General features: G+C 49.7%; 3 protein-coding genes across 11 annotated transcripts; 1 reads left to right on the top strand and 2 right to left on the bottom strand.

The window, feature by feature from the left end:
* Positions 1 to 4526: 4526 nt before the first annotated feature.
* HEPACAM2 (HEPACAM family member 2) lies at positions 4527 to 20567 on the bottom strand. Its single transcript, XM_064166921.1, has 10 exons — positions 20360 to 20567; positions 12600 to 12950; positions 11597 to 11881; positions 9481 to 9777; positions 7567 to 7692; positions 7447 to 7471; positions 7292 to 7329; positions 5925 to 5998; positions 4762 to 4874; positions 4527 to 4669 (listed from the first exon to the last, which is right to left on the bottom strand). The coding sequence occupies exons 1-10, from the start codon at positions 20565 to 20567 to the stop codon at positions 4627 to 4629; spliced, it is 1560 nt and encodes a 519-aa protein (XP_064022991.1). The 3' UTR covers positions 4527 to 4626.
* VPS50 (VPS50 subunit of EARP/GARPII complex) lies at positions 20437 to 64056 on the top strand. 2 transcript variants are annotated; one of them, XM_064166809.1, is made up of 29 exons: positions 20437 to 20601; positions 21850 to 21918; positions 25410 to 25532; positions 26539 to 26610; positions 27468 to 27521; positions 28431 to 28501; positions 29316 to 29433; positions 29519 to 29554; positions 31442 to 31524; positions 32464 to 32506; positions 33692 to 33790; positions 36179 to 36319; positions 36479 to 36614; positions 37176 to 37273; positions 38285 to 38379; positions 39052 to 39150; positions 40326 to 40416; positions 41469 to 41645; positions 42915 to 43033; positions 43913 to 44019; positions 48603 to 48724; positions 49691 to 49747; positions 51623 to 51703; positions 55919 to 56067; positions 58012 to 58108; positions 58248 to 58406; positions 59198 to 59319; positions 61384 to 61573; positions 62834 to 64056. In XM_064166809.1, the coding sequence occupies exons 1-29, from the start codon at positions 20569 to 20571 to the stop codon at positions 62951 to 62953; spliced, it is 2961 nt and encodes a 986-aa protein (XP_064022879.1). In that variant the 5' UTR covers positions 20437 to 20568; the 3' UTR covers positions 62954 to 64056. The 2 variants fall into 2 exon arrangements, with proteins under 2 accessions (XP_064022879.1, XP_064022881.1); XM_064166811.1 differs by lacking the exon at positions 49691 to 49747.
* Positions 64057 to 66468: 2412 nt separating this feature from the next.
* Positions 66469 to 155825, bottom strand: CALCR (calcitonin receptor). 8 transcript variants are annotated; one of them, XM_064166813.1, is made up of 14 exons: positions 155385 to 155825; positions 154254 to 154457; positions 107449 to 107536; positions 98709 to 98862; positions 94440 to 94550; positions 88822 to 88934; positions 86359 to 86450; positions 83781 to 83907; positions 79816 to 79969; positions 75821 to 75881; positions 75653 to 75719; positions 73249 to 73467; positions 71140 to 71181; positions 66469 to 68849 (listed from the first exon to the last, which is right to left on the bottom strand). In XM_064166813.1, exons 3-14 carry the CDS (start codon positions 107494 to 107496, stop codon positions 68628 to 68630), a joined length of 1410 nt encoding a protein of 469 aa, XP_064022883.1. In that variant the 5' UTR covers positions 107497 to 107536; positions 154254 to 154457; positions 155385 to 155825; the 3' UTR covers positions 66469 to 68627. The 8 variants fall into 8 exon arrangements, with proteins under 8 accessions (XP_064022883.1, XP_064022885.1, XP_064022882.1 ...); XM_064166815.1 differs by lacking the exon at positions 154254 to 154457 and adding an exon at positions 111376 to 111456; XM_064166812.1 differs by lacking the exon at positions 155385 to 155825 and adding an exon at positions 111376 to 111456 and having other exon boundaries at positions 154254 to 154670.
* Positions 155826 to 208851: the final 53026 nt, after the last annotated feature.

Below are 208851 nucleotides of genomic sequence, written 5' to 3'. Positions count from 1 at the left end.
CTCACACTTGGAAGCTACTGAGCCCTTTGGCTTTGATTAACACAAAATACATCTGAGGCATCTGACATGGAGAGCTTAAGTTTTCTGAACACAGAGATTAATGAAATGATGAGCCATGGAAATAAAAAGTCTTGCAAGGCAATAGAAGGTAGGAAATGCTTGTAAAGAGCACTTTGGTGTCTGGTGTGTGTCATCAGATGCAGCTCCACACTGTGCAGTTGAAGGTAGCATCAAAGGTCTCATTTATTAAGGAGCTGCTGCTGATGAAAATGCAATTTCATAACAAATAGCCTGAGATATGCAAACAATAAAATCTGTGTTTGTGTAAACTCTCACAGTGTCTAGCATAGAAACACAGGCTCATAGAATGGGTTGGGTTGGAAGAGACCTTCAAGATCATCCAGTTCCAACATCCTGCCACAGGCAGGGACACCTTCTGCTAGAGCAGATTGCTCAAGGCCTCATCTAACCTGGTCTTGAACACTTCTAGGGAGGGGACCTCCCTGGGCGACCTGTTCCAGTGTTCACCACCCTCCCTCCCCTCCTAATCTCCAGTCTAAACCTGCCCTCCTCAAGTTTCAATCCATTCCCTATTTTCCTATCACAACGAGCAGAAAGCAGAGGTGTGGGCACTGTCCAGTGTGATAAGAATGAAAACTGGGAAGAACTGGAATAGCTGTGAAGTAAAGGAGTAGGTCTCCTTCAGGGGCATATTTGTCCCTTTCAAATGAAATCACAGAATCATAGACCCTCAGGTAAACTGTGTCCCTCAGAACCACATCTCTGCCTCTTTCACACACCTCTGGGGATGGGGATTCAACCATCCCTCTGGGCAACCTGTGCCAGGCTCTGAGAACCCTTTCAATCTAATCTCCAACCTAGACCTCCCCTGGTGCAGCTTGAGGCCATTTCTTCTCTTCCTACCACTTGTTACTAGGGAGAAGAGACCAATCCCCACCCGGCTGCAGCAACCTTTCAGGGAGCCGTAGAGAGCCAGAAGGTCTCCTCTCAGCCTCCCTTTCTCCAGCCCGAACAACCCCAGGCCCCTCAGCCGCTAACCTCAGTGCTGACATCAGGCAGTACTTTTCCTTACAAGAACATGTGCTCATGTCTGGTCAGGGCATGCTGTGGCTGGGCAGTGCTCTGGTGTGGAAGCCCTGTGCTGAACTGTGTCTGAGCTGTTGGATGCACTGTGGCCAGCAGCTCTGCACTTTGCCCTGGAAGGCAGCAGCTCGCCTGCAGAGATCCACGCATGTTATCTTTGTAGGTGGAGCAGGATTTCCACCACGCTGCTATTTGCATTGCTTAACTGCACTGGGATGCAAATTTAAACTTCAGCGGACTCCTTAGATGTCTAATCTTGTATTTGTCTTCTGCACTCCTTGCCTGTTGTTTATTCTAATAAAGAAGTGATCCTTTGCTTTGTTCCTCGTGGTTTTAACAACACAGCGCCAGCACCTCCCATCTCCTCGTGTCCGTCGTGATCCCTTTGCATCCTTCTCTGAAGTGTTTGGAAACTCCTGCTGCTCTCTAGGAAAGCCTGGAGGCCTCCATGGAAAGTCAAGGAGGGAGAGGGATTTCTGCCTTGCAGGAGTTGGGCTCATTCCACATGCTCAGCAGTCTTTCTGACCAATGACTCGCTGAGTAAACATCTCTGTGTAGACTAACACGGACTGTTGAACTGTCAGCCAGTGCTAAAGATTGGATCCTGCACCTGCACGGCCTCAAAAAATGACTGGACAACATTCTCCAGTTTTTCATGTTGAGAAGAAAATGAAGGATGACTATCCTCCCTTCCAACTCAAGCCCAGCAAACTAAAAGACCCCAGCTCCTCATAAGGAGAACAGCCTAACCTCCAAGATAAGGACTTTGCTTCTTGGAATCTCAAAAGCTGTCTGTGAAGGGCACAAGATACCCCTGGTCAACCAAGATAGGGCCAGCAGCATAGCCCCTCTGGCACATCTTTGAAGCCCTCCCATTGTCTGTCATCATAGATAACCACAGCAGGACTATCTCCAGGCCATCTGATCAGCAGAGGAGCAGGTGGATGATGACACCAGAGAAGTGTAGCTGCTCTGCAGTGCTGCGTTCTGATTAGGAAATGGCAGTGTGTGTGGTCAGCAGCAATTAGTCCTGCTGCGTTGCACCAGGATGCTTCACACGTTTGTGAAGCTACCTCTGAGGTGCCCTACTTTGAGGGTCACCTCCTGCCTATCGAGGAAAGAATTACTCTTGCACTTCCAAGCCTCTCTCCTTAGTCACCTTGGGCCAGCTGTGGATTCTCTCAGCAGAGGTCAGCTAGAGCAGGGTGCTTGCGCCCACATCCAGTTGGAGACAGAACAAGGGGGAATGGCCTCAAGCTGAGGCTGGGAAGGTTTAGATTGGACATTAGGAAAAAGCTCTTCACAGTGAGAGTGGTCAGGGACTGGAATGAGCTGCCCAGGGAGGTGGTGGAGTCACCCACGATGGATGTGTTTAAGGGTTATGGGTTGGACTTGGTGCTCCTGAGGGGCTTTGCCAGCCTGCATGCTGCTGTGACGTGCAGGGACGGAGATCCCGCAGCCTCTCTGAGCAGACAGTTCCAGTGTGTGACCTCCTTGCCAGGAAAAACATCTTTCTTATGTTCATGCAGAACTTGTGCTCCAGTTTGTGCCCATTGCCTTTTGTCTTGTCACTGGGCACCACTGGAAAGAGTCTGGCTCCATCTTCTTTCAGGTATTCCATGGAGACCTTCGAGCACCAGAAAGGGGCTGCAGGAGAGCTGGGGAGAGACTGTTTACAAGGGCTTGTAGTGATAGGATGAGAAGGAATGGCTTTGAGCTGGAAGAGGGGAGATTTAGATGGGATATTGGGAAGAAATTCTTCCCAGTGAGGGTGGGGAGACACTGGAACAGGTTGCTCAGGGAAGTTGTGGGTGCCCCCTCCCATGAGGATGTTGAAGGCCAGGTCAGATGGGGCCTGTCCTGCTCAGTGAGAAGCAGGCTCCTTGGTGGCAAACAGAAAGCCAGGTCAAATACAAAGGGAGAAGAGAATTTAATGGGAACAGATTTGCAGTAATACACATCTGCAGACTGTTAAACTGCAGCTGCCTGGCAGATCCCTTTCTGGGTTTGTAAACTGAAATGGGTACATAAAATGAGGTTTAAAAAACAACTTCCTATTAAACCCCAAATGTAGTTTGCAGTCTGACATTTTACACTGATTACTTTTCATGCCAATATGGAGAACTTCTTCTGTGAAAGCCAACCCCAGTGAAAAATTCCTATGTGCTTTTTTTGCCAAAACAAGAGTTTTCCTCCTATGCCTCTGTCCTTGTTGAGTTGGACCAGGACTAATTCTGGTCGGTGCTGTAACTTCCTAGCTCAGTCTCTGCTCACTGAGGCACCTTCTGCAGCTCAGGGCAAGTTTGCACAGCCAGTGGCTGCTTCTGACAGTGAGAGTGCTGCTAGTTGAGTTAGCACCAAGGGTTGGGCTGCAGGCCAAGGTCACTGCTAAATCTTGTGCCTGATGTTGGGAGTGCAGTAAGTCAGAGGTGGCACTTATGAGGAGGAGAAGACAGGGGAACCCTGAACTGACCAATGAGGTGTAAAACCGAGGCATTGCCAAAGTCAAGCCTCTTCTTCCATGGCTAGTGTCCAAGGACTGCCCACTCTGCCTCTGACCCTGATCCATGAGTTCCAGAATCCAGCTTCTGAATCCAATTCCCATCTGCTGGTGAGTCCAGTCTGGGACTTCTGCCACAGCATCAGTGGCGATGGTGACCAATTGCCATCCAGGGTTGGGTTTGATACTGGTTTGTATCTATTCCATTTTGTTATCATTAACTAAAGCAGTTCTAATTTTCTTTCCCAAGCCATCAATTTCTCTCATTTATTCCCTTTCTCTTCCCTTTGGAAAGCAGAGACACTCAGAGAGGGTGTCTGTTACTCACTCAATGACCATTCCAGCCCTAACCCTTGAGAGTCTTCAATCCATAATTGTAGTAAAACATACAAAGCAGTTTTCAAGCTGCCCCTTTGTCTTCTGTATTCACAAGTAAGGCGGAAAAAAAAGGTGTAAGGCACGGAGAAGTCTGTGTTTTTCAAGAAAACATTAATTTAAAAGAAGAAAACAAAACTTGGAAAATGAGCAATTTGGAGCAGCTGAAATGCTCAGGGAAGTGCTGGTGTCCAAGTGCCCTGAAACTGTAACTGCCCTCTTAACACTTTGAGCAGCTCTCTGTTGAAATCCCATTTGAAGATTTTAGCTTTTGTTAGATCTTAGATTTTGTTAGACCCTTAGACAAAACTGACATGATGGAACAACAGGCTGGAGTCCTGAGGAAAGGTGAGGGATTGGATGGGGAAGGGTGGAAGAACTGATGCAGCTTACCCTTGTTTTAATTCCTTGCTCTCTACAACTACCTCTTCGCCCAGGTAACAAGTGATAGGATGAGAGAAAACAGCCTCAAGTTGCAGCAGGAGAGGTTCAGGCTGGATATCAGGGAAAAATTCATCACCAGAAGGTTCATCAGGCACTGAACAGGCTGCCCAGGGAAGTGGTGGAGCTGCCATTCCCGCAGGATAAGGAGCCTCAGGGACACAGTCTGAGAGTTGTGTACAGGGACATGGTAGGACTCCAGGATCTTAAGGTCTCCTCCAGTCAGGCGATTCTGTGCTCTGAGATTCACTGGAATCAAACATCAGTTCTCAGATGTAAATTGTCCTGGATGCAAAAGTATCTTTGAGCTCCCACAAGAATGCACACAGCCTTTGACTTACTGTTGATGGTCTTCTTGTGGTTGCTCAGGATTATGATGAATAACTTCATAAATGGTGGTAAGTACATCCTGCCTTGGGACAAAGTCAGAGCCAAGAGCAGACTGACTTGAAACCTGAAAGGTGCAAAGAGTATTGCTAGTGTGAGTGCATCTGGGAGAGGATTCAACAGAAATGAAGCTGAGAATGTAACTTCTCCTTCTGGGGACTTGTTCCACACACTTCTTGTGTGTGGATTTAACAGATCATCTTCTGCCCAGACTGGAGAGCTGAGCAAAGGGGAACCTAATGGGGTTCAACAAGAGTAAGTGTAGGTCCTGCATCTAGGGAGGAACAGTACCCCAGTACAGAGGAGGGGTTGGAGAAGGACCTAGGAGTCTTGGCTTATCCACAGGACAGCAGTGTGCCCTTGTGGCCAACAAGGCCATTGAGATCCCAGCATGCATTAAGAGTGTGACCAGCAGGTTGAGTGAAGCTCTTCTCCTCTCTGCTCTGTCCTGGTAAGGCCACATCAGGAGCAGCATGTCCCGTTCTGGGCTCCAGTTCAAGAGGGACAGGGATAAACTAGAGAGAGTCCAATAGAGGCTATGAAGGTGGTGAAGGGACTCAGCACTTGGTCTATGTAGTAGAATTTTTTTCTGCTAGGAGAATATCTTGCTTAAATCCTCCTTTGCAACACATGAAGATAACAAAACAATTCTTGTGAAACAGAGCTGAGATTTAGTTTGCTTATTTTTACAGTGAAAATTATAACTGTCCCCCTGAGGCTTGTCTGTGCTGCCAAAGTTATGTTGCATGAGCAGCAATGTTAGGACCAAGGGAGAAATTTGCACCACAATAATGAACGTGTTTGCGTCACACAAGTGGTTCAGTGCTGTTCATCCACCCAGCACTACCAATGTTCTTTTAACGTGGGATGCTGAACTGAGATTGGTGTCTTCAGAGCTTGGTCAGGTCTTTACTGCTCCATATTGACACAAGTACTGTCAATATGTAGCACAGCAAAGGAAAAAGGAAGTCCTGGTGAACAACAGCCATGAGTATGGCATCTGAGACAGCTCTAAATAGTAACAGAAGCGAAGTGACAGAAGGGTCTCAGTACAGATATTTAGTGCACCTCAAGAAACAGAGCAGATACCATGAGCTGATGATGTAAAATCACATACCCTGGGACCACCAGCAAGATCAGGAATAGCAACAAATTCATATATCCCAAAATCATCCAAAGCACTTTCATGTCCTACAGGGAGAGGAAGCAAACATGAGAAAGGTATCAAGGTGCAAACAGAAGCTGGATGATGACTGACAAAGTAGTTGGGCCCAGTTTTTAAGGCAGCTGAATACTGATTGATTGATTGATCCGCTTTGAACCACTTCCCTGCCAAGCTCCCAAGCTGGTGTGGAGGCAAGGAAGTTTCTCAGTGCTTGACTACCTCTAATACTTTCCACCAAGTTCAGAGCTTCTTGACCACTTGCTCAGTGAGAATTTTGGTAGAGCCATGGAGACTCTTTGTTGGATGGCTAAACAGCCTGGTTAACTTTCAGTTCCCACAGGAAATGGAAGCCCAGCCTACGTCCAGCACACCTGCACTGTGGTGAGGCAGCATCACACAACACTAATAGGTGCCACGTTAGTAAACCAGTTGATGGATTGTGCCTGGGACTTGAAATACAACTTGTAGTTATTGTGGGAGTCTCTTTCTCCACCCTCCCACTGTCCAGGAGATCTGAGACTCTTGCTTGTCCTCTGGGCATCACTCCACAGCAAAGGCTGCAGCACAAGAGATAGCTCTGAGGTTCTCTGCTCCAGTACCACTTGCTGGGTGAAGGGCCCTCTGTGCTGAAGTGAATGTCTTACCTTCTTCAGTATGGTATATTTCTCTATTCTCTCACATATAGCAGCTTATGGCTTGCCCTGACGTTTTGCTAGAAAGGGATGGGAATAAAAGTGCTGTCTTTCTAAAGGATGGCCACTCTCTAGCTTCTTCTGATCAGGATGGTGTGGGAAGGATTGTGGAGGAAAAGGGGCAGTGACAAAAACACAATGGGTGCTGATGGCGCAGAGAAAGAGGGTACAGAATGTGGTGGAGGTTAAAATGTCTGTAATGTCCTATCAATACCTCACACTTTTGGTACTGATTGATGCTATGAACATATGGAAATGTGGTCCTGCCATGGTCTGTCACCTCTCACTGCTATACCATGATAACACTGATTAATTTCATAGAGGTGAGGACAGTAAATGCAGGTAATGCTACCTGGAATTAGCAGCTGGAATTCAAGCCAAGAAGGTGCATGCTGCTGGGAACTCAACCCATGCTCAGCTGTTGCCAGTTTGGCTTTATCTCAAGTAAGCTAATGTAGGTGTTGACCTGAGTGAATAACTTTCTTCCCTCCCTTTCCTTCTTACTTTTTGTGGTTTTGGTTTGTCTTCAGATTCTCTCCTCTGATACCACTTGCTGGGGTGAAGTACCCTCTGTGTTGGACTATTTCTTACCTTCTTCAGCTTAGCAATTTCTTTCATTAGCATTACCTGAAAATGTTTGAGCCTTCCTGTAGTCACCTTCTGGCCTAGGAAACAGAAACACATTTGTCACTTGGATGTAAGCCAAGAAAAGAAAATGAATACAATAAAATGCAGTTCTCTTGATGGAGCTTCAAGAAGTAAGAGTGATTTATTTTTCATACCTGCTCTGCAGCTTCTGTTGGATCACTGAAAAGAATAAAAGTAAAAATTGAAAAAGACAAATTATTCTTTTGCTCTGATGGTCAAAAAGAGGAGCTGAAGTGTTCTTAACTTTTACCTACCTTTATGTGGCTGATATCTTTTCCATAGGAATAAAAATGCCATAGCAAGGATCAGAAATAATGAAATTCCTGTTATTACAGCAAGAGATGGCAAAGATTTTCCCTTCTGGGCCAGCTTTTCCAATCCTGTGACAAAGAAGATGAGTACTGTAGTTAGCCTCTTGATCTCTGTGCTGTGCTATTATGACACTAAACAATCCATCTTTGGAAATTCACCTGAAGCACAGAGATACAAAACAGACACAAAAGTTGGCTCTTGGGAATTGGTAATATTTGATGACTTTATTTATTTTCCTCTCCCTTTTCCCCTGTGCCTCCCCAACCTCCTGAACTGGGAGAGCAATGCCCTTTGTATAAGAAATGAGCCCAGAACAGATTTGTACCTATTGCTAAATGAAGGTCAGGCAGTTGAACATCTCCCTGTGAAGACAGGCTGAGGGAGTTGCAGCTCTAGCTTGGAGCAGAGGAGCCTGAGGGCTGCCCTCATTCATGTGGATGAAGATGTGCAGGGCAGTGTCAGGAGAGCCAGGGTCTGCTCAGGCATGTCCAGTGACAGGACAAGAAGCAATGGGGGCAAGCTGGAGCAGAGGAACAGAAGAAAAAAAACTTTTCATTGTGAGGGTGACAGAACCCTGGAGCAGGCTGCCCAGAGAGGTTTTGGAGTCTCCTTCTCTCAGCAGCCTGTTTCAGTATCTCATCACCCTCACTGGAACGAACTTCTTCCTAGTGTCCAGTCTACATTTCCCCTCTTCCAGCTCAAAGCCATTGCCCTTCATCCTATGACTACAAGCCCTTGTCAAAAGTCCCTCCTCAGGTCTCCTGGAGCCCCCTTCAGGTACTGGAAGGCTGCTTGCTGTGGCCTTCTCTTTTCCAGGCTGAACAGCCCAAAGTCTCTCAGCCTGCCCCCACAGGGGAGGTGCCTCAGGCTCCCGATCATTTTCATGGCCTCCTCTGGACACGGTCCAGCATTTTGATGGCCTCCTTGTGTGGGGATCCCAAGAACTGGATGCAGTACTCCAAACATTCTAATACTGAGTTCAGCTTCTCTAACTGTACCAAGCCTGGTGCTAAATCAAATTCCTCAGCACCACATCTCTGTCTTTTCTTAATGGGTCTTGTCCTACAGTGTGTCACACTGCAAATAAAGCCTGGATTCCCGTGAATGTCAAAAATGCCCTTTGTTAGTAGAATGATAGAATCATTTGGGGTTGGAAAGCACCTTAAAGATCATCAGTTCCAACCTCCCTGCCATGGCTGGGAACACCTCCTAGCAGACCAGGTCATTCAAGGCCCCATGCACCTGGCCTTGAACACTTCTGGGGAGGGGATATTCACAGCTTTTCTGGGCAACCTGTGCCAGTGTCTCCCCACCCTCACTGGAAAGAATTCCTTCCTAATCTGCAGCCTAAATAAGCATGTGCTGTTTGGGGGAGAGCCTGGGGGAGTGCAGTGATCCTGCATGGCTTGATGAGCCTCCTGAAAAGTAATCACTTCTGATACATATTCTCTTTGTAAGAATTATTTCTTCTCTTGGAGGACATCCTGCTCAGCCACTAGAGGAATGACTCCATGTCCTTCATATCTGAGGGCTGGGTGTCAGGAGAGAGGGGACAGGCTCTGCCCACTTACTCCCTGGGATAGGACAAGGAGCAATGGATGGAAGATGCAGCACAGGAGGTTCCAGCTCAACACAAGGGGCAACTTCTTTACTGTCAGGGTCCCAGAGCACTGGCACAGGCTGCCCAGAGCGGTTGCGGAGTCTCCTTCTCTGGAGACTTTCAAGGCCTGTCTGGATGCATTCCTGTGTGACCTGAGCTAGACTGTGTGGTCCTGCTCTGGCAGGGGGAGTTTGGACTAGATGATCTCTTTGGGTCCCTTCCAATCCCTGACACCCTGTGAACCTGTGATCCTTACCTACAGAGGTGACGACCACTGTGACCTGAGCCTCATCTCGCTTCCCGGTGGCGTTGTTGAAAGCGCGGCAAACATAATCGATTGTCTTCTGGGCCACCTCGTGGCACACAACTTCCAGGTGGGGCCCATATTTGATGACCTGAGTGCTATTGTCAGCCCTTTGGATCCAGGAGTAAGTGTTTGGTGGGTTTGAATCCGCTGAGCAGTCAAACAGAATAACTTCCCCCATGTCCACTGTGAAGACTGCCCCTATATTCACACCTTTATCTGACTTAACTCGAAGGCCATAAGGTCCATCTGCATTGGAAAAAAACAAACAAACAGCAAAATTGGCAGAAAAATTAAACCCAAAGGATATAATGAAACTGTAAAGAGGAGCATAGCCCTAAACTCAGAGTGCTGAAGTCTGAGTAGCCATTAGAATGCGGGTGTTGGGTAAAAAATTTCAGTTAGAAGGCTTTCAGTTGAATGGTTTGCTAAGTTTACGGAGGTTTATCTGGGTTAATCTCAGACTGTCCCCACCCAACGCTGATCTAATCGCTGTTTAGGGAAAAAGCACAGCCCTGTGCTTTGTCCAGTATGAGAAAAAGAAAGAAAACTGGAAACAACTGGAAAAGCTGTGAAGGAATAGGTGGTGGAATACTGGAACAAGTTGCCCAGAGAAGTGGTGCAGGTCCCATCCCTGACAACATTCAAGGTCAGGCTTGATGGGGCTCTGAGCAACCTCATCTAGCTGGAGATGTCCCTGCTCATTGCAGACCTTTAGAGGTCCCTGCCAACCCAATGCATTCTATGATTCCACGATCCCACATAGCCTGTGAAATTTCTCTCCATCACAGTGGAATAGTCTCTCCTGTAGCCTCTGGTGCCATAGAGGCTGCAGCAGCTTCTTCCAGTCTTCAAATCATTGGTTTCTGGGGCACACTGCTGCAATAGCCATGGTCTGGGGTGCTCTAGCATCACAGAGCATGGACAAGCAGGGTATATTAATGAGAAATAAAGAACCAAACATTTTTGATCATCAGTTAAAAAAACACCATGACAACCTTCATGGATCCCTCCTTTCCAGTACCATTCTCAAACAGGAGCCTGCCTCCTGTCTCAGTGAAGCCAGTTAACTAAATGACTTGTAAAGTAATAAATCACCTGTTCTGAACAACAATTTACTGCTCTGTGGGAATATTTCCAATTGCTCCTGTCTCCAGGAGGCTGTTACAGTTTCCAAGCAGATGGCAGCTATTTACTCTGAGTGACCTTCTCTTTATCACCTCCAGGAACTCCCCCGCAGCACTGACATATGGCACACAGAGATCCTGGGACCTGCTCTGGATTGTTACTGGCAGCTAAGAGACAAACTAACCCTGCAGGCAGAGGATGGACCAAAAGATGTGACTTTGGACAGCTCAGGGAATCGTGGAATCATAGAATATTTGGGGTTGGAAGGGACCTTTTAAGGTCATCTAGCCCAACCTCTCTGCTGTAAGCAGGGACATGTTTAACTAGATCAAGTTGCTCAAAGCCCTATCCAGCCTGACTTTGAATGTCTCCAGGGATGTGGCATCCACAACTCCTGTAGGCAACCTGTTGTAGTCTTTCATCACCAGTTATATAATGTCTGGACTTGATGAACTTAAGGGTCTTTTCCTTCTGGAACAACTCTATGATTCTGTAATCAGAGATGGAAGGAGGAGGAGGAAAATAACACATAGAAAGAGGTGTAGGCTCTGAATGTGCTGGTAGTGCGATTATACAAGGTCCAGGACATGGGCTGGCTACCAACTGCTAGATTACAGAGCCCAGGAAAGCAAGAGCCAGCACCAGCCTTGGCTGGGCAGGAATCCAGTTCCAGTCCTTGCACTGTGCCATCCACACCGTGCTGCTGGGTTATCTGGTTATATCTGAACAGGACCGGTAGCAAAGGAGATCCTAACCTGTCTGAAAAGGACACTTCTACCTCCAAGGATAAGAGGCTTGCTCTAAGTTAGAGCTGTCAGAAACCAGCTCATTTTGAATGCAAGCTTGCATATGATGTTGACTCAACAGTTTTCTGCCTCCTGCCATTGTTTCCAGACAGACCCTCTAAGCAAAGCTAATTATGAATATTTCATATACTCACAATAGATGGTTGGTGCAATTATCTCACTTTCCATTGCACTGACAGGGTTAGACACCAGACAGCTGTAGTTCCCAGTGTCTTCTTTTACCACAGGAACAATCAGAACTGTTGCATTGTTTGAGGAAAAAGTGTAATTAGGGCTGGCATGGAGAGGCTTCCCATTTTTCATCCACTGGTAAACTACCCTCGTTCCTTTCTCCACAGTACACTTTAGTGTAATATTGCCTACAAACTCCACCACTCCTGAAGATGGTTCAGTATGTACAACTGGCTTTGTGACAGGAACTGCAAAATAAAGAGATACAAAGAGTTACAGAGTGAACTAATGTATTACAGTCTTCACTAAATGGTTTTGAGTTGGAAAAGCCCTTTAAGATCATCAGGTCCAACCATTCTCTAATAAGTCTGGTGCCAACTCATGCCTCTCAGCACCACATCTTTGTGACAAATGCATCCATTGCCAAAATGACACAAATAGCAGGCATCAGCCTCTCTGGAAAGTACTCAGATTGTAAATACAATTTATTAAATGTGGGTAAAGGTTGAAAAAAAGTCTGGTGACTAAGAATGTTTCTAGTACTGAAATAAAATGTGACTGGTAATGAGACAAAGGCTGCAGTCAGGTATGCCATGGCCTCTGGCTCCTCCCTTGTCAGCAAATCCCTGTGGCCACAGAAATCATAGAATCTTAAAATACTTTGGGTTGGAAGGAATCTTCAAGATCATCTGCTTCCAACTCCCCTGCCACGGGCAAGGACATCACCTACTAGCCCTGCTGGCTCAGTGTCCCATCCAACCTGCCTTTGAACACTGCCAGATTAGGAGCTTCCATAACTTCTGTGGGTAACCTGTTCCAGTGCCTCACAACCCTCATGGTTAAGAACTGCTTCCAAACGTCTCATCTAAATCTGGGTTCTTCCAGTCTGACAAAACTGGAAAGCCAGACAGTGCTCCAAAACCATTGCCATTTTCCAAATGAAGACCCTCCATTCTCCTAACTCACCATCCACAGCAACTTGAATCTTCTGGCTGGCAGCTGTTGTTCCATTTCCACGGATGTTGACTTTGACGATGTAATTGCCCTCATCGCTGAGATGCAATGGGTTGATTGTCAGAGATGCACTTGGGGGTATGAGGGTAAACTTGTGCTGATATTCCAAGTCTGGAACTACTGTTTGATTTACAGCACCCAGCAGGTATTTTGGGTTACTCTGAGGCCTCTCAAAAAGCCAAATGATCTGGATCTCTGAGGCTGTAGCATTGAAATTGTAGTCGACGGTGAGCTGCAGTGGCTGCCCCTCGATGCCATGGACGGTATGAGAGGGCACTGTCAGCTTCAAGGCAGAACAAACACCTGCAGAAAAAATGGAAGAAGAGAAACTGACAAAACTAAACCATAAATGGAAACACTGAGAAGGATTAAATTGTGAGAAATGCTCAGAAAGAACAAAATCTCTGAGCTAGAGATGACACTTTCTTGTGTAAGAATTCAGTAAGAGGTCAAGGGAGGAAGGAGCAAAATCTCATTGACCTCAGGGGTGGTGGATCTGGCCATACACCTATAGCCCCAAAATATATCAAAAGTCAAAGGAAGGATATTTGAGATTTGTGGGCAGAGGATCTTTTATTGTTGAAAGTCAAAGGTTTGCCTTTACCTTCATGTTTACACTATTTCCCCTTTAAAACAGTTCAAATTTCTGACAGTCTTGGACTGCAAATTCCATTTTTCAGATGTTTTTTCTCCTGGGTTTATGTAGGGAGAAATTCCTTACTCTTTACATTTCCTGATTTGGTTGGAAGAAGCCTTCAATATCATCCAGTTCCAATCCCACTGTCATGAGCAGGGACACCTTCCACTAGCCCAGCTTGCTCAAGGCCTCATCCAAACCTGGCTTTGAACACCTCCAGGGAAGGGGCATCCACAACCTGTTCCAGTGTCTCATCATCCTCACTGTAAAGAATTTCTTCCTAATCTCCAGCCTAAATCTCCCTTCTTCCAGCTTCAATCCATTCTCCCTTGTCCTGTCATTACCATTCCTTGTAAAAAGTCCCTCCCCAGCTTTCTTGTAGCCTCCTTCAAGTAATGGAAGGCTGCTCTAATGTCTCCCTGGAGCCTTCTCTTCTGCAGACTGAACAGTCCCCAGTTCTCAATTATTAAACATCCTTGACTGAAGTCAAAGCCACCTGTCAGACCCTGGAGAGATCTGTAAAGGATCCATTAAAATATCTGCCCCTACCCTTCCCCGTTCTTTGGGCATGAGATCACTCAGTACCTCAGTTTATTTAGCAGTCAATAAGCAGTTGTGCTGCAGGACAAGAAGATGATGACAGCTGCAGGGTAACCATAAAATATGGCTAACAAAAAAATGTTTGTCACAAACCTATCTGTACAAAAAAGGAGCAGAAACCAAGCAGGTCTACTGAGCACCAGGACAACTGGGACCACCAGTGGCAAAACTACCACCACAACACAGTAAGATTAGGAGAATTGTGGCTGGAAAACTGAATCTCTTCTCAGTTGAAAATCATGGGAATAAAAACTACAAATTAACTTTGTCCCACTTGATTCCTGGGGACAAGCAGCTCCATGTAGGAGCTTGGGAGGCCATTTTGATCATCAGTAAAGGAAATTCTCTTAGCAAAAAGCAGAGGTGGTGAGGGCAAAAGCCTCATTTTCTTGTTTAGTCCCTTCAGGAGTGGCTTTGGCCAACTGCAGTTTTCAGAATCATAGAATACCTCTGGTTGGAAAAGACCTCCAAGATCATTGAGCCCAACGTTCAACCTAAGCATGGCCACTGAACCTTGTCTCCACATGCCATGGCCACACATTTGTTGAATGCCTCCCAAGAAGGGGACTCCACCTCACTGTTCTCTCTAGGTCTGCTGGGGTGTTCTTGCGGAGTGCCATCAGCATGAGAAGCTCCTGGGCTAAATGCAGGGCAGGCTGAGGCTTGGACAAGTTAGTAGATAATGGTGCCCTGGTAAAGGCAAGGGTTTTACAGCAGTGGTGAGGGACTTCTGGTTTTATCAGAGACCAAATCTTACTGCAGCCTGCAATATTTTTCAGTGAAGGGTTTATTCTTCACCAAAAGGATTATCTCCTTCACCAAAAGGGTTGTCAAGCCCTGGAACAGGCTGCTCAGGGAACTGGTGGAGTCATCATCACTGGAAGTATCTGAAAGGTGTGTAGATGTACTATTTAAAAACATGGTTTAGTGGTGGACTTGGCAGTGTCAGATTTATAGTTGAAAATGATGATCTTAAGGATTTTTTCCACCCTAAATCATGGAGTCATGGAATGGTTTGGGTTAGAAGCGACCTTCAAGATCATCTGCTGCCAACCCACCTACCATGGGCAAGGACATCTCCTACCAGCCCAGCTTGCTCAGTGTCCTGCCTTTGAACACTGCCAGACTTGGAGCCTCCACAACATCTCTGGGCAACCTGTTCCAGTGCCTCACCACTCTCATGGCAAAAATTGCTTCCTAACAGCTAACAAAATGGAGCTTCTTCCAATTTGAAGCCATTAGACCTTGTCCTGTTCTCTTCTATTGGACTAGTGTTGATTTTTAATTGAATCTGAGGGCTGTTATGAATAATCCTTGAATTACTGTTAATGCTGATATCAAGTCAATGTGCCAAACTCCTACTTCACTCTTCTCAGGCACCACTTCTATGAATTTAAGCTTATCCCTATAGCTTTCTAAATATAATACACATTATTCCAAGGGAATGGATTTCCCCAAACTATTTTATTTTAGTATAATGACCATAAAGGTTGCATCAAAATGACCTCCAGTGATCTGTGCTTTGCTTGCATTTCCCTTTGCTATCATGACCAGTATTAGCAAGAACAACAGAATTGCTGTTGACATAAAACAAGGGCTGCAGCTTTAGTTTAAAGAAAATACTCTGACATAACTTTGGAGTTTATGGCATAAACTGAAACCTGCTCAGCAAGGTTTTGTCATCCTCTGGGTTTAACATGCACATCTCCTTGGCAAAAGGAGTTTGGATTCTGAACTGCCTTTCACCCTTATGCACATTTAGCTCTTCTGCTCCCCCAGTCCCCTGAGCTTGGGGTTAAATGTTGATAGATTGCTGATAACAGTTTTGAGACTTTGGGCAAATATGTTCAGTTATGAAAAAAAAGAAGGATCTGTAATGGGCCAGAAAACCTGCAGTTCCTGATTCCTGCAGTTAGAGCAGCAGGGACTGCAATACTCCTTCCCATTTGGGGATTTTTGCTTAAGAACAAAAGCCACACAGATTTGCTATTTGACCTGATTCTTGCCTCTGAGGTTACTGTCTTCAGTGGGCTTCATGTCATACCCCAGTGCATCCCACTCTTGTCAAGTTAGGAAGTTCAAGCTGCACATTTCCCATAGCAGGAATGTCTGACTCTGGGTAAGGGTCTGAGGAGACTTCCTAGCGAACAGCTGAGCAGAGTAAAGCTCTCTGCTTGCACACCAGTATCTCCTGCAGGGTTTTAATGAAAAATGATGAACAAAGTTAGATGTAGTGCTGAGGGATGTGGTTTAGAGATAGAGAATGCTGGGACTCCGAGATCTTACAGGTCTTTTCCAACCAGAAGCATTCTATGTTTCTATGAAAGTTGACATTAGATCAAGGGAATATTCACTGTATGTTTTTTTTAATCAAAGAATTAAGCTGATAAGCTTCCTATAAAACTGAAAATGGCAGAAAGACAAAACTCTTGCAAAGCACTTAGCTTCAGGTCAAGGAAGCTGGGTGACAGCATCTGAAGTTCACAAAAGAGATTAAAGAAGTGTCCTTACACAGGAAGGAGTAGGGGATGCATTGTGCTGGCAATAAAATCTATTCCCTCTGCTGATACAAACCCAAATCAATACAGGAAAAGTGAACAAGCAGAGTTTGTGGAACCAGAAGTTCATCTAACACCGATCACAGAATACTCCTGCCAAAGTACCCAGAACATCCATTTTTTATCATGTGTATTAACAAATGTGTATTTCTGATAACAAATCATTCCACCCTCACTTACTGTTAATGGGAAGACATTCTCCAGTTGATCGAAAGCTTAATTTAGTTTTCCTAACAAGTACATTTAAATATTGCATACAAATGTTGCCTGTTAATTATCAGGCATCACAATAAAGTGGCAAATAATTTGTCAGGGCTGTCTGAACACGATGGATTTTTAGAGAGATGTGTCACAGCTGCTGAATAAACCTTGGTTCAGAATCTGCTCAGCCTTACTTAAGAATGTTCAAAGTATACATCACTTCAGAAAATGTGACACTGGATATGCAATCAGCCCATGGTTTAGCTACAGAGCCTGTGGAGCACTGCATTTTTCCAGCTGCTAAACGTTTCTGGCTCCTCTCGTAACCCAGGGGGCTATTACCTGATTAAAAGCTTTCAGGCTACCTGAGGAGAAAACATCTGACAGCACAACAGAAATATCTATACATTTAGAGCTCTAAAAGTGTTTCACATTTCCACAATGCCAATCAAACAGAACTTATATCATTTCTTACCTACAAGCAGAAAATATATTTTGCAGTGCAAGTCCCAGAAGAAGTTGGCTAAAGGGCTCCATGACAGCATCCTGTCCTACACCAATCCTGCCTTCTCTTTGGTGCAAAGCCAGGGCTGGATCCTGCAGCTGCTGGTTTATTTGCTAGGGAAATAAGCCCTCAGTTCCCAGGCCCTATCCTATCCCCTGCCTTGTGTGATTTGAATATGTGTATACAAGGAACAAAGGGAGTGGAGCACCTGGTAGATGAGCACCCATCTCCGTTGCCTCTGACTTTATTGTAACCCTTCCCCGGCAGCCACAGCAAATATGACACAAAGTGAAATAAATGGGGTGCAGAATCCAAAGTGCAATCAATTATTAAAAATAAGCAAATGCACCCAATAGCAGAGGTTGTAGAGGTGTTAGCAGCCTGACTTACCCTTTTGTAGCAACTCCCCTGCTGGTAGGTGGTTCTGCTTACTTCACATGACTATTCAGAGGTTTTTTTTCTTTCTCCTTTCTTCTTTCTGTTATAAAAAATATTAACAGTAAGAGCTTTGCTTCATATGTTGATTTTTTTCCCCAAACATGTTCAAGCCCACCACTTTTCTCTATTTTTTTTCCTCACCATAAGGCATGGATTTTGTTCCCCCTCTCTAAACGTGTAACATGAAGTATTCCATCAGGCAGCTTCTAACAAAATCCTGTGGCTAAAGCAGACTGCTTAGCACAATTGTTGAGTTAGCTGCTGATTAGTTTATTCTCCATTAACTCATAATGATTTAATTAATATTAGCATGAATGTATGATCTGGATTCTGTCCAAGGCTGTCACTCATTGTACAAACCTAATCAGCAGCAGCAAACCAGGCAACCTCCCACAGTTAACAGTTTACAACAGCAAATATTTGCATAGACAAGGGTGGTTCATCCAGAGAAAAAACACACCAAGGTTTCACTCCAGACTACTTACTACAGATTAACAAAGCTAAGGCTTGGCTGTGTCCTGCCCTGTGCAGGAGGGGCTGGGGTCAAGGAGTAGCCTCCCCATCACTGCAAGGGTCTTGAGTGCTGCTAAGCCACCACCAAAAGGGCTAAACATTCATTTTTTACTTAAGAGTGATGAACACAGAATCGGAGAGTGGTAGGGGTTGGAAGGGACCTCTGAAGATCATCGAGTCCATCTCCCTGGCAAAGGCAGGAGCAAATAGGGCAGGTCACATAGAAATGTATCCAGACAGGTCTTGAATGTCTCCAGAGAAGATTTCACAGCCTCTCTGCAGCCTGCTCAAGGACTCCAGCACCCTCAAAGCAAAGCTTTTCCTCATGTTGAGGTGGAACTTCCTGGGTTCCAGTTTGTGTCCATTGCCTATCACTGGCCCCCTTCTTCTGGACACTCACCCCTCAGATATTTATAAACATTACTAAGATCTCCTCTCAGTCTGCTCTCCTCCAGCCCCAGGTCTCTCAGCCTTACCTCATCAGACAGATGTTCCAGTCCCTTCAGCATCCTCATAGCCCTAACACGTCCAGATCCTTCCAGAACTCTTAGCAGCTCCATGAATCCAATGTTAAGAAACGAGTTTTACTTCAGATTAAAAGATGAACACAGTGATCCCTGCAGAAATAATGTCACCAGCTGACATGAGGCAGGAGGTGAAGAGGGATTTTTGTCTATTCCCAAACGCTTCCTGGGTTTGTTGTCCTGACTATCCTAAACAGCCTGCTTAATCCACTTAACTTTAGGCCAAATACATCAATTTGCAACCTGTTATAAAACCCCAGTTAGAAATCATCATCAGCTTAGCTTCAACACCTCATAAAATATTGGTCATAGGTTCTAATTAATTCCCAACTGAAATGAAGAGGCTTTTCACACAGGAATGAAGCCTGTGCTGGTACTTTAAATACCATTAGTGAGCAAAGAAAATGATTAATTAGCCAAGTTCTATTTTTTTGGAGTGCATCCTGTCACTTCCAGCATTTGGATGCTGCAATTTTGTTACACTGAATAACTTAGAGAGGTAAGGTGGAAATCTGGTACTGAGGGACACGTTTTGGCACCAGTCTTGGTGGAATTAGAGATTGGTTGGACTTGAGGATCCTCGAGGTCGTTTCCAACCCAAACCCATTCTGTGATTCCATGAAGTGGATGCTAAAAAAAGTAATCAGTCTTTCTGTAGAACTGTAGCTTGTGCTGGCTGTAAAATGCCATTTGGACTTGATTAAACCTCACTCCTTTAATAAAAGCCAATCCATGAAAGCAATTTTATGTGCAGCAGTACCATTTGGAATACTGTCAGTATTTCTGCAAACGGTTCTTGTTTTATCACTAACAAGTAAGGCTGGACTGCTAAGAGGGAACAAGTTCTGCCCCGTGAGGGTGGCAGAGCACTGCAGCAGGCTGCCCAGGCAGGGAGGGCAGGCTCCATTTCTGGAGGTATTCACAGCTTCCCCGGGCTTGCCCTCACGGCTCCTCAGGCCTGCACTCTGCTTCCCATCACTGCTGCTCCGCTCCTGCCTCCCCTCACGGCTCCTCAGGCCTGCACTCTGCTTCCCAGCACTGCTGCCCCGCTCCTGCCTCCCCTCACGGCTCCTCAGGCCTGCACTCTGCTTCCCAGCACTGCTGCCCCGCTCCTGCCTCCCCTCACGGCTCCTCAGGCCTGCACTCTGCTTCCCAGCACTGCTGCCCCGCTCCTGCCTCCCCTCACGGCTCCTCAGGCCTGCACTCTGCTTCCCAGCACTGCTGCTCCGCTCCTGCCTCCCCTCACGGCTCCTCAGGCCTGCACTCTGCTTCCCAGCACTGCTGCCCCGCTCCTGCCTCCCCTCACGGCTCCTCAGGCCTGCACTCTGCTTCCCAGCACTGCTGCCCCGCTCCTGCCTCCCCTCACGGCTCCTCAGGCCTGCACTCTGCTTCCCAGCACTGCTGCTCCGCTCCTGCCTCCCCTCACGGCTCCTCAGGCCTGCACTCTGCTTCCCCTCAGAGCTCCCCCGCTCCTGCCCGCACCCCTCTTCCCCTCACGGCACCTCCTGCCCGCCCCTGCTTCCCCTCACGGCTCCCCCGCTCCTGCCCGCACCCCTCTTGCCCTCACGGCTCCCCCGCTCCTGCCCGCACCCTGCTTCCCCTCACGGCACCTCCTGCCCGCACCCTGCTTCCCCTCAGGGCTCCCCCGCTCCTGCCCGCACCCTCTTCCTAGGCCCGCCCCCGCCCCCGCAGCAATAACACACCCGCGCCGGAGCCGCCTCCCCACGCCCCGTTACCGGCTGCCCGCTCGGCCGCGCTGCCGGGAGTTGTAGTCGGGCCGCGGCTCCGCAGCACTACCGCTCCCAGGGAGCAGCGGGAGCGCCTGTCAGGTGGCGGCCAACATGGCTGCGCCGTGCGGGCCGCGGCGGCGGCCGGAGCCCGCTGCTGCGCGGGGCCGCTGAGCGCCTTCGGCACTGACACCGGCACTGACACCGACACCGGCATCATGCAGAAGATCAAGTCGCTGATGACCCGGCAGGTGAGCGGCTCGGGTCACGGGAAGGGTCCCGCAGGGAAGCGTCTCCGTCTCTCTCCGCGCCTGGGCCCGCCGTGAGGGTGGTGCCGGGGAGCGGGGCAAGAGCCCAGGCACCCTGACAGGGCTCAGGCATCGCCCTCGGCCCTGCGTGTGGGGAGAGGGAAGTGCCTGCCTCAGCTGCTGCTGCGCAGGGACCAGGCTTTGCTTTCTTTTATGCCAAGAAATGGCAGCGGGCGGAGACGCCAGCAGGAGCTGTGCGACGAGGGAGGGACTGCAGCCAAAGATGGCTCATTGCGCTCTACAGCTGCCTGAAAGGAGGCTGCAGCCAGCTGGGGGTTGGCCTCTTCTCCCGTGTAACAAGTGACAGGAGGTGAGGAAACGGCCTGAAACTGTGCCAGGGGACGTTTAGGTCAGATATGAGAAGAAACTTCTTGACTGAAATGGTTCTCAGAGACTGGCACGGGCTGCCCAGGTTGAATCCCTATCACAGAGGTGTTTCTCAGAGGCAGAGCTGTGGTGCTGAGGGCCATGGCTTAGCCCCAGCCTTGGCAGAGCTAGAGAATGGCTGCACTGGAGGAGCTTAAAGGGCTTTGCCAGCCAAGTCCATTCTGTGATTCTCTGACACCACTGGACTGTGCCTGTGTCCTTTTACCGTGCATAATCTGGGGCTGCTGGGCTGCGGTGGTGTAAGTACTGAGAGCAGACACTTGGTGTAAGTACTGAGAGCAGACACTTGGTGTAAGTACTGAGAGCAGACACTTGGTGTAAGTACTGAGAGCAGACACTTGGTGTAGGTACTGACAGGAGTCACTTTGAATCAGAAGTGTTTGGGTAGGCACAGCAAATGTGTGCTGCAGTGCTGAGTGTGAGAACTGGGCACCACTGGACTGTGGCTGTGCCCTTTAATGTGGGGGTGCTGGGCTGTGGTGGTGTAACGTGGCTTTGTCTGGCAGCAGACACTGATTCAGAAGGGTTTGGGTGGGCGTATAAGGAACGTGTGCTGGAGTGCTGAGTGTAAGAACTAGAATCAGACAGAATCACAGCACCTCCAGAGATCACCCAGATCATCCAACCTCCCTGCCAGGGCAGGTTGCACCGGAACACATCTAGGTGGGAACTGGATGAACTTGAAGGTCCTTTTCAACCCAAACCTTTCTATGACTCATAGGAGGTCACCAGGTAAGACTTGTTCAGTTTGGTTGCAAGCTCCATATGGTATCAGTTTTAAGTGATTTTAAAATTCTTTTAAAGGGTCTGAGAAGTCCTCAGGAGAGTGTTCATGACCTCAGTCCCATTGAAAGCTTTCGGATTCCCTGTAAGGTAAGTGCCACAGTCTCTCCATTCCCACCCCCTTCATTCACAGGTTTTCATGACACTCAGTTGTTGGAGTTTAGGTTTTGAGGGCTTCTAATAGCAGGTTTTTAACTGCAGTTTTATTTCACCCTGAACATCTTTCAAAGTGTTTTAATGAAAGAATTGAGAGCTGAAAATTGAGTTCACCAGCTCAGAAGGAACTTGTGGTAAAATTTCTTCCTTGGAATTTTTGAGGTGCCACTAGAGGCTGATCTTAATATTATCTGGAGTTTCTGATGGAAAATAAGAAGAAATTAAAGGCTTGTGTTTCCCTTTGAAAATGAGATATGCTATGGGTGTCCTGTATAGTTCTAGTCCTGATAGTTAGACTTCGGTCTACAGTGCCCTGAGTGTATTTTGTAATTTGATGGCTTTAATCTTCAGCATATATAATAAACTTGGTGTTCTTCATGACTCATGGAACTATTAAGACAACTGTTGATTCTTTCTGATGATCTGGACCAGAGGATTGAGTCCAGCATCAGTAAGTCTGAAGGTGACACCAATCTAGGAGCAGGTGTGGATCTGTTGGAGGGTAGGAGAGCCCTGCAGAGGGACCTGGCCAGGCTGGATGGGTGGCCAGAGGCCAATGGGATGAGACTGAACAAGGCTAAGTGCAGGGTTCTACACTTTGGCCACAACAACCCCAAGCAGCACTACAGACTGAGGACAGAGTGGGTGAGAGCAGCCAGGCAGAGAAGGATCTGGGATGCTGGTAGAGAGTAGCTGAAGATGAGGCAGCAGTGTGCCCAGGTGGGCAGCAGAGCCAATGGCATCCTGGGCTGGATCAGGGGACAAGGGAGGTTCTTCTGCTCCTGTGCTCAGCACTGGTCAGGCCACACCTTGAGTGTTGTGTCCAGTTGTGGGACACTCAATTCAAGAGAGATGTTGAGGTGCTGGAAGGTGTTGAGAGAAGGGCAGCAAGGCTGGGGAGGGGCCTGGAGCACAGCCCTGTGAGGAGAGGCTGAGGGAGCTGGGGGGGTGCAGCCTGCAGCAGAGGAGGCTCAGGGCAGAGCTCATTGCTGTCTGCAGCTCCCAGATGGGAGGCTGTAGCCAGGTGGGGTTGGGCTCTGCTGCCAGGCACCCAGCAACAGAAGGGGGGAACACAGCCTCAAGCTGTGCCAGGGCAGGTTCAGGCTAGATGTTAGGAGGAAGTTGTTGTCAGAGAGAGTGATTGGCATTGGAATGGGCTGCCCAGGGAGGTGGTGGAGTGGCTGTGGCTGGAGGTGTTGAAGCCAAGCCTGGCTGGGGCACTTAGTGCCATGGTCTGGTTGATTGGCCAGGGCTGGGTGCTAGGTTGGGCTGGATAAGCTTGGAGCTCTCTTCCAACCTGCTTGATTCTATGATTCTATTGTTGCCAGCTTTGTTGTTTCCCAAGCTGCTAACAATTTTAGTAGCTTCTGTCATAAAAGGGTAAGAGAAGAAGCTGGTACACTTGAATTCAAGCCTGTGGCATTAACAATGAGTTGATTTTGAGTTAGATTGTGTTTGTCTTGATGATAATCATTTCACACCCAATATGGTAGTTGACTTCTTGTCTTGGTGGTAAACATGTAGAAGGTAAAGCTACAGAAGTGTGGCTTTCTTAGTGTGTGTGGGTTTCTGTTTCCCCAACAGTAGCTGAGTGCTTTTCAGGAGTGCATTAAGAGATGCTGTGACTGATAAATCGCCTCCATGGATTGGGGTTTGTGGTTCTCTCCAGCAGGAGAATTGTTTTCCCAATGACTGGCTTGTTTTGGTAGAGTGAGGGCTTTTATATAAACACTTTGCATACATAGTGGAGGAGGAGAGATCAAAAGAAAGTTCTGGGTGTTTCATGTGTGAGGTAAAGGAATCCCACAAAATTCCCTGTGGGACTGGCTGCCTTCCCTAGCTGTGGATTAGCTGTGGGAGGAGGGGGGAAAGGGAAAAGAAAGTGTTGAGGTGAGATTATAGATATAGTTATACCTAGAAATATTTATATCTAGGGAAAATGAAGGGATTGTCTGTGTGCAGGTGTAAAAAATACTTGAGTAAGTTAATAATAACTTTAATAAGGGGAGATTTAAACTGGACATTAGGAAGAAATTCTTTCCAGTGAGAGTGGAAGGATACTGGAACAGGTTGCCCAGGGAGGTTGTGGATGCCCCCTCCCTGTAGGTGTTTTAAGGCCAGGAGGCCTTGAGCAGCCTGGTTTAGAGGAATGTGTCTCTGCCCATGGCAGTGGGGTTGGAACTGGATGATACTCAACCCAAACCATTCTGTGAATGCATTTCATGAGGGCAGGATGCTGCAGTGGAGCTGCTGATTGAATCTGCTGGGCACAGCTCTCATCCTGGCATTTAGAATTAGCTTTTAGCATAGGCTAAAATAAGAATAGGTTATCCAGGCTCAGAATGGAGGGGCACAACTTGGCAGTGTGATCACTGGTGTGGTTTTGGCTCATTACAAAGAGAAGGAGGCTCTGTCCAAATGAGTTCAGCACAGGCTTGGCCCCTGGCACTCTGTGGGGAGAGGTGCATAGGGTATTGCTGACCTGCAGCATTGAATTAGGTTGGAGACTGAGTGCTATCAGGTAACTTCTTCAGTGTCTCTGCTTCCCAAGTCTTTTCATAGAATCAGAGAATTGCTTTGGTTGGAAAAGACCTGAAGTCCAGCTGTCAACCCAAGACCACCATGGCCCAGAGTGCCATGTCCACACATTTCTTGAACACCTCCAGGGACGATGACTCCACCACCTCCTTGCACAGCCTGTTCCAATTCCTGACCACTCTTGCAGGAAAGAATTTTTTCCAAATCTGCAACCTAAACCTCCCCTGGCACAATCTCAGGCCTTTTCCTCTTATTCTATGACCTGACACTAGAGAGGAGAGACCAACCCCCACCTCACTATACCCTCACAACTTCACTACCCTTTCATTCTATCACCTGGTACTAGGGAGAAGAGATCAACCCCCACCTCACAACACCCTCACTCACTACAACCTTTTGTTTGATGGTGACTGGAATGCAGAAGGTGTTTGCTTCACCTCTGTAGCAGCAATGCTGCATTCAAGAGTGCACTGCTGGTGTTGGTGTTCCAGGCAATGTGGAACACAAGGGGTGTGACTCACTTGGGAAGCAACTGGGGAAGTCACTGCAAACTTGCTGAACTGCATTTCAGATGAGTCTGCAAGGAAATGACTCTTCTGGAGTATACTTCTCTCAAAGTTGCCACGGGCTTCTAGATCCATAGAACAGGAAGGCAAAATGATGTGAGAAATGGTGGGCAAAAGTACTGGTGTGGGCCCAAATTTGGTTCTTGGAAAAGGTTCTAATATTTTGTAGTGGGCAGAAGAAGTTGTAGTGTACTGATCTTTCTGTCCACTGCCAGTGGGTTTTGTACTGGTGCTGTAAAACAGATGCATATGTTGGGGAAATGTTCTTCTTATGGTGTGGTGTTACATCACAGAAATAACCCTTTGGTTTGTTTTGTGAAGGAGGATCTCAGAGAACTACATGAAGAACCAACTGATCCTCAAGCTCAGCAAGAAATAATTAACAGCATTGAAGAAGTTTATTTCTCCAATGATTCCTTTGATATTGTGAAGTATGAGTTAGAGGTGAGCTGACTTCTTAGAAGAGAAGACAGTAGGAGGTTGAGGGAGGTTCACCTCTGCCTCTCCTCTGCCCTGGTGAGGTGACATCTGGAATATTGTGTCCAGTTCTGACAGCTCCCTCCGCTCAAGAAGAACCTCTGGGAGCTGCCTGAGAGAGTCAAGCACAGAGCTACAGAGCTCCTACAGGCTGTGGAACATCTGCCTTTGAGGACAGGCTGAGGGAACTGGGCCTTGGAGCTTGGAACAGAGGAGCCTGAGGGCTGCCCATAGTCATGCTGATAAAGATGTGCAGGGCAGTGTGGGAAGGACAGAGCCAGGCTCTGTTCAGAGATGTCCAAGGTCTGGACAAGGGGCACTGGGGGCAAGCTGGAGCAGAGGAGGTGCCACAGGAACAGAAGGGAAAACTTCCCTGTGAGGGTGCCAGAGCCCTGGAGCAGGCTGCTCAGAGAGGTTGTCTCCTTCTCTGGAGACATTCCAAACCCACCTGAATGCCTTCCTGTGTGACCTTCCCTGGGTGCTCCTGCTCTGTCAGGAGGGGTTGAACTTGATCTTCCAGTCTGTGATTCTGTGAATATCACAAAAAAATGAGGCTTACTGGAGGTAGTATCAATCGTGCTAACAGGCACTGCATAATTTAAACTAGAATGAAAAAGCCAAAATACCTGGCAACAAAATCAAACCAAACCCTCTCTATGTATTGGGTGTTTTTATAGCAAGCTGAGTGAGACACTAGCATTTCACAGATCTGGGGGGTGGTGTGCATAAATACATGACTTAAAATAAGGTTGCCTGGGTGTAATGACGATGTGATGTGATGATAATACATTGTTTATCTCAACACCAATTGATTTCTCTATCCATCCTTGGAAAGAGTGGATTCCTTCTGCAGCTTGGCTTGAGGGAGCAATGGGAGTGTTCCTCTGGAGATGTTGATAAGTTAGTTAGCACTGCTTTGTGTATTCCACAGCTTCTAATTTCTCACTGCATTTAATTGCTTGTTTACATGCAGAGGCTCCCTCCAGTACTTAGTCTCCAAGAACTGGAAGTGTACAGAGACAAATTAAAACAACAGCAAGCTGCTGTAAGTAAAGTGCTTCTCTCTGCACCCTCCAGCAGATGTAACTTGAATAAATATCTGATTTCTGAGACACAGTAGCTAGCAACCATTTTTGCTTTTCATTCTGTGTGATGTGTTTTTATAGTGGACAAGCATGGAGCTGATCAGAGATGCAGCACCTCCCTTAGAGGGACAGGCTGAGAGAGCTGGGGCTGTCCAGCATGGAGAAAAGAAGGATCTGGGGAGACCTTAGAGCAGCCTTCCAGTACCTGAAAAGGGCTAGAAGGAAGCCAGGAAGGGACTTTTTTTCAAGGGCTTGTAGTGATAGGATGAGGAGGGCTGAATTTGAGCTGGAAGAGGGGAGACTTAGACTGGGTATTGGGAAGAAATACTTTCCAGTGAGGGTGGTGAGACACTGAAACAGGTTATCCAGAGAGGCTGTGGATGCTCCCTCCCTAGATGAGAGGCAGATTGGATGTGGCCTTGAGCAACCTGGGCTGGTGAGAGCTGTCCCTGCCCAGGGCATGGGGGTTGGAACTAGATCATCTTTAAGGTCCCTTCAAACCTAAACCATTCTATGGCTCTATCATTATTTCTGTTTTCTATTGTGACATCCTCCTTACAAGCAGAGAGCTAAGGAATGAATTCCAACAAACCCACTAATTCCTAGATGGAACCATAAACATTTCTCTTACCCTGTCCCAGTGAAAACTGCTTCTCATTTTAGCTACTTTTACATAGTTCTGGACCATTTATTCATCACTTTGAAAGCTACAAAACTAAATGACACAGAACCACAAACCTGTTGTAGAAGTTTAGAGTATGGATGGCCTGCTTACTTGAAATTGCTCTGTACCACATGGAATATGCTTCTTTTTAAGGTGTCTAAGAAAGTTGCAGATTTGATTCTTGAAAAGCAGCCTGCATATGTTCAGGTAAGACAACTACAGTCACTTCCTAAGAGTAAACCACTCCTTTTTGTGCTGTTAGGATGCTCCATTTGTTTCACTGGGGGTTAAATGTAGTCATTTGTTTGTGCCTGATTTCAACTTGCTGTCTGAATGCTAAGCCTGTGTCCAGAGGGTGAAAAGAACCAAGGGCACATTGAGCTGGAGACCTTAAAATGGTCAGATAGCTGAAGAAGGCTTCTTTAAAACATGAATTCACAGGGTTGAGTAATAGCTGTAATGGACCTGTAGAGGAGCTTTAGTACCTCTCTTTGGGAGTAGTTTCAGATCTGTTTCCATAAGAGAAAGCAGCAATATCCTTTCCTAAGGGCACTTCATCAGAAACCTGCCACTTAGACAGTTGTAAGAAGAAAGCAACTAAGAGAAGAGTAAGCTGGAAACAGAGCCGCAATGTGACAAAGGTCTCCAAGAGCCAAACAAACCCAAACTGCTTTAGCTGCTTGCAGTGGAATGTTGCCATGGCTTCTTCCTTGCCCCCAAAACAGCACTGCAACAGCTGCCTAGTGAGTCTCAAAAGGAGGCTGAGGGGAGACCTGGCTCTCTACAGCTCCCTGAAAGGAGGCTGGAGCTGAGTGGGTGTTGGTCTTGTCTCCCTAGCACAAAGTGGAAGTGGCCTCAAGTTGCATCAGGGCAGGTTTAGGTTGGATAGGAGAAGAAACTTCTTCAATGAAAGGGTTCTTAAAGCCTGGAGCAGGCTGCCCAGGGAGGTTGTGGATGTCCTCTCCCAGAAGGTGTTCAAGGCCAGGCTGGATGAGGCCTTGAGCAAGCTGGGCTGGTGGGAGGTGTCCCTGCCCATGGCAGGAGGGTTGGGGCTGGATGATCTTGAAGGTCATTGTATGATGTATGACATTTGTGTAACCTGTTGACTCTCTGCAGGAGCTCGAACGTGTCACATCGCTGCAGAATGGCCTTCAGCTGGCAGCTGTTATCTGCACCGATGGCAGAAGGTATCTTGCTTGAATAATGGCAGGGGGATGAAAGTGTGTAAGAAGAAACCTCAGAGGTTTGCTTCCTCTTGGTGTTTTCTGTTGGTGTGCTGAGTGGAATTAGCCATTGTAGGCAAAGGTACTGAAACAAATGCCACCTGCAGCTCTCACTTTGCCATTGGGGAGCTCTCTTAGAAACAAGCTCTTGGGATGCGTCACTGACAGACAGGCTCTGCAGAGGGGAGAGCATCTTAGTGTAGTCTGTTGGTGTCATCCCAATTTCTGGGTTTCCCTAATAATGCCAACAACCTTATTTATTAACCAGAGAGACATGAAACTCTCAGAGCAGATCTGAAGGAGGCCATGAAGATGATCAGAGGGCTGGAGACATGCTGAGAAAGTTGGGGCTCTTCAGCCTGCAGAAGAGAAGGCTGTGGGGAGACCTTAGAGCAGCCTTGCAGTATCTGAAGGGGGCCCCCTGGAGAGCTGGAGGAGGACTTTTGACAAAGGCCTGGACAGGACAAGGGGTAATGGCTTCAGACTGGAAGAAGCCAGACTTAGATGAGACATTCAGAAGCAGTTCTTTCCCATGAGGGTGCTGAGGCACTGGAACTGGTTGCCCAGAGAAGCTGTGGAGGCTCCAAGCCTGACAGTGCTCAAAGGCAGCTTGGCTGGGGCCTAGAGCAAGCTGGGCTGGTAGGAGGAGTCCTTGCCCATGGCAGTGGACTTGGAACTGAATGATCTTCAAGATCCCTTCCAACCCAAGGCATTCTGTGATGAGAATGTTGTAGCAGCAGGTTTATTTTACGTGGCATTGAAGGTATTTCTCTTGCAGACACCTGAACATAGCAAAGGAAGGCTTCACCCAGACGAGTCTGGGGCTTCTTGCCAGCCACAGGAGGCGCCAGCTGCTTATTGGGCTGCTGAAGTCCCTGAGGACAATAAAGACACTGGTATGTCCAGTTGGCTTTGTTCAGTGGCAAGACAGTAATTTCTGTGTCGTTTGTCACTGATTTTCTCTCTTTGTTTCCTTTGCAGCAAAGAACTGATGTGCGTTTGAGCGAGATGTTGGAGGTAAGGCCCTGCCAGACTCTTACAACAGCCAGCTGCTGTCACTCAGCTTGATTTTGTCCCTTCTCTTCTCTTGCAGACAGACCATGAGTGTGTGCATGTGGTGAAGTGATGCCTCTATTAGCTTTTTGAATGTTGTGAAAAGACATTCACATCAAATTTGATAGCCCCTCTGCTGGGGGAGGGGGCAGTATTTTCTGTCAAAGCCTCAGTCCTGCCATGCATCTGGGCACTGAGTCTGGTAGCTCAGTAAGAGTGCAATGGAGCCTTCAGTCCCCTCCCTACTCTCAAGTGATAGGAGAGGGGAGAAGGCTTCAGACTGGAAGAAGGTGAATTGAGATTAGACATTAGGAAGCAATTCTTGCCCATGGGCATGGTGAGGCACTGAAAAAGGTTGTCCAGAGAAGTTATGGAAGCCTCAAACCTGAAAGTGGGGAAAGGCAGCTTGGATGGAGGCTCCAGATTTTGAAGGGGGCCTTCAGGAGACCTGGAGAGGGACTTCTGACAAAGGCATGGAGGGACAGGATGATAGCTTCAATCTGGTAGAAACTGAGTTAAGGTGAGACATTAGGAAGCAATCCTTGCCCATGAGAGTGGTGAGGCACTGGAACAGGTTGCCCACAGAAGCTGTGGAGGCTCCAAGCCTGGTAGTGTTGAAAGGCAGCTTGGCTGGGGCCTTGAGCACGCTGCTCTAGTAGGTGTCCCTGCCCACGGCAGGGGGTTGGAATTAGGTGACCTTCAAGGTCTTTTTCAAACCAAAGCATTCCATGAATCTGTGAAAGCTGCAGAGATCTGTAAGTGCAGCAATCATTTCAGAGCAGTGGACTGTGCTGGTTTCACCTAATGGATGTGTGTGTGGGGGTTGTGTTCGTAGCTGAGCTTGATCTGCATTAGAATGCTGCTCTTCAAACCAATTTCATTTCAGAACCTCCTCTGTGGTAACAGCTGCATGCAAAGTGCTCTTGGGCTTTTGCTCCAATCCATGACTTTGAAATTCCAGCAACAGCTTTGTGTTTGAGCTCTCTGAAGCACGTCATGTAATGGGTGCAATTAGGACTAAAAAGGGAAGCTCTTAGCTCCCAGAGTGGGCTTTCCTTCCTCCAAGAGCCTTTCTGACCTCATAACTAATACAATACAAATGGAGTAATTATACCAAAGGCACTGCCCAGCTCCTGTTGGCAAAGTCCTGAGCTTTGATTTTGACCTGGTCTCCTCATGTCGTTCTGTCACCTTATTATCATAGCAGAGGTGCTCCAGCCCTCTGATCATCTTTGTGGCCTCCTCTGAACCCTCTACCTCAGGTCCATGCCCAGGGGCTGCAGTGCTGGCTGCAGTAGTCCAGGTGGGGTCTCAGCAGAGCAGAGCAGAGGGGCAGAATCACCTCCCTTTACCTGCTGGCCATGCTGCTTTGGATGCAGTCCAGGATTTGGTTGGCTTTCTGGGCTCCTAGCACACATTGCCAGCTGATGAGTAGATCATGTTGTGTTGAGCTGAAAAAAGCAAATCATTGACCAGAATTAGACCTGTTCTAACCCAGAGCAGGGCATTTATTAACCAAGGTTTCAAAGCTGATGGGGAAGTTGTGAGTTCTGTAGCAACAGCTTTCTGGTATGTATTGTATGAGTGCACAAGAATGCAAACCAGCAAGTGCTCTGCACCAGGGAATGTGACACTTGTTTGCAGGTGTTGCTAATGTGTCTCTTCCCAGTTGTAAGCTATTAGCACGTTAAATTCTGCAGCAGACCCTCACTCATTTAACTTCACTGTATAGCTGTAAGAGGCAAAATGTTTTGGTTCTTAATGCTTAGCCATGAGCATGCAAGCAAAAGTGGGTGTTGCAGTGTTTGCTTCAAAAAGCCAAACCAGCTTTCCACTGTATTTTCTCCTCAGGAAGAGGACTACCCAGGAGCTATTCAGCTGTGCTTGGAATGCCAGAAAGCTGCCAGCACTTTCAAACACTACAGCTGCATAAGGTAAGGTGACACTGGGAAGACTGCAGCTTCCCTATGGTTTCATTTGTACATGATAATAGAGCAGTGAGCTCTAATCCTCATTCTGGACCAGATGATCTTTCAAGGTCCCTTCCAGCCCCTGGGATTCTATGATTCTGTAAAGCAGCTTTGACTAGGCCATTAATTGCCTGCTTAGAAAAGTAAAATTGAGGAATTTGTGAAAGCAGGATCCCCTCTCTCCATCTCTGGCCACGCTGCTTTTGATGCAGCCCAAGCTGCCATGGGCCTTCTGGGCTGCAAGTGCTCATTGCTGCCTCATGTCCAGCTTCTGATATCTGAAAGGGGCCTACAGGAGGGCTGGGGAGGGACTACTGACAAGGTCTTGTAATGACAGGATGAGGAGGAATGGGATTGAGCTGGCAGAGGACAGATTTAAACTCGATGTTAGGAAGAAGCTCTTTGCAGTGAGGGTGGTGAGACACTGGCACAGGTTGCCCAGGGAAGTTGTGGAACACAGAATCACCAAATGTGATTTTTGATCACATTTGGTGATTCTGTGCTCCACAACTTCCCTGGAGGTGTTCAAGGCCAGGTTGGATGAGGCCTTGAGTGACCTGATGTAGTGGGAGGTGTCCCTGCCTATGGTGGGGGGTTGGAACTGGCTGAGCTTTGAGGTCACTTCCAACCTCAACCATTCTGTGATTCTCATGCAGTAGAATTCCCAAGTACTCTTCTGCAGGGCTGCTTTCTATCACCTCATCCCCCAGGCTGTATTGATAGTGAGGATTGTTGCAACTCAGGTGCAGGGCTCTGCACTTGATATTGAAGGTCATGAGATTCACCTGGGCTCCCTTCTCCTATCTTGTGGCTCTGTAGCAGAAGAATGTGGGTTTTGCAGAAGTGTAAAGTGTTTGTAGGATCACTACTCTTAATCTTTCTTTTTCTTTCTTTCATTAATAGTGAGTTGAATTCAAAGCTACAAGACACCTTGGAACAAATAGAGGTAAGAGTGAATGTGTTGGTGTTCAGTAGATGTTGGTGTTTAACCTCTAGGTGCAGGAGCTTTCTAGAGCAGTGCTGTTAACAATCACAGAACCTGCATGTTTCTGTTGCATGCTGTCTCTGGAATGCTCCAGTCAGTGAGAGGCTGAGGGAACTGGGGTTGTTTAGCCTGGAGGAAAGGAGCCTGAGGGGAGACCTCCTGGATATCTACAGCTTCCTGAAAAGAGCCAGGTGGACGTTGGGCTCTTCTCCCTTGAACAAGTGTTAGGAGAGGGGAAATGGCCTCCAACTGCACCAGGAGAGTTTTAGGTTGACTATGAGAAGAGTGAAAGTGCATTGGAATAGGCTGCCCAGGGAGGTGAATGCCCATCCCTGGAGGTGTTTCCAAGAGGATGTGGTGCTGAGGGGCATGGCTTAGCCCCAGCCTGGTTGGACTGGATGGCCATAAGGGTCTTTTCCAACCCAAATGACTGAGTGATTCCATGGATCTGTGTAGGCTTCTTGTTTCTCCTCCATTACTGACCATTCTGCTGGTATAGTACTCAGGAATCACAGAGTCATTAAGGCTGGAAAAGCCCTTTAAGGTCATCAGATCCAACCTTCTACCCAACACCTCCATGACCTGAAGTGCCACATTAACTCCTTTTTGGGACACCTTCAGGGATGGTGACTCCACCACCTCCCTAGGCAGCAAATAAATAGTTCCTAATACCCACTGATTTGTTTCCCAATGAATTCTAACGTGAGGTGATGTTAGTTCCACTTAGTAGGTGGCAACCAGAGCATGAAGAAACCTAGAATTGAATTGTTTGAGCCAAAACAGCTGTGGAACATTTTTATCCTCCCCCAGATCTGTTTTTCTCTTGGGAAGGGGGAGAGCCCAGTTAGAAATCCTTGCTCTCTCATACTGGGCTGCATCTCAAAGTAAATACCACTTTGAATTCGACCCCAGTGAATTGCTGGGCTAGTTCTTGGAAATGGTGGCACTCTTTGGCTGACTTTAGGCAGCAAGAAGTAAGCTGTGAGCACCTCAGAGCAGCTGGGTGGTTTCCAAGCTTGGCTGCTTTCCAAGCATAGTTATCAGATTGTTTAAATAGACATCTTCCCCTCACTCACTGTTGTTTAATCTGTTCCTTAGCCTGGTTTTATTTAGTGTTGAAGACATTGTTTTTCCTCCTTGATTTAGGAGCAGCTGGATGTGGCACTCTCCAAAATATGCAAGAACTTTGATGTCAGCCATTACACAAAGGTTCAGCAGGCTTACAGGCTGCTTGGGAAAACACAGGTTGGTGCTCACCTTCTGGGGAAGTCCCAGCAGATGGTGGGGTAACAGCTCAACAGCTTTGAGTACTTCTGATTGTCATGGTTTAACCCCAGGTATCCCTGCCCATGGCAGAAGAGTTGGAACTAGATGATGTTTAAGGCCCCTTCCAACCCAAACCATCCTGTGGTTCTGTGTGATTATTGAACTGACTTTCATTTTCATCACAGAATCATAGGATGGCTCAGGTTGGAAGGGACCTCAGAGCTCAGCTACTCCAACCTCCCTGCCATGGGCAGGATGCCTTTCAACAACACTTGGTTGCCCAGAGCCTCATCCAGCCTGGCCTTGAACACTCCCAGACAGGAGGCAGCCACAGCCCCCCTGGGCAGCCTGCTCCAGAGTTTTACCACCCATGTACTGAAGAACTTCCTTCTCAGATCCAGTCTAACCCTGCTCTGCCTCAGCTCCAAACCATTCCCCCTTGTCTCTAGGCACCCTTAGGAAAAGTCTGTCTGCAGCCTTCCTGCAGGTTCCCTTCAGGTACTGGACTCTAAGTGACCCCCCAGAGTCCTTTCTTCTCTGGGCTGCACACCCCCAGCTCCCTCAGCTGTCCTCACAGCAGCCCTTGTATCATCTTTGTGGCCTCCTCTGCCCTCACTCCACAGCTCTGTGTCCTTCTTCTGCTGAGGACAGCAGAACTAGAGGCAGGATTGGAGGTGAGGTCTGAGCAGAGCCAAGGGGCAGAATCCCCTCTCTTGCCCTGCTGCCCACACTCCTCTTGATGCAGCCCAAGATATGATTGGCTTCTGGGCTGTATTAAAAATGAGAAGATCCTTTGATATCTTCACTATTTCTCACATTTCCATTTGCCATTCTGCTTTCTTTGGCTAACCCAAGTGAGGCTTAGCTGCAGGAGATGGCTGCTTTGTGATAGGATTCAAGCAGGGTTGCTTGTTCATTTCTTATGGGGGCGATTGAGTCTTCAGCTCTCTCAGGCCCTACAAATGTCAAACAGCAAGCAGTGAAACTGAGCACTGTCACACTTCAGGATCTGATGACTTCATTGTGGCATAACAAAGCATTTTTTATCAACTCTTCTGTACCACATAATCCAATTATTAGCAATTTCTGCAATGAACTGAAGTTATCTGCAGGCTAATGACAAAGGATCAATAGGATAATCAGCCTGGCCTGAGACTCAGGCATGGTTCTGGCAAAAATCCTCTAGCCACTGGCATTTAGTACATGTCCTGATAGTTGTTATTCTGGAGAAAAGGGGTTTTGTTAAAGAAATCTCTCCTTTTTTCTGATTGCACAGAGGGGTTTAGTAGGAGATCTCTTGATGTGATACAAGTGCCTTTCTGTGACACTGAAATCTGCTTTATATTCTCCAAGGAAGAAAGTGGCAAAGTGGATGAAGGCTTTAGAATTGTAGGTTTAGTTCTAGTAATTCAATTCAATTCTATTCAGTAAATGATCTTAATTAAATGGTATTAAAGTCCATTAATGGAATGCTATTAATGAAATGCTGTTTAAATGCTATTAATTTACTGTGTCTAGCTCTGGAGCCCTCAACACAGGAAGGACATGGACCTGATGGATTGGGTTCAAAGGAGGGCTGCAAAAATGATCCGGGGGCTGGAGCAGCTCTGCCCCCAGGACAGGCTGAGAGAGCTGGGGGTGTGCAGCCTGCAGAGGAGAAGGCTCCAGGCAGACCTAACAGCAGCCTGCCAGCACCTGAAGGGGCTGCAAGCAGGCTGCAGAGGGACTGTTTGCAAAGGCCTGCAGGGACAGGACCAGGGCAATGGTTTGGAATGAGGGCAGAGCAGATTGAGACTGGAGGTGAGGAACAAGTTGTGCAGCAGGAGGCTGCTGGAGCAGTGCCACAGGCTGCCCAGGGAGGTGGTTGAGGCCCCATGGCTGGAGCTCTTGAAGGTGAGGCTGGAGCAGGCTGTGAGCAAGCTGCTGTAGTGGAGGATGTCCCTGCTGAATTTGGAGATGCCTTCCAACCCAAACCATTCCATGGTTCTCTGAATTGCAGAAGAGATCTTTTTAAAGCAGATGGGAAGGTTTCCAGTGAGAAGAGCACTGGCTCCACTCATTTTTTTGACAGTCTGATCAGTGTTTGGAAGGGTGACTGACTGAATGGATGGGTGTAATGAATATTTATTTCTGATCACGCACAAGAGTTACAGAAGGGAGATGGCAGAGAAGCTGGTTTCACTGGTCACACCTCGACCCTCAGTCTTCCCATGTTGTAACACTGCCAAGTCCTGTGCTGGAGATGCTTTAGACAAAGATTGGAGGCCTTGCATTCAGTCTCCTGTGTTCAGTACTGAATAGAACTGAGGTTAAAAGGAGTAATATGGCAAATTTGATTTACTATTTGTGTCCCTCCTCCTCTTTCAGACAGCAATGGACCAGTTGCACATGCACTTCACTCAAGCCATCCACAACACTGTCTTTCAAGTCGTGCTGGGATATGTGGAGCTGTGTGCAGGGAACACAGACACCAAGTTTCAGAAGTTACAGTACAAAGACCTCTGCACAGTAGGGAATTCTTGCTTATATCTGTACCTTTGAAACTGAATTTTTCCACTCTTTCAGGTGTACCTTCTCTAAGTAAGGTTATCAACGTAACTCTGCAGCTGTTATGGTTTCTGAGCACAACTGCTGAGTCTCACAATGTTGATTTGGTTTTCCCTGCAGCATATTACCTCAGACAGCTACATTCCATGCCTTGCTGATCTCTGCAAAGCCCTCTGGGAAGTCATGCTCAGTTACTACAGAACCATGCAGTGGCATGAGAACCATGACCAAGATGAGGAGGCAGCTGTTTCTTCTGGTAAGAAACCATCCTGGGAGCCATTGGAATGGGCTGCCCAGGGAGGTGGTGGAGTCACCATCCATAGAGGTGTTCAAGAAAAGCCTGGATGAGGCACTTAGTGCCATGGTCTGGTTGATTGGCTAGGGCTGGGTGCTAGGTTGGACTGGCTGAGCTTGGAGGTCTCTTCCAACCTGCTTGATTCTATGATGTTTGGAGGTATCTTTTCTTCTGTTCAAGTTGTAAGTGTCCTGGAACCTCTGTGGTCTTGCCTCAGTGGCTTCAGCAACTTGCTTCTAGTGTACAGTAAGTACTTGAGTAGTGACTGGATTTTTAGAGTGCTCTGTGTGAAAGATCTGCCTCTCAGTTTTCACTGAGGTGGGGCCTTGCTGACACCATGCCCATCAGAAGCCTTCCTGGTCAGAGTTAACATCTAATATTTCTGTGTGTTTTATTCATCTCCTTGCAAAAGCTGTGAGCTGCTGAGCTCTCCTGGAGCTTGCAGGATGGGCAATGTGAGATTACTACGGGTAGAAGGCTTGGATGCATTTGGAGATAACCTGGAGTACCTTTCCCCTTCAGCTTCAGATGGCAGCAATGTGACTGGAGCTGAAGAGAACAGTTTTGACCGCAGCTACGTAAAAAAGAAGCTGGAGCATGGACTGTCAAGAATATGGCAGGTAGGGGTTGGTAATGCTCCTGCCAAAAACTTCTCTCCCTTTGCCCGGTTTCACTTACAGTTTTACTGGTAGTTGTTTCATCTTGGTTGGAACAGAACTTAGAGATCTGCAAGTCCAACCATTGCATTGATCTTCTGAAAGAACTCTCTCCAGAGGCTTCATTTTTTAATTGAAGTGATCTGTTTTAAGCTAAGTGTATCAAAACCTCAGCTGCTACTCACTTCCTCAGTTACTCCTTGGTCACTGTGCTCTGCCACAGAATCACAGAATGGTAAGGGTTGGAAGGGACCTCTGGAGTTTGAGTCCAAGCTCCCTGTCAAGGCAGGGTCACCTAGAGAAGGTCACACAGGAACGTGTCCAGGTGGGTTTGCAGTGTCTCCAGAGATGGAGACTCCAGCACCTCCCTGAGCAGCCTGCTCCAGGGCTCCAGCACCCTTAAACCAAACCAGTTCCTCCTCATGTTTAGATGTTGCAGTTTGTGCCTGTTGCGCCTTGTCCTGTCGCTGAGCACCACTGAACAAAGCCTGGTCCCATCCTCCTGACACCTACCCTTTGAGTGTTGATCAGCACTGATGAGCTCCTCCCTCAGACGTCTCTTTTTCAGACTAAGCAGCCCCAATTCCCTCTGCCTTTCCTCCTCATGGAGATGTTCCAGTCCCCTCAGCGCCTTTGCAGCCCTTTGCTGTACCCTCTCCAGCAGTTCCCTGCCCTTCTTGAACCAGGCAGCCCAGAACTAGCCACAGTACTCCAGATGTGGCCTCACCAGGGCAGAACAGCGAGGCAGGAGAACTTCCCTCTGCCTGCTGGCCGCACTCTTCTTGCTGCATGCCAGAATGGCATCAGCCTTCTTGGCCACAAGGCCGCATTAGTGGCTCACGGTTACCCTGTTGCCCACCAAGACTCCCAACCATTCCAGGATTCTAGGAAGTGTTTCTATGCACAAACCTGAAGCATTAGTGAACCTTTTTGTCTTTGGTGTGTTGAGTATGCAAAAACTTCTCTGTTCTGTAGGATGTTCAGCTGAAAGTGAAGACCTATCTCCTGGGGACAGATCTGTCCAGCTTCAAATACGACGACTTCATATTTGTGCTTGACGTTACCAGCAGGTGAGCTGATGTGGTCATAAGAGCACAAAGCTGGATCCAGATAAGCCAGCACAGTTGATTAAGGCTGATATTTACATTCTGATGCCACTTTTGTTCCTATCTGTTCATACTTTAAAGAGCACTTCTTTGTGGGTGAACCTGAGTGAGCACCAATCTCTCTTGTTTACTTCTGCAAGTGGAAGAGATGGAACAAGCTGCTTTGCTGCTTAAGTAATGCTTAAGTGTGATACTAATTCAGTGCTGCTCATTTTTAAGATTTCAAATCTGCAGATTTCACACTTCTGATGGTTCTAAAAGCCTTTGAAGGGACTCTCAGTCCAGAGAAGTAAAACTTTGCAGTGCTGCTAACCTTTTCAATGTGATGTCCTTCTGTTTGGGGAATAGTGTCACATTCAGACTGTGCCACAGCTTGTCCTGTGTAATGGGATCTCAAAAAGGCTTTGAGTTTGCTTATGATTTGTTATTCTCTGTCTGTATGGAACCTTGTGATAGGATTTGGAGGGAAATGAGACAGGGAAATTGTGGAGTGAGTGAAGGCTTTGCAACTTTGTTGCTCTGCTCTTAGCTAAATGGATGCTCAGGGTAATGAGAAAGGAAGGCTTTGGCATTCAGACTGGAACAGCAGTACTAATAAAACAGCAAACATTTCTACATGTTCTTTCATTCTTACAGGCTGATGCAGGTTGGAGAGGAATTTTGTGGCAGCAAGTCTGAAGTTTTGCAAGAATCCATCAGAAGACAAAGTGTTAACTATTTCAAAACCTACCACCGGTGAGACTGCTCTGTGTGTGTGTGTGTGTGTGTGCATGGGGGGACTGCTCTGTGTGTGTGTGTGTGTGTGCAGGGGGGGACTGCTCTGTGTGTGTGTGTGTGTGTGTGCAGGGGGGGGACTCTAATGGCATTTAACTTGCAGTGCTTTCCAAAGGAATTCCACTGCAGGAGGTGGTGGAGTCACCATCCCTGGAGGTGTTCGAGGAAAGCCTGGATGAGGCACTTAGTGCCATGGTGTAGTTGACTGGCTAGGGCTGGGTGCTAGGTTGGACTGGATGAGCTTGGAGGTCTCTTCCAAGCTGGTTGATTCTATGATTCTGTGAGATGCTTGGAGGAAATTCCTGCCCATGAGGGTGGTGAGGCTCTGGAACAAGTTGCTCAGAGAAGTTGTGGAGACTCCAAGCCTGGAAGTGATGAAAGGAATGTTGGCTGGGGCCTTCAGCAAGCTGGGCTGGTAGGAGGTGTCCCTGCCCATGGCACAAAGCTTTGGACAGTGATTGTGCTTTGTTCCTATTAATAATTTTGATCTCTTGCTTCAGATGAGGTAGTTGCACAGGGAGGTTGTGGATGTCCCCTCCCTGAAGGTGTTCAAGGCCAGGTTGGATGAGGCTTTGAGCAATCAGGTCTAGAGGAAGGTGTCTCTGCCCATGGCAGGGGTTTGGAGCTAGATGATCTTTAAGCTCCCTTCCAACTCAACCCATTGTGTGATTGTCTGATAAGAAGGACAGGCACAACAGTCCTGCTGAGGAGTAAGTTCTCACTGCTGTCTTTGTCTTTTCCAACGAGTTCCTCCTTATGTGGTCCAAGATTTTCTTTGAGACATTTCTGCTTATGGCTGAGTGGAAGCTGTTCTGGAAGTTCCAGAGGACAGAAGCCCAGGATTACTGCAAAATCATAGATGTTCCTCTGTATTTTCTAAAGATTTTGTCAAACCCCCTTTTTTCTGAAGTTTGGGGCATGGCATTCCCTGAAAATTACTCCAGAGGTGTCCTAAAACATACTCTAGTAGTAACCACACCTCCTAAGTGGTCTGTCAGTTGACAGAATGAGTTAAACAGCTGCTTTCCAGCCTGACTTGGATCCAGTTTTCCAGGCTGTTTTTCACTGCATAAGTGAGTGTCTCTTTCTGCTTTACTCTTGCTGCCACTGAAGAGGATTCATTGCTTGCATTTCAGAACCCGCCTGGAAGAGTTAAGAATGTTTATGGAGAATGAGACCTGGGAGCTGTGTCCTGTTAAATCAAGCTTTAGCATTCTGCAGCTTCATGTGAGTTCCATGAATAACACATCCAGAGGGATTCAGGGTTTAGGAGTCCAGGTTTGCTAAGAAGCAGTAAGATCCGTAAGTTCCTCTTCTGCTACAGCAAGAGGCTGCTGGAGCAGTAATAGCAGAGAGGAAAATGGGAGGAGAGGCCTCAGTAGCATCTACTAGCTAAAGAAGTAATGTTTTCAGTAGAGAGAAGAGATTATCAACTCATAGATACTGCACCAGGGGACTGCAGCAGCAGAAGACGGCAGAAAGTAACCAATTCATTTAAACAAGCAGAAGTCTAACAAGCTGCAGAGATTGTGATCTTCAAACCTTTAGATAAGTAACAACAGACATTTAGCCACTTGTGAAGATCAGTAGCAAGACTTGAACTGATAAAAATGAGAGAAGTGCAGGTTTTCAGGTAAAAATGTCTCAAATGATACTCTTATGTGCCCTGCTTGGTCCATAGACAAATCTGTGCTGTCACTCAGTCGTCAGAGACTTCCTGTGCAAAGCATTTGGAAAGTAATACATTCTGAAAAGGACTTGTGAAAAATAAAATGAAGACCAAAAGTTCAGCTTTTGTGAGGAAAAAAAAACAACAGCTTTTGGTAGAATTTAGCTCTTATTTTGTCTCCTGACTTCTATGAAACAAAAAAACCTGCTTGGTTTTCACCTTGTTTTAGGTAGTGAAGACTTAGAATGCAGGGAGTGCCTCTGGATGAGGCACTTAGTGCCATGGTCTGGCTGATTGGCCAGGGCTGGGTGCTAGGTTGGACTGGATGAGCTTGGAGGTCTCTTCCAACCTGGTGAATTCTGTGATTCTTGCCTGAGCTAACATTAGCAAGATAAGCACTGTGAAATTGCCAATTTCAAGAGTAACTTGAGCCAGCATGAAGAGCACCTTTAAGATAGACATGAAAACGAGCAGCAAGCTTTGTCTACAAAGTTTTTATGTCCAGTTAGTTGGCCACAAGTTTGTGTTCTGTTATTTGTGTATCTGGAGTCCTAACAGCAGTGCAGCTGCTTTGTTGGTGATTGAAATTGTCCTTTCTTCCTGTGAATAGGAGTTTAAATTCATGGAGCAGTCACGTTCCCCATCTGTGTCACCTAGCAAGCAGCCTGCTTCTGCAGCTTCAACCACAGTCACTTTGTTTGAGCAGTACTGTAATGGAGGAAACCCCTTTGAAATTCAGGCTGACAGCAAAGACGATGAGACAGAAGATGTCCTGGCTTCCAATGGGGTATGGAGTGCTTCAGCAAATCTTACTCTCAGTAAATAGAATCACTGAATCATGAAATCATTTTGTTAGAAGACCTCTAAGGTGGTTGCCTGCATTGTCAAGGTCTTTCTTCCAGCCTTCACTAGTTTCATAATCATAGCAGGACACAGCCTTCAAAGACCAGATGACCTTGGAGGTCCCTGTGGTTCTGTGACACACAGGTCTGCAAACACAAACCCAATCTCCGTGCAGCTTTCATCACAAGGAGATCCTCAGCTCCAGTACCATGAGCCCTTAGATTGCTCATGTTCATATGAAATGGCCTTAGGTCTGAGCCAGAACTATTTTCTGTCCACAGAGAATGGCCCCACAATGACAGCAGAAGTGTTTTGGAGCAGCAGAACACAGCAGGCAGGAGCTGTGGATCCATAGCTGGGGATGTTCCTGCTTACTGCAGGGGGGTTGGACTAGGTGACCTCTAGAGGAGCCTTCCAACCCAGGGCATTCTGTGATTCTGTGACCATGACAATGATCATGGGGCTGGAGCAGCTCTACTAGAAGGAGCTGGGGGTGTGCAGCCTGGAGAAGAGAAGGCTCCAGGCAGACCTAACAGCAGCCTGCCAGCACCTGAAGGGGCTGCAAGCAGGCTGCAGAGGGACTGTTTGCAAAGGCCTGCAGGGACAGGACCAGGGCAATGGTTTGGAATGAGAGCAGAGCAGATTGAGACTGGAGGTGAGGAACAAGTTGTGCTGCAGGAGGCTGCTGGAGCAGTGCCACAGGCTGCCCAGGGAGGTGGTTGAGGCCTCATGGCTGGAGCTATTGGAGGTGAGGCTGGACAAGGTCCTGAGCAACCTAATCTAGTGCAGGACATCCCTGCTGAGTGCAAGGGGCTTGAATTGGATGACCTTTGGGGGTCACTTCCAATCCCAGCACTTCTGTGATTCTGCTGTATTTGCTCACATTGTCTGCATTGTCTGATACTTGTTAGGCAGCTTTTAATTGTAATCTAACTGCTGAGGACTCTCACTTTAGGGTGAGATCTGCCATAAAACTGAGCAAGAACTTTGACCTGGTTTTGTGTTCGGAGTTCTGTCAAACTCTAGTGCTGGTCAGAAATGTTTGAATGTAAAACTTTGTACTATTCTCTTCAAAGCTGTATTAGAATATTGTTGCTTTGTCCCTTTGATGAATAATTCTTTCTTCAGCTTTCTTTTTTTTTTTTTTGCTTTCTTGTGGTAAGATTTGGTTTAATTATCTTCTTGAGTTTTTGGGTTCTTGTTTTTTTAACAGTACGAATCAGATGAACAAGAAAAAAGTGCTTATCAAGAGTATGACAGTGACAGTGATGTTCCTGAAGAGCTGAAAAGAGATTATGTGGATGAGCAGACAGGAGATGCCCCTGTGAAAAGGTACCCAGAGTGCTTGAGTCCTTGGTCTCAGTGATGTGATTTTCATCTCAGAACTCTTAACTGGTTCATTTTCTGTTTAATCTCTGCTCTGTAACAATAGGATAACAACCAAATGGTCTTTGTGCTACCAGCATAGCCAGAAAAGCTCAGCACTTAGACCACCAGAACAGGGAGGAGAAACTGCTCATGATTATTGCAGACAGGAACTTCAGAAAGCCTGGATTCAAAGTAGATGTTAGGAAAGGGTTCTTTAGAGGGAGGGTGGTGAGACACTGGCACAGGTTGCCCAGGGAGGTTGTGGAGCACAGAAGCATCCAATGTGATCTTTGACCATCCTGTGCAACCCCTCTACCAGAGCAGGTCACCCAGGGACACATCCAGGCAGGATTGGAATGGAACTGTAGGGATCATTGAGTCCAACTCCTGCTTCTCATAGGGCTGCAACGAATGAAAACTCAAATGCCTGTTTAGTTTTACCTTCCTTAAATTGTTCCCATTTCCAGATAGCCTTTCCCAGCTGTATTTTGCTAGGCTGCTCCTGCTTTGTTGTGACTTGCACTGGTTTAATTTTCTTCACTTCCTGAACTGTTAACTTGAGTCAGAGTGGATAAAGTGATTAGTGAAGCCAGACAGAGAGTGATTAGTGAAGCCAGACAGAGCCCTCCGAAGCTCCTTTCTCTAGTGCAATTTTATGTAGATTAGTCCAGGCTCCTTTCTTTAAATGTTAGAATCCTAACCCAGCTATCCTCTGGCCTAAGTAGAGTACTGTGCTGGAAGTCACACTTGTGTGTCAAAGCAGCTGGGGAGGAAAGACTGCTCTGCTGCTTCGTTCTCTTGTCATGAATCTAAGAGGCTTCTGCTGTGTTTTGTTTTCTTCAGTTTCTCTCGAGAAACTCTGAGGAGCAGAAAGAAATCAGATTATAACCTCTACAAAGTCAATGCACCCATCCTGACCAACACTACACTGAATGTCATCAGGCTTGTTGGTATGTGGACAGTTGCACTTTCTCTTCTCTGCCTTGTCTTCTAGTGATTTTTGCTGTGGTTTTTTGGGTGTCATAGAATGGGAGGGGTTGGAAGGGACCTCCGGGGACATTCAAGGTTATCCAGTTCCACCTCCCCTGCTATGGGCAGTGACACCTCCCTCTAGAGCAGGTTGCTCAAGGCCTCATCCAGCCTGGGCTTGAACATTCTCACTGGAGAGGACATCCACAACCCCCCTGGGCAAGCTATGCCAGTGTCTCTCCACCTTCACTGGGAAGAATTTTCTTCCTGACCTCCCGTTTTAATCTGCCCTCTTCAAGCTTCCATCCATTCCCTCTCATCCTATCACTACGAGCCCTTGCAAACAGTCCCTCCCCAGCTTTCTTGTAGGTCCCCTTCAGGCCACTCTGAGGTCTCCCCAGAGCCTTCATCAAGTCCAACCCACTTGCCAAAGGAGGAAGTAAACTTTGAAGCTTTTGCTTGCTCTCAAGGCCATGAACTGTTAAGAAAACAATAATGGTGATGAGAAACCTCCCAGCAGAAATCTTGTAGCTGAATTAAATGATTGGTTACATAGCACAGGGTCCTAGAATGGTTTGGGTTGGAAGGGCCCTTAAAGATCATCTAGTTCCAACCCCTCTGACTTAGGGGCTTTAAAAACAACCCCTAAGTCTTTCAAAGTGATCTCATTGCAATGAACTTCTTCCTTTTTCCTTGTGAGTGGTGTTGTAGCTCCTCATGCCTGTTGTAGGAAGCTGTGTGTTTGGTTTTACTAGTTACTACAGAGACACTAGAACTCAACCACAGGTGATTCAGCAGGTTATGTGTTTACTCCCCTCCCTTGTTTTGTGTGGATTCATTTCTTACTTATTAGTAACTTATTGCTTGTGTGGACCAGTTGGCTGTGGATTAATCTGACAAAGAACACTCTCAAACTTAGTGTCTTTAAGGACAAAAGAAATGCTGGAAATGCTCAAAAGCAACCTGGCAGGCATTCAGCAATTTTAGCTGTTAAAGAGCGAGCCCCTAGCAAGTCAAACTGGTTTGGAGTTGCTCTTTAAGTGGTGTTTTCAAACCCTTCTAGCACAATGTGGATTTGGGCTGGTGTTGCTGTTTGGAAATGTTCTCATCTCCCCCTTTCTCACCCCAAATAGGAACTTGGGTGCAACTAGGTAGCAATGTGGAGCAGCTAGAAGTTGGCATCCTGCTGGAGCAGCAAGGAGGAAATGTTCTTGGAACATGTGTTGTGTTGTGTCAGGATGCTGAGTGATGTAGTAATAGAGAAATGTTCTTGGCATCAGGAGAGCTTTGTAGGGACAACACTTGGGCAGCAGAGTGTGTAGCCCTTTGGAAAAGCATAAGATGCTGCCTGAGGGATTACCTTCCTACCAGCTGCCCAGATAGTTGGAAACCTAACAATCCAGGATGTGACACATCACCCTTGTACCATGGAGGGGTGGCAGGCAGGCTTCAAAATGTGTTTATCTCACCACTAAGTGGAAAAAATCAGCTCGTGGCAGTAGAGGATAGTCATGCAGCACCCAGGAAGCTGACAGCTGCTCGGATTTGGGTACCATCCCTTCCCAAACATCTGAAAATCTTCATCCTGGGCTGCACTGCAGTTGGTTTCATTTGGCTTTGCCTTTTTGGAAGACAAACTGGGTTTTTGAAGCCTGCTTTTCAGTTTGTTTATCAAACTGTGGGGCAAAACATTAATAATTAAGCCTAGAATTAACAATTGGGCTTAAGTGCCAAAGAGGAAGTGTGGCAACCTGTGCCTGATCCCCCAGAATAACAACATAGATGCTTGTGTGTGTCAGCAAACTGGGGCACAGATGCACAGTATCCAAGCAGGGAGTCTAAGCTACGTGGAAGGCTGGCAAGGAGCAATGCTAAGCTCTTCTTGCTCGTTACCATAGTGCTCCATCATCTTAGCAGGTGTGCAGCTGTAGTATTTGTTTCATAAATGGAAGTTATTTTTACTGAGCTACACAAGTAACTGCTTCAAAGAAAAAGAAACCCAAATGCCAGAAGCTAATTTGGTTTCTTTTGTTGTTCGGTTTCTCTGCTTAAGCCAACATTTTCTGTATTGATTAGGAAATTACTTTGCTGGGCACAGCATTAACTTGAAAAACACTGTTGTTGACTACAGGAAAAAAGGGATTATTTTAGCACCCTCCTGCCAGTTTTCCTTCCAACCTATCACATCAAAACTTGCCTTGAATATGGCAATTTGTGAAATGATCTGCCAGATCCTGTGTGCTGGGTGAGCTGCATTTACATTTTGGTTCCAAAATTGCTGGCTGTTACTATTAGCTGCTCTTTCTGCTTTTAGACCTGGCAGACTGCTGGTGCTATTAGCATCTCTGAGCCAGCCAGCAGGATAGTGCAGGATCTAACCCTGCAGCAGAAAGGTTTTGCATTAAGTGCACTTTTGCTATGCCCCTGAGAAAGGAGCTGTGCCCTCTGTTCATAGATTCATAGAAGAGACCATAAAGACCATCCAGATCCAACCCCCTGCTATGGGCAGGGACACTTTCCATTAGAGCAGGATGCTGGCCTTGAACACCTCCAGGGATAGGGCATCCACAGCCTCCCTGGGCAACCTGTTCCAGTGTCTCTCCACCCTCACTGTCCAGAAGTTCTCCCTAATCTCCAGTCCAAATCTCCGCTCCTCAAGCTTCAATCCATCCCCTCTTGTCCTGTCACTAAAAGCTATGTGCTGTGTGAGTTAGACACACAGGGGAGCATTGCTTTCCTAGACCAAACCCTCTGATCAGTTTGACTCAGCTAACACAGACCTCAAAGCCTTGAGTTTGTTTATAACCCTACTTCATTTTCATTTTCCCAAACTGAGTGCAGAACAACAGAGAGCAGGAGGGAAGGTTCTGCATCTGGGTGGGTGCAATCCCAAGCACAACTGCAGGCTGGGTGGGGAATGGCTGAGAGCAGCCCTGAGGAACAGGACCTGGGGATCTGGGGTGGTGAAAAGCTCCACAGGAGCCTGCAGTGTGAGTGCAGCCCAGACAGCAACCCTGTGCTGGGCTGCAGCAAGAGCAGTGGGCAGCAGGGCAAGGGAGGGGATTCTGCCCCTTGGCTCTGCTCTCCTCAGACCGCACCTGGAGTCCTGTGTGCAGTTCTGCAGCCCCCAGCACAAGCAGGACATGGAAGTGTTGGAGCCAGTCCAGAAGAGGGCGACAAAGATGCTCAGAGGGCTGCAGCAGCTCTGCTGTGAGCACAGGCTGAGAGAGTTGGGGCTCTGCAGCCTGGAGAAGAGAAGGCTTCCAGGAGACCTTATAGTGGGCTTCCAGTATTTGAAGGGGGCTAAGGAGGGCTGGGGAGGGACTATTGAAAAGGTCTGGTAATGACAGGACAAGAGGTAATGGGTTTGAACTGGCAGAGGGGAGACTGAAACTGGATGCTAGGAAAGGGTTCTTTGCAGTGAGGGTGGTGAGACACTGGCACAGGTTGCCCAGGGAGGTTGTGGCTGCTCCCTCCCTGGAGGTGTTCAAGGCCAGGCTGGATGAGACCTTGAGCACCCTGTACTGGTGGGAAGTGTCTCTGCCTGTGGCAGGGGAGTTGCAACTGGCTGATCTGTGGTGTCCCTTCACCCTAAACCATTCTCTGATTCTAGCTGATTGGCCAGGGCTGGGTGCTAGGTTGGGCTGGATGAGCTTGGAGGTCTCTCAACCTGTTTGATTCTGTGATTCTCCCTGGATGTGGCAGAGTTCTGACAGCTGCTGCTGCCAGCCTGCCCCTCTAGGAACATTGGAAATCCTGGGGGTTCCTACCCCAGATACGAAGGACAGACAGCAGGAAGTGCTGTATCATTGATGTGAAACACATCGTTCCCAGAGCTGCTGGCTGAAATCTAGGCTTGGGTGTATGATTTTTATCCTGTCTCTTTCTGGTGCCTTATGTGCAGCTACAAACACACACTGGTCCTTCCAATCTCCACTGCCTCTGCACAGCATTTGCCAGAGGCTGCTGAAGGGATTCTCACTGTTACTGTTCTTGTTAAATGAAGCAGAAATCTGCAGGGGGTCCAGAAGGTTGTCCCTTTTGAATTTGATACCAGAAGACCAACGATTTGAGACACTTTGGTGTGGGTTAAAATCCACATTCAGGAGAAGTCTTCAGGCATTTGTGGTGTCTTAGTCTTCCAAAGATTGCACTGGGTTAGAGAGGACCCTCAAAGTCATCTTGTCCAACCCCACTGCAGTCAGCAGGGACACCTCCAACTAAATCAGGCTGTCCAGGGTCCCATCAAGTCTGATCTTGAATGTCTCTAAGGGTGGGGCCTCAACCACCTCCCTGTGCAACCTGTGGCAGTGTTGCAGCAGCCTCCTGGTGCACAACTTGCTCCTCACATCCAAGCTCAATCTGCTCTGCTCTCATTTCAAACCATGTCCCTGCAGGCCTGTTTCCAAAGCTCCCCATCCCTAAGAGGTGACTAAGTTGTTCCTGAGCAATATTCCAGACTGAAGAACCAACTTCCTAAAGCCGGTTTGGAGTTTGTCAGGCTCAGCCTTCCATTTGCAGCCCTTGTGCTGAGGAAACTGATGCTGTGTGTTGGATTTTCCAGGGAAATACATGCAGATGATGAATATTCTGAAGCCAATTGCATTTGATGTGATCCACTTCATGTCCCAGCTCTTTGATTACTACCTGTACGCAGTCTATACCTTCTTTGGCCGCAACGACACGGTAGGCAGAAACGTTCTCCATGTCCTGCTGCACACACAGAACGAGAGCACAGATGAGATCACTTCACTGCAGATCTACCACCTGATACTGTAACCCCCAGAAAAAATGAGTGGCAATAGGATGGATTTGAATGCAGGAGGAAGGAAAGGCTGATTAAGTCAGCGCTGAGGGGAGTAACTGCTGGGAGCATCATTATCACCGGGCCACGAATGCTGCCGTGTTTTGCATAGCTTCTGTCCTCTCTTTCTGGCAGCAGTTTGGATGGCAAGCAAGGCAACCTGAAATACTTGGAAGCAGAAAGTGGAGAGCAAAGGAGCAGTCTGCAGGAGGAGGGTGGTGGTTTGAAGCCTGGGGAGCGTGAGGGTTGAATTTTCCTGTGTGTGTTTCCCTAACTCAGATAAAAACAGCAGAGAGGAAGAGGAGGAGGGGGCCACGAAGGTTAAGGAGTGAGTCAGGTTTGAGAGGTGTGAAGTACACATCTTCAGGTCTGGCATTCTGCTGTCCAACTAATCGCGCTAATGAAAGCGAGGGGCTTGGGAGCGAGCTTGTAATTGAAATCAGTGCTTGTTGGCAGTGGCTCTACATAACCCAGATCAGCTCCCAACAGGATTGTCTCAAAGCATGCAGGAAAATCTGTGTGTAAAACCAACTGCCTCTTCTCTTGGCCCTGAGATGGCTCCAGGAGTACTAATATTGTGGCACTCCAAATTCCTCAGCCTCTGGTGGCAAATCGTAGCGGATTGTCAGGCTCACCTCGTGGTGCTGGGTGGGTTTGGGCAGGCCAAATGTATCTGCAGTTTGTTTGCCTTCAGGTGGGCAGGTTTGGGGGCTGTTGGTTTGGGTTTTGATGAAACACTTGTTTGCCATTGGCTGGATCTGCTGCTCTGGTATCCACGTCCTGTTGCATTTCTTCATTTATTTTTCCACTTCCCATTCTGTGTTTTCTTGTTTGTTTGTTTTTTAAAGCCCATCCTGAGTTCCTCCCTCTCTGCTTCTAACAGAGAACAGCCCAGTGCTAGGCAGGTAAATTTCCCAGCAGATGGGTGGTTGCAGTTGTGCTGTTTCTGTAGTGTGCCTAATCTTTGTTTCAGCAGATGCTTCTCCGTGGGAAGCACTGATGCTTACTTACAAAGGGTCTACAATTGCAGTACACTCTCTTGTAATGCTGCTGAAACATCCTCACTCCCCATAGTGGTTCTGAACTTTTAGCAAGTAGAGCTGGCTGATGGTGTGTGATTCAGACCACTGGAGTGGATTTAGACCACAGGAGCCTTCCTGGCTCTTTTTTATCTACAAAATAACATCAGATGGGAGCCTGAAAAATAGATGTTGGTAATATAACTTCCTTAAGTGGTTAAAACTCTTTGTGACTGTGTGTGTAAGTTAGGGCACACATAAAGAAGCTGATTAATCTTAAAGAGGTTGTTGCCAGTTCAGTTAAGGCTGCATTTCTTCCTGCTCTCAAATGAGTGAGCAACTGTCCTGACCTGGTGTCTTGAACTAACCCTGGGCATCTAAGACTGAAAAGTTCCCTTGGAGTAAAAAGTGAACTGACACCAAACAACTGATGGGTTGGGTTTGTTAGAGGCAGTGAAAACTCTTGGTAAGGGACCAGAGCAGAAGGAGAATGGGAAGAAAAAGGAGAGGGAAAGACAGAGAGAGAGGGAGAGAGAGAAGAGTTACGAAGTAAGAGGAAAAAAGCTGTCACCACTCCGTGGATCCAGCAAGTGTACATCCAGTGGGAATGCAGCTCAGGTGTAAATCTGCATGGAATCTGTAGGAGGACTGGGGCAGGTGGACATCTCCAGAGGCAATAAATGGGGACTGAAACAATAACCACTTGACACTGAAAAGGAGTGGAGGAGATGACCTCAGCTCCCTGCTTTAGTGCGCTGAAGGGAGCCCAGCGAAGCAGTGCACAACAGTGCTCTGAGGGTTCTTCAGTAAACTGCCTTTTGGTGTGAATCACATACCAGAACTGCACCAGACACTCCCACATCCTTGACATGAATGTGTTCCTCAGCTGTCCCCTTTCAGCTGCCTTTCTTGTGCTGTTTGTGCTTTGCTTCTCTTAAAGCTGCCCGTGGAAGGTAAGTAGCTGCAGTAGTTCTGCACGTGGGCTCTGCCCCTCAGCTGCTAGAACTCACTGCATTCACCAGGACATCAGTGGAGCTCTACTGCTTTATCCCAGCTGAGCATCCAGCCCATAATGCTTCTCAGCTGGGAAAACATGAAGATGGCACGTTTCTCAAGGAGACCTTTCTAAGCAGTGCTCACAAGGCCTGCTTTGTAAGGATCAATGGACACCACTTTGCTTACTCAAGGTAGTCAATAACGGATTGTGTAGCTGCAGAGAGGAGCCCAGACCACTTGGCTTGCTTGTGGTGTCTGTGCAGGTCCTGCTGGGACACTGTGGTACACCACTCTGGGCTCATCACCCAGGGGAGGCCTCCTGCAGTCCTGCACCCAAATACAATTCCCTAACAATCACAGAATGGTTTTAGTTGGAAGAGACCTTTAAGATCACTGAGTCCAACTCTGCCAAGGCTGGGGCTAAACTGTGGCCCTCAGCACCACCTCTCTGCCTCCTGGAAACATTGCCAGGGATGGGGATTGAAGCAGCTGCAGTGTTTGAGGACGCTGGGTACTGGGGGTGCTGCTGTGAGTGGGAAGCTGTCATCTTCATGCAGGGTCCTGGGGTCACTGCTCACACCAGTGCAGCGCTGAGTGCTGTGACCACTGCCGACGTCATTTGCTGTGCTTGTGTTTCTGTGCTGCAGCTGTAATGTCAGGAGACTGTAGCTCGTGTTTAGGAACTCAGCCTGTTGTTCCATCACTGTAAAGCTTTAAACCAATGGATTTTCCCTTCCCAAATAAAACAGATCCTCTTTCTTCCAGTTTGAATCGACGGGCCTGGGCCTGAGCAGCAGCAGATTGCGCACCACACTGAACAGAATCCAGGAGAGTCTGATTGACCTGGTGAGTGCCTGGGTGCTGTTAATGCTCAGTGGGACAGAGCTGTGGGGAGTGCATCCAGGAGGTGCACTTCATTGTGCCCTCCTGAGTCTTATCTTTACATAGCATCACAGAATGGGTTAGGTTGGAAGGGACCTCAAAAATCATCCAGTTGCAACCCCCCTGCCACAGGCAGAGATACTTCCCACCAGCACAGGGTGCTCAAGGCCTCATCCAACCTGGTGCTGAACACCTCCAGGGAGGGAGCAGCCACAACCTCCCTGGGCAACTTGTGCCAGTGTCTCACCACCCTCACTGCAAAGAACCCTTTCCTAGCATCCAGTTTCAGTCTCCCCTCTGCCAGTTCAAACCCATTCCTCCTCATCCTGTCATTACAAGACCTTGTCAATAGTCCCTCCCCAGCCCTCCTGGAGCCCCCTTCAGATCCTGCAAGGCCACTCCAAGGTCTCCTGGAAGCCTTCTCCTCTCCAGGCTGCACAGCCCCAACTCTCTCAGCCTGTCCTCATAGCTGAGCATCTTGGTGGCCTCCTCTGGACTGGCTCCAACACTTCCATGTCCTGCTTGTGTTGGGAGCTCCAGAGCTGCACACTCCTGCATCTCCTCTGCTCCAGTTTAATAAATGGTTTGTGTAGTAATTAATCCCATGGATGCAGCAGGCAGGATTTGTTTTCCAAGGCTTCTCCCTTTGGATTTGGAGAGAGATGCTTCACTCTGACTTCCCTAAGGATTTGGCCTTCCACAGGATTGTCTTTTAATGCCTTTTTAATTCCTTCAGGTGTGCTATGAAATCCTAAACTTTCAGAGAAGCTTCTTGAGGGGTTTTGGGGACGTTTCTTATGAAGTCAGTAGAGGGAGCATGAGATAAGTAATAACCCCAGGCCTTTAGGAAGCATTAAAATAGTCCTCTTGATATTCATCTCAAAGGCAGGGCACTCAGAAATGAATACTCAGTCCAGGAAGATCTTACAAATGAATCAGTTAAGGGTTATGGAAAAATGGTAAGTGATGGAGTTGATGTTTTAAACTTTACTCTGTGCTCACAGTTCCTGGCAGTGCTTTGCAGTCTTGAACTTCTCTTTTTTCATCAGTCAAAACAATATTTAAAAGACCATTTTTAGGAGTAAATTGGAATTCCTTCCTCAGACACTTAACAAATGCTGTCACAGATGGAGTTAGTGTCAGGTGAAATTAGCAGCTGTGTTCCAGCTAAGACTTGAGAGGAGGAGGAAGAAATCTTAGCCAATTCTTATTAACTTAAAGGCATTGCATGAGGTTTATTAATCTCTCAGGAACTTTTGCTGATCTGCTGCTATAAATGGGATCATTTTTTCTTTCACTTTTTGATCCATGGTGAAAAAGTCTATTGGGTAATTTATTGTTTGCCTATCTTTAAGAGTTAACAAAAGTCCAGGTGAATCTTGACTATGTCATCAAATTGGTGTTTCTCATGCTTGTTGTGGACTACTCACAACGTTCATAGAATGGTCTGGGTTGAAGGGACCTCCAAATTCATCCACTCCAACCCCCTGCACTCAGCAGGGACATCCTCCACCACAGCAGCTTGCTCACAGCCTGCTCCAGCCTCACCTTTAATACCTACATCCATAGAGCCTAAATCACCTCCCTGGGCAGCCTGTGGCAGTGTTCCAGCAGCCTCCTGCTGCACAACTTGTTCCTCACCTCCAGTCTCAATCTGCTCTGCTCTCATTCCAAACCATTGCCCTGGTCCTGTCCCTGCAGGCCTTTGCAAACAGTCCCTCTGCAGCCTGCTTGCAGCCCCTTCAGGTGCTGGCAGGCTGCTGTTAGGTCTGCCTGGAGCCTTCTCCTCTGCAGGCTGCACACCCCCAGCTCCCTCAGCCTGTCCTCCTAGCAGAGCTGGTCCAGCCCCAGGATCATTTTTGTGGCCTCCTCTGGCCCTGCTCCATCAGGTCCATGTCCTTCCTGTGCTGAGGGCTCCAGAGCTGGACACATTACTCCAGGTGGGGTCTCAGAAGAGCAGAGGGGCAGAATCCCTCCTCTGTGCTGGCCACTTCTTTTGGTGCAGCCTAGGATGCCCAGAGCCCTGTCCAACCTGCCCTTGAGCATTTCCAGGAAGGGAGCTTCTACCACCTTTCACTGTGCCAGTGCTCCACCACCCTCAGCATGAAGAATTTCTTCCTGGTGTACAAAATTTCTTCCTTAAAACTTCCCAAGATGTAGCTTGAGCATTCCCTAGATGCCTGTGTGGGCAGATAGCTGCCTTAGGTGATACTGCTGCTTCCAAAAGTGAGACTTTTTGGAGCAAAGAACCTTGGAATGCTCCTTCCACGGGGAAGAAAAGATAATTTGTGAGGGGTTTTCCTTCCTCTCTCTGCAGACATTTGCAGCATGTCCATAGCAGGGATGCTTGAGGTGTCAGTGGCAGAGAGCTTTGGGTGTGCAAAAGAAACTTCTGACAAGACAAACACTTTGGAAACCTGCTGGGACTCCTGCAGCTGTTCTCCTTCCCTCCATTATTCATGCAGAGTTCTTCACACTGCTTCTTTTTCTGCTGTTTGACTATGACCCCAGGAGATTGGAATGATTTCCTGGGGTGTTCTGCCTTATTTAGCTGAAAACATTCTCTGGGCTTTGGCAATTGCTTTGCCTCTCTTTGGCAGTCACTGAGGCCTCTCCTTTTACTCACTTCAGGCTCTTCTTGTTGGGCACTCAAACCTTGGGCTGATTTGTAAGCCCAGAGGTGTGCAAGTGTCCACAGAGCCACAGCTGAGCACCTGGGACCCAGCAGCAGCTCCTGCTGAAAAGCATGGGTTTGTGGAATGGTTTGGGTTGGAAGGGACCTCACAGATCCTTTACTTCCAACCCCCTTGCCATGGGCAGGGACACCTTTGCTCAAGGTCCTTTCCAGCCTGACCTTGAACACCTCCAGGGAAGGGGCATCCACAGCCTGCCTGGGCAACCTGTGCCAGTGTCTCTCCAGCCTCACTGGAAAGAATTTCTTCCTAATCTCCAGTCTGTACCTCCCCTCCTCAAGCCTCAACCCATTCTCACCTGGTTCTGTCACTGGAAGCCCTTTAGAAAGTCTCTTCCTGGCTTTCCTGTAGCCCACTTCTGGTACTGGAAGGCCACTCAAAGGTCTCCCCATGGCCTCCTTTTCTCCAGGGTGAACAGCCCCAACTCTCTCAGCCTGAAGATCCTTCAGGGCTCCCTCCTCAATCCACTTTCTACTTCTGTAACCCATTACAGTCTTTTTTTCCCCAGAATGCTGAAGATTTCCCCCCCCTTGGCAGTGAGAACTTCTTTTTCCCATCTGCTGTAACCACTTTTTCTGTCCGTGTTTGACATCTTTGGGAGCTGCAGGACTGAGTGAGCCTTTCTGATTTAGCAATTCCACCTCCCTGTTGCCTTGGGCTGTCACATCACAGGAGGCAACTGTCAGCTAAAATCCAAAATAGTTAAAGTGGAACTTGTGATCTTTTTATTCCTCCACACCTCACACCATTTTTAACAGCTTGGGCACCATTATTTTCCCAGTGGTCTTATATTCTTAGTGTCACTTCAGGCTTGGCTGTCAGCCAAGCACTGAACACATTCTGGTGCTGCTTTGTCTGCAGCAGCGAAGTTTTGATCATTCTGCTCACTCTGTGTCACTTCAATTCTCACCAAGACCTCACACATTTGGACATAAACCATTTGCACCTGCCCTGCCTTTAATTGCTGCAGTATAAGCACAGTGGGGCTGGCAGATGGTTTCCTGCCAGAATAACCTCCCTCTCTGTCTTCTTTGTCACCTTAAGGTGAACCTTGTAGAGTAGGGTTCTAGGTTGGACTTGGTGATGCTGAAGGGCTTTTCCAACCTGGATGCTTCTGTGATTCTGACCTCCTTGCAGTGCCCTCTCCCTTGCCAACTGCAATGCAATGTTCTGCCTGCTCTTAACCTTGACACTTGGCATGAGTTCATGGAATCATAGAACGGTTTGGGTGGGAAGACACTGGCTGCTCTCCAGCCACTCTCTCCCCAGCCTGTAGCACATGATGTGGTTTGTTGTCTTTCCCACCTGTCTGGCCACCCCCTGTCCAAACACAAAACTCTCTGCTTCTCTTTTGACCCAGGCCTGATTGTCAGTTGCACTTCAGGGTGAGGAGCATTCTTCTCTCTTACCTGCCATGGGACACTGCTCAGCTGGAGCCGTGCTTGCTCTTGCTGTGGTTTTTCACTTGCTTCCTTCTCTCTTTCAGGAGGTCTCTGCTGATTCCTCAGGAACTCTCTCAGCTGCTGAAGAGAGAAAGGAGAAGGTGCCAAGCCCACACCTCAGCCATTTGGTGGTCTTGACGTCTGGCAACTCCCTCTACGGTTTGGCAGAGAGAGTGGTGGCCACGGAGTCTCTGTAGGTTGTTTGCTGTGCACTGTACTTTGTGGGTGCTGCAAGCCATGGATGTTGAAGAGGAGCTGTATTTACAAGCCAAAAGCCTTCTCAAGGGGCCAAATAATCATGATTCTCAATGTGATTTTTAAATAGGGGTGATAGAAGTAACTAAAGGTAGTGGAGCTTAACCATCTGGTCAGAGCACCAGGAAGGAGTGAAAATTGGCTGCAGCTGGCCCAGTGATTTGTAGCAGGACAAGGCCAAATCTAAGAGGAAAAGAAAGGTTTCATTTTCAAGAGGCTGTTGGGAGTATTTGTAGCAGGACAAGGCCAAATCTAACAGCCTGAAAAGAAAAGGCTTCATTTTCAGGAGGCTAATGGCAGTATCTAATCTGTGTGCCTCACTTCAGCCTTGAACTAAGCACTCACAGGGTGATGGCTGAGACTCAAAACTGCTCAGTTCCTGTTGGGCTGGCTTGGGTTGTGATGTCCTGTGTGTACCTGTGAAGAAGATACTGGACCAAGCCAATAACCCCCCTGGTGGTTTGATTTGGTCTAAATAAGAGTGAGGTGTAGGCTTTTTGCCCACCTAAAGTGACACCTTGAAGATTCAAGGCTCAGTAAAAAAGTCTTTGATAGGAGCTTTCTTTTTCACACCTGCTTGGTCAGAAGTGTAGTTATTTCCTAGGTTGTTATTAAGAAATCCTACCAATGGGGAAAGAATTGTTCTCATGTGAAGGCTGGGATGTCATCCAGAGGGAGCTGCACAGGCTGCAGCAGGGCTGAGCTGAACCTCAGGAGGTTCAGTAAGGCAAAGTGCAAGGTCCTGTACCTGGGTTGGGGCAGTCCTAGAGACTGGGGATGATGAGATTGAGAGCAGCTCTGCAGAGAAGGACTTCAGGGAGCTGGTGGAGGAGAAGCTAGGAGCTGGCAGTGGGCAGTGGCAGCCCAGAAAGCCAATGGCAGCCTGGGCTGCATCCAAAGCAGCAAGGCCAGAGATGGATCCTGCTCCTCTGCTCAGACCTTACCTGCAGGACTGGGGCAGCTCTGGAGCCCTCAGCACAGGAAGGACATGGACCTGATGGAGCAGGGCCAGAGGAGGCCACAAAAATGATCCTGGGGCTGGAGCAGCTCTGCTTAGGAGGACAGGCTGAGGGAGCTGGGGGTGTGCAGCCTGCAGAGGTGAAGGCTCCAGGCAGACCTAACAGCAGCCTGCCAGGGCCTGAAGGGGCTGCAAGCAGGCTGCAGAGGGACTGTTTGCAAAGGCCTGCAGGGACAGGACCAGGGCAATGGTTTGGAATGAGAGCAGAGCAGATTGAGCCTGGGTGTGAGGGACAAGTTGTGCAGCAGGAGGCTGCTGGAACACTGCCACAGGCTGCCCAGGGAGGTGATTTAGGCTCTATGGATGTAGGTATTAAAGGTGAGGCTGGAGCAGGCTGTGAGCAAGCTGCTGTGGTGGAGGATGTCCCTGCTGAGTGCAGGGGGTTGGAGTGGATGAATTTGGAGGTCCCTTCCAACCCAGACCATTCTATGATGACTTCTAAAGATTCACTTCTGTCTAAGTAATCAGGATGTCAGTTTGGAATTCTCACCTGGCTTCATTCACATCAGTGCTGCCTGCCCAGCAGTGTGGAACTGAGGCCACACTTCTCCACTGAATTTACTAGCCTTGGGCTTGGCCTTTTGCAGGGTTTCCAGAGTTGAAGGGGAATGGGAGTTGTGGATGTTCAAGCCTCATTGTTGATGATCAGCTCCCTTTATTCAAGCATGTCCTTGTTTGCTGTCAGAGTGCAGACCACTTGCTGATGCTCTGGCCCAAAACTGATGCAGTTCTTGGTCCTCCTCAAGTGAATTTTCCAAGCTTCCACATTGTTGGTGCCAAATATGTCAGCTGTAGAGTACAAGTCGTGCAGAGAGCTGCCAAATGTTGCATTTAGTTCACACTCAGCTTTCCTTGCTTTCAAAGGGTGTTTCTGGCTGAGCAGTTTGAGTTTCTTCAGCCTCATCTGGATGCGGTGATGCCAGCTGCTAAGAAGCCTTTTCTTCAGCAGTTCTACTCTCAGGTCAGGGTTGCCTCATTCCCAGCTGATGTTTCCCCAGCAGCCTGTACAATATGGGGCAGAAACCTGTGCAGCACAGCTAGGTGCTGCTCTCACTAGCCAGCCAGCTGCTGGGCTCAGCTTTACTTCTCTTCTGTTGCAGACAGTGTCAACTGCCAGCGAACTTCGCAAGCCTGTGTACTGGATCGTGGCTGCTAAAGCCATTGACTATGAACAGATGCTGCTGCTGATGGCTAATGTCAAGTGGGATGTGAAGGAAATCATGTCACAACACAACATCTATGTAGATGCTCTTCTAAAGGTGAGGATTTTCATCACAGAACTGGACCTCAGAGCTCATCTACTCCAAAATCCCTGCTACGGGCAGACAGCCTCTCAAGTGGTCCTCATCCAACCTGGCCTTGAGCACCTTCAGGGAGGAGGCAGCCACAACCACTCTAGGCAACCTATTCCAGAGTCTCAGCACTCTTATACTGAACAACTTCTTCCTAAGATCCAGTCTAAGCCAGCTGTCCCTCAGCCTCAAACCATTGCCCCTAGTCCTGTTGCTGGACACCCTTGTGACAAGCCAACAGATTGTTTTCAGTGAGGACTTGAGCCCTGCCCCAAACTTGCACTGTTCTTGCAGCCAGCAGATTGTTTTCAGGGAGGCATTTCTGAACCAGAGTCAGCCAGCTTGGAAGAGACCTCCAAGCTCATCCAGTCCAACCTAGCACCCAGCCCTGGCCAATCAACTTGGCTACATGGAAGGGATTAAGGTGACCACAGAAGTTCAGTGAATGTCATGTCTGAGCCCTGAATGGTAACTAAACATACAGTCAGTAGAGTAGGCAGGGCCAGAGAGTGGTTGGACTTGACCTTAAAGGTCTCTTCCAACCAAAATGATTCTGTGCTCTTACACCACAGGCAGCAAAACGCTTTCTGCTTTATGCTTTTAAGCTTCTCTCTACAGTCTGTGCCTATTAAGCTTCTCTGCTTGGCTCTTATGTCCATTATTCTCTCCATGCCCATTTCTAATTCCCTGCTGTTGGCAGAGATGTGTAGAGAGGGATCCCTGTGTGCAAAGGCAGTAATGATGCTCTGTCTCCTCAGGAGTTTGAAGGCTTTAACCGAAGGCTGGCAGAGGTGTCCCGGCGCGTGCGCATCCCGCTGCCTGTCTCCAACATCCTCTGGGAGCACTGCATACGTTTGGCCAACAGAACTCTTGTGGAAGGGTAAGCAGCTCAGCAGAGCTCTGGGGCTACAGGTGGCTGTAATGAGAAGGCTGATTTTTGTGTGGCTGAAAGTGCTAAGTCTGTAGTGCACTGCTAAGGTCTTGTGTGTTTGGGGAGCCTGGAAGACAGTTAAAACTTGACAGAGATTCAGAGACTCACAGAATGAGTTGGGTTGGAAAGGATCTTAAAGCTCATCCTGTTCCAACCCCTCTGCCATGGGCAGGGACACTTTCATTTGCTTAAGACCTCATCCAATCTGGCACTGAACACCTCCAGAGAGGGGGCAGCCACAACCTCTTTGGGCAACCTGTGCCAGTGTCTCCTCACTTTTCACCATGAAGAGTTTCTTCTTAATCTCCAGTCTCAATCTGCCCTCCTCAAGCTTCAATCCATTCCCTCTCGTCCTATCACAACAAGCTCTTGTAAAAAGTCCCTCTCCAGCTTTCTTGTAGCCCCCTTCAGCTGCTGTAAGGTCTCCCCTGAGCCTTCTCTTCCCCAGGCTGAACAACTCTGCAGCTCTCCCAGCCTGTCCCCACAGGGGAGGTTCTGCAGCCCTCTGATCAATTTTGTGGCCGCCTCTGGAGCTGCTCCAGCAGTTCCATGTCCTTCTTGTGCTGGGGACACCTGCACTGGATGCAGTGCTTCAGGTAGGGTCTCACAACAGCAGATGTTTGAGAGAGTCAGGTCCAGCATTAATTCTAAAGAGGATGGTCTTGTGCCTAAGATACTGCTGAAGAATCATAGAGCTGTAGAGGCTGGAAGAGGCCTTTGAGATCAGGTCCAGCTGCTCACCTAGAGCTCACAGTCCCACCCCTGCTGCTAAGCCACTGCCACTAAGCACATCCCTGAAATGACACCGAGTGTCTTCTTGAAGCATTCGGATCAAAGTTGTTGTCTTTCAAAGAACCTCCTGTCTGAAAAAGGATCATTTCCTGGCACAGCAAAGAAGGAAGTTGCAGTGTACTTGTCAGCATCTCTGCGGTGATGCCATTTGCCTTTGCCAAGCAGGAAGGTGGAGTTGTCATTCCCAGCAGTCTTGTTAGAGGAGCCATGGGGCAGGGTTTTGCCCAGCTGCTCAGAAACAGACATTTCTCAGTTAGCTTTGGCTCAAGCACCTGAGTCAGTTGTTGCTAACCCTTGCCCATCCCTCACCCTGTGTCACTGCTTTCCCAGGCAGCATTGCAGCCTGAGTGTGGTAGGCTTCTCATCCTTTGCAGTTCTTCCTCTCTTCTTGTCCCTTTGCTGCATCTCTTTGTGGTCTCAGCACAACCTGTCCTGCATCACAGGCTATCTGCTGTCTCCCACTCCTCCTGCTCATGTTTCCATATTTATTTCCTGGTTACTTTTACCTATGCACTCCCTACTACCTATCTCACTCTTCCCATCCCACTCTCCTGCTGTCTGCTCTAATTTAGGGCCTCAGCACTATCCTTCTTCAAGTGCTAGCTGTTTACTGAGGATCCTCAGCTTCCACTGCTCCCTCCTTTTAAAACCCAGGCCCATTATCATGCCAGTTCCTTTTTTCTTACATACTTGGTCATTTCTTTTTCCACCAAGGAAAGGGAAGGAGATTGCACCTCAACAGGAGGAAGATCTTTACTGTGAGTGAGATGGTTTAAGGTGAATCTTGCTGAGTAGGGTTCTAGGTTGGGCTCAGAGATCCTGAGGGGCTTTGCCAACCTGGATGTTTCTGTGATTCTGTGATAGGGCACTGGAGCAGGCTGCCCAGAGAGGTTGTGGAGTCTCCTGCTCTAGAGACTTTCCAGACCTGTCTGGATGCCTCCCTGTGTGACCTGCCTTGGGTGATGCTGCTTTGGCAGGGGGTTGGACTGGATGGTCTCCAGAGGTCCCTTCCATGCCCTACCATTCTGTGATTCTGCTCTGAGTGGGGCTAAAACTCGCCATGCTAATGCATCTGATCCCCTAAGAGCAGTTCTTGTTTGCTTTTAGCTTCACACCATGACTATGTTCCTCCTTAAGGTATGAAGGGCTGAAGTCAAACAACTTGGATCAGATGAACTTCATTCCCTTCTGATTTCTGCTGTCCCATGCTTGCCTTTTCAGTTATGCCAACGTGAAGAAGTGCAGCAATGAAGGCCGTGCCCTGATGCAGCTGGACTTCCAGCAGTTCCTGATGAAACTGGAGAAGCTAACAGACATCAGGCCCATTCCAGATAAGGAGTTTGTGGAGACCTACATTAAAGCTTACTACCTGACAGAGAACGACATGGAGAGCTGGATCAAAGAGCACAGGGTAAGAGGCTCCAAGCGTGGCCCCAAGCACCACATCCACACATGGGTGAAACACCTCTAGGGGTGAGGATGCAACCACTTCCCCTGCACAGCCTCTGCCAGGCTTGGAGAACTCTTTCAGGGAAGAAAAATTGTCCTGATGTCCAACATAGAATCACAGAATTATCTTAGCTGGAAAAGCCCTCTAAGAGCATTGAGTCCAACCCTCAACCAACCCCACCACTGCCATCAAACCGTGTCCCAGAGTGCCATGGCCACACCTTTCTGCAACACCACCAGGGGATGGGGACTCCACCACCTCCCTGGGTAGCTTGTTCCAATCCTTCACTACTCCTGCAGCAAAGAAATGTTTCCTAATGTCCAACCTAACCCTCCCCTGGCACAATTTGAGGCCATTTCCTCTCCTTCTGTCACCTGATACTAGGAAGACACCAACTCTCACCTCACTCCAACCTCTTTTCTATTGCACCATCAAGCAGCACAATTCGAAATCACACCAGAAAGTTTTACTGTGCCTGTAGGAGTAGCTTAAGCTAAGTTTTAATGCTCCATGCATAAGAGCCTCTCTTTTTCTTCCTTCATGTGGTAATAGTGAATCAGGATCAACCTTGTCCTTCATTTGTGTTTGGCTGGTGTTAGGTCTAAAGGTAGCACTGGCACATGTTGTGTTTTGACAAGTGTCAAGAATTCTTAACAGCTTTTGCCTTTTCTTTCCTCTTTTTAATCATATTTTATATCCCTTTCTGTTCAGGCCCTCTGCTCAGCTCCCTTTCTGTTCAGGCCCTCTACTCAGCTCCCTTTCTGTTCAGACCCTGTATTTGGAAGCATTTAGAAGCTTACTGGGAATGAGAAGTCAACTTAAAAGACCTCCTTGTCACCTGAGCTAGCATTTAGGACAAGGCTTTTTGTTATCAGCTTATCCCATTTGCATTTCCCATCACACCTCCCCAAGAAAGGAAAATGCATTAAAAGTGGAATTATGTTCCCAGATAGTCCCAGAATTACTTTCTGTCAACTCAGTCCAACACTCCTAAGACCACAAACATTTTCCATCTGGATCTGCCATGTAGCAAAACAAACTTTGGTCTGCCTCAGCTATGGAACTCTGCAGACCTGACTTCACTACCACTTTTAAGTCTCCTTGGGGTACTGACTGCTTCTGTCAGTTGGAAAGTCCCCAGCGTGGACTTTGGGTTGAATCATTTCCTCTCTTTGCCTGCTGCCTTGCCCTACCATAACAGGATCTGCTTTCCTTTGCCAGGAGTATTCCACTAAGCAGTTGACCAACCTGGTGAATGTTTGTCTGGGCTCCCACATCAACAAAAAGTCAAGACAGAAGCTGCTGGCTGCTATTGATGACATAGACAGACCCAAAAGATAACTGGAGACAGCTGCTGCCCTCCTGACCTCTACCTTCCTCTGTTGGCATGGAGCAGATGGCTCTCTCCTGGACTAATGGCAATACTCTCTCCAGAACCATTGTGCTTCACCTCTCTTACTGCTAGTGGAGACTCTCTACAAAGGTGGAATGAGCTAAGACATGGGCAAGAGGTCCTGAGGCATGGGGAAAATGTTCTACATGGGCAAGAGGCTCTGAAGCATGGGCAAGATGTAAAATGGGGGGGAAATGTTCTAAAATGGGGGGGAAATGTTCTAAAATGGGGGGGATGCTCTAAAGCATTGGGGAAGTGCTCTGAAACGTGGGGGCAATGTTGCTAAACCAGGGCATGACGCTGTAAAACTTAGGCAAAATGTTGTCTGTGGGCATGGTGTTCTAAAGGATGGGCACAGTGTTCCAAACCATGACTTTTCTAGTCCCTTTCCATTCTATTTCTGCAGCTGCTGCTTCTTCTTCTTCCATTTTCCCCTTGCCCTCAGCAGAGAGCTGCTCCTTGTCTGGGTGGAGAGCTGTAAATACTGCAAAGCTGTGCCCTGTAAGTCAAACCCAAGGCAGCGAGAACCAGGCTGGCTTCACGCAGAGCTGCTGCTCCTTTTGAAACGAGGGCTCCTTGAAAATGTGATTTCCTTGCTTCCACCCTCAGAAATTGTGCTCTGTGATGGACCAGTGTGAGCCACAAGTCACTGTACAATATTTGACCAATGTCTGCTTTGCATGTGAATTAGGAGTGCAGATCAACTCATCTTAGAGCCTCTCATCCTCACCTGGATTAGGAGTGCAGAGCAACTCATCTTAGAGCCTCTCCTCTTCACCTGCATTAGGAGTGCAGAGCAACTCATCTTAGAGCCTCTCATCTTCACCTGCATTAGGAGTGCAGATCAACTCATCTTAGAGCCTCTCATCTGGATTAAGAGTGCAGACCAACTCATTTTAGAGCCTCTCATCTTCACCTGGATTAGGAGTGCAGAGCAACTCATTTTAGAGCCTCTTATCTGGATTTAAAAATGTCTGTTTCAGGATGAATTTAGTTCTTATCAAAATTGATGAGCTTCAGAGGAACAGAAGGTAATAAATGCTGTACACTATTGTGCTTCCTGGGGAGGCTTTATTTTACTGATTCACCAATGCCAGAATGTCATTAACAAGAGAAATTAGTCCTGGTCCTCTAGTATCTCACTCTCTTTGATCCCTCTTCTCAAGCAATAATGCCAGGGAACAGGAATAATGGGTTTGGGCTGAAGGTTTGAGCTGATACTAAGATAATTTTGCTGTTCCCTCCTCTGCTGTAGACAGCCTGAATCACACAGGATGGTAGGGGCTGGAAGGGACCTCCAAAGATCCTCCAGTCCAACCCCCCTGCCAGAGCAGGACCACCTAGAGAAGGTCCCACAGGAAGGCATCCAGGTGGGTTTAGAATGTTTTGGTGATCTCAAAAGTCTCTTCCAACCTTGGCAGTTCTGCAGTCAGGAGGCTTCATTGCATCAGTTCCTCTTCCCATCCACGTGTACCTGCAGCCCATATTTTCCTCCCTAGCCATCTAGACGACCTGAATTCACACAGGGAGCCTGTTCAGAGCAGGCTGACTTGGGGAAAGTCTACCTAGAGGAGTCCCTGGCAGCACTGCTGGCAAAGCTGATGCTGGGAGAGGTGACAGGGCTGCCACAAAGGCATCAGGCTCTATGTGGCACATCTCAGGCCACTTGGAGCTATCTGCTGGGGCTGGAGAAGCTGGAAGGTGTCCACTGTTCCTGTCTGTTGGCAGAGCCATCCATCCTGAGCTGAGCTGGCAATCACACCAGGCCTCTGCACCACTGCCTGCAGTGATTTTCTTCACTGAGTAACAGAGCCACTTGGGAACAGTGCTTGGAGACAAAGCCAACAGCTTTTTCTCCTCACCCCATTAATCAGAGCTGCCACTGTCTGCCTATTGAGATGTCCTTTGAAGGCAGTGGGACCAGGGGCAGCTGATTCTGGCCTAGGGAGGTGTCAGATCCAGCAGTGATGTGGTGCTGCTCCTGCAGAGTGTTTGAACCTGAAGGCTTTGTCCATTTGGCTGACAGCAGAGGCAGAAACCCAAAACACTGTTGCTACATCTTGTCACTGAGTTGATGTACCAAGGATCCAAAGACTTCCTCTGCTCTTGGTAACTTCTCTGTGTGTCTCAAAGCTTCAGAGAAAAGCAGAACTTGTCCTGAAATGCCCATCTGGCCTCCTTCACTCACTGAAGGGACACAAGAGGTCACTCACCCAGTTTGCTGATGGCACCAAACTGGGAGCAGCAGCTGCCACCCCCCCAAGGCTGTGCTGCCGTCCAGCTTGACCGGGGAAGGGTGGGGAGCTGGGCAGAGAGTAACCTCAGGCAGACCAACAGGGGCAAGTGCTGACTGTGATCATCTCAGCCATGTGTGGAACAAACAGGACCTGGTGCTGTGATCATCTCAGCCGTGTGTGGGACAAACAGGACCTGGTGCTGTGCTCATCTCAGCCATGTGGAACAAACAGATCATCTGTGATCATCTCCTCCATCTGGCTGCTGCTGCTGCACCAAGCACCGTCTATGTGGCTGGCTCCAAAAGCCCTGTCAGGCTCATGAGGAGGTATCTGTTCAAGAGTTAGCCAAGAGCTCTCTGGAGCTTTCAAGTGAAAGCATTGGGATCCCACGGGGACCTGACACCTCCCAGATGCCTCCTGTCTGCTGTCAGACACCAGCTGGTACATGCTTGGCATCTCAAGCGCAGCTAGCAGGAGCGGCACAGCAGGACAGGGCTGAAGCAGTTAACTATTGTTTGGTTGCCTCAGTTCACTTTTATTGTTTGTTCCTTGAAACTTCAGATTGAAGCATCTTGGCTCAGGTGGCACAGCAGGCTCCTAGACCTTACTGGAGGGGCAGTGAAGCTGCTGAGGGGCCTGGAGGACAGGTCTGGTGGGGAGCAGCTGAGGGACCTGAGGCTGCTTAGCCTAGAGAAGAGCAGCCTGAGAGGGGACCTGCAATGGCTGAAGGGTGGCGGTGCTGGGGCTGGGCTCTTTCCAGTGGTGCTCAACAACAGGCCAAGGGGCAGTGGAGGCAAACTGAGACACAGAAAGTTTCACTTCTTGACTGTGAGGGTGCCAGAGCCCTGGAGCAGGCTGCCCAGAAAGGTTGTGGAGCCTTGTTTGGAGACCTTTAAAACCTGCCTGGATGTGTTCCTGTGCAACCTGCTTTGGGTGACCCTGCTTTAGCAGGGGGATTGGACTGGATGACCTGTGGAGGTCCCTTCCAGCCCCCACCTTTCTGTCATTCTGTGATTCCAGGTATGTTAAACCAAATTTTTCATGGCCACAAACCACCATCACTGTCCTGAAGGCAAAGCTGCTGCCAGGACTGATGCAGTGACAGCATTTCCAACCACTTTAAGCTCAAAGCAAGATCCTAAAGCCCACAGCCCAATGTGGCTTTTCAGTAGAATTCTACTGAGCAGAGCAAGAAAAGATGATTAGTGAAGAAAGCAAAGCACCACTGGAAGGGCAAAGCATCTCCATTAGGTACATCCAAGTGACCAGAGCAGGCAGGAAAAGACTTGCAGGTTGTCACCATGTAGATGACCAAAGCAACATGTCCATGATTGAACTGCCTTCAGCATGCCCTCTCCTCCTCCCCCAGCCAGTTCACTGGTGTCTTTGGGCTGGAGCGCTGCAGGGGAGTGTGCTGCACCCCAGAGCTCTTCAGAACACAGCACTCCCAGCAGGGCCACATGCAGTCTCCAGTGATTCAGTCCTCCTCTTCCCACTGTTTGCTGGCAAAGGTAGAAACAGGATCATGTGAAGTAGTCCTGTTGGCTGAAAAAAATGCCTGCCTGTGTTCCTTGGAGGCTGAAAAGCAGCTCTGTGCCTTCGACAGCTGCACAGCCTCCTGTACTCAGTGTCCTCCTGGCTTAACCACGCCATGATCCGTGCTGTGGGGGCAGTTCTTGCTCCCCAGCTCCTCTCTTCTATGCCTGCAGCAGCTCAGCCTTGGCCCCGTGGCTGGGTGCTGGGATTGAGTCCCCTCTGGTAAAGCTGCCTTACGAGGGATATTGGGCTGGAGGAGCTCCAGCGGCCCCTGCCGAGCCTTGCCTCCCTCTGAGTCCCTCTAACGCAGGACCACCTGGGCACTGAGACCCTTGCAGCTGCCTTCAAGGTGGAAACCTGCAGTGAGGCTCTTGAGGCTGCCAGCACTTGAAATAGCCCAGGGCTGGAGTGGAGCAGACACAGGGGTGCAAGAAGGGCTGGAACTGACTTCAGCTGATGCAGCAAACTCCAGGGGAGTCACAGCCCTTGGCACTTGCAGGTGCTTTGTGTGGAGGTTCCTGTGGGCCAAGGCAGCCACTCGGTTCCTCCTGGCCTCGGCAGAGCTTCTGCAGGGACAGGTTTGCAACTTCTCACTGCAGCTCAGTTCCTCTCTGACCTGATTTCTGCCTCAGCAGGCACAGACTCTAAGGGTGCTCTGCCTGTGTGCTCAGAGGTGCTTGTTACTCAAAGCTGCTGCCAGACTCTCACATGTGCCCATCCCCTTCACCAAGCAGGGACTCCGAGCAGCCATCAGACTCTAAAGGTAGCTGCTTCCTGCGCCTCCTTCTCGGGGATTCTTCACTGCCTTGAGCGTTAATTTTATCCCAGCATACATCTCTGAAGGGCCAGGAAAGAAAAGAACCCCCAAATCCCTTCGCTTCCACCCCAATTCCCAGTTTATTCAGAGTGAAAGAACTGTGCCTTGCTGCTGAGCTTCTGGCTGGAGCAACAGGGGTGACAATGTCCCCTACAGAGCACGAGTCTGGAGCCACCAATACTGGGAAACAAAAACCCTCCTGAGATGCCCCCAGGACCTGTGTGAGGCAGCTTAAAGACCCAGATGGTTCCTCTGGGGGGTTGTGATCTTGGTATGCTTCCTTTATGTGCTTGCTAGTGGGATGGCAACGTTTGGGGACAGCCTTGGGGAAAGCTGCAGGGTTTTGGGAGAGCCTTGGGAAGAGCTGCAAGGTTTTGGGAGATCCTCTGAAGGGACTGCAAGGTTTGGGGAGATCCTTTGAAGGGACTGCAGTGTTTTGGGAGATCCTTTGAAGGGGCTGCAGTGTTTTGGGAGATCCTTTGAAGGGGCTGCAGTGTTTTGGGAGATCCTTTGAAGGGGCTGCAAGGTTTGGGGAGATCCCTGTGAAATTTTGGTCTCTGCTTTGGGGAGCACCAAGATTGGAGTGCTTGGGTGTGACTCTCCTCTTTGATTTGTCTTGCAGTGTGCAGAACCTTTTAAAGTGTTCTCGAGCTGGTTAAAAGGGGGGAAGTGAAGCACTCTAAGCCAGGTACATCTATCTGAAAGCTGACAGGTCAAAATCTAGTGTGAAGGAAAAGGACCAAAAGCAATACTTGTTGGAAGTTCCCAGTTGCCACTTGCTGCTTGCTCCTTTGGTGTTTGCTGCCTGGCACCTGGCAGGGCTGGCACAGAAGGTATGGAGCTAACACAGCCTGCTGGGCAGGCTCACCTCTCCTCCCTGCTGTTTCCAGCTCATCACTTGCAGAGGCTGCTGTGGGCCAAGTGAGCTGTGTCCTTCAGCTGCTCTTGCCCCGGACCTCCACCCTCCCCCTTCTCCCCACTTTGCTCACAAGCAGCCGGTGAATGGTGGTGGTGACAGGGGCTGGTGCTGAGCTAGGCAGATGTCTCCCCAGATTTTAGTGCTACGAGTTCAGAGTCCTCTGGGTACCTCCCATTTAACTGTTCACTGTTGGAGTCGTGGTGGGAGAGGTAAACTGGCAGCTCTGAGATGGAGGTGGCAGTGTAGGAGGTAGAGCGAGTGGAGCAGTGCTCGCGGCGCCGCTGGCCCCACTGCGCCTTGTACTGTGCCCACTGCCTCTTCAGGGCTGCTTGGACCTGCCAAAGACACACAGGGGAGCGTGAGGCAGACCGAGTCCCTGGCAGCAGGGCCACCTGGAAACATGCTGCAAGAAACAGAACGACCTAAGAAGGGAGAGGGGGAGAGGAAAAAGGAAACGAAAGCAAAAGGAACAAGGTCCCCACAAAGCAGCAGTGTTCCCTGATGGCCTAGGAGGACAATGGTGGAGTCCTGGGATGCATCCAGCAGTGTGGTCAGCAGGTCAGGGAGGTTCTCCTCCCCCTCTACTCTGTCCTGGTGAGGCTACACCTGGAGTATTGTGCCTAGTTCTGGGCTGTGGTTCAAGAGGGACAGGGCAGTGCTGGAGAGAGGCCAGTGGAGGGCCATGACGATGCTGAGGGAGCTGTAGCATCTCTCTGATGTGCAGAGGCTGAGAGCCCTGAGGCTTCCCAGCCTGGAAAAGTTCTTTACTGTGTGGGTGGTGAGACACTGGCATGAGCTGGCCAGAGAAGCTGTGGAGGCCTCATGCCTGAAGTGTTTAAGACCAGACTGGATAAGGCCTTGAGCAAGCTGTGCTGGCCCATGGCAGGGGGCTGGAACTGGATGAGCTTTAAGGTCCCTTCCAACCCAACTCATTCTGTGGTTCTTCTCAGAAGACAGAGACACTGAAGTGGTCTGGTCAGGAGACAACAGGCACAGCCCTGCCAGCCCAGCCCATGGTTAGAAGCAGTATTAGGCAGGTTTGAAGGCTCCAGGGAGCAGTGAGAGCAGGAGGTCAAAGAGCTGTGTCCTCATTCTCCACTGAGCTGCTGGCCTGTGCCGGAGCCCAGCCACAAGGGGCTGGCAGAAGCTGTGCTTGGGTGGAGCACGGTGCTGACCCAGCCTTCTGCCACAGTGCCAAGGCTCTCAGATGAGCAGGGGCCAGTGCCAACCCAAACTCCTCAAGCATGCATTTGAACTGTGCAGGCAGCACTGCTGACAATCACATGCACAGCCACCAGCTCTGACACACTCTGCTGTGACAGCAGGAGGAAGGCCAAAGAGATGAAGGGCTGGAGTTTTACTCTGCTCTCCAGGGCTCTCCAAGAGCTGGAGTTTTGTTTGCTCTGCTCTCCAGGGCTTTCCAGTTTCTCTGTTCTCTGGCAGCCTCCCTGGCACAGAAGGCAGCTGACTGATCCTTTTCCAAACAGACTTTCCATCTCCTTGGCCAGTCTGGCAGTCCAGAAGCAGCCTCAAGCCTGGAGCCAGGGCCTGGTGAGTAGGCTGTGGCAGAGACCTTGTATCACCTGCACAGCACTGCTGTTGCTGGCCAGCAAAGCCACAGTGCTGCTGGCCACTGGAATTCAGTGTGGGAACAGAGCTGGCACCTCGGGAGTCCAAGCCCAGTGCTCTGTTGACGTCTCCTTCCACAGCACAGCTCCTTGGTGCTGTTTTTGCATCTGTCTCCCTAGCTGGGCTCCTGGTTCTGCAGGGAGGGTGGTGAGGCAGCAGTGAGGAATGCAACAGGAACCACTGCCTGCTGGGACTGACCTTAGCACTGTTTGTCCTGGCTAAGCCTTGTGGGTTGCAGCCTTCCAGCTAAATATTGCAGCAGGGGAAAGCAAAGCCCAGAGCATCCATCCTCCTGTGGTACTACAATTCATCTGCTCGCCCCACACTCAGCTTTTCTCATGAGAAAGAGATATTTGAGCTCCATGAGGTTGGAAACAATCTCCTACCATGACTACAGAGCTGCCTGTGGCTTTGCTCTATGTCCTGCCACACAGAGGAAGGCTGGGGGAAGTTAGTTCAGCTTAGATCTCTTGAGCAGCCAAGCTCACCAAGGCTCTCCCAACCAGGGAGAGTCAAGAGAATTGAGTTTTCAGGCAGTGGAGGTTGGACTGTGTTGGGAAGTGATGACAGTGAGGTGGTGGTGGCCTGCAGACCCTGGGGGCAGACATGTGGCAGGAAAAGAGACTTGGACATCTCTCCAACATTGTTTAACTGCATCCATGAGGACATGTAAGATGCAGGTGCTGAGGACCATGGTTGAGCACCATCCTGGGAAGAGTTAGGGAATCATAGAATAGTTTAGGTTGGAAGTGAGCTCAAAGCTCATCCAGTTCCAACCCCCTGCCATCGGCAGGGACACCTCCTGCTACAACAGGTCACTCAAGGCCTCATCCAACCTGGCCCTGTACACCTCCAGGGAGGCTGTGGAGCACAGAATCACCCAATGTGTGGGTGTGGGTGCCAAGCCTGCAGCACAGCACCTTTGTGTCTACTCTAGTGCCCAGCACAAGCAGTACTGGTCAGGTCCTCTGCCTTTGCTCCCCTGCAGGCACTCACCTCACCGTTGAAGAAGCAGAATATAGTTGCCACAAGTAAGCCCTAAGAGAAAGGACAAGAGAAGAGTTTAGAGAGCAGAACATAGAAATGCATTGGAAATTTGGACTTAGAATCATAGAACCAAGCAGGTTGGAAGAGAGCTCCAAGCTCAGCCAGCCCAACCTAGCACCCAGCCCTGGCCAACCAACCAGACCATGGCACTAAGTGCCCCAGCCAGGCTTGGCTTCAACACCTCCAGCCACGGCCACTCCACCACCTCCCTGGGCAGCCCATTCCAATGCCAATCACTCTCTCTGCCAACAACTTCCTCCTAACATCCAGCCTAGACCTCCCCTGGCACAGCTTGAGACTGTGTCCCCTTGTTCTGGTGCTGGGTGCCTGGCAGCAGAGCCCAACCCCACCTGGCTACAGCCTCCCTTCAGGCAGCTGCAGACAGCAATGAGCTCTGTCCTGAGCCTCCTCTGCTGCAGGCTGCACACCCCCAGCTCCCTCAGCCTCTCCTCACAGGGCTGTGCTCCAGGCCCCTCCCCAGCCTTGCTGCCCTTCTCTGGACACCTTCCAGCAACTCAACACCTCTCTTGAATAGAGGAGCCCAGAACTGGACACAGCTCTCAAGTGTGGCCTTGATGGATACAAGAGAAAAACATCAGAATCATGGAATTGCTTTGGTTGGAATCAGATCATTGAGCTCAACCATTCTCTAACTCTGCCAAGGCTGGCACCACAGCTCTGCCTTTTGGAAACACCTCCAGGGATGGGGATTTCAACCACCTCCCTGGGCAGCCTGTGCCAGGCTGTCAGAACCCTTTCAGTTAAGAAGATTCTCCTAACATCCAACCTAAACCTCCCCTGGTGCCACCTGAGGCCATCAGTTGTCATCCTATCACTTGCTGCTAGGGAGAAGAGCCCAACCCCCACCTCCCCCCACCCCAACCAGGTTTCTAGAGCTATAACATGGCTCTGTTGCTGTACTGGAGAAAACACAGCCATGGAACAATTGCTTTGCTGCAGGAGTGGTCAGGGATTGGCACAGGCTGCCCAGGGAGGTGGTGGAGTCTCCATCCGTGGAGGCATTCAAGAAACCTGTGGCCATGGCAATGGGCCATGGTTTAGTGGCCATGGTGGTGCTGGGTCAGTGGTTGGACTCAATGACCCTAAGGACCTTATTCCAAGCCAAACAAATGCCTGGCTCCATACAGCACTCATTGAAATGTCAGCAGTTAGCTTCTGTCTGAGATAAAACCTGACCCCTCTCTGTTTTCCTTTAAAGTGCCTAACAGTGTAGTTATAATCTCTAGGTGAAGCTTCATGATCTCAGCCTCCTCCTCTCTGTGCTGACATTCCCTCTCTACAACACTTTGCCTACACAGCTTCATTTCCACATTAAGCTCCCAGCACCAGCTTCAGTCTGTCTGAGCACTTCAGCAGGAGCTGTGTTGGAGCACAGAAGCCCTCTGAGAGCTCACTTTTCCCTCCTTAATTTGCAAATCTGATCAGTTTTGCTCCATTTGTGCTTCCTTCCTCTATCCTGTGGCTGCTCCTTAGGCAGTAGCACTCCTCCTGCTGAGGCAGCAAAGCCTGTGGTGGGGAAGTGGCTTGGACAGATTCACTCTGAGATGGGTGAAGAATTGGCTGGAAGGCTGGGCCCAGAGCATGCTGGTGAATGGTGCCACATCCAGCTGGCAGCTGGCACTAGTGGTGTGCCCCAGGGATCAGTGCTGGGCTCAGTCCTGGGCAGTATCTTTAGTGATGCTCTGGACCAGGGGATTGAATTCAGCACTGATGTAAGTTTGCAGATGACAGCAAGCTAGCAGCAGGTGTGGATCTGTTGGAGGGTAGGAGAGCCCTGCAGAGGGACCTGGCCAGGCTGGATGGGTGGGCAGAAGCCAATGGGATGAGATTTACCAAGGCTAAGTGCAGGGTTCTACACATCTTCAATCACATTGGATGATTCTGTGCTCCACAACCTCCCTGGAGGTGTTCAAGGCCAGGCTGGATGAGGCCTTGAGCAACCTGTTCTAGTGGGAGGTGTCCCTGCCTATGGCAGAGGGATGGAACTGGCTGATCCTTGAGGTCCCTTCCAGCCTCACCCATTGTGTGGTCCTGTACCTGGTAATGCATCAATATATGCATGATGTAGTCGTAGATCTCTCCGGCCAGGCGGTTCTCTGGCCTCCAGGGGATGATGACAAACTGAATGCCCAGCAGGGGCACCAGGATCAGAGTGGCTCTGACAGCCTTCATGTACATGTTGGACTCGGCCCGGTGAGTGTCCCTCAGCTTGGTCACCAGCACCCGCACGATGTTGAGAAGGAAGAAGAAATTGACCTGCAAAAAGCGAAGCTGCTGTGGGTGAAAGTGACCAGGTTCAAGAGGCAGCCCAAAGAACACACACAGAGCATCGATGTCCTCCTCTGGCACCTGCCAGCCTCGTGGGAGCTCACAGGATCACTGAGCCACAGCATCACAGCGTGGCTCTGCCTGGAAAAGACCTTTGGGGGATCACCGAGTCCAGCTGCTGAGCCAGCAGCACCACGGCCACAGGGTTCCTGAACACCTCCAGGGAAGGGGACTCTGCCACCTCCCTGGGCAGCCTGTGCCAGTCCCTGACCACTCTGCAGCAAAGAAATCTACTTAATAACCGACCTAAACCTCCCCTGGTGCAACCCAAGGCCACTTCCTCCTGTCCTACCACCTGACACTAGGGAGAAGAGCCCAACCCCACCTCCCTCCAACCTCCTTTCAGGGAGTGGTAGAGACCAGCAGGTCTCCTCTTCTCCAGGCTAAACACTCCCAGCTCCCTCGGCTGCTCCTCCCCAGCCCTGTGCTCCAGGCAGCAGCTTCCTTGCTCTTCTCTGGGAGGGCACCTGAGGAGCCCAACCCCATGAGCAACAGAGCAGAGCTGCTCTCTCTCCAGTGCCCCCAGCTTGCTCTTTCCTCCTGTTTCAGTACCCTCAGGCACCAAATGCTTTGGAGCCTGAGTGGATTCATTTCTCAGATGACTTCAGCAGCCCAAATTCCAGAGTTATGAGGGGAAGTTCAGCTGAAGCTCTCAGAACACTCAAACCTGTCTCAGTAAGCTTCAGCACTTCTCAGAGACCTTTCTACTCAGAGGCCTTTCAGCCACTTTACATTTGTGCTCTGCTGGAGAAAAAAGAAGGAATAATAAATGACTTCTGAGGTCCCCTTCTGCATTAAAGCCAAAGCTCATTCTCCCTCCTGTTCTGACTTTGCTCACTCTGCTTAACCTTCACTTTTAGAGTTTCTGAAAGGAACTGTGAGGAACCAGGGAAAGGCTTTGCAGAGGTGCAACTCCTGAGCTCTGCCTAGTCAGCCCCTGGGGGGCTGCCAGCAAATCAGGCAGGGAGTTTCTAGACATCTTCCCATGAAAGCTAGAGCTGGAAGCAGCATGAGTGCAGGGCAGAAATGGGAATGCCTCCTGTGGAAAGCAGGAAAAGACCTCTCTGCTGCCATAAAGCACAGGTCCCCCCTTTTCCTCTGTGGCTAAGAGGCAGAGACTTGGAGCATGGTGATAAAAATAAAAGTGGAGTCCTCTCCTGCAAGTCTGCTGCCACTGCAACAGCAGAAGTGGTCAACACTGAACCAGAGAACACACCACAGATGGGATGGGCACAGCAGAGCAGCTTATGGAACATGTCTGAGGAGGAAAGGCTGAGAGACCTGGGGCTGGTTAGCCTGGGGAGGGCTGAGAGGGGATCTGACCAATGCCTACACCTGAAGGGTGGTGGCAAGAAGCTGGTGCCAGACTCTTCAGTGGTGTCCTGTGAAGGGCAATGGGTACAAAGTGGAGCACAGGAGGTTCCACCTAAACACGAGGAGAAAGTTCCTTGCTGTGAGGCTGCTGAAGCCCTGGAGCAGGCTGCTCAGAGAGGCAGTGGAGTCTCCTGCTCTGCAGGCTCCCAAAACTTGGTCTTTCAAGACCTGACCCAGACAAGACAAGAGATGATGGCTTCAAACTGGAAGAAGCTTGACTGAGATCAGCCATCAGGAAGCAATTCTTGCCCATGAGGGTATTGAGGCTCTGGCACAGGTTGGCCAGAGCAGCTGTGGAGGCTCCAAGCCTGGCAGTGGTCAAAGGTAGGTTGGCTGAGGCCTGGAGCAGGCTGGGCTGGTAGGAGTGGATGATCTTTAAGGTCTCTTCCCTTCCCACCCAACCCATGCTGTGGGCTGGAATGCAGCACACCTGTACAGAGAAGCTGCTCCAGGAGAGTGAGGAATCCTGACTCCCCAGAGCAGTCAGAGCTCTGTTTGTTCTTCTCTGAGAGGTCTCTTTACAGAACTCCTCTTTGAAGAGCACTGAGGACCTGGCCTGGTGACTCTGGAGCAAACCTCCAGCTGCTCCTGACTTCCGACCCAGGGAATGGCTGATCTCAATAACCCTCAAAGCCTTTTCCACCAGCAATGATTCTGTGATCCTCCTTAAAATCCAGAGGCTTCTGCACAGGTTAGCAGCACTTCTGAACTGCTTGTTAATAGCAATTAATGTTCTTACCAGTAAAGCTGCCATTACAGGTCCATGAACAATGTAGAGCAAGTGAGTGTCAACACTCATCCAGCAGCTGGAGGGGGAATGAACCATTACAGGTGGTTAGCAACTGAAAGAAAATGGGTCCCACCCTTAAAGCAGGGCAAGCTGCTTCCAAAGCAGGCTGCTACTCACTTGTCATTGAAGTACCTGGCTCTGGCCACAGCATGGATAGATGCTGGCACTAAAGGGAACCCTGAAATAACCACAGTAAGAGATCAATCAGCCTTGGTACTGTGTTAGCTTGGATTACACCTCACACAACACTGCTCACAGAACCACCAGTGGCAGGGGCTGGAAGGGACCACCAGAGACCATCCAGTGCAACCCCATGGCCAGCGTGGGGGCACCTGGATCCGTCTGCACAGGAACCTGCCCAGGAAGGTTCTGAAACTCTGCAGAGAAGGAGACTCCACAGCCTCTCTGGGCAGCCTGCTGCAGGGCTCCAGCACCCTCACAGCAGTGAACCTTGTCCTAAAGTTCAACTGAAACTTCTGTGTTCCAGTTTGTGCCCACTGCCCCTTGTCCTCTCCCTGGGCCCCACTGAAAACAGCCCAGCCTCATCCTCGTGCCTGCCACCCTTGAGATGTTGCTCAGCACTGAGCAGATGCCCTCTCAGGCTGCTCCTCTTCAGGTTCAACAGCCCCGAGCCTCTCAGACTCCTAAGCATCTCTGTAGCCCTTTTCTGGATCTTCTCAACCATTTCCCTGACCTTCTTGAATTGGGAAGCCCAGAACTGGACACAGTACTCCAGAGGAGGCCTCATCATCTTCTGGGACCTCTTGTGTCCTTGTCTAATAGGCTACAAACCTGGACCTGAGGAGTCTGCACTAAAGCTTGTAGACACAGCCAGCTGCAGTGGGGAGCTGATCTGCTGCCCTGTGTGTCCTGAGCAGAGCTCTGTGACACCTCTGGTGTTAGTGCTGCCTGTCCCCTATAAACCATGGACATTTCTTCTCAGCTTTGGGCGGCCTATCATCATAAACAGTAAATGTGCTGATCCCATGAGCAGTCACACAGGGAAGGGACTTGGCTCCTCCTTTCTTTTGGTCCTGATGATTCCATCAACACTTTTAGCAGAGACAAAGAATCCTTAGCCAGGTTCTGGAGAAGTCTGACCTCAGAGCAGAGGCCAGCCAGTGCTGGTCAAAACCTGATGGCCATGGAACATTCTGAGGTCTTTAAGCAACAGCCAAACCCGAGTTCTTACTGCAGGTCAGCCTGGGAGTAAATGCAGCTGTGGGACAACCACCTGGATTGCCTTCTCCTTTGCTAGAAACTGATTACTTAGCCTCTGGCTGCAGGATGTCTTTTTTTGGGAGGGTGATGATGCACAGTAGAACAAGAGAAAGGCTGAGTGCAGAAAGAAAAGGACTTCAACCTCGGGGTGAACTTTGGGGAGTTTGAGCAGATCCTTTTGATTTAGAAGCAGAGCAAGCCTGGGGCACTTCTCTTGGCAGACTGAAGTGCAATTTTTTTTAGGGCCTTTCTGTAACAGCAAAAGAAAAATCTTCATGCCAAAGCTCTGGCCTGGAGGGTCATGAGTAGAGAGCTGCACATGATGCCAAAGAAGCTCATCTTCATTAGCCTAGAATCTCTGGCTCAACAAACTCCCAGGCAAAGCTTAAGGACACAAGAGAAAGTTTTCCTTAGGCAGAGGGTAAGGAGCTCAGGGCTGGCTGCAGCTCCAGCTCTCAGCTGCAGGCTCTCCTAGGGCTAGATGCTGCTCTGCTCTTGGACAGGACCCAAAAAAAGAAGTGGAACAGCAAGGTCTGTTGGACCCTGGTGGCACAACATGGATCACTCCAGCTGCCCCCACCAGCACGTGGGGAGCAGTGGGTAAGGTAGCAAAGGGCTCAGGCCAGGAAAAGGTGTGGAATAGCCCTCCAGGTCATGCCAAGTCTTTTCTGGCACAGGTACTTAGTTGCATTTCCAACTGGAAGTCACTGTTCCAGCAGTGTCCAAAGGCTTCTCACCTCTTACCTGGGTGAAGCTGCCTGCAGCAGCCAGCCAGAGTGGACTGTAGCTGGGTACACACATCTGAAACTCCTTCCTGGCCCTAGATGAGGGCAAGATCCTGACCCAGGGCAGCAACAAGCGAGAAATGACATCCCCAGCAGCAGTTCCCAGAGAAGGGCTCACCTGAAGTTATCAGCCCTGCGGAACAGCCACAACCACCTCACACCTTTCAGAGAAGTCATTTCTGCTGGTTCAGATTTGGTTAGCAAGCCCCTTAACAGGTGTCAGCAATGCTCTTCCCCAGCAAAACAGTCTCCAACTTACTGCACAGGGATTCAGCACAAAAATGAGCAATGACTCACTGCACCTTCTGCTGGGCCTTCATCTTTGGAGTTCTGACTCAGAGCACAATGCAGAATTCTAACGCAGTTCACAGCTCTAAAGCAGGGCACAGTGCAGAGTCCCAAAGCAGAACAGAGTTCAGAACTGCAAAGCAGGGCACAAGGCAGAACTCTTAATTCAGGGCACAATCACAGCTCCAATCCAGGGCACCAGGCAGAACTCCAATCCAGGGTACAAGGCAGAATTCCATTCCAGGGTACAAGGCAGAATTCCATTCCAGGGCACAATCAGATCTCCAATCCAGGGCACAATCAGAACTCCAATCCAGGGCACAATCAGATCTCTAATCCAGGGCACAATCAGAACTCCAATCCAGGGCACCAGGCAGAACGCCAATCCAGGGCACAATCAGATCTCCAATCCAGGGCACAATCAGATCTCTAATCCAGGGCACAATCAGAACTCCAATCCAGGGCACAATCAGAACTCCAATCCAGGGACACAATTGGTGAACTTACTACTGAAAGCCATCCTGTGCGACTGACTGCTCTGGAGTTAGTGTAGCAACACTGAGGTGGTCAGATGGTCCCACTCTGCTGTTACTGATTTCTGCCTCAGCCAGGAGGTGCTGGAGAGAGCTTTTTGGTGCAAGCCTTCAGCTCGTTTCCCTAAGCAGGCTGCAGGTTTCAGAGGCAGGAGCTGTGGCCAGGTTTATTAACCTTTCCCTCCTCGAGGTACCATCGTCCTGCTCCCACAGCCACCACCCGAGTGACTTCTGGGCAGTGCTGCAGGTGTGGCTAAGTCTCTTCTCAGCTAACAGCTCAGCATGGTGCTAGTGCTGAGCTCAGCACCATTACAGCTGCTCACAGGCTTTCTCTGCAGGCCAGCTGGGCCAGCTGCACTGCCTGAATTGTCACCTCAGCACACACATATTCATGACTACTTGCCTCTTGCATGGTAGGGTATGTAGTGACACTGCTTTGGGAAGGCCTGTGTGGCAAGACACCTTCAGGCTGGAGCAGAGGAGACCTCATTGCTCTCTACAACTCCCTGCAAGGAGGCTGGAGCCAGGTGGGAGTTGGTCTCTTCTCTGAAGTAATTAGCAATAGGGCAATCCCAAAGCGAAGGAAAGAGTAGATACAGACTCCTGCTAAGCCCTCAGGCCCATCCAACCAAATGCACTCACATTTAGGACTCAAAATATCAGTTTTCAGCTCTGACCTAGTGGTATAAAAGCATATAAGTACCTAAAGGGTGAGGAGGATGGGGCTGGGCTCTTTTCAGTGGTGCCCAGTGCTAGGACAAGGGGCAGTGGGCACAATCTGGAACATAGGATGTTTCACAGAACTAGTGAGGCTGGATAGACCTCTGAGATCATCAAGTGCAGCCTATGACCTAACACCACCACATGGACCAGAGCATGGCACTCAGTGCCACTTCCAGTCTTGCTTAAAACACCTCCAGGGATGGACTCCACCACCTCCCTGGGTAGTCCAGTCCATGTTCTTCCAAAACTTCACCTTAAGGAAGAACTTTGCTGTCAGGGTGCTGGAGCCCTGGAGCAGGCTGTCCAAAGAGGTTGTGGAGTCTCCTTCTCTGAAGACTTCCAAAAGCCACCTGGACATGCTCCTGCACAACCTGCTTTAGGTGACCCTGTTCTATCAGCATGGCTGGCCTGGATGATCTCCAGCAGTTCCTTCCAACCCCCAGCACTCTGTGATTGATTCTCTGCGCATCAACACACCACTTCAGGCACACATGGGCCAGAAGAATTCAAAAGGCTGAAGCAGTTGTCCCTCTTGCCCTAGCCCAGCCCAGCAGGCACCTACCCCAGCCCAGCAGGTAGTACCAGTGCAGCCGCTGCTCCTCAGCAAAGACTGCCACCACGATCAGGGTGTGCAGGTAAATGCCTTCACACAGCATCCAGAAGTAGTTGCAGCCCAGCATGTACTGGTGAAAGAACTGCAGCACTTTGCAGCTCACCTGCCAAGACAAAGGAGATGATGGCACACACTGGAGCAGGCTTTGCATTGGAGCAGAGACGATCGCCCTAAGGCTGCAAGAAAGCCAAGTGGAAGAAAAGTTCTGCAGCCCTTGCTGGGTTTGCTCAGCACCCAGCAGGGACTACGGCTTCAGACTTTCACAGGTGAGATGAAAGGAACAAAGAACAGAAGAAATGTGTGATAACAGCACTCCAAAGGATCTCCTTCCCAGGCCAGTGAGCTGATGGTAGAACTGAAACAACTTGTTCTAGATGCAGGGTGGAGTGAGGTGGTTGAGAGAATCACTCTATGATTTGGGTTGGAAAAGACCTCTAGAATCATCAAGTTCAACCATGGAATGGTTTGGGTTGGAAGGACCCTTCAAGATCACCTAATTCCACCCCTCCTGCTATGATTTCCTTGTTAGAGCCAGAAGAGTTAGCTGACAGAATCACAGAATCATTGAGTCACAGAATCATTTGGGTTGGAAAAGACCTCTAGGACCATCAGGTCCAACCACGGAATGGCTTGGAAGGGACCTGAAAGACCATCTAGTCCCAAGGCCCCTGCTCTGGGCAGGGACACCTCCTACTAGCCCAGCTTGTTCACGGCCTTGTCCAGCCACTCACCATCAAGCCAACAGCCCCATGGCCATGCAACCATGTCCCCAAGTTCTTTTGCCAGGAATGGTGACTCCACCTCCTCCCCAGAGGTGTCAGAAAGACATTTTTCCTAATCCCCAACCTAGCCCTTCCCTGGCACAACTTGAGGCCATTTGCTCTCAATCTATCACCTGATACCAGAGAGGAGAGCCCAACCCCCACTTCACTACGGCCTCCTTTCAGGTAGCTGTGGAGAGCAAGCCTCAGCCTCCTCTTCACCTCTGCCAACCTCCCCAGTGCACAGCAGTAAAGAACCCTCCTCAAAGAGAGATTTTAGTGCTTGCCATGGACTCCAGACTTCGAACTCAGCTGGTTGGCAACAAAAGCTTTTCTCAGGCATCCCTCGCTTTGCAGGTCAAGGCAGTAGCTTGAAGCCTGATGACTGCTCTGCCTCCCATGTTTGGTTGTTTGGCTTCTCCCAGCTACTAGAAAGCTACTCCATGGAAATAGTCTTTGTTGCACAAAGCAGAAATAAGAAGGTTTTTCCAAAGCAAGGCAGGACTGCAGCTGTAAATTACTGCCTGCCACAGCCTCACCCCACAACAGAGCTGCTCTGAGTCATCCATTAAAGTGTGCTGCAGTCAGAAAGCTGCACCCAGGGGCTCGGCCCAAGATTAATGTTTTAATATACTTCTAAACCATTTACAGGGCAGAATGCACACAGGTGCTCAGAGGGGGCCCAGCTCTGTCTTACAGGAAAGCAGAAGATGGAATTCAACACCACTGGGAGCTTGTTTTCACTAGCTCTGTGCCCACGGCCACACTGCAGTGCAGCAGCCAGCTCAGAGTCAGGCACACTTGGCAGGAGTGCTGGGGTCAGCTGTGGGGACCTCACTTCCAGGAGGTCAGTGAGGTGCTGGAGTCCAGAGAAGGGCACCTAAGATGGTGAAGGGTCTGGAGAAGCAGCTGAGAGAGCTGGGGTTGATAAGGCTAGAGAAGAGGAGGTTGAGGGGAGACCTCATTGCTCTCTACAGCTCCCTGACAGGAGGCTGCAGCCAGGCGGGAGTTGGGCTCTGCTCCCTAGGAACAAGTGATAGGAGGAGAGGAAGTGGCCTCAAGCTGCACCAAGAGAGGTTTAGGTTGGACATGAGAAGAAACTTCTTCACTGGCACAGGCTGCCCAGGGAGGTGTTTGAATGCTCATCCCTGCAGGTGTTTCAGCGAGGCAGAGACCTGGTGCTGAGAGCCATGGGTTAGCCCCAGCCCTGGCAGAGTACTTAGTACCAGGGATGGCAGGAAAAATGTCTTTCCTGAGGAGTGGTCAGGCACTGGGACAGGCTGCCCAGAGAAGGTGGTGGAGGCACCATCCCTGGAGGTGTTGAAAAGAAAGTGGCACCTGGGGACATGGTTTAGTGGGCATGGTGGAGCTGGGCTGAGGATTGGACGCGATGATGGTGTCTTAGAGGACCCTAAAATAGTTTTGGTTAGAAATGGCCTCTGAGATAAGCTAAGCTAAGCTAAGATGTCTTTTCCCACCAAAATGATTCTGTGGTCCCAAGTCAGTGCTTCTCCAACAGCCAGCTGCTTTATCCTCCCAAAGAATATATCCAGGCTGCAGCTGCTCTACTTCTGCCTTCATCTGGGAAGGCTGGCAGAGAAAGCACAGGAGCAGGAGTTCATTAGAGGACACCACAGCCACAGAGCATGGCACAGAAGCCTCCACAAAGGCAACTGTTAGCATCTGTGCTCGTGGCTCTGACATTTAAGGAGTCACTACCTGACATTTCCCCATGCTTGTGTCCTTAGGGGCCAATGACATCTCCTCTGTTTACCTTTCAGTCTCTCAGCTGCACAGGAGACTGCAATGCACAGAAATTTACAGTCACTCAGGTGCCCTTTTAGGTCATGTTCACTTTGTAGTGACAAACCTGCCCTGTCCCTTGAGGAAAATCAGAGGGATCAAACCCAACAGAAAGCCTCAGTAAAGCATGGAGAATTGAATTGGTGTCACAAGTGACAGACAGCTCCAGGCCCTGGGAGACCAAAAGCAGCCTTGCAGGACCAACACCTGACTTGAGCAGCACTTCCAGAGGCAGGGCAGGAATTCCAGCTGCTCTGGAGTGGACTCTTGTTTTGCCCTCACAGCCAGTGCTGGTTTGCTGTGGCAGCCTCAGATGGCTGCAAACAGCCACTGTGGCCCAAAATGAGAGCTGCACTTGATGACAGCCATGACCAAGGGTGATGAGGTTTTTGCTCCCTTTCTAAACAGCTGTCCTGGGAGGCTTCACTTCTCATTGCCACAATGGCAGAGACTGAGGGTCCAGAGGTGGTGCAGATTCACCAGGGGTGGTCTAACCAAGACTTTCCAGCTGGGTCTGTGTGGCGAGCACTCATCCCCTAGCCTTGCTGTGGCTCAGAGTTCAGCTCTTCCTCACCTGGGCAGAACAGATGCAGCCTGAAAACCTGGGAATAAGCCCCAGCACCTGACTGAGTATCTTCTTTGCTGCAAGAGTGATCAGGCACTGGCACAGGCTGCCCAGGGAGGTGGTGCAGCCACCATCCTTGCAGGTGTTCAGAAACCTGTGCACGTGGCACTTGGGGACATGGTTTCATGGCCATGGTGGGGTTGGGTTGCTGGTTGGACTTGATGATCTCAGAGGGCTTGTCCAACCTTAATGATTCTGTGATTCTGCATCTGTCTCTGCAGAGGCTTTGCTGGGAGGTGGCAGGTAGGTAGTGCTGAGAGTGGTGGGCAGCTGGCATGAGAGTGCTAAGGATCTGGCATGAGAGTGGCGAGGATCTGGCATGAGCGTGGTGAGGACCAGACACAAGTGGTAAGGATCTGGCTGTGAGGCTGTGACATGAGCAGTGAGGATGTGACACATCTGTCTGGATGGGCTGTGCAGTGTAAGCCTGAGGCTTCTCCTTCTTGTGTCAGGTTCAAAGGTATGTTGTTGCTTGGTGGAAGATCTCAGCAAGCTTGAGGGACATTTTCAGCAGGTGCTCCCTCTGTGTCTGTTCTACCAGATGGGCACAAGTGTCTGCTGAGTGGGGCTGTGTGCTGGGAGCATGGCTGCAGCAGCTTCACTCAGGGGGTGAGGTGGAGAGGACTCAGCAGTGCTTACAGAGGACTCAGCAGTGCTTACAGAGGACTCGGCAGTGCTTACAGAGGACCCATGCAGTGCTTAGAGAGGCCTGAGGCAGTACTTACAGGATCCCTTTTCACCAGCCCCGGGTTGGGCACGACGGCGATGAGGTGTGCAATGGTGAAGACGGAGTTGAGCACATAAGAGAAGAACAAGTTCTTGTGCAGAGTTATCCTCTGGCAGCTGAGGCTCCTGCAAAACATGCAGCACAGCAGTGTGCTAAGCCAGGAGCTCTCCTCTGCTGAGCCTTGAACGAGCTCTCTCTGGCAGCAGCCTCTCAGGAATGCCTTCTGGCAAGGCCTGGCTGGAAAATGCAGGCCTTGCTGCGCAGCCACAGGCTCTGCCAAAGCTGGGGGGGCTGTTCTGACACCTGTTTAGCACCACCTGCTTCTTACACCCTGTTGGCAGGAGCCATCCTGTCACATTCTCAGCCCTTGATGCTGTTCTCTATCTCGTGGTAACCGAGACACAAAGTGGTTGCATTCCCAGCCCTGGATGCCTTTGGTTGTTTCGTGGCAATTGAGATCTGGAGTGGTGAAGCAGAAGCCTGAGAATCAGGAGATGTGGATGCTACAAGTGCTGGACACCAGGAGGACCACTGGGTAAGGAACTTGTTCCCTGGAGGCTCAATTTCTCAACTACTTAGATGAAAGTGGTTTGCTGCTTTAGGAATTAGCAGTGAGGCAGGATGGGAACCTGGGGCAGAAGAGGTGGTGGAGGCCCCAGCCCTGGAGCCACTCCAGGTCAGGCATGCTGGGGCTCTGAGCAAGCTCATCTAGTTGGAGGTGTCCCTGCTGCCTGCAGGGGGGTTGAACAAGGTGACCTGGAGGGTCCCTTCCAACCTGAAGCATTCCATGATTGTATAATTACCCTTTCAGGCACGAGCTACGAGGATGAGGAGGGGACTGGAGCACTGCCTGGTGAGGAGAGGCTGAGGGCCCTGGGGCTGCTTAGTCTGGAGAGGAGAAGGCTAAGAGGGGATTTAATCAATGTCTGTAACTATCTGAGGGCTGGGGGTCAGGAGCAGGGGGACAGGCTCTGCTCACTGCTCCCTGGGATAGCACAAGGAGCAATGGATGGAAGCTGCAGCACAGGAGGCTCCACCTTAACATGAGGAAGAACTTCTTTCCTGTAAGGGTCCCAGAGCCTGGCACAGGCTGCCCAGAGAGGCTGTGGAGTCTCCTTATCTGGAGCCTTTCCAGGCTTGTCTGGCTGTGTTCCTGTGTGCCCTGAGCTAGACTGTCTGGTCCTGCTCTGGCAGGGGGGTTGGACTCAGTGAGCTCTTTGGGTCCCTTCCAACCCCTGACATCCTGTGAGCCTTCTCCAACTGCTTTTAGAAGCCCTAGCCCCAAGCCTGCAGGTGCACACAACACACTCCTTCTGGTGCTCCCCATCTGCCCTGACACCAATGCCTTGGTTCCAGTGATTCAGAGCCAGGAGCCCCTTTCTGCTCCTCTGCTTTGTCATATGAGGTACTATATAAGTACAGCAGTACTGTGATGATGCCCCTAACTGCTCCACACTCTACAGACACTCTGTCTCCTGTTGACACTGGTGCTTACTGGAGCTCATCACCACTGCTCCAATATCCCCTTCCAAAAGTGCTGCAAAACCTGTGATGCCAGCTCCTTACCAACCTTGATATCCCAAACTGAAAGGAGAACACAGCTGGCAGGGAAGACTTACAAGTGGCACACGGCAAACTCTGCAGGCTGCTTGTTGCTGCCTCTACAGCCAAAAGCTATTCTACATTCCCCTCATCAGCCCTCCCTAGCTGCCTGCCTGGCTGATGGACAGCTTGTCTTCTGCTGAAGGTCAAATAATCCACTGCTGTCACAGCCAGATGATAGAAAGCAACTGAGGATAAGCCAAACCCTGCCCCCATGCAGCTTTCTCCCCACTCTCTTCTCTGCCCTCCCGTTTTGCAGCACTGCTTCTTCCTCTGACCCTTGTGTCACAGATTAGTGGTGGCAGGTGAAGGAGAAGTGGAGGAGGAAAGCAAGGAGGAGGTGTGTTACTGTCTGCTGCAAAGATGAGTCTTTCAGCATGACCTGGGACTGGTTGGGCTCATGCATTACCCATGACTCAGAGCCAAGGGTGAGTCAGCCTGAGCCTGCCTGCTTGTTGCAGCAATCACCTTCCTGGACCTTTTGGGTGGCAAACTTAACTAGATCCTGTCTTTGCTGGCCCAAAGACCTCTAGAGCCTGGGGACAGGACTCCAAATCAGAATCACTTGTGGTCTTCCCAGCTTTCTCTTCCCAGTATCTGAAGGGCAACCTACAGGCAGGCTAGGGAGGGACTGTTTAGAAGGAGCTGTAGTGACAGAGAGGCAATGGTTTGAAACTGGAGCAGAGCAGAGTTAGGTTGGACATCAGGAGGAAGAGCAATGGAACACTGCAACAGGTTGCCCAGGAATGGGGTTGGGGCCCCATCCCTGAAGACCAAAGGTCAAATGTGATGGGGCTCTAAGCAACCTGATGGAGTTGACATCCAGAGGTCCCTTCCAGCCCAGTGCCTTCTGTGGTTCTACAAAAAGGCACTCAGAAGAGCTGCTGCCCCTGCCATGTGTCCTTCCAAGCTTTTTCTTTACCACCTCAGATCTTTCAGGGAAACAGCAGAGAGTGTCCACAGGAAAGACTTACTTGAAGTAGAAGAAGATGGCCAAGGAGATGAGCAGGGATGTGATGGACAAGGCGTGGCCAACGATTGCCATGTAGTAGAGGATGAAGGCCATCTGCAAGTGAACAGAGAGAACAGACAACCATCAGCAGCTTGCAGGCACACAGACTCCTTCCCTCACAGAAGAAGGATCCACAAAATCAACCTCCCATTTTGTACTTTTCTCTCAAAGGTTCTTTCCCAATCCACTTCCAGTATCAGCAATCCATCACATAGGACTCATGGCCTAAGAGGAGTGACTCTGGCATGAACTCATCTCACATTTCACTTCTAGTACCCATAGGTACATGGAAACAGGATACAAATGAACCATGGAACGGTTTGGGTTGGAAGGGACCTCAAAAATCATCCAGTTCCAACCCCCCTGCCACAGGCAGGGACAGCTCCTACCAGCTCAGCTTGCTCAAGGCCCCAGCCAAGCTGCCTTTGAGCACTGCCAGGCTTGGAGCCTCCACAGCTTCTCTGGGCAACCTGTTCCCATGCCTCAGCTCCCTGGTGGGCAGGAACTGCTTCTGAGTGCCTAATGTAAACACAGCTTCTCCTAGTTAGAATGGTTCAGGTTGGAAAGAACCTCAAAGATCATCCAGTTCCATTCCACCTCATCTTCTCACTCCATGCCTCTGTCAAAAGTCCCTCTCCAGCTGTCCTGAAGGTTCCCTTCAGGTACTGAAATGCAGCTCTAAGGTCTGCCTGCAGCCTTCTTTTCTCCAGGCTGCATAGCCCCAACTCTCTTGGCCTGCCTGCACAGCAGAGGTGCTCTACTCCTTGGATCACCTTGGTGGCCTCCTCTGCACCTGCTTTAGCAGGCTCATGTCCTTGTGTTGGGGGCTGCAGAGCTGGACACAGTATCCAGGTGGGGGCTCAGCAGAGCTTGGATTAAAGGTCAGAACCTAAGCTGGCATTTCTGCAGACAGCTTCTTTCTGTATTTTCCACTCTGCTGTTTCAGAAGAACCTCAGTGTGTGTAGGACTTTATGTTCTCTGCTTGAAGGCTGTTCAGGGTTGTTCTGCAGGGCATGGATCAGAGGGAACAGGAGGACATCTGTTTGCCTGCTGGCACATCTGGAGACATTCTATACTGCTGGTGCTTCCAGGGAAGGTGAAGTCAGATCTGCCACTCTTACCCTCTCTCAGTCAGACAGGTCAGCTCCATTTCCCCATGCTCCAGCAACTTTCACAATTCAGCAGACTTTTCCAAGGCCCTTTGGGCTGGATCATTACTGAAGTACAACCACAGACTGGTTTTTAGGGCTGCATAAAGAAAGATTCTCCAACACAAAACCCAAATGTAATAAATCAAATAATCTTTTTTCTTCTTTTTTTATTTATGTCCTGGACTCTTTTCCTCCCACAATTCCAAAGAGTCACAAATTATTCTGTCACAAGCCTGTAACTAGATTTTCCTGGAGCTCCACATGCATTTGAGAAAGACTTCTTTTCATGAGCTTCCCTAACTTAATTTTCTCTCTTTTTTTTAACCTTTTCTCAGATCTCTCTCTCTGTTTCTTTTGGTGCTTTTATATTCAGCTCTCCTCTTTCAGCTTAGCAACTTCATTTTGGAATTGCTCATGCAGGTGCTTACTTCTTTTTTATAAACAGCCTTGATGACTTTGGTCAAACTGATAAAGGTGGTCAGGCTTGTGGAGCTTGCTTGGTACCTTCAGAGAGGTTTCTTTCCAAGGCAGTGAGCTCAGGCTGATGTCTTTTGGGTTGCTACCTTCACACAGGTTTCTTTCCAAGGCAGTGAGCTCAGGCTGATGTTCTTTGGGTTGCTACCTTCACACAGGTTTCTTTCCAAGGCAGTGAGCTCAGGCTGATGTTCTTTGGGTTGCTACCTTCACACAGGTTTCTTTCCAAGGCAGTGAGCTCAGGCTGATGTTCTTTGGGTTGCTACCTTCAGACAGGTTTCTTTCCAAGGCAGTGAGCTCAGGCTGATGTTCTTTGGGTTGCTACCTTCAGACAGGTTTCTTTCCAAAGCAGTGAGCACAGGCTGATACTCCTTTCCTTAAGAAAACTAATTGGACCATGCTCCTATTTCTATCCCTGCAGAGGAGACATCAACAGCCTGGAAGATCCTTATTACAGAAAGCTAGATGGACTTTCTAAAGGATCATTTTATGACTCTTTGGCAATCAGGGAAAATCACAGGAATTAAAAAGTGCATTTGAAAAGCAGTGCAGAAGTGCTCACTGGAATTGCTGCTGCATTATCCACCCTGGAGCAAACCTGTATTTAGGCTTCAGCACCCATCAAATCATTTTAATAAGCTGCAATGCTAAGAACGGTGCAATTAAACCCTTGTGCAACAAACAAAGCTACAAGACAAGGATTATTCTGATCTCTTTCTTTGTGTGTCTTACTGCCAGCCCAGCCCAGCCCAAAACCATTCCCAACCAGCCACTGCCTCTCTAGAACTGGCAGCAATACCTTCAGCTTCTCAGAGGTGAAAGAGTTGCAGAGGGTATAGTTGGACCAAGTTCGGTTGCTCTCAGGATGGCGGAACCAGTTCCCAGTCTCATCACAGTACTTTGAGGCCCTTTCTGAGGAGAAATTGCAGCAACCATTTTATTTCACCACAGGTGCATTGCACATTGAGAAGCACAGAATGACACATGTGTTTCACTTGGAAAAGGCCTCTGAGATGATGGAGCCCAACCATCAACCTAACAGCACCACGGCCATCGGACCATGCCCCAGCCTGCCACGAGGGTTTGTGTTTGGGAGTGAAGTGCCTGTGGAACACAATCCACTCCCCTTAGATTGGAACACAATCCACTCCCCTTAGATAGGGACACAATCCACTTCCCTTGGATTGGAACACAATCCACTTCCATGAGATAGGGACACAATTCACTTCCCTTGGATTGGAACACAATCCACTCCCCTTAGGCTGGAACACAATCCACTCCCCTTAGGCTGGAACACAATCCACTTCCATTAGATTGGAACACACAGTCCACTTCCCTTGGATTGGAACACAATCTATTCCCCTTGGATTGAAACCCAATCCACTCTCCGTAGGTTGGAACACAATCCACTTCCCTTAGGTTAGACTACAATCCACTTCCCTTAGATAGGGACACAATCCACTTCCCTTAGGTTAGACTACAATCCACTTCCCCTAGATAGGGACACAAACCACTTCCCTTAGGTTAGACTACAATCCACTTCCCTTAGATAGGGACACAATCCACTTCCCTTAGGTCAGAATACAATCCTCTTCCCCTAGACAGGGACAAAATCCACTTCCCTTAGGTTAAAATACAATCCACTTCCCTTAGATTGGAACACAATCCACTTCCCTAAGATAGGGACACAATCCACTTCCCTCAGACTGAGCCACAGATCTTTCTTAATGGAAAAGAGCTTTTTTGAGTCTGCCTTTTAGTGTAAAATAGCCTAAGAGCTTTAAAGTTAAGGTTGAAAAGCTAAAGTCTCCCCTGAGTTCCCTTTGCCTGTCCTAGCTTTGCAGTTTTCTTGCCTTTATGCCCTGATCATCAGCATTTCCAGCCCCAGAATCACAGAACCATGCAGGTTGGAAAAGACCTTTGAGATCAGGTCCAACCACTAAATCTTCTCTGCCAAGCCCACCACAGGCAATACACTTGCACCATCTGAACACACTCAGCCTCAGTGTCTGTGTTTTACACTTGCACTTCTTTTTCTTACTTCTGATGATTAATGATGCTACTACCTTTGTAAGGTTCATAGTCATAGAATCATAGACTCACAAAATCATAGACTCACAGAATCAGCCATGGTTGGAAGGGACCACAAGGACCAGCCAGTTCCAAGCCCTCTGCCATGGGCAGGGACATTCTACCCTAGATCAGGCTGCCCACAGCCTCATCCAGCCTGGCCTGAAACACCTCCAAGGATGAGGCTTCCACCACCTCCCTGGGCAACCCCTACCAGGCTCTCACTGCCAATCATGCTGAAGAACTTCTTCCTAACATCCAGTCTGAATCTCCCCATTTCCAGCTTTGTTCCATTCCCCCCAGGTCCTATCACTGCCTGACAGCCTACAAAGTCCCTCCCCAGCTTTCTTGTAGCCTACTTGAGATACTGAAAGGCCACAATAAGGTCTCCTCAGAGCCTTCTCCTCTCCAGACTGAATATTCCTTCCACAGAGCCTAAGAAAAGCAGCCAACCAGCCTGGCAAGAGAGGATAAAGCCTGAGCTACCTTCCTCTGACTAGAGGTAGACTGTATACAGTGCCACTGCAATCCCTCAGGGCACAGCAGATTTCCAAAATCACTCTGGGAGCTTCAAATCAGTGTTTTGGGAGCCTTACTGAAAGGCAGCCTGTGCATCAGCAGTGAGAACAGCAGAGGTAATCTCAGCCTCCCATCACTGCAGCCTGCCCGTGCAGCTATGTTCCTCTTGTATTCTTTGCCAGATATTATCTCAAGCTGGAAAAAAGCCTTCAGTCAGAGATGAAAGATGAATGCTTATGCTACCAGGGAACACTGTGTACAAATAATTGTGTCTGCTATTCCATGCACTCTGCAAAGGAGGCAGCTTTGGTTCATCTGCTGGAGAGAATGATGCTGGTACCACCTACCACCCGCCACCTCTCTACTACCTGGATCTCTGTGCTTTATTACCCAGCGAGGCCCCCTGCTGAAGTTTCAGGTGGCCTCTGTAGGTCAGGGACAAACCTCTTGCCTCATCCTTTCCACGAAGCCAGACAAACACAACTGATCCTGCTCTGGAAGCAGCCATAGCCCAGATTCCTTGCTGTTGTCAGGAATGGGACTGGGGGGTAAGGGACTCAGACACAGAAACACACAGTCAGGGGCTGGAAAGGGCCTCCAGAGATCACCCAGTCCAACCCCACTGCCACCGCAGCATCACCCAGGGCCGGCTGCACAGCAACACAGCCAGATGGGTATTGAAAGTCTCCAGGGAAGGAGACTGCACAACCTCTCTGGGCAGCCTGCTCCAGGGCTCCAGCACTCTCGCAGCAAGTAAGTTTCTCCTCACACTGAGGTGGAACCTCCTCTGTCCCAGCTTGTTGGGACTGTTGTTCTTTGTCCTACCACTGGGACATCACTGAGAAGAGCCTGGCTCTGCCCTGTGTTCCAGTCTGCATCCATCTCCTGGGGCACCCCTGAAAGGATGCTAGCCCCTTCTTCTTGACACCCACCCCTCAGGTATTTACAGAAATCAGTAGGATTGCCCTCTCAGCCTTCTCTTCTCCAGGCTGAACAGCCCCAGGGCTCTCAGACTCTCCTCCTCAGGGAGATGCTGGATGAGGCTGCCCAGATTGGCTCTGGAGTCTGCTTCCCAGGAGAGATCCCAAAAGCACCCAGGTTCCTGTGCAACCTGACCTGGGATAACCTGGAGCCCCTCAAACCACAACTCCTAGATAACCTACTTCAGCAGGGGGTTGGACTGGCTGACCTTCAGAGGGCCCTTCCAACCCCACCAATCTCTGACTGTGACATACAGAGCTGGCTTCTTTCAGGCAGTCAGGAACCCTGCATTTGGGGCAGCCAGAGCAGGGCTCTGCAGCCCAAATCCTCCCAAGGCCTGGCCCTTCTCATGCTGCTCTTGGAGGCCTTTTCCAACTGAAACAACTCTATGCTTCTGTTCTCTGTTCATTCCAGGGCTCAAAGCTATACATGGCCTCAAAGGAAAGCAGCTCAGTCAGCAGTCAGCTGGTGCACAGTGGTTCTGCAGATCTCAGGGCAAGCCCAAAGCAGCACAACTGTGCTATCCTCACCCAAGCAGTCCATGCAGCTCACTGCATGCCTGAAATTCACACTGGTCTAAGAGCACAGGAGGAAAGTGGACAGGCAGTGAATTTTCCATCGTGTCAACCATCCTCTTTCAGATGCATTTTCTGTTTCACAGCAGCAGACAGAAGCTACCAAAGGAAATAACAACTTGTGACACAAAACCTGACAGACTTCTCAGGACAGCCAAACCTGTGCTTTTGGCCCCCTCTAAGTGGCAGCCACTTCCATTAGCAGTTGTAAGGCTTCTGGTCACCTCCACCACTTCTTGTCTCCCTGCTACTTTGTCTTGATAAAGATTAATTTCCTGGTGTGACAATCAGGCACCTGTAAAGCAGGGGCTGGTGACCTGCTGGTTTGCTGCTGTAGCTGGGAGCTCAACAGCTACTCTGGGGAAGTGGCTCTGGCTCAGCCAGGAGATGTTGCTCTGCTGCTGAGCCAGGGAGAATGGAGCTGGGTCTCCTCTCTCTTGTAATAGGTGCTGGAATGAGAGAAAATGACCTCAAGGTGCAGCAGGGCAGCTTTAGGTTGGACATTAGAAGAGAATTTTTGACTGAAAGGGCTCTCAAAGCCCGGCATAGGCTGCCCAGGGAGGTAGTTGAATTCCCATCTCTGGAGATCTTTCAGAGAGGCAGAGCTGAGGGCCATAGTTTAGCCCCAGCCTTTAGGTAGAGTTAGAGAATGGTTGGAGGCAATGACCTTCAAGGGCTTTTCCAAGCAGAGGATTCTATGATTGCATGGTACTCTGGGTCTGGGATGGATTTAGCACACTGTGGCATCAAGAATCACCTACAAGCAACATGTCCTGAGTGTGGAGCACACAACTCCATGTGACAGGATGAGAGGGAATGGAAGCATGAGGAGGGTAGACTTAAAACTGGAGATGAGGAAGAAAGTCTTGAGAGTGAGGGCAGGGAGACACTGGCACAGGTTGCCCAGGGAGGCTGTGGATGTCCCTCCACTGGAGGTGCTCAAGGCCAGGCTGGATGGGGCCTGGAGCAAGCTGGGCTGGTGGGAGGTGGGGTTGGAACTGGATGAGCTTTGAGGTCCCTTCCAACCCAAAGCATTCTGTGACTCTCTGAGCTGCATCTTTCTTCAAACAATACTCTGTGGAGTTACACTGGAGGCTATTATTTCCTCAGCCCTATTTAGCAGTATATTTGTTCCTTGACTTCTCCTTCCATTTGTCCTTTGATTTACTTCTCTTAGTCTGCAGAGATGCTGGCACTTGTGTGAGGATTTCAACCAGCAGCTGAAATCTGGGGACTGAAAGAACATTATTTCTGCTCCTCTCCTTCCAGAAAATGACATTTTTCCAACCAAAAAAGCACAAACAAAGAACATGCTGATGCATATTTCATGCACATAAGCATTTCATCTTCCTTACAAAGCCTGAGAATCAGGTGGCAAAAATGTTTTGATGTGGTAATTAAGTAGCTTATACTTTTACAAAGCTGGTGCCATAAACCCCTCGGGTGACAGTTACAGACATGGAAATATATAGAATATATCTGACAAAGGAAAACAGATAAATCAGGCAACCCAATCTGCATTTCAGCCAAACTGAGATTTCCCAAGGCTGCAAAGATGCCACTGGAAGCCTGCTTCCACCCACTGCTCTGAAGACCTGCACAGAACCATACAATTGTTTTGTTTGGAAAAGACCTTTAAGATCATCAAGTCCTAACACTACCATGACAATCTTTCCACAGAAGAGAAGATCACAGGATCACAGATCACAGGATGTTAGGGGTTGGAAGGGACCTCTGGAGATCTTCCAGTCCAACCCCCTGCCAGAGAAGGACCAGACAACCTAGCTCAGGGCACACAGGAACACGTCCAGACAGGCCTGGAAAGGCTCCAGAGAAGGAGACTCCACAACCTCTCTGGGCAGCCTGTGCCAGGGCTCTGGGACCCTTACAGTCAAGCACTTCCTCTTGTTGATGTGGAACCTCCTGTGCTGCAGTTTCTATCCATTGCTCCTTGTCCTATCCCAGGGCACAAGTGAGCAGAGCCTGTCCCATTCCCTTCCTTCCTGACCCCCACCCCTCAGCTATTTATAGACATTGCTCAGATCCCCTCTCAGCCTTCTCCTCTCCAGACTAAGCAGCCCCAGGGCTCTCAGCCTTTCCTCATCAGGCAGTGCTGCAGCCCCTTCAGCATCCTTGTAGCCCTCCCTTAGACTCTCTCCAGTAGATCCCTGTCCCTCCTGAAGGGGGGAGCCCAGACCTGGATGCAATATTCCAGGTATCTGATGATATAAGATGGCATGTGACGACAAGGTGATGAAAAGAAGCACAATACCAGTTGGATCAAAGTCTGGGAAGTAGTCTGGACAGTTCTGAGCAGTGACTCTGCCAGCAGGAGTGTCATCCCAGCACAGCCAGCCGTCCCACGTGCGGTTGCAGAACAGACCTGGAGACAGAAGAGGAAGGCAGCAGTTAAGTGAACATAGAATCACAGAATGGTTGCATCACAGAACCACAGAATCATAGAATCACAGAAGCAGTCAGGGTTGGAAGGCACCACAAGGATCAGCCAGTTCCAACTCCCTTGTCATGGGCAGGAACATCTCACACTACATCAGGCTGCCCACAGCCTCAGCCAGCCTGGCCTTAAACACCTCCAAGGATGAGGTTTCCACCACCTCCCTGGGCAACCTCTTCCAGGCTCTCACCGCCCTCATGATGAAGAACTTCCTAACATCCAGTCTGAATTTACCCATGTCTAGTTTTGATTCATTCCCCCTACTCCTATCCCTACCTGACAGCCTAAAAAGTCCCTCCCCAGCTTTCTTGTAGCCCACTTCAGATCCTGAAAGGCCACAATAAGGTCACCTGGGAGCCTTCTCCTCTCCAGACTGAACAGCCCCAACTCCCTCAGTCTCTCCTCACAGCAGAGCAGCTCCAGCCCTCTCCTCATCCTCTGCCAAAGCCTCTCAAGGAATACTGCTGCTGTCTGCAGACAATCCTCTTTTCTGTCTGCAGTACAAATCCTGTGAGTGGCATTCAGGTGCTCCAAGGTGGGTACTGTTGCTGACCTGATGCTAGCCAAGCCCATGTGCTACCCAAAGACCTTACAGATCCCCCATTTCATTTCACCTTCTGTTGGTCAGCAGCTCTGAAAATCTCTTTTCATTGCCATTTCATTTCACCTTTTGCTGGTCAGCAGCTCTGAAAATCCAGTCCTTGAAATGGGAAGCCAGGAAGGGCTGGCAGGGATGTCCCAGCCCAAAGCAGAAGCACCTGCAGAACTACTTGCCTGTAGGGTTGCTGCACTGCTCAGCATCAGAGGTCGGTAAGTGCAGCAGGTGCAAGACCAATCTGTAAGAGGTGAGCTCTGCCTGCTGATGCTGTCTGGGCAGACATGCTGTGACCCTGTCCTCATCATGCCCCTTCTGGGAGGGTAGCACTGCTGAGGCTGTGCCCCCTGCAAGGACTGTTCCCAGCCCCAGAAATGATGCCCCTACCAGGGAGCAGGAGGCAGCTCACTCCTGATTGCCACTAGAGAGGTGTGACATGCTATGGCCCACAGAAGCTGCTTGCTGGAACACCTTGTGCTGATCCACTCTGGATTTATTCAGGTAACAAACTCCCTACTGCTTAGTTATTTTCCACTGGAAATCAGTTTACCCTGGGAAAAGAAGAACAGTATTTCTCTTCCCTAGGTGATCCTGTTTGGGCAGGGGGCTTAGACTCGATCTCCACAGGTCTCTTCCAACCTCTCCTATTCTGTGATGAGCACCAGGTGGAAGGGAAGAGGAGGGAGATGTGGTGCTGAGGGCCATGGCTTAGCACCACATTGGCAGAGTTAGAGAATCACAGAATCAGCCAGGGTTGGAAGGCACCACAAGGATCAGCCAGTTCCAACTCCCTTGTCATGGGCAGGGACACCTCACACTGCATCAGGCTGCCCACAGCCTCATCCAGCCTGGCATTAAACACCTCCAGGGATGAGGCTTCCACCACCTCCCTGGGCAGCCCCTTCCAGGCTCTCACCACCCTCATGATGAACAACTTCTTCTTAACATCCAATCTGAATTTACCCATGTCTAGTTTTGGTTCATTCCCCCAACTCCTTTCCCTACCTGACAGCCTAAAAAGTCCCTCCCCAGCTTTCTTGTAGCCCACTTCAGATCCCAAAAGGCCACAATAAGGTCACCTGGGAGCCTTCTCCTCTCCGGACTGAACTGCCCCAACTCCCTCAGTCTCCCCTCACAGCAGAGCAGCTCCAGCTCTCTGATTATCCTCGTGGCCCTTCTCTGGACACCTTCCAGCTCCTCCACATCCCTCCTCTGTCCCAGGGGCTCCAGAACTGGATGCAGTACTCCAGGTGAGATCTCACCAGTGCAGAGAAGAGGGGGAGGTTCACTTCCCTTTCCCTGGTGCCCACACTGCTCTTAAATGGTTGGACTCAATGATCTTCAAGGTCTTCTCCAAGCAAAATGATTCCACAAGAGACATGCTGCTCTTTTTGGCTTTGGTTCCAAGGGAGTTTCAGAGTGGATGCTCTGACCATACAGCTTGAGTTTGAAAGCATTATCATATGGAAGCTGGTGAGGGGCCTGGAACACAAACCCTATGAGGAGAGACTGAGGGAGCTGGGGTTGTTCAGCCTGGAGAAGAGGAGGCTCAAGGAGGACCTCATTGCTCTCTACAACTACCTGAAGGGAGGTTGTAGCCAGGTGGGGTTGGCCTCTTCTCCCAGGCAAGCAGCCACAGAACAAGGGGACACAGTCTCAAGTTGTGCCGGGGGAAGTCTAGGCTGGATGTTAGGAGGAAGTTCTGCACAGAGAGAGTGATTGGCATTGGAATGGGCTGCCCAGGGAGGTGGTGGAGGCACTGTCCCTGGAGGTGTTCAAGAAATGCCTGGATGAGGCACTCAGTGCCATGGTCTAGTTGACTGACTAGGGCTGGGGGATAGGTTGGACTGGATGAGCTTGGAGGTCTCTTCCAACCTGGTTGATTCTATGATTCTATGATAATAATCACTGCAAGGTCGTTGAGTATGGGCAGCTAATTGTTGCTTCTGCTTCTGAAATTTATCCCACAACAAGGAAGCTGTAAAAATCCATCTGAGCTGTTTCAGTTAGCACCAAGAACTTTGTAGAGTCAAAATAAAATCAACAGATGAGGATTAAAACCTGAAAGCCTAAACCATTCCAAAGTATTTTTTATCCAGACTGCATGTCTAGCAAAAAAGAAGATCTTTTCATGAACCCTTTTTCTTCATTAGCTCAGGTTTTCTGCACATCTATTTTCCTCCTGCCAAGTTAAATGTAGCTAATGCTAATTATCCAGGTAATTAAGCAGCCATCACATCAGCAGCCTCTTCTCTTTCCTTCAGGCGTTCTCATGCTCTCCTCTAGCTTGCAGATGCATCTCAAAGACTTTTAGGAATCAATTTGTAATATCATGGAATCAAAGAACAGAATCACTAAGGATGGAAAAGACCTCCAAGATCATCAAGTCCAATCATCAACCCAAGGCCACCATGGCCACTAAACCACATCCTTGTCCCCACATCTGGAACACCTCCACGGATGGGGACTCCACCACCTCCCTGGGCAGTTTGTCTCAATACAGGAGTGAGAGGCAAACGGCAGAGCAGTGCAAGCAGAATGGGCTTCATATTTGAGAGATCACTGCTCACACCCAGCCTGCTGGAAGGACCTGGAGAATGCCAATCCCTAAACAAGCACGAGAGACACCAAGGCAGAAACATCGATAACCAAGGAACTGCCTGCGTGGGGAGGAAGGGCTGGGACTGGATGACCTTTAAAGGTCCCTTCCAACCCAATGCACTCTGTGACTCTATGATGCATGCCCTGGGATCATTCCAGGCTCTTTTTCTTTCTTAGCACTTAAGAGGAGGCCAAGTTAATGTGAAGAAGACTGCTGCTTGCAGGGAGGAGGCTGCACTCTGAGAAAGAACTAGGAGTTAGTCAGCTGAAGAAAACAAGTGCAAATGCAAGGTCCTGCAGCTGGGTTGGGCCAGTCCCAGGCACAAATCCAGGCTGGGTGCAGAATGGGTTGAGAGTGGCTCTGAACAAAGAGCCTTGGGGGTGTTGTTTGCTGAGCAGCTCCCCGGGAGCCAGCAGTGCCCACACGCAGCCCAGCAGGGCTGCTGGGCTGCAGCCAGAGGAGTGTGGGCAGCAGGCAGGAGAGGGAATTGTGCCCCTTGGCTCTGCTCAGACCTCACCTCCAATCCTGCCTCCATCTCTGCTGTCCCCAACAGAAGAAGGACACAGAGACGCTGGAGTGAGGCCAGAGCAGGGGGAGAGTGGAGCTGAGGAAGAGGAAGAAGTTGCTGAGTGTGAGGGTGGTGAGAGTCTGGCCCGGGCTGCCCAGGGAGGCTGTGGCTGCCTCCTGCCTGGGGTGTTGCAGGCCAGGCTGGCCTTGAGCAGCTGAGCCTAGCTGAGAGGTGTCCCTGGGCATGGCAGGAGGGCTGGAGTTAGGTGATGTCTGAGGTCCCTTCCAACCTGAGGCATTCTACAGCTCTACCAGGAAGCATTTCTGGCCATATAGGCAAGCATGGCAGGACACCAAGAGGTACCTTTCAGAGCTCTCTTACCGTTTTCCTTGTAGGGAGGAGCTCTGTTCATCCTCTCGTAGCATTTGAACTGCGAGTCTATGATCTTCTGCCGGATGACTGAGTTCTCAGTCACCAGAGGCTCTAAGGTAGTATCAGTGTAATTTACAGTGGAGGAAAGACTTGGAACCATTCTCTGCACAGAAAGGAAAAGCTGTTAGTAAAAGCAAATAAACCAGGGGGATAAAGTGACCAAGTGAGGATCAGAAATCACCACTACCCATGCTTCCAAAGCCTCTTCTCTGCACCTGTGTCTAGCATTCTGGCAGAACTCCTACTGCTTGCCGAGGGAATGCTGAGTTTTCACTACTTTGCCTCACTAAAATGCAGGATTTTAACCAGGCACTTATTTTTTTGTTTTCCTGGCAAAACAGAGGACCACTAAATACTGGATAAAGTCTTCAAAAGCTTTGCATTTTGCTCAGTGATCTGCAAAAGAGGTCTGGTACCTGCCCAAAGCTCTACCTGTGTAGCTCAGTTCACTCACACTGATTTCTCTCCATGTTTTCCAGGCAAAAGCATTTCAGTGCCACAGCCTCCACACTGATTATTTTATGCTATATGTCACCTGCTTTGAGCTCCTCCAACTGCTAAGGTCATAGAGACACAGGGTAGAGAGTTTAAACCTCACTGCTTGGCCTTTGCTCCTCGATAAGTACCTAAGCAAAGAGCTTGAACAGCAAGGTCCTCTTTGATCAAGTGGCAGCTTCTGCCTTCTCTCACTCTGAGCTGCCTGCAGGGCAAAGGGAAGGACTTTTGCCTCTGGAAGGAAATAAGATCTCAGGTAGAGAGGTCAGTTGGCTGTGTTTTGGTTTGGCTTTTTTCCCATTCATTCTCTCCCCTGTGGCAAGCCCAGGGCTGAGCCAGGGTGCAGTGAGAGTGTGGAACTTTAGTTAATTCTCTTCTGCCTTAATCCTGCATCAGGACACTTCTCTGCATGGTGGTGATAGGGGAAGATTAGTTCCTCAACTTCTCCAAGCCAATGCAATGTTGCTGTGGCACTTTCCCTCTCCTTTTCCCTGTTCCACACCATGCTAAAGCCATTCTGTGATGATGATTCTATGTTGGCAACAAGAGGGGGGAAGCTGAGCATACACTGTGGTACTGGGAGACAGTGTGAATGTCCTGAAAGGCTCTGTGTGTGTGCTCTCATGGCATTAGCCATGAGAAATCACCTCTGCTACTATGAGTTAATGACTGTACCTAAATATTTTAGGAATGAAGCTCTAAACCACAACATTTCATCATGGGAAAGCCAAGACTGAATCACTTCCATCTGGTATTGAGCAAAGTTCTAATGTTCAGAGCCCATCAGTGCACATTAAAACCCTTTCCAATCCATCCACCCACCTATCCACCCACCCATCCATCCATAGAATCATAGAATGGTTTAGGTTGGAAGGGACCTCAAAGCTCAGCCAGTTCCAACCTCCTGCCATAGGCAGGGACACCTCCCACTACAACAGGTTGCTCAAGGCCTCATCTAACTTAGCCCTGAACACCTCCAGAGATACATCCATCCATCCACCCACCCATCCATCCATCCACTCATCCATCAGATCATATAATAGAATAATAGAATGGGTTAGGTTGGAAGGGACCTCAAAGCTCAGCCAGTTCCAACCCCCTACCACATGCAGCAACATCTCCCACTAGAACAGGTCCCTCAAGGCCTCATCCAACCTGACCTTGACCACCTTCAGGGAGGTTGTGGAGCGCAGAATCGCCCAATGTGATCAAAGATCACATTGGGTGATTCTGCGCTCCACAACCTCCCTGGGCAACCTGTGCCAGTGTCTCACCACCCCCTCTGCAAAGAACTTCCTCCTGACACCCAGTCTCAATCCCCCCTCTGCTCCCCACCCACCCACCCACCTGTTCCTTCGGCAGGCGGCAGAAGCGGCGCGGGTGCAACACAGCAACGCCTCCCTCATTGGCAAATCTCCTTTATTGCAGACAAACCAACCCTCCCCAGCGTGCCCAGCAGCTGTGTCCCCAGCCTGCCCAAGGCCTGCCGTGGTTTCTCGCTGAGGTGATGTCCCCTGCAGCAGTTTAGCAGCCGTACATATGATGTCACTCCTCAAAGCCCAAGTAAATGACGTCACACATACGACCACCAAGCCACCGCCCGACAGATGGCTCTGACAAGAAAAGGAGTGATCATTACCAAGAGAAAACAAAGCAACCAACCAAGCCCCAACAGCAACAGGCTGCTGGGAAAGCTGAAGCTCACTTTACACCTAGAAGAATCCAGAGAAAGCAACTTGGCTTCGGCAGTGAACCGCACGGGAAGGAACAAGCGGAGCCCTGCTTTCTGCAACAGACACCAGCCCACTCTGCCCACGTCTGCAAGAGAGAATCCAGACAAACAGCATAAAACTCTTCCTTTTTTCCCTTTTTTTTCCTTATAAAATACTGGACATGATGAGCCAATGAGGCCAAATAGTTTTCTTCCACCATCAAGAAGCTTGAAGGATACTCAGCGTGCCCAGGAGCAGCAGAGCCAATGGCATCCTGGGCTGGCTCAGGAGCAGTGTGGGCAGCAGGACAAGGGAGGTTCTTCTGCCCCTGTGCTCAGCACTGCTCAGGCCACCCCTAGAGTGCTGTGTCCAGTTCTGGGACACTCAATTCAAGAGAGATATTGAGGTGCTGGAAGGTGTCCAGAGAAGAGCAGCAAGGCTGGGGAGGTGCCTGGAGCACAGCCCTGTAGGAGAGGCTGAGGGAGCTGGGGGGGTGCAGCCTGCAGCTGAGGAGGCTCAGGGCAGAGCTCATTGCTGCCTGCAGCTGCCTGAAGGGAGGCTGTAGCCAGGTGGGGTTGGGCTCAGCTGCCAGGCACCCAGCAACAGAACAAGGGGACACAGACTCAAGCTGTGCCAGGGCAGGTCCAGGCTGGATGTGAGGAGGAAGTTGTTGTCAGAGAGAGTGATTGGCATTGGAATGGGCTGCCCAGGGAGGTGGTGGAGTTGCTGTGCCTGGAGGTGTTGAAGCCAAGCCTGGCTGGGGCACTTAGTGCCATGGTCTGGTTGGTTGGGCAGGGCTGGGTGCTAGGTTGGGCTGGCTGAGCTTGGGGGTCTCTTCCAACCTGCCTGATTCTATGATTCTGCTGCAGGGAAAAGAAGGCATTTGGAGCTCTCTTCCCTTTTGTTTTTCCCCTCCTTCCACTGCCTACAGTAATTATGCACCACTTAGTGTTGAGCTCAGTTAAAATCTATTCAACTCCTGGGTGCTCAAACTGCCTGCTATTGATTTCATTTGGCACAATACTCAGCTGGCACAATCCTCTTAAAACTGCTGTGTGTAGTCACCACCTTGTGGGTCACCAAACTTCTGTGCTTCCATTGGAGCTACTTTGCACAGCTTTCAGTGCTAGGACAGAGAGAAAAATCCCTGTGATGGCTTAGGATGCTCACTAGTGCAGAGTCATCACACGGTGTAAGGTTGGCAGCTGGACCTGGTGATCCTGGAAGTCTTTTCCAGCCATCATCATAGAATCATAGAATCAGCCAGGGTTGGAAGGCACCACAAGGATCAGTCAGTTCCAAACCCCCTGCCATGGGCAGGGACACCTCACACTAGATCAGGCTGTCCACAGCCTCATCCAGCCTGGCCTTAAACACCTCCAGGGAAGGCTTCCACCACCTCCGTGGGCAACCCCTTCCAGGCTCTCACCACCTTCATGCTGAAGGGCTTCTTCCTAACATCCAGGCTGAATCTCCCCATTTCTAGCTTTGTTCTACTCCCCCCAGTCCTATCATTACCTCACATCCTAAAAAGTCTCTCCCCAGCTTTCTTGTCGCCCTCTTAAGACACTGAAAGGCCACAATGAGGTCACCTGGGAGCCTTCTCCTCTCCAGACTGCACAGCCCCAACTCCCTCAGTCTCTCCTCACAGGAGATTCTCCGATCCCATACGACTTAGCCTGCAGCTCCTGGCAGTTGTTTAAAGAAGCAGGAGGCTATCAGCCACAGCAGATGAACCCATGGCACATGTCATGGGAAGCAGCTCCTGAATCTTACAGTTCTTTACCACTGCTGCAGGACTTGCTCAGAGGATGAGCAGCCCGAAGCAAACTGCAGGCTCCAAGGAAGGCTGCAGAACACCTCATGGATTTGGACCTGCAGCTTTGTCCTCTTGCAAGAGGCCTCTCTAGCAAAACAGCTGCATAGCAACACTCTTTGTTTCTTTAAAAAGCAAAGAGAGAGACAAAAAGTGCTGCCCATCCCTGAAAGTGTGAACAGATCAGAATGCAGCACTCCCCTCCCGACTCTCAAGTTCTCAGGCTAATTCTCACCACAGTAACCCAGCAGCAGCTTCTCTCTATCAGGTTTCCTTAGGTGAGAAGAGCTCCAGAACTCCCAAGTCCATTTCCTTACATCTTGAAGCCACCCACAGCTACAAAGGGAAATGTGCACTTCAAAACAACAGCTTCCAAAGGCATCAGCTCAGGTGATGAGACCCAGGGGGATCTCATCATCCAGGGCTTGGGAAGCCCTGGGGCTCCCAGTGGTGCCAGAGAGCACCCAAAGCTCTGGGCAAAGGAGGCTGTGACAGATCTTCAGCAGCTTCTCTGGCTCACCCGAGGGTGGGAGCTGCTCTGGAGCAGATTCTCGAAGGGCTGCTATTTAAGCAGGAAAAGGCTTGTGCTCACAGCTTTGGAGACTCCTGGGGAAAGCTGCTGAGCTGGGAAGGTGGCAGGAGCCCAAGGGGTCCATGGCCACCCCACCCCAACAACTCATATTCTGTTCCCAGCTGGGAGGATCGAATATTGGAAAGCATCCAATGGATGCCCAAGTGGTGGAGAGCATCCAATAGATGCCCAAGTGGTGGAGAGCATCCAATAGATGCCCAAGTGGTGGAGAGCATCCAGTGGATGCCCAAATGGTGGAGAGCATCCAATAGATGCCCAAATGGTGGAGAGCATCCAATGGATGCCCAAGTGGTGGAGAGCATCCAATGGATGCCCAAGTGGTGGAGAGCATCCAATGGATGCCCAAGTGGTGGAGAGCATCCAATAGATGCCCAAGTGGTGGAGAGCATCCAATAGATGCCCAAATGGTGGAGAGCATCCAATGGATGCCCTAGTGAGGGCAAGCATCCACTGGATCCCCATGTGGGGGCAAGCATCCAATGGATGCCCAAGTGAGGGATGATGGTGGAATACATTTTACTAACTGTCTTCTGGAGGCTTGAACCCAGCAGAGCTGTGCTGCAGAACCCCTCAGGTTTTGCAGATAATGAGAATCCAAATTAGTCTTTCACAGAAGTATTTCTCCATGTTTTGTGAATGGAATTCCTCAGGAGCTGTCAGTAGGCAGCAGACTCTGTGCAGCTTAGTGGCTGAGGCTTGGTAACAATTTGACAGATGAGGTCTCACTGAACTTGTACAATTTGTTTTTTGACTCAAAATTAATTCATTCCAAAATGCAATCTTGGTCTAATGGATCTAATTGAATACCAGCATGGTCCTCAGCTGGAGCATCCTTTTGCCTTCAGTGGTTGGCTCAGGAGAACAAAACTGGAGTGTGTGAGAAAAGCTGCTCCATCAATCCTCATTTAACAGGATAAGATCAAACTCCCATCTGGAGGCAGCAGAGGACAATTGCTACCTGACAAAATCATACAGGGACCTCTCTTGTATCAATGTCCTGCCAAATTGATTGTTCGCACAGGAAAGAGACTCAAGCTTATTTCTTCCTCCTCCTGCTCTGCAGCTTGTTGCCCCTGGACACAGTGTGCTGCTGCTCCATCTTTCTTGGGAAGAGAAGTGTGCACATAGCAGAGGAGTTAATTGCTCCAGCACACAGAGACTCACGTACTGGAAGAAACAGATCTCAGTCACATTCTGTTGCTCAACACCTAGAAAGCACCAGGAGTGAAGTGAGCCAAGAAATGATGAAAAGCTCACACATACACCCCACCAGGAGTGGGAGAGTTCAAAGGTTTGTAGACAACAGGGCAAGGATTAGCCCAGTCCTTCAGCTGCATCAAGAGCAGTGTGGGCAGCAGGGCAAGGGAGGGGATTCTGCCCCTTGGCTCTGCTCTCCTCAGACCCCACCTGCAGTCCTGGAGCACCCAGCACAAGAAGGACATGGAACTGTTGGAGCCAGTCCAGAGGAGGCCACCAAGATGCTCAGAGGGCTGCAGCAGCTCTGCTCTGAGGACAGGCTGAGAGAGTTGGGGCTCTGCAGCCTGGAGAAGAGAAGGCTTCCAGGAGACCTTGGAGTGGCCTTGCAGTATCTGAAGGGGGCTAGAGGAGGGCTGTGGAGGGACTATTGACAAGGTCTGGTAATTGAAAGTTTGAACTGGCAGAGGGGAGATTGAAAGTGAATGTTAGGAAGAAGTTGTTTGCAGTGAGGGTGGTGAGACACTGGCACAGATTTCCCAGGGAGGTTGTGGAGCACAGAATCACCCAATGTGATCTTTGAGGTGTTCAGGACCAGGTTGGATAAGGCCTTGAGTGACCTGTTCTAGTGGGAGGTGTCCCTGCCTATGGCAGGGGGTTGGAACTGGCTGATCCTTGAGGTCCCTTCCAACCTAAACCATTCTGTGATTCTATTCTAGGCTGACCTACAAGTCCCTGCTGCAGGCCAGAGCAGCGAAGATGCTCAGCAATGCTGATGACAGTTTCAGTTACCAAAACATTTACAGTCCTGTCACTTGTCTGCAAAAGAAAAATCATCTGGGACTGTCCCTTCAGCCAGCTTGCTGCAGGAAGAGTTGCTGCTCTTTTTCCAAGGCCCCTGCCAGACCCTGCAGATCAGCTGAGACTCAAACCCAGCTGCTCTCTGTCAGACTGCTGCGTTAGAGCCACCCCTGAGCAGGGGTGAGCACCCAGGCAGTGCACTGCTATGTGCATCCCTTGCAGGGCTCTGCACAAGGGTCACAAAGGGTCACAAATACCAGAAGACCCCAAAAAAACCTCAAGGCAGAAGAAATCTGCCAAGCACAGAGATGATTGTCCAAAACATTAACTGCTCTGGACAATTTGTTTTGAGACCTATGTAGCAAAAGTGCATTCAGTCTGCTCTGCTCTTTCTCCTGCTCTGCAGGAGGCTGTTCTCTGCTCTTCTTTTCTCTTTTCCATGACCTCACTGTTTTATTTTTGTTTCCTTCTATCATCAGTCTCTTGAGCTTTTCTATTTTCCTTCCCTCATTTTTTATCCATAGAAATTTAAGTGGCAAACAGCACTGTGGGCAAGTTGTGCTAAGCTGAGAGAAAAGGAAGTGTGGCCAGAGATGGAGAGAGGGGATCCTGCCCCTCTGCTCTGCTGAGACCTCACCTGCAGGGCTGTGTCCAGCTCTGGGGCCTCCAACACAAGAAGGACATGGGCCTGACGGAGCAGCTCCAGAGGAGGGCCACAAAAATGACCAGAGGGCAGGAACACCTCTCCTATGAAGACACGTTGGGAGAGTTGGGGCTGTTGAGCCTGGAGAAGAGAAGGCTCCCAGGAGACCTTAGAGAAGCCTTCCAGTAGCTGAAAGAGACCTCCAGGAAAGCTGGAGAGGGACTGTTTATGAAGGTCTGGAGCAACAGGGCAGAGGGCAAAGGTTTGAAACTAGAGCAGGATAGATTTAGATTGGACTTTAGGAAGTACTTCTTTACTAAGAGAGTGGTGGAACACTGGAACAGGTTGCCCAGGGAGGTGGTGAAGGCCCCATCCCTGAAGACATTCAAGGTCAGGCTTGAGGGAGCTCTGAGCAACCTGATCTAATTGGGAATGTCTATGCAGGGGGCCTGGACTAGATGACTTTCAAAGGTCCCTTCCAGCTCTCCTATGATTCTATGAGGCAAGAAGTAAACCAAGGAGAGCAGACTGTCTCCTGACACATCTACCCCTGTTTCTGTGACTATGTACAAGTCCATAGAGCCAGCAAGGGTGGGGACTGCTGGAGAGACAGGCACAAATGTTCCATGTTCAGGTGCTGGAAGAGATGAGAAGCAGAGGGGCACGATGAGGTGACCAACAAAAGAGAAGCAAAGCTTTCTTCAGGAGCACAAACAGTTTGGGAAGCAGGTGGCATCCAGCACCCAAGTTACTCACAGCAGGGCAGAGAGAGACCTGTTCCCAGCAGCATCACTTGGACATATTGTGATCCTGTTGCCATCGAGGCTCTGGGCTGTATTGTCCCTTCTGGCTACCTCTGATGTCTGTGATTTTATTCCAATGGCTACTAACTGGAGGTTTCATAATCAGAGAGTGGACTTTGAGGAGACACATTTAGCCAGGCAGGAAAGAACTTACTCCAAGTTTAGAACAAGAGTTACTCTCTGCAGACACTGAAATAACTCCAGTGTCCATATGAAACAGTTGAGAAGAGCATTTGAAGTGAATCATTGAACTTCATACTGTTCTCTTCTCTTTCAGTTGCCTTCCTAAGAGCTATAAACAGAAAATCCACAATTCCTTCCAGAAATGTTAAACCAAGGAAGTTTTCAAACACACAATTTCCAACTCACTGATAGGTGGTGGCCTCTACAACACAGGAAGGAAAATCACATGCACCAACCTCTTCAGACTTGCAGTTCTGCCCCACCAAGAATCAATGCTTTCAAGTTCACTATTTAGAAGCTTAACTACCTCACTTTGGAGATCCAGCAGTAAAAGAACTTCCTTCTTCACCTGTGCAGCATAACAAATACCAGCCAGCCCTCATTTTGCTGACCATAAGCAGAGGTTAAGCTTGGCAGGGATGAGGAGCAGCTCAGTTTTCTCATACTTACAATTAGAAGGATGATCAGTAAGAAGCAACTATGGGTGGGCTTTTTCATTGTGGATTCCTCCTGGAGTCACCCGCTGGAGCTGACCCTTCTGGGAATTAAACAAAACCAAAAGCAGTATTAAGACTTGATCTGATGAGGTGAATTCCTTCTCCCTTTGTGTGTGAGCACCTTCAAGACTCACTACAAGGAAGATATTGAGCTGAAAGGTGGCACAGAGAATCAGAGAAGCCCAGAATCAGCCTGACCACTAACTCAGCACCGGCAGGTCGCCGCTAAACCATGCAGCTCAGCACCACAGGAATTTAATCAGAAGGGTTAGGGGATAGGTTGGACTTGATGACCTTAGAGGTCTTTTCCAACCTGGTTAATTCTGTGATTCTGTTTAGCCTGGAGAAGAGGAGGCTGAAGGGAAACCTTCTGGCTCTCTACAACTCCCTGAAAGGAGGTTGGACTCTAGTGGAGGTTGGGCTCTTCTGCCTAGGAACAAGTGATAGGAGAGGAAATGGCCTCGAGTTGCAGCAAGGGAGGTTTAGGCTGGATAGAAGAAGAAATTTCTTGACTGAGAGAGTTCTCAAAGCCTGGCACAGGCTGCCCAGGGAGGTGGTTGAATCCCCAACCCTGGAGGTGTTTCCAAGAGGCAGATCTGTGGTGCTGAGGGCCATGGCTTAGCACCAGCCTTGGGCAAGTTAGAGAATGGTTGGACTGGATGAGCTTAAAGGTCTTTCCCAACCAGCACAGTTTGATGCTTCTCTGAAGGCCTTTGCCTTGCAAGCTGTTGACAGGTTTCAGATACACCTTGCTTCCCACAAATGGCACAGAGATCAAGCTGGCATTGCCAGCTAGAAATCATAATAAAAATCAATAGCAGCTGAAGGTGGCTGTCATACATCTGCTGCTTCTGCACTCTGTGCTGGGAGAGCCTGCAGCACTCTGCTGGCTTCCACTGGAGCTGCAGGTGAGCCTTACCCTCAGCAGATGTTGTGAACATTTGTTCTGGTGTCCTAAAGAGTGAGCTAAGTTATTTCTTGCTCTCAGCCCTCCTCATAAAAAAATCCATCTGTAAAATACTCAACAGATTCTTTTCTCCTCCATCAGCTGTGACAACTCTGCCATGTGATGCTACATATGAGTAACAATTCTTTCCCACACCAAATCTCACACAGCCTTGACAATTGTAGTCTGTGATCTTCTAGCCAGAGGCAGGGCTGGTATGGCACAGAAGAGCCAGCTCCTCTTCCTCCTTCCTCTTTCACAGGAGTCTTTCCCAGTGACATTGATTTCAACAGCTGCCAAGTGACAACATTCTAAGAACCCAGGTATGAAAGCCTGGACTGAGAGGTGACTTTTCTCTACTTGCAGCAGTCTTGGAGATGATTTCCTCTCAGGGAAGCAAATGCTCAATTGTTACTCAAGCAGACCACCATTAATTTCCATTAGTTTGCCAAACTGTGTCCTGTAGAGCTGTGCTAGCACATTGAAACCATCAGCTGTGGCAAATAGGCAATTCAAGAGCTACACAGACCAAGTGACCAAATAAATCTCCTCAATTTGGATTCATTTAAAGTCAATAAATGGATTCATTTGGATGAGGTAGGAGCTGCAGTATCAGAGGATTCATTCTCCCACTGCAAACCACTCAGCAGGAAAGGGTTGGTTTAGCTCAGGCTTCCCTTTAACCAAATCCTTGCCAATAAACTGAACAAAACTCACAAAATCACAGAATCAGAATGTCAGGGCCTGATACAAAGCATAGCAGTGCAGAAGGTTCTTCTGAGAGCCAATGGAAGCCTCTCCTGGTGCAACTTGAGGCTGTTTTATTCCTAACATCCACATCTAACCCAAACTTTGAGAAGTTCTCAATGTCAAAAGCTTTCAAGTTATGCAACAAGGAAATTGGAAAGGAGGTGTGTAGTGGGGGGGGAACTTGGTCACTTCTCCCTAGTGTCAAAGGATAGAACAAGAGGAAATGGCCTAAAACTGTGCCAGGGGAGGGTTAGGTTGAATAGGAAAAAAAATGTGAGAAATTAGGAAAAATATAGGTTGAATAGGAAAAGTTTAGGAAAAATAGGGAAAAAATAGAAAAATATAGGAAAATGATAGGAAAAAATAGGAAAATGTTAGGGAAAAATAGGAAAAAATTAGGAAAAATAGGAAATATTAGAAAAATATGAAAAAATATGAAAAAGGGGAAAAGTGGGAAAATGAGGAAGGAAAAATTTTAAAAATAGGAAAAAATAGGGAAAAAAATAAAAAATAAAAATAGGAAAATTCAGGAAAAACAGAAAAAACTAAGAAGTATTAGGAAAATAGGAAAATATTTGGGGGAAAATAAGAAAAATAGGTAAATTTAGAAAAAATAGCAAAAAATTAGGAAAAAATCAGGAATTTTTTTGAGAAATAGGAAAAAACAGGAAAAAATTAAAGAAAATATAGGAAAAAATAAGATAATTAGGGAAAATTAGGAAAAAATGAGGAAAAACGAGAAAAAATGTAGGAAAAATGTAGGAAACAAAATCTTTCCTGAAAGAGTGACCAGAGATTGGCACAGGCTGCCCAGGGGAGCAGTGGAGCTCCCATCCCTGGAGCAATTCAACAAAGGTGTGGACAGAGCTCCTAGCACCATGGTGCTCTGAGGCTGAAAGTTGGACTCAATGGTCTTAGAGGTGTCCTCTAACAGAGACAATTCTATGGTTTGAGAAAAGCAGCAGGCAGCTGTGGAACAAAGCAGAAGAGTCAAACCTAGAGCAGAGCATTGCTGCTATTCTAGGAAGGCTGGGATAAGGGGATTAAATGAAACAGCTCTGACTCATGCCCTGCCACGCCAGAGATGAAAGCAAGGAGGCTGCAGGGATGCCAAGTTCATCCCTGAACATCCTCCCGGCAGAAAGCTTCCATGTGGCTGTGCTGCTCTGTGAAGCTGTGCTGAACATCTCACACAGGAGAACAAGAGCACTTTAGCTTTTTAGGCAGAGCTGGGAAAAGCCTTTTGGAAAGCACTTGCTGCTTTTGGAGGAGTCTGCAGTGGTGCTTGGAAAAGCAGCAAGTGTGCAATGGTCTGATCTTGGTGACACTGCAGCTTGAGCCCATGCAGAAGGTTGGGATGAACATTCCCCTTCAAAGAGCTGCAGACATTCCTGCCTGCACACACGCAGAGTGCCAAGCACAAATAGAGTGCTTGGGGGTGGTGGTGGATGAGAAGCTCAACAGGAGCCAGCAATGGGCACTTTCAGTCCAGAAAGCTCTGGGAAAAAGGGGTGATGGATTCAAACTGGAAGGAGCTGGGCTGAGACCAGCCACGAGGAAGCAGTTCTGGCCCATGGGAGTGGTGAGGCACTGGGACAGGTTGCCCAGAGCTGCTGTGGAGGCTTCAAGCCTGGAAAAGTTCAAAGGCAGGTTGGGGGTGGGAGCTGGGCTGGGAGGAGGTGTCTGTGTCCATGGCAGGTGGGGTGGAACTAGATGATGTCTGAGCTCCCTTTGAAGCCAAATCACTTCACGATTCTGCAATTCCAGCATCCCAACTTGTCTCACTCTGATGGACAGACAGCATGCACTCAGCAGCACACCAGGAAACATCCTACCAAGTATCTGAGCTCAGTGGATGTCCTGTATCCTATCAACTGTCTGAGCAAGAAGATAATGACAAAGCAGATCACAGAATCACAGAATGTCAGGGGCTGGGAGGGACCTCGAAAGCTCATCCAGCCCAACCCCCCCTGCCAGAGCAGGAGCACCTAGAGCAGATTACACAGGAACACATCCAGGTGGGGTTTGGCTATCTCCAGAGAAGGAGACTCCACACATTAAGAGTTAGGGAGCAGCAAATGCACGATGGAGGCTGACTACCAGGGCCTTCCTTTTCCCAGAGCCCAGATTCTTTCTGCATCACACAGGAGGAATCTGCACCTAACTACAAATGCTACCTCATACCTTACATTCTTCCCTCCTGCTTTTGGCTCAGCACTTGTTTGGTCCTGTATCTTGAGAGTCTGGTTCACATTTTCCTTTTGACTGGAAAGGAAAACAGTTATTTCACATTTATTTGTGGCCAGATTCTTCTCAGTTTTCCCTTTGATCCTTCCCCAGACAAACTCCCACTGCTCTTTTTCTTTCTTTTTTTTTATAACCATATATTCCTATGGACTGTTTGCATCAAATTTATGGGGTGGGCAAAACCCCAAGCACAAGAAAATGCTTTCTTATTCTCTCACTGGGTTTCTATCAATCATATCAAGTGTGAAAAATCCTGTGAGTGGGTTGTTCTAAATCAGAGGTGCACAGCACACATTGAAGGCATTTTGTTGCTCTCTGGTAGCAGCAGCAGAGGCTAAGCTGCAGCTGGATGGAGGTTTCATCTCTGCCCTGACAAAAATGAAGCTGGTTTGGAATTCTAACACTTCTTTTTTTCTCCCTCCCTGAGTTTGGTTATAATTTTATAGCAACTCTGCTAATAATGGACAGAAATCCTCTGTGGGGACAGGCTGAGAGAGTTGGGACTGTTCAGCCTGCAGATGAGAAGGCTCTGGAGAAACTTTACAGTGGCCCTCCATAGAATCAAGCAGGTTGGAAGAGACCTCTAAGCTCATCCAGTCCAACCTAGCACCCAGCCCTATCTAATCAACCAGACCGTGGCACTAAGTGCTCCATCCAGGCTTCGCTTCAGCACCACCAGAGACAGTGACTCCACCACCTCCCTGGGCCATGTTCCCTCACATTGGGTGTTTCTGTGCTCCACAACCTCCCTGGAGGTGTTCAAGGCCAGGCTGGATGAGGCCTGGAGCAAGTTGTGCTGGTGGGAGATGTCCCTGCCCATGGCAGGGGGTTGGAAGAGGATAATCTTGAAGGTCTCTCCCAACCCAACCCACTCTATGAATCTATGGATCTACAATTTCCTTCTGGCAGCAGGCCCAAGAGAGCTAAAGAGAGCTCCTCAAAGCACTCACTCCTATTGAGCTGCAAACCACAGCTCTGCTCTCTAAAGTTCCTTTCTGATTCATCTGTCAGAGCCTCGAGAGGAGTTTGTTTAGAAACAGTTTCACAGCTCTGAAATGGGTAACTCTGTTCTCTGTACATGCAGGCTAAAGTGAATCACCAGCACAGAACTCTTGCTCCAGCACCACCTGATGTACTTGATGCAATTTCCTGCCAGCGCTGTCCAACCAACCTGTGCGATCAGAAGTCTCCATGTCCAGTGCCACAACCTCTACCAAAGTAACTGCCCTGCAGCCCCACACTGAGCCCTTGCCTTAGAGACACGATATGAAGAATCTACAACCAAATGGGACAGATCCTCAGCCTTTAGCATAGGGAAGTGGGAGCTAATCCCACGCATCCCAGAGCTGTTGCTGCACATGAAGATCCCCTTTTCACAAGGACATGCAGCCACAGGACAAGGGACAATGGCTTTAAACTAGAGCAGGGTGGATTTAGGTTGGACATAAGGAGGAAGCTCTTCATAGTGAGGGTGCTGGAACACAGCAAAGGCTTGCCCAGAGAGGTGGTGGAGGCCCCAGCCCTGGAGCCATTCCAGGTCAGGCATGCTGGGGCTCTGAGCAAGCTCAGCTAGTTGGAGGTGTCCCTGCTGCCTGCAGGGGGGTTGAACAAGGTGACCTGGAGGGTCCCTTCCAACCTGATGCATTCCATGATTGTATAATTACCCTTTCATGCACAAGCTATGAGGATGAGGAGGGGACTGGAGCACTGCCTGGTGAGGAGAGGCTGAGGGCCCTGGGGCTGCTTAGTCTGGAGAGGAGAAGGCTGAGAGGGGATTTAATCAATGTCTATAATTATCTGAGGGCTGGGGGTCAGGAGCAGGGGGACAGGCTCTGCTCACCTGCTCCCTGGGATAGGACAAGGAGCAATGGATGGAAGCTGCAGCAGAGGAGGTTCTGTTCACTTTTTAAATCAAAGTGGAGAACTGAGAGAGTGATTTGCATTGGAATGGGCTGCCCAGGGAGGTGCTGGAGTCACCATCCCTGGAGGTGCTGAAGCAAAGCCTGGCTGGTTGATTGGCTGGGACTGGGTGCTAGGTTAGACTGGATGAGCTTGGAGATCTCTTCCAACCTGCTTGATCCTACGATTCTAAGCAGGCCAGCCCAATCCTGGTGAAGCTTTCAGAGTCTCACAGCAACATGCAGGCTGGCAAAGCCCCTCAGGATCACCAAGTCCCACCTATAACTCTACTCAACCAGACTCACCTTAAACCATATCCCTAAGCACCAGAAAGCACTACAGCACTTCCACACTCTGCAGTAAGGTGCAGGTGACTTCTTTGTCTTCTTCTCTGTAGTCTCCCTCTCTGGAGGGAGCCTGTATGCCTTCCAATGTGGCCTGCTGCAGGTGCCCCTGCTTTGGCAGGGCAGTTGGACTCAATGATCTGCAGAGCTCCCTCCCAGCCCACCCTACCCTGTGGTTCTACCACTGTTCCTGTGCCCTGTCTGGCTCAGATGAGACCCTTTCAACCTCCCTTCACCCCAGTCTTGGTGCTTTTCCTGCTTTTTTTTTCCCTGTCTGATTGCAAATAGTCCTTCCTGAACCCGATAAACTTGTCCAGAGAAGCCAATTATTGCAGTATGCATGTTCCTGCAAGGGGGGGTGGGGGGAGTTATTTCAATCAATTGGCATTGCCCACCAAAATAATGAGGCAGAAAAAGACATTTTGATACAAACAAGGCAGGCAACAGGAGAAGGAGCAGAGTGGCTCATTATCAGCCCTGCCTGATGCAGACTGGCAGGACAGCTACGCTCTCCCCTACCCACAGTTACTTAGGATACATCCAATAAACGAGAGCAATTTACTATAATGCAGTTTTATGAGATTGAATCCCTCAAATGAGCTACCTGTAGGATCCCCCATGAAAGAAATGATTGCATTGTGCCAGCAGCCTATTGTCAAGGGCTCTGGCCATAATTTGTTTGTTGGTTACAGCAAAAATGCCGATTTCATGGTTTAAAAAGAGTCCCCAGCACAGAAGTTGGATTTCTAGCAGAGATTTCCAATGCCCTTTAGAGCTATTTTGAAGGGAGCTTTTATTCATTGCTTTCACCTGGCCCATTATGTTCCTAGTGGAAACAATTTCCATCACAATTACTTTTGCTTTTTTTCAGGAGTGTTGCAGGCAAGAAGCTCTAATAAGCAAGCAGCACTCCGGAGTTCCAGTATTAATTCACAAGGTCTCTTATTTCCATATTTTACAGAGCATTCTAATAAGTGCAAAGAAATGCAGGGCCTGGCAATGTTCTTACTTAACGAGGTCAGGCCGAGGGGGCTGGGAGGTGGGATCAGCTTGAAGGAGAGAATCATAGAATGGGTTTAGGTTGGAAGGGACCTCAAAGCTCAGCCAGTTCCAACGCCCTGCCACAGGCAGGGATATCTCCCACTAGAACAGGTTGCTCAAGGCCTCATCCAACCTGGTCCTGAACACCTCCAGGGAGGTTGTGCAGCACAGAATCACTCAATGTGATCAAAAATCATCCAATCACATTGGATGCTTCTGTGCTCCACAACCTCCCTGGGCAACCTGTGCCAGTGTCTCACTGCAAACAACTTCTTCCTAACATCCACTTTCAATATCCCCTCTGCCAGTTCAAACCCATTGCCCCTTGTACTTTCATTACAAGACCTTGTCAATAGTCCCTCCACAGCCCTCCTGGAGCCCCCTGCACATACTGGAAGGCCACTCCAAGGTCTCCTCCAAGCCCTCTCTTCTCCAGGCTGCACAGCCCCAACTCTTGTAGCCTGTCCTCACGGCAGAGCTGCTGCAGCCCTCTGAGCATCTTTGTCGCCCTCTTCTGGACTGGCTCCAGCAGTTCCATGTCCTGCTTGTGCTGAGGGCTGCAGAACTGCACACAGGACTGCAGGTGGGGTCTGAGGAGAGGGGAGGAAAGGTGAGAGCCTGGAATGGGTTGCCCAGGTTGGTGGTTGAGGCCCCATCCCTGGAGGTGTTTAAGGCCAGGCTGGCTGAGGCTGTGGGCAGCCTGCTCTAGGGTAGGGTGTCCCTGCCCATGGCAGGGGGGTTGGAGCTGGCTGATCCTTGTGGTCCCTTCCAACCCTAACTGACTCTGTGATTCTGTGATTTTATGACTAGATGACCTTTGGAGGTCCCTTCCAACCAGGCCATTCTATATTTCTGTTACATATGTTCCTTTAGCTATAAATATGTTTTTGGAGATGCAAATCCCTCAGTGAGACCTTTGTGCATGACTTTACCATTTGGTAATAGAAGTGAAAGCACAATAAAGGCAATGGAATAAAGGAATATGAAAACAGAAATGAGATCAATGTCCTATAGCATGGAGCATTCACTGAGCACTCTGCCTAGTGAACCAGCTGGGGCAGAGAAACAACCAGGCAAATGATGAGGAAACATCTCAGTAGCAAACAGAAGACCAAAATATTGCATTTAGCAGGCTGGTAAGGGGAATAAATCTGAAAATGGGTGTTTTTTTTCTTGGAAGGAGGAGAAGGGAGGGTGGTGAGGCACTGGCACAGGTTGCCCAGGGAGGCTGTGGACCACAGAATCACCCAATGTGCTCAGAGATCACACTGGGTGATTCTGTGCTCCACAACCTCCCTGGAGGTGTTCAAGGCCAGGTTGGATGAGGCCTTGAGTGATCTGTTCTAGTGGAAGGTGTCCCTGCCTATGGTAGGGGGTTAGAACTGGATGAACTTTGTGGTCCCTTCCAACCTAAACCATTCTATGATTCTATTTCACCTGTTTGTACCTATTTTGAGGGCTCTCCTCCACTCCTTTCCCTTTGAAACCTCATCTTAACCTGCTGCTGAGACACTTCTCTTCCTTTTTGCATGAGAAAAAGTCCTGCAGAAGCAGGATGTTTTCAGAATAGAAACTTCACTGCTGAACTCTGGAGGCACAGATCAATAGCTGTTGAAAACTCTGCTCACTGCCATCTTCTGCTCTCATTAGCCCTCTTGACAGGTCCTCACAACGTTCCCTAAAGTGTTAAAAGGAGGGCAATGTGCTAAGCAAATCTCATTTGATTTTTCTGACCTCCTTCCCCTGTCTGCTCCCTGCAGTGCTCTTCTAAGGAGCAGGCTGAGTAATATCGGCCTGGACCTTTATTTGGAAAGCAGCCTGAGAGAAAAGGATGGAAGGTCTGGCACAAGGAGATGTTTTTAATCCTGTTAGCCATTACTTTTAGGACATTGTTCCCTGGAACAGGTGACTCAGACCTGGCTTTGGCTGTAGTTTTGGGACAAGGCATGAATTCTAATTTCTTAAGAGCTAAGCTGCATGCATGGATGCAAGGGGAGTGTCTGGCAGGGGGAAGCACACACACTCACTTTCAAGTGATGGTCTTCCAGAGGTCAGCTAATCCCTTTCCTTGTCCTCATGTAGGCTTTGAGCACCACAAAGCCCATCAGGAAGGGCTTCCTCTCTCTCTCTGCAAACCACTCTGCCTTTCTCTGAAGTTTTGGAGGGTGCTTTTCCCATGGAGAATGCACCCAGCCTCTATCAGCTGGCTAAATACTGTGTTTTGCTATGAGATTCAGCCAGACCATGTGCTGGGCCCTGCACTTAGGTCACAACAACCCCATGAATCCTCCAGGTTTGGGACAGAGCAGCTGGAGAGCTGCATGACAAATAAAGACCTTGGGGTGTTGGTTGGCAGCAGGCTGAAGGTGAGCCAGGGTGTGTCCAGGAGGCCACCAGCATCCTGGCCTGGGTCAGCAATAGTGTGGCCAGCAGGACCAAGGATGTGATTGTGCCCCTGAACTCAGCACTGGGGAGGCCACACCTGGAGTGCTGGGTTCAGCTTTGGGACTCTCATTCCAAGAAAGACATTGAAGTGCTGGAGCAGATCCAGAGGAGGACACCAAAGCTGAAAGTGTCTTATCTTCTCCAGACCCCTCACCAGCTTTGCTGCCCTTCTCGGGACCTGCTCCAGCAACTCGATGTCTTTCTTGGAGTCAGGGCTCCAAAACTGAACAGATTGGGTTTTCCTACTGAGTATTTCCTTCTTTAGACTTCTGAAAGTGTTTCAGTCCTTCTGTAACCCAGAAGAAGTCAGCTCCCTGAACACTCTCTGCACAAGGGGAGCAGAGGCCATGCGCTGTGTTAGAAACATAATCCCAGTAAGCCCATGCACTGCTGCTGGCTTCTTCTGACTTGTTGTGATCAGCCTTGGCAGCACTCTGGTTTGCTGTCCCCTCTAGCAGCTCAAGGCGTTTTCACCTAACATAGGCAGGTTGAATTTATAAGCATGGAACAAAAAGGTGGAGAAAAAACCCAGGACCAACCCTCCCTCCCCCCCACTGCAGCTAACTTCTGCAATCTCCATCCACCACTATTCACCTTCCTACTGTGGAATAGCAAAGTACTGGCAGATCTGATGCTCCTGGCTAAACTCTCCTCAGCCTTTACAGATTTCACTGGGCTCCTGCTGAGATTGGCTTTAGGACTAAGTAAAGACATTAGGAGTTGGCCCTTGTCACGCAGCCTCCTTTGTCAGAACACAAAGTGGCATTAGGAGTAGCTGCTTGCTGGTAATCAGAATGCAAAAGCTGGAGTAGGACTTCATTACAGCATTTGTTCTCCTGAAAGGAGCTGAAAGCATTCCTGCAGAACCCTTAGGACTGGAGGTTTTACTCTCCAGGCTCTCCTTTCAGGCACAGGTTCATCTGTGATGTCAGGGATCCAGAACAGGTAGCCTTGATGAGTGGAACTCTTGTTGGCATTGCCCACAAGAAATTCCTTGTGTGTTGTGGGGTTTGAGCTTCTCATTGTTCAGCCCAACCACTGTTACAATTAATTCAGTCACAACAACCCCAGGGGTGCTCCAGGCTTGGACACCCTACCCCAGATCTGGCTGGCCACAGCCTCATCCAGCCTGGCCTTAAACACCTCCAGGAACAGGGCCTCAACCACCTCCCCATTCCAGGGTCTCACCACTCTCATGGTGAAGAACTTCCTCCTCATGTCCAGCCTGAACCTACCCAGCTCCAGTGCTGCTTCCTTCCCCCTAGTCCTATCACTCTCTGATATCCTGAAAAGTCCTGCCCCAGCTGTTTTGTAGGCCCCCTTCAGGTATTGAAAGTTGATGCCAGCAGGACTGTTGCTGTTCTCTGAAGTGCAGCTGTCACTTAGCACTGTTTGCCTTTCACTCCTCACATCTGCTGAAAGGCAGAGGTTGGACTTCAGAGAGGAAGGAAGAAGGTTAGAAGTGACTTCTGATGTTGGAGGTGGTTCAGCTTTTGTACTCTTAATAGCAGGCAAAAAGAGCAATGCTTTATCTTACTGGATTCCTGTAATGCTCCAATTACAGGGGAAACTGTTGCTGAGTTTGTTGCTCTGAAGGACTCTAATCTAGTGTTTCACCTAATTAAATTCTAGCAGGATAAAAGCAAGCCCTGCTCCCGGGAGATAAGGCCGGGGGCATATCTCCGCACCGCTGACTCAAAGACAAGGCTTGAAGTAACCAAGCAGGAGTTCTGATCAAGCTGTCTTCTCTCTGGACATGCCTTTCCTCTCTCTAAATTGTCTCACCTCTCTTGGTGTAACCTTGACTGGCCCAGCCTCAGTGAAGAAGAATGCCAAGTGGCTCCCTCAGGGGTCAGTGCTGGCACCAGTGCTGTTTAACTGCTTTGGCAGCAACATGGACAGAGGAAACAGAGCAGCCTCAGCAAGAGTGCAGATGGCACCAGGATGTGTGGCAGAGTCGACTTGCTAGAGGGCAGGGATCCATCCAGAGGGACCTGGACAGGCTGCAGAGGTGTGCCCAGGCCAACCTCATCACATTCAACATGGCCAAGTGTAAGGTCTTGCACATGGGTGGGTGAAGATCTTCCTCCTCACGTCCTGTCTGAACCTCCCCACCTCCAGCTTTGCTCCATTCCCCCCAGTCCTGTCACTCCTTGAGAGCCTAAAAAATCTCTCCCCAGCTTTTTTGTAGGCCCCCTTCAGATACTGCAAAGCCACAAGAAGGTCACCTCAGTCACCTAGTCCAATGCTCTCTGCAGCAAGCAGGGACATCAATACATCAGAAAGGCAATCTGGGGTCATTTTGGTTTGGATATGCCCAGAAACAAATATTTCCTTTCACTAGTGCTGGTGCTAACTGATGAAGAAAGCTTCCTTCCAACTAGGTATCAGTTGTCTGTAAGTGTGATATACTCAGAGCCCACAGCACTGCAACAGATGACACATTCAGAAAGGGCTAAACCATGTCAGGAGGCTGAAGGAATGGTTGTTGACAAAGCACTTGCAGAGATCTGCATGATTCTATCATAGCTGAGAGCACTTGAGCCACAAGAGGAGCTAGGAAGTCCATTAACAACTTCAAACTGATTTAATCTGAAGCAAATAGGGATGCTAAATGCCAGGAGTGAGTCCAGTGGAAGAAGGGAGGGAGGTGAAGGGCATGGCTTTAATGCTTTCTACTTGTGGGCACCTTGCAAATCAGAAGGGTGAGTAAATTCTGGAGGACAAGCAGGACATGGAACTGTTGGAGCCAATCCAGAGGAGACCTTGGAGTGGCCTTTTGGTATCTGAAGGGGGCTACAGGAAGACTGTGGAGGGACTGCTGACAAGGTCTGGTAATGACAGAGGAATGGGTTTAAATTGGCAGAGGGGAGATTCAAAGTAGATGTTAGGAAAGGGTTCTTTGCAGTGAGGGTGGTGAGACACTGGCACAGGTTGCCCAGGGAGGTTGTGGAGCACCAAATCACTGAATGTCACTGAAGAGCCTTCTCCTCTCCAGACTGCACAGCCCAAACTCCCTCAGTCTCTCCTCACAGCAGAGCAGCTCCAACCCTCTGACCATCCTCATGGCCCCTCTCTGGACACCTTCCAGCACCTCCATACCCCTCTTGTCCCAGGGGCTCCAGAATTGGATGCAGTGCTCTGGGTGGTATCTCACCAGTGCAGAGCAGAGGGGGAGGATCACTTCCCTCACCCTGCTGCCCACACTTCACTTGCTGCTGCCCAGGCTCTGGCTGCTCTCTGGGCTGCAAGAGCACACTGACAGCTCAGACTGAGCTTCTCATCCACATGGAGTTATGCCCATGTGGGATAGGGTCACCTGTGGCAGACATGGCTGAGTGATAGCTCATGCAGCCAAAGGGAGCTACAGACCTGCCCCCCACACTTGTTTTTGACTTGTTCAGCAATACCTTCCTAGTAAAGCTCTGCAAATCATTTTCTTGCTTTTCAGGAGGAGAATGACCATGTTGGAAGTGTTCTGACAGATCACTGGAGACAACAAAACCTTCTCATTGTTTTCCAAGCAATCCAAAGTACTCCCAGAACATGTTTAAAAGCTGCAGAGATGTGATGCTGAGGGACACAGTTTAGCACCAGACTTGGCAGTTAGATAACGGTTGGACTGGATGAGCTTAAAGGTCTTTTCCAACCAAAATGATTCCACTCCTCCTTTCAGGGAGTTGTAGAGAGCCAGAAAGTACCCCCTCAGTCTCCTCTTCCCCAGACTAACCAATCCCAGTTCCCTCAGCTGCTCCTCCCCAGCCTTGCTCTCCACAGCCTTCAGCCTTTCTCTGGACCTGCTCCGGCCCCTCGGTGTCCTCCCAGTGGTGAAGGGCCCAAGACACAACACTGAAGTGCAGCCTCACTAATGCCAAGTACAGAGGCAAAACGATGAATGCCTCATCTCAGCCATTCTTGATGCCTCCCATTGAGCACTGAGCTGAATAAGAAGTGCTACCTCCTGGCAGGCAGCCCCTGGGGGAGCAGAAGTGAGAACCCCAGAGTTTTTCCATGCAAAGAATTAAAAACTTCTCACAGGGCTTTAAAGAAATTACTTCTGATTTAGAGTGACTCAGGCTCTGGACAACAAATGTAGGCAGCTGATTAACATCAGCCATGGATGCAGAGCTCAGGAATCATAGAATCACAGAATCAAGCAGTTTGGAAGAGAGCTCCAAGCTCAGCCAGTCCAACCTAGCACCCAGCCCTGCCCAACCAACCAGACCATGGCACTAAGTGCCCCAGCCAGGCTTGGCTGCAACACCTCCAGCCACAGCCACTCCACCACCTCCCTGGGCAGCCCATTCCAATGCCAATCACTCTCTCTGCCAACAACTTCCTCCTGACATCCAGCCTAGACCTCCCCTGGCACAACTTCAGACTCTGTGCCCTTGTTCTGTTGCTGGGTGCCTGGCAGCAGAGCCCAACCCCACCTGGCTACAGCCTCCCTTCAGGCAGCTGCATGCAGCAATGAGCTCTGCCCTGAGCCTCCTCTGCTGCAGGCTGCACCCCCCCAGCTCCCTCAGCCTCTCCTCACAGGGCTCTGCTCCAGGCCTCTCACAGCTTTGTCGCCCTCCTGTGGACACCTTCCAGCACTGCGTCTATCGAATTAAGTGTCCCAGAACTGGACACAGCACTGCAGGGGTGGCCTGAGCAGTGCTGAGCACAGGGGCACAAGAACCTCCCTTGTCCTGCTGCCCACACTGCTCCTGAGCCAGCCCAGGATGCCATTGGCTCTGCTGCCCACCTGGGCACTGCTGCCTCATCTTCAGCTCCTCTCTCCCAGCACCCCCAGGTCCCTCTCTGCCTGGCTGCTCTCAGCCACTCTGTCCCCAGCCTGTGGCACTGCTTGGGGTTGTTGTGGCCAAAGTGTAGAACCCTGCACTTGGCCTTGTTCAATCTCATCCCATTGGCCTCTGCCCACCCATGCAGCCTGTCACAGAACTTGAACACAGAACTTGACTGAAAACAGAAATCCTGCCTAAAGCTCTGTCCTGACACCTGCAAGGAAGAGCCTCCAGTGATGAGAAAAACTCCTCTCCCTGCACTCCTGAGCCACAAGCACTCTATTCCCCCCCCCCCTCTTTAATTTGTTGTGGAGATGGAAAGGAGGCTTCTTAGCACTGCCATGCCAGTGCATTCAAATCAGTTGTCAACAAGGCCCCTTGGACTGGGAGGCACATTTGCATGCTATTTGGAGCTGCTGCACACGCAGCAATTTGAAGCCTCTAATCCATGCTTCTCTATTCCCAAGAAGAGAAGGACATATTTCCCAGATCAAAACAAAACCAGCAAAGCTAAAAAAACCAAACAAACAATCAACTTCTGGAACATACTGGGGGCTGCAATGTAAATCTCTGAGGCAGGTAGTAAACTCCAGTGTTGACAGATGATTTCCAGCTGAGTGGTTTTTAATTACACAAAGGACCCTCTGCTGAGTTTCCTTAAAGAGAGAGGTCAGGTTTCCACCAGGGATAATCAAGACATTGGTTGTGGATTGGCCAGTTCAGATTAGTCACTGTCCACATAGCCAGAACTGTTTCCAGCTCTGCAGCCCCTATTACAGGAAAGATGTGGACCTTCTGGAACATCCAGAGGAGGGCCATGAGGATGAGCAGAGGGCTGTAGCTGTGTGGCTACAGGGACAGGCTGAGACAGTTGGGGCAGTTCAGTTTGGAGAAGAGAAGGCTCTGAGGAGACCTTATTGTGGCCACCAGTATCTGAAGGGGGCTACAAGAAAGCTGGGGAGGGACTTTTTAGGCTGTCAGGTAGTGATAGGACTGGGAGGAATGGAGCAAAGCTGGAAATGGGGAGATTCATATTGGATGTTAGGAAGAAGTTCTTCAGCATGAGGGTGGTGAGACACTGCCCAGGGAGGTGGTGGAAGCCTCATCCCTGGAGGTGTTTAAGGCCAGGCTGGATGTGGCTCTGTGCAACCTGATCTAGCATGAGCTGTTGTTCAACTACCTGAAAGGAGGTTGCAGCCAGGTGGGGTTGGGTTATCTGCCAGGTACCCAGGGACAGAACAAGAGGACTCAGCCTCAAGCTGTGCCAGGGCAGGTTCAGGCTGGATGTTAGGAAGAACTTCTTTCCAAAGAGAGTGATTGGCACTGGAATGGGCTGCCCAGGAGGTGGTGGAGTTGCCGTCCCTGGAGGCATTTAAAAAGAGGCTGGATGAGGCACTTAGTGCCATGGATTAGTTAATTAGAAGGGTTAGGTGACAGATTGGACTTGATGATCCCAGAGGTCTTTTCCAACCTGCTTAATCCTGCGATTCTGTGTCCCTGCCCACAGCCTGGAGCATGAACCTTCAGGTCCCTCCCAACCTTTACAATTCTGTAAATCTATGAAATTTAGAGGATGAGAGTGACTGAAACTTTGGGCATTAACTCTACCAAGAGAATCCCACCCTGAGGAACTGAAATGTCCTCAGCAGAGAAAGGTTCCATCAAAACCTGCTTGAGACATTTCATCCAATCCTTTCTTACGAGCACAGGATTCATAATCTTCTCTAACCCAAACCTAAACACTTTGATTAGAGGGTTTTAAATCTTTAAAAAAACAACTTCTTAGGGAATTAAGAAGAAAATAAGTGATGAGGAAGAAATGTGGAGCTTTGCTTTTAACATAAGATGAGCTTTGAAAAACAGAAGACACTGAAGAAAGAAAAAAAATGCTGCAGAGCTGAACAGAAATTGTTGAAGCTGCTCTCATAGTTTCAGTTCTCTTTGCTGTGCCAGGCTGGAAAATTCTGTGGTCTTAACAGTGGAACTGCCATAAAACCAGGAAAGAAATGTTTAGAGTGATTGATGGATTTTGGAAGGAGGGTTTGCAAGTGGAACAGGTTGCCCAGAGAGCTGGTTGAGGCCCCATGCCTGGAGGTATTTGAGGTGAGGCTCGACAGGGCTCTGGGCAGCCTGTCTAGTTGAGGATGTCTCTGCTGGCTGCAGAGGGGGCTGGACTGGATGAGCTTTTGGGGTCTTTTCCAAGCCAGACCATTCTGTGATTGTATGATTTTACTTTGATGTCTGCCACAATCATCCTGGAAAGCAGGGAATGAGATTAAACAGAAAGGCCAGAGGAGGGGCAAATGGGAAGAAGTTTGCTCTCTGCTGCATAAAAGGTTTTTCTACTCTCTACTTGCTGGACCATAGCTGGTATAGTGCACAGCTTCAGGCTTCTCCCCAAAAATAGGTGTTCATGAGCTGGAGTTCAGCAGAGAGCCACCAAGATGGTGGGAGCAGAAGAGATCATGTTCATACAGACTGAAACAGGAGAGTTCAGACAAACTTCTTCACCATGAGGACAGTTGAACATGGGAACAGGTTGCCCAGCGAAGCTGTGGAGGCTCCACAGCTGTAAGTGTTTCAGGCCAGGCTGGCTGGGGCCCTGTGCAAGCTGCTCCAGTAGCAGTTGCAGCCCATGGCAGAGGGCTGGAACTAGATGACCCCTGAAAGCCCCTTCCAAGCCAAAACATTCTTTGATTCTGTGACTGTAACGAATCCAAGCTACCTGGTGGCCTCCTGCAAAGATTTGTACAGGCTCCATCCCTGCAGACTGGATGATCTCTTCCAAACAGATATAATCTGTGATTTTCAAGGCTCAGCTGAAGACAGCCCCAACCACCCTGGCTTGATCTCCTGGCTGGCACTAACTGAAGCAAGATGTGGGGCTGGGAAGCTCCTGACATCTGCACTCTCAGCTAAGCTGTGATCCTGTGGCTGTGTGACTCCTGATTGCTTCAAAGCTGAAGTGTGACAATATAATCTCGTGGGTGTTACTGAAACAATTCAAGTCTTCAGGTTTCTTTTAGGTCCTGCAGCTGGAATTAGAATTACCTGATTGTTCCAAGGCTCAGCTGAATGGTTGATTTCACAGAGGGGGCTGGAAGTGTTAATTAAGTGCCTGCATTAGGAGCTGATAGTTTGGATGTCTCAGCTGTCACAGTCACGTTGAAATAAATCATATGCATTATTAAAGGGTGGATATCATCACACCTATGCTATAACTGAGGAAGTCTCCAAGGAGAAGCTTTCATTTTCTCATTCACCTGAAGAAAAGAAGCTGCATTCCCATACCACAGAACATGAGCTTTAAACCACTAACCCAATTCATCCAACTTAAATACTTTAGAAGGTAGTTTGAAAGAGCATAGAAATGTGTCCTTTGCAGTTCTGGCACACTTCTAGGAGAGTAAAATCTGCTAATGTTAGCAGATGTGGTGATGTAGACAATTTATGTCACCTAAAAATCAGCCAGCTGGGGAAAAGAAAGGGGAGTCTCTTCCCAGTGCAAAGCTGACAGACATCATGTCATAAAGGCAAGAAAAAAAGTTGGGGTTTAGGGTTTTTTTTGTTACTGGATTGAATGTGAAGACCTTCACTGTTGGCCTCCTGAGCAGAATTCACCGACTCAAAGAACTGTAGAATGGGTTGGGTTGGAAGTGACCCCAAAGATCATCCAGTTCCAACCCTCCTGCCACAGGCAGGGACACCTCCCACCAGCACAGGTTGCTCAAGGCCTCATCCAACTCAGTCCTGAACACGTCCAGGGGGCTTGTGGAGCACAAAATCTTTGATCACATTGGGTGATTCTGTGCTCCACAACCTCCCTGGGCAACCTGTGCCAGTGTCTCACCACTCTCAGTGTCAAGAATTTCTTCTTCATCTCCAGTCTAAATCTGCCCTCCTCAAGCTTCAATCTATTCCCTCTCATCCCATCATAACAAGCCCTTGCCAAAACTCCCTCTCCAGATCTCCTGTAGGCCCTTCAGGTCCTGGCAGGCTGCTGTTAGGTCTGCCTGGAGCCTTCTCTTCTCCAGGCTCCACACCCCCAGCTCCCTCAGCCTGGCCACAGAGCAGAGCTGCTTCAATCCTCTGATCATTTTCATGGCCTCCTCTGGACCTGCTCCACCAGGTCCATGTCCTTTGTGTATTGAGGGCTCCAGAGCTGGCCCCAGTCCTGTAGGTGAGGTCTGTGCAGAGCAGAGGGGTAGGATGTCCTCTCTCCATCTTTGGCCACATTGCTTTGGATGCAACCCAAGATGCCTTTGGCCTTCTGGGTTGCAAGTTCACACTGTGGGCTCCTGTCCAGCTGCTTATCCATCAGCACCCCCACTTAATTTTCTGCAGGGCTGGTTTCTATCACCTCATCCTTTAGTCTGCATTGATAGTGAAGATTATTCCAGTAGATGGTGAGGAGAGCTCTGAGACTTCTGTGTTGAACACACAGGCAAGATCCTACAGGTAAAAGACTCTACAAAAGCCCCAATAAGTCCCACTGCTTGCACACTGTTATGTCCAAAGGGAGGAGCCAAGGGGTCCTACAGAAGATGTTTGGAACAGCAAGCAGACATGCTTAAAGAGAGTGCAGCAGAGAGACATGTTTGCATCATTCTTCTCTTTAAAAGACAGAGTTGGGGAAGCAATTTCAATGTCAGCTAAGGTAGCAGCAGATGAGGCCAAATAATTGCAGATGGTTGAATGTAGAAGGTGCAGGATGCACTTTACCATCAAGTGGGTACTTGATGGGAGCTATTTATGCATGAAGTGTTGCTTGAGAGAACCCACGGGAAAAGAAGTGCTGGAGAGATAGAGATGCAGCTGGAAATCATGATGGAACTTGGGCAGGGTCTGAGGGCAGAACGAAGGGAGGGAGATGGCTCAGCAAGGAAGGGCACCTGACAAGCATGGCTGGACACCATCATGAGGAAGAAGAGGCAGGCACTGAGGAAGGAATACAAACCAATAAAACCCTGCAGAATGGGTTTGTTGCTCCAGAAAACAAAAAGGAAGAAATGAGAGGATGGATAAGATGGAGAGGAAGAGCTGACAGGGATCTGGGCGACTAGAGAAACTAGTTGGGAAGAGGATAATACATTGAAGACTGCAGGAGAATTGGAAAAATAAGGGAAAGAGGAGCAGAGATCCATACCTGCAGCAGAAAAAGCAGCTTAGGGATCAAATCTCTTCAGTGTTTCAGTTTAGAGCAGCAGAAGGGCTCTGAAACAAATCCTTTGATTATTTTTACTCAGTGCACAGCTGGTTTTGCTGGCAGAGCTGCTTGGGTTTCTCCTCCAGGAGCAACTACACCAAAAGCTGTGCTCTGTGTCTAAATGAAAGGCACTTCTGCACCTAAAAGGGTTTGAAGGTCCAAGCTGCTCCCTCACAAAGCTCTACCCCAATATGCACAAGCATCCAAAAGCTCTGAAAGCATCAAGTGTGCTTGGCCCAGCCTGAGGTCCTTCAGGTGCTACAAAACAACCCAAATGCTGCCCATCTGCTGCCATCTCTATCACCAGCTGCCACTCACTGCATCTCTGCTGCTGCTTCCTCCTTCATTTTCTGGGCATAATGAAGATGTGACAAATGCAAGCCTCAGCTGCTTTGAGTTCCTGATTTACTCCTGCTGTACCAAGCTACCTGTTAGGATAGACACAGAGTGAGAGCTGACAGCTTCCTTGCTGCCACAGACACAGCCAATGGAGAGAGAGGTCTGTTGTGTGTCAGAAGCAGAGGTAAAGTGGGGGCTTGCCAGTGAGAACTCCTGGTGCTGCACAAGGCAGCAGGTAGGAAAAACAGCTGCAGCTGCTGTCCTTCAGAAAGCATCATAGAATGGTTTAGGCTGGAAGGGACCTCAAAGCTCAGCCAGTTCTGACCCCTGCCATAGGCAGGGACACCTCCCACTAGAACAGGCTGCTCAAGGCCTCATCCAGCCTGGCCTTGAACACCTCCAGGGAGGTTGTGGAGCACAGAAGCACCCAATGTGATCCATGCTGCTCTTGCTGAAGCCCAGCACATGATCAAAAAGACTCTCCTCAGCTGCTTATTTAGACAGAAAACAGATCTGCCTCTGGGATCCTCTGCAAACAGAAACCAGAATGGAAGGCAGTGCAGTCCCATGGAGGTGCACCAGTTGCCCAGGGTCAGGACTAGCTACGAAACATGGTTTGGAGGAGGGAATTGAGTGCACCCTCAGCAGGTCTGCAAACGACACTAAATTGAGTGGGAGAGTTGATCAGCTGGAGTTGATCAGCTGGAGGAAGGCTGTGCAAGAGATGTGGACAGGCTGGATCCATTGCAAGTGGCCAGGAGGATAAGGTTTAACAAAGCCAAGTGCTGGTCACACCAAACCTAGGGAACAACACAGCCTTGGGGCTGGGTGCTTGGAAAGCTGCCTGGAGGAAAAGGACCGGGGGGGGGTTGGCTGACAGACATCTGAACGTGAGCCAGGCTGTGCCCAGATAGCCAAGAGGGTCACCAGGAGCGTGGCTAGCAGGAGCAGGGCAGTAGTGGTGCCCCTGGACTCAGCACTGGGGAGGCTGCACCTCAAATGCTGGGTTCAGTTTTGGGGCCCTCACTCCAAGAAGGACATTGAGGGGCTGGAGCAGGTCCAGAGAAGGCAAGGAAATTGGGGAAGGGTCTGGAGAGCAAGGATGGGGAGGAGCAGCTGAGGGAGCTGGGGGTGGCTAGCCTGGAGAAGAGGAGGCTGAAGAGAGACCTCCTTGCTCTCTACAACTCCTGAGAGAAGGTTGCAATGAGGTAGAGGTTTGGCTCTTGTCTCTAGTATCAGGTGATAGAAGGAGAGGAAATGGCCTGAAATTGTGCCAGGGAGGATTAGGTTGGAGATTAGGAAAAAAATGTTTGCTGCAAGAGTGGTCAGGGATTGGCACAGGCTGCCCAGGGAGCTGCTGGAGTCACCATCCCTGGAGCTGCTCAAGAAAAATGTGGCCATGGCACTTGGGAACAGGGTTCAATGGCCATGGTGGTCTTAGGTTGGTGGTTGCATTTGATGACCTTAGGGGGCTTTTTCAACCAAAACAATTCCATGCTTCTATGATACTACAGAAGATCTCTCCTACAAACATGTCAGGAAGTGATCAAATCCATTTTCCATGCCAACATCAGGAAGAAACAAAGGCTGTGTGGACCAAGGGAGGTGCAGGCTGGCAGAGGGTGCTGAAATGCCAGCTGGGACTACAAAAAGAAAACAAAACCCCCAACGATTTTCACAAGCATTTCAGGGCTTAGTCACAGAGCTAAGTGCATCTCTGTTTTATGAGCTCCCCTATTATCAGCCTGTGCAACAATGCCACGAAATTAACAGTCAAATATGGGCCCTAATCCCCACATAAATAACATTCCCACAGGCAGTGCTGGCAGATTCGTTCAGAATTGGTGTGTTCAGAGCTTGACCTCTAAACATGAGTGCAGTGTTGGTGGGTCCCTAATTATAGTACCTGGTTTAGCCACCACAGCAAGGCAGCTGAAGCAGCAAAGAAGCTAAAAGGAGTCAGTCCCTGCCAGATGTCTCAGTCTGCACAGGCATTATGCACAGAAGTAACATCTGCTCACACAAGAAGAAGCTCCACAGAGGACTGGCTGGGGCACTTAGTGCCATGGACTGGTTAACTGGCTAGGGCTGGGTGCTAGGTTGGGCTGGCTGAGCTTGGAGGTCTCTTCCAACCTGCTTGATTCTATGATTCTAAGAATTCACAGGAGTACAATACAAGTCTGGGAGGAATTCTAGCTCTCTGATAAATATTCCTGGAAACCAGTGGTGGCAGAGAACCCATCTGGTTTTGTCCAAGCACAAAGTTTTGGGGGATAAATTCACTCCTGTTCCTGGCAGCCAGCATGGAAACAGGACTTGTTTCAGTGCCTTGGAGAGTCAGGGATTCATTTATGACTCAGGGGAACTTCGAAGTGTCCTTTAAAACTAACCCTAAGCCTTTAGTACTTTATTTGTCCTGGAAATGAATTCTGTGTATTCAGTGGAACTGTAACCACAGAGCTACCATTCCACAAGCACTAAAAGCAAAACAGAGCAAGGCAGGAGTGCAGCAGCTCAACAGTTCCCAAGGTGAGGCACATTTCTCTCATCACAGAATCACAGCACCATGCAGGTCGGCAAAGCCCCACAGGATCACCAGGTCCAACCTAGAACCCTGCTCTGCAAGATTCACCTTAAACCATATCCCTAAGCACCACATCCAAACCACCCTGAAACACAGCCAGGCTGGGTGACTCCAACACCTCCCTGGGCAGCTCTAGACCCACTCCAGCACCTCCACATCTCTCTTGTGCCTCAAACTGAACACAACACTGGAGCTGTGGCCTCACCAGAGCCAAGTTCAAGGGGACAATCACCTCCCTGCTCCTGCTGGCCACAGCATTTTCAATACAAGCCAGGATGCCATTGGCCTTTGTGGCTGCCTGGGCACACTCTGGCTCCTATTCAGCTGCCTGGGTACACTGCTGGCTCCTGTTCAGCTCCTGTCTATTACAACCTCCAGATCTCTTTCTGCCAGCAGCTCTCCAGCCACGCTGCCCCAAGCCTGGAGCATTGCTTGGGGTTGTTGTGACCCAAGTGCAGGAGCTGTAATTTGACCTTGTTGAAACTCATCCCATTAATGTTGGCCCATTGATCTAAGCCTACCCAAGTCCCTCTGAAGAGCCTCTCTATCCTCATTGAAATCCACAAGCACTAAAGCAAAAGAGAGCAAGGCAGGAGTGCAGCAGCTCAGCAGTTCCCCAGGCAAGGCACATTTCTCTCTCATTATGTCAGAACACACAAACTGCTGTGCAGTAAACTTGGGATTTAGGCACTGTCTCACACTCTTCTCTGTTCTGCAGAGCTATCCAGCACAAGAGGCAAGAACAAAGCCTCCCCTCAGCGAGATGTGAGTATCACAAAGTAATTGCCAACCTGCTGAACTGCTACTCAAGCAATGCAGTTCATTAGGCACAAGGATCTCTTAAAGCAGGACTAGGCAGGAAAGGCAAAAGTTACCACTCCAAACCTCGCTGCCCCATTCCCTTCAGGTACTGCATCCAGTTCTGGAGCCCCTACTACAGGAGAGCTATGGATGCGCTGGAAGGTGTCCAGAGGGGCCACGAAGATGATCAGAGGGCTGGAGCTGCTCTGCTGTGAGGAGAGACTGAGAGAGTTTGGGCTGTGCAGTCTGGAGAGGAGAAGGCTTTGAGGTGACCTTATTGTGGCCTTGCAGTATCTGACAGGGGCTACAGGAAAGCTGGGGAGGGACTTTTTAGGCTGTCAGGCAGTGATAGGACTGGGGGGGAATGGAATAAAGCTGGAAATGGGGAGATTCAGACTGGATGTTAGGAAGAAGTTCTTCAGCACGAGGGTGGTGAGAGCCTGGAAGGGGTTGCCCAAGGAGATGGAAGCCACCTCCCTGGAGGTGTTTAAAGCCAGGATGGATGAGGCTGTGGTGAGCCTGATGTAGTGTGAGGTGTCCCTGCCCATGGCAGGGGGTTTGGAACTGGCTGATCCTTGTAGCCTCTTCCAACCCTGACTGATTCTGTGATTCTAATTTCTTGTTCACAGCCAAATTGAGAGCAGAAGAGCAGAATCAGGCTGCAAAACCAGAGTGTGCCTTTGGTACCATCAGGATTCAGCAGCACTGCCTCTGGCACTGCTGCCTCTGTAATTGCTGCAGGAAGGGATTTTATTTATGCAGCTGTGGTGAGTTTTATGAACAGCTGGGTTCTGACTGTCTGAAAGTTCATGGAGCATTATTGGAAAGGAGAAGGAAAACAAAAGCACATACAAGTTTTCACATGTTTGACTTCCGGCCATGTTTACAGACAGGACCACAAGCTACTGCTTTTGGCTAGTTTCTCTGGCCAGGAAACCAAGGTTTTCACAGGCAACACAGCAAACAGTTCCCATCTGAGCATAGCTGCACCAATCACTGCTCTAGGGTCAAGATCTGGGGACTCCAAACTACAAGAAAGAAATCGAGGGGCTGGAGCAAGTCCAGAGAAGGGCAACAAACCTGGAGTCTGGAGAACAGGGCTGGGGAGGAGCAGCTGAGGAAGCTGGGGGTGCTCAGAGAAGAGAAGGCTGAGGGCAGACCTCATTGCTCTCTACAGCTCCTTGAAAGCAGCTGGAGCCAGGTGGGGGTTGGGTTCTTCTCCCTAGGAACAAGTGAGAGCACAGGAGGAAACGGCCTCAAGTTGCACCAGGGGAGGATTAGGTTGGATATGAGAAGAACCTTCTTCAGTGGAAGAGCTCTCAAACCCTGGGACAAGCTGCCCCTGGAGCCAAACCCCCATTACAGGAGGTTATTTGAAAGAGGCAGAGATGTGGTGCTGAGGGATGTGTTTGAGCAGCAGCCCTGACAGAGTTAGAGAATGGTTGGTCTCCATGACCTGAAAGGTGTTTTCCAACCAAAGTGATTCCATGGCTCTGCAGCCCTAAAGCAATGCAGGCAGTCCCAAAGCAGCGTGGTTTGATGCCCACTCCTGGATTAACATAGCTCCTGTATCAATAAAGAAGCCAATTTCATTTGCAATGCAGAGGCAACTCCTCCATCACTTGTCTCAGGCACAGGTATGACAGATTCTGCTGTCACCACTCCTGCTGCCAACACAGCTCCCAAATGGGGAAGCAGGATTTTAATCTTGAGCAGCATTTGTTTTCCAGACAGCCCCATTTATTTGGCCACTCAGAAGTGCTTTCCCTCCCCCGTGCCTTATCAATAACCTTACACTAGAATCAGCTCACAGTAGCTTATGCACACCCAATGATCTGATCTCTCCAAATCCCCCCTGCCAGCCCTTCAACTTATTGCAGCAGGGGAAAATTCTCACACAAGCTGTTCTCTGAAGGGATTCTGGACTGCTGAGTCACACACCATTAATTTTAACAATGCTATCATTTCTTTTGTGACTGGGGAGCTAATGATTGGAAATGGGTCTGGGCCTTCACAAGCCAATCACAATTAATATTCCTTTTTCATTATATTTTTTGGTCAATTTGATGAATTAATTACAACTGATTTATGAAGTGGCACTCCCTTAGGGGCCTGACTTCACAGAGTTTACAGATGAGGTTGAATCCCCAGCAAAACCAAGGAGCAATCTTCCTCAACAAGCAGTGAAGGATCTGCTCTTAAGACCGAGCAGCTACAACCAGTGCCAGCTTCTGAGCCACTCTTAGGACTAAAATTGCAAACACTCTCCAGCTATAATCCTAAAAATACTTTTTGCTAAGAAGCACAGCAGAATTTCACCATGAGAGTGGTGAGAGCCTGCAACGGGTTACCCAGGGAGGTGGTTGAGGCTCCACCCCTGGAGGTGTTTAAGGCCAGGCTGGCTGAGGCTGTGGGCAGCCTGATCTAGGGTAGGGTGTCCCTGTCCATGGCAGGGGGGTCGGAACCGAATGATCCTTGTGGTCTCTTCCAAGCCTGACTGTTTCTAAGATTCTGTGAGTAATGTGCACATGGAGTTATCCCAAGAGTTTTCTCTGCACACAGCACTTCACTAACAAAAAGGAATGCAGCAATCTTCAATTGGAAGGATGTGGGCAGTACACTCCTAGTCACAGAATCACAGCATTAACCAGGATGGAAAAGACCTCGAATCCAACCTGTCACCTAACCCTTTCTAAAGTCTGGTTGATAGGTTGGGCTGGATGAGCTTGGAGAGCTCTTCCAACCTGCTTGATTCCATGAACACAGCTTCAGCTTGAGCTGCCAAGCTTTGAAAGGTTTCCACTGTTGTAGGACTTTGCAGGGGGAGAAGCAGGGTTTGCACTCATGTTTCATCAAAGCATCTGAGGGAGTTTTTCTGTTAGGAAAAGAAGGACCACCTGAGAACCCTCAGCAAAAAGCAAATCTTTCAATAGCCATCTTGGAAGCAGAAATAGAGAAGTGTCTCCTTGTTGAGCTGAAGGAGCCACATGGAGAAGATGAAGAGTAATAGGTACAAGCTACTTCTGGGGAGATTCCCATTGGACTCCAGATGAAATGGCTAAAAACTTACCACCTGGCACAGGCTGAGCTCTTCCAACAGCCTTGCCAGAAAGGCTCTGAAGATGGTCACAGAATCACAGACTGTTAGGGTTGGAAAGGTCCCTGACATATCATCCAGTCCAAAGAGAGTTGGGGCTGTTCAGACTGGAGAAGAGAAGGCTCTGAGGACACCTTATGGTGGCCTTTCAGTAGCTGAAGGGGGCTACAGGAAAGCTGGGGAGGGACTTTTTAGGGTGTCAGGGAGTGACAGAACTGGGGGAAATGGAGCAAAACTAGAAGTGAATAGATTCAGATTGGATGTTAGGAAGAAGTTCTTCACCATGAGGGTGGTGAGAGCCTGGAAGGGGTTGCTCAGGGAAGGGGCAGGAACCTTATTCCTGAAGGTGTTTAAGGCCAGGCTGGATGTGACTCTGAGCAATGTGATCTAGTGTGAGTTGGAGCTAGATGATCCTTGAGGTCCCTTCCAACCCTGACAATTCTGTGATTCTATGATTCTCCCTAAAACCAATTGCTGTGCTTTCTGCCAGCAGCTGAAAGCAAGCCTCCAGCATCTGGATGCCTCCTCTGCTTGGGTTTCATGTGGGCTAGATATTATTCTGTGCACTGACATTTAACACCTCCAAGTGTGAGCTGTGTTTTAATATTCCAGGCATTCAGGGAATAGGTATCAGGCTCTCTAATCCAAATGTTAATTTGCCTTGCTGAAGAGCATCAGGATGAATTCTGATCAGCACTTCTGCATCAGTTTCTGAGGTGAGCTTCACTAGCACACATGAAGATAGAGGTACCCCAGGTCAGACCCCACTTGGAGTACTGTGTGAGGTCCCTTCCAACCTAACCCACTCCATGATTCTCTGAGCTGAACAAGCTGATTCCATGTAGAAGCTACCAGCTGACTCAGAAGACCAGCACTGCAATGGGGAAACTGTCAAAGATCAGATTGTCATTTCCAACCTGCTGCTGGCCTGCAAAGTCAGATTTCAAACAATCCAGCATGAACAAAGTGCACTCTCCCAGGAGACTCAGCTCTGTTTGTTGAGGGAAGTAGGCTCAACAGTGGATTTCTGATTTGTGAAGAAGTTATTTTGAGGGGAAGCAGGGACACTAAGTTAAATTTACTCTGAGTCAGACCCCTCCCCCCCCATCAATTATTTTTGCAATTTCTCACCAACTGGAAACCCACAGAATATTTCATCCTGAAACTTCCTCCAGGAAATAACCTCACTGCACCCAGCAGCTGCTGGGTGAAATCAACATTCTTGGTCCTTTCATGCTTACTAATTGTTCACTTTGGTTCCACCAGCAGCTGCAAGAGCTTCCCAGCCCTGCCACCCCACTCTTGCTCCTGCCCTAGCAGCTACTCCCCAGTAGCTGCACCACAGCTGGCCCAAACTCCCCGTTCCCACCCGTGTGCCTTTGGCCTTCTGCACTGCCAGCTCACACTCTTGGCTCCTGTCCAGCTTCTCATCCAGAATGTCAGGGGCTGGAAGGGACCTCCAAAGCTCAGCCAGTCCAACCCCCTGCCAGAGCAGGATCACCTAGAGCAGGTCACACAGGAACACATCCAGGTGGGGTTTGAATACCTCCAGAGAGGGAGACTCCACAGCCCCTCTGGGCAGCCTGTTCCAATGTTCTGTCACCCTCATAGTGAAAAAATTCCTCCTGTGTTTCCATGGAACTTCCTATGCCTCTGCTTTCACACATTGCCCCTTGTCCTGGCACTGGGCATCAGAGCCTGGCTCTGGCCTCCTGGCACTCACCCTGCACATCTTCATAACCACTGATGAGGTCACCTCTCAGGTTCCTCTTCTCTAAGCTAAAGAGTCCCAGCTCCTGAAACTTTCCTTGTAAGAGATGCTCCATTCCCTTCATCATCTTTGTGGCTCTGCTCTGGAGTCTCTCAAGCAGTTCTATGTCCCTCCTGAACTGGGGGCCCCAAAACTGGACACAGCACTTCAAATGTGGCCTCAGCAGGGCAGAGTAGAGGGGCAGGAGAACCTCTCTTGACCTTTTCCACAGAGCTACTTTCTACCACCTCATGCCCCAGGCTGTATTAATAGTGAGGTTGGTTTTGGTCCAGGGAAGAAGCTGAAGGCTCTGTAAAGCCAAGCACATCTTAGCAGAACATGCAGTCATATTTCAAGCTTGTATCACTGCACTGCAAAGCTAAAGAGCCTATTAGCTTCTCTCCAGTGATCCTAATTTTATTTTCCACTGCTTTTCCCATTAGAAATTTGCAATTCAATGCAATCAATTTCACTTTGGTTAAACACTTTAATATGCTCTAATAAAAACAGGCAATTGATATTCTGATTCTCTTGTACTGAAGCTAATACTATGTGATGGACACACATGATGTAGAATCAGCATCATAGATTGGTTTGGGTTGAGGGGACCTTCAAGATGATCTGTTTCCAACACCTCTGCCATGGGTCCCAGCTTGCTCAAGGCCCCAGCCAAGTTGCCTTTCAACACATTTGGGCCTGGTGCCTCCACAACTCCTCTAGGCAAGCTGCTCCACTGCTTCACCATCCTCAAGGGGAAGAATTTCTAATCTCAATCCAGCTTCTTCCAGTTTGAAGCCATTGCCCCTTGTTCTGTCACTCCATGCCTTTGTAAGAAGGCATTCTCCAGCTCTCCTGGCAGCCCCTATCAAATCCTGGCAGGCTGCTCCTAGGTCCTCCTGGAGCCTTCTCTTCTCCCATCTGAACAACCCCAACTCTCTCAGCCTGTCTCCATAGGGCAGCATAATGATAGCACAAAAAGAGCAGCATAAACCCCACATAGGAAGCAATTAATTCACAAGTAAGCTTGGCTTTGTGTGAGATAATTGATCTGACCTTAATTCAGGAGTAAAATTGATTAAATTAGTGCCAGTAGGTAGTGTAAGACCAATAATTACATGTCCTGTGTGCTGCAGTATTTCATCAATGCAAATCCCTTAATCCTTCCAAAGGTGATCCTGCTCACATTTCACCACGGCATGCAAAATGCCTTTGCCTTGAATATCATCACCTGCCTGGGAAAAACACACCAACTGTGCTGATCTGAGGCTAACTGGAATATTTTAATGAGAAAAATTAGATGATAGGCTGTGAAAGGGAAACAGTGGGGATGTCTACTGCACTCATAGGCTTGCTGAGATGTATAAAAGCAAGAACACAAACAGAGATAAGACAGAGTGTGAGTCTCTGTCTGTCCAAGTCTGTGTTTCTCCCTGGGCTGCTTCTGTGGAACTAAGCCTTCTGCTTCTAGCTCCCCCCCTTGCCAATCCCCCAAACTCACCTTGCACATTAGGCAAACTCTGGGGTAAGGTAGAGGGGTGGAAAGAAAGTGGAAGGGTGGTCGAGAGCCTCTCCTGATTTCTGGGAGGGCTGTTGTGTTTCTGCATTACCTTTAACTTGTATATTTCTATATAGAGCTGTAAATATCTGCTTGTATATTGTACTAAGCTGTAAATATAAAGCTTCACTGCTTAACTTCCAGCCAGTTGAGCCCAGTTTGGGTGATTTCATAAGAGTGGAGAGGTGGCTAACATCCAAACCATCACACCAACCAAGATAACCAACTGTACAGCTACTCCTGTTTGGTGTTTCCAGGAGCTTTTTGTTGCCTCTGAGGGTAAAGGTACGCAGCAGAAAACTCATTTGCAGAATCACAGTGGGAGTCAAGCTCCAGATGCTCACAAGAACCAGAGAACCACCTGGCTGGAAAAGACTTGAAGTTGGTTGAGTCCAACCATAACCTCTCCCTGCACACAACTGTTACACCATGTGCATAACCTTCTCCTCCGAAGGTCTTCTAAACACCTCCAGGGATGGCCAGGTCACTCCACTGCTTCCCTGGGCCTCCTGTTCCATAGAGCCACGGCACTAAGTATCTCATCCAGTCTTCTTTTGAACACCTCCAGTCTCCTGATGACCTTTTTGGTGAAGGAATTTTTCCTAACATCCAACCTTAACCTCCCCTGGTGCAACTTGAGGCCACTTCCTCCTGTCCTTGTTATGAGGCAGAAGACACCAACCCCCACCTGGCTGCAACCTCCTTTCAGAGAGCTGTAGAGAGCAACGGAGCCTCCCTTCAGTCTCCTTTTCCCTTCAACTGCTCCTCATAGAACTTGTGTTCAAAAGCAGGCTGAAAGCACATAGATGAAGGGGTTCATCCAGACTCTATGCTGTCCTTAGGCCACCCTCATGGCTCCATGGCTCTTCAGCCTTTCACCTTTTTACCAGCAGAATTGCCTCTGCCTTTCATAAAAGTTCCATCTGAGGTCACATTGGGTGATTCTGTGCTCCACAACCTCCCTAGAGATGTTCAAGGCCAGGCTGGATGAGGCCTTGAGCAACCTGTTCTAGTGGGAGTTGTCCCTGCCTATGGCAGGGGGTTGGAACTGGATGAGCTTTGAGGTCTCTTCCAACCCAAACCATTCTATGATTTTTTTCCCCTCTGCCTTGATCAAGAACCTGTAGCATTTGGGCTAATGTTTTTAGAGCTCAGTTGGCAGGCAGGCAACAACTACAATACTGCAGTATTTCCACAGAACTGAGCTCATTACCTCTGGTCTGTTTGTGGTGAAACAGTTCTAAGTGGGCTTTGCTCTATGTGTTGCCAATCTGGTAGGCAGAGATAGCTGCAAAAAAATGTACCTAAGAGATAAGACAAACAGACCACAAAGAATGGGAGGCTGTATCCTGAATCCTGTGTAATTCCTGATCAATAAATCAATAATGAAATCAATAATCCCTTCTCAGAATTATTCACTCTGTGCATGACAGGGAGTTCTTAAGGATTTGCCTGACCTGCACTGGCTGTGTTGGTCTTAGCAATGATTTCAGCTGAAGTACAACTAGATCCTGAGCCTCTGCCCAGTTATCAAGTCAGGTGTGCCAGCAGCAACCACATGCAGCATGCCTAGAGCTGCAGCAACCCTAAAAGAAAGAACTGGGCATCCTGAACTTAATAATTACTCCCTAGCAGAAATCATTAAATATTGAGAGTCCTGCCCACACCAAGCAGCTTGGAGGTGTTCCAAGTCACCAGGTTCAAATGTAACACACAGGATCAAGCATTGATTACAAAGCAGATGCTACTACACTCACCAATTTGTTTCCTTTTACAAGCTTTGCATTTTAAGGGATACAAAGCCAGAGACTAATCTGGGAGGCATTTGCAAATGAGCAAGCTAGAAATAAACCCAGTAAGCTCCTGTGTAATCAAACACAAATCCAGCAACCCAACCACAAACCTCTGGGGGTGATCACCAAACCCTGATGTGTTTCTAACAAAACAATGCCACCAAGTGAGAACAAAATACTGCTGGGATGGAGCCACTCAAATCGCTGTTGCCTGAACATCTCTCACTTCATTCAGTGCAGCTTTCCACCCCAACCCCTTTCAAGTTTACTCTCCAGGATTTAGATGTCTGGACAGACTTTTTTGCCATGACACATCTTAAAGACTTGTTTTTAAAGACTCAGAACCTCCCTTAAAGACCCATAACCTCCCTTAAAGACTTACAGCCTTCTTTAAAGACCCACACCTCTCTTAGACACTTATAACCTCCTTTAAAGACCCACACCTCTCCCAGACACTTATAACATCCTTTAAAGACCCATAACCGCTCTTAGACACTTATAACCTCCTTTAAAGACCCACAACCTCCCTTATCCACCCACAATCTCCTTTAAAGACCCTCAACCTCCCTTCAAGACTCACACCTCCCTCAACTTCACAGACTTACAGTTCTCTTCTGCTGCCTTGCCAGAACTACTTTTCTTGCTTCAGACTTTCTGTGTTCCTGCTCCACTCCATCTTCTGCATCTCCTCTGTATTTTCTCTTTTCATATTGGGACTTCTTTCCAACCCATGTCTGTTAGTCCCCAGCAACTACATCTCTGCCATGGCTTTGTCACTCTGATCGTTTACCCTGCCCCAGTAAAAGATCTGCAGGGGGGTTGGACAAGATGGCCTTTAAGGGTCCTTTCCAACCTGCTGCATTCCATGATTCTGTCCATCCTGCCCAATGCTGTGTCTAAAGCTTACTTGGTTCTCTTTTTTTTTTTAACTGCCTTCTTGTCTCTTGGTTTTACTCACACTTCTGTTTGCAGCATTGATCTATAAAAACCTTTTCCTTCCTGATTACAGCTCCTAATTATGCTCACTGCCTGCTATAATTTCTTAATTAACTCTGTAACCATATAATTAAACTTTGCCTCATTTTCTGAAACATCTGGCAGGAAAGAAGCACTCCAAATAAACTTGTAGTGTTAGTGAATAGCTTGCTATTAACTACTGCCTCTCATCCCAGCTAGCTCCATTGCTACCAGTATTGACTACATCTTTCTCTTGCCTTAGCCAGTAAAATCTTCTGGGATAGGAACAGTGTTTTGGTTCCATGAGAAGCAGCTGAGGGAGCTGGGGGTGTGCAGCCTGCAGCAGAGGAGGCTCAGGGCAGAGCTCATTGCTCTCTACAACTACCTGAACGGAGACTGCAGCCAGGTGGGGTTGGGCTCTGCTGCCAGGCAAGCAGCAACAGAACAAGGGGACACAGTCTCAAGCTGTGCCAGGGCAGGTCTAGGCTGGGTGTTAGGAGGAAGTTGTTGGCAGAGAGAGTGATTGGCATTGGAATGGGCTGCCCAGGGAGGTGGTGGAGTGGCCGTGCCTGGAGGTGTTGAAGTCAAGCCTAGCTGGGGCACTTAGGAGGTTCCTCTTCAACACAAAGGGAAACTTCTTTCCTGTAAGGGTCTCAGAGCCCTGGCACAGGCTGCCCAGAGAGGCTGTGGAGTCTCCTTCTCTGGAGCCTTTCCAGGCCTGTCTGGATGTGTTCCTGTGTGCCCTGAGCTAGACTGTATGGTCCTGCTCTGGCAGGGGAGTTGGACTCGATATGCTCTTTGGGTCCCTTCCAACCCCTGACATCCTGTGAGAACACATTCCCTCTCTTCCATTTAGATTCTCAACTACAGAATTTTGGGTCGCTTGGAGGTTCCAAGTCTGAGAGTTTTCCCCTGCAGTCCTCACAGCAACATGACCTGTGCAAGGGTGATCTGAGGATCACCGATTGCAGTTCTGCAGACAAATTGCTTTTAAGACAGAGAAGATGGGAGGGGGGAAGAGCTTTTAAGCACTGTGTTAAAAGGTTGCCACCTACTGGGCACCTCCTCAACCTCCACCAAGAGACCTGGAGCCGTCTGAGAAAAAACTGGCAGAGTGAAAGCTCCCTAAAACTGAAATACAAACCTACTCAAGCTCAGGGCTTCCCAAAATGCTCAGGGCTTTCTTTTCTCCCAGCCTTCTCATGTCTGAGGGAGCTGGGGGTGTGCAGCCTGCAGAAGAGGAGGCTCAGGACAGAGCTCATTGCTGTCTGCAGCTACCTGAAGGGAGGTTGTAGCCAGGTGGGGTTGGGCTCTGCTGCCAGGCATCCAGTGACATAAGAAGAGGACACAGCCTCAAGCTGTGCCAGAGCAGGTTAAGGCTGGATGTCAGGAAGAAGTTCTTCACAGACAGAGTGATTGGCATTGGAATGGGCTGCCCAGGGAGGTGGTGGAGTCCCAACCCCTGGAGGTCATAGAATCATAGAATCAAGCAGGTTGGAAGAGACCTCCAAGCTCAGCCAGCCCAACCTAGCACCCAGCCCTGTCCAACCAACCAGACCATGGCACTAAGTGCCTCATCCAGGCTTGGCTTCAACACCTCCAGGCACAGCCACTCCACCACCTCCCTGGGCAGCCCATTCCAATGCCAATCACTCTCTCTGCCAACAACTTCCTCCTAACATCCAGCCTATGCCTCCCCTGGCACAGCTTGAGGCTGTGTCCCCTTGTTCTGGCGTTGGAACTAGATGATCTTTGAGGTCCCTTCCAACCCAAACCATTCTATGCTTCTAATTCTATGTGTTTTCCTCTTAGTTCTTCTCCTTCTGGTGCCTAGATTCCTACTGAGAGGGTTGTGCCTTAAAAATCTGCTCACCAGTTTATTTCCACTCTCCACCCTTTGGCTAACAGGCACTGTCCAAGGCTTCCCACTGACAACAATGAAATATGCAGGCTATGTGGACACAGGTGGAGGTCCACACCAGCCAACATGCTGGAATAAATACCATGCTTCAGGGGGAAAGGAGCCTGTGTTTTAGGTTGTCCTTGCTATGTGGTCAAAAAGAATTGTTACAAATCAAGTCTGAGCCTTCAGTTTCTCTGGATATATTCAAGGCCTGTCTGGATGTGTTCCTGTGTGCTTTGGTATAGGTGATCCTGCTCTGGCAGGGAAGTTGGACTGGGGGAGCTTTGGAGGTCCTCTCCAACCCCTGACATTTCATGGTTCTGTGAATTCCTCATTTGGTGAAATTACAGGATCATCATTCTACTGGCCTCAAGTTGCAGGGGAGGTTTAGGTTGGATATTAGAAGAGACTTCTTGACTGAAAGAGTTCTCCAACATTGGTACAGGCTGCCCAGGGAGGTGGCTGAATCCCCATCCTTGGGGGTGTTTCAGAGAGGCAGAGATGTGGTGCTGAGTGCCATGGCTTAGCCCCAGCCCTGGCAGAATTAGAGTAATGCCAGAGTTGTGTTTAGTGTGGCAAACAGGCAGGCTGTGGACATCCCCTCCCTGGAGGTGTTCAAGGCCAGGCTGGATGAGGCCTTGTGCAAACTGGGCTGGTGGAAGGTGTCCCTGCCCATAGTAGGGAGGCTGGAACTAGTTGATCTTTACGCTCCCTTCCAACCCCAAACCATTCTGTGAATGCATGAAGAGCAGATCACACCTGGTATTGGCTCCTGGCACAGCAAAGCTCACTCTTCAGCCTCCCTGAGAGCACAGCAGCGCTGCCAGCCGCAGCAGCTAACTCCTGCCCTGGCACTACTCCATTTCTCCTGCAACATGTCCCACGAGGATGAAGAACAGAGCTGCAGTTCTTTCATCAAGCTAATGATCCACAGGCAAAATGGCAGCCCTTCATGGGCTAGCACAAAACACGAAAGCTACCAGGCTGGCTGGCACCCTGCCACCCTCTCAAAGGCTGATGAGCCTTAACTATGCAGCAGCATTAGGATCACTTTAATATTAGCTCTCAGTAGTATCCTAAGGAAGCTTTAGCCTTCTGAAATAAGTTTATTTGCAGCCTAAAGGTCTTAACCTTTTGTATTTTCACTTTCCATTTTTGTTTTCACCAATGGATAAACTTTTTATCAAAACCACTGTGTCCAGTGATGTGAAAAGAGCTTTTAAACTGAGTTTGTAAGTCACCACTGCCCTTATCTCATGTCCCAGAATTCCACCAACAAGACTAAATTCACAGAGTCGTAGATTGATGGAATGGTTTGGGTTGGAAGAGGTCCTCGAGAGCATCCAGTTCATAGAATCACAACTGGTTTGGGTCTGTAAAACATGAAACCTTTTTACAGCTAAATTATGCTCCCAACAACACTCAAACCAAACACAACACCAAGAGGCTGAACAAATCTTTGCACATTTCACATGGCTCTGCTGGAATTTAATGGGACACATTTTGCTGCTGGGTAATGCCATTCAAAGAAGGAGAATTCTTCTTTCTGCATAAGAAATTCTGTTTCAGGTCTGAACTGGAACTCATAGAATCACAGAATGGTTTGGGTTGGGAAGGACCTTAAAGATCAATCTAGTTCCAAACCCCTGCCATGGGCAGAGACAGCTTCCACCAGCCCAGCTTGCTCAAGGCCCCATCCAATCTGGCCTTGAACACCTCCAGGGAGAGGAATTCCTGAAATAAAGGTAGATGATTAAAGACTCTTGGGATTATGAAGGTAACTCCAAAGTCAGAAGCCAATTGGTTAGCTTTTATTTAGCATTTCTGGGCATTGAGAGTGCAATTTTTAACTTCTTGTCCTCACATTTTCCATTGGAATGCTTCTTCATTGAGTTTTTTAAGGATGAACAAAGATTCAGCACTTTATCCCTGGGACTTAGCAGGTTTAGTTTACTGTACTTAGACCAAAGCTTGCGTGGTGTACAGCTTTACTCATTTCTTTGCATGGCTTTTGCTTCAGTGCTCATTATTGCAGCAGCAATGCACCACTGACAAGCAGCTCACCTTCAAACCACTGCTGTTTGCTGAGAGTTAGCCTTACCATGATTGCAGAGATGAGAAACCACTGTGTCACCTTTTGACAGCTTGGCATTTTTTGCCTTAAACAAAGAGAGACTTCTCAAACTCACTGCTCAGTCTCAGGAGCTCAGCATATCATACAGATGAAGAGCAAAGATCCAACAAAGAGAAGGAAAAGCATTCAAAAGAGAGCTGACATTCACAGAATCACAGGAACATTCTGGGTGGAAAAGACTCCCCAGGATCACCAAGTCCAACACTGTCTTCTTGTGTTTCCTAATGCAGTGTCCCCAGCTCATGCAGCACATCCCAAACAGCCATTTCCTGGCTCCAATTCCTTCCAGCTTGCTGCAGAGAGCCAGAAAGTCTCCCCTCAGCCTTCTTTACTCCAAGCTGAACAAACCATCTTCCTCAGCTGCCCCTCACCATCCCTGCTCTCCAGATCCTTCATCGGTTTCATTGCCCTTCTCTGGACCTGCTCCAGGACCTCAATGCTGGAGTCCTTGCTGGAGTGAGGGCATCAAAACTGAACCCAGTACTCAAGGGGTGGCCTCACCATGGACAAGGCCAGGGTGACAACCACTTCCCTGGTCCTGCTTGTCACATGCTTCCTGATCCAGGCCAGGATGCTGGTGGCCTTCCTGGCCACCTGAGCACTGGCTCACCTTCAGCCATCTCTTGATCAACACCCCCAGGTACTTCTGTACTGGGCTGCTTTCCAGCCACTCCTCTTAAAGCTCCTATGCCTCCCTTCCAGACCAAAATAATTCACAGAATGGTTTGGGTTGGAAGGGGCCTCAAAGATCATCCAGTTCCAAACCCCTGCCATGGGCAGGGACACCTCTCACTAGACCTGACTGAACACCTCCAGGGAGGGGGCATCCAAGACCTCCCTGGGCAACCTGTTCCAGTGTCTCCCTGATGCATAGGAAAAAAAACCAGGCTGGAATGGACCTCTGGAGACAATCTACTAAAGCAGACCCAACTTCAGAGTTGGATCTGATTATTCAAGGTCATATCTAGGCTCATTCTCAGTTTCTCCAAGCATGGTAATTCCATAGCCTCTGGGAAATCTTCAGTTCTCAACTATTCTCACAGAATGGTTTAGGTTGGAAGGGACCTCAAGGATCATCCAGCTCCAACCCCCTGTCATAGGCAGGGACACCTCCCAATAGAACAGGTCACTCAAGGCCTCATCCAACCTGGTGCTGAACACCTCCCTGGGCAACCTGTGCCAGTGTCTCACCACCCTCACTCTAAAGAACCCTTTCCTAACATCTATCCAGGCTCATTCTGAGTTTCTCCAGGGATAGAAAGTCCATAGCCTCTGGGCAATCTTCTTCAGCTCTCAGCTCTTCTCATCCATCTGCTCACTAATGATCTGGATCCAAATCACCCCAGCATCCTGTGATTAACACTGGTGGCACTTGGTGGCATTCACTCTGGTAAGAGGGTGACATTTTCTGCTATTTGAAGACCTCTCTTCTTTGATATCTCTCACACAGATGATTTATCAGCAGGCATTTGAGAACGCTGCCTTCTGGATGAAGTGTTGGAAGGCATTAATTAAGCTGCCCTCCTTGGCCTACCTAACTTCCCAGCACCAAGCTGTGCATCTGACATAATGAAGATGCCTGGTGGAGAGGGGCTGGGGAGCACTGCCATTTAGCATGAGTGGGTTGTTTTGTTCCTGTAGCCACCACACGATTGTGCTTGTGTTGATTTGTTCCTCATTTGCTGTCTGCAAGGTCTTTAGTGTCTATGCACACACAGAACAGCCTCTGCTTTTGCTTCTCTGCTGCCACCATCTAGTGACCAACCCCACCTGGCTACAGCCTCCCTTCAGGGAGCTGTGGACAGCAACGAGCTCTGCTCTGAGCCTCCTCTGCTGCAGGCTGCACACCCCCCCCCAGCTCCCTCAGCCTCTCCTCACAGGGCTGTGCTCCAGGCCCCTCCCCAGCCTTGCTGCCCTTCTCTCAACACTTTCCAGCACCTCAATATCTCTCTTGAATGGAGGGGCCCAGAACTGGACACAGCACTCAAGGTGTGGCCTGAGCAGTGCTGAGCACAGGGGCAGAAGAACCTCCCTTGTCCTGCTGGCCACATCACAGGGCAGTGCGCGCTTGCGGTGCTGCCTTATAGCTGGATTTTCTAGCCAGCAGTTGACATCCTCTGTATTCCAACACACAGAGAAACTCTGGACTAGAGAGGCCTGACAGGTTCCATCCTTTTCCAGTTTGCAGTGCTCTTGCTGTATTTACCAAATGCAATGAACAGATAAATTTTGCATGCAGAATTAATTCTGCAGAGGTGTCTACTGACATCTGGATGCCTGCTTGTACCATTGGACTTTTATCTACCCAGAATACACAGCCTGCTATCCTACTGGCCTTCTTTTGTGCCACAAAGTTCAGATTTTCCACTTGTCAGTCCCCAAAGTGGTGCCCTATAATGATGCTCGTTTTCATGGCTATTTCAAGGTCAATGGAGGTTCTGCTCTCCCTCTACTCTGGTCTGGTGAGACCACATCTCTCCAGTCCAGCCTCTACCACCATAAACTGGTTTACACCACCTCAAAACTAACTGCAAACCAAAGCTCTAAGAAGATCAGGGTGTACATGTGTGGGTGTGTTCTTGCACAAATGGTAGAAGGTTCAGGCCTGACTCAGAAACCATCTACTGCCAAGTCCATTTTCCACCACATGGTGGAAAGCAGATCAAGGAAGGTTCTCCACCCCCTCTACTGGCATCCTGGGCTACATCAGAAGAAGGGTGGCCAGTAGATGGAGAGAGAAGGCTCTGTCACTCTGCTCTGCTGAGACCTCAGCTGGAGCACTGCATTCAGCTCTGGAGCCATTAACATGGGAAAGATATGGACCTGGTAGAAGGCAGTGAAAATGATCAAGGGGCTGGAGCACCTCTCCTAGGAGGGCAGGCTGAGGGAGCTGGGGGTGTGCAGCCTGCAGAAGAGAAGGCTCCAGGCAGACCTAACAGCAGCCTGCCCCAAGCAGGTTGCAGAGGGAGTGTTTGCAAAGGCCTGCAGGGACATGATGAGGGCAATGGTTTGAGATGAGAGCAGAACAGATTGAAACTGGATGTGAGGAACATGTCCTGAGCAACCAGGAGGCTGCTGGAACACTGTATCTGTCACCCCTTCTCCCATCACAAGGCACCACTGGAAAGGAACTGGCCCCTTCTTTACACCCACCCTTCAGATACTTCTAAAGATTAATAAGATTCCCTCTCAGCCTTCTCTTCTCCAGGCTATCCAGCCCCAGGGCTCTCAGCCTTTCCTCACCACAGACATATTCCAGTATCTCGTTACCATCTTTGTAGCTTCCATTGGACTCTCTCCAGTATTTCCCTGTCACTCTTGAACTGAGGAGCCCAGAACTGGACACAAGACTTCAGATGCAGTCTCACTGGGACAGGTCTCAGATAGGAAGTTTTTGGGTAGTAGGTGAAAGAGGAGAAGCCAGACAGTTCGATGGTGACTCCCTACAGGTTTTTCCAGTGATGGCCTCCTATTACATCACGAGAGAAAGCCATTTCCTTCAAAACACTGCAGATCTGATTGCCAATAAAGTCAGCAGGCATTTAATCACTTGGAAAGCCAAATGCACAAGTTTTCTTTCCAGTGCACATACTAGCAAATACCATGAGACTAAATGAAAATCATGATAAAGAACATCAGAGTAGAAAATACTCTGGAGTCTGCTTTCTCTGTGAGAACATATGGTAACAATTGTTATTATTATTATTTACTCCATGGTCCTGCTTCAACTCAAAATGTGCCTGGCAAGATGTGAACATAGAGGAAAACACTGTACTGTAACACGAACAGCTCAAGGGCTTAAATGAGTCAAGCCCTTGACCAGTCTTTAGCAGGGCAAGTGGCCCTCAGAAAATTAAAAGAAATCTTCTCTCTCACACAATTTCTTCTCTATCACTGAGTCACTCTCAAGAGCAGAGCTTAAAGGATTTGCTAAACTGCAGGCATTACAGCCCTGCATGGTCAAGAGCACACCATTAGCTGCCTACAGGTTACTCCTTCAGTTTCTCAGTGGATGTTCTTAAACAGCCTGAAGCAAAGCCAAAGAACTACCAGAGGTGCCCTGAATCGCTCAGGCTAAGCCACCCTTTGAATCAGCCTCACACTAATCCTGTTTGCCATTTTCCTCTGTTAGAAACAGAGCTCCTGCAAGAGCTGCAATGTAAAACGTTCAGATTCCATCATCTCAGACATTTGTAAGATCATCTAAACCATCCTTAGCAACCTGTCTTTACAACAGCTTGCACCTGCAACACGAAATACTGCAGTGGAACTTAGATTCTGCCTGAGTCCCCATCCCTGAAGGTGTCCAAAAACCATGTGGATGTGGCACTCTGGGATATGATTTAATGGCCATGGTGGTGTTAGGTCAGCAGTTGGGCTCGATGGTCTCAGAGGTCTTTTCCCAGCAGTATAATTCTATGTTGTATGTAAGTGAAGACAGAGCAGCCTATTAGTTAATTAGGCATCTTAAAAGGTAACTTTCCAGAGTAAAAGGTAACTTTCCAAAGGGTCTCCTCTACCACAAAAAGCACAGCTGCATGTGTCCTTCAAGGCATCTCTTTGCTCTGAGTTCTCCCTATTCTTCAAAACACTTCCCAATTGTTTTTTTGTTATTTTTTAATCAACTTTGTCATTCCCTCACTTAGGGAGGGACACTTTACAAGGGCTTCTAGTAATAGGATGCAAGGCAATGGATTGGAGCTTCAGGACGGGAGATTTAGACTGGAGATCAGGAAGAAATTCTTCATAGTGAGGGTGGAACTGAACAGGTTGCCCAGGGAAATTTGGATGCCTCTTCCCTGGAAGTGTTCAAAGCCAAGTTAGACAGGGCCATGAACAACCTGGCCTAGTGGGAGGTGTCTGGATGCTCTTTAAGGTTCCTTTCAACCCAAACTATTCTATGAATTATGTGGTTTAGCCCCAGACTTGGCAGAATTAGCAAACTGAGCCTGGTCACAGGATGTCAGGGGGTGGAAGGGACCCAAAGAGATCATCAAGTCCAACTCCCCTGCCAGAGCAGGTTGGACTTGATGATCTTAAAGCTCTTTTCCAACCAAAATGATTCTATGAGTCTATGGTATCAAAAGCTGTCACTTTCTAGCCAGCATTCTCATACTTGCCCAAAGACTCTTCTATCTGCCTGTTTGCTGACATCCAGCAAATTACATCATTGTGGCTAGTGCTGGGCTCTTCTCACAGGTAACTGGAGACAGAACAAGGGGGAATGGCCTCAAGCTGAGGCTGGGGAGGTTTAGATTGGACATCAGGAAAAAGCTTTTTCCAGAGAGAGTGGTCTGGGACTGGACTGAGCTGCCCAGGGAGGTGGAGTCACCCACCCTGGATGTGTTTAAAGGTCATTGGGATGTGGTGCTTAGGGCTACGGTTTAAGGTGAATCTTGTAGAGTAGGGTTTTAGGTTGGACTCAGTGATCCTGAGTGGCTTTGCTAACCTGCATGTTGCTGTGATTCTATGTTTCAAGAATGGAATGGGAGCAGAATGTAAGAGAAGGGCCTACTGATGGAGCGGCTGTACAGCTACAGGAGGCTAAGACCACAGAGTACAGGCTAAGGCAGGAAGGGAGAAAAGCATAAGAAAGCAAGTTGGAGCCTCACGTGGTGATAGCTCTGCACTACAGAGTGCAGCTCGTGCAACAGAAAGCCAGACACAAACATCTTCTGTATTGAAGGCAGCGTGGAGGAGCATCACCAGTTGGTACTGCATCATAACAGGGGTAAATTCAAGAGGAAAAATTCATGATACCTCTCCATAGATCACTTAAATCAAGACAGCTTGATCTGCTACAGATAACTGCTCTGGCACACACAACCTGTGGGGAAGATGCAGACACAAACAGCATCAACAAAATCCAGCTGCAGGGCTGCCTGGGATTTTTCTAAGCAGTTGACACTCATTACTGATAGCAGTTGGAGAGAAACCAAAACTACCAGCAATGGACTCGTCCACCTGCATGCATCCCAGCTGAAATTCCACAGTCACAGAAGCTCCTGCATGTCAGAGCAAGCCTCAGTGCTGATTGAGAGAACAAGCAGCAGCTAATTCACTCCAGGAGTTAATTCAGTCTCTGATTATCTTTCTCACTTTTCCATCAAGCTCTACTCAGTGCTGTGGATTTTTGTCATGTGGGCACCAAAAATTAAGTATTTCACCATTCAAAAAAACAAACACAACCCAAACCAAAAGACAAAACACACAGAAAACTCCTCTGAATGCCAAAGGTGGAGTCTGTGCCAATCACTAAGAAGTAAAGCAGAAGTTTAGCTTCTTTTTCATTTCTGAGTCTGTCTCAGCACCATCCAAACCATGGAGCCTTGGCATCTTTGTAACAGCAACACTGCCTTTTCAGAAGCAGTTCACAGATTTAAAGGAGATGATTTTAACTGCCAGCTGAGCTCTGAGAAGGCAGCTCAGAAGGTAAGATACAATTCATTTTGACTCAAGCCATCTCAAATCTGTGAACTCACTTGGCATTGCCTGCAGAAGTGTCCAATTTCTAGGACAAACCAACCAAATAAAAACCTGTTTTTCTAATTCCAGAGGGGTAGGTCGGCACATTGCAGCATATCCAGGAAGAAAAAGGCATTTCAGGCACCTCCTTTGGAGTAACAGCATTTTTCTAACCTGTACTTCACCCCAAACTAAGCAGAACACCAAAAACTGAAGTTAACATGACAAATGGAACACACTACCAGAGGTTTACTACCACCCTCAGATCCTCCCCACCCTGGAGGTCATCCTAAGCCAAGGGTCAACTGAATGCATCACAAGTTCAGTGGTGAGGCAAAGCCATACCACAGGCTCACAGGGTCTTAGGGGTTGGAAGGGACCCAAAGAGATCAAGTCCAACCCCCCTGCCAGAGTAGGACCAGACAATTTAGCTCAGGGCACACAGGAACACATCCAGACAGGCCTGGAAAGGCTCCAGCCTCTCTAGGGAGCCTGTGTCAGTGCTCTGGGACCCTTACAGTCAAAAATTTCCCCCTTGTGTTGAGCTGGAACTTCCTGTGCTGCAGCTTCCATCCATTGCTCCTTGTCCTACCTCAGGGAGCAGTGCCTGTCCCCTCCCTCCTGACCCCCAGCCCTCAGATAGTTATAAACATTGATTAAATGTCCTTGCTTTGTTCACCAGAACACCTGAAGTAATACTCCTTCAGCTGACCTGTGGCTATCATCTTCATTAAAAAGGTGTCCAGCTGCAGCCTTTAGCCTAATCCCAGCCTTCAGCACGAGGCATGGATTTTCCAGTTCTAACTTTCGAGTGAGCACCACACCCAGCATTGCAAGCAGTGCTCTTCACTAACTGAGATGTGGCCAGCATTTACCCTCATCATCCTCTGTCAGCCTCTTCACTACAGGAGCAACTCAACGTGGCTCCTTGTCTACTAGCCAAAACCAGTTCAGATCTCATGCAGTGTGAAGGACACTCTCACAAAGAGCCTTGCCCTTGCATGCAGACTCTCCCTTCTTGGCACCTGCCAAATCCCACCAGCAAAGGCTATGCATGGAAGCATAACCATAACAAAAAGCTTCAGAACAAAATAGCTGGAGTTTGTGTTACTGACCTCCAGGCAAAATGCTGCCTGGAAATCAGCAGCACTGTTTGGCTGTGTCAGCATCTGCAGTTGCTTCTCCTGCTTTAGAAGATTTAGAGCTACTTTTGAGGAAAATTTCATCCAGGCTCTGAAGCCACTCCTTTCAGCAGGTTCCCACACAAAACCCCACCTCTGTATGTAGTACCATGAAGAGATCCTAGTGCTCCTCCTGAAGGAGAAGGTACTTGAAGCATTTCAGGTACCCAAAGTACCTTTCATTTCAGGTGCCCAAAAGCAGGTCTATCACGTAGGCATGGCAGCCACCCAGAGCCCAGTGCTTTGCTTCTAAGAACTGGTATTAAGTTTCAATATTGGCTTCAATAGCAACAGTTAAGACTTTTCATCTTTCATGCAAAATCTCAACTTCTTCAGGTAGTTTTCTATGACCCAAAACCGTTTGCTAACCTGGATTCAGTCAGTTCACTAAGACAATCTTTATGAACACGACATTCAGTTACATTTCAACAAGGATTTTAGGAAAGCCTCTTCTGTTTCTGCATCTCCCTTTAATACTGAAGAGCTACAGAGAACTCAGCTGTAGCACAGCTTGCCTGTTTGCTGAGATTTTGAGAGGAAATCAAATATTCAGCAGTTTGTGAGCTGCATTGACACAAACTCATAATCTGATGATAACCCCCCCAATGCTGTTTGAACACCTCTGTTAAAATACAGTGCATATGCAAACTGCAGACTAACTTCCTCATGATATGCAAACTGCAGATTAATTTCCTCATGATCCATTCTGGTGAACCTGCTCCTAAAAACAGGAGTGTAAGACAAATTTAAACTCCCCTACTCCTCTTGAAAGCACAACAGTTTATTTTATAGAGGGTTTTTAGAAAATATTAAGATCTGTCTGGCTCTTGGCCATGATTCTGCAGTAGTGCTATGGAGAGTTGTTAGAAGTGCCATTACCAGCCAAACTCAGACCTTATCACTTGGATTTCTAACCAAATTTGGCTGGCACTCACTACTAATGCTAATGGAGACCTACAGTGAAGTTCACCCTTTGGAGAGGTTAATTGGGATTCTGCCATCGATCTTAACAGGGTCAATATTTACTCAATATTTACAGCATACTCTACTACACGCTGATAGGGACTGAAACACAATGTTTTAGTTGATTTAATTTCATGGCAGCCTGCATATGACAGCTATATCAAGCACCAAAGCAGTAACTAAGCAAAGGTTACCTACTGACAAAGGCTGTCAGATGTTTGAAGAAATTAAAAAGAAATATTAGCTCTCCTGTATTTAATTTACCTCCTTGACAATTCTGCTTAGGATTCTGAGCGGGGAATTGAACTCACTCTTCAGCCCCACACCACCTGCAGTTTGAGCTGCTGCTAGCAAAGAAACATTAACCTGATACCTCCAGCCCCAGAGCTGAGTAGGAACCCCTCCACTGACCAAACACAAGGGTTCCCCACCTGAACACCATCCTGCAAACACTAGAGGCAAAAAGATGCAGGAGCAAGAGCTCGATTTCATTTAGTGCCCACAAAAAGACAAAGCTATCTCGATGCCATAGCTTGATTAATTCATTCTGGACGCCCTTCAGCCAGCCTGGTTAACCCCGTTGTGAAAGCACACAGTCCTGGGAAGAGTATCCCATGCTGCATTAGCCTTCAGAAGTTCAAGTGGTAGACAAAGCATGCAAAACCAAAACCCTGTCAGGAAGGCATCTGTTAGATGATACTGACTTCAGGAGGTCTTGGGATACACAACCTTCTACTTAGCTCTTTTTATGAATGATTTTTTTTTTCATTCATCATTTGGTTCCCACTGTCATTCTGTAACTATAACCAGCAGTGTGGGTTTTTTTTTCCCCCCTTCTTTTCCTTCCAAATTGTCAACAACGTTAGCCTCGTCAAAAAGCCCACAGGAATGAAATGGATATGGCCATTTAAGACCATAATATTGGCAGGTGGTTTATGTTGTATTTGGATACATTCTGTAAACAGTCTCATATATCAAGCCACTTTCATCATACATCCATCCACCCCCTCATCAGGCATCCATCTACCCTCATCATACATCAACCTACCCTCACCATGCATCAACCTTCCCATCATCAGTGGCAGAATTCTGCAATCTGCTAATGTTTGGTTTTTTTTTTCTCTATTTGCATTATGAAATGACAAGGGAAGAACAGACATCAGTCCAGCAGATGAAAAACGGCAGGGAAATGATATGAAGCCATGAATAAGGAGCACTGACTTAATGACTCAGGTGTCATTTAAACACCTTGCGCCCCACGCTTTCCAGCGCGGAGAACGGCTACTCTCTTATCAGCTCTACCCTTAGCAGCAGCGACCTGCTCGCCGGTGCCAAAGCCGCAGTGCAAACTCTGGGATTCACCGATCCCTGCCACTCCCCGCCCTGACCGACAGCGCCGGGCAGCGGCCCCGGCCCCCGCCCGCGCAACCTGCAACCCCCTTCCTCCCTCCCCGTCTGCCCTGGTTTTGGCTGCAGTGCCATCTGAGTTCTGCCCACTCCGGCTACCCCCACACCTCCCCTCTGCCTCCGTCTCCCCGGGAAGAGCAGGCGGTGAAGTTGCCGGGACTTACGGTGCAGCGCTCCTGGGGCTGGCGCAGCAGCTCTCCCGGCCTCCGGAGGCTCACCTCGGGCCACCTCCGCGGCGCTTCGGTGTCCTCACCGCTGCAGCCCGGACGGTCCTTCAGTGCTCGGCGGGGAGCATGGCGCTGTCCGCTCCCTCACACCCAGCCAGCCACCTGGCGGGTCCCCGCGTCCCGAGCACTTCAGCCGGCACCCTGACAGGCACTGACCAGGGATGAGCCTCTCCAGCAGGGCTGTGCCTCGCCAAACATCTGCCTCCTCTCGCCCGCGACGCCTCCAGCCCCAGCTCCCCCCCAGGGCGCCGGCGGGGCTTCCAGCCGACGTCGGCACGGGGCGGACAGAGAGCACCCGGCGGCGGCGGCAGCAGCAGCAGCAGCAGCGCCTCCGCCGCTCCCGCCTCCCCGCCGGTTCCCGGGCGCTCGCTGCCGGCGGGGCGGCCGCGCAGGAGCCGGCGCTGCGCTGGCAGGGCGGAGCGGGGGCGGTGAGGCGAGCCGGGAGCCGCGCGCTGTTGCCGCCGCACCGCCGCAGGCGGGGGCCCGCAGCGCTGAGGGGACGCTGCCCCGCGCTCGGCCTTGCGGTGGAGAAGGAGGAGGAGGGAGCGGCAGCACCGCTTACCCGCGACCCAAAACGCTTACTGCCGGCTGTGCCTCCCGTGCGGGGTCCCGGGGCCGCCGGCGGCAGGGCCTGCAGCCCGCCCCGCACGCCCTGGGGGAGCCCCCTCAGGGCACCTCGCGCCCCTCCGCGCCGGCCCCGCGCAGCAGCGCGCGCCCCGGGCGCCCCCCGCCCTCCTGCCCTCAGAGAAGTTCCTCTGCCCCCAGCCAGCGCTTCGGCCCCGCTGCCAGCGCTTCGGCCCCGCTGCCAGCGATTGGGTCCCGTTGCCAGCGCTTCGGCCCCGCTGCCAGCGATTGGGTCCCGTTGCCAGCGCTTCGGCCCCGCTGCCAGCGATTGGGTCCCGTTGCGGGCCGAGGAGCTGGGAGTGCGAGACGCCGGTGCCGGAGCTGCCCCGGCCCTGAGGGCGGCAGTGGAGCTGCTGGGGTGGTGCGGGGGCCCTGCCCGCCTCAGGGATGCAGCCCCGCGTCCTCTGCTGCTGCTCTTGCAGCTTGCGTCAAACATTCACCTACCGTCTACCGAGCCGGGGAGGACAGCAAAGCCATCTGAATTCCCGAGTTTGCTCCCGAAGTTATGTAAGCGCTTGAAAGCGAAGGAGAGGCTGAGGAAGACCCTGTGCGAACCTGAGACGAGCAGCCCCGTGCTCACTCAGGCGTCCAGAGGCAACAAACACCCTTCACACTGCGAGACAGCACCCAGCGATTGTGCGTCGGGGTTTGGAGGGGAGGACGACGCCTGCCGCTCTGCCCCGGGGTTTAAATAGGCAGAGTCAGGCTGGGCCGGGGAGCGGATGGGTGCACAGCGCTTTACCCCTGCCAGACCTGCGGGGCAGAGCAGACCGCACGCAGTAGTAGGGTCTCTTCCCAGCAGATGGAGTCCGGAGGCAAACAAACTTGCTCAGGAGGTACCACCACCCGGCTAGGAATAGCTTTCCTCTTGCTGTGCGAAGGACCTTGCTGCTGTCAAGTGCAAGGAGCACTGACACTGGCTTTTAAGTCGTTTAGCTTGCTCCTGAATGGAAAGCTAGCTCCTACTGAAGCAGTTCTCAAGTGGTTTTCTTCCACCTACCGCTTTCTCCTACAGGCTGCAGTCGACTTTTACAGCTTGCCACTCTCACAGAAGCCTGCGTGCAAACCTAGCCCATGATCTTGAGGGCTTTTCCAACCAAGACTGTTCTAGGATGCTGTGACTGCCTTTCTGCCAGCTGCCACATAGCTTTGGCCATGCTGAAGAGGAGCAAGGGAGCTGAGGACTGAGGAGACGCTGGGCTGGGCATGCACCGATTCCCCAGGAAACAGACCCTGATGCCACTTTCTACAGCAGCTCTGCATCACAGAAATTCATCCTCCTTGGGCTGGGGACACCATGTGCAGAGCGCAACATACTTAGAGATGAGACACTCAGGCTGTAAATCATCATCCCTTTGAGATTTAAATTTTCACTATAGGTTTCACCCTTTGCCCTTGCAGAGGCAGCAGGGGAACTGCTTTTACTAGCTCTCCAATGCCACAAACACTTCTCAGCCTTCCCTGGCAGGAACAGTGACATTAAGAGAGGTTTTCCTTAGCCACGCTAAGTTTGAAGCCACGGAGCAGTACTTCTGCTATAGACCAGCTGCAGTTGTGGGCCCCTCATTCTCCAGCTGCCTTTAGGTGAGCTCAGGTGAGTCATGATTCTCAGTGCTTGAGATGTTTGTGGAAGAGAAATTGCTGAGAGGCAAAGCCCTGAGCTGAAGCTTAGGGGGAGTAGGAGAATCCTTCTCCCTGTGACTGGAGCAGTCAGTTGAAAGAGGGAAAAGAGAAAGCTTTTAGCTGACAGCCTGGGATATTTTCTATCCCAGAGGTTTCAGATTGGGGGGGGGGGCTGAGCAAGTGGCTCACCAAAGGAGTGCAGATTGCTTTAAAAGATGGAGAAGACAGCTCAGCTACAGGTGATGGCTGTTTAGCAGTGGTCCCTTCCACAGTCCACTCCTCTTGGTGTTTGCTGTGTTGTCTGACTTGGTGCTGTCCGTTCTGCAACTGTGAAGCGTCGCATCCTCAGCAACCGTTTTAATGCTTCTTTCAAGAGAGATTTTATGTGGCTCTGTGTTCTTATTGAAGTATAAATTTGCCATCCCATAATGTGGAAATAGCTTTCCTAAGGTTTGGGTGGGTTTCTTTTTTAATAAGCTCCCATTTTGTTAACCATTACCTGGTGCACAGAAGCATCTGATTTGTTCTGATGCAAGCAATTCCCCCGTGCCCCGTGGCACTGCAAGCATGAGTAGCTACCATTTGGCATGTGGGTGAAATAGTGACCAGGCCCATAAATAACCACTGGAAAACTATTACCAACTGTGCCTTAATTGTCTCAAGTTGTGCCTGGGGAGGCTTGATATTAGGAGGAAGTTGTTGTCAGAGAGAGTGATTGGCATTGAAATGGGCTGCGGAGGAGGTAGTGGAATCTCTGTCCCTGGAGGTGTTGAAGCCAAGCCTGGCTGGGGCACTTAGTGCCATGGTCTGTTTGAGTGGCTAGGGCTGGTTGATTGCTAGGTTGGACTGGATGAGCTTGGAGATCTCTTCCAACCTGCTTGGTTCTATTTCTGCTCAGGAGTCATTAGGAGACTCTGACTTGTGACTAAAAAAGAGGTGGTTGAGCTACTGTTTTATGTTGTGACATTACAGTGTTGCTTCACATGTGATGAGATAGTCAAAACTTGGTTCCAGGACTTCACAGAATATCTTTGCTTGGAAGAGACCTTCAAGATCATCTCATGCATACCATACTTTGCTTTCCTAGAAGTGAATTGATTGAGGACTAAAAATAGTTGCAGCACTACTACAGTCTTCCTAACCCTACCTGTAAGCATGGCAGCTCTGCAAGAAGCACTTGTTACATGTCTACTGCTGCAAGTGTTGTCCAGCACCTCAGTGTCTTTCTTGGAGAGAGGGCCTCAAAACTGAACCTAGTACTCGGGGTGTGTCCTCACCAGGGCACCTCTCTAGTTTTTCTGGCCACACTACTCCTGATCCAGGCCAGGATGCTGGTGGGCACAGTGCTGGCTGATGTTCAGCTAGCTGTTGACCAATGCCCCCAGGTCTTTCTCTGCTGGGCAGTTTTCCAGCCACTCTGCACCAAGCTTGGAGTATTTGTGGAGTTGTTGTGACTCAAAAGCAGGATCCAGCACTTGGCCTTGTTGAATAGCATACAACTGACCTTGTGCCATCACTCCAGCATGCCCAGATCTCTCTATAGTGCCTTACTACCCTCAAGTGGATCACTCTCAACTCAGGCTGGCTCAAGTATCCTCACTTGAATTACGAGAACCAAATATTCTCACTTCAGTTATGAGAAGTGCTGGGACAAGAGATAATTCTGATTGTGCTACAGTGTGGGTGTTATTTCTGCTGCCTTTGTAGCTTCTGTGACTCTTTCAAGCAGCTTCCTGAGGCATTTCTTGAACTGAGGGGCCCAGAACTGGACACAATATTCCAGATGCAGCCTCACCAGGGCAGAGTAGAGGGGGAGGAGAACCTCTCTTGACCTACTAACCACTCCCCTTCTAATACACCTCAGGATGCTCTTCTTGGCCACAAGGGCACATTGCTGGCCCATGGGCATCTTGTTGTCCACCAGGACTCTCGGGTCCTTTTCCCCAGAACTGAGGGATTGTGTTTAATGTTCTGTAAGCTTTGTTTGTAGGAACCTGAAAATAAAGACTTATGTGTCTATCCTCCATCAAATATCTCATTAGGATGATGTACCAATTGTCTTCATGTCACAACAGATTTATTTCAAGCAGCTGCTTAAGGTACAATAATTTCAATTAGTCCCTTAATGTACAGAAAAGCATGGGTAATTACATTTGCCTCCTTGCTTCAATTTCTACATTTAATTTGTGTTATTTAATCTATCTGAGGGTTGATTCCTGAGTTCACCTCTTGGGATGTTATTAGAGGATATCAAAAATGTTTTGGAGTGGTAGAAAAAAAAAGAGACAAATACACAGAATCCCAGATTGGGGGTTGGAAGGGACCTCTGGAGATCACTGAGCACAGCCTGAGGTTCACCTAAAATAAGTCACACAAGAACACATCCAGGCAAGTTTCAAATGTCTTCAGAGATGGGGACTCCAACACCTCCCTGGGCAGCCTGTTCCAGTGCTCCATCACCCTTAAATTAAAGAACCTCCTCTAAAAAAAGAGGAATTTCTTTAAATAAAAAGGTTTTCAGTCAGTAGTTAGGAAACACAAAAGGCAAAAATAGGAAATTAAATAACACAAGTTTGTGTTCATGGTTTCAGAGAAGGGAAAATTAATAGATTCCTGAATAGAGATATTTCAGCTGTTGGTATTTATCATGGAATCATAGAATGGGTTGGCTTGGAGCCTCCACAGCTTCTCTGGACAGCCTATTTCAATGCCTCACCACCCTCACAGGGAAGAATTTCTTCCTAGTATCTAATCTCCATCTAGTTTCTTCCAGAAGCAAAAGTACTGCATAAGCATCTTGCTCACCTTCACCTCAACCTAATGATTCACTTTGCATGGCAGCTGTAGCTGTGCCTCTGGGGTCTACCTTAATCACATCTCCTTTCCTTCTGCTATCTAAGAAAAATTGCAGGCAGGGCTCCTAAATGGGTCTTGGATTTCTGAACAAGTGCTGTAAGGCTCATCCTTTTCCAGCCAAGTAAAACAGGTATAGAGAGACACTGCAGAAGGTGCTGAGCCCTGGAGCTTCCATCACTGTAAGAAAGGCTCCTAGAGGAGCCTCATTTTCTCTGCTCCTTTTCCTATTCCCATTCCAGATGTGTTGCACAGCTTTGAGGCACAGCCCTCTCCTTAGCTTTTATAACCATAGAATCATAGAATAGAATCACAGAATCAAGCAGGTTGGAAGAGACCTCCAAGCTCAGCCAGTCCAACCTAGCACCCAGCCCTGGCCAATCAACCAGACCATGGCACTAAGTGCCCCAGCCAGGCTTGGCTTCAACACCTCCAGGCATGGCCACTCCACCACCTCCCTGGGCAGCCTATTCCAATGCCAATCACTCTCTCTGCCAACAACTTCCTCCCAACATCCAGCCTGAACCTGCCCTGGCACAGCTTGAGGCTGTGTCCCCCTGTTCTGTTGCTGCTTGCCTGGCAGCAGAGCCCAACCCTACCTGGCTACAGCCTCCCTGCAGGCAGCTGCAGGCAGCAATGAGCTCTGCCCTGAGCCTCCTCTGCTGCAGGCTGCACCCCCCCAGCTCCCTCAGCCTCTCCTCACAGGGCTCTGCTCCAGGCCTCTCACAGCTTTGTCGCCCTCCTGTGGACACCTTCCAGTACTGCGTCTCTCGAATTGAGTGTCCCAGAACTGGACACAGCACTCAAGGTGTGGCCTGAGCAGTGCTGAGCACAGGGGCACAAGAACCTCCCTTGTCCTGCTGCCCACACTGCTCCTGAGCCAGCCCAGGATGCCATTGGCTCTGCTGCCCACCTGGGCACTGCTGCCTCATCTTCAGCTCCTCTCTCCCAGCACCCCCAGGTCCCTCTCTGCCTGGCTGCTCTCAGCCACTCTGTCCCCAGCCTGTGGCATTGCTTGGTGGTGTTGTGGCCAAAGTGTAGAACCCTGCACTTGGCCTTGTTCAATCTCATCCCATTGGCCTCTGCTCACCCATGCAGCCTGGCCAGGTCCCTCTGCAGGGCTCTGCTACCCTGCAACAGATCCACAGCTGCTCCTAGCTTGGTGTCATCTGCCAACTTATTGATGCTGGACTCAATCCCCTCTCCTAGATCATCAATAAAGATATTGCCGAGAACTGGGCCCAGCACTGATCACTGGAGGACACCACCATCATGAGTGCTTTGTAGGTAGCCATGTCTGTGTTTGAACACACTCTTACTTCAAACAGGGGAAAATAAAAGAGAGCAGGAGCTGTCACATTTTGAAGCCAAACCCAGGCATTTCAGCTCCTGCTGTATACTGAGAAGCCAGAGTACTGGAAGTTTTCAATCAGAGGGCTGCCAATGCATGTCAGCCTTGGCCCACAACATCTCTTGAAGTTCTGGACCTTGGCTGTAATAGAAATTTGGGGAGGGGAGAAGTGTTGTGGTTTCTTTCAGCTGCCAGCAAGTGAAAACTCTGACATTTGTACCTAAACAACAAATGTCACAGCCAGCAAATTGCAATTGGAAAGTAAATCTTCTGCCATAACTTCCTGCCTGATGCATTTTTTTTTCTAACTGAGATCTCTCTCAGACTGTTCCTTCTTGCTGCCACATACTAAAAATAACAAACATGGTGTGTTTCTTGGGACTGTTATGTTCTGAGTTGTGCTTCACCTCACAGGGGTTTAACAAGGTTCATCTTTTCAAATTCATTGTAAGCTGATTTCTGTCACTTGCAATTTGACAAAGGAGTGTGAAAATCACTCAAATTCTGGCAGCAAGTGTACCAGGGACTCTCACCTGCCTCCTCACTGCTCTGGCATACCCAAATACCCATCTGATTCTTTATTCTAGCAGTATTATTGATCCACTTGTTGTCCAGATAAATCTCACCAATTGAACTGTGAGCACAAGGTGGAGGTGCTCAATGGCAGCTGAATCCTCAAAGGAGGCTGCAAGGTGCAGAAGAAAACAGGCTACAGAGATGGTCAGAGGACTGAGACACCTCACCTATGAGGACAGGCTGAGAGAGTTGGGGTTGTTCAGCCTGGAGAAGAGAAGGCTCCATGGAGACCTCAGAGCAGCCTTTCCTGTATTGGAAAGGGACCCCCAGAAGAGCTGGTAGGGGACTTCTGACAAAGGCAAGCAGTGAAAGGATAAGAGGTGATGGCTCCACACTCGAAGAAACTGGATTAGGATTAGATATTAGGAAGCAATTCTTCCCCATGGGAGTAGTGAGGCACTGGAACAGGTTGCCTGGAGAAGCTGTGGAGGCTCCAAGCCTGGCAGTGTTCAAAGGCAGGTTGGATGGGGCCTTGTGCAAGCTGGGCTGGTAAGAGGTGTCCCTGCCCATGGCAGGGAAATTGGAATTAGATGACCCTGAAGGTCCCTTTCAACCAAAACCATTCCACGATTCTATGCTATTCAAAGATTTCCAAGACACTTGGAGCTCAGGAAGAAGCTCTTCAGTATGAAGGTGGTGAGGCTCTGGGATAGGCTTCCCAGGGAGGCTGTGGCTGCCTCCTGCCTGAGCATGTTCAAGGCCAGGCTGGATGAGGCCTTGAGCAGCTGAGCCTAGTTGAGTTGAGATCTCCGAGGTCCCTTCCAATCTGAGCCATTCTATGTCTGATGCTGCCTGGAATTTGGTATGTTGGGGCTGTTGTGCATGGAAGTATCACAGTATCACAGTATCACAGTATCACCAAGGTTGGAAGAGACCTCACAGATCACCAAGTCCAACCCTTTACCACAGTGCCCAAGGCTAGACCATGGCACCAAGTGCCACATCCAAGTCATAGAATCAAGAGTGTTGGAAGAGAGCTCCAAGCTCAGCCAGCCCAGTCTAGCACCCAGCCCTGATCAATCAGCCAGACCATGGCACTAAGTGCCCCAGCCAGGCTTGGCTTCAACACCTCCAGCCACAGCCACTCCACCACCTCCCTGGGCAGCCCATTCCAATGCCAATCACTCTCTCTGCCAACAACTTCCTCCTCACATCCAGCCTAGACCTGCCCTGGCACAGCTTGAGGCTGTGTCCCCTTGTTCTGTGGCTATCAGCACTAGCTGCTGTGCTGAATGTTCAGTTTTTCCTCCAGACAGAGTGATTTTCTCTGAGACCTTTTCAGAGCAGAGTTTGGAAGCACAAGGAGTCTGCAGAAGGCAGAAAGGCTTTCTCTGCACACACTGACAGTGTTACTAAGACACTGTGTAGGGGGAGTTATTGTCTGGTAAGTTTTACCTTAGCCTCCTGTCTGCTGGTTTGTCTGTGTGGGCATCATGCTGGCTTGGGTGACAGCATGTCATTTCTATTGCTACCATCTATGCCTCTACAAAAGCTGTTTGAATTAGAGCAGCTTCAGAATAAAGAATCCATTTGGGTTTGGGTTTTTTTCCCCCTTGCTTCTCATAGTAGGATCTGGTGTGTTGTTCCTTGCTTATTTATAGCCTTTCTTCCCTTCTGTTGAGTCTTACTTTCTTCCTCCTTTTCTCTGCTGTGATGGCAGATGTTCTATTTCTAAATCCCCTCTTGAACAGGAGCATCCAGTTCTGCACAATACCACTGGCATTCTTTTACCACATTCTTGCTGCAAGCCACAGTAGCTGAGAGGGTTTTTTGAAGCCAATCTCTCCAATTTCATGTTGTATTAGCACTCTCCCAGGTATGAGAGTGCAATTTTGCTTTTCCTATTAATGGCATCTAAAAAGTTGCTGTAGACAGAGCTAACAGCTCACTTGATAGCCAATCCATGCTTTTAGATCCCATTTCCTTTACTCCTCCTTAAATATTTGTGTGGAAACTTTCCTTGCCAGGTGAGTGCTTGTTTAGCCCTGCCTTAAGCTGAGTGTTCTGGGAAGTCTTGAAAGGACTGCAGTTAACATTTTGTGCCTGGGAAGAGCACAAAGGGCTGGAGTGAATGTTTTGAATATCTCTCTGGAGATAGTCAAGACCCACCTGGATGTGTCCTGTGTGGTCTGCTCTAGGTGATCCTGCTCTGGCAGGGGGTTGGACTGGAGGAGCTTTTGAGGTCCCTCCCAGCCCCTGACATTCTGTGGTTCTGTGATTCTGTGTCTGGCCCTTGTGACTGTTTCACTGCTGAGAACTCAGTGTGAGAGTGCTCAGACTCTGGAATAGATCGGCCAGGGAGGCTGTGGCTACCTCCTCCCTGCAGGTGTTCAAGGCCAGGTTGAATGAGGCCTTGAGTAGTTGAGTCTAGTTGAGAGGTGTCCCTGGGCATGGTGGGGAGGTTGGAGCACACTGAAGTCCAACATTAGCCACTCTGAGGTTTTTCAGCAGCAGCAGATGACTTTCATACACCTAAGTGTTGCAGGGTATGACTTTTCCAGCACCTTGGGATAAAACCATCCTACTTTTTGCAGTAGAAATGCCCAAAGGATCCTACAGGCCTCCAATTCCTATAGCTGTGTCTTGCAGGTCAAAAAAGACTCAAGCAGAGCAAGTAAGGAAAGCTTCCTCTTGAGCTAGGGCAGGTATCAATGTGCTGGAGCAGATGTGAAATAGGATGGGTGGAAATAATCTTCTTATTGCCAGGTGTGTCCTCAAGAGTGAGTCCTTTCTTCTAATCCTTCTTCACAGTTCAGCAAACTGCACCTAGCCCTTTCTGAGTCCAGAGGAAATCTTTTTTGTGTCACTTTAACACCTTTCTTCAGTCTTGCTACTGACCTTCTGCACCCAGTCTGCCTTAATCCAGAAACCTGCCCAAGCTCAGCGTGCTCAGTGGCTTCTGGGGACTCTCCTGCTGTCCAAGGGGGTTATGCTGAGCTCAGAATACCTTCAAGTCTTCCTCACTGCTTCTGGAGCAGGATGTAGTGTTTATACAGCACATCTGAGTCAGATATCCTGATGTGGCTGAGAGCAGCCCTGAGGAACAGGAGCTGGGGGTCTGGGCTGATGCAAAGCTGTGCTGGGCTGCAGCAAGAGCAGTGTGGGCAGCAGGGCAAGGGAGGGGACTCCGCCCCTTGGCTCTGCTCTCCTCAGACCCCACCTGCAATCCTGGGTGCAGTTCTGCAGCCCCCAGCACAAGCAGGACATGGAAGTGTTGGAGCCAGTCCAGAGGAGGCCACCAAGATGCTGAGAGGGCTCCAGCAGCTCTGCTGTGAGGACAGGCTGAGAGAGTTTGGGCTCTGCAGCCTGGAGAAGAGAAGGCTTCCAGGAGACCTTGGAGTGGCCTTGCAGTATCTGAAGGGGGCTAGAGGAGGGCTGGGGAGGGACTATTGACAAGGCCTTGTAATGACAGGATGAGGAGGACTGGGTTTGAACTGGCAGAGGGGAGATTTAGACTAGATCTTAGGAAAGGGTTCTTTAGAGTGAGGGTGGTGGGACACTGCAACAGGTTGCCCAGGGAGGATGTGGAGCACAGAATCACCCAATGTGAACAAAGATTCTGTGCTCCAGAACCTTCCTGGAGGTGTTCAGCACCAGGTTGGATGAGGCCTTGAGCAACCTGTTCTAGTGGGAGGTGTCCCTGCCTATGGCAGGGAGTTGGAACTGGCTGATCCTTGAGCTCCCTTCCAACCTAACCCATTCTGTGATTCTATGTCTTTGCACATGCTCATGTAAGCCAACATTTTGAAATGCCTTTAGTCCCCCACTCAACTTTTAAGACCAGTGGATGTACTTTTTACAACTCAATAAATTCTTGCTACTACTTATATTTTAGTTCCCCCTCCTCTTTCCCTCATTTGGTGCCAGAATTGGGAGAACATCTTTGTTCTGTGGCACTTGGAAACCTTTTATGTTTTAGTAAGATGCCTCAGTATCTCTCTGCCATTGTGCTTGAATTATTGTGTTCTTAACTGTTTTTATGCACTTCTCTTCCCCTCATGTACTTTGGAGTTACTTGAGATTCACAGAATGGTTTGGGCTGAAAGGGACCTTCAAGATCAGCCAGTTCCAACTCTCCTGCCAGGGGCAGGGACACCTCCCACCAGCCCAGCCTGGCCTTGAACACCTCCAGGGAGGCTGTGGATCAGAGAATCACAGAATGTGAGAGAAGATCACCAGCAACAGCGTGCTAGCAATATAAGAGAAGCTCTTGAGGAAGTTCAGACTGGACAGAGAAAATCTTCTTTGTTCATGACTCAAGGCTTTGGTTTTCATCCCCTACATGATGATGATTTGTGATTCCTGACCCACAACTGCTCTGTGTAGGGACAAAGTTAATATGAAAACCACCAGGGAGAGCTCAGCAACAGAAGAAGGGGACACAGCCTCAAGCTGTGCCAGGGCAGGTCTAGGCTGGATGTGAGGAGGAAGTTGTTGGCAGAGAGAGTGATTGGCATTGGAATGGGCTGCCCAGGGAGGTGGTGGAGTCGCTCTGCCTGGAGGTGTTGAAGCCAAGCCTGGCTGGGGCACTTAGTGCCATGGTCTGGTTGACTGGACAGGGTTGAGTGCTATGTTGGGCTGCCTGAGCTTGGAGCTCTCTTTCAACCTGCTTGATTCTATGATCTTATTATTCTGTGAAGGACGCCCCAAGGCACACTTCAAGCCAGCTCGTATTTGCCTCTAGAGGTCTCCCAATTCTTCTTACATTTAAAACATCAAATATACTCACTTGGAACCTCTGTCAGCTGTCTTCAGCATGTTCTCTCTCCCCTCCTGGCTTTTCCCTCATGCCCTGGCCCTCAAAATTAGCTGTGTGCCATTTTGTGGTTCACTAATGCAATTCTTCCTCGTTGCTGTCTAACGTGATCACAACCTGCCAGCTGACCTTCAGACAGGGAGGTTTGCTGTTGCACTTAGAGCAGCTGTTCTGGGGGAAAATGCTGGGTAAAGCAGTCACAGTGGGTCAGGCTGGGACTGGAAGTGAACATTTCATTGTTGAGCTCCCTGAGCATGTTTCCAAGCAAAGCATATGCAGAACTGGGTGATTCTGAACTGTCTGTCTGCAGAAAAATGCAATCCTCACAAACCTTTCTAGGATCACAGAATCACAGGATGCAGCAGGTTGGAAGGGGCCCTTGAAGGTCATCTTGCCCAACCCTCTGCAGTGAGCAGGCACATAGAATGGTTTATGTTGGAAGGGACCTCAAGGATCATCCCATTCCAATCCCCTGCCATAGGCATGGACACCTCCCACTAGAACAGGTTGATCATGGCTCATCCAGCCTGGCCTTGAACACCTCCAGTGAGGGAGCAGCCACAACCTCCCTGGGCAATCTGTGCCAGGGTCTCACCACATTCACTCTAAAGAACCTTTTCCTAACATCTAGTCTATATCTCCTCTCTGTCAGTTCAAACCCAGTCCTCCTCATCCTGTCATTACCAGACCTTGGCAATAGTCCCTCCCCAGCCCTCCTCTAGCCCCCTTCAGATACTGCAAGGCCACTCCAAGGTCTCCTGGAAGCCTTCTCTTCTCTAGGCTGCAGAGCCCCAACTCTCTCAGCCTGTCCTCACAGCAGAGCTGCTGCAGCCCTCTGAGCATCTTGGTGGCCTCCTCTGGACTGGCTCAAACAGTTCCATGTCCTGCTTGTGCTGGGGGCTCCAGAACTGCACCCAGGACTGCAGGTGGGGTCTGAGGAGAGCAGAGCCAAGGGGCAGAATTCTCTCCCTTGCCCTGTGCCCACACTGCTCTTGCTGCAGCCCAGCACAGGGTTGTGTCTGGGCTGCACTCACACTGCAGGCTCCTGTGGAGCTTTTCCTCACCGCAGACCCCCAGGTCCTGTTCCTCAGGGCTGCTCTCAGCCATTCCCCACCCAGCCTGGAGCTGTGCTTGGGATTGCACCCACCCACGTGCAGGACCTTACACTTGACCTTGTCATGAGGTTGGCCTGGGCACACCTCTGCAGCCTGTCCAGATCCCTCTGGATGGATCCCTGCCCTCTAGCAGGTGACTGTGCCACACAGCTTGGTGCCATCTGCACACTTGCTGAGGGTGCAAAACCAGCTAGAGCAGATTGCTCAGAGCCCTCACCTTGTATGTCTCCAGGGATGGGGTCTGGGCAACCTGCTTTGATGTCAACAGCTGAGGAAAAGCCTGAGGCACTCAGTAATGGTTTTGCTCTGCTCTTTGTAGCATCTCAGAATGTGTCAGCTGGGGAAGTATCTCTGCCAGGTTTCTTTCTTCCTCAGTGCTACTGAGTGCCTGAGCCCACCCATTGTCTGCAGCTGAGGCTCAGGAGATGTTTCACTTAGCCAGCCTGCTTCATGTTGCTGTTTCCTTTTGGTGCCGTGACTTCGGAGAGGCTTGGTTTGATTTGCATCAGCCTGGTGAGGAGATGGATTCAGGCAGTGCCTCAGTGCAGTGCACCACTTCTGTTAGTGGGATCCACGTGCAGGCTGGAGCAGGAGAAGCCTGGCACAGTATAACCACCCCTTTGGAGGTGAATTTAGACCTATTATGCCACTCTGGGAGAGGAGAAAGTGGCTGCATTCAGGGTGCCAGCAGGAGCTCAGCAGGAGCTGCTGCCTCTCGGGCACAAGATAGAGGCAATCAGGTGCTTCCTGCAGGTCCTGTGGAGCTGCTTGGGTTAGATTGCTTCCTCTGCACCGACAGGATGCTGTCACTCCTGCTCCCAGGGAAGGCAGCACGTCCTGGCCTGCAGCCAGCAGGCTGGCAGCACCTGGGCTCTCACAACTCCTGCCTGGGAAAGAAGGGTTTGTGCTCACTCTGGCACTGCCAACACCAAATCTGTGAGGATAAACGGGCCAGACTTCTTTAAAGCAACAGACCCCGAGGCAGTGCCAAAAATCGTGAGAGAAAACTTGCCCCTTCATTGGCCTCCTTACTTCCAGAGTTCTCTCCAAACGACTACACTGAACACCAGTAAGATGTCACCTTCAGAGCTGCTGCCAGCAACTGCTGTGAGAGACCTCTCCAAAACCAATCCGCAGCTTAAAAAGGAGGCCCTGCAGAAACGCTCAGGAGACTCAGAATCATTCTCATTCCCTACCTATCCTTGTAGGAGCAGCTCCAGACTGTTGTGCACTGCATCTTGGACAAAAGGAAGGAAAAAGCCCGACCCTCAACACCCGCTTTGCAAAGTGCTGGCTTCAAAGCCCTTTAGCCCAGCAAGAGCTGCCCCTGGTGAAACCTTGCTGTGACTCAGCCCTGCTTTGCGTGAGGCAGAGTCGTTTTGCTACTTAAAGTTGATTACTGAATTTGAAACCCTCTGAGGTCTTCCAAAGGTCTGAGCGCTGGTAAGGAGTGAATGCTAAGAAGGGGATGTGTTGCTTACAGAAATAAAGTGGTTTCCAGGGAAAGAGTGAAAAGATTTAAAACACAATTAAAGAGCCTTGGGCCCATGTACATAACAAGTGGCTCAGTTCCTACCTTATTGTACTGTAAAGCGCTCAGGGGTAAAAACAGGTGAAAAGTGTTAATTCACTGGAGGCCATAAGAGCTTTACCCACTTCTGTGTACAAAGCAGGAGAGTTCATCTGCTTTTGTGTTGTCTCACACCAAAGAGTAAAATCTTCTGCTTTTGTGTTCAGCCTTACACCAAAGAGTAAAATCTTCTGCTTTTGTATTCAGTCTTACACCAAAGAGTAGTCTTCTGTTTTGTGTTCATCCTTACACCAAAGAGTAAAATCTTCTGCTTTTGTATTCAGTCTTACACCAAAGAGTAGTCTTCTGTTTTGTGTTCATCCTTACACCAAAGAGTAGAATCTTCTGTTTTTGTGTTCATCCTTACACCAAAGAGTAAAATCTTCTGCCTTTGTGTTCATCCTTACATCAAAGAGTAGAATCTTCTGCCTTTGTGTTCAGTCTTACACCAAAGAGTAGTCTTCTGTTTTGTGATCAGTCTTACACCAAAGAGTAGTCTTCTGCTTTTGTGTTCAGCCTTCCACCAAAGAGTAGTCTCCTGCCTTTGTGTTCAGTCTTACACCAATGAGTGAAGTCTCCTGCTTTCTCCAGACCATTCAGAGATTCACAGGTTGCACTGGGTTAGAAGGGACCCTCAAGGGTCACCTTGTCCAACCCCCCTGCAGCGAATTCTCTTTCCACCTGAGAGAGATGTTCCAGTCTCCTAATCATCTTTGCAGCCCTTTGCTGTACCCTCTCCAGCAAGTCCCTGTCCTTAAACTGGGCAGCTCAGGGTTGGACACAGCACTCCAGATGTGGCCTCATCAGGGCAGAGCAGAGAGGGAGAACTACCCTCTGGGTACAGGCCAGGATGCCACTGGATGAGGCTGGTGAAGGGTGAGTGCTCTCTGCACAGGTGGCTGCAGAGTGGAGCCCCTCTGGCAGAAGCCTCTGGGAGATTTATGGTCTTTTGTGCAGAGCTGGTTTAAAACTTCAGGCTGTGGCTCAGCCTTCCTCCCTCTGCTGTGTGTGTTCTCTCTGCTCGCAGCTTTATGTGCTGACTCATCTCTTAGCATCTCCAGCTTGAGCAGCAGACTAAAAGGCTTAACTGAAGGCTTTGGATTGCTTCCAGCTCCGTGTGACTTCAGCAAGGCAGCAGCAGCACTTGAGCTGTGGCAGGATCTCAGAGGCATCTGCAGAAGTGCACAGCATGGCCCAGAGCCCCAGAGCCATGCTCCACAGGCTCTGGCTTGCCACTAAAACGCTTAGGTGTATCAACAGGGATGTAACTGCTCTGGCAGCAAAAGTCTCCTGTCCAAAATCATGGAGTCATAGAATGTTAGGGCTTGCAAGGGACCTCTGAAGATCATCTTGTCCAACCCCCCCTGCCAAAGCAGGATCACTTAGGGCAAGTCACACAGGAAGGCACCTAGATGGATCTTGAAAGTCTCCAGAGAAGGAGACTCCACAACCTCTCTGGGCAGCCTGCTCCAGGGCTCTGTCACCCTCACAGTTCTCCCTCACACTGAGGTGGAACTGGGTTCCAGCTTGCATCCACTGCCCTTCACCCTATCAGAGGGCAGCACTGTGAAGAGCCTGGCCCCTTCTTCTTGGCACCCTCCCCTCAGATATTTACAGACATTGATCAGATTCCCTCCCAGCCTTCTCTTCTCCAGACTCAACAGCCCCAGGGCTCTCAGCCTTTCCTCATCAGCTATGTTCCAGTCCCTTCATCACCCTCATAAAATGCTAAAGCAATTCTCTGTCTTGCAGGACAGGAGCTGGTACCTAACCTCCAGCAGCTGAACACCCATCTGGTGGTGATGTCCTGCAGAAACCTCACTGCTCCTTCCTGTCACCAGTGCCACAAGGAGCACAGCCTGCCCCACTGCTACTCCTGACACCAAAGGAGACATTCAGAGCACAAAGCCTCCTACTCAGAGACCTTTTCACAGCCCTGCCTCTGCCTAAGCACTTTCAGTCACCTTTGCTTTGTGCTGTGTAATTTAATTTCACACATAGAATCATGGAATTATTTGAGTTGGAAGGGACCTTTAAAGGTCATCGAGTCCAACCCCCTGGCCATCAGCAGGGACACCCCCAACTCGAGCAGGTTGCTCAGGGCCTCATCAAGCCTGACCTGTCACCTTTCCTTATCCCACAGGGTACTTCTGAGCTTTTCTCCACACCTCTGTCCTCTAATGAATCCTCTGCTATTAGTTTCCATTCAGTTCTTCAAAATACTTTCATCAGCCCCCTTTTATCACTTAGTTTTTCTGTTCAGGACATGCTACTGTCTTGTGTTAATAGGAAAAAAAGTAGAATCATCAAGGAAATATTAAGGAAAAAAAGGCTCTGTCCAAAGCTGTAAATGTCACTGCATTTTAGCTGCTTTGGCACTGTTACCTCCAGCTGCTGCTCTCCATTATTGCCATTACAGACTGCCCTGAGACACCAGGACCCTTCTTTGCTGGGTCAGAAATCATCTTCTACATCTGGACCTTGATACTAGAAAGTCTTTAGGAGCTTGGCCCTCACTCAGCTTTGGGGACTTTACGTAAGGGTGCCTGGAGACAGGACATGAGGGAATGGTTTGAAGCTCTACTCTGCCCTGCTGAGACCCCATCCTGAGTACTGCCTTCAGTTTTGGGCTCCCCAGTTGAAGAGGGACAGGGATCTGCTGGAGACAGTCCAGCAGAGGGCTAGGAGGATGAGCAGGGGACTGGAGCACTGCCTGGTGAGGAGAGGCTGAGGGCCCTGGGGCTGCTTAGTCTGAAGAGGAGAAGACTGAGAGGGGATTTAATCAATGTCTATAAATATCTGAGAGCTGGGGGTCAGGAGGGGAGGGACAGGCTCTGCTCACTGCTCCCTGGGATAGGACAAGGAGCAATGGATGGAAGCTGCAGCACAGGAGGTTCCACCTCAACATGAGGAAGAACTTCTTTCCTGTAAGGGTCCCAGAGCCCTGGCACAGGCTGCCCAGAGAGGTTGCCGAGTCTCCGTCTCTGGAGCCTTTCCAGGCCTGTCTGGATGTGTTCCTGTGTGCCCTGAGCTAGATTGTGTGGTCCTGCTCTTGCAAGGGGGTTGGACTTGATCACCTCTTTGGGTCCCTTCCAACCCCTAACATCCTGTGAGCCTGTGAGCCTGTGAGCCTGTGAAGCTGAGGCAGGGCAGGGGCAGGCTGGAGCTTCAGTATGAGGGTGGTGAGACTCTGGAATAGGTTTCCCAGGGAGGCTGTGGCTGCCTCCTCCCTGAGGCTGTTTGAGGTTCCCCAGTGCCTTCTTTTTAAAAGGACTACTCCAAAATTCGTGGTGGTTTGGTTCAGATTTGATCTCTCAGCAGCTCTGAAGTCCTGCTGGGTGGCCACTGGCACTGCCATAGGGAAATGCTTCCCAAGCAGCTGCCCTGCAGCACAGTCATAGAATCATAGAAACATTCAAGTGGGAAAAACTCCTCGGGGTCACCAAGTCCAACCCATATCCCTGCTCTACAAGGTGCACCCTAAACCACACCACATCCAAATGACTCTTAAACACATCCAGGGTTGGTGACTCCACTGACTCCCTGGGCAGCTCATTCCAGTGCCTGCCCACTCTTGCTGGGGACAACTTTTCTCTAATCTCCACTCTAAAATACCATCTTAATTCTTTGCTCAGATTTTGACTGCATTTCCACCAAGGGAGCCTTCAGATGTTGCAAGCTGATACTGGTATCTGAGAAGTGTGCAACTACCTGCAGGGAGGCTGTAGCCAGGTGGGGTTGGGCTCTGCTGCCAGGCAAGCAGCAACAGAACAAGGGGACACAGCCTCAAGCTGTGCCAGGGCAGGTCTAGGCTGGATGTGAGGAGGAAGTTGTTGGCAGAGAGAGTGATTGGCATTGGAATGGGCTGCCCAGGGAGGTGGTGGAGTGGCTGTGCCTGGAGGTGTTGAAGCCAAGCCTGGCTGGGGCACTTAGTGCCATGGTCTGGTTGATTGGGCAGGGCTGGGTGCTAGGTTGGGCTGGCTGAGCTTGGAGGTCTCTTCCAACCTGCTGATTTTATGATTCTAGGGTAAGTGGGAGCCTCTCTTAGCTCTGGAAGTTCAGCCTCCTACCCCATATTCCTATCCTTCTGCCAAGGGGAGGTGGGTTGTGCCTGGGGGACTCCAGGGTACCTGCACCATCCACCCACCCGCAGCACTGCAGGGGCAGTGCTTGCTCATTGTAAAAGTCCCAGACATGCTTGGGGTGGGTTTAATATGGATGCATTTGCTGCTTGTCTTCCCGTGGGGTGATGAGTAATTGAATTTGCTTTTCCTTTTCCTCCAGTTGTTAAAAGGAAATGCATATTTTATGGGAAGGCTGTGGAGTACTTTCAGAATTGGTGGGGGTTTTATCACAGCTCATCTAGATGCAGATTACTGCTAATAAAACATTAACATTTCACCTGCCACAGTGTTTGCAGCCTTCCAAAAGGCAGTCTCCCTGTCTCTTGTGTAAATCACATGAGAACACATCCCAGGGATGGAACCTCCACAACCTCTCCAGGCAGCCTGCTCCAGAGCTGTTACCATCAAAAGGAAGAATGTTTTCCTTATGCTTATGTGGAACCTCCTGTGTTCTACTTGTGCCCACTGCCCCTTATCCTGCCACTGGACATCACTGAGAAGAGTCTGGCTCCATCCTCCTGACACTCAGCCTTTAAGATACTGATGGGCATTAGTGAGGTTCCATCTGCTTCCTCTTCTTCAGGCACCACTGAGTATGAGCCACAGTGTGCCCACATGGCCAAGAAGGCAAACAGCATCCTGTCCTCCATCAGGGCTTGCAGGCATGCTTGGAGCCTCCACGTCTTCTGAGGGCAACCTGTTCCAGTGCCTCACCACCCTCGTGGGAAAGAAGTTCTTCCTAATGTCTCATCTCAATCCAGCTTCTCCAACTTGAAGCCATTGCCCCTTGCCCTGTGTACTCCATGCCTTTGTCCAAGTCCCTCTCCAGCTCTCCTGGAGGCCCCCTTGGAATACAGGAAGTCTGCTCTGAGGTCTCCCTGCAGCCTTTTCATGTCCAGGCTGAACGATTCCAGCTCTCTCAGCCCATCCTCACAGCAGAAGTGCTCCAGCCCTTGCACCATCTTTGTGACCCTCCTCTGGACCCACTCTAACAGCTCCATACACTGCATTTTCCATTGGTCATATTTCTGCTGCCCAGTGCTTGCTTCATCTACAGTCAGGAGCTTCCTAGGCAGTGTCTAGAATGTGACCAGAAACATGGAAGAGAAATCTGACATTAGCCCCCTCTGTGCTCTGTGACTTTCAACCAAGAAGTGAAGCTCAGTCCACTTTTAATTGGTTGGCCTTTTGCTGTCCCCACTTAAAAGGCAAATATTCCAGTGTAAAGATTTGATTAATAATGACCAAGCTGATGCTGAGCTCACTGGGACTGCAGAAACCATTTTTTATCTGGGTGCATTTCATCCTCACCTCAGATGTTTGTGGCTGGTTGCCTACAGCTAGAACAGATCTTTTTCCCTTTGAGCTTTTATTAGCTTTGGCAGCTAAAGGCACTTTACAGGTTGACCATAAAAAAATTGCTCCCATGTGTCAGAGAAGGCCACAGTCAGCTCTCACTCTGTCTGATAAGGGGTTTGAGAGTTACTGACCAAGCCAGAGCCAGAGTTTTGGCAAGTGCTGGGAAATGTGAAGGCCTGACAAATATTTTCCCTCCATGCAGGAGGCCTTTGACCCAAGCATGAGAAGTCTCTGCTCCCTTCAACTGTGTGTAAAGAAAATGGATGGCTTTGCTTGGTTTCATCAGGTCATTTAGTGAGTCACAGAAGCATAGAATTGTTCCTGTTGGGAAAGGCCTCCGCACTCATGAAGTACAAGCAGCAGCCTAAGACCACCCTGGCTGTTATGTCCCAAAGTGCTATATCCATGCATTTTTTTGGAACACCCCCAGGGATGGAGAAGCTCAGCCTGAGCTGTCAGTGTGCTCTGGCAGTCCAGAGAGCAACCAGAGCCTGGGCTGCAGCAAGAGCAGTGTGGGCAGCAGGGAGAGGGAAATGATCCTCCCCCTTCACTCTGCATTGGTGAGACCTCACCTGGAGTACTGCATCCACTTCTGGAGCCCCTGGGTCAAGAGGGATGTGGAGATGCTGGAAGGCATCCAGAGAAGGGCCACAAAGATGACCAGAGGGCTGGAGCTGCTCTGCTGTGAGGAGAGACTGAGGCAGTTGGGACTTATTGTGACCTTTCAGTATTTGAAGAGGGCTACAAGAAAGCTTTTCACCCTGCAGCACAGTGCCTGCTCCAGAGGCTGTCGTGTATGGGGCACTGCTCCCCCTTCCACTGCACCCAGTGCAGGAAATGTAAGGTCCACTGGGCCAGCACAAGAACATACAAGGGCAACTTGGCACCAGGGATTAATGATGGGTAAGTGAAGAAACTGCTGCAGGAGATGTGTGAGCCAGGTGCTGGTACCACATACACTGTTCTGAGAGGATGGGTCTCCACCCTGAGACAGGTGACTTGCCTGGCTACCAAGCCACACTCTCTTGCAGCAGGTATGTTACTCGAGGTCCAGAGAAGCCTGATGTGATAGCTGTGTGCCAAGGGTCATCTGGCAAGGCCTTCTAGATCTGATTCCTAGAGGGACTTAAGAAGATGCAACCTCAGCTGTGCTCGGGAGTAGGCTGCAAGGTGGTCTGACTGAGGATGTTTTGGGTACATGGAGAGCAGACTTGAGGCACCTAAAGGCAGATCTGGGCACCTGAGGAGCCTTAGTCAGGGAGCTATCCAGGGAGTAATTTTCTTAACTGCAGAATGTCTTCCAGATGCCTTAAGTCTGCCTTCTGCCCTGTTCCAGGCACTGATGTGGAACCTCACCCTGAGACTTGCTGACTCTTCCAGCATCATGTCATGCAATTTGAGACTGACAGGTGCCTGCTGCCATCATCCAGAAGCTTTTGCTTAGTATTCCTGATTGCATTCCCAACTGTGCAGTCCTGAGATGTATCAGGAGATCCAGATGTGCTCTTTAACCACCAGGGACACACTCGAGTGAGTTACTAATCTCCCCAGACACCTGGGATGTAGATAACAGCTTCTATGTGTACAGCCTGAGCATCCGCCTGGGCACGCTGGCTCAGCCCTTGCTCTGCTGTGGCAGCTGCTCTTCTGAACCTGCCCTCTTGCTCTTGGCACGACCAGCTTCTCTAGAGCACTCACAGCTGTGCTCTCCTTCCAAGAGGCAGAACTGTTGGCTTCAGCAGCACGAGGTTAAGCTGATAAAAGCCAGAGGCAGCCACAGCAGCCCAGGAAGCTCCTTCGAAGCAGCAGCCGAGTTACGACTCATGATCCGGAGCCTGCTGGCTTGGCTTTGAAGGGGGTTTTGAGCTGTGGCTTGGGCCTGCTCCTCCAGCCATGGGCCAGCACTGCTGCTTAAGCTCTCAGGAAAAGGAGCACTTCAAACATCAGCATTACCAGATGAGAGATCTCATGCTCTGCCAGGGCTGGCAGGAGCCTGCCCTCCCTTCTCTGTGAGTGATTGCCATTGGCTTTGCCAGGAGCTCCCTCTGCCTCCAGCAGCAGCCCAGAGCTTTGCTGGGATTTGCTGCACTTGCACCACACTGTCCTCAAACAGCACCACTGGGGCCTGCAGGTGTCTTGATGTTGTGTTTATAGAGAAGCAAACTCTGGGTTTGACTGAAGCCATTTCCAGCAAGCACACACTACTAGAAACAGATGTCACAGACTCAGCATGCACTGGCTTGGAAGGCAGCTCTAGAGGTCATCAAGCCCAAACCCCTGCAAGTGAGCAGGGACAGAGAATCATGGATTCATGCCATTGTTTTGGTTGGAAAAGACCTCTAAGATCAAGTCCAACCATCAACCCAACATCACCATGTCACAGAATTCTAGGTGAGGCTCCTCAGAGCCCCATCAGGTTGGAAAAGACCTCTAAGATCAAGTCCAACCATCAACCCAACATCATCATGTTGGAATCATAGGTGAGGTTGCTCAGAGCCCCATCAGGCTGTCAGAAATGAGAGCTCCTGCAGATGAAGTTGTGGGCAATCTCCTCAGCTTCAAAGAGCTGAGCCTGGCAGCTTTGTGTTTCTCATCCATGCTTTATGTTTCTTGTGGCTCTTGTGTCCTTTGGCAAGGTGAGAAGATTGTGTGTGTTACCAGTCAGGTGTATGCAAGCAAGGGAGAGCTAAATCAGGAGTGGTTTGTTTTCCTTATACTTCAATGAACTTAATTTCTGCTGAAGCTCAGGCAAAGACCCAAGGGTGAAAATGAATGAGAGACAATTAATGAGTAACCTTAATAAGCACTTTTCAGTTTACCTTTCAAGCAACCAGGAAAGCACTTTGCCACTTTGCACAAAAATCTTTCAGGCCTCCCTTAAAGCAGCTCTGGTGCTGTCTTCATTGTGTGAAGTGATTTTCACAACCTTGTGCAGGAAGAGTCCACTCTAGTGCCACTTTTGACTTTTCAAAGGGGCAGCCAACAGCTGCCAAAGCTGCAGATCTCATCCACGCTCTGCTCACTCGAAGCTGAGGAGGGTTTCTTTGCTTTCCTTACCTCTAGAAGATCTTACACCAGCTTTTCTTTTCAAGTGCTTATTGAAGAGAAGGTCATCTTCAGGGAGTTCTGCAGGAGCTTATTTTATGTCTGTTTGTCAGATGTTTTCTATAAAGAAACTGCTAATTAATTGTTAATTGACAAAACTGAAAGAGGCTGCCAGAGTTGGCTGAAGCAGCAGCAGCAGCACAAGACAGTGCTCTGAGGAGGAAGCTTTTCCAGGGACCCTTGCTCTAATGAATACATTGACACAAGAGGTCGACTGCCTCCTCTCTCTGGGGATTTGTACCTTCTCAGGATCACAGAGTCACAGAACTGTTGAGGTTGGAAGAGATCTTTGAGATCATCAAGTCCAACCTCTCTCCCAGAGCTCACGGTCTCATGACTGCTGCTAAGGCAGAGCCACTAAAACACAGAATCATAGAATCAGGCAGGGTTGGAAGGGACCACAAAGAGCAGCCAGTTCCAACCCCCCTGCCATGGGCAGGGACACCTCACACTAAAGCAGGCTGTGCAGAGCCTCATCCAGCCTGGCCTTAAACACCTCCAGGGATGAGGCTTCCACCACCTCCCTGGGCAACCCCTTCCAGGCTCTCACCACCCTCATGCTGAGGAACTTCTTCCTAACCTCCAGTCTGAATCTCCCCATTTCCAGCTTTGTTCCATTCCCCCCCAGTCCTTTCACTCCCTGACAGCCTAAAAAGTCCCTTCCCAGCTTTCATGTAGCCCCTGTCAGATACTGAAAGGTCACAATAAGGTCACCTGGGAGCCTTCTCTCCAGATGGAACAGCCCCAGTGCTCCTCAGCACCACATTTACACAGCTCTGAAACCACTCCAGGGATGGGCACTCCACCACTTCCCTGAGCAGCCTGTGCCAGGGCTTGATAAGGCCTTGGGGTAAGAAATTGTTCCTCATGTCCAACCAAAACCTCTCCTGGTGCCGTGTAAGGCCATTTCTTCTTGTCATAGTGCCTGTTCCTGTGTTAAGGGTGCAGGCACCTCCCTACATGGCTTTAACCCCTGATGTTTCTGTTGTAATCCACTGCAGTTTGCTGCTGAGGAAAGCAGACTTTTGGTGACAGGCAGGAGTCTGATGGGATTTGTTTTGATGGCTTCCTTTTGGATTTGGGGTCCTGGTTGATGGGAGGTTGCCCATGAGCCAGCAATGTGCTCTCATGGCCAAGAGAGGCAATGCCATTCTGGGGGGGATTAGGAGGGCTGTGATTAGTAGGTCAAAAGAGGTTCTCCTGCCCCTATACTCTGCCCTGCTGAGGCCACATCTGGAGTACTGGGTCCAGTTCTGGGGCCTCCAGTTCAGGAGGGACATAGAACTGCTTGAGAAAGTCCAGCACAGAGCCACAAAGATGGTTAAGGGAATGGAACAGCTCTGCTGTGAGGAGAGGCTGAGGAGCTGGGGCTGTGCTGCTGGGAGAGAAGGAGCCTGAGGGGTGACCTCAGTGGTTATAAAGGTGTGCAGGTGAGTGCCAGGAGGCTGGAGCCAGGCTCTGCTAGGCTCTGATGCCCAATGCCAGCACAAGGGGCAATGGTGGAAGCTGAGGCACAGGAAGTTTCATTTAAACATGAGGAGGATTTTTTTCCCTGTGAGGGTGACAGAGCCCTGGCACAGGCTGCCCAGGGGGGCTGTGGAGTCTCCCTCTCTGGAGATATTCAAACCCTGCCTGGATGTGTTCCTGTGTGACCTGCTCTGGGTGATCCTGCTCTGGCAGGGGGGCTGGACTGGCTGAGCTTTGGAGGTCCTTCCAGCCCCTGACATTCTGTGATTCTGTGATCATTTTGGCCATGGGGTCCCATGGAGCAAATAGGGCTGGTGGCAGGCAGGGAGATGTTTCAAAGGCTGACCTCTACCCTTTGGCCAAAGACCTTCCAAAGGTTCACTTATTAATAACAGGGCATTGCTACTCTTTTTTTTGGTGGAGTCTCTTTCCCTCTTTGGCAGAATCAAATGGCACTAAGCCACTCCTGTAAGACAGGCCCCAGAGGGACCAAAACCTCTCCAAGAACAGCTATTCCTTCAGCACAGAAACGTCTGCCAAGGAACAGAATGGGCTCAGCCTTTTGTGGTTTAATAGGAGTGAAATCAGTGCCATATTGAATTGTCACAGCTCCATCAGCTCCCCTGGAAACAAAGCCTGCCTCTCACTCAGGTTTGTTTTCTGCCTTGGGAATCATCCTGAGGTTTTAGGATGGGAGGCCACTGCTTGGAGATACTTTATCTGCCTCATCAGCGTTCAGATTCAAGTGCCAAGAGGACCTGGTGATGTCCTGAACGCATGGAGGTGCTTAGGGAGCAGCTGAAGGTGCAATTCTGCACATGGTGTTCATTGGATCAGGGCCAGAGCTTGCTAGGGAAGAGTGGCTGGAGAGCTGCTTGGTGGAGAGAGTCTGGGGGTGTTGTTGCTGGCTGAATGTGAGCCAGCAGCATGCTCAGGTGGCCAAGAGGGCCAACGGCATCCTAGCTTCCATCAGGAACAGTGAGGCCAGTGGGTCTAGGGATCTGATTGCCCCCCTCTCCTTGGCAGTGGTGTGGCCACACCTCACATACTGGCTTCATTTTGGGGCCTTTAACTACCAGGAAGGCACTGAGGTGCTGGAGCACATCCAAAGAAGAGGAACAAAGCTGCTGAAGGGCCTTGCACACAAGCATTATGAGGGACAGCTGAGGGAACTGGGGGTGTGCACTCTCCAGAAGAGGAGGCTGAGGAAGGACCTGCTGGATCTCTGCAAGTCCCTGAGAGGAGGTCGGAGCCAGGTGGGGGTTGGGCTTTTATCATGTGTGACAAGTGATAGGGTGTCCTGGAAGGCTAATAGGCCTATTAGATGTCCTGGCTTGCACCACCCTTCTGCTGATAGGGGAAGCAAGGACATCCAGTGATTCTGTGCTCCACAACCTCCCTGGAGGTGTTCAGCACCAGGTTGGATGTGGCCTTGAGCAACCTGTTCTAGTGGGAGGTGTCCCTGCCTGTGGCAGGGGGTTGGAACTGGCTGAGCTTTGAGGTCCCTTCCAACCTAAACCATTCTCTGATTAGGAATGATTTCTGGCCAGTAAGGGTTCCCAGGCACTGGAACAGGCTGATGGTAGAGAATCCATCCCTGCAGGTACTTGAGACTCATGGGTGAGAGTGAGACTCATGGAGAGAGTGATTTCCCATTGGAATGGGCTGCCCAGGGAGGTGGTGGAGGCACCGTCCCTGGAGGTCTTCAAGAAAAGCCTGGATGAGGCACTTAGTGCCATGGTCTGGTTGACTGCATAGGGCTGGGGGATAGGTTGGACTGGATGAGCTTGGAGGTCTCTTCCAACCTGGTTGATTCTATGATTCTATGATGTGGTGCTGAGTGATGTGGAATAGTGGCAGAGTGGCTGAGCAGCAGCAGTGGGGTTGTGAGCTCTGGGTGAGTGGTTGGACTGGATGCTCTCAAAGGTCTCTCCCAACCTCAGCAGCACTGTGGTTCTGTTCAGTTTTTACATCAAAATGGACACCTGAGAGAGTGATTGGCATTGGAATGGGCTGCCCAGGGAGGTGCTGGAGTCGCCATGCCTGGAGGTGTTGAAGCCAAGCCTGGCTGGGGCACTTAGTGCCATGGTCTGGTTGATTGGCCAGGGCTGGGTGCTAGACTGGGCTGGCTGAGCTTGGAGCTCTCTTCCAACCTGCTTGACTCTAGGATTCTGTGATGATGCAGGATGCTCACTTAGGGCTGCATGGGTGAATCTTTTCTGGTTTGATAACCAGACAAAAGAAATCATTCCTGAAGAGCTGACCTGCAAATAAACCTCTACTCTTTCACTCCTTAAAAGGAAAGGTAAACTTCTTCCAAACCCATTTTTTTGCTTCCTTTTTATTTTATATATATATATATATATATACACACACACACTTTCAACTGTAGTCCAATTGCTTGTCAAAATGTCAGGAGGAAAAAAAAGTTAAAAAAAAGACATAAAAAAGAAATATTTTATTACAACTGCCAAAAGAATGCTCCAGAATGTCTTTGCAAAGCTGTTTTTCTTGTGTGATGAAAGATCAAAATACAGCATGAATTTACAAATCATTTTCATAAAGCTGTAGTTGAACTCTCTGGGAAAAAGAAAAAGAAATAGTTGAGTGCAATTTTTATTTCCAGATCCAATTTTATTTTAAAGCTACTTAATGTTCTCATTGCTAGTCCCTTTCCCCCCCCCCTGTTCCACTTATATAACCTTACTGGAATTGAAGCACTTTAACTGAAATTCTCTTTTTCAGCATCTACCAGAGACTACATATTAGAGAATTATAGAATGGTTTGGTTGGGAAGGGATCTTAAAGAGCAGCCAGTTCTAATCCAGCCAGGGACAACCTAATTAGGGCCAGGAGGATGCTCAGAGGGCTGCAGCAGCTCTGCTCTGAGGACAGGCTGAAAGAGTTGGGGCTGTGCAGGCTGTAGAAGAGGAGGCTCCCAGGTGCCCTTCTTGTGGCCTTCCAGGATCTGAAAGGGGGCTACAGGGAGGGACTTTGGAGGCTGTCAGGGAGTGACAGCACTGAGGGAAATGGAGCAAAGCTGGAGATGGGTAGGTTCAGGCTGGATGTGAAGAGGAAGTTGTTGAGTATGAGAGTGGTGAGAGCCTGGAATGGGTTGCCCAGGGAGGTGGTTGAGGCTCCATCCCTGGAGGTGTTTAAGGCCAGGCTGGATGAGGCTGTGGGCAGCCTGCTCTAGGGTAGGGTGTCCCTGGGCATGGCAGGGGAGTTGGAACTAAATGATCCCTGTGGTTCCTTCCAACCCTGACTGATTCTCTGATTCTATGACCTCCTACCAGCGCAGCTTGCTCAGGATGCCATCCAACCTGGCCTTGAACACCTCCAGGGAGGGGGCAGCCACAACCTCCCTGGGCATCCTGTACCAGTGTCTCACCACCCTCACCGGAGGTGTTTAAGGCCAGGCTGGATGGGGCTCTGGACAGCCTGACCTAGTGTGAGGTGACCCTGCCCATGGCAGGGGATTGGAAGTGGCTGATCCTTGAGGTCCCCTCCAGCCTTGACAGTTCTGTTGTTCTGTCAGAGGCAGTCTCTGTGTTACTCATTTTCCAGCTGACTGACCTGGGAGCTGGGATGATAAAATCCCAGCTGCAGCAGGAGTCTCTGCAATTTGTCTTTTGAACAGATATACTTCTAAATAGCACAAAGGTCTCTGGAAATTCAGACTCTGTTGCTTCAAACAGGACATTCAAACGAGTAAACATTTATCTTTAATTGCTCCCTGCCTAAGTTCTCTCTTTTTGTAGTGGGAATAATAGCATCTGTTCTCCCCTCCCTGCCAGCACAGACACACAGAGTAGGACAAGAATGATCCTGTTGTGAGAACAGAGCTCAAATTGCAGCTGGAAAATCTTCACCACGTGTTTGCCATGCTGAGCAGCTTCTGGCCCTCCTTGTCTTCACACATGAGGTTGCAGTTGCTGTCCAGGACAGCAGTTTGGAGATGCTGAAGAGAAGTTCAGTTCTCCAGGCTGAAGGGGTGATTCTCCTGGTGAGTTCTGGACCAGCTGAGTCTGTAGAAATGAATATAAATCTGCTGACTCCAGCAGACTTGGGTTCAGAGAAGGGAATTTTCTTCCTCAGGCTCCTTCTTTCTTGCTCACTGACCTCATTGTTCTCTACAACTCCCTGGAAGGAGGTTGCAGGGAGTGGGGCTTGGTCTCTTCTCCCTATTATCAGGCGATAGAACAAGAGGAAATGGCCTGGAATGAGGACAGGCTACAAGAGATGGGGCTCTGCAGCCTGGAGAAGAGAAGGCTTGGAGGAGCCCTTGGAGTGGCCTTCCAGGATCTGAAGGGGGCTACAGGAGAGCTGGGGAGGGACTATTGACAAGGTCTGGGAATGACAGGATGAGGAGGAATGGATTTAAACTGGCAGAGGGGAGATTCAAACTGGATGTTAGGAAGAAGTTCTTTGCAGTGAGGTGGTGAGACACTGGCACAGGTTGCCCAGGGAGGTTGTGGAGCACAGAAGCACTCTTGTAGGAAAGAAACTTTTCCTAATATCCAACCTAAACCTCCCCTGTTGACACTCAAAGCCTTTTGTTCTGTCACTTGAACCAGAGAATCATTTTGGTTGGGAAAGACCTTTAAAATCATCCAATCCAACCACTCTCTAACTCTACCAAGGCTGGGGCTAAACCATAGAATCACAGAATCACAGCAGCAGTCAGGGTTGGAAGGGACCACAAGGATCAGCCACTTCCAACCCCTCTGCCATGGGCAGGGACACCCTACCCTAGAGCAGGCTGCCCACAGCCTCATCCAGCCTGGTCTTAAACACCTCCAGGGATGAGGCTTCCACCACTTCCCTTGGGCAACCCCTGCCAGGCTCTCACCACCCTCATGCTGAACAACTTCTTCCTAACATCCAGTCTGAATCTCCCCATTTCCATTTTTTTTCCACTGCCCCCAGTCCTATCACTCCCTGACAGCCTAAAAAGTCCCTCCCCAGCTTTCTTGTCCCTCAGCACCACAGCTCTGCCTCTTGGAAACACCCCCAGGAGTGGGCATTCAACCACCTCCCTGGGCAGCCTATGCCAGGCTTTGGAACCTTTTCAGTCAAGAAACTTCTTCAAATGTCCAACCTAAGCCTCCCCTGGGGCAACTCAAGACCATTCCCTCTCATCCTATCAGCTACTACTAGGGAGAAGAGCCCAACCCCCACCTGGCTCCAACCTCTTTTCAGGGACTTGTAGAGAGCCAGAAGGTCTCCCTCAGCCTCCTCTTCTGAAGAGCAAACATCCCCAATTCCCTCAGCTGCTCCAGGCTGAATCTCCCCATTTCCAGCTTTGTTCCATTCCCCCCACTTCTGTCACTCCCTGACAGCCTAAAAAGTCCTCCCCCAGGACTTCTTCTTTGTTCCCCAGGAACAAAGATAGAAAGGGGGAGGTTCAGACTGGAGGTTAGGAAGAAGTTCTTCAGCATGAGGGTGGTGAGAGCCTGGCGGGGCTTATGTTTGATCCCTTCACCCCAGCAGCGTTCCAGAGCTTGCACAATCCCAGCTGTGGCAGGTCTGCAAGCTCTGCAGAGGAGCCGCAAGGTGCAGAAGTTCCACTCAGCTTCACTGTGAGCAATCAGTGTTGATGTTAACCTCTGGCTGAGATATTATCCAAGGAGCTCTGGGCTGGGATCATCTCTGGGTCCTGTTAGCAAAACACCTGTTTGATGCTGTGGGTTTTTTTGGGAAGTATGTGTTCAACACTGTGTTGTTGCATAGTCCTCCTTGGAACAAACTGTGCCTGGGATATTTAACGGGCTGGAGGTTTGGTCCTGCCGTTTGATGTTCTGTTTACAACCAATCCGTGGCTAGCAAAGCATTCAATGAAAACAAAGCCAGCGTTGCTGCTTTTATCCTGTGTGACATTGCTTTCCAGACGCTGGAGATGTGCTCTGCCTGCTCCCTTCCCTCTGTGAGTGGCACTTTTACAGCGCAGAGAGCTGCTGCTGAAAGGTTGTTGTCGACAGTGCAGTCACAACAGAAAGTTCTTCCAGCTTTTAGACACGGGGAGATGTTTAATTTGTTTTTAATTAGCATCTTGATGCTTAACTTGTAATGAGGTTTTTGGAAGATGCCTTCTCTTGTAGAGCAAGCTGCAATCATGAGCTTTAATTGTGGGTGCTTTGGATGCTAGGAGATTTGTCAGCACTGCTCTGCAGGTCTGGCTTCTGCCTTTAGGAGCACTGCTAAGGAGTTACTCTGTGCTGGAGGACCTTTAGAGGTCCCTTCTTACCCAAACAGAATCAGAAACATCCAGGTTGGCAAAGCCTCTCAGGATCACCAAGTCATAGAATCCTAGAGTCAAGCAGGTTGGAAGAGAGCTCCAAGCTCAGCCAGCCCAACCTAGCACCCAGCCCTGGCCAATCAACCAGACCATGGCACTAAGTGCCACAGCCAGGCTTGGCTTCAACTCCTCCAGGAATGGTGACTCCACCACCTCCCTGGGCAGCCCATTCCAGTGCCAATCACTCTGACAACAACTTCCTCCTAACATCCAGCCTAGACCTGCCCTGGCACAATTTGAGGCTGTGTCCCCTTGTTCTGTTGCTGGCTGCCTGGCAGCAGAGCCCAACCCCACCTGGCTACAGCCTCCCTTCAGGTAGTTGTAGACAGCAATGAGCTCTGCCCTGAGCCTCCTCTTCTCACCCAGCACCCCCAAGTCTTTCTCTGAACCCATCTGTTATTAGGTAACACAAATTCCACAGTGTTTTGGACAATAAATTCTGAGATGATTTTGCTTATTGCAAGCCCCATCCCTGCCTTTTATTCCCCCTCTCCCTTGGCCCTGCTTTCCCTGCACTTACTCACACAGATAGGTGTTTATGCTCTGCTGCCTCCCGCCCAGGAGCACACTCACAGCCCTACCATGTAAAAGTGCAATCCACTGCCCTGGGAGGCTTTGCAAACTCACTGCTTTTTATTCCCCAGCTGGCACACTGGCTCCCAGCCAACAGCTAGCAGTGGGGTGTGCAGGTGCTTGGGGATCCATGGAGTGCTGAAGAAGCAAGGAACATTTGCCCCCTTCTTTAACTCGGTGCTTCAGTGCTCCTCCTGCGTTAGGATTGGCCTCCTGCAGGCTCTGCCGTTCATCACGAGCAGGATCAGGTTGCTGGCTGCAGCACACAGGCCTCATGATGAGGGCAATAAAAATAACTCAGATAATAAATATAACATAGTAAATACAATAAAATGAATATAGTGGAACACAGTATAGTAAATACAGCCTAACACAGCACAGTATCACATAACAGAATGGCTACAAAGGGAGATTAGTCTCCTAAAGCTTGCCTGATGAGTGAATTTCAAGCAAATATCCCTTTGGGCTGTTTTCTTGAGTTTCTCCACTTCTTGCTCCTCTGTCCCACAGGCTAATTTGCCCCAGGGTCTGCTAATGTGAGTCTGTAAATGATTATAACCAGGATCACTGCTGCAAGGATCCGTAAATCCTCCAGAGCAGGACCTTCCAACTGCACTTCTTCAGCTCCTGCTGCAACCAGGTCTGATTCTTGCCTTCAGTTTCTAGGCACTGTATCAGTACAGGAAACAACAGCAATAGCCTTTGGCCACAGCCTGCAGAGCTCAGCTCAGGAGGGAAGGCTCTGCAGGTGGGGAGCACCCAAACCCCCTGCTTTCATAGGACAGCACTGACAGACTGCTGAGCTCCTGTGTGCCCAGCCCAGGCAGGCTGCGGCTGGAGGGATCTCCAAAGCTCAGCCAGTCCAGCCCCCCTGCCAGAGCAGGATCACCTAGAGCAGGTCACACAGGAATACACCCAGGCAGGGTTTGAGTATCTCCAGAGAGGAAGACTCCACAACCCCCCTGGGCAGTCTGTTCCAGTGCTCTGTCACTCTCACAGGGAAAAAAAATCCTCCTCATGTTTGAAGGAAACTTCCTGTGCCTCATCTTCCACCATTGCCCCTTGGCCTGGCACTGGGCATCACCCAGCAGAGCCTGGCTCCAGCCTCCTGGCACTCACCTGCACATCTGTATGAAAGAGGTCACCCCTCAGGCTCTCCCAGCAGCACAGCCCCAGCTCCCTCAGCCTCTCCTCACAAGAGAGATGTTCCATTCCCTTCATCATCCTTGTGGCTCTGTGCTGGACTCTCTCAAGCAGTTAAACCCTGCATGGACATGGAAAGAGGAAGCAGAAACCAATGTGGCTGAAAGACTTCAGCCAGTTTCTGTTCTCTATTGAGTTGCAAAAATGATAGAATGGATGTTGGATTGGTTGGAGCTGGAAGGCATCTGAAAGAGCATCCAGTTCCTACCCCCTGCCGTGGGCAGAGACACCTCCCACCAGCCCAGCTTGCTCAAGGCCTCATCCAAACTGGCCTTGACCACCTTCAGGGAGGGGGCAGCCACAACCTCCCTGGACAACCTGTTCCAGTGTCTCCTCACCCTCACTGTCAGGAATTTCTTCCTACTCCCCTCTCCCAGCTTAAAGCCTCCCTCAGCCTGTCACCGCAAGCCCTTGTAAAGGGGTTTGTGGAAGCATCCTGGCTGGTGGGCTGGGGGGAGCTGTGCCAGCCTGCCAGCATGGTGCTGAGTGAAAAGACACTCACACATTGGTACTGTCTGTTGGGAGAGGTCTTTAGTGGTGGCTAAGAGCACTTTTACTTAAGGCTATTGCAACATCTGCTTGCAGCTCTGTCATAGAATCATAGAATCAGCCAGGTTGGAAGAGACCTCCAAGATCATCCATCCCAATCTATCCCCCAGCCCTGTCCATCAAACGCAGGCAGCAGGCAGGAGAATGGCCATTTAGCAGCTTCTGGCTTGCTTTGCCAGTCATGAAAACACCCAACAGTGAACAGGAAGATGCCTCTGGTGGGATTAGGCAGAGGAATCCACCCCTGCTTCAAACCACACGACAGCAGCCTTCTTCTTGGCCACCAGAGCACATTGCTGTCCCATACAGAACTTGTTGTCCCCCAGGCCTCCCAGGTCCTTCTCCCAGGGGCTGTTCTCCAGCAGATGACCTCCTGAGCTGCACTGGTGTAGTTTGTTGTTGCTTGCCAGGGGCAGGCTCAGCAGAGTTTCATTCCATGCAAACAGATCATTACAGAACCTGCTTCACATACCCCTAAACATAACAAAACACATCTTCAAACCCCAGACTTTCTGTTTTTCAAGTATAAATTCTGCTCTCTTCTTTCTTTTTAAGTGGGGCTCATTTGTATAGACAAAAGGAGCTGGAAGAATTTCTGCTTTGAAGCTCTCTCCATTTTGCTTGCATGAATCCAAGAACATTTGGAGCTCGTCAGAGCCACATCAAAGACTTTTGCCATGTCTGTGCACCGAGAAGGCAGTATCAGAGCAGCACCTCTAAGAGCAAAGCCTGTAGCTTCATCTTTGGCTTTATATTCAGATAAGACTTTCAAAAGGAGGGGGAAACAGAAGCAAATGCAATGTTTCCAGCAAAGGGAGACAATCAGGCTTCAAAAGGACTTTCCAATTCAACTGAAAGCTAATTACAAGTATTTAGAAGACAAGATTCCAATCAGGGATAGCAAAAAGCCATTCAGCTTTCTAGGATTAACTTCAGCTTCCAAGAATGGCAAATAATCTTTCTTTCTTGAAACAAGAAGCACTATTTCATCTTGCTCTTTAAAAGAAACAAGCCAAACCCAAGCTTTAATTGTCTCCTAATTCAATCCACAGCCTAAGGAGTGCAGTCCTGTGGAGCCACCCAGTATCTGCTAAAGCAACATTACCCCTCTGTGGCAACTCACTGCCTTCTAAAGACTCTTGAGTTCTTGTGCTTGGCAGCATTGTGGCCACTGAGCTCCAGTGTCTTCTTCCCCTGCAGAGCCACACACAGAATCACAGAATCAGTCAGGGTTGGAAGGGACCACGAGAGTTATCCAGTTCCAACCCCCTGCCATGCCCAGGGACACCTCACACTACATCAGGCTGCCCACAGCCTCAGCCAGCCTGGCCTTAAACACCTCCAGGGATGAGGCTTCCACCACCTCCCTTGGGCAACCCTTTCCAGGCTCTCACCACCCTCATGCTGAAGAACTTCTTCCTAACCTCCAGCCTCAATCTCCTCATTTCTGTCTTTGTTCCTGGGGAACAAAGAAGAAGTCCTGGGGAAGGACTTTTTAGGCTGTCAGGGAGTGATAGAAGTGGGGGGAATGGAACAAAGCTGGAAATGGGGAGATTCAGCCTGGAGCAACTGAGAGAATTGGGGATGTTTGCTCTTCAGAAGAGGAGGCTGAGGGAGACCTTCTGGCTCTCTACAAGTCCCTGAAGGGAGGTTGGAGCCAGGTGGGTGTTGGGCTCTTCTCTCTAGTAATAACTGATAGGAAGAGAGGGAATGGTCTCGAGTTGCCCCAGGGGAAGCTTAGGTTGGGCATTAGAAGAAACTTCTTGACTTCTTGTGCAGGTTCTCAGAGCCTGGTTCTCACAGGCTGCCCAGGGAGGTGGTTGAATGTCCATCCCTGGAGGTGTTTCCAAGAGGCAGGGCTGTGGTGCTGAGGGCCATGGCTTAGCCCCAGCCTTGGCAGAGCTAGAGCAGGGTTGGACTGGATGGTCCCAGAGGGCTTTCCTGACCCAAACGTTTCTGTGATTGAGTGGATGCAGCTGGAGCCTCCAAGCCATCTTGCTCTCCTCATCCAGTTCTGGCATGCTGCACTTCCCTTCTGCTTGCTGCCTGAAGCTCCTGGAGGTAAACCCAGAGCCCTGTGTGTGCGCAGCAGGGAGGCAGCTTAACAGCTGCAGCCTCAGTGCGACACCGTTGTTAGCAAGGCAGGTTGGTACTTCAGGTGGAGCAGCTCTGGGACCCTTTCCCCTGCCCTTTAATAGATCAGAATACTTAGGCTGGTGATCAGTCACAGCCTCTGCTGGGTTTGCACAAAGATCTTCCTCTATGAGGTCAACTCAAATGATGTTTTCATATGAGAATCTCCTTTTATGCCTGCACTGAATTCTCTGCAGGAATTACAGCTTATAATGAAAGGTTAATGTCTCTTTGCATAGGGAGCCTGATTTCTGTCATATTTCTTCTCCAGAGAGTCTTGGAGGCTGCCAAAATTCTGCTGCACGAGCATGGGCTTCACTCAAATGAAATATGAGTTTATTTAGAAGAAGGGAGGGGGGATCATTAAAAGGAAAAGAACATTTCTAAACACAAGCCTTAAAAACTTCAAGCTGTGTTAGACATGTTCCAGGATAGTAAGCTCCAGAGCTGCCAATTAGGCTTAAGTGTACCCAAGATAATAGATGGGGATGAAGCTACATCTCCATCTGACTCCTCTGCTTTAGGGCTCCACAAAATCTAGTGTGAGACACATTTCTGGCACCTGGGACTGAGAGGACAATCCAACTGCTCCTGCTAACTGCTGGATGGATGGAGGATGATGATGATGGGTGGATGGTGATGTTGGACTGGATGAGTGCAGCGGAGGGCTGTGAGGATTTGCTGTCTACAACTACCTGAAGGGAGGCTGTAGCCAGGTGGGGTTGGGCTCTGCTGCCAGGCACCCAGCAACAGAAGAAGGGGACACAGCCTCAAGCTGTGCCAAGGCAGGTCTAGGCTGGATGTTAGGAGGAAGTTCCTGTCAGAGAGAGTGATTGGCATTGGAATGGGCTGCCCAGGGAGGTGGTGGAGTGGCTGTGCCTGGAGGTGTTGCAGCCAAGCCTGGCTGGGGCCCTTAGTGCCATGGTCTGGTTGGTTGGACAGGGCTGGGTGCTAGGTTGGGCTGGCTGAGCTTGGAGCTCTCTTCCAACCTGCTTGATTCTATGATTCTAGGATGATAAGGGCACTGCAGCACTGCCTGATGAAGAGAGGCTGAGGGACCTGGGGCTGCTGAGTCTGGAGAAGAGAAGACTGAGAGAGGAGCTAATAAAAGTCTATAACTATCTGAGGGTTAGGGGTCAGGAGGGGGGACAGGCTCTGCTCATTGCTCCCTGGGTTAGGACAAGGAGCAATGGATGGAAGCTGCAGCACAGGAGGTTCCAGCTCAACACAAGGGGGAACTTCACCCCAGAGCACTGGTACAGGCTGCCCAGAGAGGTTGTGGAGTCTCCTTCTCTGGAGCCTTTCCAGGCCTGTCTGGATGTGTTCCTGTGTACCCTGAGCTAGATTGTATGGCCCTGCTATGGCAGGGGGCTTGGACTCGATGAGCTCTTTGTGTCTCTTCCAACCCCTGACACCCTGTGAGCCTGGGATCTCTGGAGGTCCCTTCCAACCCCTACCATTCTAGGGTTCTGCTATCTCCATCCTAACTCTGTTGCACCAGGCTGGCAAGGAGCCTTGCCAGCACATCCTGTAGGGCCAGCAGCCTGGCAAGGATCTCACCAGCATCAGAAAGAACTGCCAACAGCACCAAACCCCACGGGTGTGTTTGTTCTTCAGCACCTGAACTAAGCAGCAGACTAGCAAAATGTAAGGTTTCTTAAGCACTCCTTCCCCCTCACCCCCCTCATTTCAAACTTTACAGCAGGTGGAGAAACCACCTGGCACAAATAACCTCTCATCTAATGAAGCACCGATTGCTCTGAGAAATAACTGAGCCTGCAGGAAGCCCTCAGGGATCCCTCCCAAAGCAGCTCAGCTGTTATTGCCTTTCTTTTTTTGTAATTAAGGTGCATGGTGTAAGAGTAAAGGACCAAAGCAGAGGGGTGTGGGAGGGCCCTGCCTGTTCTAAATAATCCATCTGAATGATCCATTTATTGCTGCTGCTTCTCTGTCAGCTCACAGCTGACTTCACAACATCCTCCCAAGAGCAGAGTCTCAAACTGCTGGCTACAAGGCAGGTGGATTTGGCTGTGGTTCTGCTTGGACCTTTTCCATGCTCCATTTCATCCCTTCATTGTAACCCAAAGGAGGTTTTGTTGTTGTTGTAAGAAACAGGAAGCTTCTGGCACTCAGGCATTGATAAGAAGACTTTTCAGAGCTGATCCTCTGCACTAAGTCGATGTGATAAAGGTGTGCTCGGGGGGTGCATGAGCAGGAGGGAGGTCAAGGCAAAAGGAAATTACAGGAGAGCTTCCAGCTTCTGCTGATCAGCTGATAGAGCTTTTTAAAGGCTTGTCTCACTTTCAGTGCACTTCAGCCTGTCCTCTGCATTTCCTGTGCACACTCAGTTCTGGCTTGAGAAGAAGCTTGGAAAGAAAGGGCTTGCAGGAACTCCTCAGGGAGTCAAAGGATGGGCTGGGTTGGAAGTGGCCTTAAAGAACATCCAGTTCCAACCCTTTGCCATAGGCAAGGACAACTCTCACTAGAACAGGTTGCTCAGGGCCTCATCCAACCTGGTCCTGAACACCCATCCTGGTCCTGAACACCTCCAGGGAGGTTGTGGAGCACAGAAGCACCCAATGTGATCAAAGATCACATTGGGTGCTTCTGTGCTCCACAACCTCCCTGGGCAACCTGTGCCAGTGTCTCACCACCCTCCCTGTCAAGAATTTCTTCCTAATCTCCACTCTCCATCTCCCCTCTTCCAGCTCAAAGCCATTTCCACACATCCTGTCACTGGAATCCCTTTTAGGAAGTCCCTTCCTGGCTTGCATACAGCCCACTTCAGCTATTGAAATTCTGCTCTAGGGTTTCCCCAGAGCCTCCTGGGGTTCAGACTGGAGGTGAGGAGGAAGTTGTTGAGCAGGAGAGTGGTGAGAGGCTGGAATGGGTTGCCCAGGGAGGTGGTTGAGGCCCCATGGCTGGAGGTGTTTAAGGCCAGGCTGGCTGAGGCTGTGTGCAGCCTGCTCTAGGGTAGGGTGTCCCTGCCCATGGCAGGGGGGTTAGAACTGGCTGACTCTTGTGGTCCCTTCCAACCCTGACTGATTCTATCCTTCTATGATCCTCTTCCCCAGCCTGAGCAGCCCCAGCTCTCATAGCCTGTCCCCACAGAGGAGCTGCTCCAGCTCTTGACAGAAATTGTCTCAGGCTGCTGAAAAAGCTTTCTCTGAACATTGATTTTGATGTGAAATTAACTTTTCAGCAGAAGAGCAGTTTTGCAAGCACTGCTTGTGTTCTGCAGCCAGCTTTGATTTCCTTATTCCTCAAAAGAAAAAAACCTGAGATGTCTCCATTTCCAGCCAAAAATGTGCCTAGAATCTAACTTTCTGGGCTGTTGCTTTCACTGAAAGAAAAATTAATTACCCACTAGAAAAATAAACCAACAAACAAACCACCAAATCTGTTTGCTGATCCCAACACACCCCTCCCCTCTCACCTCCCCCCAAGCATTTATTTGGCTTCTATTCCAGACAAAAAAAGAGTTTGGCTTTTTTTTTGGTGTGGGTTTGGTTGGGGCTGGGTTTGGTTGTGAGTTTTGTTGGGGTTTGGGCTGGTTTGCTCCTTTTGCTTTTCCAGATGTGCATGAGCAAAGTGAAAATCAATCGAAGCTGGGAGGGCTGCAGTTTGCTTCCCTTCCCGCAGGCAGGAATTCTGCCTTAGGCTCTATGAAATGCAGAGATGCTGCCAGCCACAGCCAAAGGATTTGGATCCCTCTTCTCAGCAATGCACTTCACAAGTCCCCCTCGCCCCCAGACGAGTGCCAGTGCCCTGGCTTTTCTTCTCAGAAGTCGTTTAGCTGCTGGCTAGAAGGGCTGCAGTTCTCTGCCCTAAACCCTTCCCTGCACAGCACATTGTGCTGGAAGGTGTCCAGGGAAGGGCCACAGTGATGATCAGGGGGCTGGAGCTGCTCTGCTGTGAGGAGAGACTGAGGGAGTTGGGGATGGATGATCTTACAGGTCTCTTCCAACCTGGTTGGTTCTATGATTTCTGTATTCAGTCTGGAGAGGAAAGGGCTCCAAAGTGACCTTATTGTGGCCTTGTGGTATCTGAAGTGGGCTACAAGAAAGCTGGGGAGGGACTTTTTAGGCTGTCAGGCAGTGATAGGACTGAGGGGAATGGAACAAAGCTGGAAATGGGGAGATTCAGGCTGGATGTTAAGAAGAAGTTCTTCAGCATGAGGGTGGTGAGAGCCTGGAAAGGGATGCCCAGGAGGTGGTGGAAGCCTCACCCCTGGAGGTGTTTAAGGCCAGGTTGATGTAGTGTGAAGTGTCCCTGGGCATGGGAGGGGGTTGGAACTGGCTGATCCTTGTGGTCCCTTCCAACTCTGACTGATTCTATGATTTTAAATGAACCCATCAGGTACTGCTCTGCTTTCTCTCCCTGCCTAAATACAGATTGTGTTTTGAACTTGTGGCTTTCTCTTACTGACAAGAGGTCCAGGAGCCTTGCAGTTCTTTCTCCAGAAAGCAGAAGTGGATTTCCTTGGACAGCAAGGTGTAGAGATGTTGCTGGCCAGGCCCTTGCCTCTGTGTTATCAAGGCTTTGGGACACTTTGGGTGCTGTGAGAGTTTTGCTGGTCGTCAGCAGAGCCCTGGGAGCATGAGCTGGGCTCAGCTCTTCCATTCTTTAGGACTATTTTGTCCACTTTTCCCATGCTTACTGCATTTTCCCTTCCCTTTCCTCTGCTCCTACTTCATCATTGCCCCATGATGTGTTCTGTGACAGCTCTGCTTTCCCACCCTCACCTCCTAATGCCTTCATAAACTTTTCTCTCCATTCCTCCACAACAGCAAGATCTTAACCACAAAGCCCAGGGAGAAACACAGAGAGGGCTGGGGGGGCTCAGCCTGGAGAAGAGAAGACTCTGGGGCACCTCCGAGCTGCCTGGCAATAGCTGAAGGGATCCTGCAGGAAGGCTGCAGAGGGACTTGTGCTGGGGGGGTCTAGCAGCAGGACAAGGGGGAATGATTTGTAGCTGAGGCAGAGCAGGGTTAGAGTGGAGCTGAGGAAGAAGTTGCTGAGTGTGAGGGTGGTGAGAGCCTGGCCCAGGCTGCCCAGGGAGGCTGTGGCTGCCTCCTGCCTGGGGGTGTTCAAGGCCAGGCTGGAAGAGGCCTTGAGCAGCTGAGTCTAGCTGAGAGGTGTCCCTGGGCATGGTGGGGAAGTTGGAGAAGATGATCCCTGAGGTCCCCTCCAGCCTGAGCTATTCTGTGATTTTTCCACACAATAAATCAGAGAGGAACCTAACACAACAGGGCAGAAGTGTTGCTGCCAGGCTGTGAAATACACAGGCAAACCTCATCCAGGGCTAAGAGCAGCCCAGATGTGTCCTGCTAGTCCAAAATGCAGTCTTGGACTCCTCTAGCACCCCCAACTAAGTGCTGCCCAGCTTGCCTGCCTCAAAAGCCTGAATTCCTGCTGTCTGTGCTAGCAGCCTCAGTTTACACAAGACAACTCTTTGATCTCGACCTGGAATTGCCTTTGGGAAGGAAGCCAGCAGGAGCAGACTTTTCTGACTAAAGAGACTTCTCTGCTTCCCATCTGGGGGCTGCAAAGCAGAGTGAGGCAGCTCCAGACTCTTTGCTGTGCTCTCTGTGTTTTGCCATGATACCCTCTGAGAAAACAGCACTGCAGCAGTGAAAGCAGGAGCCAGCAAAGGCCACACTGCCTCGGATGCAGCACTCTGCAGAGGCCTGGAAAGCAAATCAAAATCCATCAGTGCCACAAATGTGGCACAAGTGAAATGCAGACAGACAGACAGAGAGGTCCTGCAGCAGCTGTCCAGTGTGAGTACCAAGTGAGGCCCTGGGAATGAGCTTTCCCTCTCTAGCACAGCAAGGACTGATTGTGTGCTTTGTCCAGGCGTCCTGGCTGGGGCAATTCATACCTGCACCAGCTCTGGGAGAGAGCCTTCAGCAGGTCTGCTCCCTCCATAGCCTCATAGAAAGGTTTAGGTTAGAAGGGACCTTAAAGATCATTCAGCTGCAACCCCCTGCCATGGGCAAGGACACCTTCCTCTAGACCAGCTTGCTCAAAGCCTCATCCAACCTGGCCTTGAACACTGCCAGGGAGGGGGCACCCACGGGCTCCCTGGGCAGCCATGGGAAGGTGTTCCACGGAAACTCTTCTTCTGGGGGCCAGTAGTGTACATTGTCTTCACCCACAAACCCTTCCAGGTCATGTAAGCTCCACTTTGCAAGCTGTGCAGGGTGATGTTCACTGGTAGTTACTGTCCCTCCCCATCTTCATTTGCTGCCCACCAGCTGCCCCTTCAGCCAACACAAAAAAGCAGAGCATAGAAGCCTAGAATGGGTTAGGTTGGAAGGGAGCTCAAGGATCAGCCAGTTCCAACCCCCTGCCATAGGCAGGGACACCTCCCACTAGAATAGGTCACTCAAGGCTGCCCAGAGAGGTTGTGGAGTCTCCCTCTCTGGAGATATCCCAGAACCATCTGGATGCATTCCAGTGTGACCTGCTCTGAGTGATCCTGCTCTGGCAGGGGGTCTGGGCCAGATGAGCTTTTGATGTCCCTTCCAGCCCCTGACGTTCTGTCATTCTATGATTCCTTCTACAGGGGACACCAGAATTAGAGGCAGTATTGGTGGTGAGGTCTGAGCAGAGCAGAGCAAAGGGGCAAAGTCCCCTCTCCTGCCCTGCTGCCCACACTCCTGCTGGCACAGCAGTGGTTAGGATCTTCTCTTATGCACATGGACACTCTTAGAACGTTTTCCCCAGTGTATTTTACATCTTGCTGTGCTGTTTCATCTGTCCCCCCAGCCACGGCAGTGTTGCCTTTCTCCTCCTCCTGCTGGCCTCACGACTCTCCCTCTGGCTTGGGAGTGTCTCCCACCCAGAGTTGAGCAGTGACTCTGCAGGCTGCAGCCTGACTGTGTGTCAGTCTCAGCTGCTTTCCTGCCATCTTTAGCAAACCATTCTCTTCCCTTTGTGTTTGGATCGATCCCTACCACCTAAAGCTTCCTTGACCATCTCTCTGCAGCTGCTCTTCCTGCTACCACTTTTCTCATAAACTTCACACAATCCTTTGAAGACTCCAAGCAATTTGAGCCACTGCCCAGCGTGGCTGGCAATATCCTGAATTCCCCAGAGGTTCTGAGCTGTGCCTCTGCCTCTTCTGCTGTATTTCATTTTGCTCAGTTGCTCGTAGCAATATTTCTGCTACAGCACCGAGAGCTCACCTGCAGCCAGCTCCCCTTGGCTCCCCTCTGCCCTGGCTGTCACTTCTGCACGTTTATTGTGTCATCTGATTGATGCCAAACTGCTCTGAGGTGTCCACATAAGCTCTTGAATGTTCTGAGTCATCCAAGCAAGTATCCTGCACCCATGCTTAGAGTGGGGCTTCACTGAAAGCTTCCCAGGGAAGGAGAATGCAGTGGACCACAGCAGAGGACTGAGTCTCTATATCTGGGAGGTGGATTTGTGTGGCTGTAGTAAAGCTCACCTTTTATTGTGTGTCACATGCACCAAAGAGCAATCACTTCCCTTAAGGCAGTATTAATTGCAAATTAAAAAGGTCCAAAAACAAATGGGGGGATATTCCAAACAGATGTTTTTGCCTAGAAATGCTGATTCCTGACAGTTCTCTGCAAGAGAATCCTTTGCTTTCCATGAAGCTTTGTTTGGTTCCTAACTCATCTAAAGCCATGCTTGGGAAAATTGACACAGATTCTAATGAGGACTGATCAGCAGCCTGCCAAATGCTGCCCAGGAGCACACAAACAGCTCCCTTGCTAGTGGTGGGAGGCACAACTGCGTGGTCAACAATGTGTGATGAGTGCAGGGCTGTGTGCCTCGGGCCAGCACAACCCTCGCTACTGATACAGCCTGGGGGGAGTGAGGGTCTGGAAAAGGGCCTGGGGATGCTGATGGATGAGAAACTGCACAGGAGCCAACGGTGTGAGCTGCCAGCCCAAAAGGCAAATCACATCCTGGGATGCATCAACAGATGTGTGGGCAGCAGATGGAGAGAGGGGGTCCTGCCACTTCACTCTGGGGAGACCTCACCTGCAGGGCTGGGGCCAGCTCTGCAGCCCTCAGCACAGGAAGGACATGGGCCTGGGGGAGCAGCTCCAGAGGAGGCCACAGAAATGCTCAGGGGGCTGGAGCAGCTCTGCTGGGAGGACAGGCTGAGGGAGCTGGGGGTGTGCAGCCTGGAGGAGAGAAGGCTCCAGGCAGACCTAACAGCAGCCTGCCAGGGCCTGAAGGGACTGCAAGCAGGCTGCAGAGGGACTGTTTGCAAAGGCCTGCAGGGACAGGACCAGGGCAGTGGTTTGGAATGAGAGCAGAGCAGATTGAGACTGGAGGTGAGGAACAAGTTGTGCAGCAGGAGGCTGCTGGAGCACTGCCACAGGCTGCCCAGGGAGGTAGCTGAGACCTCATCCCTAGAGCTACTGAAGGTGAGGCTGGAGCAGGCTGTGAGCAAGCTGCTGTAGTGGAGGATGTCCCTGCTGAGTGCAGGGGCTTGGACTTGATGAGCTTTGGAGCTCCCTCCCAACCCAGACCATTCTGTGATTCTATGAGATCAGCAGGAAAACAGAGCCAATATTTTCATGGATGTCTGTGATTAAGATTCTAATTCCATGTTTGGTTTTCCAGACATGGGACTTGTGGAGTACAATATTAGGAACAGATTTAACTAAAGCTGTTCTGTGCTTTCAGCATGAATCAAAACAGAAAATGAACTTAGTTTGGGGTTTCTGTCTGTTTGCCAAACGAAGCAGAAGTGAAGTACTCTGGTCAGTATGTGCTCAGTGCAGGCAGCAGGCAGCAAAAGGGATTTATCCCCACGGCAGCCTGGGTAAACCCCCGAGTGGTGTCTTTCCAGCTCGCTGCAGGCAGGCTCAGAGGGCCCAGCTGAGTTTGAGAAGCACTGAGTGTCTTCTTTCTTCTTTCCCACCCAGCTCCAGCTGTGGCTCTTGCAAGGATCGGGTTGTCTCAGCCGGCAAGACCCTCGCGTTGGTGCCCGGGGATTAAGCGGTGCAGGACGTTCCATGTCCTGGCAAGGTAACCCCCAAGGCCACCCTGTAGCTGACATTCCAGGCTGAAACGCAGCCTGCTGCCAGCAGGGCGTGGGTCTCCTTAGCTTTAGGAAGATGAAATCCAAGAGCAGTCCAAGCTAGCAGCTCTCAGGTGCAACCCCCCTGCTTTGCTCCTCATCTCCTTCCCCCTCCATCTTTTGTCCTCCCCATCTAGCTTGTCACCTCTTTGCTGCAGGGACCCTCCTTCAGCCTCTCTTTCCCTCCTGCCAGGCCAAAGGATTCCCAGTCCCAGGGCGAGTCTGTAGGTGCTGCTGTAGCACCACTAATACTGAACGCTCCTACAACTCTTTCTCCGGATATTAAATCAGTAGCAGAGCTCCCTGGTGTCTGTGGCTGCTCTGAAGGGGATGGGCAATGGTCACAGGATCACAGGTGTCAGAGCTTGGAAGGGACCCAAAGAGATCATCGAATCCAACCCCCCTGCCAAAGCAGGACCATATAATCTAGCTCAGGGCACACAGGAACACATCCAGACAGGCCTGGAAAGGCTCCAGAGAAGGAGACTCCACAGCCTCTCTGGGCAGCCTGTGCCAGGGCTCTGGGACCCTTACAGGAAAGTTCCCCCTTGTGTTGAGCTGGAACCTCCTGTGCTGCAGCTTCCACCCACTGCTCCTTGTCCTAACCCAGGGAGCAGTGAGCAGAGCCTGTGCCTCCTCTCCTGACCCCCAGCCCTCAGATATTAATAAACATTTATTAGCTCCCCTCTCAGTCTTCTCTTCTCTAGGCTAAGCAGCTCCAGGGCCCTCAGCCTCTCCTCACCAGGCAGTGCTCCAGCCCCTACTCATGCTCACAGCCCTCCGCTGGACCCTCTCCAGCAGATCCCTGTCTCTCTTAAACTGGGGAGCCCAAAACTGAAGACAGTACTCAGGATGGGGTCTCAGCAGGGCAGAGGAGAGGGGAAGGAGAACCTCCCTTGATCTGCTGGACACAGTCCTCTTAGAATCATAGAACCACAGATGTCAGGGGCTGGAAGGGACACCTTTATAAACATGAATGAGGTCACCCCTTAGTCTCCTCCTCTCCAAGCCCCAAGCCCCAGCTCCCTCAGGCTCCCCTCATAAGGAAAATGTTCACTTTCCTTACTCATTTTTGTGCCTCTGTGCTGGACTCCCTCCCGCAGCTCCCTGTGCTTCTTGAGCTGAGGGGCCCAGAATTTAATACAGCCCAGGATCCTCTTGGCCCCCAGGGCACATTGCTGTGCCAGGGATGCTCTCCCCCAGCAGTCCCAGGTCCCTCTCCCTGGGGCTGCTCTCCAGCAGTCACCTCCCAGCCTGGACTGCTGCAGTTTATTATTGCTCCCCAGGGGGAGGACTCTGCATTTGTTCTCCTGAACCTCATCTGGTTCCTCTGTGCCCAGCTCTGTCTGTGCAGGTCTCTCTGGATGGCAGCACAGCCTGCAGCTGTATCAGCCAAGCCTCCCAGCTTAATGTCAGCAGACTTGTTGAGCAGATTCTGTGCCCTCATCAATGTCATGAGATGGCACAGTGTCAGTTGGCTCTGTTTCTGCCACTGCAGGGCTTATGCCATATCCCACCAGCATGAGCAGCTCTCCTCACCTGTGCTGGGGCAAGAGGAAGCTCTGCCTGCCCCAGCGCTTAGAGCCCAGGGCTCAGCTCATCAGTGCTCTGACCAACAGAAGCTCAATGTGTGTAGGATGGAACAGGGACAAACTGGAGCACAGTAGCCTTCTCTTAAACATGAGGAGAATCTTTCCTGTGAGGGTGGAAAAACACAGGAGCAGTCTGCCCAGGGAGGTTGTGGAGCCCCACCTGGATGTGCTCCTGTGCAACCTGACCGAGGTACACCTGCTGCAGCAGGGGAGTTGGACTTGGTGATCTCCTGAGGTCCCTTCCACCCTCCACCATTATTCTGTGTTATGCCTCTTTTTAGACCAGGGTGGCAGGAATTTTGCCCCAGATCTGCCCTCTCCTGAGTGTTCATTCAGCTCTCTGGCCCTGAAGAAGCTTCTTGCACCTATTCCCACTTCTCCAGAACTAGCAGGTTCCCTTGAACTTGCTATCTGGGGGTGGGGGTGGGGTGTAGGGGTGACTCCATCGTGTTGCCAGGAGTTTATCTGCTCAGCAGTGTCAGCAAGCACTGAGTGGTGACCTTGTAAGACCAGAGTGTGCTACACAACTCAGCCACTAAAGCCTAATGACATGAGGTAGGGCAAATGCCTCCAGTTGCGGTTCTGCCTTTGCTCGCCACAGGAGTGCAGCTCTCAGCTCTGCTGCACTCTCAGTGTTCTGATTGGGAAATGGTTAACACAGCTCAGCTCTGCTGAGAACTCTTTCCTCCCGTAGCTCTGTGGTTCAAGCAGCTGCAGGGTTTACACAGAGACACCACAATCTACTTTTCAGGGCAGCTTCAGGCATTAAAGAGGCATTAAAATGTGAAAACTGGGGAGGGACTTTTTAGGCTGTTAGATAATGATAGGACTGAGGGGAATGGAACACAGCTGGAAATGGGGAGATTCAGCCTGGGTGTTAGGAAGAAGTTGTTCAGCATGAGGGTGGTGAGAGCCTGGAAGGGGCTGCTCAGGGAGGTGGTTGAGGCCAGGCTGGATGAGGCTGTGGGCAGCCTGATGCAGTGTGAGGTGTCCCTGCCCATGGCAGAGGGGCTGGAACTGGCTGATCCTTGTGGTGCCTTCCAACCCTGACTGCTTCTGTGATTCTATGAAATGCAGAACTGAAAGGATTTGAGGGGAAAATTGTAGTTAGATTGCAACTTTGGTACTGTCCTTTCCTTGGTATTATTGAGGATGCTTAGAGGCAACAAAACTGACCCTCTGGAAGTAGCTCATCTGGACCACCCAGTGTATGTCCATACCTTGCTCCTGCAGAGCACTATCTCCTTTCTGAAGGGCAGCACAAGCACCCTCATTTCAATGATTACCAAATCATTTACCCACAGACACTTTCTTTCCCAGCTCCCTCATGCTCTCTGACATTCTCTGCTGAGGAATTTACAGCCTCTCCAAAGCTCCCCAAGCTTAGTGCCAGCAGAGCCCCCAACAGCTTCTAGATTTGCAGCTCCAGATTGAAGTTTAGCACTGCTGATGGCTGCAGCAGTGAGTGCTGCTGCTTTAAAAAGCCTGAAGCTCATTTCCATACCTGCATATTCTGCCTTGCCTGAGTGGTGCCCTGGTGCTGAGCACGGCAGGAGACAAGCAGTCCTTTGCCCTCTCTGAGCTGCTGCCAGCCTTGGAGGTACCTGGTGGTGAGAGGTTTGTAGCTGTGGCTCTGCAGCCTGGACTCTGCCTGCTGTGAAGCCTCAGCTGCCTACTGATAGGTGATGTTCTCTGCTCGATGCTGGCTGTGCACTACCACCAGGAGCACCAGTGGGGTATAGAGTGGACACCTGCTGCCCAGGTGAAGGACACTCTTCCAGCATGCCTTTGGGTTCAGCAAATCTCTGGCCCACCCCTGGAGAGCAGCTGTGGCTTGGAGCTGGCAGCACCCATTTGCTAGGTGTAAACATTTGCATCTCTTGCCTCAGAAGCTGCTTTAGTTCTCTGACCTTTTCCATGAAAACAGCATTTGTTTTCTGCTTAAAGGGTCCTCAGTTCTTGCTGCTTCCTTGGCTTTCAGCGAGCTTATCACCCTGCAAGGCTGAACTGCTCATTAGCTGCAAGGAAGGCTTGAAGAAAGCCAGCAAAGTGCTTTGGAGAGAAGGCAGGAGCCGAAGGCAGCTGACGTTAGTGTGACAAACAGTGGGTTTGGTTCTGCTAAGGATTAACATTTCATTAAGCAGCAGCAGCATTTCTTATTCCCTGTGACTGGAGGTGACTCACTGCTGTTTCTCGTTTGTAATTAAGAGAAGAAAATCTCATCATAATATTTATTCTCTCAGTGAGGAGTTCTGGTTATAAGCAATGACAGAAGGAAAGGCAACAAATCAGACCTGCTCATCCCCATCTGTGAGTCTGAGTCACAGAGTCACAGACTTGTCTTGGTTGGAAAAGACCTCCAAGATCACCCAGTCCAACCATATTCCTCTAGACTGCACAAGAGGCCTGTGCCCCAGCCTGGCACCCCAAGGTAGGCATCAAGTGTTGGTGTTTACTCAGCTCACTGGCCCTGAAGAAGCTCCTGAGAGCTGATAAAGGCTTCCTCTTCACTGATCATCCCCAGTGTTGGAGCCAGTCCAGAGGAGGCCACCAAGATGCTGAGAGGGCTCTGCTCTGAGGACAGGCTGAGAGAATTTGGGCTGTGCAGCCTGGAGAAGAGAAGGCTTTGAGGAGCCCTTGGAGTGGCCTTGCAGTATCTGAAGGGGGCCCCAGGAGGGCTGTGGAGGGACTATTGCCAAGGTCTGGGAATGACAGGATGAGGAGGAATGGGTTTGAACTGGCAGAGGGGAGACTGAAACTGGATGTTAGGGAAGGGTTCTTTGCAGTGAGGGTGGTGGGACACTGGCACAGGCTGCCCAGGGAGGTGTACAGGACCAGGCTGGATGAGGCCTTGAGCGACCTGTTCTAGTGGGAGGTGTCCCTGCCTATGTGTGGGGGGGTTTGGAACTGGCTGAGCTTTGAGGTCCCTTCCAACCTAAACCATTCTGTGATTCTGTCTACACTCCTGAAAGTGTAACCCTAACCACCCCCCCCCCTGCAATGAGCTCTGTGCTTTGGAAGGAGAGACTCTCCCTGGAGGTGTTGATCTGAGGTGTGTGTGTGCTCCTGCAGCAGCTGGGCCATGGGCTGGTTGATTGGACAGGGCTGGGTGCTAGGTTGGACTGGATGAGCTTGGAGCTCTCTTCCAACCTGCTTGATTCTATATGTCTGTGATTCTATGATTCTATGATCTCTGGACTCTCTCTTTGGCTCTTAAGTCTGTCCACAGCCAAGTGTGCAGCCTGGCTGGCAACTCAGGCTTGGCACAGGCAAGAGACATTAATCAGAGTGAACAGCAAAGCCACCCAGCTGGTGAGCCAGAGTTCCAGCTCCTCACTTGCTCGTGGCAGGGGAGCCTTTTTATCTGGATTTGCTAATGACTTAATGATTTTTCTCTGGCATGTTCAATTATTTATCAATTAGGTTAAGTGATAACAGAATGCTGGAGTGCTGTGTGCCTCCAGAGGCACCAGCAAGCCCCACGTGGCCGTTTGTGGGCTTTTAATCCTTGGCTTGCTTTGGTGCTTTAGTTTTACATAGAGGTGAATTGTTCAGCACTCTGCTGAGCATCAGTGTGGCAGAGGAAGGGAGCAGAGGAGCAGAGCCTTGGCTCTGAAAGGGTTGGGGAAGCACCGAGCAGAGCCAGAGCTGAGACCTCAGATTTGCTGAGGCTGCAGCTACTTCCAGCTAGTCCAAGGTGGAGTTTATGCACTTCTTAGGAGGAGGAGAATGGGGAAGCAGCAGTCTTGTCTGAGGGCAGATCTGCCCTACCTGGGTCACATCCAGGAAGCTGCTGCTTTGTTTCCTGTTTGGGTTACTTCAGCAGGGTCCCTGGGGCTTTGGTGTTCTGTCTTTTCTCCAGCCAGCAACACAGAACCATGGGATCAGTTTGGTTGGTGAAGCCCTCTGAGAGCATCCAGCCCAACCATTCTCTAGCTCGAATGAGGCTGGGGCTAAACCATGGCTCTCAGCACCACAGCTCTGCCTCTTGGATGGGCATTCAGCCACCTCCCTGGGCAGCCTGTGCCAGGCTTTGAGAACCCTTTCAGTGGAGAAGTTTCTTCTCATATCCAACCTAAACCTCCCCTGGTGCAACTTGCTGCCACCTCCTCTCATCCTGTCACTTGCTAGCAGGGTGAAGAGAGCAACTCCTACAACAAGTGTCCTGGTCATTAGGAATCATCAAGCTCAGTTATAACCCCAGGTGCATCTGTGCTTCCCAGTGGTTTCCAGCTGGTTCCTTCACTCCTATTTGCAAACCCCAAGTGCCTTTCCTCCACCAGTGGCTTCTGTGGGTGCCAGGGGTGCTGCTCTGAGGAGAGGCAGAGGAGCAGCTGGGGCAGTAAGAAGCTCTGCAGCTTCTGCAGGCTGGGAGGTGGTGTTGTGGCAGTGAAGAAGGTTCACTTTGGTGCTGACACTGAGAGCCCCTAGAGAAGCAGAGTCTGAAAGGGGATTTTATTGTGTCCCAGTGAGGAAAAGGCTTTTTCCCACCAGAGTCAGGGAGTGCAAACACACTCAGACAGCACTCACAACAGCAACACTGCTTCGTGACATCACTTCTCATGGCCAAAACTACAGCATCCTTTAGCTGGCACTCTGAAACCTTGCTCCATGATGTACTTTGTGCCCTTTATAGTCAACCTGCTTCTGCAGCTCATCTGTTGGTCCCCACTGATTAGAAAGTGTTAGAGCTAAGAGGGGAGCAGCAACACTCAGAACTATGGATATTGATTCCTTATATCTTACACAAGAGCAACCCAAAGTGAAACTTAGCAGGGCTTTGAAAAGGAGACAGTGGAAGAATGCAGCCTGAAAGCTGAGGCCACATCTCTTCACCTAAGGGAAAGAGGAGCTGGAAGCTGCAATGGGTGGAAGGAGCCATAAAGCCCTTTCTTGCCTTCCATGGACAACACATGGCAAAGAAAATGAGCTTTATTAAGATTTCAGTGGGGCCTCTGCAATAGCAAATGTTTGATGGAGCTCATGGCAGTTTTGGACATAACAGTTTGAAAGGATGGTGGCTGATGAGGAGAGGCTGAGGGAGCTGGGGTTTAGCCTGGAGAAGAGGAGGCTCAGGGCAGAGCTCATTGCTGTCTACAGCTCCCTGAAGGGAGGCTGTAGCCAGGTGGGGTTGGGCTCTGCTGCCAGGCAGCCAGCACCAGAAGAAGGGGACACAGCCTCAAGCTGTGCCAGGGCAGGTCTAGGCTGGATGTTAGGAGGAAGTTGTTGTCAGAGAGAGTGATTGGCATTGGAATGGGCTGCCCAGGGAGGTGGTGGAGTGGCTGTGGCTGGAGGTGTTGAAGCCAAGCCTGGCTGGGACACTTAGTGCCATGGTCTGGTTGGTTGGGCAGGGCTGGGTGCTAGGTTAGGCTGGCTGAGCTTGGAGGTCTCTTCCAACCTGTTTGGTTCTATGATTCCATGATAGAGTGCTGCAGTAATGGGCTTGCTGATGTCCAGGTGTAGAGCAGGAGTCCCCAGCTGGGTCTACAGAGACAGGTTCCAGCATCAGCCTGGTGGTGGGGAGAACTGCAGAGCCTTTGCCCCACTGCCCAACCCCTCTCCTGCTGTGCATTTGACACCAAAGGAGATGACCGAGGCCTTGTGGCTTTTCCTGCTGTGGTTTGAAGATCCTTTAGGAGAGGAAGTGGTTGGTTAGTCTAGACAAATCTCAAGGGGGAGGATGTCTCAGAGGCCCAGGCTTTTAACCCTCCTGTGTCCAGCATCAAGTGCAGAAGTGACATTAGAGCACAGAAGGGAGACCTCTGATCAATTTTGGGGTTACTTGATCTGGCAAACATCTCTTATGTCTCTTTTGCACTGGCCCTTTGACAGTGCTCAGTAACTCGTTCAGCAGAGGTCATGGTAATAGTTCTTTAATTGGAACATGCTGCCCAGAGAAGCTGTGGACACCTCATCCCTGGAAGTGTCTAAGACCAGGTTGGGTGAAGCCTTGAGCAAGCTGGGCTGGTGGGAGGTGTCCCTGCCCAAGGCAGGGGGGTGGAACTGAATGAGCTTTAAGATCCTTTCCAACTTAAACTGTTCTGTCCTTCTGTGATCATAGGATCACAGAATCAAGCAGCTTGGAAGAGACCTCCAAGCTCAGACCTCTTTTTTCCCAGCCATGGTGATTCTAAGAGCTTTCCCAAAGAGGGTGGATTGGCCAGGGCAAAAGACCTCTAAGAACATCAAATCCAAACACTTCCTAAGTCTACCAGAGCCACTGCCACACCAGAGAGACTGAGGGAGTTGGAGTGGTGCAGCCTGGAGAGGAGAAGGCTCCCAGGTGACCTTATTGTGGCCTTTCAGTACCTGAAGTGGGCTGCAAGCAAGCTGGAGAGGGACTTTCTGGGGTGTTGGGTAGTGAGTGAACTGAGGGGAATGGATCCAAGCTAGAGCAGGGCAGATTTAGATTAGGTGTTAGGAAGAAGTTCTTCAGCATGAGGGTGGTGAGAGCCTGGAAGGGGTTGCCCAGGGAGGTATCCCTGGAGGTGTTTAAGGCCAGGCTGGATGAGGCTGTGGCCAGCCTGATCTAGGGAAGGGTGTCCCTGTCCATGGCAGGGGGGTTGGAACTGGCTGATCCTTGTGGTCCCTTCCAACCCTGACTGATTCTATCATTCTATGATATCCTTGAGCACCTCCTGCAGCTCAGCCAGCATCTCCTGCACAAGGTGCCCAGCTTGGCCCTTTGTTCAGCCAGCTGAGCAGCAGCATAGCTCAAACCTCCAGGGGCTTCACTGTCCAAGAGGCCAAATGCTGCAGCGATGAGCTCATCCCTCCCAGGCAGAGCAGGGCCTCACACCAGACCACTGCCCACAGCTATCATCCTTAGGCTGGGGTCTCAGAGGAATGTGGGCACTTCCATGGCTGAGATACCTTTGCTTAGTGCTGAGTGCAGTCTCCTGCAAGCCATTAGGAAGGGGGTGAAGGTCTCCTCTGCTCCAGCACCAGCCCCACCACATACCTGGTGTCTCGGTATCTTGCAATCACCTCCTTCTCACTCTCAGCACTTCTCCAACTGCTTTTCCTTCCAGAGCTCTTCCTTTCACTTACTCTCTCCCTCTTTTATGAGGTGTTACTTGAGTGGCTTTTTGGAGCCTTCAGGAAGAGATTGTTTACAAACTTATTCATCTGGCAGCTGTGGCCTGACACACTCAACAGGAGCAGCTGCACTTGTAGGTTTTGCAACAGAAGATGGTGTGCAGGCAGAGCTCAGTCTGGCTTGCAGCAGAAAGTTCTTCCAGGCATGAAGGGAGTCATTAGCCTTTGACTCCTGCTCCAGTTTGCCTACGCCCAGCAGGAGCTCCTGGGGATTCATCTTCCATGTGAAAACTTATTGACTGCAGTTTGCAAAGGCCATGGATTTCCTATACCTGGGCAGACACTGATCTCTTCAGCTGGCTGATCAAGCCTGCCTTTTCCTGCTTGCATCTATGCTGGGCCCTGCAGCTTCTTCAAGAGACAGAAGAGCAGCTGAGGAAAGCATCCCAGGGAGAAATATCGAAGCTCATCTATTGGGCTGCAAAGGCTCAGTAACAGGTTGCTGCTGGGAAAGCCTGGGGGGCAGAGAGAATGCCCTCACACCTCCACGCTCCTGCTGGCTCCTGGGGTGCACTGACAGAGGTGGGAAGGGAGTAAGAACCCAATCATTGTGTGTTTGAGTGATGCTGCATGCAATCAGGAGGAGCATGGCCCAGAAAAGCCTTGGGGATGTGCTGCTGAGCAGCCACCTGGCAGCACACAGGATCCCAGCATCACAGTAGGTCAGAGGTGGAAGGCACCCAAAAAGATCATCGAGTCCAACCCCCCTGTGGAAGGTGGAAAACTCACAGGGCTCTGCTCCTGGCTAACAGGAAATTGGCTTAGTGGCTTTCTGGTCTACTCCCTTCCTTCCTCTGTTCCTTCCAGCTTGCCTCAGGCTGGTAGTTGAAAGCCCTGTGAAAACACAAGGGTTGGGTCAGGCTGTGGGTATAGATAAGAGTAGGTAGGGAAGGAGAAGAGGCTGGCTCAAGGGTACAGGAACTGTTCTGGCAGCTGTAAATGTTGCCCAGAAGACAATGGGAGTGAGCACACAACCACAGGCATCTCTACTAGTGGGGTGGGAGTTGGTCTCTTCTCACATGCAACAAGTGACTGGCAAAGAGGAAACAGCCTCAGGTTGTGCCAGGGGAAGCTCAGGTTGGATATTAGGAAACATTTCTTCCCAGAGAGGGTTCTGAAGCACAGGAGCAGGCTGCCCAGGGGGCTGGTGGAGTAACCATGCTTGCAGGGATTTCAAGAACAGGTGGATGTGGTGCTGAGGGCTGTGGCTTAGCAGCAGTGGTGGGATTGAGCACTAGGCAAGTGGCTGGGCTTGGTGACCTTAAAGGTCTCATCCAACCACAACAGTTCCATGAGGCTGTGTGTGATGGATTATACAAAATGAATAACCTGTTTTAATTTTGAGATCCAGGTGAAGCTTGTTAATAACTCTGACAACTGTTTGTTAACATTAAAACTCACCAGGAAACTTATTCACAAGGTTCAAAAATGAAGGCTTTGGGACTTTATACATGCAGGGAGCAGGCAAAACTTGAGCACTTATTTCTTCAAGTGGT

Source organism: Pogoniulus pusillus, chromosome 28 (genome assembly GCF_015220805.1).
Source record: "Pogoniulus pusillus isolate bPogPus1 chromosome 28, bPogPus1.pri, whole genome shotgun sequence".
In the NCBI taxonomy this organism is placed as follows: domain Eukaryota; kingdom Metazoa; phylum Chordata; class Aves; order Piciformes; family Lybiidae; genus Pogoniulus; species Pogoniulus pusillus.
The sequence above is the reverse complement of the archived record's forward strand: the minus strand, read 5'-3'. Positions and strand labels throughout refer to the sequence as shown.

What these genes read in the sequence shown, in the direction of transcription:
- HEPACAM2 (XM_064166921.1), bottom strand. Translation starts at nt 20,567, where the DNA reads ATGCCGGTGTCGGTGTCAGTGCCGGTGTCAGTGCCGAAGGCGCTCAGC. An exon ending in CAACAGAAGCTGCAGAGCAG is followed by an intron (nt 7,330 to 7,446) that starts GTATGAAAAATA and finishes TCTGTTTCCTAG; the next exon opens with GCCAGAAGGTGACTACAGGA. An exon ending in CCACAAGAAGACCATCAACA is followed by an intron (nt 4,670 to 4,761) that starts GTAAGTCAAAGG and finishes GTTTGATTCCAG; the next exon opens with TGAATCTCAGAGCACAGAAT.
- VPS50 (XM_064166809.1), top strand. Translation starts at nt 20,569, where the DNA reads ATGCAGAAGATCAAGTCGCTGATGACCCGGCAG. An exon ending in ATCTGCACCGATGGCAGAAG is followed by an intron (nt 28,502 to 29,315) that starts GTATCTTGCTTG and finishes TTTCTCTTGCAG; the next exon opens with ACACCTGAACATAGCAAAGG. An exon ending in GGAGGCAGCTGTTTCTTCTG is followed by an intron (nt 36,615 to 37,175) that starts GTAAGAAACCAT and finishes TTTCCCCTTCAG; the next exon opens with CTTCAGATGGCAGCAATGTG.
- CALCR (XM_064166813.1), bottom strand. Translation starts at nt 107,496, where the DNA reads ATGAAAAAGCCCACCCATAGTTGCTTCTTACTGATCATCCTTCTAATT. An exon ending in TCACCTCTGAGAAGCTGAAG is followed by an intron (nt 86,451 to 88,821) that starts GTATTGCTGCCA and finishes GTTCACTTGCAG; the next exon opens with ATGGCCTTCATCCTCTACTA. An exon ending in TCTGCTTCTTCAACGGTGAG is followed by an intron (nt 68,850 to 71,139) that starts GTGAGTGCCTGC and finishes TGTCTTTGGCAG; the next exon opens with GTCCAAGCAGCCCTGAAGAG.